The 233,698-nt window shown below is 38.9% G+C and overlaps 9 protein-coding genes across 11 annotated transcripts; 4 read left to right on the plus strand and 5 right to left on the minus strand.

Moving 5' to 3' along the window:
• The first annotated feature begins 41,982 nt into the window (after positions 1-41,982).
• On the plus strand, positions 41,983-45,555 carry LOC109033087 (uncharacterized). The gene is made up of 2 exons (XM_019045524.2): positions 41,983-42,127; positions 44,654-45,555. Exons 1-2 carry the CDS (start codon positions 42,116-42,118, stop codon positions 45,086-45,088), a joined length of 447 nt encoding a protein of 148 aa, XP_018901069.1. The 5' UTR covers positions 41,983-42,115; the 3' UTR covers positions 45,089-45,555.
• Positions 45,556-45,969: 414 nt separating this feature from the next.
• Positions 45,970-71,105, minus strand: LOC109033071 (uncharacterized). 2 transcript variants are annotated; one of them, XM_019045499.2, is made up of 14 exons: positions 70,466-71,105; positions 64,814-69,460; positions 57,098-62,938; positions 56,165-56,302; positions 55,666-55,809; positions 54,436-54,629; positions 53,254-53,428; positions 52,573-52,686; positions 51,689-51,828; positions 50,816-50,887; positions 50,285-50,384; positions 49,365-49,486; positions 47,374-47,704; positions 45,970-46,569 (listed from the first exon to the last, which is right to left on the minus strand). In XM_019045499.2, exons 2-14 carry the CDS (start codon positions 68,130-68,132, stop codon positions 46,520-46,522), a joined length of 10,740 nt encoding a protein of 3,579 aa, XP_018901044.2. In that variant the 5' UTR covers positions 68,133-69,460; positions 70,466-71,105; the 3' UTR covers positions 45,970-46,519. The 2 variants fall into 2 exon arrangements, with proteins under 2 accessions (XP_018901044.2, XP_072154960.1); XM_072298859.1 differs by lacking the exon at positions 64,814-69,460.
• A 4,984-nt stretch (positions 71,106-76,089) lies between these two features.
• On the minus strand, positions 76,090-80,169 carry RpLP1 (Ribosomal protein LP1). Its single transcript, XM_019045500.2, has 4 exons — positions 79,963-80,169; positions 78,499-78,658; positions 77,199-77,291; positions 76,090-76,202 (listed from the first exon to the last, which is right to left on the minus strand). Exons 1-4 carry the CDS (start codon positions 80,035-80,037, stop codon positions 76,189-76,191), a joined length of 342 nt encoding a protein of 113 aa, XP_018901045.1. The 5' UTR covers positions 80,038-80,169; the 3' UTR covers positions 76,090-76,188.
• Positions 80,170-81,773: 1,604 nt separating this feature from the next.
• On the minus strand, positions 81,774-89,282 carry eIF6 (eukaryotic translation initiation factor 6). The gene is made up of 6 exons (XM_019045438.2): positions 88,951-89,282; positions 87,731-87,816; positions 86,842-87,017; positions 85,779-85,955; positions 84,739-84,920; positions 81,774-83,100 (listed from the first exon to the last, which is right to left on the minus strand). The coding sequence occupies exons 1-6, from the start codon at positions 89,055-89,057 to the stop codon at positions 83,091-83,093; spliced, it is 738 nt and encodes a 245-aa protein (XP_018900983.1). The 5' UTR covers positions 89,058-89,282; the 3' UTR covers positions 81,774-83,090.
• A 242-nt stretch (positions 89,283-89,524) lies between these two features.
• On the plus strand, positions 89,525-101,270 carry LOC109033033 (protein zyg-11 homolog B). The gene is made up of 12 exons (XM_019045439.2): positions 89,525-90,003; positions 90,599-90,796; positions 91,705-91,909; positions 92,454-92,631; positions 93,898-94,040; positions 94,943-95,314; positions 95,754-95,862; positions 96,510-96,659; positions 97,273-97,459; positions 98,170-98,447; positions 100,137-100,260; positions 101,021-101,270. The coding sequence occupies exons 1-12, from the start codon at positions 89,723-89,725 to the stop codon at positions 101,061-101,063; spliced, it is 2,268 nt and encodes a 755-aa protein (XP_018900984.1). The 5' UTR covers positions 89,525-89,722; the 3' UTR covers positions 101,064-101,270.
• A 1,100-nt stretch (positions 101,271-102,370) lies between these two features.
• On the minus strand, positions 102,371-105,120 carry LOC109033035 (uncharacterized). Its single transcript, XM_019045443.2, has 3 exons — positions 104,872-105,120; positions 103,828-103,967; positions 102,371-103,373 (listed from the first exon to the last, which is right to left on the minus strand). The coding sequence occupies exons 1-3, from the start codon at positions 104,971-104,973 to the stop codon at positions 102,917-102,919; spliced, it is 699 nt and encodes a 232-aa protein (XP_018900988.2). The 5' UTR covers positions 104,974-105,120; the 3' UTR covers positions 102,371-102,916.
• A 97-nt stretch (positions 105,121-105,217) lies between these two features.
• Positions 105,218-182,165, plus strand: Papss (3'-phosphoadenosine 5'-phosphosulfate synthase). 2 transcript variants are annotated; one of them, XM_019045442.2, is made up of 10 exons: positions 105,218-105,563; positions 157,453-157,567; positions 171,105-171,479; positions 173,840-173,958; positions 175,089-175,292; positions 175,672-175,899; positions 176,766-176,963; positions 177,809-178,015; positions 178,940-179,213; positions 180,010-182,165. In XM_019045442.2, the coding sequence occupies exons 1-10, from the start codon at positions 105,543-105,545 to the stop codon at positions 180,111-180,113; spliced, it is 1,845 nt and encodes a 614-aa protein (XP_018900987.2). In that variant the 5' UTR covers positions 105,218-105,542; the 3' UTR covers positions 180,114-182,165. The 2 variants fall into 2 exon arrangements, with proteins under 2 accessions (XP_018900987.2, XP_018900986.2); XM_019045441.2 differs by lacking the exon at positions 105,218-105,563 and adding an exon at positions 135,888-136,186.
• Positions 182,166-187,841: 5,676 nt separating this feature from the next.
• Positions 187,842-204,741, plus strand: LOC109033017 (uncharacterized). Its single transcript, XM_019045412.2, has 3 exons — positions 187,842-188,331; positions 189,964-190,208; positions 202,924-204,741. Exons 2-3 carry the CDS (start codon positions 189,979-189,981, stop codon positions 203,381-203,383), a joined length of 690 nt encoding a protein of 229 aa, XP_018900957.2. The 5' UTR covers positions 187,842-188,331; positions 189,964-189,978; the 3' UTR covers positions 203,384-204,741.
• Positions 204,742-205,551: 810 nt separating this feature from the next.
• LOC109033016 (uncharacterized) lies at positions 205,552-216,852 on the minus strand. The gene is made up of 3 exons (XM_019045411.2): positions 216,558-216,852; positions 214,879-215,051; positions 205,552-210,504 (listed from the first exon to the last, which is right to left on the minus strand). The coding sequence occupies exons 1-3, from the start codon at positions 216,840-216,842 to the stop codon at positions 206,235-206,237; spliced, it is 4,728 nt and encodes a 1,575-aa protein (XP_018900956.2). The 5' UTR covers positions 216,843-216,852; the 3' UTR covers positions 205,552-206,234.
• Between the last annotated feature and the right edge of the window lie 16,846 nt (positions 216,853-233,698).

The following is a 233,698-nucleotide window of genomic DNA, read 5'->3' on the forward strand; positions in this document are numbered from 1 at the left end:
TTGTTCAACGGAGCTATCCGAAAATTTCCCTGAATTTTCTTTGTGCTGCCGATATAATTCAGCGAAATATTCCAACTGGTTCAACTTACAATTTCTCTGTGAAAAAATAAAATGGCGGCAGAAACTTTGAAACGCTGAAAGCGAAGATCGAGGACGAATGGCAGGATCACGAAGCAGAGGAGCAGGCTGGTTTTAGAGCTGGCAGGTCTACGATAGATCACCTCTTTGTTATTGTCCAGGTCATTGAGAAGAAAATGGCCGTAGCTCAGGAACTGCATTTAATTTTTGTGGATCTCCAGAAGGCGTATGACAGCGTGCCGTTGGTGAAACTTTGGGAGGCCTTGGAAAAATCGAATTTTAACGGGGGGTTGATTGACGCTGTTAAGCGATTTTATAAAGGGAGTTTTACCAAAGTTAAGTGCCATGGGGGGTTGTCAGCGGGATTTTATGTGACTAAGGGTTTAAAACAGGGATGTTGTTTGTCGCCAACATTATTTAAAATTTATCTCGAGTGCGTGCTAAAAGAATGGAAAAGAAATGCTCCGGTATGGGTGTCCCCTTGGGTGATCTCGAAACTCTGTTTACTCTGTGCTTTGCTGATGACCAGGTGGTGGTTGCTCAAGATCAAGATGACGCGGAATACATGATGCGCAAGCTAGTAGAAGAGTATCGGAAGTGGGGTCTGGAAGTCAGCATATCCAAATCTGAGAAGATGACTTTTGGCGGTGATCAGCAAAGCATTGAGTTGGAGGATGGGCAGCAGATCAAAGGCTGCGAGCACTTTAAGTACTTGGGAGTGCGGTTGACCCAGGATGGAAGGACGGATCAAGCTATCAGGGAAAGGAACACCTTAGCAAGGAAGGCTATAGCGATGTTAAATGGAATCCTCTGGGATCAGCGGATTTCCAAAGATAACAAGAGGAGGATATACAACGCTGTAGTCAAAAGTATATTAACATACGGATGTGAAGTTTGGCAGCTGAAGAAACGGACACAGGATATGCTAAGAGCAACGGAGATGGATTTCTGGAGAAGGTCAGCAGGAATTTCTAGGAGAGATCGGGTCCGTAATGATAGAGTGCGTCAGATAATGGAAGTCGAAAATGACATCGTGTTCGACGTCATGACCAAACAACTTGTTTGGTATGGTCATGTCAATAGGATGACGGAAGAGAGGCTGCCAAAAAAGATGCTTGATTGGGTTCCTCCTGGGAGGAGACGTAGGGGACGCCCAGTGAGAGGTTGGCGACAGGGGGTGTTAAATGAGATAAGAGATTGTCAACTCCCTGATGACCTGTGGGAAGACCGAGCTTTGTGGCGATTAGGCGTCGCACAGCGCCAAAGAGCGCTATAAAAGCGACTCATATATATATATATAGAAACTTTGAAGTACATGGTGCTTGTGATACTTCGGCCGGAAGGTGACGACATAACAAAGAATCTCTACGATGACGTCATTACTAATAGTGTCTACACAGTGTCCCCGAATCTCGCCTTACATTGAGGTCCATCCTAGTAGCAAGGCGTAAGTGATCGATTATCGATATTTCCCCATTTGAAGCTGTGGTAAAGAATAGATTATCAAAGTGTTTCAAGCCCTGTTTATCGATCTTTATGCGTAGGTTCAAATGGCGAATCAATCGATATATCGTAAAAGAAGCCACGCCACTGGGTCCATCCTCCTTTAAAGCCAGACTAACGAGGCAACGCTGGGTGGGAATGGCGGGATAGTCCTATAAAATATCCTCTCGCGGTTCTTATCTTGAGAAAAGATTTTCAAGGATCAAGCTGTGTCTCAATTTTAAATAGGAATCGATCATTTTCGCCTGGGGTCGTAGATCAAGTACTTCTTTTAGACGACCGGGCCGGGCCGCTTGGGCTTGAACCTGCAGCCGCGCGGCCGCGCTGGTGTGCGGTTGAGCCGCTTAGTGCGGCCAGCTCCGGCCTGTCTCAAATCAGCCTCCGTCCGTCGCCCGTCCGCGCCCCCATGTCTGGCCAGCCGGTGCATTTTGCAGCTAGAGCAACACTAGCCAACGTTGCCACGTTTACATAGTAATCAGAGTTGAATTTCAAGGGTCTGCGGGTCGATTATTGAAATTTTGTGTTTGTCGGGCGGACATATATACTGCCGTGCTTAGGAAAAACGCCGTATGAGCCTTCAAACGTTGCCAAGTTTTTTCGAAAAAAAAACTGAATTTACTGGAAAAATTGTGAATATTTTTTTTTTTAAATTTTTCAGACAAGTTTGTACGCACTTTAATCTAAAACATCTGAAAATTTCAAAGGAAAATGTGCATGAGTGTCGTCAAAAATAAATGTTTTATCAAGGGAAATTTGGCAACTTTCGAATGCTCATACGGCGTTTTTCCTTAGCACGGCAGTATGGGACATGGGTTGTATGCCGAAGCATTATTGGTCGGCTATGCCCTATCGCTGCTTTGTCGTGCCTTATTCAGGTGGAATAGACGACGCACTATCGGAAACTAAAGAGGTGCCTTTAGCTTGTCGTGGATTCCACCCTACAAAGGCACAAACAAAGCAGCGATAAGACATAGCCGACCAATCACGCTTCGCCATTTAACCTTCGTCATCTATATCCGCCCGACGAACACAAAATTTCAACAATCGACCCGCTGCGGGCTAATTGATGAGATTGACCGATACAGCGATCAGTAGCGAGGCGTGATGATCGTTTATCGATATTTCGAACCGATTATTAAGGTGTTCGTTCCGAACATCCTGTCCATCGATCCCTTTCCATAGGTTTAAATGGTAGATCAATCGATGTCTCGCAAAGTACACCACGCCACTGAAAGCGATAGATAATGAAGGAAAAGAGGAAATGAGGTGATTCTGTTGGTGGAAGCGGATGGCTGTGATGGAAAAAGAAGGTAAAAAATAGACCAACTAATGGTCCACAATAAATTCTATAGTTATGGTTTATCATTTCCCTCCCGGGTCCGGGTCTCGGGTCCCTGTCCCGGTCTAAAACGACCAACCGTTTCAGCCAGTAGAATCCTCGATTTTCTTCTTGTCTCGTTTGTCTATTGCTGTGTCTATTAGTTTCAAAAAGCAACCCGCTGCCCCCCCCCCCTCCCCCTTAGAAATTTACTGGAACGCCGTAAAGAAATATGAGGGATTTTTCTGAGTAGATGCGATACATATCTTCAATCTTCGAAATTGTAATTTTATTAGCATCTCCTTGGGCATGTTTATAAATTTTGAGCCACAAGACCAGGAAAACATGGAAGAAGAGGGATAGATAAACGGGGGCCGCTACCTGATTCCGGGGGCTTAAGAAAAAATCGGCAACCGTGTAGCTGCGAGAAAATTGTAATCACTTTTGTTTTAGCCGGCTCCCCGCCCCTCCTAGCTTTTGCCCTGTCCCCCGCAAGCTCAGAATCAGTTTTGCAACCGACACTTTTATCGAGCTTTTTTGATACATCGTAAATACTCCAGGCCTTTTGAGTCACGGATAGCGTTCAATCATGGCGTCCGGCAAATGCAAAAGTCGGACAATGAATCTCAATCGAGGCGCCTAACCCGCGAAGTCAGCTACAAGTGAACGTATAATTTAAACCGTCTTTTTACGGTCGATTGTCCGTCGCAGCCCCGTCACAAAAAAGCCACCGCAAACGTGAATAAACACAATGGAATCAATCGCGTGGGTACAGTAATGCTGCCTCTTGCAGTCCCGTAATAACACGAGGGCTGTTCGAGAATTTAAAGACAGGATGTCTGATATTTAAGGTTGGTATAATCTCTTCATACTGATGTGCACGTGCTTGACAGGCGGACTCCTTTTACATTTATATAGACTCAGATTGAAAAATGCAACGAATCGTCCTGCTAAAAATGATGAGTGGGCTATTCAGAATTCGCCGACTCACATGAGTAGAATTTCTTACTTATATGAGTAGAAATCCTACTCATATCACTAGAATATTCTACTCATAGGTAAGAGTAGAAAAGTTCAACTCATATGAATTCAATTTTTTTCCTTTTTTAGAAGTGGTGTTTTTGGCCAGGAGACACCGACATAGTACGTAAATTTGAAAAATAAGAACATTTTGTTCTTATAATTTTTCTGATGCGGTGACTAGTTTCTGAGATATCGGACACGGTAGAATCAACGCTGAACTCATGTAAGTTGAAATCTCTAGTCATATGAGTCGGCGAAAAGTGAATAGAGAAATTCTGCTCATATAAGTTAAATTCTATTCATATGAGTTGAAATTCGATTCATATGAATTGAAATTCTATTCATATGACTTTGATTTTCTACTCATTTGTACTTACCATTTTTAGCATCCTCTGTCATATATTTGATTTTCTAGCTTTAATTTGCACCCTCAGAGGGGAAAAAACATTTACTCGAGAAGAAAACACTAGGAAACGTAGTCCGAACAGTATGTAACAAGGTGGTAAAATAGTGTCGGGTCAACACTATTTTACGGGGAAGACAAGGCCGAAAAGTTGGTAGAGGTGCCAACTTTTTTGAGGTAGGCAAAAGCACCGGGGGAAAAGTTTGCTAATAAATTCATCATTTTACATGGGCGGAGGCAGGAAATTTGCGTGGGAGGCCATAGGGGTACCTCTGGAATTTGAAAGTCTCAAGAATTGAAGTGCTAATGAAACTGTGAGGAGGAAAAAATAAACTATTGGCGAGAACTTAGCTGGTACTTTGAGAGCACACCTTGAGGCGTCGGAGATAGAAAGAAGGAACACCGCATTCAATATTATTTGGAGGGATGTGGCTGAGATAGGCAAATAATAACTACTTTGCATACACACACAAAAAATAAAGAGTCTCAAGCATCTCCAAATATTCCAGAGACTTGTTCACAGCACTCACCAGAAGGAACCACGTTTTTTTATAACCTGGTCATCAGAATGTAAACAGGTCGAAACTTCACTCCTATTGGTTCCCGCCAATTCCAATGGCGCGCTCGACAATATATACGAATTGGCGCGCCACTTTTCAAATAAGCGGGGAGTCCTCTGCTTGCGCGCAAACTGAAAATCGATATTAGACCACCATTGCCAGGCTTTTTTCTCGGTTGTTTTAGATAGAGTCCCTTTCCCTTTATACTGAGAGTCAAGACAACACCCCTCATGGAGTCACAAACGGTAATAAAAATTACACAAATTAGACGTTTATCGCAGTTTTTCGTAATCTTTGATCGGCTCATTCTTAATTTCCTATCTCCGTTCCTTCTCTCATTCCGTTTGTTCCTTGTCGAACCCGAAATTCCTCGGTCCATTCCAGATTATAATCTTTGCAATTGGTGAAAATGTAATCTTTATTCCCGTTTGTGACACTGTGAAGGCCTAAAATACGATTAACCAATCAGAAATGGATTCGCATTGTCTTGACTCTCAGTATAAAGGGACTCTAGTTTTAGATCGCACGAAGTCAGGGATCGTGAAAATCATGGAAATCGGTCCGGTAGAACGCTCAAACGAACTATGACAAAAAATAAAAATTTACATTGTTTAAATGGAAGAATTCGCAACTTTACCACGTAATATAAAAAAACCTGGGTCATATTCTCAAAATCTGAATAAAGCAGGCTCATCTAGAGATAATTGCCTGTCGATAGTCGCAAAAATCATGAAAATCGGCTCAGTAGAACGCTGAAACTAAGCGTTACCAGATATGCAAAAGGACGTCTTGGGGCTCATAGTATAGATTTCAAAATCTTGAAGGCGAACCCACATTTTAGGTGGACCCCTGCTTCCCCTAAATATCCCTAGGGAGGTCAAGGGAGCTCTGAGACTATGAAATTATTTGGATTCACGCGCTCAGCTTAGCACATGAATCGGTGAAGGGTCTACACTGTGAGTGTTTAGTGTCAGCTTCAAGGGTTATAGGATCGTTTCGTTTCAAGTTCAATATCACATAGTTCACTGTCAATATACAACGAACTCTGAACCTCCCACGTCATAAATACAAAACGTGACACGCCAGTGCCAGAGCGCCGGTGCAGCAAATCGCCCATGAGTACACCCAGTTGCTCTTCACGAGAAGACGCTCAGGCAGAAAAAACCATCGATGAATTGCAGTATCACGCAAATCTACAGCTCGCACGAATGATTTTTTTATCACTGGAATTTAATCGTTTTGCGTGCTCATTAATCAAAGTATTCCTCCATAACTATTCAATTGTCACGGCTAAGTTTATGGGTTATCGGCCGATTGAATTGATTGTCTCAGCGATACAATCAAAAAACTACCACCCGCTTTCAATACTTACTCGTAATCCCTGCGAGAAAAAAGTAGAAAACAACTAATCGTGTCCAATTATCCGCAAGGCCGTGAAATAAAATCTATTGATTTCCGTAAGCAATGGGTCAAATGCGGTTGAAGGCTGGTGTAAAAAGGAGTTTTTCTGCTGACATTGACATTATTTAGCTTGGTATTCTCTTCAAAATTGTGACGCTCAAAGTCAGAGGGGTATGAATGCATTGCGACGTTGCCTGTGTCCTGTTCATTCGCGCTTTTTACTGACAACTATGGAGTAGGTCCCCTGGCCGCTTTGTGGTCCAAACTCCCGAAGTACTTCGGAGTAAGGAAAAAGATGTTTGTGACATTGGGCTCAAAAGTGACCATTTATAATTTTCACACCTCTTATGCAATTCTAAACAACACATCAAAAGCTTACATCAAATGTCAATTTTTGGCCAAGAATAAAATCTACTATGGAACACTGAAAACGAACACGTGAATGTCTGTCATTGCAATGAACACGGGAAAAGGAACAAGTGAATTTTGGTCTTCTGACCAAATGTTTGATCTCCGTTTTGAAGTCGAAAAATGAAATTGTCACCGAAACACACATGATTCCGCTAAATATGAGACGTAAACTGCAAAATATAGTAGTATCTCTGGATTCCAGGAGTGAGCCGATTTCGGCCTTTGCCAATACCCCTCTTTGGCGATATGCTCTTTTATGGCAGAGACAAGGCACAGTGGATCGAGTCAATTAGAGAGGTCGGACATGAAATTCTTTATTAAAACTGCAAATTTTGACGTTTATTTCGTCACATTTTAAATCCCAGGGGAAGCTTTAAGAAGAAAATTTCACGAGGAAACCAGTGAAACCACTTTCAGAACCTCAAAATTTAGTATACACGGAGTTGCAATTGGATTGCATTTTGCAAAAAGGAACCACTAGCATTGCAATGATGCTAAGATTGTGTAACTTCATCCTTTGCAATAAAATTGCGGAAATTGTGAAAAACTATGAAATTTAGATGGTAATTTTTGTCTTAAATTTACAGTTTTTAGCGAGTAAAACTATTAAGGGATAATCGGGTTTTTCCTCCAAGACAAAAGAAGTTGCACAATCTTAGCATCATTGCAATGCTAGTGGTTCCTTTTTGCAAAATGCAATCCAATTAGCGTTTAAAGTTTCCAAATTTTGTACGACCTCTTCAATTGACTCACTGGAAAAAAAAAAAAAAAAAAAAAAAAAAAAAAAAAAAAAAAAAAAACACATTGGATCTAGAGTCCAGACTCTTAAAAACATCGACATGAAATACTCTTGATTCAATCGGATTTTTGCTTAAATCAAGAACCAAGTCTCTTAATTTGAGCGGATTTCATTTTGATTCAAGCTTGAATCTGATTGAATCAAGAGTATTTTTTCTCGTCAATGTTTTCAAGAGTCTGGACTCTAGATGCAATGTGGGATCCACTGTGCGACGATATGCGAGTTGATTTCGGCCGCAACGCAAATTTGAGTTAAAGGAGGGCCCTGAGGCCAGTTTGATCGCGGCCACTTGACGGGCCAATCGTGAGTCGGTGCCCCATTTTCACCCCGGAGCCGCGGCCGCTTAGCCCTAGTGTCGCGTCGTCGTCACCTTGAAACCGATTCGGCCTCCAAGAGCAGCACCATTCAGCGGCCACCGGGCATCGGGAGCATTGTGCCGATTGTGCGTCTATTGTGGCTGCCCATCCACCGACTTCGGCTCGCCTGATTACCAAAAAACGCGTATGAGCACCCGAACGTTGCCAAATTCTCCCCCAGAAAATACGTATTTTCGAAGGAAGTTTTGCACATTTATCATTGACATTTTTAGATATTTTAGACTGAATTACGAACCAAATTCTCTGAAAATTTGGGAGAAAAACATTTATAGAATTTCCGGAAAATTCGTGATTTGTCAAAGGAGATACGGCAACGTCTGGAGGTTCATACGGCGATTTGCTCTAGCGTGGTAGATTAGCCCGGGTCCCGCAATTAAAAAGCTGTTTTTTTAATTAGGTCGCCGCTGCTTCATCGGCGAGCATTGTTGCCGCCGGGACGGGAAAGTTATCGGCAATATTGATTTTTCATAAGGAGAGCATCGGAGGAACTATCTCTTTGGCGGGGCTACAGATGCAAAATGATATTTCGTGGTTTTTCATTTCGTCTAAAGGAAAGTTTCTTTATGCTAGCAATGACACGCTGCCGAAATGCCACCGTATTGCTATGCGGGCAAGGCGTACCAAAACGCCTTCAATTTTTTGTGTATACAACATGGACATCCGTAGAGCGCGAATAGTTGCATCAAGATGTTTGTATGAACGCCTTCAATTTTTTGTATATACAACATGGACATCCGTATAGTACGAATAGTTGCATCAAGATGTTTGTATGAACGCCTTCAATCTTGTGTGTATACAACACGGACATTCGCAGAGTACGAATAGTTGCATCAAGATGTTTGTATGAACGCCTTCAATTTTTTATGTATACAACCTGGACATCCGTAGAGCACGAATAGTTGCATCAAGATGTTTGTATGAAAATCACGTTGAGCCGTGCTCGATAAACTGCATCGTCCACCTGAAGATGCGCTTTGGGCCCTCTCCACATATCATCATTTCCCAGACGAAGGAACATTACTCCGTTCAAAGGCAGGCAAATTAACTGAAACAATTGAATTTTTTACAAAAATATGACCGCGCAATTTCTGTCCAAAACTTTGCTGAGTTAAGTTTGTAATTAGGAGATAACACTGAAACGTTTAGTAAGAAATGTTGAACAGTCTCTAAGGAAACGTTCAATTCGCGAGTGGATTTTAAGTAGAAATCTAATAAACTGACATTAAACTATTGTTTATAATGTTTCCACTGGCCCCCTACCAGTGATCCTAGTCAAAAGATAGCCTACGTCCCACCACTAGGCTACTCTATGACTGGATCGGGACATTAATTTGGGGCCGTAAACGGCAACTGCCAAGGAGCAAAAGGTGCTAAAAGTAGATCGTGGCTGCTTGGTCATCGGCAGGGTTGCCTAATTAACCCCCAATCGTCGATCACCGACATGGAGAAATGACGGGAATCCCCCGCGATGCGGCAACCTCCGGCTCGGAGCTGAGGCCTATTATATCGACCGCGAACGGTTCGCGAGTACAAGTATTCGAGTGCCCGCTTACGTAAGAGTATCTACAACACACATACTTAATGCCGCGTACAAATAAACACTGCTCCTACGCCCACAACTTACAAGAGTCGACGACCGACCCGTGCAATGCTCCAGGGGGGCGGGGGAGGGGTGGCAAGGGGGGGTGGGGGGGTGGAAGCTGACCCGGCATCTCCCGCGGGGACACGATCCGTAAATGAACTTTCATTCAAAACTGACGCTGCGCTGACAGTCGGCAAACCGCTGAGCTGGACTGCCGTGCTAAGGAAGAACGCCGTATGAACCTTCAGGCGTTGCCAAATTTCCTTTGATAAACCTCGAATTTACTAGGAAAATTGTGAATATTTTTTCACAAAAATTTCGGACAATTTTATGCGCAATTTAATCTAAAATATCTGAAAATTTCAAAGAAAAAGGTGCATAAATATCATCAAAAATATATGTTTTATCAAGGGAAATTTGGCAACTCTTGAATGTTCATACGGCGTTTTTCCTTAGCACGGCAGTGGAGTGAGAAGGCTTTTCGGGTGGTTTATCTAATTTGAGCTGCATTCACTATATGCAGCTGACGATCGCAAGTGCTTACTGCCAGAGGACCGCGAGAGGCCGCTAATACAAATACTTCAGCGCTTCAAAGTCAACAAACTTCTCCGCCCGTGGAAAGTTTGGAAAAAGAACCTGTCTGCTACTGTGATGGATTTGATGCGAGGATTTGACTCTGGCCGCTTAGCTTGCTCGGAAGAATTTTAAGCCGCATTGCCTCCCGTATCAAGAGCGTAAAACGTTAGAGCGGAAAAACTGTAGATGAAATGGTCAGGATCGGTTCCTTTTTGATACACACGATTCTATTAACAAAATCGCCCATCTTCACGAGAAAGTCAATGGGAGACTCGTCGATGCTGAAAACCAAAACGTCGATTCGATTTTTATGGACGAAGTGAACCGCGTAAGACAGAAAGGAACCGAGCTACATCAGCTATTGCCACATTTAATTGGGCACTTTAATTTTTTACATAGAACGGTTGTGCGGATTCTCGTGCAAACTTCAGTGAATTGTTTGCATTGTACGAAGCGATTTTTTTAAAATTTTCAAAGAAATCCGCCCAAACGTTCTCTCGTGAGAAATTAAATTGCCCAGTTAAATTTGGCAATAGCTTATGTGGCTTGGTTCCTTTCTGTTAAGCACGGTCCAAGTTCAAGTCCTTGTTAAGTTTTCAAATTACAAATGGGAATTTAGTGCGAATGAAACTTTTGAGTGACAACTCACGACATGAACAGGTGAGGAGATTGTATTGTACCATATCTTCCTTCCTCCTAAAAAGAGTTAAAAAATGGTCTGTTCTGGTATGATCGAAGTTAGCTCTCAGCGTTCCATGGAATTGTCGGCGTAAAAATAAAAAATAATGAAACCTGGGCGACATTAAACAGAATCTGCCCGACTGGATTATAATTATGCCACCTAATTATTTCTCTCGTTTGATTTTTTCAACAGAAAACTTGGCACTTTTTTGGACTGAGTACTTAATGACCGTATTCTTAAAAATGTAGAGCATATCGACGGTGTAACTGCCAAATCACGTTTTTGGGTTTGCAACGTTTCAGACTTTCCGTCATACTTTATTATCTATTTAAAGGCAGAATTTCTCGACGTCAATTCTTGAAAACTTCCATGATTTTTCTTCTCTATGCAAAGCGAATAGAGAATTTGCAGGTGTCTGAAATTTGATGAATTTCTTGTTTAAGTGGAAACTACTGAGTGAACTGAGAACGAGGATACCTTTTGTTCATGAATTGAACAATTATTGGAGAAGATACGACAAAAAGATCTAATCTGTGAAAATACGTGTGTTTAAATGGGAAATGCCGCCAGATGACGGCCACTAGGTGGTGCATTTTCTCACTTTTAAATCCATTTTTATACTATTTCTCGCATCAGAAAACAATTATAAAACAAACTGTGAAATCGGCTCTTTAAGCACTTTCAGATGAAGTAATAAAAAATTTGCATGCAAGTTCTCCATTCTGATAAAATTTCAATGAATGAAGCTGATATATTCTCATTAAAAAAAAGTAAAATAGGAGCGGAGATTTTTGGACACCGCAAGCGAGATACGTGGTTGGGTAGTTTCATCGTCAATATTCACACATATTTTAAAAACATTATGTTACATGATTTTTGGTTGAAAAGACAGGAAATCAGAGGGTAGTCAACGTGAAATGCAGTCAGGTTGTTTCGAGGGGTAATGCTACCTATTTATCTAAAAGCAAAACTTTGAAACCCTATGATATCGGAGTTTGGCGTTTTAAAAAACAGAATGAGCAACACAATTTATTGCATTAGTGTGTGCCCTGGCCTCCTGCGCCTCAGTTTCTTTGATTAGGGGGCGGCAAAGAGCCTCCCAAAAAAAGGGCCTTTTTTGGCCCCTTTTCTGAAACTCGGGGATTTCATTCGTATGCGGCTTAAATGAAACCTTACGATGAGACAAGCCTCCAGTAAAAATTTTAGCTTGAGTATACGTCTGGTTTCCAAGATACAGCGTTGCAAAGTTTGCATATTTAAGCTTTAAAAATCTTCATAGTTTCAAATATTATCTTCCTAAAACCAACATCAGAGTGAACTTTACAATCTAAAACAAAGCGTAAATGAGGCATAATGATAAAAAAAGCCTCCATCAAAAGTTTTAGCTCATGCATGACCCCTGTTTTGGTAGTGCAACGTTGCAAGTTTACCTTTCTGAGCTTCAAAAATGCTCATATTTTTAAGTTTCTTGTTTAAAAACCAATTTTAGTGAATATCAAACTGCGTTTTGAGGGATAAAATTAACCCCTAGTGATACTTTTGGATGCATAGTTGCATTGATAAAAGGCTACAATGATTTCAAGTAACACAGCGTTGCACAGTTTACATCCTAAATCTCTGAAAATGTCTTTTCTCTTGTTTTCTTATGAGAGACAACTCCGATCAAACACGTTTTGATATTGTAAAGTGAAATACAAGGAATCTTGTCAGTTCTAAGTGACAGTTGGTGTAAAAAATGACACTGTTGCCTATTTATCTTTTTTTATCTCAACATTTAATCATAAAATAACATTAAAATTAGGATACTTCCAATAATTATCTAATTTCAAAATCAAATTCAAGAGACTTTGCCATGCTCGATGAAATGCTCGCAGCACCAGCATTGCTTTCAAAATCCAACAAATTATGCCTCGCCATAGTTGCCAATTTAACCGTTTTTTAAGTAAAATGAAAAAAATAAACATAGAATAAAGAATTTGCCGAGTTTTTATAAGTATAAATAAATATTGATCTAGAGAATACATTTATTATGCCTTGCAAAATAGAGTACCTCCACTGTTTTTTTTTTAAAAAAAATTGAAAAAATAAAAAATATTGAAAAAACTTGAAAAAATTAAAAATATTGAAAAAATTGAAAAAATTAATAAAATCAAATAAAAATTAAACAGTAAAATAATGTTAAAAAAACAAAATTAAGTATCAATTATTGGAGGCATCTTTATTTTAAAATAATTTTATTATTAATTGTTTGAAAATAAGTATTAATAAACTTAGCAATAGTATTTTTGCGAATACCAATCGTCACTTGGAACTGACATCAGCCCTCGACAGTTTTCCTTGATATAAGGCCTGACACCCATTGACGTCCTCTTTAACTAGCATAAATAATAATTTTGAGAGTTTAAAGTTGTTAGCTTGGCAACGCTGTATCATCACCAATTAAAGTATCCCTATGTAAATACAAACATAGAGCTACAAATGACACATTTGGTAGATTTCATGCTTCAAATTCTAAAGAAGATCCACGAAAGTAGCTTTTTAAACGCGGGACTTAGAAATATAAACATTTTTAAAGCTCAAATGTATAAACTTAGCAACGCTGTATCATTAAATCTCTACTTACGCTTGCGGTAAGGCCTATACAAAAGACTTATCATATTATAAAGTAACATCTAAACACCATACACAGATCTTTTGGTGATCAATAAGTTCCTTTCTTCATTCAGAAACTTACAAAAATGAGCAATTTTTATAGGTCTTTGGTGTCAACTTTGCAACGTTCTATCAAGAGAATCAGCAGTATCACCGTATCAAGAGGGATAAAGATTTAAAGATAAGACTGACTGTAGGTAAAATGTCACAAAATAACAGATTATATCTGATGGAGTTGTTTTTTAAAGTAAGATATTTGAAAATATGCGAATTTTTAAAGCTTAAATATGCAAACTTTGCAACGCTGTATCTTGGAAACCAGACGTATACTCAAGTTAAAATTTTTACTGGAGGCTTGTCTCATCGTAAGGTTTCATTTAAGCCGCATACGAATGAAATCCCCGAGTTTCAAAAAAGGGGCCACTTTTTGGGAGGCTCTTTTGCAATTTTTTAAATGCAGGTACAAAAAGATCGGATTCAGAAAAAAATTACCAACAAGAAAAGGTGACAAAATCACTCATTTTCTGAGAGTTCATTAATTTCTAATTTTTTCGTATTTCGGTGATACAAAAGACTGCGCTCCTTTAATTAGTTGGGTTAAGAGAGAAACCAAACACGTAATTTGGCCTGGAGCGACGCGGCGCAAAGAGAAATGATGACGAGGACTTGAGATGAAAAGGAGAAGCCCTCGACGCGGCGGTCAGCATGTAACACATATTAGCGCCTACGAGACTGCATGAATACTTCACGCATTGCGTTAAACACAGTACGGTCAACAGTGGTCGGCGCGGCGTGAAACGCATAGCGCCTACAAGACTGTAGGGATACTTCACGCATTGCGCCAAATACAGTGCAGTCAGCGCGGCACGGCGGCGGTAATTAAAATTATTAAACCACATTTATGTTTGTTCTTACTTAATTTTTTAGTTCATTTCTTACAAATGAAAGACCTTGTCCACACAGAGATAGGTTTACGGAACTGAACTTTCGCGCGAAGTTCCGTGAACTTTTGCTGGTAGTGTTGACAGGGCTTACGCAAAAAATGTGTGCAACACGAGTGAACGCGTCTTATGCACCCTTCTCCCTCCGGCTCGTTCACTTGATGGTTTTTATTGATGTTTCAAAATGAACGAGAAGAGGGCGGCAAAATACATCCGGCGGCCCATGGGCGGCAAGTATAGGTAAATCTGGCCATGTCAGGAATAATTAAAATTTGCAATGCTTGATCCGATTGATCAGGGTAAGACCAAATGGATATTCGATAAACTTAGTAGGTGACGCCATTCACAATGCCTTTCAATGGGTTCTCCGTTGATATTAAATGATGGAATATGGCATTTGTTCAGATTATTTTTGATTTGTATTTGAATATGGCATATTCGTATGTGCTATTAAAACACAATTGAACGTATTTATGCTGAAAGGAACTATGTGCATAGGACCTGCATGTAACATAATTCCTTTTAGCATAACGTCCAATTCTAAGACACTCGTAACCAATCCATCGAATTCGATTTAGAGATCATAAATTCTGATCAGATCTGAAGAGCCCGTGACGAGGTGTGAACAGCTCTTACCCAATAATGAAATCGAGCTTCATTGCGTGAAAGTTCGTCATGTCGATCGACCTTCAACCTGTAGTTCCAATCTATAGCTTGGAATGCGAAACTAAGTGTGCGACAAATAGATTGGAGATATCCACAAGTGCGAACCAATTGCTACATAGAATTCTCCCGGAGAGTGACCAAGAATCCTTGGAACGTCTCAGTGGCGTGGCGTGTCTTGCGATCTATCGATTGGTCTGCCATTTGAACCTATGGAAAAAGATCGATAAACAGGGTGTTCGCAACGAGCACCTTAATAATCGATTCTTTACCATAGCTTCAAATGGGAAAACATCGATAAATGGAGCATCCACGCTTCGCCATTGGAACGTCTGACATCCTACCGCCAAAGCTGGCTGACGAGACTGCCTGATAAGACTCTGTTCGCCTAAACGCGACTAGTAAATTGATTAGAGGCTGAAATTGCGATGCTGTCAGTTTCATTTTGGCCGAAAAGAGAGAGAAGAAGAGGTCTGAGAGGGAAGGATCATAAAAATATATACTTGTACTTTTAAAATACCAGAAGAACATGTTTTCACTGCATTACAGCAAATTAATATGCAAATCTCGGAATCCAGTATCTGTCTACAAGAATCAGCTCTCTTACGTCGAATTGAAATTCATCCTCTGGTCATAATTGAGCTGCAATTTATTTTAATATCTATTAAATACTCTCCGATTACGTTTTCTGGTTTTACTGCAGAGTTCCAGCAAATCCATGAATGGCAATTAAACTTGAAGAAACAATAACTAAGGTTTTAATCTCTTAGAAAAGCTACTACTTTAGATTTATGATTAATATGAGGATGAATTACAACTCTCAGAGATGACTGACTGGGCTCTGAAGCAATCACATTTTCATCACCCTTGGAGGGAATGTTCGGGTGTAATAAAGTGTAAATAACTCGATTCTTTAGAAACTTAGAACAAACAACTTCAGAAACAAAACAAAGCGCATTGCCTCCCGCCCAACGATGTTGTAAAAATTCAGATGACCTGCTCTGGAAAGTTACACGTCTAGGTCACGAATGTCACCCGTCTAGGTAGTTCTGTTACTGGCATAGGCTCACTTACCTTCTCCTACGCGCAGCACAGTTACGTGGACGAGTGACATTGGTAAACCTGAATTTTTGCAAGCGCGTTGGGCGCGAGACACTGCGCTTTTTTGCGTGAACAAGGGCTAAAACTGAACAAATGCTCACAACACAGATTAAATTTACAATGCGAGGGGAGGAGGTATTTCCAGAGATGCTGACTTTCTGGGATTCTTATTTGAGTCGAGTTTTGATAAGACAAATAACTTGAGCATAACAGGAAGCTAAAAATAATATGTTTGAAAGTTTTGGAGTTGAAAATCGTAAGCGTCACAAAATCGAGTTTTAGTGGTTGGCTGTTTTGAATCTGCAAATTGTAAAAAGATCCGAAAAACTCGAAAACGGTGACGAGATTTTTGAGAAATCAAAAGTTTTTTGCGCTTTTCCAACCCACATTCCTGTAACAAAATCAATCCATTCGAAATTCTCAAAAGAATCGAGTTATTGAAACTAATTACATCCCAAATATTTCCTCTAAGGCTTCAAAATGAAGGGCATGAAAGACAATGCGCATAAGTGCAATTTTTGAAAAAAATGAGATATTGATTTCAAGTAAAACTGGTCTTAATGCATATTCTGTGAAAAATTTGGCTCCAAATTTCAATTTTTAAGCATCAAAAAGTCAGTTTGAGCTTTCTTTCCGCCATAAGGATCCATATAATTTCGAAACTTCAAACACAAATTTCTCGAAATAGCAAGCACTACACTTATGCGCCTCGTCATCCAAGCCCCTCAAATATGATTGCCTCGGAGCCAGCTTAATCATCTCTGAGAGTCGTATTTCATCCTCACGTTGATCAAAACACTGAAGTAGTATTTTCCCGGAGATTAAAACCTTATACATTTTTGTGCATATTTCACGATTTATCTAGCCCCCCCCCCCCCCCCATCGAATTTACCTCCAACTCCATCACCAACTTTGGCCTGCCTAAGATTTAGCGGAATCATACTCCGGCAAATGCTGGACGGAGTTATCCCTGGGAAGAGGAAGGTGCTGCGGTCCCCGCTTGTGGAAGCGTGGCCCGGTCCGGGTGGCTCAATAATCGGAGAGACTTAAACGCGTGGCTAAGAAGGTGGTCCCTCGCAACTTGCTGTGGGCACGGATCCAGCTACTCTACCGACCGCCACGCCGACCTCTCCGACCAACGCGGCGACCGCCCTGTGTCAGTTTGTCCTGTGTCTGCTCTGTCCCCGTCGGTTCTCCACTCCACAACCATCAATCTCAGCAAGTTGCCATATCAGACACCACCTATTGTCTTCACCTCCTCCTTATTGTTCTTCCTTGTCGTGCTGAGGAAAAACGCCGTATGATCATTCGGATCGGGGTTGTGCGGGTGAAATGAAGGTTACGAAGTATTGAGAATTTCCGTGAAATATTTCACGAACTTTCACAAAGTTGTAAAAAGTATAAAATATGTTTCCAGGGGCTGGGTATGCAACACGCACTTAAAAGCACCAAAAAGCAGAAAGCAGTCGCCTTTCGTTTAATTTTGCATTTAATTTCGAAAAATATTTTTCATGTTTTACTGGAATTTCTTGAAATATTTATCATGAAATTTCAAACTTTTATTTTTCATGAAAAATTGCAACATTGATTCGGATGATGCCAAACCTTCTCTCAGAAAATGATTATTTTTGAGGAAAGTTAGAAATACTTCTCATTGAAATTTTCAGATTGCTTCGATCAAATTACGAATGAAATTCCCTGAAAAATTGGGAGGCAAATGTTTACAAGTCTCCCCGCAAAATGTGTGATTTGTCACAAGAAATTTGGCAATGTCTGAGAGATCATACAGCGTTTTCCCATAGCACGGCAAATACGGCAATTCTGCATCTTCTCTTTTACTCGTTATTTAACCCTTGATGCCCGTATTCTCAACGTGAGACTACGTCATACCTTATTGTTTAAGGCTTACGTGCTTTTAGAGTCTGCTTCTATGAGGTCGCGAGACTACATGTAGTTTGACAAATTAGAAGCCAAAACTATCCAAAGACTCAAATTTCATGGAAAGTTCATCAAACTTTGTCCAAAATTTTAAGTCGCTCGTAGACTCTTCTTTAGTTTGAAATCTGGGTGCATGGATTTTTTTATTCCAATGCAGTGAGGTTTCTGATGAACGTCTTAAAATTGAATTTTAGGGAAGAAATCAGAAAACGCTATTCAGTAATCTCAGGAACCAACGATCACGTCAACAACCGTGACGCTGCAAGAATTTATCAAAATTCAGAGTTTTTAAACTATTTACTTGTGGTTCAAAAACAATTGTTTCGGCCTAAAAATGAAAGCGTTAGTTGCTAGATGGACTTGGATTACTGGCGATATTTACAGTGTTATGAGAGAAGTATCGATTTGGTGCCCCTTGAAATCCCCATTCTCTTCATTTCTCTTTTCACAGTTTTCGTGGTGATCAACAGAGAAGCTTCCAAGAAAAGATTTTGATGTCAATTAGTGTGTAAATGACATTTAAAACACTTGCAAGCAGTTTCTGATTTCGAAGACAGCAACTCTGTAAATCTTATATTACCTACCCAAAGATTCTAAGCATCACAGGCATGCGTGAAAAATAATGAAGCAATAATGAGTTTATATGGCATTGTCTGCGGCGCTAAAAAGATTATAAAATTCCAACCTAAGATTTCCATTAGGTGCGATGAATACATATTCTCACGCAGATTTTGTTTCAGATTAATGATATCTCTCCATTTGCATTAAGTTACCTTTTACCGAACATTATCCTCACATTCCCTTTTAACTGTTTCAACGAAAAGTAGTCATTAATCATTGAATTTTCTTTTACCCGCATATGTATCACTCAATAATTTTCTATTCTCTTATATCTCGGTTGCTCTCACGGTTGATTATTATTGTTGGAATAATTAGTACTCGCTGATTCATACCAGTGATATGGCTTACGTCATTGGAAGACCTTATAATTCAGCGAATAGAAAATTCTTGATATCCCAGTTATACGACCCTATGATTCAAATCAGAGCAATTCAACGGTGAATTTGCTCAAATTAGTAAAGACGATAACTCAAGGTCGCGCAATATAACCTATCGAAAACTTGTTCCGACAATCCGACATAAATAAGCTGGGTATATAAAAAAAAACACAAAGATTTATAAGGTAGGTACATCGTTTAGGAGGTAGTATTGGCATCCATGAATCCTTGGTCTAGAATAGATATTTTTGAGGTGACTCCTTTCTAAAAACTCTTTGCAGAAGTGCATTTGTTAAGCGCCTCGCTTAAAGGTGTAAGATATTGTGTAATTTCCAGGCAAAAATGAGGTCAGAATGCATTAGGCAGTTATTCATTTGAACAATTTGGTAAATATGGGGAAAACCTCAAAATGACGGAATTAGAATTGGACTTCATTTTGCAATGAGGAACCATTATTTCTGGCTTATTTTAGAAACAACATATATGCTAATGGTTTCCCTAAGCAGAAAACTGCTTTTATGGAAGAGCCAGAGCTTTCCCTATTGCAAAACGTAATGCAATTGTTCAGCAACGATCATAGTCATGGCATTTATTATTTACCTGTCATTTTCAGCGCGTGAAGTGAACATGACTTCTAAAGGCACCGAATCGCGAATCAGCCAGCTTCGGTGCGAGCAGTGACGTGGCGTGCTCTGCGATTTATCGATCGATCTGCCATTTAAACCTATGTAAAATGATCGATAAACAGGGTGTTCGTGATGAACATCTTGATAATCGATTCTTTACCATACCTTCGAAAGGGGAAATATCGATAATCGATCATTTACGCCCGGCGCTCGCATTAAATGTCCAGTACTGGTATGACCGATGAAGGAAATTGAGCAAGCGTCATGGAGTGCAACTTGTTACGCAGAACGCGCCACGCCGCCTGATCCAGTTCCTCGTCCCAGGGTTTATCCCTTCGCCTTACCCTCCCTGACGTGTCAGTGGCAGGAAGGGAGAGGGGGGGGGGCGTCAACGGAGCAGATGACCACTCGGTTGGGTTTTTTTTTGCTCGCACTCCTGTCTGTGCTGGTGGCCTAGCGTGAATGTCGAAGGAGTGTCCTAGTATCCCAGTCCTCGGATCCTGAACTGTTGCCACGTCTGACTCGGTATCTGCACGTACAGCGCTCGTGCTTTATGGCCTCTCTGACATTTTATGACACGCGAGAGTTCGTCTCTACCAGTTCTTCATTTTTTATGTTCAGACAAGAAGGAACAAGCAGGAAAGCTCTAATGCGTCCGAAATCGAGAAGCGCTTTGAAAAGCTGGGATGTCCTTCATGATGAGAATGTCAAAATTTTATAAAGTTTTTTAAAGGCTGTAAAAATAATATGATGTGGACCCAGATTAAAGTGATTTAAACTTCAATTATATTCATTATAACGAGAAAATAAGATTACCAAAAGTGCATACACTTATTTAAACCATTATATTATAATGCCGTTCAATTATGTTGAGATTAACTAAAAACAAGAAAACTTAAGCTAGGAAGTTAACAAAGAAGATGTGTAATCATAACTTACCTAAAATGATAATGAAGAACCATTTTTCCCAATTTATTAAAATTAGGACCCCGAGAAAGATGAGCCCCTTTGAGATGGAAGAACTCGCTCACCAATATTTTAACTATCAATTTTGAGTAAAAATATTTACCGCTAAAAAAGTGAATTACAAAAGAACGCTTATCATCCTCCGTGCTTTAAAATCAGCAGAATTAAATAAAGGTTTCACAGATTAGCCTATTTTCAATATGTTAGGTCTTTCTCCGCCATCTTGTTATTGAGCTGTTGCACCATTTGAACGCATTGCTACTAGTATACTAGAATTGTAAGGGCAGGTTGAAATCTGGGCCCCATTAGGGCTCACGTAGGAACTGAGACACGCCCTTAAGTCAGAGGAGCGACGATAAGTGAATGCCCTAATCAAAGAGTTCAATACGGGGGAAAAAGTGTGAGGAGCTATCCCTTAAAATTCTGGTACTACCCCAGTTTGTTAGATGGTACGGACATTTCCTGTTGATTGCGGTAGTACCGCAACATTTGGGCCAGAAACCTAATTTATTGGGGTGTAGTACCCAAAAGCACGGAGGATGATAATCGTTTGTCTGTTATTCATTTTTTTAGTGGTAGTGTATTTTTCTCAAAATTGATAGTTGAAACTTTGGTGAGCGAGTTCTACCGTCTCAACAGCACCTACTATTCGTTTTTCTGTGTCATACATAAGGTCTCGATATAGACGATCAAATTCCCGAACCAATTACCATCTAAGTGTCGGGAGTCGTCAGTCTTAAACTCATTAATTTGCTTGATTTTAAAATGAAAACTTGGCAGAAATGTTTGCTGTGCCAGGAAATGCTGAATGGTGGCACTCCATTCTGATCTTACTTCGAACAAAATAGTGCGGCCCGTCAAAATTTGATGGTAGATGGTGACCATCAGTCATCAGCATGTCTACTTTGATCGGAATTGGTTCGGAATTTGATCGTCTATCCAGGGCTATAGTTCCCGCGTGAGCCCTGTTTTACATCTAAATCCATACTTTCAGGGGCTCATCCAGATATCGAGATTTGCCCTCACGCCATGCAGAAGAGCGACGTCATGTGTGAACTAATTGGCAACGCACTCGCAAAACGTGGCGCGGCCTAGTACGACGTTCCGCGGTGGTGACGGTCGGCGACGGAACGCGGCGTTTAGCCGACTTTCTTTATCGCGATCACCTTGCTGCGTCCGAAGTCCAAAGCTCACTCCAGGCGCCCGCCCCGGTCTGGTAATTAAAGCAAAAACAATAATGGGACATCGACCACTTTCACCCGCGAAATGCAGAGCGCACCGAGCTGATCGCCAATGGAAAACCCCGTGGATCCCGTGGGTATTTAGACGTATTTCTGCCAAACGGAACTACGTGCATTAAGACATGAGCCCTGCGACCCATAAGAATATAAGTATAACAGAGCTCACGTCATGATGCATATAGTTCCGTTTTGCAGAAATACGTTCATTTGTTAGACACGCTGCGCGCGAAGTGATCATCAAGGCGCGGCGAGGAACAGACGGATTTCCTTATTCCCAGTGTCGAGAAAAGTGAAAAATAATAGATTTGCTTGACGTAATCAACAGGGAGTTCCGCAAAAAATAAGTCGAACTGCGGGCTGATTGTTTAAATTGATAGACCAAGGTATAGACAAAGAAGACATAAGGAGTACGGAGCGATCCCACTGGTTGAAATGGACGACTCTAATAGACTAAGAGAGGGATGGACTAAATATAGGGTCTATAGTGGGTTGTCGTTAATAAGTCTATTACCTACCTCCAATGTCCATTGCAATCGCCCGCTTCCACCAATAGGATCCCTCAATATCCCTTATGTCCTCTTTGTCTATAGCTTTGTCTATCCATTTCAACAATCAGCTCGCACGTATCTCAAAAAGTTGCGGGAAATAAATAGCCGCGAGCTGCCGGTGACGGCGGCATATGATCTAGTGCTTGCTTACTGCTAATATTGAGTAATGCCTCATGGTTACACGGTTGCCAATTTAGAGACCTCTAAAAACTTGCCCGCGCCAATATGAATATAAAATGATTTTAAATTATTCCTTTACTGTGGTAGGTATCCCTTTCGAAGCGGGAGGCTCAAAAATATGCAAATTTCTTACTCGGGTTGTGAAGTTCGGAATGAATTCCAAACTTGTCCCATGTGTTCATCATGATTTTTGAGCCTTTGCTCTTCAGGGACAAGTCTTATTTTTGCTCCGGCAAAAGTTTGCAATAAGCCCGTTGATTTGCGGAATGAACCAAAACGTGGATAGTGTTGGATTTGAATCGATTCAATCATTGGCTTCTCACGTGAAAGGTTAATTTCAAGGCAGAATCCAACTTTTACAAAAATTCCGTCGGATATCTCAAGTCGTATTTATAAGCGCGCTCTTGAACCTAACAAGGACGATTGCATACCTTTGATTTTTATCAAATTTTGCACCATTTCAAATTGATTTATTGCCTACTTGTAGGAAAGCTCCGTCCTGGATTATGCATAGATTATCATCTGCACGTATCGACTCTTAGAGTGTATTTCATCCAGCGAAATCTCTTGCTGCATCATCAAATATTGTGCTCGTGCAGAAGATGAACACGTCCCGAGAGATATTGTGGCGTTTGTTTCTTTTTTTCTTCAAAGAGGACCAAGATTGCCCCAATTACATGAGTGATGACCCACACTCAACCAGAGCAGCAACTCCACACTCTCGCATTCTGCAACCAGGCGTGATTTAAAGGGAGACAGTGACAATGAGACGGTTGAAAAATATGCGAGCTGGTTACAAAAATGTCGAAATTTGGCCCAGCCACGTTTATTAATAAGGCTTTGATTTTACATTACGTGATACTAAAAGTACCTACGCAATTCTAAATGCTTAACCTTACGCATCAATGCGAGCAAGATGTTGCTCTTCGTATTGTTACGTAAAAACAATATTTAGGAATGTTGAATACGTAGCCTCAGATAATTTAATTACTCGATTTGGTAATTAGCATGCGCTAGAATTTGACGACTTCCCTCTGCGAACAGTCAGGTTCCCCGGCATAACGAATATCGAGAGAATAGCTAAGTACGATGGCTATTTCCTACTTTTTGCGTTGGTGTGTAGATATTTACAATTGCGGCATTTGCAAAATCTTTACCGGGAAATAAATAGATCGGGGCTCTGAAAGAATGGGTTTGCATGGATTGACTTGAGGGGCTTGGAGGACAAGGCGCATAAGTGCAGTTTTTGTTTTTTCGAGAAATACGTGTTTAAGGTTTCAAACTTACTTCGTGCCTTTTGGTGAAAAGGAAGTCTAAACTCACTTTTTGATGCTTTAAAGTTGGATTTCAGTTGTGAGTTTTTCACAAAATATACTTTCAAGCTAGTTTAAGTTGATTCCACGAATATCTCAATTTTTTCAAAAACTGCACTCATGCACTTTGCCCTCCAAGCCCCTTAATTGTTCTCTTAAATTTAAGGGAACTCCACAGAGTAAACATCCAGATTCACGCGGCCTGCTAAGATTATTGACTTCAGAAACGTTTTAACCATTGTATGCATTACTCCTATCACTTTTGATCTCAGCTTCCCGAGACCTCATTAGCCGCCATTAGAGTAATTAATTAGATAATAAAACATTACAGGAATTTGAAGCGGTTGTTTTCAGGGCAAGGAAGTGGAAGCGCCTTCATTTACAGCACAAGCAACATGCTCATCCATCGAGTTCGAATAGTTGCATCCAGAGGTTATAACCCAAGTCGCGTCGAATCTGTTGTCTGGTGAACATTTTTTGTGTCATCCCATAGAGCTTTCTCGCGAAATCACACATTGAAATGTTGTGTGTTAAAATATTAGTTACTTTAAAAAATAATTAAATAAAATAAATTAAAAAACTTTTCAATGTTGTCTTTTGTCTTTTCAATGTTTTCTACAACAAAATCACGATTTAGCTCCTTGACACTGTACATGCCTTGGCTCAAAGGTGCATCCAGCACACGATGTTTCTCAAGAATAGAGGATTTCTTTGGTTAAATGGCGTATGAGGTTTGCAATGTTGCTAAGATTATGCACTTTTTCATATAGCATTTGTAGCAAATGAAATTCATTCGCAGTCGACTTACTTCCTTGCAATTATTGGGAGGAAAAATTCGAAGCAGATTCAGGAAAAAATTCAAAGCAGAGCTTCGAGATAGGTCATTTGGAATCAACGAGCCATGCTGCATAATCGTAGCAGCATAGATACAAATTTTTAAGAGCAGCCCGAGACAATGATAACAGTGGAAAACAAGGGAGAAAACGGGAAACAAGGCTAAAATACACAATAATAAAAACCGAGACGTTTCGACTCACAACTAAGTCATTTTCAGTCGGAAATACAGTATGTAAAGGTATGTAAACTATGTAAAACCTATTTTTTAAAAAATGGTATTGTATTTCCCTGGTAAAAATCGGCGATAGGAGCTGCGTTTCAAAATACCATAGGAATTCTTATGGCCGACTGAAGAAGGCGATAGAAAACCATATAGCTGGCTGTAGAAAGTGGAAAAAATCATACGGTCGGGCTACACGAAGCTATAAAAAATTATACAGCCGGGCTTATATAGTTCCTATCGCCGGGCTTTACACTTTATCGCCTGGCTGTTACTTTTTCGTCATCGGCTATAAAAGGCTATAAGAAATTGTGTAGAAATTCGTGTGCTTTGCAAACCCTTAAGTTTGTACGGAATCGCCTTAATATTTACAAAACGTACATTATATTTTCCTTTACTACATATTTTTTTTTCATCATAATTAAAATGAGAATAATCCATACAGAGTGTGCAAACATTTCAAAGTCGTGAGTTGAAAAACGCTGACTCCACGAGATTAAATATTAGAGCGTAACACAAAGCGGAGCGGCGACGCACTGGCGCCTACAAACCTAACAGGGATACTTCACGCATTACGCGATGCGTGAAGTATCTCTGTTAGGTTTGTAGGCGCCAATGCGCGTTTCGCGCTGGCTGCCCGCCCGCCGCGCCGCGCCGCAGCGTACCACGGCGCTTGAAGCAACTATTTCACACCAGGGGTATTGGTAATTGAAGCGCTCCAACGTATTAGGAATGGCAGGCATCCTTCAAAAGTACGGAGCTTTCCTCGCAAAATAAATCAAGATACTGCGGCCCAAAAAGAGAGCGGTAGTCCAAAAACTCACTAAGTTATTAGTGTTATTAGTTATTAGCAACGTTTAGCATACACTTTATCGCCAGACTGTTGCTTGGTCGCCATCGCCTATGAAAGGCTATAAGAAATTGCGTTGCCGGCTATAGAAGCTACTGGAAATCTTGCAGCCGGCTGTAGGTCTATGGTATTTTGGAACACAGATTCTACTGCCAATTTTTACCAGGGTTTCGACTGAAAATGACTCAGTTGTGAGACGAAACGTCTCGGTTTTTATTAATGTGTGTTCTAGCCTTATTTCCCGTTCCCCCCCCCCCCCCCTTGTTTTTCCACTGTTATCATTGTCTCGGGCTGCTCTTAAAAATTTGTTTCTATGCTGCTACGATTGTGCAGCACGGCTCTTTGATTCCAAATGGCCTATCTCGAAGCTCTGCTATGAATTTTTTCCTGAATCTGCCTCGAATTTTCCCTCACAATAATTGCGCGGAAGTAAGTCGACTGCGAATGAATTTCATTCGCTACAAACGCTATGAAAAAGTGCATAATCTATGCAGCATGAGCAGCATACCCTCTTTTACCAAAGAAATCCTCCATTGAACTAACTGGCTTCGGCTCATTTCAGGAAAGACCTATCAAAGGTCGATTTTACCTCGCATGTGAGTACTTTTGCATACATTTCCGCAGGTACGTAAACTATAGGCTCAATTTTATGACTTGAGAACCTTATCAAAAATAACGCACCAGAATTATGAAATATGGTCCTGCTTCACTCGCTGAAAGGCAAGCTCTCATGAATTTATACACTCACTCTAAACCTTGGCTCCACGAGTTCAGTGCATTCTCACGCTTTGAGGAGCATGCGTAAAACTCTTAATTAAGTGCTGTAATGTCAGTGTGTAAAACTCATGAGTAGGTACGTTTACAAGCTGACAGCTCTCCTCCGGGCAAAAATTCTTTCAACGACGGACGGACGGCGATGAGCCTGACGCGCTGGGCGGCCGTCTAATAAACGGGAACCGCAGCGAAAAAAAGAAGTGGCCATTGATCGACATTGCAAGTTTTTAGACAGCTTCAGCCTCCCGTTACGTGCCTAATTGATTCTCACGGCACATTGCCTCTAATGAGGATGGATACCAGTGACGAGGCGTCGGTATATCGATATATCCCCATTTGAAGCTGTGCTAAAGAATCGATTATTAAGCTGTTCGTTGCGAACACTCCGTTTATCGATATTTTCCCATGCGTTTAAATGGCAGATCAATCGATATATCGCAAAGCATCTCTCTGTTGTACTATCACCTGCCCTGATAACCCGGGCGAGGACCACGCAACATCGATTTTTCGCACGCTGCTAATCCTATTAACCTTGTCCACCTTTTCGCCTCTCCGCCTGGTCATTGATTCATAATAATTGGTGGAAAAAGAAGGGGGAAACACTTGAAAAGTTCGGGATTTTATGCCTCGGTTACAATTAAATTTGTGTGACAAAGTAAATAAATGAGAAACAACCTCGTATACTGCCGGGCTGAGGAAGAACGCCGTATGAGCCTTTCGGCGTTGCCAAACATCCTTCGAGAAATCACAAAGTTTCGGGAATATGTGTGAATTTTTTTCTTCCGATTTTTTAAAGAATTTTGTTCGTAATTTGATCTAAGGTGTCTGAAAATTCCAAGGAAAATATGCCCAACTGTTCTCAGAAATAAGTATTTTCTGGGAGGCGATTTGACAACATTCGAATGCTCATACGGCGTTTTTCCTCAACTCGGCAGTATAGGAGAGAAACGCCTCAGGACGTCTAATTCAGTACATTTCTTTAGTTTTCCTTCCTTTTTTTGCCTTTTACAGCTCGGAACTTTTCATTTCAATGATTGATTACACCTAAATTCTATCTTACCTTTTAGTTCATAATATTGCAACTATTCTTTCAAGCGGAAATCCGGTCGAAGTTTCCAAAATCATATTTTCGAGGAATGCGAGCCCTCCGGTATACATTTATTTAAAAATATTATGCGCGTGAAAATGGTGGTTAAACTTTGTCCTTGACATTGCATGAGTCTTACAGAGGTGTAAAACTGCGAACCTCTTTTTATTGGCTCCTACTAGATGCAACTCGGTGTGCCTCTGTTGAATTCGGACTACAGGGTGATTCAAAAGTCCGGCGCTATTTCTATGACCCTTTAGGTTATTGCTCCTTTTCAGGGTGGTCCGTTCAAAATTTTGAGGGTTCCCAAATGTCGTTTTCTTTGACCTGGGAACACTGGCAAAATATAATGTCTTCGTCACATATTATTCAAAAGAATAATACACAAAATTAGCCCGGATAATTCAACTAAAAACACAAGAAAACGGGTAATCAAAGTTAAAAAACAGTAGACATAAAACTTGAGACGTCTCGGGATGGTTTCAACCCCCGTATATAAAAAAATTATCAAAATCAAAATCCCCAGATTACCAATCGTGACGACAAAAATGGCGAGGTGATGAAAATCGTGGGTGATAATCTCGCTTATTGTGATCACGAATAGGGGTCTAGGGATTTTGATTTTAAAAATGTTTTATATTTTTTTTTCTTGGTCGAGTAGGGGGCCGAAACCACCCCTCAACGCCCCGGACTTGAATTTTATAGTTTTTTAGCCTAATGGTTACCCATTTTCTGTGTTTTTAAATTTGTTCAAAAGGTGCACATAGAGAAAAATGACATTGCTGGTTTAACAATTTAATTGAGAAAAAATATGTCCGATATGTTTCAACTGTACATTTCACAATCGTGGAAAGCTAATTTAACCACAAAGGTGGTTAAGTTAGCATTTTTTTATTGTAAAATCTACATTAAAACATGCCGTACACTTTTTTTAACAACAAAATTGTTAGATCAGCAATACCTATCATTTTTTCCGGGCAGGTAGTGGTCTGGTCAGTGGTGTGGCGTGCTTTGCGGTATATCGATTGATCTACCATTTACTCCCAAGGAAAAGGATCGGAACCTAGGGTGTTCGGAACGAACACCTGAATAATCGATTCTTTACTACAGCTTCAAATGGCGAAATGATCGATCTTCCACTGGTGGCGGAGCGGGACTTTTGGATGACCCTGTATATTATTTGGACGCATTTATGCTAACAGGAACTATGTCAGACGCGATCCCTATGCACATACACTGGAAAAAAAACACATTGGATCTAGAGTCCAGACTCTTGAAAACATTGGCAAGAAAAAGGACTCTTGACTCAATCAGATTTAAGCTTAAATCAAAAGGAAATCCGCTCAAATTGAGAGGCTTGGTTCTTGATTTACGCTTAAATCTGATTGAATCAAGAGTATTTTTTCTTGTCGATGTTTTTAAGAGTCTGGACTCTAGATCCAATGTGGTTTTTTTTTTTCCAGTGTAGTTCCTCTTAGCATAAATACCTCCATTTCTGAAGAAACGTGGCAACCGGGCGCTGCGATGTGCGGTGATAATTTATTGGGAGCGGCAAAAAAGGGCATAAACGAGCGAAGAGGCGATTCGCGAGCAGAAGATTAGAGAGGATGAGAGAGAAGAAAAAAAATGGGTATTGTTGGCGAGAAAGGAAAGTGAAGTGCCAAAAAAGTGATGGACGACCAACAATGAATGGCATCACGTTGAATAATCGGCTGATTATAAACTGTCTCAAGGTTCATGATTAACTCGCGCGAAAACGATCCGCTTTGAGCGGCCACGGTGAAGGCAGCACCGGAGAAGGGAGAAATAATGAGCCTAAGGTCGCTCATACTTGAAATTCAAGGGTTATTGCTGAAAAATTAGTCTTGAAAATATGGAATAACCTAATGACCTACATGAAGTAGGAACGGGCTTTTCACGTTATGATCGAATATCATGCTGCCATGCTAAGGAAAAACGCCGTATGAACATTCAAGCGTTGCCAAATTTCCCTTGATAAAACGTGTATTTTTGATGCAATTTAAGCATACTTTTCCTTGAAATTTTCAGATATTTTAGAAGACATTGTGCACAAAATTGTCTGAAAATTTTGGGGGAAAAATACTTACAATTTTCCTAGTAAATTCGAGTTTCCTTGAAGGAAATTCGGCAACGTCTGAAGGCTCAAACGGTGTTCTTTCTTAGCACGGCAGTATGGAATTCAAGATTGAAGGGTGAAAAATTTCAACTTGTAAGTGTTCACGAATTCAATACAACAGGCCAATGAGGGGCTTGGAGGATAATGCGCATAAGTGCAGTTTCGGAGGGAAAAAATGAGATATTGATGATTTCAAGTAAAACTAGTGTTAGTGTACATTCTGTGAACAATTCACACCCAAATTCCAATTTTTAAAAATCAAATAATCAGTTTGAACTTTCTTTCCGCCATAAGAATCCATGTAATTTCGAAACTTCAAACACGTCCTTCTCGAAATTGCAAAAACTGCACTTATGCGCCTTGTCCTGTAAGCCCCTCAATCGGATACTTACGTTGCGTCGTCGAACCATTGTTTCTTATTGGTTGTATGTGTCGCAGGCGATTAACAGTCGCTGGCAATTTGAAAGCCACAAATGAATAAATTGAAATGCATACAATTCAGCATGGGAACAAGGATAGAGTACAGTTCATTTTTCCTTTATTGTGAATACACATTTTGTTCTCCGTAAAACATGGTTGCTCTGATAAAAATTGGCAATAAGAGCTGCGTTTCAAAATACCATAGGAATTCTTATAGCCGGCTAAAGAAGGCTACAGAAAATCATATAGCTGGCTGTTGAACGCGGAGAAAATCATACGGCCGGGCTATACGAAGCAATAAAAAATTATGCAGCCGGGCTATAGTTCCTATCGCTGTTACACTTTATCGTCTGGCTGTTGCTTTTTCGCTATCGATTATAAAAGGCTATTAGAAATTGTGTAGAAATTCGTGCGCTTTGGAAATCATTAAGTTTGAAACGGAACCACCTGAATATTTACAAAACACACATTATATTTTCCTTTAATACATATTTTTTTCCATCAATTAAAACGAGAATAATCCATACAGGATGTGCTAAAATGTCAAGATCATGAGTTGAATAACGCTGACTCCGCCAGATTAAATATTAGAGCCTAATACAAAGCGGAGCGGCGCGCGGCGACGCACTGGCGCCTACAAACCTAACAGGGATACTTCACGCATTGCGCAGCGCGTGAAGTATCCCTGTTAGGTTTGTAGGCGCCAATGCACGTTTCACGCTGGCTGCCCGCCTGCCGCGCCGCAGCCTACCACGGCGCTTGAAGCAACTTTTTCACACCAGAGGTATTGCACAGTACCATACAAAACTGAAGGCGCTCTAATATATTAGTAATGGCAGGCATCCATCAAAAGTACGGAGCTCTCCTCGCAAAATAAATCAAGATACTACGGCCCAAAAAGAGAGCAGTATTCCAAAAACTCATCAAGTCCTAGCATCCGCAATTAGTGACGTTTAGCATACACTTTATCGCCTGGCTGTTGCTTAATCGCCATCGGCTATAAAAGGCTATAAGAAATTGTGTAGCCGGCTATAGAAGCTATTGGAAATCTTACAGCCGGCTGTAGGTCTATGATATTTTGGAACACAGATTCTACTGCCAATTTTTACCAGGGAAGAACAGCGTGAGAAGACACACTCTGAAGAGCGTGTAATGAAAATTGAGACTCTGGTTGGGTTTGGATTGGATGGGCAACTAAACTAACTCTGTAACAATTCGTAGAGTATCATGAAGAAATGAAGGCGCTCCAACCCGTGATCGTACCTTTGAAGGCTATCATCCATCAAACCTTCATTATGCCGAAGCGCATTGTTACAATTTCTCGAGTCAACATGTAAGCCGCTTGCAAATCGCCTGCAACATGTGCATTGCTACTCCACTAAATAGTTAGCTCTCACGTAAAGAATTCGATAAAATATTAAATTTTGTCATTCGGTTTCGATGAACTGGCAATTGAATCACAAAATTGTGTACACAGCGATGACCTTATGTCGTGTAACATTTTAACACGGTCTTTTATTTTTAGTCCCATTTTATCTCCTAGGTACCTCCAGTTCCTATTCCCCTTTTTTAACTCCCTCCCCTGATTTTCCTCCTCCCCCTCTTTCCTATTTTTGCTTTCATCAATGTAGATTTTTCGCGGAAGGGGCAAGGTCGTATTTTCGCACGGCTCATGTCAGCTGATTTCATTAGCGTGGGATATCTCCTCCATTACGGCCTCAACTTTGAGCGCTTTTTCAGAGCTTTGGAGTTGATTTCAAAGACAATCAGAGGCACCACCAAGGTACACTCTACTACAGGTATGGACAAATGGAATTTTAGAAAGTCGTCATAACGCGTAGATTTGACAGCATCGAGAGTACGACTGCGAATGGCATGTGCGGCAAATGGACGGTACGACTTCATACGTCACTCGATCGCCGATTTTCTCAGCGCTGCCACTTCGGCACCCCGTTTGTCCATACCTGTAGTAGAGTGTACCTTGAGGCACCACCGTGTTTCTAACGAAATTTTACACAGGAATCTGTACTTAAATCGCAAATTCCTGACACATGCAAGAGCTCCATTCTGCCGTGCAGAGGAAAAACGCCGTATGAGCCTCCAGGCATTGCCAAATTTTCTTTGATAAAACACGAATTTCCCGGTAAACTTATGAATATATTCCTTCCAATTTTTCAGATGATTTTGCTCGCAATTTCATCTAAAGCTCCTGAAAATTTCAAGGAAGAATATTCATAACTTTCCTCACAAATGAACATTTTATCGAAGGAAATTTGGTAACTCTCGAATGTTTATACGCGGTTTTCCTTTCGCACGGCAGTATACTGCCGTGCTGGGAAAATCAAGAAAATTTTTCCTTGAAATTTTCAGGAACTTTAGATCAAGATACGAACAAAATTCTCTGAAAAATCGGAAGAAAAATATTCATAAGTTTACCGGGGAGTTCGTGTTTTATCAAAGAAAATCTGGCAACGCCTGAAGGTACATACGGCGTTTTTCCTAAGCACGGGAGCATAGGATCGATGCATAACCAAACGGGGAGCAGTGTGCGCAGTGCAGTGTGGAGTGCAATTTTTATGAGCGGGCAGTTAGCACAGATTACGTGCCGCGATTCCTACCGCGGCGCGGCGCGGCGCGGCGCGGCGGTGCAAGGCGCAACGTGGCTCGGAGCACGGCGCAGGCGCAGCGCTCTGATGAATGAAAAGCGAGAGTACTACGGCCACGATGACCGCGGCACGCTCTGCGCCTGCGCGTGGCATCGGGCCATTCACGAGGAGGATCACGGCTCAGGCTCGGGCCTCCAGCTCTTTGAGTCGGCCCGCCAACCACCGCACCGCGACGAGCATCCAGCCAGAAGTGACGAAACAAGTTCCCCCGGCTCCGCTCCAGGCGCTCTCAGTGCGTCATGCGTCATGTGAGTCAAAACAAACGCGGCGACTGACTTGATTCAAGGTAGATTACACAGGTATGGACAAGTTGAAAATTTCCCATGAGCCTCAGTACGTGTCACATGACTACGTGACGTAGGTTAAGGGGCCCGTTTTTTAATTAAATTACAATCAAATTAACATTCAAACGTTTGTGCGTTTAAACGTTAAACTTAATATGGCATTATCTAAATTTTGCAAAAAATCCCACAAAATTTTGACAAACGATAAACCGAACATAATAAATCAAAATAATCAAAACATACAAAATGGCGGAAGTTAAGGGGCCGCTGGAGAGCCAATCAGAGGCCAGTTGTTTAGTTCTGTCCATACCTGTGTAAATCTACCTTGGTGCGTCATGCGTCATATGAGTCAAAACAAACGCGGCGACTGACTTGATTTGATGCCGTCAACATGATCTACATGCAGGGCTGAAGATGGAGTGGGCTGTAGGGGCTGTGGCAGAGTTGCACGGGTGAAATGAAAAAAATATGAAATATTGAAAGTTCTCGTGAAATATTTAATGAAATTTCACAACGTTGTGAAAAATATGACAAACATTTACAGGGGCTGGGTATGCTACATGCACTATAAAACACCAAAAAGCAAAAACCAGTCACCTTCAATTTTTGCATTTAATTTCGAAAGATGTTTTTCATATTTTTCTGAAATTTCATGAAATATTTCACATGAAATTTCAAGATTTTATTTTTCATGAAGTATTGCAACCCTGCGCTATAGAGTAGGGTCCTCAGGAAAACCCTCTGAGGAATTCCCGCATCCACCAATGCACTTTTATCAAAACCTCCTTTTTACGTCGATCCCAGGATTGCAGGCTCGCGGTGTGAACACCAATGGGAAAGGATTATATCGATTGCTGGACGTCGAGCTCGAGGGATCGAAATCCTAACCCGAGATTAACTCCTAACCGTGGTGATAACGTTTTTTTATGAATTAATTGAACCTTTCCGCTCATGGAAGAAAGGATAATTTACTTAGGTTCGATTGCACGCCAAACGTCACTATGACAGTATCAGTAATATGAAAACATGGCAACCTCAATTTTGACGCCCAGCTCAAGCTGTACACACTTTGAGCAACGCACAGTGTGGGGAAGAAACAATCCTTGTTTGAGTTGTCTGCTAAAGCGCTGTAGCGCCCAATGGGACTCGCGTTGGGTTTTGTTTTTCTTGTGACCGGGCAATTCAAAGTTCCCGTAATCAATGGACAATAAAAACGTTAATATCTTAGCTAAAAGTTGATTTCGGTAGTTTTCGCCGCACGAATCGTGTTCTACGCGAAATTCTGATGAAAACCATACATCGGAGTGCTTGAATTCGCAAAAAAATTCCCGAAAAAAGATTTTATCGGAAAAAACGAGGCAATGTTGGAATGCTCATACGGCGTCGAAGTACAACATGGGCCTTTTTAGCTCCATTGTTGGATGCCACGATCATCCTAACGCGAGTTTGAATAATCGCACTCGCACCAAAATCGGCGCGGTCGGCATCGAACTCATATCAGCGCCTGCAAGACTATGGGAATACTTCATGCATTGCGCCAAACAGTGCGCTCGGCGTCAGACGCGTATTAGCGCCTACAAGACTGCATGAATACTTCTCGCATTGCACCAAACGCAATGCGAGAGTTATTCAGGATGACTATTCGACTACGGCTATAAACGAATAGCTGGATTGACGGCGCATCACACTGTGAGAATGTCTCGACACTCGACCGCGCTCCCTTCCCTGGCTTGCGCGACACTAAAATCGCCGTGAAACTAGGACCACGCGTCATTTCTTTTGGCAGTCTCTGTTTGTTTTTTACCTCAATTAAACGGTAAATATGTGTCTTAATTGAAACCCGGACGGTGTTTAAACAATGCAGCGATTCCGAAACTTGATGCGCGTAAAATTACTTTTGGTTTAATAAAAAGACAACAGAACAAATAAAAATATCGCGTGGAATTTTTTTCAATTTTTTTTTCGCGTGGAAAATCATTCCAAAAATTTTCGGAAACTTCAAAAAAACTGTGTGTAGCTTTTTCGAAAAGGACTGATCAAAAATAAAACATGAGTAAATGTGTAAAACGTTGAAATCGGAGATAAGATTTCAGTTCTATAAAAGTTTTACAAAGTGTTCATATTCACAACAGCTCTGAAGATGCCCGAACGGGCGATAATGCATTAGCATTTAGTACACATCAAAATAGCACCTTTGGCATAGTATTATTTCACTGAATTGTATTACAAGGTGCATTCATGCATATTAAACTTGATTATTTAACAGCCAGCCAAGCAAAAATTGCATACCAATGTATGAATACCCTTTCAAAATTCCAAAAAACGAATGAAAAAATTTACTTTCATAAGTAATGTAAATTTCAGTTGTATAAAAATTTTATAAAGTATTTATATTTAGGTTTTTCTTGCAGCAATTCCCAATTGAATATGCATCGCCACCGAAAATAAAACATTCTATGAGGTCCTGGAAGTTTTATAAAGTATTCATATTTACAACAGCTTTTTCTTGCAGCATTTTCCAATTGAATACGCATTGCCACCGAAAATAAAACATTCTATGAGGTCCTGGAAACGGCAGAAATTGAACATGAGAGAAGGAATACAACGTCTCCTCCAGGAAGGTTGAAGGAATGCTCTGCCGAGCTAGGGAAAAACTCTGTATGGACATTCGAGAGTTGCCAATCTTCTCCTTAGGAAATTTTCATTTTTGAAGAAAGTTACGAATAAATTTCCTGGAAAATTTCAGACTATTCAGATTGAAGAAGAACAAAATTCTCTAAAAATTGGAGGAAACATGTTTACAAATTTCCCTAAATATTCGTGAGTTGTCACACACTGGATAAAAAAACACATTGGATCAAGAGTCCAGACTCTTGAAAACATTGACAAGAAAAATGACTCTTGATTCAATCAGATTTAAGCTTAAATCAAAAAGAAATCCGCTCAAATTAAGAGGCTTGGTTCCTGATCAAAAAATATGGTTTGGCTTAAATCTGATTGAATCAAGAGTATTTTTTCTTGTCGATGTTTTTAAGAGTCTGGACTCGAGATCCAATGTGTTTTTTTTCCAGTGCAGGAAATTTGGCAACGTCTGGGGGCTCATACGGCGTTTTTCCTTAAAACGGCAGTGATGATAGTAAACAGTTCAGCAATCAGGTCTCAAACAGGCTCCGGCCTAAGCTGGATTTTATTGGATCGACGGGCCATCACTAGGAGTGACACAATGAACTCAGATCAATCAGTTAGGCCGGCGCCGGACGATCGGAGCGCCTCAGATTCGGTAACGCAAGATGCACCCAGGCCCATTGCGGGCTAACCTAGAAAAAACCACTCGCCACTCTCCGAGGCCCCGGTGACACGCTCGTCCGTGACAGAGTGGCCAAGCACTCAATTCGACGCGTATGTAAATGGATTGGATTGAACGAGACCGAATTCACGTTTCGTCATTTCTTTGTCGTCCGAGCTTGGACTTGAGCCGTTATCAACACCGATCTAGGCTGCCGTGCCGCGGGAAAACGCCCTATGGGTCCACAAACGTTGCCAAATTTCCTGTAACAGGGCGCGGATTTCTCAGGAAACTTGCGTATATTTTTCGCCCGATTTTACGGTGAATTTTATTCGCAATTTGATGTCGAGTATCTGAAAATTTCAGGGGGAAATTTTCGAGAGCTTCCTCAAAAATACACATTTTATGGGAGGAGACTTGGCAACGTTGGAGTATTTATACGGCGTTTTTCTTTAGCACGGTAGTAGGGCCGCTGAAATTCAGTTCGCTCCTCCGCGACCGCCCGGTGGAAATTTACGCCTCTATTTCGTCGCTCCTTTGACGTGAGGGCGTGACTGTATAACCACATGGGACCCGGAAAGTATAGAGTTATACGGAGAATAGGGCTCAGAAGGAAACTGAGTTACGCCCTTACGTCAGATAAGCGATGCATTTGCTGCGTGTGGGTGACTATGAAAAGATCTGATCGCCGTGAGTTAGTGACCACTCAATTCCGAGTAACATCGATTACACCACTATTTTCTTTGCGGATTTTTTTAAATTTTTTCTGGGTATCGATGTGATCAGGGTGGCAAAATTTCATGAAAATAAAATCTTGAAATTTCACGAGAAATATTTCACGAAATTTCAGAAATTTGTGAAAGATCTCGGAAAATATCGGTTCCTTTTCTGGTTCCGCAAAATGTAAAAATTATGACTTTCTTCTATTTTTGTGTGTTTGAGAGCGGGTTGCATACTCTAGCCCCTGAGAAACATGAAATATTTCACAGCCTCATGAAATTTCATGTAATATTTCACTGAAATTTCCAATCTCTTATTTCTTTCTTACGTTTCATGCCGACCTGCATGCGATGACGCCCTCAAAAAAAGGGGACCTCATTCAATGAAAACTCAAAATTGAGCTACTGATACCAGAAAACTTCGTGCGGACTCGCTTTTCTCGTGCCCAGAAGTTTCCAAGTGCCGAGTTTTAGAGGAAACCACCAATAAATAGCTAAAATAATTTTTATTCTTCAGAAGCCGCCATTTAAATAATCAGCGCGTTTTGGAAAACCAATGACGGCTTCGGTTTCTCGAAAGAAATAACCTCCGGACATTAATTTTAATGCGAATCCACGGATAAACGACTTTAATTGTATTCTCTTCCTCCCCCTTCAACAACTTTGATACTCTTTGTTTTTCCTTTAACGATCTTTTTTACGGCCACCATTGTATGTATAGAAGAAATTAGCTTTTTTGAAAAAGTAATGCAAAATTCGGTTTAATCGTGCCAAAACAACCAAAGGATACAAAGTTTCACGCAAATCTTTCGGTAAGAAACGAAGATGCCGATTTTGTCCTGATTGGAACTTGGACCGGCTGCCATTTTGTCAAAAATCAAAATGACAACCTGAGATTTGCGCGAAATAATTTCTTTTCTTAATTTCTTTCGATTGAAGTGTCCCAAAGAGGAAGTTGCCAGCTAAAAAAAGTTGGGGTCCGCGCCTCCTTTTCCTAGTGGCAGGGAGGGCGGAAATTTTAGGGGGCTCGGAAAATTTGGGGGGCCCTGAGAGTAGCTTACATTCATCAATTAACATCCCGAAGTTCCGTTTCAAAATATGAAGGAGGTAAAATTTTAGAAGAGATAGACCGGACTTTTGGGACTTTCTGTGCATAGCACCGGAGACTTTTACGCTCGATTAAGAAAGCAAGCGTCCGGCACAGTCAACATTGAATATAAAAGCTCGCGGATTTTGATGAGTTCATTTTGCGATAAGCAAGAGCCATATAGAACAGGTGGTTGCCAATTGAAAATAAAGGTGGGACCCGTAATCCCCCCCTTCCGCATCACCTCATGGGAGCCCCGGAAATTTTAAGGGGCCCCATAATTTGCTTACATTGATCAATGAACATCCCCAAAGTTCCGTTTCAAAATATGAAGGAGGTAAAAGTTTAGAAGGGGTGGGCCAAACTCTTGGGACACTCTGTACATAGCGCCGGCGACTTTAACGCTCGGCTAAGAAAGCAAGCGTTCGGCACAAGCCACACTGAATATTAAAGCTAGCGAACTATGATAAGATCTGTTTGTAATGCGCATAGGTCTATGAATAAATGAATTAGTCTTAGTATCACTTTAAAGAACTAAACGAAAAAAAAAAACCTCTAGGAATAAAAAAAATTCTCATTGATATACGCGCATGATTGAGATTAAAAATTCTATAGCCAAAAGGTTTTCCACGAAAAAAAGAATAGTTTTAATTTGTTTAGGATACACAAATGTTGATAATCTTTTTAGTCCAACATTTTTTTGCTCTTTTTGACTAGGCTATTCAATAATCGCATTGCCGCAAGGCACAAATACATATAATCAAAGTGCAAAGAATTTCATGCTGAGAATCCATATTGGAAGTAGCTGGCTGTCTCACGACATGTTTTTCCTTTATTCGTCATGTTCACGCAAAATTAATGAAGTTTTTCCTCTCTCATTTTTAACCTTCCTCTTTAACGCCAATTGTTCAGAGCGATGGCCTGATAATGATAGATATATACTCAGTTTTTGATAATAATAAAATCACTTCACAAACAAAAACCAAAAAAACTTAACGAATGTCCCACGGCCCGCGATTTTTCATCTCTAACCACTTTCAGTGTGTGAGTATTGTTCTCATTGCATTTCTTCGGCAATGATCTTTAGTTGATTAGTCTTTAAAAATACAAACAATATCATCAATGATATAATGTCTTCCAGGTTGCGTGGCTCTCAATTGGAAAACTGCATTAAAAGGTTTATGCTTAAACTCATTATATATGCACACGATTACCTCTTAATGTGACTCTTAAATAAATGTAAGTTCAAAGAAATAGTGAGAGATTACAGCGTTCAGTATATTTCTAAGACTGATTGTGAGTAAAACATTGATGAGATACATCGCAACATAAAGAAACTATACTTCGAGAGGTGTCGGTAAGAATGGAGTCACTGATGGACAATAACGACTACCAAACGCCTTACTTTGCGCGGAACGCAACGTGCACATCTCATTCTGTTCTTTATTGTTTCAAGACGCAACTCCGCAAGATGTCAGGTGCGCATACTATTAGAAATTTTCGGTAGTCACATAGGATTGCTTGCATTGTTGAGTCAGAACTGTACTTGAAAATTTTGTCGAGTACTTACATAGATGACTATTGACCAAAGTCAGATAGGGCACAGCTCCATTGCGATATTTCAAAATGTCCTGTTGTGATTAATTTTTTTTAAAAACAAAAAACTAAATAATGTATCCCCCTAACATTTTCTGGGAATATTTTTGGATAAATGAAGAAAATTTACAGAAAATTGTTTAAAACGCTGTTGGCTAATTTTTCTTCAAAAAATGAAACCTTCAAAACTATGGCCATACAGTTTAAAAAAAGGGGGAAAAGGAAAAAAAACTACGAAATCCTGCACTTTGATTGCACGCTACACAAAATTCCGCTTTGAAATGTTCATTTTTTCACGAGAAAATCAATAAAATGAGTTTTCACGCAAGATTTTTGAATTTAGCACGGATAAAAATACAATTTTTTACAAATTAAACACTGTTTAATTTTCATAATTTTTAAAATTTGAGAAAGCACCAGCCACATTGCTATCATTGCATTAAAATGTTACTTGTTGGATGTGTGTACTCACACGATTCCCAGTTTCGCCGTCTATTTTTTTCTACTTTAATGAGAACCGTATTTACTAAATACGTAAATGGAAATTGCACCACCTCTCTCCGTCGCTCTATCAGTGAGGTAAAAAACATTGCAACTCTGACATAAAAGAAATATTAAATAAAATGAAACGCAGCAGGAGCTTTGATTTTTGAAAACTGGGTTCGCATTCGAGAAAAGCAACGATCACAGCCGCTGAAGAAATCGTCCTCTTGAATTCTTAAACTCAATTTCAAGGAGACATTACAACGAAAGAAAATTGCAGGTAAATAAGTCGCAGGAATCTATTACAAAATACGAGTTATCGTGGGAAAAAAGAAAAACTGGGAAAAATTCAACCAAACTAAGCAACGATGTCTTCATAATATCCATCGAAAATGATAATTCTCTGAACCCCACTGCACGAACTAGTTTAACACAACGAGATTTTTAAGACGAAAAAATGTTCAAAGGACACGCACTTGCCCGAAAAAAATAACGAACATCACTACTTTTTCTACTGATGTCAAATCGATTAATAGATAATAAAAACGGTGTCATCACGAGTACGTGTTAATTTTTTCTGCGCAAAATATTTTCCGAAACAATTATTTAATTTTTTTTTTACCTGAACGATAAACTTTAAAAATTTTGAGGAAGACGCGGATTGAGAAGTAAGAAAATAGAGAAGAAAAGAGGAGACTAAAAAATCAAAGGTCACCCCGATGGAGCTGGAAGTAAGTTGCGGCGATGGTGCAAAAAGGAAAACGCAAGAAAACTGCTATTAAATCACTTGTCACTGGCGAATGAAAGCAGAAAAAAAATCCAACCAAAAATAGGGACAGCAAATCCATTGCCGCCAAAACCAATTTATTATCATAAACATTGACTTGAAAATTGTTTACGATTTTTTTTTCTAACGGACGAACTTGAAAAATATGGTAAAAAATGTTTGTTCATGATTAGCAAACGTTTCTTGACAAAAATAATTAGATTTATCAAAAATACGTAGTGATTTCAGAGAGAAAATACAATTTTTATTTTAACAGATCATTAGATCAATTAAAAAAAAATGTGTATTATCTGAAATATTGATTTTAAAAAATTATACAATTTTTATTTTTAATGGATCAACTTGAAAAATTATGGTAAAAAATGTTGGTTTATGATCAGCAAACGTTTCTTTACAAAATTAATTATATATTCATTAAAAATACGTAGTGGTTTCAGAGAAACAATACAAATTTTATTTTTAACGGATCGATTCGAAAAAAATTTGAGGAAAACGCGGGTCGAGAAGTAAGAAAACGAGGGAGAACAAGAGGATACTGAAAACCAAAGGGCACCCCGATGGAGTTGGGAACAAGTTGCGGCGATGGTGCAAGTGAACGGACGCGATCAGAGGCGAGGCGTGAATGATCGAAGATCGATGATCGATATTTTCCCATTTGAGCTGTGGTGAAGAATCGATTATTAGGGTGTTCGTTACAAACACCCTGTATATCGATTCTTTTCCATTGGTTTAAATTTCAGATCGATCGATTTATCAAAGTACGCCTCGCCACTGATGTTCCCGACCCCGAGAGGAGCCAATGGGAGGCGTCGAAGGTGACATAACCCCCCGGCACGGCACTGCCCAGTTGCTCAACCGACCCGCCGATCCCGAAGACCGGGGGATGTCGGGCACCAAAACGACTCCCGACTATAAAAGCCCCCGTCGCCCCACAGATAATCATTCACGTTCCAAGTGCTCCTAAGCTTCAGTTCGCTAACTCGTCAAAAAACCCCTATCAAAATGAAATTCTTGGTAAGTTCTCACCCGCATATGGATACTGTGTTTCTTCGTGCTGCCTTGTGTACTCACGTGGATTTCTGTGTTTCGTTTTTGCGCCGCGACGGATCGGGTTGTCTTTTTACGGCTACGGTTGCGCCTTTAGCTGCTACAGTGAAAACCTGGACTTAGACTAGTTTTGAGTGTGTGTTAAAATTTTGTTGAAGTGTTTTTTTAAAAAAAAAATTGCGTTTTTTAATTTTTTAAAAAAAAAATTCTATTGAAAAAAATATTTGATTTATTTTTATGGAGTAATTTTAAATCATTTATTCGTGCTAAAATAATGTTTTACTTTTAAAAAAAAAAACTTTCCTATGTTGAAACAATTTTTTAATATATATTTCTTGAAAAATTTTAAATAATTTATTCGTGCTAAGTAATTCTTTCGCCTCTTGCTGGATAGCAATTTTCTTTGACTAATATTCGCCAAAATCTCAAGAAATTAAGATAGAAATTTTAAATCTTCATGTTTGTACTTTCGAGAAATCAAATACAGTTTTTAAACTACATGATATATTATTAACCCTAATTCTTTCCAAAGAAGAAAAAGAGGAGGAGAAAAGTGTAATTATTTATTAAATTATTCAATATTAAAAATAAAAAAATACTAGTACTAATTTAACACATTATTAGGTAGTATATAAATTATCTAATACCTACATCTGATCGAAACTTCACCCGCACATGTATTCCAACTTTGCACTAACTTGAAAACAAAAAATAATGCTCTTTACATGATATCAGGTAGGAAAAATTAGGGCGGGAAGCTCCTAAGAAAGAACTTGCAACAAAATATTAAGAGTACACATTTCTTTGAAACTGTCAAGAATTTTCTAATTCAAAATCGTATAAAAACCATTATTAGCTAAACTAAGTAGGTAGCTCATTTTTTCTTGGTCATTGTACTTGATTTGAGTCTCGGTTTCCCTCCTTCAGACTTTAAACTTTCGAATAAAATCCCTACCATTTCGAGAAAAGTGTATCAATGGTTTCCATACTCTTTAACCAAAAAGCTCTTCTTTACTCTTCTTTTACTCCACCAATTGAAGCGTTTAATACATTCTGGAAAGAAAAAAAATGAAAAAAGAGACATGACACGGGGACGTTAAAGTGAAAACCAAGTGTAATAGGGTACAGGGCTGTTGACAGGTTGGTAGCGCTGCATGATTGAAGTTCGGCGGGAAATTCAAATTTGCGGGGGTGTAAAACACGCGCGTCAGTGCGAATCTCTCCAGTTGAATTAATATTTCTTGTCATCAACAAACGGCTACAAATAAATAACTGTATTTCTATAGACGAAAAATCGTGGCAAGAAGTATGTATGTAAGAGAAACTATCAGGAAAATTAAACTAAGATTGTGAGGCTACGATTTCTGGCCCATTTTAGAAACAACGTATAAACGATTAGTTTCTTTATGCAGATGAGTGATTTTATGGCCGAGCCGAAAATAGTGTAGTTTCTACAATGACATGGTTATTCTTACTGTTCTAAATCGACGCATAAATCTTTCAGAAATCAAAAAGACTGGAATTTTTCTTCTTTTTGAGCGCATGTTTAGCTAATGTAAAATATTATTTTGACTTTTTTCTCTGCTTCTGCTACACTCGGTCTCACTGTCTTATTTTATTTTAATCCAAAAAAAAAAAACGAATATTTTAAACTTGTGGAATTTTATAAAATTTGCATATGACCATCTTAAAAAAGGATATTATCCTCTTAAACATTTGATACAATACAGACAGCACGTGCTTATTTTACTTTCAGAGAATTTTGAAAGGCAGCAATTGATATAGAGTTTTTTGTTTTTAAATGTAATACCTAATTTCTGTTGTCTGCGATACTCGGGCGCAGTGAGAAGAATCTCTGAGAATATTAAGAATGAGACATTTGCGAGCGGTGCCCACTGATGCAAATTCCATCTTCCTAGCACGGAAAATTCTGGTAACCTGATGAGAAAATGATGGCAAAAGTGCGAAACCATATATCTCCATTGCACCGCTTCAAAATTTCCGCTATTACTTCATTTTGTTGAAGAGAAACAAGTCAATTTTATAGCTTGGAAATATCAAATATTCTGCCGAACGAGAAAAGACATCGAGGGATTGAGGCGTAGGGTGCATTTCTTTGGTACGGTGTTTCAGAATCTCCACGGATAATTCATCATTTAGAGAGGAAACTATAGGGTGAAATCTTAGAAATTTTTCGTTTTCAGCATTGTAAAATCATAAAGAATATCCAGTAATAGTCACAACGAATTACGTACATTTGCTTAAATCATAACGAATAAAACGTTCACGAAGATTTTGAGACACAACAACCAAGAAATTTCCTTTTCGGCACCCAGCGCTTCGATTACGTCAACAAGTTTTTCCAAGAAAATTTAATTATGACAGGAAGGCTGCTACAAACGGAGATACGTAGTTTCGCAATTTGGCTATCTAAATTTACCGTGTAGGTGATTCGAAAAAAACTTGATGAGAATATGCTTGTTTTTTTGGCAGGTTTGCGCCTTCCTCCTCATCGCGGCCGCCGCTGCCCTCCCAGCCACCCCCGCTGACCAGGCCGCCAGCGAGCAGATCGCCCCCGCCGCGGAAGACGCGAGCGCCAAGGAAAAGCGAGGACTCGCTCCCTACTACGGATACGGCGCCTACCCATACAGCAGCTACGGTCTTGGCTACCACGCTCCCCTCACCAGCGCCTACCACGCTCCCCTCGCCAGCACCTACCACGCTCCCATCGCCGCCCCCGCCTACCACGCCCCCATCGCCGCCGCCGCCTACCACGCACCCCTCGCCAGCGCCTACCACGCTCCCTTGGCCAGCGCCTACCACGCTCCCCTCTCCTACGGATACGCCGCTAAGGCTTACTCTCCATACTCCCTTGGCTACCACGCTCCTCTCTACGGTCATGGTTTGGGCTACAGCTACTACCACTAGACTGCTCTCTCTGTGATTCCTATCTCCTAATACCTCTACCAAATTTAGTTTGTCCTTCCTATTTATTGCTGAGTCTCCGCTCGGCACCATCTCAGATTCATTTGTGATAGTTACCTGATATCAAGTTATCTCATCTCCGATAATACTGCCCGATCGGTACGTTACGTTCACCGGTGCCATTTTGAAAGATTTTCTCTGAAATTGTTCAAAAATCATGACCTCACTATGACAAAAGCTCATTTTATCTCCGATGTTTCATCTACAAACTTTGAACACCGTGAATGATGAAACTATGATTCAATCTATTTTTGTAAAATCTTAATGTGCCATCTATAAGAATTCTTCTTACAGCTGGTATCCAACCATTTGTGAGTCATAGAAAATAATTTTTTACTTACATACAAGATACGTCTATTTGGTCTCATTCTTTGTTTATTCATTAAATAAATGAATGAAAAACAACCTCATATCGGGCCTTTTATTTTTTCCTGCACTGACTCTATGTACCAAGTTTGGATATCGACGGTGAAAGTCGGCAATCACATAACTCGTTTGCGGTGTCTGAAAATCTCCGCCTCTACGTCATTTTTTTAAAGGAGAGCAAATTGACATTATTTCTTGAAGTTTTTGCAGAATTTTCTTCGCATTGAGAAGAAAAATCATGACAGTTTTAAAGAATTGCCGTTGAGTAGTTTTCCATTTAAAAAATAAAGTATGACAGGAAGTCTGCGACGTCGCAAACCGAGTTATGTGATTGCCGACTTGCACCGTCGATATGTTCATTGTTCCACTATTGATACATGTTCCCTCCAAAAAAAAAGAAAGAAAGAAAAATATACCTAGTAAGTCAGATACAGATGAACTGCAAATTGAGGGGAAAAAATTGCTCAATACTATTGGTTCAGTCAAAAAACTCTCGTCTTTTATTAAAAAAAATTAGTTTTCTTAAAATGAATAGTAACATTACAAAATTATTTACAACATATGATATAGCTTTTAATTTCAAACTAGAATTAGTGTGAGAGGAAAATCAAGAGGTACCTCAGCATAAGGAATGGCAAAACTGTTCGATGATTGGTGTCAATTATTTCGAGTATTAACCCCTTAATCTTGTCAATTTCAATGGACTATGGTGTTTTGGTAGTGAAGAGGGCATAACGTAGCAGTTCCACGATATCACTTTTTTTCTTACATGACTTTCTCTCCTTCTCTCTTTACAAAATGTTTAGTCAAATTTCGTCTCAACTTAAAAACAAAAATGCTACTTACATTCCATGGTTAAATAAGTAAACAAATTTGAAACAAGATGACACCGAGACGGATGATAAGAGCTTCTTTCAGCAAAATCTTTGAATAAGAGCTCTTAAAAATAATCATAAAAATGTTACGGATTGGAAAACACCAGTCATTTGTAGAAACGGGCCATCAAGTTTAGGAAAAATCAGGCTGAGCCGAGGCTTCTTTTCTTCTACGTTCAGGAGCTGGAAAAGAAAAATTAAACAAAATTATATTGAGAAGCTAGAGACATGTCTTGAGACAGAAAAAAAGGAGACAAACATTTAGAGAAACAAATATTAAGGTAATTCGACGGTTGTCATTTTCTTGCGTCAGAGAGACATGCGATATATCTAATCAATTTGTTCCATAATTTCAGCTAATTGTCATTTTTTTCGAATTTTGAGATCGCACATCTATTGTCATGAAACTAAAGACCAAACTGTCACTTACCAAATTTGACAAAGAAATTCAACATAATAAAGGCAGGGTTTTTTTAGAGGACGAATATCGCATTCAATACTGATATCGAAACTGCTCCCGAATGCGATATTTTTCCTCTGAAAAAACCCTGTCTTTAAGACGTTGAATTTCTTTGTCAAATTTAGTACGTGAATTCTTTAGTTTCATGACAACAGATGTGAAATCTCAAAATTCGAAAAAAATGACAAGTAGCTGAAATTATGAAACGAATTGGTACGATACATGGCACATCACTCTGACGTAAAAAATGGCAACCGTCGAATCACCTTAAAGGTCAATCTTGATATTACTTGAATGGTACTTTCATTAAATCTTACTTGAAGAGCCAGAATGCTACAAATTAGGCAGGTTTTTTCAAATTGAGGCGAATGTTACTTATTGTACTCACAAAACTTAAGCAGTACCTTTAAAATTAATAACTATCCTCAACAATTTATTTCTTTTCAATTTCATTATTCTTTTTTAAGTGGGAAAAAAATATTTCTCACTGAAGAAGAGGTGTAAAACAAGTAATTAACAATACTTACTGCGCACAGTTCTTTTTACTTCGTCTGAAACTGCAGCATTTCGATGAGGAGCGTTTCCTTTCCTTAGAGGTCTAATTTCTGGTAGCTCTAAGTACTCGTGGTTCTTGGAACGTTTTGACCTGAAAGTTGGGAACCATTTTTTCCGACGTTTACAGCTTCTCGCCGTCTCCTTCACATTTTTGCATTGGTTTAAGAATGCATTTCCCTCCTCCTGAAATTGCGGTTCTCCTCTCTTTGTTGATACATTAGGACCAAACTTTGTTTCTGCATAGCTAGAGATGTCATCTGAGTCTTCAAAATTAGAGGGTCCCAGATCTTGCAAAGGTATCTCCTACAGAGGAAAAAAGATGAAGATAGTAGTAACCCTTTGAATAAAAAAATAGTTCTTTCATTACACAGCAAGCATTTCACAACAGCATTTTCTTGGAGAAGCCAGAAGGGGATCAAATTTCTTTCTCTTTTTAGTTTCGCACTAAGCCAATACATGACGGTCTTTAGGTTTCGGTGAGGCTATAATATAGGGCACCAGGATTAGCTCAGCTCAGTTCACATTGCCTAATCATCTGTCATATTTCGCTTTTTAAGGTGATTCGATGGACGCCATATTTTGTGTCAGAACGGCATGCGATATATCGCATCAATTGGTTCCATTTTTTCAACTACTCGTCATTTTTCTCCAATTTTGAGATCGCAATAAATTCTATTGTCAGGAGACAAAAGCACTCACTTACCAATTTTAACAAAGAAATTCAACATTATGAAGGCGTGGTTTTTTTAGAGAGAAAACATCGCATTCGATACTGATATCGAAACTGCACTTGAATGCGATATTTTCTCTCTAAAAAACCACGCTTTTATTACGTTGAATTTCTCTGTTAAAATTGGTAAGCGAGGGCTTATGTCTCTTGACAACAGAATTGCAATCTCAAAATTGGAGAAAAATGACGAGTAGCTGAAAAAATGGAACCAATTGATGCGATATATCGCATGCCGTTCTGACACAAAATATGGCGTCCATCGAATCACCTTAACCAAAAATCTATGCAACATACCTTGAGTCCTTTCATGAATTTTCTCTGGATCATAGGGGAACCACTCAAAAGAATTTAAAGGTAGAATTTAGCTGACTTTCGAAAAAAAGGTAGAAAATACGAAAAATAGGAATAAAGGAGGCATCAAGTAAAATAGTTAAGATGAATTTGATTCAAGTTGCCTACCTACGTCATAATAAAAGGTTTCATTATCTGAGTTTTCCTCTGCAAACTTTACACGTTTCTACGTGTCCATATCAGTTCAGTATTTTTTCGGAAGGGATAGGCTGTGTCATTTCATGTGGGGAGAGCAAAAGTTTTAGAGTAAATACATTTTTAAAGAAAATTTTCTTTGAGCTCCATCAATTTTAAATATTTGTGGCTGTCTCGGTGATCATTGGATGTGTTATTTGAGTGCCACTTCGATCGACTTTTGTAACTTTTTTTCACCTCTACCATATTTTGCATTTTTTATGAGGTACACTTCTCTTCTTCAAAAAATAACTAGATCTACTACCTGAATCTTATTGATTATACTGCTTGAAATTGTGCAAATTGAGTTCCTGAGAATAATCAGTATTAGTTCCTGAAACTCACTTATTTTCCTTCTTCTAAGTGCTAAGATGGCTAAAGTTTGTTAATAAATTGTGTCACACAAAACTAGGTTTTTAGACTCCCTCTGTTTTTGGGAGGTCAAAGAACATACAAGATATGGGTACTCAAAAAACATAGACAGCATAATATTAACATCTACAGCAATAGTTTCAGTTTGATGGTATAGGCAAAAGCCGCTGCTTATGAGTTGAGCCAAATTCGAAGTGACAGATTTTGGTCAGTTCGTCCTCGCCTCATGTCATGGGCTTTCTGAAGATAATTTTCGGATAATTTAAAATATCCAAAGATAACTTTTGGAAAACTATCTTCTCTAGGAAATAAAAATGAAAAATATTCTCAATTTACCTCCTGTTTCTTTTTCCAAGAGGATGACCGTTTGCGCTTGGATTTTTTACCTCTTTTACTGCCAGACTGCAAAGGTACTTTTTCTGAAGAGAAACTTTCGGATTTCCTCGGAGAAAATATACCTGAAACAAGTAAAGACATAGAATTGATATCACTTTCGAAAAATTGAGGAGAGAATTATAATGGACTCAGAGTCTCTGGGTATTTAAAAGGTAATTATATACAATAAAATACAACAGGATCTTATACATGCTTGCTCATGTGCCTTTAGAATAGAGGTTGAAGGGAAATATTTAATTTTTTGAAATCGGTTTCAGGAAATATTCATTTGAGAAGAGCACATCTCAAAAGAATGTAATCACGAAAGTAGAATATTAGTATAGGAAGTCTTTTCTTCCAGTAATTTACATTGATACTTCATTATCCTACATATTTAAATATGGGATTATCCGGATGGAAACGCAAAGGGAAGGTACGCCTTGAAAAGTGAAACAAATTTATGATTGAAAAACAATGGAGTCACAAAACTTCAGCCTGCTTTATTTCCTTTCATTTTGTTATGTTCTGTCTCTATTCATTCTCCTACGAAACATTGCTTGATTGACAAACAAAGGAATGAGATTTAGTATCAAGGTCAAAGATGAATTTAAAACAAAATTGTAGAAGTGCCAATAAATTGCAACTTAATTTTTCATCAAATCTCTTTTTCAGAATTTGTATTAAAAACTGGTTTTGGCCTTGCTTAATACAACCCAATTCGACCATCAAAATTATTTTTACGAAGCTGAAGCTGCTAACATGAAAACTGCGTAAAAATAAGATGAACTTCCGAGAAATTATACTTTCCCCGTATTTTGAGACTTCTTTCCTCAGCTTGTATTTTACCTTGAGAGGAGGCATACATATAAGACTAAACTTACGTATGATGGCGCCAACACAATAATAGACTATAGTGAAAAGTACAGCAGCTGATAATAATATTAATAGAATCTTCCTTAATGTATCTCCACTGCTGGGACTCTGGAAAAAGAACCAAATCAAGGTATTAACAATCAATCTATCAAGATTTTATTTTTTAATGGGGACATCAACATCAATGACCAATAGCTTCTCCATTTTCTTGGAAGATTCATTAACTTATGTTTTTCCTACATTGTTTTCTGTCTAATCTTTTCAAAGTACAGACTCATTATCCTATGATATCTGGTTCATACTCTGCCTGAAAAATTTGAATTTTGAGGGTAGTCAAAAATGAATGGCTGTGAATTATAAGTATTGCCTCTAATACAGTGAAGTCCCAAACATAAATTACTTATAAGCAGAGTATTCTCACCATAAATATTTTTGATTTTTCCCTCTGTAGTGAGAATATGTACTCTCAATAAAAATTAACAAATGCCAAATTTGATAGATTTTATGAGGAAACATTATAAATACAGAAAAAGACTCACTTCTGTGGGCATGACTCCTGCATCTGCTGACCCATTTACTCCATCCTTCTTATGATTGTTGAATACATTTGCCTGGAATAACAGGAGAAAAACAGTTTAACAATGAGTACAAAATTTTAGAGATGAAATAATGCAACTTCGGAAAAAAAAAACAATTTAAGGAGAAAAATAGTATTGTAAAATTAAAGATACAACACTTAAGGAGCCGATGTCAAAGGCACAAGTCTTCAATCCTTAATTCTTTCAAATAAATTGAAACTAATACATTTACCTAGTTGTTTTTAATTTTCCACAGTATATACAAGGTCCATAGACTCGACAAGAAAAAGTTCTACACCTTTACTACGATTTTTCTGACCAAAATGATAAAAATACCCAGACTTTTTCCATTGAAAATTTAAGTGCATAGAACGGAAAATGAAACATTTTTGGGAGAAAATTATACATCTATTCACTATTCATAGTGTAATTCAGAGCATTGAGCCTCACATCAGATTGAGGCTCATTCTGACTTTCTCAGCAGCCTGATGTTTCTTGGATTTCAAGTTTCAGGATTTTTTAGATTTCTTGTCTTTTTCAGAAAATTCTTTGACTTTCTCCTGATTTCCCTGACCTGAAAATATTTCCTGACAATGCCTGGTTTGCCGGGCCTACAGACACCCTGGTGTGTTAGAAATGGGATTAACTTGGTGATTGTTAAGAGTTTCAGAGTGTAAGATAAGTCATAATTTTGAGTTACACTAACAATTATGTAACATGGTGGTAAAATGGTGTTGGGTCCACACTATTTTGTGGGAAAAACAAAGCGAAAAAGTTCAAAAATTTTTTCTAAATAGTAAAAAATTTTGCGCTCAATAGATACCAGTTACTTACAATTACGTTACAACCCTGGGTGAGAGGTGAAGGGCAACGCAAGCAAGCACGTGACCCTATTTGAGGTTGGTAAAAGCCTGCTGGACACTTCGTACACACTGTGCTGCCTTCAGGGCTGAACCAATGAGGTGGACATGGCACTTTGAAAAAAAGAAAAGAATCATAATTAGGACCAACGAACATGTAGAATCAGCTTACAACGAATAAGAGTACTAAATTTTAAAACAAAGGTAATATTAAAACACAAACCTTCCAAAATACAAGGGATTCAGCAATGCATCAAAATTGTAGGCACAAATTCAAAATGAATAAAGTTCTGCAATAAAACTTTGACTGAATTTTTATACTATCTGCCTTGCAACACAAGAGCGTCAAGATTCAGCAAAATATAAGACCAATTTTTATACATTTTTCCCTCACTTCGTCCATAATTCCTGAATTTTTCAGCTGACATCTCAGAGAGATCAACCTTGGTAGTGGTGTGGTTTAGGCAGTTCATTGCTGGCACTAAGGTTCCAATTGTGGCAGTTTAAAAAGAACACTCAATAATCCGTTCTCCTCTGTGGGTAACTATGTCAGTCAGACACTCTGTCTGTCCCTTTCAGTAAGGGAGTAATGAGATCATCTGGTGATAGTCAATTCACCTTGCTTGCCTGTGTTCTGAATAAATTGTCGATCGTTCACAGTGAGCGCTATTGGTATTAATACCACCTCAGCTGGGAGGTTCAAACGTTAGATTCCTTTTTGTATGTTCAATTTTTGATTCTTTAAATTGGGTTTTCACACTAGCCCAAACAATCCTCTCTATCATATGAAAATTTTCTGGTCTAACTAGGCATTAAAAGAAACAGTTTCCGGGTTAAAGATGATAAAAATTGAATTACCACAAAAGTTTTCGGCTAAGCGGAATCCAGCATCGCAACCAACAGTCATTTTCATATTGAAACTGCTTGGCAGAGGAGTTAGAGCTGTATCAGAGATGGATGTTGCATCTAGTACTGTTGGAAAAAATCAAATTGAAAATTACAATAAAATTCATAAAAAATTGTCCGGAAAAGAATCAACCTTTCAATTGCCTCAAACATAATTTCAAAGAATTATTTTCATATTGAATGAATGTGAATTAACCAAGTTAGGACTATCTACAAAGAGCAACTCGTTATTAATACTTGCAGCCTTTAAATGAGCCATCAAATTTAAATTTAGACTGATAAAAGCAAGAGGAAGGTAATATTCATAAACTTGTCCTGCGTCTAGACAAATTAAAAAAGTCTGTTGTGAAAAATGTATTCTCACTATACTTACACCTCACTGAATATACATTTTTTAAACAATTGAGAATTAAATACTAAAATAAATTAGGAGGAAGTAACTTTTTTACACTTTACTATGCTTGAAAAAATGAGCTCACTTAGCTACGGGAAATATGGAGTTAATTCATGAAAATTCATTGCTTAATTCAGCATGTTTTGAAGCATCAATTAAGTTATCTATTTTTTGTAAAAAATAAAGAAGAGAATTGTACGTGCACTACGATGGATTAAACTCTGTAAACATATCCTTACTGGGAGTTAGGAGAGCTTCCTGAAGACTTTCCTTCAGTATTAATGATGTTTTTATGTATAGTTTCTGATGACATACAGGACCACAGACAGCTTTGTTCGCATAGCTGTGGATGATTAAATCTTCAATACTTCGGACGTTCATTTGAACATTCAACGACATGATGGTACTGTCTGTCTGAAATTTACAAGTAAACACTCATTTAAACCTTCTCTCCACAAACTGGAAGAAGAATCAAATAATAACATACAAGTTCCGACCCATTTTTATAGATAATTTTCCTTATTTACATGTCATATGGTATGAGTCGCCAAATACTAAATTTTTTCAAATTAAAAGGACCCTAAGTACAACAAAACGGCCAAATCGGCCTAAACACGGAATCCTACGATTTTCTCAGGGATGAAAGAGGGTCTTCCCGGACACTCAAAACTGGTCATATTTTTTGCCTAACCCCCAGGGAAAAGGGGGGGGATGGGGGGTCAAAGTCAAAAACTTTAAAGTAGCATAACTTCTCAACGGTTTATTGTAGAAAGATGATCTTGGTGCTAAAATTTCCAAAAAAATGAGAGCTTTCAGAATACATGTATGAAATTAATAAAATTTTAAATTTTGACCCACTTTTGGGGGAATTATACAAGGTCCCCCTTTCGTAAATTTTCGTTTTTCGATATTTTCGGTCGTTCGGTTCGCACGGAGCAAAACAAAAACAACCCTAAATGAAAGTAGAAGACATAAGGTTTAAAACAAGCCCAAGTTCATCTTGGGGAAACGATTAGAAGCGGAGTTATGAGTCTTTAAAGTTGACGCGGCGCGCGGGAACCTTGTATGTTTCGAGTCTCAAGGTCACCTGCGCCCCCCGGATTGCCTGCAGGTTGCAAATTTTTGTGTTTTTATGCTTCTGTAGGTCACCAGGGATGATTTGCAGATGGCTTCTGCTCTGAGAGAAAAAATTTCCCTCTGATCAATTTGTATCATGGGTTTTAAAAAAGACTTGATACTACTGAGTACTTACTCGTAGAGGTAAGAACTGACATTCTCATTCTTGGGTATTTGTCCTTACTTAAAAGAGTTGTAGAGGTTTTGTAGAAGAAATATTCTTCATGTAATATTTGACAGGAATATTAAGTAAGTGTGCTGGTTAAATAAAAAGTCACCCCAAAAAAGCGAGTTAAAAGACTCACTTTATTTTGAAGACAAAGAGGATGGAAAACACCAATTTCACAAATCTCATTATCCTTTTCACCAGCCTCGCAAATCGATTCTTGAATTAACGGTGGGATGTATGAATTAAACATCTGAAGGATCTCAAGCTTGCATCTTGCGTTGGTTTTGAAATGAATCACAGCTTGAATTGTAATTTTGGGAACAGTAACCACTGAGAAAAAAGACAAACCAAAAATATTACAAGAGTTCAATGCATCAACTGATAATTTCGAAAAGGGGCCATTTCCACTTTTTTAATTTTAAGAGGAGAACAAAACTGCTTAAAAAGAGACATTAGTGGTTTGAGACTGAAGTTGTGTATGATGGCAAATGGCAAAGAGGAAATTCAGAGCAAAATTGCACATTTTCATGACAACTGCATTTCAGAAGTAGGAAAACACTGAAATAGAGAAAAACTTTCCACAAAATTGACCAGTTTATAGGCTTATATCTAAACTTCCTGCGCAAAAGAGAGGATTTCTGAGATAATAAATGAGTTTCTGTACTTTCTTTTTGCAGTAACAACTGTAGTTTGAGAAATTTTGAACAATCCGTTGAAAAGCTGATATTCTCAGCTTTCTAGCGGTACGTTTTTTTGAAATTAAAACAAAAGCTCCCCTGCAAATGAAGTTTTACGGAGAACTTGTCAAATTTTCTGTCACTTCTGATCACCTGAGCACAATAACTCAGTGCTATTTTTCAACTTAGTTTTTTTTGTCTTAGCTTCACATTGTTGACTGTTAACTTCAATTGGAAATCAGAATTACAGAAAAAAAAATATTCATTTTCTTTCAGATACATGAACCTGCTCCTGTTGATGTAGAATAAAATGGATGAAAGTTAGAGAACAGAAACAGAGTCCCACTTAATATATCAACAGGGTTGTTCACTAGAAACAGCATGGACTCTACCTCCAAGATATTACAGGCCACAGTTCATTTTTGATGACAGTGATGTCATGCTGGATCATGTATAAAACGTGGAAGCCATTTAAAATGTATTCTTCGGAGAGTTCTGGTACATAACGTGTTGTTTATCAAACTCCTTCATTGGAGACTACTTCGACTTAAACTCAAAATAATTTTGCTGAGGAAGAAAAAGTTTTTTTCAACTGCATAATTTTGAGTGATGATGAAATAAACTCATGACTGAGGAAAAGTGAGAAAAGCTAGATATTGGAGAAATTATTTAACAATCAGAAATTTTACCTGACAGAGTGTGATTGAAGATGCGTTCTTGATTCTTCATTTCAGGACTGCTAAATGAAATAATGCAAAAAAATATGCCAGTATCCATCATAACAACACTGTCAATTGTGAGAGTACCATTGGGAGATTCTTTCATTCGGCCCTCTGCAACCAAGTAACAATACATTAAATATCAATAAATACGGATAACTGCCGATTTTCCAATGATGAAAGAATAAAGCAGAGTGTATGACATTGTAAACCAATTTACATGTCTTCCAAGTTTCAAAATCGATACTGCTTTATGAATACAGTATAATGTACTAGGTCCTGTCAGTTTTACTGACTTAAAAAGTTATTTTCGAATTTTCAGAAATTATTGTATTTTCCAGTTACTATCTGATATAATATCAAGTTTAAAATTAGACTTAAATAGTGAATCCCATTTTATGAAAAGCTCTTTGAGCATTAAAAAGCAAAACCTTCTGAGATACACGGTAAAAATGTCTCCAAAACTCACCAGTAATAACTTTCTTCCCCTTCTGCCATTTGTACTGAATGCTATCGGTTGCTTTGATTGGCAAAGGTGTTTGGAAATTATCGTAGCATGGAATTTCAACTTTTGATCCTACAAAAGCATAGCGCAAACGAGAGGTGCCTGCAAAGGTAAAGAAAAACAAGAGGATAAAATTCATGGTAATTAGATTAAGACATTGGCAGCAAGGTATAATGTTAGTGCTTGACAGCTTCCTTGATTTTAGGACAAAGTTAAATGGTAGCAATGTTTGAGTACAAAAAATGTTTGAGTAATATTGGACTGAAGGATGACAAATTATGCACCAAGTCATGCATATTTGTTGTTACGCAAGTTATGATCTCAAAGTTCCACAAACCGTCTCAGAAACGTTTTTTCTGATTCTGGCCTACATTGTCCTGTCATTTTTGACTCAAATTTAAAAATGAGGAGGAACGTTAAGCGGAGATACATAGGATGTTAGCAGCTAACCATGCACTTATTATGTAGACATTTCAGTTGAAGAGTGCTTCGGTTGCCGACATATTAAACTAACTGAAGACAGCTACCAGTTCTATATTGCAATAGGAAATTTATCGACTATTTGAAATCTACTTTTCATTAGGTATGAAGAATATTAGATTTTAAACAAGTACAATAACTTCTCTTTAGAAAGGGTATTCTAACAAGAAAAAATATAAAACTAACGACTCACTAGCACATTCTTTTCAAAATAATTTTTGGGGACAGGTTTTGAGTGTGTTGCTCATCTGCAGCGATAAAGAAGACTACGGATAAACAGAATCTCATTTATCACTGAAGCTAAGCTACATACTTGGAACTGATCCCGTAAAATGTGCTCAAAAAGAATAAGTAAGTTTTTAATAATAAATTTTTTCAAACTACGGAAAAATGAACAAATCAAAAACTCGTATTTACCTATTGAAGTTATGTCAACTCTTTGCAAATGGCTTAAAACTTCTGCATTTATTTCTTTGGAGCCATTCAAATTTTCTGGAGCCACTTGCTCCGTTACGTCTATTGGCAACGACTTGGTACTTTTGTCAATATAATAGCCTGCTGGTAAAGGCAAGTATGATGAGCATCGGTATTCTAAAATAGCTCGTAATTTAGCCTCTTCAGTGCTCTCTTCATCACATATTATAGTATCATAATCAGTCAACACTTTACTCATATCACAGACACACTTGCTGCCATACGCTAATTTACAGTCTTCGGCAGAAAACTCTGAGCTTTTTGTGGGCGCTACAGATTCCTCCTGTGGTTTTTGGGCCCATCTAGGATTTATATTTTTCCTCGGAGTAGGACTTGAATTGGGTAAAATGAACCAATCAGGACTTAGCTGTTCAGACGAGCCAGAGTTAATCAGATCTGCAGATGTTGAATTCCAATTCCAAGGGTCATAGTCACTGTATTCAAACAGATTATTTAACATTTTTCCGGAGTCGTAGTTTTTCAATTTTCTCTGAAGATGACCAACTACATTTCGGGAGCCATTTGATGGAGTGATTCTTAAATTTGCCTTTGCAGAGTGCCAATGACGATGATTAAGTGGCTGCGCTGATATTGGCTTCTTGAGGGACTGTGGGAATATTTTGGACCTCAATTGGCCAGCTTCCAAGTGATGATGGTTACTAAAATCTTGTTTTTCTCTTCTCAAAGACCCGCTGGAAAAATTGTTTTCACCATGCTGGGCTGCGGATTTAGAAATTCCATGATTGAGTTCGGCTGAAGAATGTGGAAATTCTTCTGTACTGTGAGATAATTTCTCAATTCCAGAATCTCTCGAACGATAATGTCTCGAGTGAAGACCATATTTCTTTCTTGGATGTCTAAAAGAGTGGTGATTTGATGTAAGGCAAGGATGGACTTTTCTATGGCTGCTTTTCATACCTTTATGAAAATTCACCCTCGATTTATGATCAAATGGTGGATTTTTGGTTGGACCTGTTCTGTTCTGAATTAATACTTGAATGATAACCGGCGTGTTGTGAATTTTTTCGCCTAATTTTTGGTCCGGCAAATCAATCTTCGCAGTGACTTGGAAATGAACTGGCGTAACACTCTGCTGATTCATGTTGCTTTTCATAGCATTAAGCGTACTTGGACTATGATTAGTTTCTGATCCAGATTCATTTATCACCTTGAATATCTTATCAGAGATTTTATGCCCCAAGTTAGCATTATTTACCTCTGACGAAACAGTTAGGTCAATGGAGGTATTTTTAAAAGCTGACTTTTTGAGAGAGTCTTCAACAAAAAAAGCAGCACCCACACCAGGAAGGGCTGTTTCTTTCAGATTTGGAGTTAAATTCGAAGGAATACTGAGTGCAAAATCCCATGGTATGACACTTTTTGATTTCTCTTTGTCACTTTTTTTCGGGAGTACATTTTGGTAGAACTTGGACAACTTCCTCTGCTTTTTGGTGTAAGCGACTGAGGGGTCATATGCAGTAGGTTCAAGTTGACCTCTCATTGCAGAAGTAATAGCATCATCATTAGGGAGTAAAAAAACAGGATTTATCACTTGAAGAGAGGGACTCAAAGCAAATACTTTAGGACTTTCACCGAGAAATCTTTCCTGAGAGGAAAGTTCCTTTGGGCTGTCATAAAAAATCTTGGGAAAGCTGTTAAAAATAATTTTTGAGGGAGAATTAGATGGAGAATTCCACAGGAATATTGGGGGTTGAACAGGTTGAAACTCTGATTGTGGGTCTTTCCTTCTCACAGTGTAATCTAAGTCCAAATCATCCTTGGAAATACGTGTGCTTTTGGGAGATTGGGAGTTCCTTAAAGAGTCGTGGTGCAACCCAATGCGAAAATCAATTTCATCGTCTTGTTTATTTGAATGATTAGGAAAGGAATCAGTATTTTGGAAATTGCTTCCAGAGGAATTTAGTAGATGGCACAAACTTTCTACATCCGTCTCTTCATTGGTCTTCAAAAATTTGTTAAAAGGGTAAGGCTGACTTTCAGAGAGATGAGACTTGGAGGGTTTTTCACCTATATCATTGCGGAGAGCTTTCAGGTGATTGAATTGAGACACAATAGATTCTGATAAGATTGTAGGATTTTTGTTATTTTTCTCGCTGCACAATTTAAAATGTAGATCGTTTTGTGGAATACTAATTAATTTGAAGGATCTGTTAGAGACAATTTGTGGTGATTCATTGTTTTCAACTTTTGAAGTAGTTTGCCAATCAGATGAAGCAGTATGAGCATCATTCATTGGCTCAGACGGAAAGGAAGAATTTAGCAGCCATTTGTTTACAGGCAGCACAGAACCAACTTGACTGTTACCCATGTCAGGCATAATGATACAGCTTACAGGGGTAGAGCCATTTGAAAAAGGATTCACGATTGTGGGGTAGCCAACACTTTTGGTGGGTCCAATGAGATAGCTCAGTAACAACGGTGGAGGTTCAATAGTATGTGCAAAATCTATCTTGAGCATGCTACCAGAGGAGGAGTCAAGCAGAGGATTATCAAACCAAGATTTAGCTCCTTTCGAAATCGGTACAGAATTAAAAGCAGATTTTGAAAGAAACGGGCTATCATTTTCGCATGGCACTGCCATATTAAAAGCTTTAGTGGCAGGACCAGAATTGGGATGCATCATTGATGGCGCCATCTGGAGTCCAGGCGATTGCTTCGACAACAAATTTTGTTCACTCTCAAGTTTTGAAGGATTTTTAAAACCTGTTATTTCACGTTGATTTCCTATGAGACGCTCAGTGCTGTACACTTCATTGGCAGAACGCATACCAATTAATTTATTTTGAACTGTGGAATTCATTGGCAATGGGGTATCAGTCAGCCTGTTGTACCCTTTCAAAACTGCTAGGAGAGGGGTTTTACTATTTTTTGAAATGGTTTTCAATACGTCTGATGCTGGTAGATCGCTGAACTCTATTGATTGGTTATGATGAGAGGAGCCATTCTTTTTGTATGCATTGAATAAAAAAACAATCGGTTTAACACCAAGATGAGAAGAGTTGAGATTTCGTAGAGATGCAAACTGATCAGAATCTGGAAGAGCCATCGTATCTGCCAATGTGGAAGGAAAACCGTGAAAACTCTGAAGAGTTGGAGAAAAATTCTCAAAGACACTTTGTGGAACTGACGAAATTCTTGTCTCAGGCATAGGCACAAGTTCTCTTGAATGATCTGACATAATCTTGTTGGATACGAAAAATCTGGAGGGAACATTGAAAAAATTACTTTGACTGTTATTTTGAGAAAACAAAGTCACTTGAGCAGAGGTGAAAGTTTGACCTCGATTACTGTTTTGGAAATTTTGCCGGACTGTTACATATGGAGTAAAAACATTACTGGATTGAAGCGAGGATAATTTTTCTGTCATAAAGTGAGGTTTGATGGTAGTCTGATAAGCTGCTCTGACATTTGATATCAGGCTGTTCTGATCACTGTCCAAGTTGGCTCTCCGTATCGCATTAGCTGGCAAATAATCTTGAGAACGGAATGAATAAAGCTGTCTAACAGACGGAGCAACAGATACATAGGTGTCAAAGTTTGATTGACTATTGGGTAAAGATTTGTTTGGGGCCATCCAAATTTGTTGAGGATCAACAACAGGTAAGAATCTATCAGCGCGATAGATCGGAACAACATTGGGAGAATCACTTGTTTGCATAAAATTTGTTTGAAAAGAGGCATTAGACACAGGAGAGAAACAATCTGATCTTGCTGAGGGATTTGAAGATTGCTTTGACCGTGTGCTCAAAGACGGGACATGGATAGAGGATTCAGGAATGAAATTAGTTGATAGATAAGGCAGAGTGGTAGTTTCTACATGTTCACTAAGTGTATTGCTATCTAGCTGCAAGTTGTACAAGTCATTTAAGTCAATCACTGAGTTTAAATCTTCGAGTTCAGGCTGCGTTAGCTCCATATTCGGCGATTCAAACTGAATGTTCGAAAGTTGGTTTTCACTTGATGTGTTAGTACTTGAGAGAGGGCTATTGGTAAAATCACTGATCGTCAGTTCTGAAAAATTTGAGGATCTAGCTTCGGAAATATCATCATTCATTTGCTGCAGTATCTTAAGATTCTGATAATCTGTTGTTCCTTCATTTTTGCTTTTATTTTCATTCAAATTGATGAACTTTTTCGTAGACAATGGGCTGATTTTGTTAGTTGTGAAATTTATTTGATTAAACATGCTCCTTGCGCTACTCAGAGATCTAAATTCAGTCGTCGAACTAGTATGTTTAGGGAATGACACTGTCTCTGTGGTAGATTTGACGGAGTTACTAGATAAAGCATTTTTTTTCGCTGGAAAGTTTGATGGTAAAGCTTTTGGCGATTTTTCTTTTACTGGTACAAATTCTTTAACTTGGGATTTCCCCGGGTTCTTCATTATAGATGTTCTTTCGTCATTTTGATACTTCTTAACTTTAGATCCATTCATTTGCCACTGAAAATCACGGGTGGTGTTGGTAGTGAAGAAGTTGCTTGATTGATTACTATTTACACTGGTTGCTTTCAACATACAATCATTAAATGATTTAGAGGTTTTAGCAGGTGATGGACTGGTGTTGAAAAATGATGCGGTTGATAAATTCTCATAATTTGTGAGATTGCTCAAGATTTTATATGTGTTACTACTAGAGGAAACACTTCGAGGGGTACATTTTTCTGCAAGTTTCGCTGTACCATATACAGACTTAGCACTCATGCCTTTCGAAAGAAAGGCGTGAGTAGCAGTGATAGAATTTGGAGTTGCTGCACTTGATGACTCAGTGTGGTGTACAAGATCTACAGAGAGTGGTTTTCTTTTTATTCCAACAGATTCCATGGTAGGTGATAAACAGGAAACTAGGCTATTTTCAGAGACCTTCGTAGAGCTTGGGAAATATTTACCACCTTTCTCTTGCGTCCAGTTAAAATTAGATTGGCTGGAAACATTTTTATGAGTGATGGAGCTTTTAGTAACATAGACTTGACTGTTTTCAATTTCTGCATATTTTCCGACATCATCGGTGAGCTGACTCACGCTTCCTTTGCTATCTAAAATTGCTAATACCTCAGGCGTGTTTGTTCTACCAGGCAAACTAATTGTCTCATTTTTTGTCCGATTGAGAGACTGAATTGAAGGGATATTTGAGTTTGACAAAAAAGATGGAGGGGTATGATTAGAAGAGAACTTCAACAAACTAATATTCTGGATAACTGGACTGAAGGTTGCAGAGGACTTCAAAGATTCAAAAACAGGTTTAAAGCTTGAATTTGTTCCATTTTTCTGGGCTAGCATGATGAAATCATGAAAAAGGAGCCCATCTGATTGGTTTCCTCTCATAAGATAGAACTCATGGTGACTTAAATTAGTGTCATTGTACATGAGCAATTTCACTGAACATTCTAAGTTATGATCTTGTGATGAATTAGAGCTTACACTGACAGTTTTTGTTTCACTTTCTTGCGGAGGGGGACTTAAATTATTCCTAATCACCAGTGGTTTTTCAAAGGCAGGAGGCAGAGAGCTGTTCTCTGGAAATGATAATGTTATGGGGCTGACCTTGTTGAATGTCGATGTTTCAACTGGCAATTTCATTGATGGATTCTCTGACGATCCATTCCACAAGTAGGCTTCAGTTGAAGAGGACATATTCAATAAAATAAGAGGTGTTAAAAACTGCATCTTACTCTTAACTTCTGTTTTGAGTCCAGAGTGTACAGCCTTCCTGTTGATGAGACTAGAAGCAGTGGCGAATGATCTCGAGGGAAAAAATGAAATTCCTGGAAAAGAAAGACAAGTAATACTTAATTAGGAGTAATAAATGAGAAAAAGTATCAATTACTTATCCTTGCCGTAAGGCTAACAAGGTAATAGAGTTCCGCTCGGTTCTTGCTATTCTGGGGGAAAATTAGAATAAAAAAGTTCTGAAAATTAGAACTAATGAAAAATATGAACTCTTGTTTCACTACTAAGCTGAGAGGGAGGAGAAATCGACATTGACGGCCCAGCTTAACATCTCTGCACACCTGTCTGTGGGATTCCAGCAAAGCATTTCTAATGCACCTTTCTAGTGTCTACACTGAAAGCTCTCGCTCTCAGTTTTGTACTGATATGTATGGGAGGTCATAATTCTTAGATTCTCATTCCAATTTTTGGCATTTTTGACTTTGATTTTACTTCAGAAAGATGTGGGCTCAGCCCTATTATTAACAGCATTTAGGCTGTAATTGTAGTATTTTTTTGTCCATGCGCCTATCTCTACATAACATACAATGTTTCGTCCTCCTCACAGTAACCAATTAAAAATTAGATTGTTTCCATTCCCTGACCTTTTTTTTTTTTTTTTTTTTTTTTTTTTTTTTTTTTTTTTTTTCTATAAATAGAACTCAGCAGTATTCAATAACCGAGTTATAAATCCTCTTCTTGTTGTCTTTGGAAATCCTTTGGTCCCAAAGGATCCCATTAAGCATGGCGATGGCTTTCCTTCCTAGAAGATTACGGTCCCGAATGGCCTGATCCAGCTTCCCATCCGAAGTCAGCTTCACCCCCAGGTACTTGTATTGTTCGCAACTTTCTATATGTTGACCATCCTCCAGGACTATGCTTTGCTGAGCACCTCCGACTGACATCTTTTTTGTCTTACGGACACTAACCTCGAGGCCCCATTTGCGGTACTCCTCCACCAACTTCCGGGTCATATACTCCGCGTCATCGTGATCTTGACTTATGACTACCAGGTCGTCAGCAAAGCATAGCGTGAACAGTGTTTCTTGGTCATTTAGAGGGACCCCCATGCCGGCACACTTTCTTTTCCATTCCTTCAGAACGTGCTCTAGATATATCTTAAACAGCGTCGGTGACAGACAACATCCCTGCTTAAGCCCCTTGGTGACAAAAAAACCGTCTGAAAGCCTTCCTTGGCACTTAATTCTAGCAAAATTCAATACGTAAGCTTGTTAATTTACAGAAAAACAAATGACTCTGGTAAAAGCACCTGACTAGAACAGCAAAATTAGGATACTGACAATTTCTCGTTCAGTTTTACAGCTGACACGCCAGTGATAAAGGCTGGTGCGAAGTATCCTGGCTTAAAAAAGCCTGGTTAAGGTGATTCGACGGTTGTCATTTGTTGTGTTAGAGCGCCGTGCGATATATTGCATCAATTCATTCCATAATTTCGGCTACTTGTCATTTTTTTCGAATTTTGAGATCGCACTTCTGTTGCCATGAGACTAAAAAAATTCAAGTACCAAATTTGACAAAGAAATTCAACGTTTTGAATGTAGAGTTTTCTCAAAGGAAAAAATTGCATTCGAGTGAAGTTTTGATATCAGTATCAAATGCGATATTTTTCCTCTAGAAAACCCTGCCTATTTTACGTTAAATTCCTTTGTCACATTAGTACTTGAATTCTTTAGACTCATGGCAACAGAAGTGCAATCTTAAAATTCGAAAAAATTACAAGTAGCTGAAATTATGGAACGAATTGATACGATATATCAATTGTTGCTCTGACACAAAAATGGCAACCGTCGAATCACCTTAACTTAAGGTTTTGATAAAATGGCATTTTTATCATCTTTTAATGAACAGGTTTTTCTTGCTTTCAAATGCTTCAAAAAACTAAAATAACAATAGCAAGGAAAGTTATGTACCTACTAGAGATTTAGCAGTACTCTGACTGCTCCGGTTGATACTATTTTTCCTGCTAGTTACGTTTTCATGGCGCAGGAGATTCAAATTCGAATCAATTTTAGATGAAATAGGTGAAGGATTCGAATTGTTAGATTCATTCACATTAGAGGAATTCCCACTCTTTAAGAGGATGTTTTTCAAATCCGAGGTCGAGGAATTTTCTGTCTTATTGAAGTTTCTTGATAAGCCTACGGCCATCGAATTTGACTTGATCGGTTGTTGAGAGGTAGAAATATTAGCGATAGACGGATTTATCCTGTCCAATTTCTTGCTTAAGACATCTGATAAGTTCGGAACAAGGACAGGAATTCTAAAAATAGTAGTGTTCTGTATAAAATTGATAGACGAGTTCTGGGATTGTAATTTTTCATCAAGGAGACGATGCAAATTAGTGGAGATCCTAATTGTGGAAGGATCATTGTGCGTAATGAAGATAAGGGAATCGTTTAGAGATTCAAAAAAACTCGGAATGACGTAAACACCACTGTTGATCAGAAAAAAGTGGTCTGTTACCATTTCCGAAATATTGCCATAAGAAAGCTTAGAAAATTGAGATAAACTTCTTGTAGAATCAGTTTTGAACAAGCCTGAGACATCTTTTTGTTCCACAGAAGAAGGTAAAAAATTTCCTTTCATGTTGTATTTGGAAAGAATGGAGTTTGTTGTATCATTAACAGGAATATTTTTCGACTCGGTGACAGTCAAATTGGAGATATCTGAGAAGGCATTGTTAGGCGCCTGAGTTGTGGTCAATGTGGAAAGACCATCATTAAACTTTATTTTAACTTCTTTCTTAGACGGCAATTCAATATTGATGCTTAATACACTTTCATTTGTTGCGAGACCACCATCAATATATTGAACATCAGGTGCTGTTCTGGAGTTGTTTAAATTTCTAACATAAGAAATATTACCATCAACAAAAGATCTTAGATTCAGATTTCGGCTCTGAGTGAGGGACACGGGCAGAAATTTTCGAGGTTTCATGCTTGAAGAGGACTCGTTGATAAGGTTTTTACCGGTTTGACATTGGCGAAATTTGGGATTGAAAAGATTCAAATAAGATGCTGGCTGACTTTTTGCAGAATTTGTTGAGGAAAGATTGCGAACAGAAACATTGTTTATTGAATTATTTGCAAACTTATTAGCCTTGGAAACAGACGAAAGATAAGGGGTGGTTGTTCGAATATTTGGAGTAATATCAGACAAACTTGACTTGTTCATGCCAAGACCAGCATTAGTAGTTAGGTTGATACTATCGGCGTCAAGATTGCTCATCAAGTTTGCAAATGTGTAGTTGCCTGCGGTGAAATGTGCAGCTACAGCTGAGACAGTGGAGGAGATTCCACTTGTAAAAAATATCAACTCTGATGATGAATCGAGATTCTTCTGATCCGTTGAATTTTCAGCAATTTGGGATTTTACATAAAATGACTCGGGAGAGAATGGTTCAAATCCTGATTTCATTTTATCGTAACCTTCAGGAGCTGATAAATTGTTGATTGGATGAACAGCTCTTACATCAAAATCTCTTTTGTTCATTAACTTGACAGGAGAAAAATGATGGGTATTTTTTGAGTCACCGACAATAATGGGATCAAATTTATTGAGCACCACAGACTTTGCCAGTTTCTGGTTAGTCCCTAGAATTAAAGGATACTCTTCTGGATTTTGTTTAGCTTCAGTATCTGCATTATCAAGAGAAAATTGTGCTAAATCGTCATGAGGTAAGGGGATTTGTGATGGAATACTAAAGTTTCTATTGTTCGAGGCCTCAGAAAAGGGAACTGTGATTTTTGGTTCACAATATGTAGGGTCTTTGCTGTTTTTGCTTACAATTTTAACACTATATGCATCCGAATTCCGATAAAGACCAGGGTCAGGAGATGACCTTGCGTCAGAATCAAGATCATAGTAATTTTGGTCTAGAGACGATGGACTACGCACCTGAAAAAGTGGTGCATTAAATGAAAAGTTTGAATCCGATAATGAAAAAGTAGAATTATTCGTCAGGATAAAAGGTTGTTTTGAACTTTTTGCGATACAGAGGTTCCTGTGATTACCCATTGCTGAAGGAAGACCTTTTAATTTCTTTTTTCGTTTCAGAACAAGAGGTTTGCGTCTTAGGTAATTTCTCTGATCGAAATCTTTCTTCGTAGCCTCATCGACACTGTGAAACCATTTTAGACTTCTCAGAGTGAATGAATTTGATGGATTTCCTTGGAAGGTAATCTCATCACTGAAATCATTCAGATCATTGATAAATTTGTCTGTAAGCACACTAGGTTGTTCTCCTCGTCTCTTACTTTCAGAGCAATGAAGCTTTCCCTTTGTGTTCGGAATTATTTTGTTACTGAATTTTTCCAATTTACTCTTCTTCTTTTTATACCCCTTAAGAATTCTGGTAGCTACACCTCCAAGCGGGAACAGTTTCAGCTTATTACGGCTTCTACTTCTAGTTGTAATTTTTGGCTTGGATGCGGTCGGAGTTTCGCTTTTCAATGAACTTTGCTCTTTGTTTACAACACGAGAAAAAAGATCTTTAGTGACTAGATTATTGTAGACCTCTAGGTTATTTAAAAAAATTTTCAGAGAAAATTCATTAGCACTCCCAATTCTTGAGAAGATACTGTCGTCTGCAAGGTCAGTCTGGAAGGCTGTTTTTGAGTTGTCATTTCCAGTACCGCTCATTAAGAATGGCAACTTTGTAACAACATGAAATGCATTCACAGTGTTATCAATCATTTCTCGTGTCAAATTGACTGTTCTTTCATTGTATGAAGTCTCTTCTAAGCCTTCTTTTAGTGTACATGGTAGCTTCCTTGAGTTGTTGAGGCTTAGTTTTTCTACAGGTCCTGACAAATTTTGACTGCTTACTTCCTCAAGTTGTTTGTTATTGGGGCTTGTGTCATCCAATAGTAGTTTCTTTATTTCTTGCAGCAACTGCAGTTTTCTACTACCGATTTCTACTGAATCTTGCAACTGAAGGGAACTCCTGATAGGAGTTGATGGTTGATTCGTGATTTGACGCTCTGTAGCTTCAGACACACTCAAAATAGAGTACGTTGTGTTTCCTCTTACAGTTGAGTTACTACGGTTAATTGTAGCCACAGTCTTCCAATCGGACTTGCTCTTTTCTTGGAATGGTGCACAGGGTTTCTCAGTTGAAATTATTTTCTTTGCTATCCTCATTTTGATAAGTGAGCTTGGGCAAATAGTTTCATCTCTAAATTTGTTCTCTTTCCTGTTGGCTTCATTTGTTTGTTTGCATTTCTTCATTTAGTTTAGGACTTGATATGTCAAAGGAATTTGGAGTTGTGTCTTGTTTTTTATTGCTAATATCTTGAGCACATTCAGAGTGTGAGCCGAATTTCCTAGATTGACAGGTTTCTTGAGGATTTACCTTTGAACTTAGAAGAGATCCGAAGAGAAGCACTGCCAGAGGTATTCGGAAAACTTCCAATAAGATTGCTACTAATATTCGGCAACTTGAAACAAATTTTTAAAATCGGGGCCTTTGTTGGATTTGAATGATTAGCTGATTGAGCACCATTGACAGAGGACTCATTGCAATCTTTCATGGAAAATGTGATCAGGATGTTAGGAACAGATGCTTGTTTTAACTTCCGCACTGTTGAATTGCATCCTATCCTGAATATTAGCGTTAAGAGAGTTGTTCCTCCAGTCAACTAGGAAATTCTTCTTTTTTTGCACAGAGCTCAATTCTTCAGAACTGGGCAGAAAAGAGAAGTTAATGCAGATATTCTCCTCTGGAGAGAGCAAATACTGAGAATTATTAGTTGAAATTTCAATGATTGCTGCTAATATCAGTGGTTCACAATGATTATTATTTGATCTTTTGGTAAATTCTGCACTTATATTTGAAGGGTGCAAAATGAATGTGCTATTTGTTGGACAGGGTTTCGTGGAGCATAATACAAATTTAGTTTGAAAATCAGTAACGTTGCCGTCACTGACAGATTTATTGCTGATTTTTATGCGTTCCAGACCTTGATTAATACAGTCACCTTTGATGACGGAATGATTTGTGTCTTTCTTTAAATCACTAGGACATAGGAGTTTTTTTCTGTTGGTTTTATTTCCGGTGAAATCGGCTGCTATCCCTGAGACAAGTTGCTCATTAGAGATTGGGTCGGTTTGGAAATAGCTCGAGGCTGATTTTTTGGGGTTTGGAATTTTGGATTTTGATAAGTTTGCAGCTTTTGTGGAACTCATCGTAGATGAAGAAGCATGTGACTTACGGAGATCAAAATTTTGGTACTGATGACTTCTCGAATATTTTGGGGCATAGGAGAATGCACTAGAATCAAAACTTGGTTTTAAAACAGAGGTGATACCCCAAATACTTTGGGAAGCAGTGCTTTTGTTATTAAAATTGGGGCCAAAAATAAAATTTGAATGGTAACTGACTGTTGTGGGGAAATTTCTTGTAGTAGATGATTTCCAATTCGACGTTGGATCGTGCATGTTACATAAATTGTGACATAAGATTGCTTGACTGGTTGTTTCTTTTTTTGCATATTTGTTGATTCGAGGGGATTTTTTGCGAACTTCTGCGGCAATTTCTTGATCATAAATCATAGGCACTGAAATTAAAAGAGAAAGGTGATTTTTCCCCGACTAAAACTGAGATAGCCAATGGGCTTTTTCCGAGAATGCAGTGGCCATAATTATTTTTCACTATCTGACAGCTAAAGATCTTTGACTGGAATCTTCCTGACCTTTGAAATAGTCCAATTGAATTGAAATAACGCTATGGTTTCAATTTTTTTTTTTTTTAACAAATACATTGGTTTTTGGTTCTCTGTTTACAGCATCAATTTACTTAATGGCTGCCAAAACTCAGTAACCTCCTCTTCCTTGACATTCAATCATTATTGAAATTTTGCCCTTCTCCATTGTTTCAGTGATTTAAGTGTCTTCCCTAAGTCTGATTCAGTTGTCTTCTCTAAGTCTTGAACAATCCCTGAAAGTCGGTTTTTTTTCTAAATTGCCAAACACACTATCACATTCCCTCTGGACTTCCTCCACAGCATTGAAACACTGCTTTGCATTATGTTGCAAATGCAAAACATGTTCAACACACGGAAAAAATTAAATTGCTGATTTATCGATTCAATTGCTAAAAAAAGTGACTGCGATGTTTCAACGTAGATTTTACAACAAAAAAATGCTACTTTAACCACTATTGTAAGCTAATTTAACCATGCGGATGGTTAAAGAAGCATTCTTGTGTTGTGAAATCTACACTGAAACATTGCCGTCACTTTTTTGAGCAATTGAATTGTTAAATCAGCAATTTAATTTTTTCCGCGCATACGGAAAATTTCCAAAATTGAAGCAGAAATAAGATACTTGTGTTTATAGTTTAAAGATAAAGTCCCTCCCTACAACACTTACTCTCTCACGTCTGCACACTCACCATGGAGACAACGAGTACTGCAAACAAATAAAAGAAGCAAAATGCTATGGCTCAAGATGGCTAATGCTGAGACATTGCATGCTTTAAAAATTCCTCACCAAAATCTAAATTTCAATTTTGGATTGATAGTAACCAGCATGTAACAGTAATGGTGATATTATGAACTTACATGTATTTCCTTGCTGAAGTCTACTGAGAGTGGGTGGTTTAGAAACCTGAACATCCTTTCTGCTTCTGTTACCGTTTACTGACAACTTATTATCCCGTGATGAATTTCTGGGAGAAATATTGTCTGCTGTAAAAAATTAGCCAAAGCTGCATAAAAATCTTCTTCAAAATATATACTTAGGTACACATTTAACAGATTAAGAGTTGCAATTTTTATGGCGCAATTGAAGAAAATCTTCATTGTTTCTCAGGAAGAAATTATTTTAGTGTAACAAATATGAAGACCATAAAAAAGAAACAAGAGTCCCTAGTTTTCTTAGAACAAGTCAAGGTTGCTGAGCAATTTTTTGATCGTTGGATGGTTGTACACCGTTTATATCTCAGGGCGAGTGTCAGAGGCAGAACTTTTTTTTAAGCCACAAAAATTAGGTAGATCGTCTGACTCACTTCAATCACTTTTGCTCAGTAATTAGAATGAATTTTAGTTGCACTAATTGCTGAAGATGGGCTACAAGTCGAAGACTAGTTTGGAAATTTTTTTTGAAATGAATGAGCAATTGATCGAGTCATTATTCATAAAGATTTTGTCTTGTTAATATAAATTTGAGAACCCGCACTTGGACCAGCTGAACTGATGAAAATACGGTTAAAGGTTGAAATTATCTTCATTAAAGACAACTTTTCCACGTAAGCTGACTGGAGGAAAGTTTCGATTTGGGAGGAAAGAATTTGAATGCTGCAAGTTGTACATAACTTTTCCTATTCACTTGTGGCCGAAACTCGAAGGGAATTGCCTTATTTTGTCCAACTTTTTACTGTTAGAAAAAGTGCTCCGAAAAAAGTTATTCCCTGCATGTATACTTACATGAGTCTACTTCCAAATGCTATAGAGCCCTATATTTAACAGTTCAAAATTTATTGCCAAAAACCGATTACTTTTTGAATTGCTCTTGTACATGAACAAGAGCCCTCTGGACAGGGTATAAATTTAAGCAAGTAGGTACACAATATGTTTCCTCTTTAAAATTTTGCAAATCTAGAAAGCAACTTCAAGAAAAGATATTAGTGTTTACAATTATCATCTTTTAAATGTGGTTAGATGGCAACACCACAACAGACTTCATTTAAATAATTTAAATCCTGTTTGATCTGTATTAAATAATTAATAATACCTCTTCCTCAGGTGTTAATTTCCAAACTTTCTGTTGTTTGGATCGGTTTTCTACCAAAATACGTAAGATTTTGAACAGAAAACATTTGACTTTTTTCTCTGGCTCAGACCACATCTAGTGGCCCATTGGAGGCAGCAAAGACATGATTTCCTTTCGGTGATAGATTTGAAGCTGAAATTTTGTACCAATGAGAATAATATTAAACTGGAAGACTAAAGAAAGAACGATAAAATAATGTGACTTACAGAGTAAAACATTCTGAGAACCGAGATTGAACTCAGCATGCATCCTCTTCGGCTTCCGAGAAACTTGCTTCCTAGAACCTGAGCTTTGGTTCCTAAGCTGTCTTTTAAATTTCTTGACTTCCTTAAACTGGGACCTTTTGGTGAATGGATCATTTCTGTTAAGCATCGAAATTGACCCTGCATGGTATTCAGCGTGTGAATGGGAGTGTTCTTCCTGACGTGCTGCTAAATTGTCTCCATACAAGAAGGGCTCTCTTACATCTGGTGATTCATCACACCTGATTGGGCTGGTCATCCTTCTTAGTTCTAATTCTTGCACGATATCCGACAATGATTTGAGAAAAACATCAGAAGCGTTGCGCTGATCTGAGGGATGTTCAGCTGATATATTCAACAAAAACATAAGACAAATGGAGAATCTCACAATTGACTGTAACCAGCTCCTCTGAAAAATAAAAATATGACAAATCTTAAATTAAATTGTGCATTAGCTGCCTGCTGATGATTAGTATCCTGATATGACGGTCAGATTTTCATACTGATCAATAATTGCGGTAATTTTTATAAAGTACATACATGGTGTAAGATATCAAATTTACAGTCAACTTACTTCCCAAAATTGATATTGGTACATGCTCCAAAAAAGAAAATTCCAATTAAAATTCAGAGTCAAGTACTTAAATAATTATAAAAATATGCAAAAATTTTTAGTCAATTTTTCTCTTAATTAGTGGGTATTATTGAGTGGGATCGTCTAAACAATCATGTAGTTTTTACTTTGATAACAAACAGGGCTAGACTTAAAATTTTGCCTCCCTGGGATCCAAAAAGTACAAGTACTAGAGAAGTAAAGCAAAAAAAAAAAACCTGAAATAAAGATCATCACTTCGAATCTACTTCCGCATTTCCATAATTTGCCACCCCCAAAAATTTGCTGCTGTGAGCCATGGCCTATGTGGCTCCAGCCCTGATAACGGAAACGTTGTCGGCTTCTTTCCTATTACAAGGGATTCACTCTTGAAAGGTAAGATGAAAATCATAACCTAAAATCTTCTTTTCATCCAAAAAAAGAAAAGATTTAGAACTCATTGTGGCGAAAGAAAAGGTAATTACACAAGTCGGTAAATTGCGGACTTCTATGCTAAGCAATTCGACATGACTAATAACTAAGAAATTGGAATGACCTGACTAAAATTAGATTGTAAAAGTGGCCAAAACTAGGTGCAAATATATCAGAATAATGTAAGTATTCTATTTCACTGCTAATGAATGATGCACAAAGATAGATATAGAAGAAAACGAAAATTGATCTTATGATGAACTCCTCAAACTCACTAATGAAATTATTGGGTTTCACTCACCAAAATAACTAGGGGCATAATATGACAGGTGCACTAACATAATAACTCTACATCATGATGAACAGAAAAAGGTTAACAACTACATTAGAGCACTAAAATTGTTGATAAAACTTCGGATAGGACTGTGGAGGTCAGGAGTTGACGGTAGTAACCTGCATTTTTCAGCCATGAGGGAAAGAAATGATGGGTATCATGTGAGCTAGACATAGAGGAATGATGTCAGCTGCTTCATGTCCACAATGACTGAAACAGTGCCCCTTCATTCTTGGCTGAAAGCAAAAAGCATTACAAGTCAATGCTGAAGCATACCCTCCATACTGCAGTTCCTGAATGAAAATTCTTAATCAATGAGATAGGTGGATTTTCTTGTACCGCCAGTTGCTTCAAAAATACCAGAGAATTATTTTCAAACCTGAAATAACCTAATGATTGGGAAACATTTATTCACAAGCAATATTGAAAGTTAATGTATAGCATATTCTGCAGAGCAATAATGTATTTCAATCAAATGCTAGGACAAATATTGGCTATTTATTGCTTTTCTTTTTCATTTTCGAGGAGATAATTTTTCCTAAATTTCAAGGGTTCGAGAACAAAGCTTGACATAGAGTAGCCATGGCGGTAAAATATAAAAAGATTTCTGGCGCTAATGCCAGTTTTAGCGATTCATTTCAAACATCAATGATAATCAATGCTAATCGAATCAGGACGTGCGAAAACTGCTGATGTCCATTTTTCCAGTCTTAAGCTTTTTTGAATTCATAATTCTTTTCCGAGTTAGTTGTAGCCACGAAAGTGGCGTTGGATCCCAAAACAAGTCCTTTCATCACTTTTGTGGTTGTATCAACTCTTTAAAGTAGTATGAACTCAACAAAACTTACGATTGGAAAATTGGACGTTGGCGGTTTTCGCAAGTCCCGATTCAATTAAGGCTAGAAATTTGAGCCTGATGTTCTCAACAGAATCAGAGAACATTACTAAGGCATAAAAAACTGAAAATTTTCCTACCACCCAAATAGATTTTTCTCATACAATGTACAGATAGTTTCAGTTTCCGTTTCAGGCCCTATTTCCTGACTCCATTGCAAAAATTAAAAAATAAATAAATTCTTCATTCAATAAATAAAAGTCTTGGAGGGCTGTGATAAAAGTCAGCACATGAAAAAAACACCTAATGGAAATGGCTGATGGTCTCCTTCGACTTGAGTGTTGCCATATATTTATTTCACCTTTCAACCAATCTTGTACTTCGATGCTTAATATTTTGTAGTACCATGTTTGATAATTCAACTGATGCAGCATTTACTCATTCAGAGTATTTAGGTTTTTTGACTAAGTTCGTTATTTTTGGATGTAAATTCGAAAGTCCTGCTTTTAGAAAAACTAAAATTACTGAAAATTAAGTTGCGCACTTCATATGAATTACACGTTTTACAGTCGATGACTATTCTAGCAGATGTTTTAATTTTTATCAATAAATTATTCTTTTCTAGCGTGAAAGGAGGAAGGACAGATTTGTCAGGTAATTTGTCTCACAGATAAATGCATGCTCAAAACCAACAGACATCTCGTAGATTTTGTTTCATGGTGAAAGCAGGACATTCAAATTGTTTGAAATCAATGTCAACTCAAACAGCTAAGATCTCGATCAGAAGATGGCTTCGAGAGAAATTCATTAGACCAATAGTTTTCTGCATTTAAGTTTGATGAAAACACGCAAGGTGTACTAATTGAATTGAGACCGTGTCATGAAGTCTGTTGAAAAGAACATGCATCCTGCTTCGCAGTGTGTAGTCCTAGATGATTTTTACGGGACAATATTCTTTGGCTATCAGATTAATTTCCAGACAATTGGCCTCTGGACAAGGTATGAATTGAAGCACAATGCAACATACTTCCTTTTGAAAAGTACACAACTAGTACGGAAATCAATTCCTAAATTCGATATGAAAGTTTACGATTTACACTGGTTTAATGGCAAAAATACAAATGATGTCATTTGTCTCATGTAACTTCCATTTGATGTGTGTAGAAATACTTGCTAATTAATATCTCATTAGACAATGAATTTCTGATCTGCCCAATGGGTGAACTGTTTTCTACATTGATTTCTGAGGGAGAAGAACGTTCACTTCTCGTCCAGACCTTGTCGAGTGGTCCTTTGGTCGAAGATCTGATTTTTTGTCTAATCTATTATGTAGTTCTAAACAGAGGTAAATGAGAAATTAAATGTTTTTCAATATAGTGTTATAAGGATTTGTGAAGACAAGAAAATTCCGTACAACCCATTATTAAGCGAAATTAATTGATACAAAGGCTGTGTCCAAAAAATTGAGAGTTGGCCGATTCAGAGCAAACTGTTTGGGATATCAAAATGCCGGCCGAGAGAGGTTAAAGCTTGTTGCATTACCTTCCTGACGAGTTCTTGTTGAGCTCGTTCGGTCAAAAATTAACTTTACAGCAACATTTTTACAGGACATATGAAAGAGTCCTCCCCCTTTTCTGAGTTGTTTAACTTTTAAACTCCACTCCGCATGGAAAAACTAAGACCATGAAAATAAAATAGGTAAGCTAGCTTGAGTCGTATAGTACATCTTTCCTCCCGCCCCCAAAAAATTCCGGTGAAAAAAAACCAATGCCTCACGAATTGAGCTCAACGAAGGCTTGGTAAAAAACTAATGAAATAAGCTGAGAGCTCTCGAAAGCCGCATTCCCACATCTTAAAAAAAGTCCTCTTAAAATAACACAACTCTCAATTTGTTGATGGAACAGCCTTAGTAGCTCTGACCAATATTCTCACTTTCGAGTAAAAAGTGGAGGGATAAATAAAATTTGGCAAAGCAGCAGTGGTCTTTCAACAAAGGAGTGATTTATTTGTATAAAAACATAAAAACAATAGATACATACAGTTCATAGTATTTAGTCATTTATAACAAATGAATACGCCTAGTTGAAAAGACCTGTAACAGACAAAGAAAACTCCAATTAAAATTGATTCATTAGTATGCTTCATGGCTGGTGTGGTTAAGGTGTCATCTGCAGAAATAATAATCCATTTCCCCCACCATGTCAAATTTTTCAGCGCTAAGGAATACCCAGAAAACAACTACCCCAAGTCTTAACTCATTTGGATGATAGATCTGCTTTAAGAGCATGCTGCATAAAAATTACATGATTCATTTTTAAAAAGTTAACTTTACTTTCCCAAAAAAGATATCTTTGGACGGGCAAAAAAGAAATCTCGCATGATTTTGAGCACAATAATTCAGAACTTTCAGATTGACCACCCTACCTACATTCCTTAGATTGCAGGAGTTCTTCAAGTTTTTCAACAAGTTCACTGCCGGTCAGGCAGTGTGACCTATAATAACAGGGGCCAACTGCTCAGATGAGAAAATAAGCACTTTCAAAATAAATTTGTCTATGTTGCCTAAAATTAGAGGAGCGTACTATCTTTCAGCATTAGGTCAAACTTGCGATGTCAAAAAACATTCACTGGTGATGTCACGATCAGTTCGAAAGATTTCAGCTAGTATAGTGCAACAGATTCTTTGGCTCATGGAGTGATTTCCCTTGAGTATCACAGTTTGGGAGGAAATGCGCGCTGAAGTACCAGAAAGGAGGTATGCTACAGGGTTGCCACAGAGTTTGGAAAAGTAAATTTTCTGATATTCCCCTGACACATTTTGGTTAAATTCCCTGACAATTAAACAAGTGCTAGATTTTTAAAAAGACGATCAGAAATGGTTTTCAGGCAAAATTCCTTGTTCGAAAGGTCAAACTCACTCCAGAAAGCAAACGAAGGTGATTTGACAATTTTTGCCTGAAATTTTCGCCATTTTCCCTGACTTTTTAAAATTCCCTGACGTTTCCCGATATTCCCTGATTGTGGCAACCCTGTATGTATAATTGTTTAATGATAGACAAAAAAATTAAGGCATGACTGGCAAACTTACTGAAACCCATATCGTCGTCAGATTCTTCACTCTCTTCTTTCTTCTTCTCCTCTTTCTTCTCTTCTTTCTTGTCAGCTGCAGCTGCTGGGGCACCTATGAAGAAATGGAAACAGTTAAACATGATAGAAAACAGAAACACTAAAAATGAGAATAAATTGATTATTACCAGCCAATCTTAGAGTATCCTCTCATCATAAATTTTTCATTCATTTTTTTCAGCAGCTAATACATGCTAAGACTAATCACAGAGGACAAACAGTTCTTTGATGATTCAATTTATCTTACTGATAATGCAGGTAATCTACCGAGAGTTGCGCCTCGTGCTTCTAATGATAGGCTAAATGCAATCTGTGATAGCAAATACTTCCACAATTTTTACCCTTTTCACACAAAGTGATAACTTTTTTTTTTAAAATTTGAAGCGGAAATTGCTATTTTCAGCAGTTCCAACAGTATTTGCAGTGACCCTAAAACAGTGAAAGGATTCCAAAATTTTTAAAGATGAAGCAACAAGCACAATTTTTGCATTACCCAAAAAAAAAAAAAAAAAAAAAAAAAAAATTGAGAGCTTTCCAAAAAAACGGCAAACCTAGGATATTATCATCTCCTGCTTCTATTCAACGTTAGGACAACATATTAAAACCATAGGTCAATGAGGCCACTTACTTTAAGGCACTCAAAAGTGTAGCCACCATTTATAGCGTAGATTTTGCAAAGCCAAACAATGGCGCTACTGTGAGAAGAGGCATGGTCAGATCTGAAAAGGTTATTTAAAATCCATCTTTCTTCTGCAAAGTTTCTCTCCCAATCAGTTAGTCATGACAGAACATCTCACAGTAGTGCCATTGTTCGGCTTTGCAGAATCTACGCTATAAATGATGGCTACACTTTTGAGAGCCTAAAAGTAAGTGGTTTCAGTGACCTAAGGCATAAATATGTTGCCGTAACTAATATATACCCTACAATTGAAAATCTCCACTGTTCATCAGTAGTTCTTACTAACAAGACCGTATCAGCCAAGGGTTTTACGTATTTGGTCCCTTTATATTCAACAGTAAGTAAGTTCTCTCATTATGTATATATTTATCTTCACTTCTATCAGCAGCTAATACATGCCAAAAATAATCATTGAGAACATAGTGATGCTTCGGAAATAACAGGTAGACTTGAATGCTTTCGTCATTGGGATGCTATGATCAAGCTACAAGCCAGCATTTTCAGTATGTGCAAGGTACCAATATTTGACCTTTGTTCAGAGTTTAATGATTTATAGAGCCACCCGTAGTGGAAGAATACTCACCAGCTGCGGCAGCTCCAGCAGGGGCGGCACCAACACCAGATCCGACGTTCGTGATCAGATCTTTGACATTGATTCCTTCTAAAGATTTAGAGAAAAGACCAGCCCAGTAGGGTTCTACTTCTACATTGGCTGCCTTCAGGATGGTCTGGATTTTTTCACCCTGCAAAAAGACCAGATCATTAGTTGAGGAAATTCTACATCTGTGGATGATGCATGGAGCATGATTGAAATGTGGGCGAAATGCAATTGCGCATCCTTTTCTTTAATTGAACCCCCTTTCTTCGGAGATTGTGGGCTAAATTTGTAAGGTGCATAGTGGAACCAATGGGTAATTTTTAACCGTCAACATAATTAGAAAGTTATTCAATAGTGACGCTGTGAAAAGGTGCGTTTCGAAGCTTCACTTGGTCTCGTTAAGCGGTAGACAAGCACTGGTCTCATTGGAACAGGATGCTGTTGAGGTTACAACAGGAGAGACAGGATTCCCAGGCAGAAAATTTAAGAGAGTTTAGCTCAGTATACAGCAACAGCTTCACTGAGCTTCTATGGCGACAGGACATAGAAGAGTGAAGGCTTTGACGAGCATGAACAATACGCCTTACTGCCACCAGAACATAAATAATAGCTGCTTTTTCTAATGATACAATCATTCTCTGAGGCTTAACCTGCACCCATCGATAACAGAGTGCACGCACAGGCACATAACTTAGGGATTCACAAGAGGTGTCATCGGTTGAGTTGGCGCTTGCTTACATTCTGTTAGCATACGATTACGGTGCAGACTTCCGATATGGACCAAGAATAGGCTACGCTCACAATCGGGCCACAGTCACTATGGATGATTTTACCCCAGTCGCTTTCAAGCTGAACGTAAATGAATGCCAACTTGGCTGACGACACCTCTAGCTACTTGCAGACTACGGAAACACGAAACCTCCGGCTACTTGTAGACTCAAGGAACCTAGAGGTCTGTTGTGGACAATTTACGGTGGTGGTGCCATAATGCACAGTGGGATATAACATGGAAAAACTGGAATCTATTGACTGCATGTATCGAGTTCTCAGCAATGAGGGTGCTGAAATCAATGTAAGCAACCATTGCGGGAAGGATGGATAAGGAGGGAGATCAACAACTGCAGTTTGTGCTCTTAATATGAAGTATGAGAATTGTAAACTTTGAGGGGCGGTGTAACTTAAAATGACCAAAGTTTATTTCCTCATTTACAGAGGATGTGAAAGTAATCTTTCTCCGGAAGTGAAAACTAATCGAGCCGCATGGCTGAGGTTAGGCCATGTGAGACGACAAAAGGTAAGAGAAATTGCAAAGACTCTAGTCAACTTAATTCGAGAGGTAGGCTAGATAATGAGGAGCAATGAGAATTGTCTACTGGCCCTTGACAAAAAAGAGCCTATAGTTCTGAAATAAGAATTAAAAACACGTGGCGAAGGAAGCTTTGTACTCACGGTGACGGCGACATCGTCGTCGACAAGGACGAGAGCAGCGTAAACGCAAGCTAATTCAGCTTTTGTGGCGGCCATTTTACGATGAAATTATTATAAAACTAATAGAAACTATGTCAAAATGAACAGGGACAAGCCCGAATCTCGGAAAACTCTCAATGGGAAAACGCTTCAAGACCCGTCACTTCGCGAAAATGGACGCGGCGCATGTCAACTTTCCAAGATGGAAGATTACACGGCCATGATGAATATATTGCGTGACGTAGGATGAAGATTGACGAATCAAACATCACTATTAGTGGACTCGGTGACATCATACGAAAAGTGAACTTCCATTGGTGGATTGCAATTGAGGGTACAATGGCGGTTGATTCGATTTTGCGCGCTTAAACTTTTCGAGCGCCTCATCGGACAAACGTTGAAGCCACAAAAAGACGGAATGGATCACTAGACAAGGTACGAATTTAAGCATTCTGATACATGTTTCTTAACCAGAATTTCATGTAGAATACGATTCGCGCAACGAAAATTACTAAAACCAACTCCTAACGAAGATATTAACGTTTTTATTTCACATTGATTACCAGGGATTTGAACTTCCCGCTCACAAGAAACTCAAAGCTCTACGTGAGTCAAATTGCGCACAACGGTTTCAGCAAGCTTCTCAATCGAGCAATGTTCATTTTCCCTCATGTGTTGTTGAAACTATAAGCAATTTGCTAGAGCTGAGCCAAAGCGTCAAGATTGAGGTTGCCAGATTTTTATATTGCAGAGACTGTCATGATAAACGTTTAGCGCACGATGTGAATCACGTAGAGCATTGAGTTTTCATGAGCGGGTGGTTTGAATTCACGAATTAAGAATCATTAAATATCTTCGTACGGAGTTGATTTCGGTAATTTTCGTTATACGCATAGTGTTTTACGTGAAATTTTGGTTAAGAAACATGCATCAGAATGCTGAAATTCGTACCTTGTCTAGTGGTCCATTCGACGGCGATGTTTCGAAATTTTTGCTTCGTCTTCATTTATAAAGGAATATTACTGGCGTTTTTACATAGAATCTTCAGAAAATATCTTCCACTGAGCAAAGAAAAACCAGGCAAAATTGTATCCTGTAATGATGATCTGTACCTAATCCTTTTGGAATGTAGGATGAAACAGGAAGCCTGCAAAGTCGCAAACCGATAAGCCCTGCATAGACGATCAAATTCCCGAACCAATTCCGATCAAAGTAGCATCAAAGTGTCGGGAGTCATCAGTCTCAAACTCATTAATTTGCTTCATTTATAAATGAAAACTTGGCAGAAATGTTTCCTGTGGCAGGAAATGATGAATGGTGGCACTCCGTTCTGATTTTACTTCGAACAAAAAAGTGCGGCCCGTCAAAATTTGATGGTAGATGGTGTCTACTTTGATCGGAATTTGATCGTCTATGCAGGGCTACATACGTGATTTGGTAGTTTTTACATCAAAAGTATTCCATGACCAAAAATAATAAAAGCTGGAGGTACAAAAATTCCTACGTGGATTGTATTTGGACTTTTCTAAGTAGATTGGATAAATAAATGTATGTAATCAAGCCTAAGTAGTTGTAAACTAAAGTACCACTGGTGCTGGGTTTTGATCGGATTTGATAAAAAATGACATTTTTTGACTAGTACTTGATCATTTCACAGGCAAATACATACTTTAATTTTTGACGGTACTGAATGAACCACACCATCATATAACAGGGACAGTTAAAAAAATGTAATCTCAATCGCAGCTTATTCATAAGGTAAAGGGTCGATAATTTGATGAGAGTAAGCCCAATTCATTATCAAAAAATTATATCATTTTATTGAAATTTACAACACTTCAATCAGTCAGGTTTTTGAACTGCATAATAATAGGTTCAAGACTTGGAGTTTTTCAGCTTTTCTTGATATTTTCCTACCTATTCATAATACTTCACTTTCATTGAGTATACACGAACACTTGTCTCAAATTAGACATTAAATTAATTAATAAAATACGACAATTAGGTGATTGGAGAATGTTGCAAGAGACATGACACATGCAAATTTCGTAGACAATAACACATTTATGAAAAACTATCATTAGCTTTACCGCATATCAAGGAATTATGGTTAACAACAAAAAAGATCTCTGAATAACCTTTGATGGTTTAATTTATCAACAAGGCAGATTACTTGTTTAGAGATTGTACAAGAGGATGGCAAACTTTTTTCCAAGCTCATAATCTTTGATGTAGACAGTTCAAAATGGACGAATAAAGTAACAGAGGTGTAACATGAATGAAGTTATTGGGTAAAAGTAACAATCAACTATTCTTAATGTTACAATACTCAATTTGTTAGAATAGTCAACTTTTCGCAAGAGGATTCGGTTCAATCTGTACCGACTGGCTGTCAACCTCAGTTACAACAAAACAAAATTCCTTTCGATTACAACGTTGATTTTCCTGATTGGCAGCAATGACCACAACCTTCAAAGTTACAGAATTGGTCCGAAGTTATTAAACCACAACAGAGAGTGAAGAGTCTTTAAGTTTTTCTCTCAATGGTGAAAACTATGTCTATCTGTTTGAAAAAATGAATCAAATCCACTAATGAGAAAACCAATGTATGGACATTCGAAGAACCTCAAAATAAATATCAGAGGATGCCAATAATGAGGGAAAAACTTAGAGTTTGAGAAGGTTTTTGGGTACCTGATGACATTTTTAAAAACTTGGGACTAACAAGAATAACGACTTGCTATTGTTGGAGACCAATAGTTAAAAAAACTTTAAAACCCATACTATATTACGAAAATACATACAAATATTCACTTTTGAAGTATAAGATACCTCAATTTGATTTTTTATCTTAATTATCCTTAATGAAATTGTTGAGAAAATACCAGAAGGTACTTTCACGAACTAACTGTTTCCTGTTATGTTGGTGTGATTTGAAGACTCATTATGATGTATTGGTCGTTGTGCAACCTGCATGCATTGGAGTTGCTTACACACGAAGAAGACTCATTTTGATGCGAGATCAGGTTTTACCCGGGAAGAATCCTGGTGCATTTAATGTAAAGGCAATGAAAATCGGACATCCAAGAACGTTGAAATTACTCACTTGATCAGGCCAGACTGCAACAGAGCAAAACATGATAGTTAAACTTAGATTCCAGATTATGAGGGAGAAAAACTTAGAAACTAACAAGTAGAACTTGTAAGATCGAGGCTCATTAACTTGAGAGGTGTAAAATCAAGCACTTCTTAAGCATTTTTAGGCTCATTTAAAAAAAAAAAAAAAAAAAAAAAAAAAAAAAACTTGTTTTGTCCTATCACAAACTTTAGGAGCAGCAACTGAAAGAGAATGGGTAGTTGATGCATGCAGCAGATGCACCATATTTATAGGGGTGGGAATATGAGCGACCTAGCAAGCAGCTTCAGGATTGGCTAGTGGTGATGGCATCACAATCTCAAATGCAATGACATTGAGGTAGATTTAACTATAAGAATTCTGATTCTGGTGCTTGAAGAGGATTGGTTCTTGGTGGAGCTTGGGTTGTTAAACGCTTACCCAATAATTATGTTAATAAAGATCAGATGATTCAGGCTAGCAGCCAATAGCATCACTAAATTAAGTTTAGATCTAGTCTTACCATTGAGCTTGAGACTTAATATCAGGGAAGAAGATCAGGGCTTTCACTGACTTACTTTGTTTCAGATATAATTAGAATAAGGTTTTTAAGTAACTATTATTCCTAACAGGTAAAATTAAAGTTCATCCAAAGTATGGAAATGATTCATATTTTGGATACATTTTTAAGGATGCTATTGTAATGGGGAATCTGAAAATTAATAATCCTAACAAGTCATTGGACAAAAGACCCATTAAGGTGAATCCAGGGTTCGATTAGGGATAATTCAAGATTGAGAATTTCACTTTCCTTCGACGATTACTGAAATAAAATTCCTCGAATTATGAAAAGCAGATCCACAAGATATAGATTTATTTTTGCTTGATTTTTTGAGCCAAAAATATTGGCAATTAGAATTACAAGCGCAGAGAAAGTACGGCTGAAACTTTCAGCTCAGAGGCGGCGGCTGAGCGCACAACGGAATCCCTTGTGTTCTGTCTCTCTCTCTCTCCATTGCCGCAATGGGAATTACTTTCCGCCGTAGTTAAGACTTTATTTTTGGGAATTTTGAGAAGATTTTTTTACTGAGTGTTCCTCAAGTATGTTGTCATATCCCCTGGATCTCCAATCTTGAATAAGTATTACGGTTTTTATTATTTTGGCAAATATATGGGGCTGTTCTGAGCAGCGCGAAGTGGTGGCCAAATCGCGAAGTTCCAAGCCTGGATTCACCTTAAGAGGTGTCAAGTAAGATTTTTTCTCTTCTCTCTGACTTTCAATGTTTCCCCTGATGCTTGGATTATTTTCCATCTTCCTGACTTTCCCTGACTTTTTTTCACCTTTTTTCCCACACCAAGAGAAACGCAAAAATTGTCACAGCTCTGTGAGAGGTGCTCGTAGGGGCTCAAATTTCCAAAGGAAAAATACACCACAGATCGGACAAAAGCACTGCGGAGCTGAGTATTGAAGCACAATGAAGTAATGGAAAAAATTAGAATCTTGCACTGGAATTCACAGTTCTACTGGTTATGCATTTTCCTTCCCTCACTGGTTTCATCTACCTACCTGGCTTTTCCAGTTTTCTCAGTCGTTAGACACAATGCATTACCAATATGTGTCAACTAATCTCTTTTGGACTCACCTGTCAATCAGTGTTGATCTCATTTGAGATGTAATATTCGAAGGTTTTTGATCATTCAACCGGAATATACTTTCAATGACAGATATTTCTGTTGTTGTTGTGGGAAGTCCTACAAAGGCACACCAATCATTAACTACCATTCCAGCTCCAATTAGTTCTGATCCTTGATTGATAGTGCCCGCCTGAGAAAGAAAGAAAAGAAAATGGTGCAAATGAGATAGCTTCAGTAAAAAGTAACGAAATAGATAGCTACTAAATCTGAAAGCAATCAAAGTTTCTCAAATGAGGTGAGACAATTTGTCGTTGTAGGTTTACAAATACACCTAAATCTACCATTTACATGGAGATTCAATTCCTACAAAATATATCATTCTATGTGTCAGCTTCCTGATAGGTACCTGAAATAGATGCAGGCAAAATTTTTACGATATAAACGGTTGGCAGATGGGACAGCTAAGTTCTCCTGAAGTTCACTTCAAGCTGCAAAGGACAGCAGACTCAATCTTAAATCATGGCAAATCAATCCCTTACAAAACACAGTGGACGTTGTTGGCTGAAAAGACACAGCATTACGCTGAAACTGAACTTCAGGAGGACTTGCGCACAATAATGATTCATGAGTGTACACACAGTAAGATTCTACATGTAAGTATAAAATCGCCAAGGGCATAATAAGAATCTGATTTTGACTGAAGCTTTTTAGAGTATTGTCTTTCCTTGTTTGAGCAGTAACTTTTAAAACTTTCAGAGCTTTATTTATTAAATGAGTTGGAGATTAATATTTTAGGTAATTTTTATTAAATGTCTTAGGGAAAGTCCTACACGCTTCAGGAATTCTCCTATGAAGCCTAGAGCAATTGCTGGTTTGATGATTGGATCAAACTATAATACCTCATTCGAGGGAAACCATCACTTAATTCAAAAGCTTGTTTTTCACTCAATTATTTTATGATGACTTTTTGAATGAATACAAATTAAAGTGACCAGAAAGTCACTGACTGAGTAAGGAGAAAATTGCGGCAAGAAAAGAATCCACTTACAACAATAGGCACTTGTAGTAGTGTAGCTAATTCATCTTGATCTTGTGTTGAAGTGTTCGGATGCACCAGACCACCTTGGTTAGAAAGAGAACAATATGATCCAACAAGCGGGTTTGAGGCGATTGTGTGACGGAATACTTCTACTTTTAATGTGTCTGCAATTATGTCTTCTGTTTCCTAAATTAAGCATGAAAAGAAAAACATTACCCAATGAAAATGGAGTCGAACTTTATATACATAGAAAAAAATTCTATCTTCAGTAACAATTAAATCCTTTCAGTGCCTTGAGCACAGCATCTGTGTTCAGCAAATTCCTATCCTACCCGCAGCATTTTCCCCGTAACTCAGCAACCTTCACTCACTGTCAGAAGTATTCATATTTGTAGCTCTACCCTTCCATCAAGATCCAAACCACAATTTTAGCCCTCCCTCCGAAGAGTGTTGTGACTTGTTTGCATTACAATCACTTTCCGTTGTGGGGTGTGTACATGCAGAATCTAGTCTGGTAATGATAGGGTCAAACACTTTGGCCTGACGATACCTATTTTACTACACTTTTGATCCAATGGTAAAGTCTAGGAAATTCAAACCAAATAACCATCCGATCGATCTTTTCTGGGTATCTATACAGGGGTGAATTGTCAATGCTGCTATCGACGTCAGAAAAAATCAAACTGATGTTAGAATAGGAACACATTTACTTTTCTAATGAGATGCTATTTTCTACATTTGAAGGAATGGAGTGAAAATCAAGGCCATCGATTATCACTGTATTTTGTTTATCTTTAGGAATTGTCAGCCTTGACAATAAAGTAAAAAGGCTGTTCCTGGATTTTAAGGCATTTCATAAAATGTTTGATTACTTATGCAGAAATTTTCATCGCATACTGATAATTTTCATTCAATAGACAAATTAGGAAATTCAAGAATTTTTACGATGGACCAAGTGAAAGGTAGAGAGAGAAAAATTTTCAGCAACCTTCTTCATACTGAATTCAGTAATTTTACTTATTTATCAATGCTGAGGTACTGTTACCGAAATGAGAAGGTGCTTAATACTTACTCTATCAATATCCGGGTGAACCAGGGCAACATAGTCATTGCAAGCTACAACGTTGCCTAGTGCTGAAAGTCTTTCTTCCACTCTCTGTAGCTTTACTGAGTCTGGTAAAGTGTTGCGCAGATATTGCAGCTCTGTGTCAGTGGTTGAGTTTGGAACGAGCAAGCCATGTCTATTACCTGTTGAAAAAAAGGTAGAGGGTCAAAATGACACAAGTTCAAATCTATCCGTAAATCTATGATTGAAAGGAGACATTTGAAAGCTCCAGCTGGCTGGTTTTTCCTCTACTTAGTGTGGATAAATGTTTTTTTTAGTTTATGTAGGCTAGCATCAAGACAGAACACTATGAGATTTTTCTTTCACTGATTGGCAAGTTCATCAATATACCTATATCAATTGAGCACTAGGTACTTGAGAATACGGTTGTGTTCAGTCAGAAATTTCACCATAATCGTTAGCATCTTCAGTGACATTAGCACTTAGACATAGATGAGTTTGAGAACTAATTGTTAGGAGGGTAATTGATGGTGCTGCCAATCATTGAAAGAAACCTTCATCTGGCACTTGATAGGATATAATCTCCTACTTGCCTGTAGTTAATAAATTACTAATTTCCAAACAATTCCTACATTTAAAAATCACATTCATGCAGTATAAGTACAAACATGACGCTATTCTCCAGGTTTTAAGTATAACTCACTGGAATAACTTTTAAAAGAGAATTTCAAAACATTTGAAAGCTAGCTTTTTTCATTAACTTACAAGTAAAATCACGATTCTTAAGGTTCAGCAAGTTACTATCAAAATTAAAATTCAGTTTTCCATAGAAGAATTTGAAGGACATGGATTCATGAGATAAATAAAACCTCAAATACAGGTAAAAGAAACTCACCAACAGATAAACGACCTATGATTCTGCAGCCAGCCATTGATGTACGGATTACTGGAATCTGGTCGCCTACCTCTGCTTCAAAAATGCTAAGAAAGGAAGGAAAACAGAAACATTTCAGAAAAAGAAATAATTGTTATGAGGATGAAGATAATACTGCTAGTGTTGTATATTTGGTAGTACTAACGGCTGATGGTTCTGCCGTGATAGCAAAGAGAGCAGTAAGTGTCAAATTTTCGAAACTGAGTTTCCTTCAAAATTCATCTCTCTTAGATGACTCTTTAAGATGAAATCACTGAAATTGCTAAAACAGCAAAATTCATGTTAATTGTATCATAACGAGACATATGAGAAAGCGATGTAAGTGCGCAAAAAATGATACAGTTTAAGGCAAGACAGTAGTAAGTGACAATAATCCTCCAGAGAGCCGAAGAAAACAGTGCTTTCGAGTAAAGTGCCGACCTTTTCTACAAATTTCTAACCTGAAAAAGTGCTTGTTGTGTTTCCAATGTGCAACCATGAAAACATGCAGAAGATGGCACTTACGGCTGTCTTGTCTAACAATAATCTAGCATGAAGATGAGAAATACCTTTTCGATGTAGCTGAAGTAAAATCAGTCAATTCTTAATCATCCTAACGATTTCTAGGAGTCTTTTGGACGATTAGTGCCAATTTAACATAGAGCGGAGGCTTCTGTCAATTAACTATTCCGGTCAGAGGATTCTGAGCCCGTTATCTCAAAACTTGATTTTTGCACTTACTGCTTTCTTTGCTATCGCGGCAGGGTTGCTCACTGCCAACTATCAAATCTGAGTACATGCGCACTCAGCCATAGTGAAGCAGTAGGCTAGACAGCACCTCAAGATTTTTGGTTAACATAATTCAATTAGGTCTCTGAATGGCTTTCATAAAAATCTCAAAATGTGACATGCCAGGTCACGCGCTGCTGTAATATTGCGCAAGATAAGAGATGGGAATCAAGAGGATGGCATTATCTTACTAGGCACAAATGATATCACAAGAACTCTCATTCGCTTAGTTTCGGGAAAATGAACACTGAGAAGAGCTGGAGTAGGTAGTTTAACAGCATAAGAAAATTAATTAAAGCCGAAGCATTTACGAGCAACCTAACCTAAAAATAAAAACGTGACTGAGATAGGCAATGGCAAAAATGACATTTTGGATATCTCTGATTTGAGGCGGTTCCTAAAAAAATTCTTACTTGTAGAATACGTCATTTCCACCGAGAGAAACAAGACAATAAGAATTCGTCAATTTGCTGAAAACGCCGACTTCGTTGTTATTCTCAAATCTGCAACGCGTGGCCATGATCACCGAACTTTCCAAGAAACTCTTGATCGAAAAGGATGAAATTATAACACACGAGAGGAACTTGATGTGAGAAAGATCTACGTCCACTTTGACACAAAATTTGAGAGCTGAAATCTAAGTGATAATACAAAACAATGGGAAAGCGGAAAGCCCAAAGACAGCGAGCAAAGGGTTGGGTTGGGGATTTTATGGATTCACCTGGGATTCACGGGACGGGAACTTTTGGAACTTATGGATGTTTATCGCAATGGCGGCGGTATTTTGCATGTTGCCAAATGAATCAACCTTCAAATAAATTAAAATTGATTTCCATAGATATTTTTGTCACAAAGAGGGAATTTGAATTTAAAGACAATTAATTTAATTTTAAAACGAATCACATGTGCTCTGAAATTCATTCGGATTAAACCTTGCAATAACTGGCAAAAACGACTTCTTGACATTGAAGATGTACAACTTGACAATGCTGGTTTGTTATTGTTCCATCCAGTGAGTGAGATGTTTTCTTCCTGCTTAAATATTTTTAGGTCTCGGTTAATAATTAATTTTATGGTGAAGTGATATAAATGTCAGAACTCAAGATGCACCATGGTTCGGTAGTTTCTCCCTTAGTTTTCTCTTAAACCTCATCTTTTTGTGAAGTGAAAAGTTATCAGTGTAAAATGTATGTCACCCCTAAACCCCTCCAAGAGGAGTGCATAAATTTCATATGCAATCATTTTCAGACTTTATGGGATCCGTCACCTGGTTGCCAAGAAAATCCCTCAGAAAGTGGGAGCATCCACTTACCTCCTTATTCCACCACTTATCCCCTTCACTGGAGGGATGAAGATGTATCACTTCCTAAAGAGGTATCGGAAGTATTACTGCGGAACCTCTCGACCAGAGGCAGAATCAATGATACAACCATCACGATCTTCGATCCTCGATCCACAGCCTTAAGGTTTGAAATTTTCTTTGAAGCTCTCTCAAATTTCATCTTACATTCTACCAACCATATTCCTAGTTGTTACACATTATTTGTCGTGAGATCTAATATTGCTGCTGAGCCAGAAAATGGCCTGATTTACCTCTCTGTTTTGAAAGGTTTAATAAAATCAGCAGGTGCATTTTTACAGCTGCAGTAATTTAAATCACTCATTACACAGCCATAGTGTTGAATTTTTTTTCTGAGGTATTCTCACATTCTTGCCCCTCATGAACTATCTAGGTAGTTCAAATTACTTGTCATGCTAACTTGCGCAGTGGACCTCTTATCTCTGATAATATGCTTCCCCTAATACACATTCACACGTGAGATACGAAACAGCCGTTATATTGCTTTTGCTGTCGGGAAGGAACATTTAATATTCAATTAGAGCTAATGGGAATGAGGGAACTTGTCTGCAAGTTGTTGATCTGCAAAGTCATCATGCAAGTTGTTTCTATTTCCTTCTAAGTACTCTTAAGTCTTAGGATACTGAGTTAGGAAGTCTAAAGTCATTAGTACATTGGAAGTGCTTTGTTCAAGTGCTGATGTTTGTTTTCTGATTTTTCAGGAATGTCTGCGTGGCCGATGGAAGTAAGCTGTCAAAAAAGGGCCTAGAATTTCTGAGGAATCACAAAGTTGAATCTTTGGAAATTTCAAAACTCAAGCTCAAAGCATTCAGTGATCTGTTAGAATGTTTGGGAGAATGGAGCATAGAGAATCTGAAATCCCTAAATGTTTCTGGTGGAGAGTTTCAATTCATGCCAAAGTAAGACATCACTGAATTATTTTTTGCTTTATAGTTCAATGTCTACATGAATCATCAAGTGTGTTGAAAATATGAAATCCGATATTGAAAATCCAAAACTGGTAGCTTTTCCTCCGAAGAATTGGGGGCGGTCATGCCTTTCCTAGGGTAGTGTTGACACTTATCGCCTGTACTACCTATGCTACGTAAGTGGATACGAAACCACCTAGAAATTTTTGAACCATATTTCCTCCGGGATGTTTGATCAATGAGGGAAAAAAATATGCTCTGATAATCAGCTAGTCTTGGATATAAAATGCATACCAATGATCAAAAATATCTGATGATATGTGCCTAGTCATCACGAATCACTTAGTTGAGGTACTCATCATTTTTACCAAGTATAGCATTTTTTACTTCCATAATAGTGTTGAGCTTTCTAATTTATGAATAGAGTCTCAAGGTAGGTCTGTCTGTATTTTTATAATTCTTAAGATGTGTCAACATTGTGTCACGTTGATCTCTGAGGAGGAATATCGCTGAGACAACACAATAACGTTGTTTCCCCAATAAAAGAGTTTAAGTAGGTACGCAACGCTGTAAAATTTTCACTTGCAAAGTATATTATCACCAGGAAACTGTTGAGCGTTATTAATTGTAGATTACACGGATCTTCTCTCTGATTATGTTTAAAAATAAGCAGAATTTTAGGATAGATTTTGCACTTTATGTTTGTCAAAAAGTGAATATTAGTCAATTTTGCTACCTCGCCTTGGAGTATTGTTTTTTTTGTTTGGGGACTAGCAAAATGAAATACTTGCTGGAAAGAAATGAAGGGAAACCATGTGACCTTTAAATCATTAGAAGTAACTATTCGAGTGAAATTTAAGTGTATCTAATTTAACTCCCCTTATTTTTTCTATTTTCAGCTGCATAGACATTCTTCTAGAATTGGATAATTTAAGAATTGTAAATGTAAGCAATACAAGACTGTGCTCTTACTCCCTTGATTTTTTTACACGTTACCTGCAGCATCTAGAAGTGCTAAATATCTCTAGCACAGAAGTCGATGATCTTTCACCCCTCAAAAGGTGTCGCAACACCTTAAAAGGCTTATTTATGTACCAATTGGAAGTAAGTATCTCTCCATATGGTGGACAATGTGTGTGAGAATTTTTTTCTCTTTAAGTTTTTATTCTCTAAAACCTTGCGAAAATGAACTTTTTTCAAGACGGAAAGCTACTGAAGTCAATATTTCTTCAGTCTCAAGGCATTCTTGTTCTGACGATTTAGACTGATTACAAGTAGAATGACAAACCAGTGATGACATGAAGCAATTAAAACTAAAATTTTCTTTGATCCTTGAAATGTTTTCCTTCATAAGCTTTCTACTGTTTTTGTAGCTAATAAATGAATCATAAAAATTCTAACAATAATTGCAAGTAAATACTATCGTATTATCAAACTTAAATATTTTCAAGTAAAACTGTGCTGAATATAATGTAGAGTACTTTTCAAATAACTTGTCCTTTTTCTCTGTATGCGTGGAGTATGGAATTCTGTACTCATATGCACAGCAAAAAAGGACAAGTTATCTGAAAAAGGCTCTAATAGATTTCACTTTTTCAGGTAACTCATCTCAAATTATTAATATTTTTTCTCCCTTTTTTTTTTTTAGATCAGCAATCAAGTAGACGTAATATTAGACCTCGAAAAGTTACAAATGTTGGATATTTCTACCGATCCTCCAAAGCAATTGTCATCAAACATGCCTCTAAGTCAGAAGAGTTGTGATATTACGAGCATTCTCTCCAACCCAAATGCCCTGCCCGATCTCATTTCCTTAGATATTTCCGGTTTGTGCACACTTTGGTCAATTTTGTGTTCTCAATTTTTATGTTAGGGAAGTCAATATACAGAAGTTTCCACCTTTTAATTAGATTTCTAATGGACCAAAAAACATTATACTCTTAGCAGCACATTACAAGTACTCTCATCAAAATTTTAGCCGGTATATGATGAATGCATCAAGGATTTCCAAATTTAACTTAAAATCTAGAAAGTAATGGTTTTTATGCATGCAAATGCACACTTCCTGCCCATGAAAAAACCTGAGTCTTCTTGATTCAAATCGAGCACTAACCTAATTTCGGCATCTCCAACAATGGAAAATGTATCCTGTCTATTAACTTAATTGTGACAGGATTTGAGGCTCCTTGTATCAAAAAAGGGAGGAAATGTGTGAGAAACCAGGCTGTAGTTATTCGCTCAATGTATATATTGAATTAAATGCTCAAATCAGCGCACATTTATCATGCTTTTTTGTGAGTGGCAAGTTTAAATCAACCGCTCATAATGTAAACTACAAACATTTACTTCTCCTTGAACAAATCTGGAATTTTTTTATATATTCTGTGTATTTGGCGTGAACTTTTGACCAGAAAATATTCGCCATATGCTGTAGTGCTCAATTCGTTACTCTATCCAGTGGTCCATGAATTTTCTTGATACTACTTGTAGTTGAACGCATAAACTGAAGTTTAATAATGATGTTGTGTGATTACTGGCTCCATGAGAAGTAAAGATAATTTTTACGGAAGTGTCCATCTCTGAGTATTCATCTTCTTTGACAAGATCAATATATACAGGTCGATCATTTTTGTGGATGAGTTTTGAGACCCCACCATGGCTGCGAGAAGTTTAAATGTACTGCATTTACATTTGTCTTCAAAAGAGTCCGAGGGGAAATTTGTTTTTGTTTTACAGGCCAATAGAGACAGGAGCATTGTTTCTTGTTAAAATTCAGTGGAAGTTTGAATTGCATTAAACTTACAAACCTGGTATTGGGTATTTGATCCTGTTTCTAAATGCAACCATGATTTTACGTAAAATACAGGTTCAATTATTGAATTTTGGATAATTATTCTTTTGAAATAGTTTCTGAAGCTTCGTAATAAGGTTTCTTTGTTCCCTCTTTCTATTCTTCTATTCATAATAAAAAGAACTGGTAGAAATTCTATTTCTGAAATGAAATAGCATCAGACATTTTGGAAACTGGGAACCAAATTTGTTTTATCCTTAATATTATTTTAGCGTTATCAAAGTGTTTTTTATTTTTCCAGGAAAAAACTATGATGGTCAAGTTTTATTAAGTTTTGTCCAAAACCACCCTAGATTAAAATTCCTTGGACTTGTGTGCTCAAAAACTTGTCATGAAACATTCCTCACGGAGCCGAAAGACCAGAATTTTAATCCTGATTTGATGGTAAGACTTACACTCTACATGCATTTCTAGTATCTCTCTAGGTGTGTAACATTAATCCCTGTATCAAATGTTTTTTTGAAAAAATGACTAGATTGTACAATGTGCAAGCCAAGTTGTTTGCTATAGTTGTAAATTTTTGTTCTAAGCAATGATATTCAAACCGTTTTCCATAAATCATACAACGCACTTTTCCATAGCTCATGACAAGGCCTTTTCTCAGCTCTTACCTTCCTTTTGAGACTTATTTAAGGTAGCGTTCTTGTTAGCTCCTTGACTCATTTATGAAGCATAGATGGTCAATTAAGATTTTTTGGGATCATTTGATTATGTCACTGGGTAATTAATTTTCAACAATGGTACATATTTAAACGAGCCAATAAGACTAAATTTGAAACTGAAAGGGCCAAATTTGGGCCCAAATGAAAAGAAAATGTAAATTCTCTGGCTTCAAAGAGTTCAATGTATCCAGTTTCAGTCCAGCTTCCAACTCTGTTTACTTATATGATGTCAGTTCACGTAGGATCCCTAATTATTATTTTAACTACATTACCTTTGTAAAATTGTTTTTTGTCTAATGCCGCAATCACACGCTGAATGTGGGAGCTAAATGTGGCTAGAATGTGGAAGTCATCGACCCGATGCCTGAATTTTGCGCGTGACTCTCAAAATTCAGCAACGATTCTCAGCAACCATCGGACTAATGTTGGATTTGTCTGAGCTATTCGAATAGATTTGACACACATCTGGATGAAAAAAACTTGAATTTGCGAAATTTCAGCTGTTGGGCGATGACTGTTGACTTCCACATTCAGCTGTTAAATTTAGCGTGTGATTGCAGCATTTCATGAAGACTCTCATGCATAGACTCCCTTTCTTCAAATGTCTATCATTTTTATTCACAGGTCACTGGGACAGGCTCTGAGGACCAAATTTTCCTAGGCCTCACGTGTCCTGCTTACAAGGATCGTAGCCTGTACGTTCAAAAACTGTTGAAAGTGTTATTCAAACTCTCGTTGACATATGTGGAAGCAAGAGTTGACATCGTTGAACTAGTATTGGAAGGAATGAAAAGGCATCCTGATGACATCACAGTTCAATTGGCAGGTACAGCATGTCTGTATAACCTGACGAAAGGAGAGCTGTCACAGAAAATCCATCCAGATACTCTAAGGGAAGTCGCTGCAACTTGTCTCGATGCTATGCAGCGGTACCCCAGTCATTACCAGTTGCAGAAGAATACTCTCTTGACCATATGCAGTGAGAAGATACTTCAGGTAAGAAGTTTTTCTCTCTAAAATCAGATTCATAGACAACAAAGAGTTTGCAGGTAGGTATGTGAAAGTAAATTGATTCATCTTAGAGCTAAAAACTCCTAAAAGCACAGAGCCTAATTTTCAGGCAGGACAAATGGATAGAGTTAAGCAAAACAGTGACATTTACAGTGCGTAGTTTGAAAACCTCATATTCTGGTTAATGAACGGCACAACCAGAGAGTATCGTAACTTTCATCAAAATTATCGTGAAAGTAACAACATTTTTCTTATTGCGTGCTGTTTTTTAACAAGAGTATGGTAAATGCTACCCAATTTTTTTTTTCCGTTAGCTCCAGGAGGTTATTGAGTAACTGGCTATTTTGCAACCAGTGCTCAGGGGTTCAAAATTTCAAAATGCATCTACTAGCTGTAAAAATAATAACCTTTTGGATCTCCACAGGCAATGAAACCAGAAAAGTACCGTTGTGCGAAACTAGTGCTTGATTGTCTTTGCTCGTTTGATGACCCCTCAATGAACAAAATGAGCGTAGCCATTTGTAGCATCCTTGGTAAGTAATGCGATTCAATATTTGACAAAAACAATTTTTTTACCTTATCATGGAAAAATATGCTCAGATTATTGGATAATGATAAATCCTTATCTCTCAAGAGAATTCTAAAATGAGAGAAACTTACATTGACCAACACACATGAATTAAACTTTCTTAAGTCCTTATTCTCAAGATTAATTGTCATTTTTCCTCAAGGAGGAAATGGACAAATTTCATTTTTCCATTCTAGGGTGAACGTAACGTTTTTTCAAGATTGAAGGCTCAATTTTTTGGAACAAGTTTTGAGATATACAGAAAATCAAAAAGCAGTCAAGAGGTGGCTAGGACATTAGGATGAAAAGTTTCTATTTGTTGGAATAATTTAGCTTGTCAAGCAGTGTCCCTCCAAAAAAGTGTATACAAAGAAGAGAGTCCCATATGGAGAGGCGAAGTAGAACCACTCATATTATACTTTTGTTTGCTCTCTGTACAGCGTGTTCACTTTTTGTACGAACTTCAATATTACCTGTAGCTTTAAATTTTTTACCTGTAAGATGTAGTGATAGGTTCACAATTACGTATCTGTCAAGTCATGTCCAAAAATCAGTAATATGATACAACATTCATTCTTCTCTTATTCGAGTTTCGTTTATGTTTTTTTCCAGCCTCCAAGCTAGCAACCCATGAAACTTCACTTTTGGGTTCCAACACAAAATATATGAAGAAAATGTTATTTATAGCAGCAGAAAAAATTGAATCCAAAAGGACGGATGTGACGTTACGATTTACATTGAGTGCTCTATGGAATCTCACCGGTAAGTCTTTTATCCCTTGATTCGCAAATCAGCATCTCTCCGACCAAACAGTGTGTTTTCATTTTGCACTCATGCAAATTTTGCTGAGATTTTGCTGCTATCTCTAAAATGTACAGAAAACTAAGTGCTTGGTAGATTTTTTTGCCAAAATATTAGCAATAATTGTGGAGAGAGCGAGCTAAAAATTGTAAGATAAGGGGCGTGTTTGTCTGTAAAACAGAGAAAAATGTTAAACTTTGCCGATGAACACATCATATAACAATGTAATTTTCATTTTGAAAATATTAATATACTTTTCTATCCTCAATGTGAAGATTTCTTTGTACTTGCAGGACAAGATTTTCTCACTCCTCAAAACTTTTTCTTATTGCTGCAACATGAATGGCCAGGAAGGGGCAAAAAGGGAAGAAATAACCACAGGCCTTAGCTCTTCTATGGTTTTTCAAGGATCTCACTTACAATTAGTTTTATAAAAATATAAAAGCTTATTACACTGAAGTCTCCGCACTCAGCATTGTTTTCATTTTGGTAGACTGATAGATCAAATTTTTAAAATTGCTTGCAAATGACGAAGCATTTTGATTCATTGTTGTTAAATTGCACCCATTTTCAGACGAATCTCCAGACACTTGTAAAGTGTTTCTCAACGAAAAAGGTCTCTGTCTCTTCCAGTTAGCACTAGATCAGTTCATGAATGAATCCTCAATAGAAACCAAAATTTTAGGATTAGTCAATAACATTGCAGAAGTCAAGGAGCTGAGAAAACATCTACTCAAGCCCAAACTTATTCTTAAACTGCGGTAAGTTTTATTTTGACTGGGTTTTTTCCTCACATAGCAATATCTTAAACGTCAAATTCACATAATAAATTCAAAAGCTACCACTTTTCAGAGTGCTTTTGTCCCAGGTCATTAGCACATATATTGAAGTAACATGATGATTAAGAGGAACTTCTCTGGAAAAGTTAAGGAATTTTGAAGATTGATCTCCCCTCGGCCCTTGGAGAACAGAGGTCAACCTTTGAACATTTTTCTTTTTTACCAAAAGGATATTTCTGCTTTCTGTTGGTAATTGCAGTGAATATGACAAAGGAAATACAAAGAAATAATCAATCCACAAATTTTACAGCAGCCAATTAATCTCATACCTCTTACCTGGTTTAGTCCCAAAGAATTTTCAATATAACTTGCAAATTTTTTATTACCAATACAAGTGAATAAAATAATAAAAAAAAATCAGAATTTTTGGAAAAAAAGAGCACTAGAAAAAAAGAGAGCTTATTTTTATAAGAGAGCACTATCCGAAACACTATCAGGAGCATAAAAAGTTCATCGAAATCTGTGCAGTAACCCAAATAAAAGTCTGTAATAATATATACTGATGAATCATTCTAAAAAAATGTGACAAGAAATCTACAATGCCGCAAGCCACATTGTGCGGCTCCGTAGTGTTATGTTTTAGCTCTGCATGTAAAGTGCTTTAATTTCTTTCTGTCATCGTCTTTTTCCAGGAGTTTGTTGCATTCAAGTCACATAGATGTAAGTTACTTCTCCGCTGGAATAATAGCGAATTTAGCATGTGAAGGCGAAGAATCCTGGTTGGTGAAAGAGATTTCAAGATCAGAGCTATTGAGCGAACTGGAAACAGTCATTCATCAGTGGAAGCAGCCAGAAATGGAGATGGTTGCATACAGGTCTTTCAAGCCACTGATTCCGCTACTAGAATGCCCGGACTCGCCAGTTCAGTTGTGGGCTGTTTGGGCCATTAATCATGTGTGCACAAAAAATGGTAAGAGCTCCATTTCTGTGATTCATCTTTGAATTTAAGTCTATTAGATTACATTTTTTAAATCGGTTTCCAGCAGACTGCTGAAACAATTGAAACGAGAGAGGCTGATGAATGGCTGAAGGCCTCAAAAAGGAAAAACCCGCAGAAGGCAGCCAATAGGCTCTGGTGCGGTGAGGAAGCAAAAATGAAAGAGTGCGCTTGCGCTGGCTCAGCTGGTCAGCAAGCTTGGTTCAAGGAGAGAGTGACGTCATCGCCACTTGCATCTCGTAAGATGGGAGTGGGGGGGACGGAAACCCTGTCACAATTGAGGGGCTTGGAAGACAAGGCGCATAAGTGCAGTCCCTTAGTTATTTTAGAATTAAGAAGGATAAATGGTTGTTGATTTTCAGTAATAAAACATTTTGTCAGCTGAAAAAATCTATAATTGAGTCACAGCGTTTTTGCTGAGGATGGCAGTCTAATTCCTTTGTACTAATACTGCGAGACATTTTACCCTACTTTCTCCGATTAATGTTCCAGAGAAATGTTAAAGACCAGAATTATTTTGGCAAGATGTTTCCAAATATTCAGATCCAGTTTGAAGTGTGTAATGATCAAGATGTAATGCATTTGGAATTGGGTGGAGCTAAGCAAAATAAACATATCTACATCTCTGTGTTTCCAAATTTCATCTCTTTTTTTATATTTTGGGGGAAACCAATCGACATTTGTGCTCAAAATTTTGCTGAAATAACTTTCATTTGGGCTAACACATTCTAACAATTTTCTAGCTGGGATGTTGGTCAGTTTTTTTCAACAAAATTCAAAAAGGAGATGAGGTTTTGAAACACTGCAATGTAGGTGTGATTGTTTTGCTTAGCTTTATCCAATTGTTGATGCTTCATCACTTTAATCTTTATTTTACGATTCTAATTTTGGTTTGAATTTCCTTTAAACCATGGAATGTCGAGCTTCAGTCTTTGCAATGGGCCTGTTGCAAACTTTTGCTAGAGCAAAAACAAGGGTTGTTACTCATAGAAAGTGTCTCAAAAATCACAATGAGCGCATCGGCAAAGTCTGAAATGCACTCCTAACTTCAAAATTTGCATAAGAAATGTGCGTTTTTTCAAGCGTCCCGCTTCAAAAACGACACCCCGTCACAGGTGAACATTTTGTTAGAGGCGTCACTCCATCCAACCTCTGCTCACAAGGATACTACGCAGTATTCAACATAGCCGACGCCAATCCGTCAAAACACATGTGATGGGACGATGATTCTAACCACTTGAGTCAATCGGCGTGTTTACTTTCACATTTTCCTCGCGTTGATAGATATCTGCCTTGATTGACCTCAAGCTCTCCTCAGCTTGCGAGCGAAAGCGTCAGCCATGTTGAGCAGGGACTGAATGGAACAACTCTTGTAATCAAATGTTCACCTGTGCTGTCGTATCCTTTTTGAAGCGGGTAGCTTAAAAAAACGCAAATTTCTTTTGCAGATTGTGAAGTTAGGAGTGCATTTCAGAGTTTGTGGATGCGCTCATCTCGATTTTTGAGACATTATCTATAAGGTACAACCCTTATTTTTGCTCTAGCAAAAGTTTGCGACAGGCTCATTGCGCCATGTCCACAATATAAATATGCTTAAATTTTCTCTGTTAAAAATGATAAATTTACTCTGTCTCTAAATAATAAATTTTCCCCTTTTTTCAGTTTCAAGATATTGCCCCATGCTGAAAGTTGAAAAGGTCAGCTTGCTACTGAATGCAATTTATTTTAATCCAAATGTTGAACCTCGAGTACAGAAAATAGTCAGTCAAATCATTGATTACATCAAGTAAGTACTTGTAAGGTATTTTTTTACTCTTGAGTAAGATAATAAATTGTCAAATGGAATTGATAAACATTGCCATGAAATTAAGTACCTCTGGCTCTCCTTTCTTCATATCATCATTTATAGCTGTGCCATGTCTATCAATATTCCTTTGCTGCATTGACTGCGAAACTAGAGGAATGCATGTAAAGGAGAAAAAATAAACACTACCACTTGAAATTAAAGCACTGTATGCGAAAAGAGCACTTCTTGTTTGCAGTGTTTCAGAATCTCTGTTGCTAATTAATCCCTTGGAGACGACTTTAATGGGCGGTTTTTCCAGAATTCTTTCCATTGAACATTTTAGAATCATAATTCATAACGAATATTCAGTAAAATTTGTAGTAAAATGGATGCATTCACTTTCCTTACAATGAATGAAATATTAGAGGAGACTCTGAAACACTGCAACCGAGAAGTGCCCTTTTCGCATCCAGTGCCTCAATTTTCATAAATTCTTCTTGTGGAGAGAAAGAGTCATAGAAGTCTTCAAGAGACGATGTTGAGAATTTTTTTACTTAAAAAAAGATTATGACAGGAAGTCTGCACCATTGCTAACCTAGATACGCACATCTGTAGTTTCTCTGTTGATACCTGCCACCATTACTAAGCCACTGATGTCCGCTAATATTGCTGTGCAATTTCAAAAATTCAGTTTAAGTACCTTTTTCTGCCTCTCTAAAATTCTAGAAGTCTTAAAAATGTTTGTTTTGTGTTGTTGCAGTGCGTGCCCTAATGAACCAAGCCCAGCAATGGACGAACCGTAACTGTTTTCTAAGAAGACTACAACATAAAGTCAAGTTTAAGAAAAAAATAATAAAAAAAAAAAGGAAATTGATGCATGAAAACTAGGTAAAATTGATCAATTTTTATCAATTGACTAGGTATTTTTAAGTTTTGTAATTACTAAGGCAGTAACTTTGTTCGTCAGTGACGTTTATCAAGTATTACATATTTTAATTATGTTAATGTTACCTCAGTAATTTTTTATTTTGCTTTTCCCCATCCACCCTTTTCTAAGAGAAGATCACCGTGGTATCAGAGTCGGCGAGTCTGAATCAGGAGAAGATTCCTAGGATCCCCTTCAGTGTAAAATCGGGTAGTTGCACATTAGATGCAACAGCCCAATTTCAGAACTAGTGTCATTTCATGTAAGGTGGATTCATACCTTCCCCTTAATCTGACGCACGAAAATTAAGACTTAATCTTTTAAACTTTTACACTATTTATCTTGAAAAAATGCCGTATTGGCATGTTGGTCAGAAAAGATAAAAAAGGGAAATATTCAAACTTATCTCTTTTGAACAATTCGAGGTACAAGTCATAAGGTGGTACCGCAGCTTTTCATAAATAGCTCTGCCTTTCGATTTGGGACATTCTCTTGGAACGGTACGTTCCAAGACTCCAAGGTAAAAGGGACTCCAAATGTACTTGGAGTCCCTTTAAAGAGTTTCTTTAATAAAATTTTGTGCACTAATGTCTGAAGTACCTCAGTGTGATTTGATGCTCAGAAATTCTGAAAAATATCCTAAAATCAAGAAATAATCTATCGATCAATCAACTGTCGAACCTTTCTTCAAAGTACTGAAGGATCACCTTAAGTAGTAAGAGTTTTACACTTTGATGACACATCTAAGAGGCTGTAGCTTCTGAAAAGCTTTTTGTCTTCTTCAAGTCAAAAACCAAATTTCTTAAATCCCAGAAAAGTTAGCTTTTTTTTTTTTTTTTTTTTTTTTTTTTGTATGCTATTATTAATTTTTTTTGCCGGGTGGAAAATAAGTAATCACACATTCCTAGATTTTCCTTCAAGCAGACAGTTTAAATTTACTGAAGCAAAAAAAAAATTAGTCTCAAAGGGAATACCTCTCAAGGACAGAGTTTGTTTGCTCATCTGAAAGGGAGAAGAGAAGGAATGAATACCCAAATACGCCACATTTTTCTGAGGAAGCTCTTACAATGCTGAGTTATTTTTTCAACTTACACGAAGTAAAAATAAATACTGGAAAAATAATCAGAACTGAGAGCTGAGATAATGGAGGTGTATTATACATTTTTAGGGATCGATGAAAATAACTTTTGATCTTCTACTTCTAAAGTTTGAAAACATTTATTAAAAGAACATGGAAAAATGTGCTTAGAGCAAAATGCAGTTTAAGAACATAAGTTCGAGAAACATATCCGGTTTTTGAAAATTTAACAAGAAGTATTTACACAAAACTTAACTTTAACTCTTGATAAATCACAGATTAGGAGCTTTGACATCAAAACAAAGTAATAAAATGAAATAATGCTGTCTTGAGATAGGTAAATATTTTCTGAACATCATAAGTTTAATACGTCAGATATTGACCAATATAAGTGAGTTAACATTAAAAGAGCCACCAATGACTTACTTTGACTTGTTTTTGTTCATCATTTGACAGGCATGATTTATATCTACCTACAAGTTTTGATAAAGAGTTTATTTCCATTTTTTTGCAAAGTTCATAAATTTTACACAGAAAGGTAATTCAAATAAAAAAAGTATGTAATTTAATGAAATTCAAGTAAACAAAAAAGTAACTTCAACAAGACATCTTTTTAGTTTATTAAATAATTTTCTAGATTTGACAATTTTTTTTTATGAGTGATATGTCCAATGAGCAAAAATCTTTTTGATTCCCTCAAAGTATAAAATCTTATCTTGAGTCTTGACAAAAAGGATCTCATCAGTATCATCTTTATCGAAGATATCTCTTGACCTTGACAAAGTGACCTTGTTATCAGGATGCTCTTTAACAGTCCAAATAGAATCTGAGAAGAAAATGTCAAAGACAGGGTGAAGTTTAAAGTCTTTGTGGGCTACGTGATCAAATGAACAAACCAAGTGAGTCGAAGTTCTCAGTTTCCTTGCGCATGCTGTGACCGAGTCTTTGAGGGATGCTAGAATCAATGCTGCATGGGACTCATCAGGCGGTACACCAGGCTCCATAGCGCAATAAAAATTTAGATTTTCTACCAGTACCACATGTGGTACACTTGCTGCTTCATGGACACAAAATAGAAACTGCAGGAGGTCACTCCAGCTAGGTAAGTACCTGGGGCAAGAAAATTACAGGATGAAATCAGGAGCAAATGAGCTGAAGATGATACCTTATTTTCACTTTGATTAGACAAGTATTTTTAAATAATAAATGTAGGATTCAAAAAGGGCAATCAAATAGCAAATAGACAGACACTGAAGGTCTTTCACATTAGATAAAGCCATTTGACAATAAAATCACAGGGATCCATATTTTAGTTTGTGGCATAGCAGACTTTTCATAATATATTTCACATCTTTCTTACACACACAAATTTATACACTTAAATGTAAGGTGTTCTTATTATTTCGTTGCTTGGTTGCTCATTAAATGAACGGATAGATTTACAAGTTTCAAAGATTCAAGAGAATTCCTTTCTTTGATAATTCTGTTTCCACTAAAGCTCTTATTCTTTTATATTTGATCTATCTTTTCTTAAGTAGGAAATGAAAAACTCTACGGAACTTACAAGAATCTGAGTAAATTTGAGAACTGCTGTAGGTTTTCTTGAATAGTGCTTACTCCATGGATATCTGGAGGCAGCTTTGTATGAGGTGTGGGGCGAATGTAGATGACACTGTAACTTTGCTCAATCCAGTATATTGCAATCTGCCAAAAAATAAAAGAAAAAAAAAGGAAAAAAAAAAAAAAACACTGAATGAGGAACTTAATAGTGTCTTTTCAAGGAATATCGACGGTGAAACTACCATACCTCGTAACTCGTTTGCGGTACTTAAAAATCTCCGCTCCTAAATTATTTTGGTGAAAGAGAACAAACCAATATCATTCCTTGAAGTTTTCGCAGATTTTTCTTCACATAGAGACGAAAAATCACTTAAGTTTTTAAGAGATGACGTTGAGTACTAGTCTTTCATCTAAAAAATAAATAGTATGACAGGAAATCTGCGACGTTGCAAACTGAGATACAGGGTCTGGTAGTTTCACCGTCGATATGCTTGAACTACTCAGAGGATTGAATACTTCACACTTCGTTAGTAATTAATCAAAATGTTGCTGATTGCTACCGTTTTCAACCTGTATCAACTACCAGTGACAACACATTGGAATACAGCAGGAATGAACTTAGCTTTGACTGAACTCAAGTTTCCAATGCAAAAACTTCAGACAGTTTATTTGATACACAACTGTTGTTTGTAAAAGTGAAACAGATCTGTGATTAAGAGATTTCAACTAGAGTCTGCACCGAATAAGTTTGCGCTCTATCCAAATGTGGCAGAAGGTAGTTATCTCCAAAAAAGCATTGAAGATAAGTTCAAGATCAAGGTGGCTGATCTTCTGTCTCCAGCGAAAGGCGTGTAAACTTATTTTGCAAGGACTCTGTCATGATTTCAAGTTGCGGAAGTTCAAATTCTAAATGATCAGTTTTCAAGCAAAACATAATAGAAATATCCATTGCTATGGAATGATTTTTTCAATCATTCACACGAAGAGACTTAACGTTGAATAAAGTGGAACTGTGTATTGAAGGAAGATGAGACATGTTCATGTGTACCTGTAACAAAATAGGAGCTGAAACTTCTGATCCAAGTAACGCAGTTAAATGTGATGTCACCTGAGAAGGCTCAGGAACCTCTGTTGATTCGTCCATGTACATTGTACTTCAAATAAAATGCATAACGTGAAAAGGATCCGATTCTGTATGGTACTTTCAAATTAAAATGAGCATGTAAACGTCTAGGTACTAAAAACTTTTCATGATCGCGTTATCACTTATCAGTTTATCAGTTGTTGATGCTGTCGAGTGTCGTTTTCCCGCGCATGCCGTTTGTAAACAAAGATTTATTTGGTGATCGGTGAGCCCATGAAGTTGAATGGTTATTCTCGTTGTGAGTGAATATTGATAAGATTACTGTTTGTTATCAGTTGTATCAGCACATAATTAATTATTTAGCTCATTTCTCGTTAATTTTGACAGTGATTCTGAATTTTAACTCGCAAGTTTTCTCTTTGTGCACTTCTGTCGCCGAAGGCTGTTGAGTTGCGTCCAACAATTATCGATTTGTTGCTATAAATGGGTCATCTTGCCCTAACCTCACTCAGGGCAAACTATTTCCAGATTTTGATTTTAGCAGAATTTTTAGTATAATTTAAATTTTAAAGTGGCTGTGCTTTTTTCACTATCTATTGATCTCATCGCTGTATGCAGTTGTATTTTTGGACACCATGTCACTCAAGAAAAAACCTGTAAGTTTGCTATTTTTCTCACTTTTTCCTGATCATTTTTCACCCAGCCCTTTTCACAGAATTTACTTTTGTTGCATGCTGATTTTCATCTTAGTACCTTCGTATTTTGAGGTGCTTATACCTTGTATTGTTTCTTCCATCGTGAACTTATCCTCCCAGCCAGATCGGTTAATGTGCCTTGTTAACAGCAGTCATCCTGGAACACATCGATGTGCTGTCATTGTCATTGGATAAGAATGATTTTAATACACCTACTTGTCCAATCTCAATTTTCTGCAGCCTCTGTAGCACAGTTTTATAGGTAGGTATCCACTATGTAGTAGGGACATTTGACATTTGACAGACAGTAAGATATTATTAGAAATTGTGAATAAATCACTTACTGAGGGAATTATGCCAAAGAAACTAAAAATAGCGAGGGTTACTCCAATTAAAAAAATTGCCAACTCAGAAAAAGCTGAGGATTTAAGACCAATAAATTCTTTGCCTTTTGTCGAGAAAGTGATAGAAGGGATTGTTGTGAAGAGATTAAATGAATATTTAATAGAAAAGGGAACGATTGTTGATGAACAGAGAGGGTTTAGGAAGAGGATGGGTCCAGAGGAGTTGATACAGGGATTGATGAAGAAATGGAGGGAGAGAAAAAAGAAAGGAAAAACTACTGTTGCAGTTTTCCTAGATTTAAAAAGGGCTTTTGAAACTGTGAACAGGCCAATGCTGATAATGAAGTTAAAAAAAATAGGGATAGTAGATGGAGTTTTAAAATGGTTTATAAACTATCTACAGGATAGGAGACAGAAAGTGGTGTGGGGTGAAAAGCTATCAGATGAATTGTGTGTAGAACTGGGTGTACCCCAAGGGAGTAGATTAGGGCCTCTTTTATTCTTAATTTATATAAATGATCTGAAGGAGGTGATGAAGGAGTGTGAATTGAGCCTTTTTGCGGATGATACGTTAGTCTTTAGTAGTGAAGGAGATGTAGGGAAAGTGGCTGAGGTAATTAGTAGAGATCTAAGGAGACTAGGGATGTGGTTAAAGAAAAATTGGTTGATTCTGAATGTACAGAAAACTAAATATATGGTATTTGAAGTAGGGCCTGGTACATGGGCGGGTAGGATAATGATAGAGAACTTCGAATTAGAAAGAGTTAGGGTGATGAAATATTTAGGGGTATGGATATCAGAAGACCTGAAAATGAAAGAACATATAGGGAAGGTGGCCAAGGAGTATAGAGCTAAGATTAGCATGCTATGGAGGGTTAAGGATTTTATAGGGAAGGAGAGTAGGAAGCTAGTCTATAATTCATTAATTGGAGCGAAATTAAATTACTGCATTTCTCTTCTTGGAGAGGCAAGTAGTAAGGATATTAGAAATTTACAAAAGGGACAGAATTCGGCCATGAGATATATACTAGGGTGTGATAAGGAAAATAGGATAATTGATATGCTTGAGACGTTAGGCTGGCTATGCATAGAATTGTTGATAAAAGCCAGGGTCTTTATCTTCATATATAAGATGAGGAGAGGACTGATTGATTTAAGAGATAGGGATTTATTGGAAATATTAGATAGAAGAAAGGGAAGGAATTTAGAGTTGAAATATAATGATGCTAGGGATGTGGATAGTATGCTATTCTTTAAGGGAATGAGAGATTATACTTTATTTGGTTGTGAGAAATGGGAGGAACTGAAATTGGGAGCTTTTAGAAATAGGGTATGGAATGAATTAATGAAATTTCAGAGAGATAACTGGGGGGAGGGTGAGCTTCTACCGAGATGTTACAGGTGGAAGGAGTTTGGTCTATAGGGACTGGTAGGGGAAAGGTTAAATATAAAAATAGGTTAGGGATTGGCTCAAACTGGTTCATGAGCAGATGGGATTAGCCCTTGAGGGCTAGTTAAAAAAAAAAAAGAAAAAAAAAAAAAAAAAAAAAAAAAAAAGGTACCAATCATTACAGCTTTTGTAATCGACAGTATTTGACAGGGCATATGTTTCAAAGTGATTCCAGACTGAAGCTCATTCTAGAGGTCATTACAATTGACATGTGCCTATCCCAAGAAAGTCAGCTTCCAAAGAGTACACTCTTGCTTGTTCAGTAAATTTCTTGATCATGGCTCTTCCGTTTGAATGAAGTATTTGCATCTCTGAGTTCTTGCATTTTCATGGACTGTTAGTGACAGGCTCGAACAATAGATGTTTGAATTCAGAACCACAGACTTCAAAGTTCAAACCATGAGTCTATCTATGATTATTCACTGCCTATCCATTTCTGCTGAGGGATAAGGGCAAGAAATGCAAATGGCGGACAAAATTGCACTTAAGGCATGGGTGGGAAACGTTGATAATACTTTATTCTTATTTTTCTCTATTGATTTCAAAAATACTTATGTAATTGCAGTATCTGATTGATTCAATCTATCTATCAAAATTTTTTTGAATTTTCTCTTGTTTATGAATTTTTTCACATTCTCCTCATTCGGGGGAAAAAATTGTAGCCCTGAAAGGAGTGCTAGTAAAATGGCACAGCTCATTTTTTTTGAGCGGGAATGGGACCATATCCTCTTTGAAGAAGCTTCTTATTGAGCGACCCTCACATAGGGACTATATTTCTCCTATTTCTCTCCCAGAAACTGTAGTGCCCGTAACTGTGAAATTAGGGGTGGTCTCAACTAAAAAAAGTTCTCACTTGAACGTTCGAAAAATTGAGGGTGCGTTGGCGTGAGTCGTGAACTCTCAATGCTCTGCTCTATGCTGCTAGTGAGATTCGGGAGAAAAGTCAAAAAATGAGGCCCAAATACATGTCCCTTATCTCCGGCTGTGTCACACAAGTAGTGCTTGAAGCACCACTACAAATAAGACAGACGGAAACGAACACAATATGGAAATAGAGTGAGGGAAAGGATGCGCGTTTAAGACGGCGCAAAGATACAACTATTCGTACTTGATGGACGTCCGTGCTGCATCTGAAAAATTGAAGGCGCGATGACGCGATGCGTGAACTGTCAATGCTCTGCTCTATGCTGTTGGTGAGATTCGGGAGAAAAGACAAAAAATGAGGCCCAAATACATGTCCTATATCTCCGGTTGTGTCACACACGTAGTGCTTGAAGCACCACCGCAAATAAGACAGACGGAAACGAACACAATATGGAAATATGGAAATAGAGTGAGGGAAAGGATGCGCGTTTAAGACGGCGCAAAGATACAACTATTCGTACTTGATGGACGTCCGTGCTGCATCTGAAAAATTGAAGGCGCGATGACGCGATGCGTGAACTGTCAATGCTCTGCTATACCATATGCTGTCAATGAGTTGTCGCTCAGATTCAGATTCGGAAGAAAAGAAAAAAAAGAGGCCCGAACACGTCTCTTTCGTCTTCGGCTGTGTTGATACGATTCTTTCTTCGTTTTTCAGGCTCATGTCAGATTCTTTTTCAGGATGGATTTGCAGACCCACGTCTTAAGCTCGTGTAAACCGTAGCACTGGCTCGGTTATTTTGGAAATAATGGTGCTTGGTTGCGTCTAGTGGCTTTAATTTCAGAAGTCTGTCGGTTACTTCAATAGTTCAATTTTGCAATTTTTATTCTGTACGATTAATTAACTTTGAACCTGAAAATAGCGCAAAATGGTGCTGCTTTGCCAAAATTGTCTGAACCCGCCTCTACGTAGAGGTTGCCTTACCGAGAAATATCTCATTACGCCCCTTTTAACCAGCCAAGGGTCTGCGCCCTCAGATACGAGCCAGTCCGACCCTGGCAGGGCACCTTCGTACCTCGTACAATAATAGTTACGTTTACTGATTACATTCTTTCATATATATTACGTAATAAAATACATAATTATGAGCGGTCATTGCGTATCGGAGAGCTTCGGTTATGCTGTGGCCCGATGGGTTAAGCACAGGTGCATTTGACATTGACCGCAACCTTGGCTGCCGCGTCTTGCATTCGTCCGATTGTTTTGCGGCCGCCTGATTTAAATTCGCCGATTTTCACGCCTCGCAAGCGCGTCGAGCCCGCGTTACGCGCACGTGGCGCGGCGCGGCGCGGCGGCGTGTAGACATTGAACAATGTTTCGTGTCTCGCGATACCGGAAAACCGAATCCGATTTCCTATTTTCTCCGCCCGATTTTCCATTCTCACACTGAAAAAAAAGAGTGGTAGAATCTACCATTCCGTCACGCTGTATTTCGCACAGCGTCAATTCAGAGTCAATTCTGCCAGAAAAAGGTTAACGTTACCATATCGTCACCTTTCAGGCAAAGTATCACAAGCGCCATGCGACGTTTAAAAATTTCCGCCGCCATTTTATATTTTTTTTAGAGAAATTGTTCAACGAAGCTGTCCGAAAATTTCACTGAATCTTTCTTTGTGCTGCCGAGTAAAATTGTAGTGAAAATTTCGAAACAGATTCAACCAACAATTTCTCAGTAAAAAATTAAAATGGCGGCGGACAAGCCGTGAATCTACCATTCCGTCCGCATTCGCGCGCTTGTGAGTCACTTTGCCTGGAAGGTGACGATATACTGACTGGTACAGGTAACCATTCCTCTGGCAGGGCACAGTTAAACAAATGAAAAGTGGAATTGTAAAACTTTCTGCTTAAGCGACTGATTCTTTTTGTGATCGTTCATTGGGAAAGAGACCCCAGACTTTGAATCGACTTTGAACTCACGCTGTTTAAAATACAGCGTGAAGGAATGGTAAATTCTATACCAATTATTTTCTCAGTGCACCATAGGAATGGTTTTTGGGTAGCTAGACTCGTGGAGCTATACGCTAAAGCGTCAGAGTACGCTCCCCTGGGCTACTCTCCGTTGATTGGCTTGTTTTTAACACGTGAGGTGTGTTAAACAAATGAAAAGTGGAAATTTAAAACTTTTTGCTTGAGCGACTGATTCACTTTGTGATCGTTCATTGGCAAAGAGACCCCAGACCTCAAAAAATCAAAACTGAACCAGAAGATAGAGGAGCGTTCTACCAACATTTTGGTGGGGGAAAACTGTTAAAAATGTCAAACCATTCCGAATTTACGGTGGTCTCGACTTTAAAGTCGGTGAATTTGTTTGTAATTGTAATCTGTCATGTTCAGGTCACGAAATGCGCCGGATTAAAATGCAACTTATCTCCCGCTTTTGGCGCCAAAATGATGGATATTCATGGATTATTCACCCGCAACTCATTTTATAGGACCCTGATGAGACTTCTCTGTGGAACTTTCAAAATCCGATTGCTTCAATACCCAACTCTGAGGTCCTTTTTCCTTTCAAGACAAACGTTTATCATGGCCAGGTTGGTCGGCACATGGTTAGATCAGTCCATAAAAACATGCTCCCTGCAACAAACTTCCTCCTTCCCGCAGTCACCGCCTTGTTAATTTCTAAAGAGCCTGCAATTCTGTATGGAGCGAGATGTTTATATTCTCTTTATGAAGGTCCTCTTCTCTTCCTCGGGCTCCTTCAAAAAGATACTTCCTCCCCTCTAAGAGATCTCAATTCAAAACTTTTTGAAGACTCATTGTGCCAGTTTTTGGAGTCGCGAATCCTCCTACACGATCGCGCGACAGCCGACGCGACAGTCGCACCTCCCTGCTCAGGAAGAACACAGTAAAAACATTCGAATGCTGCCAAATTTCTTCCATTTAGGTATTTATTTTAAGAAAATTCATGAGTATTTTCCCCTCCAACTTTCAGGCACGCTTGATTGAAGCGTGAACGAATTTTCCAAAAAATTTCTGTGAGAGGTATCCACGAGACTTCAAGAAATTCCGTAAGTTATCAGGGAAAATTTCGTAGCGTGCGGACGCTTTTACGACGCGTAGAATTTGAAAAAGGAAAATACAGCCGAGCTAAGGAAGAACGCCGTATAAACATTCGAGAGTTGTCAAATTTCTCTCGATGAAATATTTATTTTTGAGAAAAGTTGTGAATAATTTCTCTTGGCATTTTGAGATAAGTACATTGCGATATTCTGAACAAATTACCAAAAAACGAGTTCCCTAGTTTGTTTGTTTTTTTCTTTTAAAAAAAAATCGAATTTCATCGGAGGAAATGTTGGCAGCGCTGCAAGGCTTATATGCCGTTTTGCCTCAACAAGGCAGAATAGGAAAATGAAAAATGATGGTGTTTTGTCTCACGGCGGCGTGGCGGATAAAAGCGAATTGAAGCGCGTTGAAAGCGGGAAGACGGGAATACTGCCGTGCTAAGGAAAAACGCCGTATGAGCCTTTAGGCGTTGCCAAATTTCCTTTGACAAATCACTAATTTTCAAGAAAATTTGTGAATATTTTTCTTCCGATTTCTCGAGTAATTTTGCTCGTAATTCGATCTAAAAGTCTGAAAATTTCAAGGAAAAATATCGACAATTTTCCTCGAAAATAAACCTTTATCGGAGGAAATTTGGCAACTCTCGAACGTTCATACGGCGTTCTTCCTTAGCACGGCGGAATATGAGATTGGTTGAAAACGGGGTCGACCTTGAGCGGATGCTGATTAGGGCCGCAAGCACCCGATCTCGAGACGCCAAGTCGAACCCAGGAACGGAAGCTTCAGACCGCAGCAGACTCGATAAACAAAACAATGTATTACGACGGGATGGGCTCCATGATTGATAGATCATTTCCCGTTCCAAGAATTCCGACGCGTCGAATCAGCGCCGCTGGAAGTATCGACCGGTGCAAAAATGCAACTGGTTCCATTCCCAGTCAGTCGTGAGTTCTGTATAAGCATGCTCATGCATTTTCGGAATTTTTCCGGAGAATGGAGATGATACTTGTGTGAGGATATCCCCTCCATTTTGGCCTCAACTTGAGAGCTTTTTTTGAGCTTGGGAGTTGATTTCAGAGAAAACCAGTGGCACCATCGCGTTCCTCGCGAAATTTTACATAAGCATTTACAGTCAAATCGCAAATTCCTCACAAATGCAACATCTCCATTCCCGGAACACGCTGAATTCTGATGCGAGAGCCCTGCATCTTACAGGGGTCTCGAGAAAATGTCTCTTGTTTTGGCACCGATCGTTTCTGTTAAGCTATGCTATGACCTAGGTGTCAGAATTTGAGCTTAAGCAGCGTGACATCTATTCAGTGTGAGTCGTGTGACGGAAGTTTTGAAGGTCGAGGAAGCATCAAAACTTGGGATCGGACCGAGGCATGGAAGCTGTTCCTCAATCTGAATTCCAGCCAGGGACGTTTCGTCGCTTCTCTGACGTAAGGGCGTATTTCGATTTCAACGTGAGCCCTGTTCCCTGTATGAGTACATGCTCTCCAGGGCTCATGTGAAAAAAGGGATACGCCCTTACATGAGAGGAGCGACGATTTTATGATTGACCAGACACGCGCACGCGCAGTGAAGCAAAAAATAGAGATGTTGGATCCAGTGGCGTGGCATGCTTTGCGATAAATCGAAAAATCTGCCATTTAAACCAATGAAAAATATCGATAAACAGGGTGTTTGCAACAAACACCTTAAAAATCGATTTTTTACCACGGCTTTAAATGAGGAAATATTGATAACTGATCATTCACGCCTCGCCACTAGTTGGACCGAGTTTATTAGAAACGCATCAAGTCGTATTCTGGAAAAAGAACTGAGGTGGGAAGAGGTTAGAATAGGCCATTACACTATTTACACTGATAAAAATATTTGAATCAGTGAGAACGAAAATACACCAACTCGGAAAAATGAAGATCATCAAGACACACAAAAAACTGCACAGTGGGTGAAGAAGTTAGTTTAAGGAAAATATTTTTGCTGCCGAAAGACGAGAACTTGTGGACACTTTAAAGGTCCAAGTTGGAACAGATGCGCTTACTGCAATAACTTTAAATTAACTGTCTTAAATGATTGAGCATTTTCGAGTTAATGAGTTGGTTGGTTTTCACTCTCACTGATTCATTTGTGTTCTTGTGTTACTTTTGATTAATAGAGGAAGTAAAACACCAGGGTTCCCAGCGATCTGGAAAACCTGGAAAAGTCTGGGGAAAAAAATGGCCTGGAAAACATGGAAAAGTCAGGGAATTTGCTCCAAAAGTCTGGAATTTTTTCAAGTACTTAGAAAAAAAAATTAATAAGTAAACAAATAAAAATAAAAGAATTGTGTGTGTGTTACTACCAAACCAGCACATATTTTGTCGGCGTTTAGCCGAGGGTAAAACCCTCGTTTCCACCGTCCACCACGAGGAGGAACCGACATCAGACGGCACGCTTCCACCGTCCAACTTACAACTCCCATGGCATACGTTAATTTGAAATTCAAAATTTGGAAGAAATTTCGAAAAAATGGAGAAGAAATTTTGAAAAAATGGAGAAGAAATTTTGAAAAAATGGAGAAGAAATTTACCCATGCCTTTGTTGTTAGTGAGATTTAATAAGGATAACCTTATTTTTAAATTTTTTTTTTAAATTTAATAATTATTAAAGATCTCATGCCATGAAGAGTTGGGTTGGCGTTCTGGGCGCACCCTCACTCACAACAGTGAACAATTCGCCAATGACCGAATGCAGGGAACTCCTCTACCACCGTGCGATCCAGCAGTGAGACAACAAACTCGTAGCTGGATACTCTCTACAGAGATAGAGATTGCTGAAACTTTGTCCGGCTTGTTCGGCCCAGGAGAACAGAATACCCTGAGCCACGAGACCCCGGGACTCTCGTGAAGTATTCGGCTCGTCCTGCATCAAAACCTACTTCAATCTGCAACATCGCCTCAACCACCAGCCCGTTTGAGAGGTGCCCGACCCTCCGGTTCCGACTTTGCCTGGTCTAAAGTGTCCCGGGGGGGATGACGGCTTTAGACTTAATGCGCAAGCATCGGCAGATACCGGAGGTTGACCAGTACAGGATTGCCAGGCTTCGATCGGTCACCCCTGCAATTGGTCACTAACGAATCGCGCAAAGTCGGTCACAGATCGGGATTTTCAGACCACTGTGTACCGGTTGATCCTTGCACCTCGCGATTCAAGGATATGGCCTAACTACTATCAGTGGTCCTCTGAAGATCATCGTTCCCCTCATGTTCCTAAGGTTCCGCTTGATCTCTTCCGTAAGCCAGGGATATGGACTAACAACCAAGGTGTAAACAGCCCTGCCGAAGCAGGGCCCCGAGGTTCCGCTTGATCCAAGGCTGCAATGGATATGGCCTAACATCCAAGGTGTAACAGCCCTGTTGCGCGCGAAGCAGGGCACCGAGGAAGTGGTTGATCCATGCCCGAGCGTATTAGGGATATGGGCTAACAACCAAGGTAATAACGTACCAAGGATGCGCTTGATCCTACATAGCTCGTTACGATGTGTGAAGAGATATGGGCTAACAACCAGAGGCGAGGGAGGGTGCAGAATCACAACAGGTTTGCCGGCGTTTGGCACGGGTCAGAGACCCGTCCCAGGTCCACCACGAGGAGGCTCCGGCACCAGACCCTTTTCTCTCTCTTCTCACGTTTCCTCTCGCTTTTCCTCTCGATTTTCTTCTCAATTTTCTTCTCAATTTTCCTCTCGCTTTTCCTCTTGCTTTCCTTCTCGCTTTCCTTCTCGCTTTCCTTCTCAATTTCCTTCTCGCTTTCCTTCTCAATTTCCTTCTCAATTTCCTTCTCAATTTCCTTCTCGCTTTCCTTCTCGCTTTCCCTCTCAATTTCCTTCTCGCTTTCCTTCTCGCACTTTCCTTCTCAATTTCCTTCTCAATTTCCCTCTCACTGTTTTACTGTGTGCTTTCACTGTTTTATTCTCTTTGATTATGTTCTCTCTATTCTTCTCTTCTTCTCCCATGTCTCTTCTTTTCTCTCCTCTCTTTTCTTCCTGTTCTTTCTCTTATCTTCTTCTTCCTCCTCTTTCTATTCTTCTCCCTCTCCTCAAACTTTGATTTTACCCTATACGAAGAGGTACTTTCACGAATGAGCCGTAAATAGTAGTTTTTTTATCGTGGAATATAGTCTATTTGATCCCCAGGTAATCTAGTAGCCAGTAATAGACTTCTGACAGTGCTTCAGAAGACAAACGCACACTCCGTCACCGAGACAGAGAATTGACAAAGGAAGTGATTCGGTCACTTCATTCGAAGTTAGGAAAAGTCTCCAAATGGTGAGCAATAGAAAAATGTTGAACATCTTATTTATAATCAAGAATCTCATTCCTAGACAAAAGTCCTGAGGACAGAAGAACTTGCGATCCCAGTGGCGTGGCGTGAATTGCGATATATCGATTGTTATGCCATTTAAATCCATGGTAAAAAACCAATTATTAAGGTGTTCGCTACGAACACCCTGTTTATCGATCCTTTTCCATAGGTTTAAATGGCCGATAAATCGATATATCGCAAAGCGCGCCACGCCACTGCACGAGCCGTCCATTTTTCATCATTTATTCCGGTAGAAATAACGTTGAATCAATAAGAAAACTCAATGAAACACAACTACACCGAAACACACTCGTTCATCATATGTATGAACTGATATTAATCAAAATTAATCATTTATCGTCTCAAACTGTGTTTTTTGCTAAGTCCTGACGACGGCTGAGGCCGAAAAGCTTCGACTTAAGTTCCTGAATTTCAAGTTAACGTGAGTTAACAGTTTATTTTAACCCATAGCACTGGCTACCCAACAAACCAAAAATTACACAAAAACAACTACCATAATGTTGTAAATCAACACTTTCAATACAAATTGTCACTGAAAGAGCAAAATTGACCAAGACGGATTATAAATATTAGTCGTAAAACAGTAACCTCAGGCGGAATTTTTTTCGTTTTGCAAAACAACCTCTAGTATAGCAATAATGAAAGTTTTGGTGGTTCACTTGCCTCGGCACAGTAAAACTAAACTTAAGAGAGCTCATCGTTTCCCGCATGAAAGAACGTAACTTCATTTCAATGTTGCCAAATGTCCCCACGCAAATTGCATATTAAGTAGGAGGATCTTGAACTTTCCTAACTGGAAATTTCATTGATAATTTTCCCCGAGATTTCATGCAAAATTAAAATAAAAATTACACAGGCACATTTTCATTAATTTGTTTTACAAAGTTGTGCCTGAAAATTGCACAGGCATAACTTTGTAAAATAAATTAATTGTTTGAGTCAATTTGGTGACCTTGGAATAGAGTTACATTCCTTCGTACGGGAGACAAGTTTTACATTTAAACGTCTGGTCAGTTCTACTTATATATGACAGACGAGGGTTAAATGGACTAAATTTTGCAATTAGGAACTAAAATTTCTGGCTCATCCATAAAAACACTTTTGTGCATCGGGAAACCAATGGCTCATAAGTTATTTCTAAACTGAGTCAGAAATTATAGTTCCCAATTGCAAAATGTGGTCCAAATGAGTCTGGAGGCTATTGGAGCGGAGGAAAACTTATTATTCATGTGGAAGCTATCTTTCATAACAATATGCCGGGCCCCTTTTACTAGTGACCAGATCTGTAAGAGGAGACCTATTTTTCTGGGGACGAAATTCCTTTACTCAGGAAATTTGTTCATGTGTTCGCAAAAAGTTAAGAACAATTTTCTCCCGGAGGAGAAGCTCTTTTTACACAGATCCACACACAAATGGACTGAATTTTGCAATTGAGCACTAAAACATGTGTCTCAAGTTTAGAAACAACGTAAGTACCCATAGTATCATATGCACATAAGTGTTTTTATAGATGAGCCAGAAATTGTAGCTCCGAATTGCAAAATTTAGTTCAAATTAAGTAACGTTGACTCAGACCGCTCTCGGCGCTCTCTGCTCAATCTTCACCAGATTGAAGGCAAGAAGGAAGTTTAGCAGTCGGTAACCTAACAAGGTTTAACAGTTAATTTCCACCACGACGCACTTTTAGACCCCGGCTCGTCAAAAATTCTTCCAAAGACACGAGGCACTCTGGAAATTCATGAATAATCATCCAAAATTGTTGCATATTGTTACTTAGCTCTATGATGACCCATGTCTCCAGTAAAAATCTTAGCTTGAGGATACGTCTGGTTTTAGAAATACAGCGTTGACAAGTTTCCATAATTAAGCTTTAAAGATTATCGTATTATCAAGTATCTTACTTTCTGTAAACAACTGTCATTGGATGTTTCATGATATTTTAAGACATTTTATCAACAGTCATTGTACATTTTTCTAAAAAAATACGTTAATAATAAATAATTTTTCTACGTTAATGCTGTTAATTCTGTTGATACAACGTTGCAAACTTGACATCACAGACCTATAAAAATGCGCATTTTGTTCCGTTTTTGAATTAAAAAACGAACTTATTGACCACCTAAATGTATGATAATGTGGTTTAGCTGAAATTCTATGATAAGATTAGTCTTGTGTAAAAGTTTTACCGGGAGTGTAAGCATAGATTTAACGATACAGCGTTGCATAGTTTATGTATATAAGCTTTAAAAATGTTTTTATTTTTAAGTTCAGCGTTTCTTTTTTTTTTTTTTTTTTTTTTTTATGAAATAAACCCTTTACGTTATCTGCAGATGTAAGATTGATTTGTAGTGATACAGCGTTGCCAAGCTTACAATTTTGAACTCAACGAAATATGATTTTTTTTTAAATTTTTTTTTCCAGTTTAAGATAAATTCAATGGGTATCATCCCTCATATCAAGCCAAAATATCAAGGTCTGATGTCTGTTCCAAGTGACAATTGGCTTTTGCAATAATACTTTCGCCAAGTTTATTCACAATTCTCTCCAATCAATAAATAATAGACGATTTTAAAATAAAGATGCTTCCAGTAGTTATTTGATTTTGCTTATTTTTTTATTTACATTGACATTTTTTTCTTTCATTTTTATATGACTTTCTACCGTGCATTATTTTTCATTTTTTTTTATTTTTTTATTTTTTATAGTTTTTTATTTTCTTCCCTCAAAATATTTTATTCATATGATGCTTCAGTATCAGTCCTGTCTTGCCTTCAAACCTATAGAAAACGCCTCAACATGATGCCAATTTTAAACTTTCACCCTCCAAAAGTCATATTTAAATAATTTTAAAACTCTCTCTTAAGGAGGCGTCTGGGTTTTTTATACATTAACGCAACAGTGATTTAAATATTCTATTCAGGTTGGTTTTAAATTATATTTTATTGTTTTGTTGGTGTACTCATTTATTATTTTTCGTTCATTTAATTTACTTCGCATTTTTTTTTTTTTTTTTTTTTTTTTTTTTTTTTTTTTTTTTTTTTTTATATTTTCAAAATCTTCCATTCTTACGTTCAGTATACTCAGTTTTTTAAGGCATAATGAATGTATCGTCTATATCAAGATTTATTTCTACTTAAAAAAACCCAAACGCCTCCATATTCTATGTTAGTTTCTTCATTACACCCAAAAAAGGTTGAATTTGCAACTAAGTCTAGGCAGAATATTTCAGATCTTGAAAGCAACGCTGATGCTGAATCATCCATTGTATTCCAAAAATCCTCTGGAATTACATTTCAAAGTAAAATAACTATTGGAAGTATCCTTATTTTTAATTAATTTTATACAATCGAATGTTAAAAGAAAAGCAGATAAAATTTGCAACGATGTTATTTTAATGCAATTGTCACCCAGGATCAACATAAAGCCTCCACATTTCGCTTCACACTATTAACCATTAACTCATATTGTATGTATCTTGTTTCCAATACAATAACAAGAAAAAGTAGACATTTTCATAGATGAAAGATGTAAACTTTGCAACGCTGTATAGCCCAAATTTATCGTATACTGATAGAATCTATGCTATACGTCTAAACTTTGCAATGCTGCATTGCCTAAAATTATCGTATTCTGATATAAATTTTACTATGAGTCTGCGAGTATCACTAATTGTATATTTTATGCCTCAAATACTGTTACAGTACAGAACTATAAAAAATGGGTATTTTTATAGGGCAAAAATGTAATTTTTGCAACGTTGTACTGCCATTAACGGCTCATCCACAATTTGAAACTTTTACTAGAGATTTTTTTATAATTTTTCAGTTACGCGTCATGTAAGTGTTGTAAAGTCTACTTTGAAGTTGGCTTTTGGAAGAAATTCTTCAAAAATATGAAGATTTTTTAGACTCAAACATGGAAACTTTGCAACGCTGTAGCTCCGAAACCAAACGTATCCTCAAGCTAAAATTTTTACCGGAGGCTTCTCTCATCATAAGGTTTCATTTCGGTCACATACGAATGAAATCCCCGGGTTTCAAAAAAGGTCGCTCCTCTGACATAAGGACGTATCTCACTTTTCACATGAACCCCAGAAAGTATGGATTTGAATGTGACCCAGGGCTCACGAGGAAATTGCGATTCGGCCTTTCGTCAGAGGAGCGACGAAACGGGGCCACTCATTGGGAGGCTTTTTAATCTATTTTCCTCCCTCAATTGGACCCTCAATTGCATTTTGCAATGTGGAACTATAAATTCTGGCCCGGTTTAAAAGAAAACGCATGTGCCATTAGTATCCGTATGCACATAAGTGTTTTTTTTTTTTTTCAGATGAGCCAGAATTTATAGTCCCAATTTGCAAAATGCAGTCCAATTCGTCGTTACCTCCCACGATAAACATAACTACATTTGGATTACATTTTGCAATAAGGAACCACTATTTATGACTCTTCCATAAAACCACCGTTCTGCACAGGGAAACCGATGGCATATACGTTGTTTCTAAAATGAACCAGAAATAGTGGTTCCTTTTTGCAAAATGTGGTCCATTTCATTGTTGCCAGATTTCGCCTCGTAAATTTGAATTTGTAAAGGAAAATGTTAGGTAAAAATTGTACATTTCACTAATTTCACCGCTGATCTCATGAAAAACGAAAATAAATTTTGGATAAAGATTTCGCTTTCTCGTGTTTGTGAAAAATTGAATTCTTTGAATCAATTCGACAACCTTGGAATGGAGTTACGTTTCTTCGTCCGGGAAATGACAAAAAATAAAGCTGAATCCTGTCGTAGCGAATTCAGTGGATAGTTTATTCTGCAGAATCTTGGGAAAATAAGACAGTTTCAAGGCATTATGTTCCGTAGTTCTGCAGTATTACAGAAACAGAACATCAGGAAAAACTGGACCGCGTTAAACAGAAAGGAACCAAGCCACATCAGCTATTGCCAAATTTGACAGAGGAATTTGATTTTTTACGAGAGAACGTTTGTGCGGATTCCTTTGAAAATTTTAAGGAATCTGCTTTGTATTATGGAGAAAATTCATAGAAGTTTGCCCAAAAATCCGCACAACTGTTTTCATGTAAAAAATTAAAGTGCCAGATTAAATTTGGCAATAGCTGATGTGCTTGGTTCCTTTCTGTTTAACGCAGTTCAACTAGGCACCGTCAAATGCAGTAAAGTTGATTCTACCTAAAATCGCCGAATGATGACAGCGGCGATGATCAGCGTTGAGGAAGAATGAGGGGCTTGTAGGACAAAGCGCGTTAAGTGCAGTTTTTGCTACCTCGAGAAATATGTGTTTGAAGTCTCGAAATTACATGGAACTTTACGGCGGAATGAAAGTTCAAACTGACTTTTTGAAACTTAAAAATTGAAATTTGAGAGGGAATTTTTCACAAAATATGCACTAAGACTATAAGTACTACACTACTTTTATAAGACACACTACTTTTTTTTTATAGTTTTACTTGAAATCATTAAAATCTCAACTTTTTCAAAAACTGCACTTACGCGCCTTGTCCTCCAAGCCCCTCAAATATTTTAGCAGCCCATTTCAAAAATTGAAATTATTGACGGTAATCGATTCATTAGAAGTTAAGGTGATTCGATGGACTTATTTTTATGTGTCAGAGCGGCGTGCGATATATCGCATCGATTTGTTCGATAATTTCGGCTACTTGTCATTTGTTTCGAATTTTGAGATCGCACTTCTGTTGTCATGAGACTGAATAATTCATGTTCCAAATTTGACAAAGAAATTCAACGTAATAAAGACGTGGTTTTTTAGAGGAAAAATATAGCATTCAATACTGATATCGAAACTGCACTCGAATGTGATATTGTTCCTCTGAAAAAACCACGCCTTTAATACGTTGAATTTCTTGATCGTCCATAAATGGACGCATATTTTGTGTCAGAACGACATGCGGTATATCGCGTCGATTAGTTTCATTTTTTCAGCTACTCGTCATTTTTATCGAATTTTGAGATCTCAATTCTGTTGTTAAGAGACTAAAGAATTCACCTATTAAATCTTGATTAACAAATTCATCGTAATAAAGTCGGTGTTTTTTTTTTTTTTTTTTTTTTTAGACAAAATATCGCATTCGATTGCAGTATTTTTCCTCTATTTTCCTCTCGCCTTTAATACGTTGAATTTGTTCATCAAAAATGGTAAGTGAATTCTTTAGTCTCCTGACAATAGAATTACGATCTCAAAATTCGAGAAAAATGACGAGTCACCGGAAAAATGGAACCAATCGATGCGGTATATCGCTTGCCGTTCTGTCACAAAATATGGCGTTCATCGAATCACCTTAATTTTCGAAATAGGAGGAAGCTTGAAAGATCTTACCGTGAAGAAGTGATGATCTGCAAGGTCAGGAAAAGCTCTGATGCAGGGTGAGGACTGCCATCCTCGTTCATCGCCTCCACGAATGTTGGCGAGACGAGAAAAATATTGGCTGCAAAGAAAAAAATTAAAACCTTTTAGAGATAAATTCAACGTATCACATTGTTGCACATTGTCTATTATATGGAACCTCTTAACGAATAAATTGAAACAATGTTGAAAATAATGGAATAAAACTGCAATTTTTACCACAAAATTACAATATTCTCACATAATTTAGTTAATAATAATCAATTTTCAACGATTAAACATTTTCATATCGACGACCTAAGGTGATTCGATGGACGCCATACTTTGTGTCAGAACGGCATGCGATATATCGCATCAATTGGTTCCACTTTTTCAGCTACTCGTCATTTTTCTCGAATTTTGAGATCGCGATTCGGTTGTCAGGAGACTAAAGCACTCACTTACCAATTTTAACAAAGAAATTCAACGTAACAAATGTGTGGTTTTTTTAGAGAGAAAACATCGCATTCGATACTGATATCGAAACTGCATTCGAATGCGATATTTTCTCTCTAAAAAATACCACGCGTTTATTACGTTGAATTTCTTTGTTAAAATTGGTACGTGAGTGATTTAGTCTCCTGACAACAGAATTGCGATCTCAAAATTGGAGAGAAATGACGAGTAGCTGAACGATATATCGCATGCCGTTCTGACACAAAATATGGCGTCCATCGAATCACCTTAAGTGTAGAACCACGCGTTTCCGTCTGCTATTCAACAGATTTTCTGTCATACTTCATTTTTTCTCGGGGAAACTGGTCTACCTAAATCCTTTAAAACTTCCGTGATCTTTCTTCTCTGTTTGCAGAATACTTTGTATTAATTTCAAGCCATGAAGTTTGCTTGTTTCTCCTGAAAAAATTAAACAAAGGTGGAAATTTTATGACACCACCATAGAAATGTATGATTTTCCACTTTGGCCATCGATTTATGAAGAAGTTAGGTAATTCGCAACTGCAAAAAATTGCAACACATTTCAATACGCAGAATAACCTCGATAACTCGTCTGATTGTGAAAAAAATTTCGAGAAAATCAAAAGATTATCGCCCACAGGGATTCTCAAATTAAATATCGATGGCCGAAGTGCGAAACCACCTTTCTCCGTCTGCGACGTCCCGGACCTCCTGTCACACTTTATTTTTTCTTGGTAAAACTAGTCAACTTATTCCTTGAAAACTACCTCGATTTTTCCTCTCTATTAGCAAAATATTCACTGGAAAGAAAACACATTGGATCTAGAGTCGAGACTCTTAAAAACATCGACAAGAAAAAGTACTCTTGATTCAATCAAATCTAGCTTAGATCAAGAACCAAACCTCTTAATTTCAGCGGATTTCGTTTTGATTCAAGCAAAAATCCGATTGAATCAAGAGTATTTTTTCTTGTCAATGTTTTCAAGAGTCTGGACTCTAAATGCAATGTGGTTTTTTTCCAGTGTTCTGTAAAGATATCAAGCCCAACAGTCGACTTGATTTTCCTCGAAAAAATAAAATGGTAGCATAAATTTTACTGGAAATACGTGGTTTCACACTTAAGTCATCGATATTAAATGTACCACACTTCTCTCGTAAAAAAAGAAAAAATGAAAAAAAAAAAAAACATTTTGTTGATGACATCAAGCGACTTACCGAATCAACGCTGAGGAATATTCGTGAGCAAAATGACTTCCGAAACTATATCCTCAAATCAAATTTCACAGAAATATCGATGAAAAGACACTACCGAAAATTCGCACGATGACAACCGACACGAGTGACAAATACTACATCCACTCACTGTAAAACACGGCAAACTATTACACTGGACAAAAAAAGTAGAGGCTCGCTGACGAAAACTTTCGGAAAGTAAGGCTGCTCAACTATTCACTGCACCTTCTATATTCACGGAATAATTCACTAAGAAAAATTTTAATAATAAAGTACCAAACACGAAACGACCGAACACTAAAGTACCGAATACGAAACTACACTGATGGCAATACACTTGAAGCACACGACTATCACACGCGGTCCGGAGATGAATATATTTCCGATAATACTTTCGATTTGATTATCCTCCTAGGGGTTGAGCTCAAACTCAACCCCTACGGCTGCGCGACTTCGACTGACCACAGTACCGAATGTTCCGAGCCCTCGAGGTCTCCAACTTTTTCCTCGTTCTTCTCGAAAACAAAAGAGTGGCTTCGATTTCCAAAATATCCCTACCTTTTTGGGTTTCCCAGGTGAAAGCGGCACAAGCTCACAAAAGAAAATATCTTCATTGAACTTTGAACATTGAACTTCTGATTTCCCGGATTAATTGGACGTATTTCTTTCAAACGGAACTATGTGCATTAAGACATGAGTCCTGAGACCCATAACCGTATGCGCATTACAGGGCTCACGTCATAATGCACATAGTTCCGTTTGATAGAAATACGTCCAATTCATCTCCCACTTTTCACAACTTTTCTTTTTTTCGCTGAAAAGTAGTGAGGGTTCGTTCATGAATCACGTAACCCGTTTTTCCCGACCTTTGACCTCTCCTCCCTTTGCCGTAGATGTCATTTACCTCCAGACACCCCCTCCCCCCCGAAAAATTTGTCATTTCAAGCGTGCCTCCCTTTTTTGCGTAGGTGTAGGTCGTCGCGAACCCTTGCCACGGGCGTATCACATACGAATTCAAGTGTTTAAATGACTCAAAAATAACATAAATCACATAGGAAAAATCTAGAATCCACTCCTCCTTCAAGGCATTTCTTGATTGTAATCGACTCGGCTTGAATTCTCCCGTGCTAAGGAAGAACGCTGCACGAAAATTCGAGAGTTGCCAAGTTTCCCTTGATAAAGCATGTATTTTTTACGACATCCATGCACATTTTCCCTTTAAAATTTCAGATATTTACATTAAATTGCGTGCAAAATCGTCTGAAAATTTTGGGGGAAAATATTCACAATTTCCCCAGTAAATGAGCCAGTTGCGCTGGTCACAGAATCGTGTTTTGATGCTTGATTCTTGTGGATTAGCTAAGAATAATAAGATCTGCCCCAACATGAACTTTCTACGCTCAATATTAACCGAAATATCGCCATTTGAAAAGTCAGGTTTTTTTTTTGTCATCCATCCCGGTGGTGACACCCTCAGTGCATCACTGACTGATGAAAGCAAGGTGGAAGAAACCAAGGGTGTCACTATACCGCAGTGGATGACGTTAAAAACCCGCGTATTTTCAAAATACTAATATTAAACTTAGAAAGTTCCTGTTTGGACGGATCTTATAATTTTTAGCTACTCATTAAGAATCGAGCATTAAAACATGATTCTGTGACCATCGCAAGATTCGCAACTGACCCATTCGGTTTTTGTCAAAGGAAGCTTGGCAACGTCTGAAGGCCCATACGGCGTTCTTCCGTAGCTCGACTCGTAAGGCGTTTTTCCTTAGCATGACAGAATTAGACACTAGGACTTGGATTTAATGTGCTATTGTCATGTTGCCTGGATTGAGCTTTGTGAAATCCTCTCGGACCCGAGCATCCGATGCGTCTCAATCAAGCAAGATGATCAGGATGCATTTCCCCGAAAGGGCAATTGCGCCGACACGAATGCTCGAATGCACGATGCGATGACCGCCTCGATGAAGAGATTCTTTCACCTATAGCCATTCATCTCATCCTCATCTCGCACGCAGCATCCTGGGCTCCCGCCTTGCCAGATCGTCCTAGACGTCGACCGTCATTTCGTCGCTCCTTTGACGTATGGGCGTATAACAATTTCCGCATGAGTCTTGGAAGCATGGATTTGTATGGAAAATAAAGCTCACGTGGAAATTGAGATGTGTCGGAGGAGCGACGATTTGATGCGTGATAATGTCTTGATTCGTCGATCCTTTGATGGAGGGACGTAAGCTCGTTTCAAGGTTGGACAATTGATCGAGGAATTCGATTTTTTATAGAAATATGACCGGCAATGGCCTGATCATTGCAATTGATCGACAAAGTTAAAGATAAAGAAGACTAAGAAAAAATATAGCGATCCTATTGATTGAAACGACCGATTATTGAAGACTGCGGTTCGCTGTTTAAGACAGGGAAAAAGTAGGATTCGCCAGGGAATGACAAAATGAACGTATTTCTACCAAACGGAACTATGTGCATTAAGACATGAGTCCTGAGACCCATAAGTGTATGCGCATTACAGGGCTCACGGCATAAATTCAGGATTCCCAGCGATCTGGAAAACCTGGAAAAGTCAGGGGGAAAAAAAGGGCCTGGAAAACATGGAAAAGTCAGGGATTTTGCTCCAAAAGTCTGGAATTTTTTCAAGTACTGAGAAAAAAAATTTAATAAGTAAACAAATAAAAATAAAATAATTGAAATTGAAATTGCAATTCCTTCGTTGTATTTTGAGTTTCCGCCAACTCATCCTCTTTATCGGCATTCGGAACGAATCGGAAGTGTTCGGTGGCTCCCCCTGCAGGTCAGCCATAATGCGGGGCATCCCCCACAGGGTGTTTTCAAGCTTACTATAGATACAACCTGTTTGTTTAAAACAATAATTGACGCTTGAAAATAGTTAAGCAATACGATGGCATCTGCGAAAATTTGGAGGGAAAAACGTTTCATCTGCTCAAGGCTACCAGCAAGACTATTACCATTTTCATCTCTTATTTTGTGGAGCCTCTTGTATATGTAGAATTGCTCCTTACTCAGCCTCCGTTCAACTAAATTAACCCAACATTTTCCGCTACTCGGATAGGATGTCACGAAGAACATTATCCAGAGTACGCTGGTCTGATGCTCAACCATCGATTGTATTTGTTTCTTCAAAAAGTCGTGCTTAAGTTTATTTTGATTTCTCTCGTCTGTAAATGTTAAGAAAAAAAAATGATAAAAAATGACCGACGAAGTGCCAGTAGGGCGGATCAGCTGGAAACCTCAGCTCCGATAATTTTTCTAAAATGGGCAAAATGTCCCGTTAGCAAACGCTTTCTTTCATTCCATCGTGTGAAAAATAAAAACAATCCATAAACGGAATCTGTGTAACTGTGTAAACGGCCCTTGAAAAATTCCTCGAATGCGCTGGACGAATTCTTGAGAATAGTCTTATTAGTTCCGTATTTAGGTGCAAAATTAATGCCAACTCGGTCAAAGAGGTGTAATCTGAAAATGTTTCGCCGTGGAAAATCAAAGTATTTATTTAAATCCCCAAAAAATTTGAAATCCTACGTACGAATTTTTCTTCTTTCTCCCGGAGCTTTTTTGTCCTTAACGACTTGATTTAAATAAATAATCAGTTTGCGCTAGCTAGTATCGTGTTCGCCTTTATCCTAGTTTTTTTTTTTTTTTTTTTTTTTTTTTTTTTTTTTTTTCATCCCCCTTGTCTGTCATGGATTCGATCTTAAAGATACTTAATTCCAAATTTTTGTGGTTGAAAACCATAAAATTTATTAATAGCTTATATCCGATACGCGTATTGCAAACGTTGCAAAATTTCTGAATTATTACTCTGAATTTACTACCTGAAGGTATACCTAGTAATTCAATTCGCTTCCAACTTTTTAACAAGATTTTCTGTTAGCATCAGAAAGTCACAGATAGTTGCAAGAAATGCCGTTTGTTTATCTTCTTTTAAAAAAGAAAGAAAAAAAAATAATTATGCAAAGAGAAGTTTTTTTTTTTGTTTAAGTCTCATATGCTAATACTGACAGTTGAACCGTCCTAAAGGTCCATGGCTACATTGGTATCAAATTCCTAAGCTACACTATCTCGCTACAAGCATTTGACGGGAATGCCTTATTCAGATGATCACAGGCTTCAATTCGTCCAAACTAGTTTTCCCTGGTTTTCCCCTGAATTTAATTGTGTGCCTCCTTTGCTGTCTTGTTTGTTTAGCATCCAAATATAGTTCAAGCGCTGGTACCTCCATTTTCGTGGGGGAAAACTCGCATGAAGTAGGCCAACAATTATTACTCTGCCGTATTCATTGTAAACATTATCTGAATTTGTTTCTCCATGTGAAGAATATTCTGTGAAATTGTCAAGCAATAATGTTAGTTCCTTTTCTCTCGATAAAATAAAATGGAAGCGGCGGTTTCAAGACACCGCAAATGAGATACGCATTTTTTTGCTACGTCCTCATTAATCCTATGATTTACATCCACAATTCTTGTAAGTGACTCATGACTGATGATCAACGGCTAAAATTCTAATGGACCACTAGACAAGGTACGAACTTCAGCATTCTGATACAAGTTTCTTAACCGAAATTTCGCGTATAACATGATGCACATAATAAAAATTACCGAAATCAACTCCTTACAAAGATATTTAATGATTCCTGATGCGTGAATTCAAACCACCCGCTGATTAAAACTCAATTCTCTACGAGATTCACATCGCGCGCTAAACATTATCATGACAGTCTCTGCGATGTAAAAATCTGGCAACCTCAATCTTGACGCTTTGGCTCAGCTAAAGCAAATTGCTAATGGTTTGAACAACATGGTGGGAAATGAACATTGCTCGATCGAGAAGCTTGCTGAAATCGTTGTAGTGCGCGATTTGACTCGCGTAGAGCTATGAGCGGGCAGTTCAAATTCTTCGTAACCAATGTGAAATAAATGAAATAAATTAATATCTTTGTCAGGAGCTGGTTTCAGTAATTTTCGTTGTGCGAATCGTATTCTACATGAATCTCTGGCTAAGAAACATCTATCAGATTTCTTAAATTTGTACCTTGTCCTGTGGTCCATTATTACCTAAAAATAGAATTATTCAAGCTCAGCACGCGCCAGATGTAAACATTTATTTTTCGTAAAATCCTTTTGGTTGCTGTGTTTTTTTTTTAAACTCCACAGCGTATTTAAATACCCTCGCTTTGGTAGCTTTAAAAAAAGTCTCAGCCTGCAGCCTACACCCCCGCATTTCTTGCCCTTTATAGCTGTCACGTGATTAATGGTTGTATTCGTGTTTTTCCACTTCCTTAATTGCATTTCACCTATAAAACAAATTCATTTTATCACCAAAAAAACTCTGTCGCAATCAAAGTGCAAAATTTGCATAACGCTGCAGCTCACAACTCGAGAAAAAAAAAACGGTATGAGTGTCGGTTTATCTTCGAATAAAGATCGAGGAAATGCATGCAGTATCTTTTTTCTGCAGCTAAACAAGCATCCCGTGTTTGGAGTATGTTGAATTTTGCACAGCTGGTGCTCTTTGACGTTGACAATACGATCAACTCCGCGAGCTTCTCTCATCTGAGTTACGGTCTAATTTTCGAAATTCGGCAGGATTCGGGTATTACCGTCTACGGTCCTCAAAAGTCCCCAATGTCCCCGATTATCTCCGATTTTGTCCCCGATATCCCCGAAAGTCCCCAATTTTCTTGTTCAGGTCCCCAAAAAATGACAAAAATCGTCCCAAACACCGGCATTTTTACATTTTCACGTCGGCCGCGGCGGCGTGGCATAAGCACTCGGATAGAAAAACTGATGTGTTGCTTGGTTTTTTGTATGTTTTCATCGGTTCAACATGACTTGTAAAATTAGTCGTATAAAATACGTCTTTTAAGGCTCTAACTAGCTCCCTTTATCTTACTATTACGGGGGGAAAAGTCCCCGATTTTTTTTACAAAACACCCCTTAAACTCCCCAAAAGTCCCCAATTTTGGTTTTTCATATTTGGTGAGCATCCTGATTACGTAACGGGCTTACGAGGGGTGAAAATTTGAGTATTGCATTTTAGGTAAAGACCATCCGCATCGGGCTTTGTTTCTCGGTTATTTTGGGTCAGACAAAGACGTGTCTCAACTTTAGTGGAAAAAAAAAAAAAAAAATGACAGTTTACGGTAAAGTGTAATGTCGCAAACTCTTCAGCAAGGCTATTTCTGTTTCGTTTGGTCAAAAAAATTAGATCTTATCAGGAATTAGATTAGGAAGTCTGCCTCGTCGCAAACCGAGCTACGCGATTGCGGACTTACACCTTCAAAATTTTGTACTAACGTGAAAAGTTATAGTTTCAAGTAACGTTTTCGCCAATTTACGTCTTTATTTGGACAGCAAACTTCAAACTGCAACTTCCCATAATTGTGGACAGTTTTTATCTTTATTCGTCCAAAAATGTTCTCATCAATAACATCATTTTGGGATTTTTTGAACGTAGGTCCGTTTTCTTGTGGCTATCAAATTTGATAGCACAACCCAGCATTCTCCAACTTCAGAAGAAAATTCAGAGAATTTAGAGGTTATTCTTCTCCGTAAGGTAACCATGCACTGGTAGGAATGGTACACTAGAAAAAAAAACAAAAAAAAAAACACATTGGATCTAGAGTCCAGACTCTTAAAAACATCGACAAGAAAAAATACTCTTGATTCAATCGGATTGTTGCTTCAACCAAGAACCAAGCCTCTTAATTTGAGCGGATTTCCTTTTGATTTAAGCTTAAATCTGAGTGAATCAAGAGTATTTTCTCTTGTCAATGTTTTCAAGAGTCTGGACTCTAGATCCAATGTGTTTTTTTTCCAGTGGAAGGTAACAATGCACTGATAGGAATGGTAGTGTTCTCTCACGCAGGCGCAGAGCGCGTCTCTTTATCATGAAAGCTTTACTCGTCATCGGACGGGTGACAATATTTCGCCTTGGGCAGTCATTGGGCAGGGACAGTCGATTAGTAATTTTCACACAATCATTGCTCAGGACCGTGGCTGGGCCTACAGTACAGCCTAGAGGCGAACGGGTTAATAATGCGGTAGGCGGTAGAGATGCATGACCAGTAATTAGACAGCGATTGAAGCCGATGGTGGTTTGAATTTTACCGGCAACTTCAGAGCGAGTTCCTACAATAATGCGGATTGTTGCATCAGAAGTTTTCCTCTTTACGTTACAGTGTTCGATAAGCAGTCTAAGGAGGAGGAGAAATACTTGTAAGAACAGACGTGTTGTTGGGCGGAACAGGCAAAAAACGATTCATGTCTCTTGCGGTCTACCTGTTGAAGTGCGTTTAAAAGAGGAGAGAAAAATAAACAAAAAATATCTAAAACTCCAACTGTAACCCAGGTTAAACAACTATTTTATGGAAAACGTGAAGCTGAAAAAACCTGCGAATCAGAATTCAAGACGCTACTGAGAACTTTAAATAATCTTGCAGGGGACTCCATTGCCGACTGACACCGGGCTTGCCCTTATTGGAGCTCACCAAGCAGTGGCAGTCGTGGCCAAAAGAATGCCAGCGTTCGTTGTGAAAATGAACCAGGGCAGGAATAAAAAGATAGTGTTGGCTCCTTCTGGTCTGAGCTATCTGCTGCTAGAGGTGCAATGTAATTCCCTAGGAAAAATACTTGAATTCTAACACTTTAAATAGAATGAACATGTTTAGGTGCCAAGAAAAAGCCTTTTTCGTTTAAGCATGGCTCATTCTGGCGCTTTTGGTGAAGGATTCTTGAGGACTGAGAAAACTTTACACAAATGATCTCGAAAACTGAACGAAAAAACACACACACAAAAAAATAAAAATAAAAAGTAAAAAACCAAACCCCATAAGGACATAATCTGCAAGAGACGTTTTTGACTGGTATTAATCCCTTTTTCAATCCAGAGACGGAAATGGAAATGACAAAAAATCATGGAATAGTTTAATCCTGCGCCAAAAAAGCAACGCTCTAATAGGGCGTTTTTTTTTGGCTCTGATTTCTTTTCTGGAAATTTTCTGGAATTTTCTGGAAAGCACCAAACTATTTTTCTATTCATTTTTCTGATACTTTTTCCCGCTCTTTAAAAAATATTTATCATATTCCTTAACAATAAATATTTAATTAGAAGAAATTTGCCCGAGGTTCAAATGTTCATACGGCGATTTTCCTTAGCAAGGTATAATATTGGTGATCGCAAGGATTGGTTTCTTTAGATGTCATATTCGCTTTTATTTTGTTAAATGTGTTTTTCTTTCTCGGAAAAAGTATACATTCACTTATTTCCAAAGTATTCTATCAGTTTTCCATCTTATCGAATTATTATTCTTCTCTTTGGCATTAATTAAAAACCAAAAACTTCATAACATATCTCAGCTCCAAAACGGCAGAAATGATTATGCGCTTGTTCAAAAGGAATGAGAATCGCCCAGCCAGGGTCAATCTTCCGATATCACTAGTTTTTTAGACTGTTGAGAATGACGTGGCAAGAAGAAAGCTCTTTACATTTGGACTGCATTTTGCAATTTGGACCTATAAATTCTGGCTCATCTAAAAAAACACGTATGTGAATAGGGAAACTAATGGCACATACGTTGTTTTTAAACCGGGCCGGAATTTATAGGTCCAAATTGCAAAATGCAGTCCATTTTAGTCTTGCGCCCCTTGTTCATCGGAACATCATTTGGATTACATTTTGCAATAAGGAACCACTATTTCCGGCCCATTTTAGAAACAACATACATGCCATTGGTTTCCCTATGAAGATATATGCTTTTACGGGAGAGCCAGAGATTGTGGTTCCTCATTGCAAAATGTAATTCCTTTATTGCATCTTCTAGCGATTCGGGACGACGGCGACGCACAGCTTGTAAAGAAAAGCAGCGCCAGCGCGGTTAGCGAAGTTAAAACGCCTTCAATTTTTCCTGTTCGCAACACGCACATCCATTGTGCTCGAATAGTTGCATTCAGACGTTGTCATCAAACTCGCGTCTCGCGTTGCGTGTTTCGGTCGCTATATTTCCCAAGAAGGCCATTCTCTAGAGGACCCGTCTTTATGTGTGGCTTTTAACTGAAACGATGATGTGACTTCTTTGATTTCGCTAAGTCTACAATGCAGAAATTTTAATAGCAACTGTGGTAAATACGTATTCCTGGAGCAGTGAGTGTGACACACGCCGGCCAAACTGCAATTTGCCGGTAAGAAATTGCCTTTGGCCACTAAGAAATGAAACTAGCGGCTAAGCAGGCACGTAGCCAGGATTTTGTTTCGAGGGGGGCTTGGTCGGGTGAGCGGAGTTCTCCCCCCTCCCCCTCTCCGGAAGGTCTTCCCTGACAAATTTTTGAAATTTTAAATCTATTTGGACGCATTTTGAGGCTTCCGTGAGGCAGATTTTTCACGAATTTCCGCGGGAAAATTAAGTTTCATTTTCTACGTATAGCCTATGACACCTTCAAATTGTTGCATTCAACACATCTGAAACATTGTTGAAAGAAATCTATTTGGACGCATTTTGAAAGTTCAAACTTCCTCTTTTCTCGCATTTTCTTTTTTTTTATATTTTTTTTTTTATTTTTTCTTTGAGAAATTATTACCTCATTTGAAAACATTTATATTTTTAAAACGTGACAAATATTTGTAAAACCTTTTCCAAGCGACATTAATCTCAATGAGCCGCAGTTGTGCCGACAGAAACTGCAAAAATGAATAAAAGAGGGAAAAAACCGAGGAGCACGCAATCTTTAGTTTTAACCCATTTGTACATCGACCTTTTAGAGTCAAATACGTCAAATTTTGAGCGTTTCGTTGCGCGTACACCTCGCTGCAGCACAATTAAAGCTCAAAATGTAAAATAAAAAATTGAAGTGCTTTGGAAATCATTAGATTTGACACGGAACCACCAATATTTAAGAAACACACATTATATTGTTATTCTCCTTTGATAAATTGATACATATTTTTTCCGATCAATTTAAATGAGAATAATCAATGCAGAGTGTGCTAACATTTCTAAATCATGAGTTAAAAAACGCTGACTACGCGAGTATGAATATTAAAGCCTGACAGAACGGAGCGGCGTCGCGGCGTGCTGCCAGCGCGAGAGGCTCACTGGCGCCTACAAACCTAAGTGGATACTTCACGCATTGCACAATGCTTGAAGTATCCACTTAGGTTTGTAGGCGCCAATGCGCGTTTCGCGCTGGCCGGCCGCCCGTCGTGCGGCGGCGCCTGAAGCAACTATTTCACAACAGAGGTGTTGCTCAGTATTATACGAAATTGAACGTATGAAGAATGACAGGCATCCGTTGAAAGTACAGATTTTTCCTCGCAAAATAAATCAAGATACTTATCGTGCACAGGAAAAATTCAAGAGCCTTTAGCTGAGGCAAATATAGTGGTTTATCCGGTTCAAGTATAACAAGGTGGGAATTTCTTGAAAGATAATTAAGTCCTGTTACACCAAAGAGGTGTAGAGAGTTTTAGTGAATTTTGTCTCATGGAATTGACGCTCCCCCATTTTTACCAAAACTCTCCACTATATATTATTCTCCGTTGGACCAAACAGACAAAACAAAAAAACAAGCAAACCCTCATTCTTCCAAGACATTATTTTTCATCCAAAAACGTCGTGAGCAGTTGTCGTTTGTATTTACATGTGGGCCAATTGACTTTGGGTCTCAACTGGCACGTGGACCAAAACTCCCGTGCCGAAAAAAACGCGTGGACGTAAATTACTGGAAAAAATAGGTGCGCAGACAAAAAATCGTTGACGAAATGTCCTATAACCGTATTTTTTATAATTTTTTTCGGCTACGGGAAATAGTATAAAAATAGATTTAAAAGTGAGAAAATGCGCCGCCTAGTGACGTCATCTGGCGGCATTTCCCATTTAAACGTATTTATTTGAGCAGATTAGATCATTTTCTCATATCTCCTCCAATAATTGTTCAACATATGAACAAAGGGTATCCTCGTTTTCAACTCACTTCGTAGCGTCCATTCAAACACGGAATTCATCAAATGTCAGACACCTGCAAATTCTCCATCATTCATGACGAAATAGACTTTAAATAGATATTAGGAGCTTTGAAATTTCGGAAATTTTCAAGGGGAAGCCCCCCGAACCTCCTTTCCGCCCCACTTGGCAGTGTCTGGATACGCCCTTGACGCAAGTACCCATGTTCGACAAGGAGTCTCGAAACTTTTGCTCCCCTCAGAAAATGGCGCCCCATGCTATAGTCTACGTAGCGTACTGTCAAATCCGGCTCCGGCCTTGTAATAAGGGCCGTGAGAGGGTGCAAGTCCGTTGAGAGAACCTCCACACCACACTTTCTCAAACGACACATTCTCCATGAAGTTCACCTGAAGCGTTGAACATCCATCCGTCGCGTCGGTGCGTCTGACCGCGTCTTATCTCTCAGACGAGCGCTCGCTCCATAGCGCATCCAGGTGTCGCGCAAATGGCGCTAACGCACAGTGGATCGAGTCAATCGGAGAGGTCGGACATGAAATTCTTGACTAGAACTGCAAATTTTGATGTTTATTTCTTCACGTTTTAAACTGTAAGGGGTGCTTCTTGAAGGAAATTTCACGAGGAAACCAATGGAGCCACTTTTAAAACCTCAAAGTTTTGTATAAACGAAGTTGTTAGGGTTTAAAGTTTCCAAATTTGGTCCGACCTCCACTGGAAAAAAAAAAACATTGAATTTAGAGTTCAGACTCTTGAAAACATTGACAAGAAAAAATACTCTTGATTCAATCGGATTTTTGCTTGAATCAAAACGAAATCCGCTTAAATTAAGAGGCTTGCTTCTTGATTTAAGCTAGATTCTGATTGAATCAAGAGTACTTTTTCTTGTCGATGTTTTTAAGAGTCTGAGCTCTAGATCCAATGCGTTTTTTTTTTTGCCAGTGTCTCCTATTAACTCGATCCACTGTGCGGCGGGTAAGCATCTCGGCCACGAGCAGTCTCTCAGATTGGGTGCACTCACAATCAGTGAGTACCCGTGGTATGTAGGTCCTAGAAGCCACTCGTAAGCAGCTGATCTCAAGGTCCCCCATCCGGGGGGAGGGAGGGGGGCGCTTCGGGAGGCACCGTCGAAAATCATGAGCGCCGCGACGCCAGTCGCTCAGTCGCTTTCACCTCTTTCGCGTGGCGCCAGAAATGAGCCGTCGCCGATCGTGAGCCGAACGCGTTTCCGGTCCACAGTTTCCGCTCTTCGGTCCCCAGTTTCCGCTTTTCGAGCCTTTTTCCGATCGGGGTCCACCGTGCCCATGATTTCCGGAGTTTTCGCGCTCCTGCACTGAGTGTTTGTTTCCTCTTCGTCGTTGGAAGTTTCGTCTCGCCAAAATGACGTCCGTCGTCAACCGCCGGCAGAAGCATTACGTCAACGGAGACGTCAAGGTACTGTTTTGGCGACTCCTCGCATTTTTGTTGGTGTAATATCCTGTTTCGGCATGCATTGCAATAGGGTTCGGTCAACTTTTGGTTCCATTTCTTCACGTTGAATAACGAAATATCCGGAAACCCCTTACCCGCCTCCCAAGAAGGAGTAGAATCTCATTTAGATAGAAGCCGAAGCGTCATTCTGGCGCGCCAAGGAAGAACGCCGTATGAGTCTTCAGACGTTGCCAAGTTTCCTCCGATGAAAAACGAATTTACTGGGAAAATTATGAATATTATTTTCCACAATTTTCAGACAGTTTTGTACGCAATGCAGTCTAAAATATCTGAAAATTTCAAAGAAAAATTTGCATGAATGTCATAAAAAATACATGTTTTTCTGAGGAAATTTGGCAACCTTCGAATGTTCTTACGGCGTTTTTCCTTAGCACGGCAGCATTCCAGTCAAATCATTCCAAAGAGGAAAGGAGCACAAATGTGACCAAAGTGCAAAACCGCGTATCTGCATTGCGGTGTTTCATCCGTTCCTATTTTATTTTTTCCTGAGTAACAAGCCAACGTCATGGCATGAAATTTGTACAGAATATTATGCTATTACTAAGGAAATATCAAGAAAGTTTTCAAGAAATTACATCGACTAGTTCTCACAAGAAAAAATAAAGTATGACAGAAAATATGCTGCGTCACAAACGGAGAAACGTGGTTTCGCACTTTGGTCATCGATATGTCCTCTCAAAAATTGACTGAAAATTAATTGAAATTTACCAAAATTGAATCAGGGAGAACGAAAACACACCAACTCGGTAACTCAAACATGCTCAATTTACATTAAAGAGGGTCAGTTTTCATAAAGGTAAGTGAAGTTCACGCATCTGTTCCGAAGTGGACATATAAAGTGTCCTTTACTTGTCTTTCGGCACCAAAAATATTTTTCTTGCACTAACTTCTTCAACTACTGTGCAATTTTGCGTGTGTCTTATTTTTTCGAGTTGGTGTGTTTTCGTTCTCATTTATTCAATTTCTTCTATGGTTTCTCCCTGCTGTCTCTGCCCTCTCCAAGTATTGTTTCTAATTTTGATTCATCAATTTTTTTAAAAATATAGTCAATATTTTTTTGGTGCAATCATGCGTTTTTATACTATGCAATGAGGCTCAAAATCAGCGAATTCTATGCTTAATTTAACCCTTATCACCGCCAGCTAGGGAAAACTTAAAAGCTGCATAAATAGAAACAAAAACAAGGTGGGCTCAACACCATGCTTACCCGTTTTAGGTGCTGTTTTGATATTTTAAACGCATGCTCCTAAGGAGCCAATTGCGAGACCTTCGATTTTGTAAGTTTGGTCAACTTTCTATTGCCATCGCAAATCCTCCATCGAATTCTTTCGTCTCTTAATAATTATTTACTATTAACTGCAAGGTCTCTTTGTCGAAAATTTTGTTGGGTTACAGGAATGTTGTAAAGACATTTTTTAAATTTAAAAACATGGCTTAAGCTTAAAGCTGTTATCTCGACTTTATTACGCTCCCAAATTTTATCACGACGTTTTGATACATAACTTACACACAAATTACACAAAGAAGTGAACGAATTTTTCCTACAATTATTCAACCATGACATACATTCTAACATTCCAAAGAATAGCTCCGCCATATTTAACCATCCTCAGAAAGGGCAACAATCCCTCTTGGCTTAAGTCCAAAGAAATTCGCAAAATGCCGCAGGAAAATGAAGAACGATTTGAAAAGAAGATTAAATATTACATTTTTTGAGGAGAGAGAGGTAGCTGAAGCAGTTAAAGCTATAGAAGCGTAATTCTCTTGCAACATCGGCGTTGCAAATTTTTATGATATTCTAGGTACTTGTGAATTTTTTGCCAGTTTCAAATAAGTTGCGGTCGCACATAGAGTCTCAGTCGAACCCAATTGAACCGTGCTTTTGCCGTGAAGCTTTATTAAAAAATGACAAAAATTATATATCTTATTCATTGAGCTTTGAGCGTAATATTCATGCACACGACGAATCCTCTGAGCTATAAAGGCCCATAAAATGTAAGAAGGCGTTTGCCATATCTAGTTGAACTCAAGGCTAGGTACAAGAGCTTACTTCAGGATTCGGATGACACATAAAATCCGGAAAAAGCTGGCAAAAAAGTCCCGCAGAACTTCCGAGCTGTCCGCGAGCTGAAGTCAAGGCTTCCAATAAAAGTTTAACCTTTTACGACCGAGTAACGAGCGCTTACCTTATAGTGTGCAGTCTCATTTTTAATCTGAAACCTGAACCTGAAGTCTATGTAATTGAGACCAACGACTCCTATAAAAAATAAAAGCTACCTTATAACTTTCCTCACATGCATTTCGTGTGTAGACGCACGGATTAGCTTAAGTTTCATCTGGAAGCAGACACCGGCGCCCGATGCATATCCTTTTCTCAACCCGGAAATCAAAATTTTGAAGGACGATTATTGACATATTCTTTTTTAAAGTGAAATTTTGACGGAAAATGATACTTTTATAGTTTGAGAGATGCTAGCCATTCTTATAGCACGTATCTTTTCCACTACGAGAAGGACGATTATTGACATATTCTTTTTTAAAGTGAAATTTTGACGGAAAATGATACTTTTATAGTTTGAGAGATGCTAGCCATTCTTATAGCACGTATCTTTTCCACTACGAGAAGGACGATTATTGACATATTCTTTTTTAAAGTGAAATTTTGACGGAAAATGATACTTTTATAGTTTGAGAGATGCTAGCCATTCTTATAGCACGTATCTTTTCCACTACGAGAAGGACGATTATTGACATATTCTTTTTTAAAGTGAAATTTTGACGGAAAATGATACTTTTATAGTTTGAGAGATGCTAGCCATTCTTATAGCACGTATCTTTTCCACTACGAGGGTGTACCCAAAAGTAAATTTTTCTATTTGAACTCTCAACACGTACCGAAGATAGAGAAAATCCGCGGGAAAGGTTTTATGGGTCAGACGGTGAGCTTTTGAACGAGTTAAAGCTTTACAAATTTGATCCACATATTGCCGAGATATTTGACTCTTTCTAACCCCACCTGACCCACCTCCTGACCTCTCATTTGCTTACAACTCATTCATATACAATTTATTTTATTTCTTTCAGCGATTACTCATTGTCTCTATTGTAAAAGGCTCCACGTGATTCCTTTCCTCTCTTTCAGGGATAATGTTTGATATTTCTATGCGAAAATTTGATGCGACATTGTTTAAGAGAAATATAAACGGTCTTTTCAAACAAAACAATTATACTCACGATTTACGAGTTTCAGTAGTCTCATCGTTGATTTGTACCCGTTTCGGCTATTGCCATAAAGTTTCCAATCGCTTCATTTTTTTCTCCATTCTTAACTTCGAGAGGTTTTAATGAGTCAGTATGCGTATCTCAGACAAAATCAGTCCCCTCCCCCCCCCCCAGGTTTTTTTCGCGAAATTTTCATAAGAACCAGCGGAATCGGAAATGTCTTGCTCTTACGAGAACTCTTCAATGCTTCTCACACCCAAGCGTGCGATCCTCGTGATCACCTGAGTGTCATTTGTGGGAAAAAAACCTCAAGTCGCAATACACTTCCCAGAAAAAAGGCAATAATTTGTGGCTGTCCACACTGTTACGTAACTTATCTTAATGCATGCTACTCTCCACGCTCGACACTGACACTAGACGAGTTTTTCGATCTCATTATGCAGTTTGATGAATAATTTATGTTTAAATCGTTCATCGGAGATGAAGTCTTTCTTAGGCCGTGTGCAGAATTTAATCAGCCTCAAGAGTGATAAATCCGATCGTAGAAAATTCTAATATGGAGCCGACAAGAACCAAAACATGTTGTATCGGGACCACATCGTGGTGTTTGCGTTTCGAGTAGGGTCTCTTAGCCTACATTAATGTGCTATTTTCTATCTCGCTCTCGTCGCAGTTTGTGGAACGCAAACCGACGACTCACTATCAGATATTTCGAGTATCCTCACGAAAGCCAGAGTTTCAGTCGAACGATGTGGAAAAACTTGAGCTGGCGAGGCAGATATTAGGGTTGCTACAGTCAGGGAAACAAAGGAAATGTCAAGGAATTTTAAAAAATCAGAGAAATTGACGAAAATGCCAGGGAAAATTTGTCAAATCACCTTCATTTGTTTTCTAGAAAGGGTGTGAGATTTTGAACAAAAAATTTTCCCTGAAAACTATTTTCAATTATGCCTTCTTAACCATCCGTCAGATTTTTAATTGTCAGGGAATGTTACCAAAATGTGGCAGGGAAATCAGGGAAATGTCAGGGTTTTCATTTTCTAAATTCTGTGGTAACCCTGAGTTATTCGTCCAACGATGGGCACACTTCAGTTCTGCACAGCTTTCCTTTTCACACAGTTTTTTTCGTGGCACATTTTGGCAAATCTCCATTCAGAATATTATCATGTATTCTTCAAAAACTAATGGCATTAGTGGTGACGATCACTAGGAAAACGGAAGGAAGTTTATTTGACGGGGAAAATCTTGAAAAAAAAAACAAAACAAAACAAATCCTAAGACTTTGGGGGAAAACTGGGAATTTCGGTCCCTTCAGTAATGGCTGCTGAAAAAAGTAATTCTGTTCCCAGAATTATTACATTGCTGAAGTCTCTCTTTTTCGTGACCTATACCAAGGAACGAAAACTGAAATGCAACCCCAGGAATTTAATTTTCGGCTGAATCAATGATAGTGTGGCATGGGAATACAACTATTTTTTGCTGCTTAAATGTTTTAACACTTAATTCGATTCAAACGGCATTTTAGAATTAGTTTAACTACATTACAGGTTGCCACATTCTTCTCACGTTTTTATTTTTCTGCTTTGAAAGTGTATGAATATATTCTTTATGATTTGTGGAAAGATTACGGAACTCTCAGGCTTTCAGGACAGAGTGTTCAATACTTTTTTTTGTTGAAAAACGAAACATGAGAAGGGGTAAGGCAACCTCTAAAATGCAGTTCGATGGATTCGGGTCAAAATTCTGACCCGAGGAAACACAAAGAATCTTGACTAGGAAATATACCCTAAACTCAAGATTTTCTGACGTTCTATAGGCACTGGGATCTTGGAGACCCCACTAGCCCTCACCGGACACAAAGTGCATCGCACCCACACATGCTCTGCGTGAGTTAATTTTCTCGCTCTTGTCGTTGCATTATACGCCCAACCTCATGGTCATCGACCGAAGAGGGAGAGGAAAAAATGTGTCCCTCTCAGTCTGTTTTTTACGAGCTCTTCACTGACCAGTTGGAAATAATCTATTTTTTGCCATTCATTTCCCATTTTTTTCACACTTCTAACTGCCTCATTGTGTTAGCCCCTCGAAGAAGTCACCGAAGCAATATTTCATGGGAACTCTCAAGCCACGGAATAGCCGTCATATGTCACTTGCTTTTCAAGTTGACAGTTGTCATTTATCAGGTCTCAAATCGACTCGATTTCTTCAGATGCGAGTCGCATCACCTGATTTTTTTCATTTCTTACTTACAAGTACGTTGTCGCCCATTCTTCCTGCCACGGCCTTGGTCTATTGCCCTTTAGGATGCCATTTGAGCTTTTGTGACAATCGTAAGACATCTAACTTTTCCTCCTCTAAATATTCCTGCTTAAATACAATACACTCAGAGTGGTATGTATCAGAAAAATCTTGACATCCCCGAGAAATATTAGTAATGTTTTGGGAATTTTGGAAAACATCGGAAAAATATTAGGAAAACATTGGGAAAACATTCTAACAATAAAGATAAGCGACTGAAGCTGTAGGGAAGAATCCTGGTAAGTTGTCGGTGCTTCAAACGGGCGCGTCGCACGAGTGAAGCCGCGTCAGAGACAAGAAAAATTAAATTTCATAAAATTTTTGGTTGAGCAAGTAAACTGAAAATTACGCCAGCAAACTACCGACAGTTTGATAAGGATTTTTATTCTTCATAATTTCAAAATTGTGTTTTTTTATCATTTGTATGCGTTTCCCTTCCTTTTTCGTCTCTTGTGTAAGTTGCGGAGACATTTATTCCGTGTGAAATTTCTTTGTGGATTTAATTTTATACATTTTCATAAAATGTTACCTCTCATGCCATACGCTTCGTAAAAAGAGGGTTAGCCTATGGTTGATGTATTAAATGAAGAGCTCGGTTATTGGACGTAGTTTGAAATCATTTTATTCCTCAACGTTATTGTATTTGAGGCGCGGTGCATTACAAGGACAAAATTAAGTTTTCGTCAGTCGCTTATAATTCTCATTATCAATTTTTTATGGTGTAAGATTTTGAAAACTAGAATTTATAATAAATAAGAGATAACTATGTACAATATCCTTAAAAATTCTCGAAGCAAGAGCGGCGTTTTATCGGTTCTCGATTGGTTCCAGTCATCATCGATTCGACTAAATAAATTCGTGACATCCAGCAAATAAAAACATCAAATGGAACGGATGATGAGGGACCTAGATGACGTCATTCGTGGGTGTTTAAACTTCGTCTTGTTAGACCATGCATTTTGTTTAGTTTAGTTGTTTGATCCTCTCACCAGGAGCATCATGACGTCAATTAATTGGGTGAAGGTCCGCTGCGGGCGCATGTAGGGCCCTCGTTTGGTGATCAAGTTACGAATATTGCCCATGAAAATAGAACTAATAGTTCTAACGCACACAAGGAATTCAGCCACCTGCGGAGACTTGCAAAGGCAGAATTGTAGAAAAATCACGTTGGCACATCAGAAACTTCTGTTATACACTTAACGCAAACGCTGTCGCCGGCGATCAGGCTTAACCAGCAGGCTCGGAGTGGCCATAAGGCCAATCTGCCATTGGCCATTGGCAAGCCCCCTTGGCACGCCGAAAACGCCTCTGACAGATAGTAGAATTAGAAGAGAAAAACAAGCAGTAAGCTCCAACGCATTCGCGTCGGTAAGCGGCTCTGGCGACGGTAGTTGTTAAACGTTTACGGTTTCCTTGGTAACCTTTGTTTGCTATCAGCTGATATCGAGTAATATGCCTAGGAAGCTCCAACCACTGCATTCTTCCAAAAAACCGCGAAAACTTTAAAATTCAAAATTTCAAATTTTGAACGTAAAGTACATTTTTTCCATCACGAGATTAAAGCACAGACAAGTTTTGAATTATTGACTGTATCACCATGATTCCAAAAATACACTACACAACATAGCATTGGCTAACAATAAAACAATATGCAATAAAATAAAGTCATGACAAGGTACATAGTCGAAAATGGCGCCGATTCCCATCAACCAACGCGCGGTCTCTCCAATGTAACATGGTCCATTGATACTCCCCAGCCGGGACCGTCCGGAATAGCAGCTCTAGTGCAAGCACCAGAGCCGCTAAAATTACGACCAAGAAAATATACGGAAAATGTCTTAAATGGGCAAAAGATGAGAGAGTATAGAGTAAAGAAAGGTGCTCGTGTGCAAGATGTGATGAACAGAGATCCAAGAACCTTTTCCTGACGTAAACGTACTTTTCTGTGAAATTTTCACCTTTTTGTTGACATACAGGCGCATTATCATCCTCCTCCTTCATCCGCTGTGTGTAACTCCCTTACAAGCGATGGTCCGTTCGGTTTTTAGACGTATGCGTCCTTTACAGAGCTCTGGAAAGACCTTTAAACATATTTCTTCCTTTTCAAAATGACATACCATAGCATATTTCGAGCAAACTTAACCTTAACTTATTTCAATTTTCAAAAATAAGAGACATCTATACGCGATACAACTATTCGCGCAAGATTGATGTCCACATTGTATTTGAAAAATTGAAGGTGCGTTGGCGTGAGTCGTGAACTCTCAATGCTCTGCTCTATGCTGCTAGTGAGATTCGGAAGGAAAGTCAAAAAACGAGGCCCGAATACATGTCCCTTATCTCCGGCTGTGTCACTCACGTAGTGCTTGAAGCACCACTACGAATAAGACAAACGGAAACGAACACAATATGGAAATAGACAAAAACACAACTTAAATCGGAACTAAGGCCGCAAATAATAAAAAGAACACATCCAAATAAAAAGCCCGGACGTTTCGCAGGGATCACACCCGCATTTTCAACCGGCAAAACAAAGAAATTAAAAAGAAAGACACTATGAGCCCCACCGTTGTTACTGTGAGACTCAAATTGTGAGATTTCTATGGAAATAGAGCGAGGGAAGGATGCGCGTTTACGACGGCGCAGAGATACAACTATTCGTACTTGATGGACGTCCGTGCTGCATCTGAAAAATTGAAGGCGCGATGACGCGATGCGTGAACTCTCAATGCTCCGCTATATGCTGCCAATGAGGTGTTGCTCAGATTCGGGAGAAAAGTTGAAAAAGAGGCCCGAATACGTCTCTTCCGTCTTCGGCTGCGTTGATACGATTCTTTCTTCGTTTTTTAGGTTCATGTCCGATTCTTTTTCAGGATGGATTTGTAGACCCTATAAGCTCTTGTAAACCGCAGCACTGGCTCGGTTCTTTTGGAAATAATGGTGCTTGGATGCGTCTAGTGGCTTTAATGTTTTTTTCCTTTAATTTCAGAAGTCTAATGGTTACTTGAATACGTTCAATTTTGCAACTTGTGCAATGTCAAAGTGGGCGTGATTCTCCTTGGAGAAATGATAAAGCGGGATTTTACATTCTGTCAAACGGAACTATTCGCCAACTGAATGCGACACTCTGGAGGCATGGGAAAAGAGCGTTGTGGATAGGGCTCATGAGGTAATGTCGACCGAGAGCGACAACGGAGACGGCTTCGTCGCCACTGACGTCACTAACGCTTTATAATTCCCATTTATTCTTACGGCCCTCAACTAAGGAGCACACCCCTTCTTTCCCACCTGTCTTTGGTTCCGTTTGGCAGAAATACGTCCAAGTGAGATTTTTCCCTGGAACAAATCCCATGAAGCCGGCCAAGCTGGCCTCGTGGTCAGCTCGTCTGACTCTAGACCAGTAGGTCCCGGGTTCGAATCCCGGCGACAAATTTTCAAGGAACCGACGAATGGATCTACAGAAACAGCCTCCACTCGGCCTTAATCCCGGAAAATTTGAAAGCCTGGAGCATGGATGTGTACAAACCCTAATCCGATGCTCATTCAAGGCTCACTGGAAAAAAAACACATTGGATCTAGAGTCCAGACTCTTGAAAACATTGACAAGAAAAAATACTCTGATTCAATCAGATTTAAGCTTAAATCAAAAGGAGATCCGCTCAAATTAAGAGGCTGGGTTCTTGAATCAAGCTTAAATCTGTTTAAACCAAGAGTATTTTTTCTTGTCAATGTTTTCAAGAGTCTGGGCTCCAGATCCAATGTGTTTGTTTTTTTCCATTGCTCATTCTTACGGCCTTCGATTGACGAGCACACCCCTTCTTTGTCACCTGTCTCTGGTTCCGTTTGGCGGAAATTCGTCCAACTTGGCAACCCGACCAAGCGAGTCCTATTTACCAGAGCACCTAGCCGTAGTTAGCGGTGCCATTGCACCGGGCACTGATACTGATATGCATGCAGATGCTCGGAGTATTTGATCGGGCACTTAACGGAAACCGAATTGCCTTGCGGTGATCGCATGTCCGTCCACGGCGTCCACCACCAACGCCGCGTTCGGTTGATGCGGTTAACAGCCGCCGGGAAACTGGGTCAATCGGCCGGCGTGAGTGACGTGTCAACGAGATTCCATGAATGAAATTCTCCTGATAATGAATCCGTGCAGCTTCGTCGTAAACACCGGAGCCTAGTGTTTACGATCTTCCTTCCGGCTATCTCTCGGATGTGCCCTATCGGAATCAGGGTTCGAAACTCGCCTGGAGTCTCAGGAGCCATGTGGCGCATTAAGCTCGATTTTTAGGGGCCATTGAAGATTTTTCAGGGGTCAAATTGACTTTTTGCCCATGTATCACGGCGCATTTAGTGACAAATGAGACGCGAAATGTTTTGGTTATAGAACTAGTAGCTGTTACTCGGGGGAAATTTCGAAAAATCACCAAACAGAAAAACTAGGATTTTTTCGGGGGTGGGGGGGGGGGGATTTTAAGGGCCACGATGGCGCAGAGCCTTCATTTTTCAGGCGCCATGACCGATTTCGTAGGAGCATTTGGCGCGTTGACGCCTGTGAGTTTCGAATACTGATCGGAATTCTCGTTGAGATGGGATGTCGCACCGACGAAAGCACGTCAACATGATTGGAACGAACCGATTAGCGAAAAGGAGGGAACTCTTCATTAAAGAGAGAGCTGATTGGTTCGGCCTAGTTATGCATCATGACGCTCTTAGAATTCAAAAAATGGTGAGCATTGCGTGTTGCATGCAGGTGCTTTGAAGAGATGGAAAATCGTCACTTTCCGGCTAAAGTATCACAAGCGCCATGCGACGTTTCGAAATTTCTGCCGCCATTTCATTTTTTTACAGAGAAAATATTGTTGATTGAATCTGTTTGAAGATTTCACTGAATTTTATGGGCAGCACAAAGAAAATCCAGTGAAAGTTTCGGACAGCTTCGTCGAACAATTTCTCTGTAAAAAGAAAATGGCGGCGGAAATTTTGAAGCGTCGTATGTCGCTTGTTATACTTTAGCCGAAAGGTGACAAAATGATGTTTTATTTCCTGATATCACCGTCCAATTTACTAAAATGGATCACTAGACAAGGTACGAATTTAAGCATTCTGATACATGTTTCTTAACCAGAATTTCATGTAGAATACGATTCGCGCAACGAAAATTACTAAAACCAACTCCTAACGAAGATATTAACGTTTTTATTTCACATTGATTACCAGGGATTTGAACTTCCCGCTCACAAGAAACTCAAAGCTCTACGTGAGTCAAATTGCGCACAACGGTTTCAGCAAGCTTCTCAATCGAGCAATGTTCATTTTCCCTCATGTGTTGTTGAAACTATAAGCAATTTGCTAGAGCTGAGCCAAAGCGTCAAGATTGAGGTTGCCAGATTTTTATATTGCAGAGACTGTCATGATAAACGTTTAGCGCACGATGTGAATCACGTAGAGCATTGAGTTTTCATGAGCGGGTGGTTTGAATTCACGAATTAAGAATCATTAAATATCTTCGTACGGAGTTGATTTCGGTAATTTTCGTTATACGCATCGTGTTTTACGTGAAATTTTGGTTAAGAAACATGCATCAGAATGCTGAAATTCGTACCTTGTCTAGTGGTCCATTACGTAGATTGGCGTGTTTCCTAAGTTCTAAAACGAATTTTGTACATTACATCTGATAAAGACAAATCTTTATGAATATTTGCAATCAATTTCGCCACTTTGTCTTAATTGTCTCATTTTCATACGTGCCTGACACAGTTCTGCCAGCACGATCAGGGCTTATATTCTAGTCAAAGTGTAAGAACAAGAAGTCAGCTGAAAAATCTTTTCAACCTGAACCTTGTCTTTAGCAATATTGGTAACAAATACAGCATGTGATAAGCATCGAAAATTAGCAACAATTATTTCACACCTATCGCCATTTTTTTGGTTCCTAAGGATTTTCATGGTACCCTGTATTCCTACTCTAATCACTCTAACTTCCCGTCGTAGTCGTAGCATGCGATTTAGCCAAACCAAATATATAAACATGGTTGCAATGCGAACATATTATAGCGGAACGATGCCTGATAAACTCGAACAACAACTTTCAACGGAAATCACCCAATGGTCGTCGAGTGACAACAACGGTGTTTGTTTATTGTTGTTTACACTATCTGTTGACGAAGTGATGACACGTCTGTCGGTCAGCAATAATCGAGATGACGTCAATGACGGTCATGCCTCTATTGTTGGTTGTCCATTTAGTTGAATTTTACAACGCATTGCGCCTCGTAGTAACGGAGATGACATGCATTGCTCTTTAAAGATATGTGATAAGCGTCGTTCACTGCAACAGTGGAACCAGGTGGTACCTTCCATTTTGGGTCTATTAATTGGCCATGCACCTGCTTGCATTATTGCCACTGACAGATTTTATATAAAATCATTGTATGCGCTAACATGAACCTCAATAGTTTCAGAATCTACTCGCCCAAAATTCAGATCACCGGTTCGAAAAACTTTGGTTCCTTTAAAACATCTTTGACACTGACCGAAGTTTTGCTCTTTCACTGATTTCTCGGTCTGTCGAGCCAAGGATCAAAACAGTGAACCAAAGAGGCCAGAAAGGCACCTCATCGAAGGATGTCTGTGAACTACCAAAAGACACGCCACGAAGGACGAAGGGAGGTCTGAATGGGACTGTCTCAGCTCCTGAGGCCCATGCCCTCTTACCGCTTACCGATCTAATCCCCCAAAGTGCTTCGCGCCTCTTGCAGTAAACTTTACGCGTCACTCTTATGATTTTATAAATTAGAACAAGATGAGAGATACGTCACACACTTTCGTATCAAAACCTCTCATATTTCTTCGGAGAGATCAAGTAGATTTCTCCCGACCCTCTCCCCAAATTTCAACTGATTGAGGGTTCTGTCCTCCAAACCAAAAGATGCCCCCTAAACTTTTTGCTCCATACAAGTGAGACTTTTTCCTTCGTGCTCAATGACTGATTTTCTCAACGCCTATCGTCAAAGGTTAGAAGTGAGCGAGACGGTATGGCAGCAGTGAGAGATAATGTCCCTGTGCGGCCTTCGCTTTTGAACTCGGATACGGGTCAGCGTGTCTCGCGCAATCGTGGCGTGGACACGCGCTACAAGACGATGCGATTCCGCGACAGAGTTCAGCCTCCACAATCTCGATTTTCCCGGCATCCAAAATATCCCAACAACCCAATGCATTGCCACGCGCCGGCCTCTTTAGCTTCTATCAGTCAGCCGATCGACCGATCATGATTTGAAAATACGAGGCCACGCAATGCAGTTGTCTGTGTAAAGACAATATTGATGCCGGGTAGTTTCCACTCACAAATACAGAGGATCTGATCAAAACAAATGCCTGTTTTTCGTTCCACATTCATAACTTGTTTGCTTCGTTTAGTTCCCCGCAGGGTTGCCACGCAGGAAAAACCGGGAAATGTCAGAGAATTTTATCAAGTCAGGGAAAACCGGGAAATGTCAGGGAAAATTTGTTAAATCACCTTCATTTGCTTTCTAGAATGGGTTTGAGATTTTGAACAAGAAATTTTGCCGCCCCCTTCTCATTCGTTTTGAAACATCAATCAAAACCATCAAGCGAACGTGCCGGAGGAGGAGGGGTGCATAAGACGCGTTTACTCGTGTTGGACACATTTTTTTGCGAAAGCCCTGTCAACACTACTAGCAAAAGTTCACGGAACTTGGCGCGAAAGTTAAGTTCCGTAAACCTATCTCTGTGTGGACAAGGCCTTCCATTTGTATGAAATTAACGAAAAAATTATGAAAGAACAAACATGAATGTGGTTTAATAATTTTAACCTTCGTCGCCGCGCCACGCTGACTGCACTGTGTTTGACGCAATGCGTGAAGTATTCATGCAGTCTCGTAGGCGCTATGCGTTTCACGCCGCCCGCTGCTGACCGCAGCGACCGCACTGTGTTTGACGCAATGCATGAAGTATTCATGCAGTCTTGTAGGCGCTAATATGTGTTACATGCCGACCGCCGCGCCGCGCCGAGGGTTTCTCCTTTTCATCTCAAGTTCTCGTCATCATTGCTCGCTGCGCCGCGCCGCGCCGTTCTAGGCCAAATTCCGTGTTCGGTCTCTCCCTTAGTCTCAATGCAACTAATTGAAGGTCCTGTCTAATTTATCACAGAAAGACGACAAAATTAGAGATATACTCTCGGAAATGAGAGATTTTGTCACATTTCCTCTCTCTGGAGGAGGAGGAATGTACATAAATCGAAGAATTTGCCTGTCGTCATTTGCATAAACAACTCTATTTTCATTAATTTTTATTTTATTTATTCTTTTTAAATAATATGTATTTAATTGTTAACTTTCACATGGAAACACTAAACAATCACTCTAAAATTACAGAATGTTATAAGAAGACTGAAAAAAAGTTAGGGCTATATAGACATACCATCCGTTCCGGGCTCAGAGGCCAAAAGTTCCGGGTGCTGGTGCCGTACCTTCGATTGCTCCAGGTGCTATATGCCCGGAACTACCGGCCTCTGAGCCCAGAACACGAACGGTATATCTATATAGCCCTTAGGTATGCAGCTCCCAGGGCCGGAGTTTTTGTTAGTGAAGTATACAAAACGAGTTAGTTTTTGCCAAAATTTAAAAAAAAAAAATCACCAAAAATGAGAATGCGGTAGGAAGTGTTCAATAGTTGCTAACAATTCTTATAACGGTATTGTTCGTAAAGTTAAACTTTGATTATTCTGGAACGCTTCATATTGCTCTCCGACAGGCTCCAGCGGTTATTATTTTGTCTACCAATTCTGTCATTCGGCACTGATTCCTCTATTTGCAACAAAACAATATATTGCTTTAGTGCAATATCAGTCGCGTATTTTGAGTATGAGCTCTCAATTGGGTCGAAAGCTATCAACTCTGTTTTGTCTGATTGTGAGAATAATCTGCATCCAAACGATGATATTATAGGTAGGCGTAGTATATTTTCCGAATAATTGTGCGGACTGCTATGCTCCCGTGCTAAGGAAGAACGCCGTATGGACGTTCAATAGTTGCCAAATTTCCTCCGATAAAATATCCATTTTTGAGGAAAGTTTTGGATATTTTCCCGTGAAATTTTCACATTTTTTCCATCAAACTACGGACGAAATCCTATGACAAGTTGGAGGAGAAATAACCACAGATTTCCCTGAAAATTCATGATTTGCAGAAGGAAATTTGGCAACGCCTGATGGCTTACGCGGCGATCTTCCTTAGCTCGGCAGTATGATCTTAGCGGAAATTGGTGAGCGGCAAAACGAGAGTGGGCGTGTTGCCAAAAACGAGTGGGCAGAAACCGATTAATTTTAACATGTTTAAATTTCCATACGTACCAGCCTTTTTGAAAATTTCCGCTCCTCATCGGAAATTTCCTTAGTTCTCTAAATGGCCGACCCATGCGTCCTCGACAAAGTTTTTCCGACTTTTTTATCGTGTAACAAAAATAATGACAAAAAACCGATGGAAAATGCCGCACCAAAACTTGATATCATGAGAAAATTTAAGAATTGTCATCATCTAAGATGAAACGTTCACGCAAGCCGCGAGACCTCCTAAATTTGCATATCTGGTTAGTTCCAGCGTTTTATCGGGCCGATTTTCATGATTTTTGCGGCTAACTACAGGCGATTGTTTCTAGATGAGCCCGTTTTATTCATATTTTGAAAATATAACCCAAGTTGGTCATATTAGTTGACGCCAATTGGTCCAATCGCTCCCGGCCAGAGGGAGATTGGGCAAATGAGAGTCGAGTACGAAAATCTGTCAATTGTTTTTGGTCATTCTTATGTCGACGCGAGCCGCGTAGCGGCCAGGGGGCATAGCCCCCTAATATCATTATTATACCAGAAACATGGTGGAATTTGCTTAATTTTCCTCGGCAATCCGTCAACGACGCATGATGCAAGAATCAACAAATCCGGAGCCGCAGCCCAGCGTCCGAGTTCACACGATGTTATGCAAACTCGTTTCGGAAACACGAATGAATCATTATTTCCCTGTTGCCATCCATCACAGATCATCCGCCGTGTTTGGGTCTCGAAACTCGAATTCCTATCGCTTGTTGTGGAGCTTTCGGCGGGTCCGTGAACTCGGCGAGACGTCATTCGTCTCAAGGCATTCTGTCCTCTCCGCACCGTTCTGAAACGGCCAGAACGTCGTATCTTGAATGGAAACCGTATGCGTAGATACGTTCTTTTTACGCAGCACGATAGAGCAGGAGTGAAAGCTTGCAGGAGGCAGACCGTTCGCAATGCCCTCCTTTTTGCACACCTCGTCGAGTTCGCACGAGGATGAAATAGTTGCGAACCCATCTTCGAATTTTAGGGCCGTACTCGCAATCCTTGTTTAGATTCAAGGAAGCAGGTGTGCAGCTCTCAAATTTAGAAATAAAGCAACAAAAAACTAAAGTATGTTCACTGTCGCGCTATAAAATAAGTGTCTAGCCCACCCTCCAACTAGGAGCTTCAAAGAGGCTCATCGATGGAACTGTTGACTGTTGCCTTTCACAGATCGTCGGCCCGACGATCTTTGAAGGTAACCGATGTGTTCGGGACACATCACAGATCAGATCTTGAAATTTTCAAGGGATTTTGATCAGAAATGGCCGAGAAATTGAAGAATCAGTGCCAGTTTGAGAGCCCCAGTTTGAACGTGGGCTGGACGCTTGAGAGTTCAAGGAGAAAAAGCTTCATCTAGGATTTAGGAAGCTTCAGCTTCATCAGGATTAGACATCCCTTAGAAATCCATGCAATACGTACGATTTTCTCTGAAACCCCTATTTTCAGGCAATTCAAGGTTTGTCGAAAATTTTGAGGTAATTCTAGGTCTGCCGAAGATTTTCAGGCAAACCCAGGTTGCCTGAAAATCGAGGTTTGCCAAGCCAGGTAGGTGTCAGATATACTCGGATTGCGTTGGTTTCACAGAAATAGCTTCTTTTCGCATTTCAGTAGAATTCAATTATTTTATCTATCAGTTTTGCCCCTTTTTTTGAGATCGTCTTGTATACATTACTGATTGCATAGTCGAATTATTAATTTAACAATTACCTCCTCGTTTCGGCGGAAGATCATTATTTCTGTAGACCTACAATTTTAGTCTCTCCGACTAATCAGCTTTTTTCCTCTAATCTGTCGAAACAACGCAACGGCTCATCTTCGAATAATCATAAATTCCCCAAAGCCCCCAAACTCAACTGTCAGTCAAATGGCGGTTTCGTAGAACCTATGTACCTTTCTTCCTTGTTCACTGGAACCAGTGGAATCTACCATAAGAGTTTTTCCAGTGCGATGAGAGTGGACACGTCTCTCTGTTTCTCCTGCTCCAGTGACCAGTCGACGAAACAACTCATTGCGTCGTTGAGTTAAACGGAAGGAAATGACCACACGCCGTGTCACATATTAAGGATATTTTATATCATCGATGATGTGCCAGCGCGTTTGATTGGTTGGCGTTGCCAAGTCCCTAATAATCATCCAATAAAAGTTCTACCATTGGCGGTAACTTTAAATGTCGGAGATTCAAAATTGTCCTTAGGCAGGAAAACTCTTCATAGTTTGTTGGTACTTGAACTACGCCCTCAGCAGTGGGCCCAAAAAGTTTACCGAGTATTGGTTTGTTTGTCAAACTGAATTAGCCATCTTAATTTTTCTACGCGGAGAAAAAAATTTCGTGCATAGGACCCGAAGTTGAGGTCATATGAATCTCTGAAGTTTTCTGATCACGCATACGAAAACTTGAGGTCGAAATGCCGAAGTTCGGGTCAGACATCGAGGCACTTCGGTATGTAACCGGAGTACTTCAGATGTGTGACCCGAACCCTTCGGTATATGTCGAAGTACTTCAGATGTCTGACCCGAACTTCGGCAGCTGGACCTCGAGTTTTTAGATACGTGATCCGAAAACTTCAGAGATCCATATGTCCTCAACTTCGGGTCCCACGCATGAAGTTTTTTTCTCAGTGTAAAATTTCTTATGGTATTATGTTTTTCAAACCTGATAAATTTGCTCAAGTTTATCAACCAGAATATACTTCACTCAACAGACAACAAGATGCAATTAGTATTTTCAAGGGTTCAACGATGGCGCTTCGGAAAAAAAGCGTCAGAAAGCTAACGGAGGGTTTCTGTTTGTGAACGTCCCTGGGGACCAAATGGACGTATTTCTACCAAACGGAACTTGGTGCATTAAGACATGAGCCTTGAGACCCATAAGAATATATGCATATCAGGGCTCGTCATGATGCACATACTTCCGTTTGGCAGAAATATATCCAAATAATTCACGGAGGTCGAGTTTTCAGTAGGGTTTCAGTATCGTCTAATCAAGTAGGTCAAAAAATCAGATTCTGAAATTTAGACGGAAGACTCTCTGTTCTTCCTAAAAAAGAAGTTTCAAGAAAATTAATTCATACTTATACCAATAAAGTTGTCTTATAACCCAGCATTTTTTTGCCTCGAATATAGCAAATGAGACTTTGAACTTGAATTTTAAAACCACAACGCTTCTGAATCGATTCGATATTTTTGACTGTTTTTGTCCCAGAATATTTGTAGAATACTCACCCCTCTATTACCTGGTATCAACTACTCAATTTTGAGTTCTTTTTTTTTTTTTTTTGGTCAAAGGTCCCTTCTTCAGCGGTTGGTCCTGAACATAGGAAATCGATAATTTCGACTAGAGTTGTTTTTTCCCAAACTGAAACATCGGAGCTTTCGTCGCAAGTCCCTCACTGGAAAAAAAAACACATTAGATCTAGAGTCCAGACTCTTGAAAACATCGACAAGAAAAAATACCCTCGATTCAATCAGATTTAAGCTTAAATCAAGAACCAAGCCTCTTAATTTGAGCGGATTTCCTTTTGAATTAAGCTTTAATCTGATTGAAGCAAGAGTCCTTTTTTTTGTCAATGTTTCAAGAGTCTGGACTCAAGATTCAATTTTTTTTTTCTTTTTTTCTTTTTTTTTTTCTCCAGTGCTTTTCCCCCAGGCAGCCGCATTCGTATCTGAGTAATAGCTTTTTGTTCTCTTTTTAAAGCAGGAGACGTGTCTATTCTTGCCGATGCAAGTATCTGAAATTAATAAAAACAGGAAAATTTTTGGGGTTTTGAAAAATGAAGCCTTTTCCTTGAAAAAAAAAAATGGAATGGAAAGGGATGAGACAACTAGGCGCGGAGTGCGGGCAAGTAAACGAGGAAGCGGAGGCGTGCTGGACCAGTCCGGTCGGTCGTTGCTGTTGCTACTATCCGCGGTGCAAGTGAGGAAGTGATCGTTGCCCCTGGCGCGACGCGCGCGCGTCCCATCTCCGCAGCCGCGCACACGCGCATTTCAAGAGCACGCGCGCCATGCCCGCCTTTCACTTTTTATTCTCACAATCAGTCTTGACCAGCTCCTGTGTTGTCAAATTAATCCCATTCAAAGCCCAAATAAAACGTCATTATAATGAATTGAGGTTCGAGAGAGTGATAACAGCAAGGAATTACTGGCAATAACTTCCCTCGAAGGTAAAAACAACGAGAAAAACATTAAAAAATGCCACTGAAATGAAAAAGAATATTCTAATGATAACAAAAATCAAGGGGGTTTTTATCATAGGAATCTTTCTTCCATACATGTCCAATTTTCCAGCCACAGTCGCCAGAAATATTCTCAGTATCGATCTTGGCCAGTTTTTGTTTTGTCAAATTGGTCCCTAATGCAGCTGAAGAGAGTGATAATAACTAATTTGATGCGAAACAATTGACAAAAATAAAACTAAAAATAGGAGGAAGCAAACTTGACATCAGTGGAGTAATTGGAGTATATAACTGCGATTTCAGGGAAACGACGAAGGCAGTGGCGTGGCGTGCTCTGCGATTTATCGATAGATCTGCCATTTAAACCCACGGAAAAAGATCGATAGATAGGGTGTTCGCAACGAACACCTTACCAATCGATTCTTAACCATAGCTTCTAATGGAGCAATATCGATAATCAATGATTGACGCCTCGCCACTGGACTGCCACTGGACGAAAGCAATACCATTATGCGGTTTAGCGTTATGGCTTCTCGACAATGCATGTCCAGTTGGAGATATAGATCTCCGAAGAGACCAAAGTGCCAACCAAATGATCCAAATGATCATACGTGGGTCGTCCGCCGAAAATCAGAGTGATGCTGTACGTATTACAAAATTATTGAAGTGCTAGAGACCTGCTTTTGGCTTCATGTCCATGATCAGATCCCAAGCTATAAATTGAGACCAAAATCATCTCGTTTTCTCAGAAATGTAGGAAATTATGACGATTTTAGTGAAGGGTAAGGTAATGCCATCTACGTGTTGTTGATTGACATAGAGTCGTGAGCACCGCAATTATTTAAAGTTCAACGTTCATCTCCACCAACATCCAAATCCTCTTAAAGGTCAGGTCATTTTTTGAAGTATATTACATTGTTCCTGATACACTTTTGCATTAAATAATGCTTATTCCCAAGACCAGTTGTCAGCAAAAATCCCCTTTATCACTTCAATTTCCTCTCTCTTCTTTGATTCTCACACTTTGCAGCTCTATTTTGTCGGTCAGCAACATTAAAAGTCTACATTTACTTTTTTGTTTGAGAAAGATATGGTAAAAATAATTGACCCTTGATAGAAAGAGTTTTAGAAAATTGGAGATAGTGTGTTTTTGAATCACCTGTTTCAATCAACTTATCTTAAAAATTTTAATTATCCAGCCAGACGATCCTCATGTAATTTCGTTTCTCTCACAACAACGTAAGTGTTTTTCCTCCGATCCTCCTTAAGCGTAGTCAATGGACTCACCAGTCATTTCCTTGCATTTCCTCTTTTCTCGAATCCGTCCATCCTGGAACCTTGAAAGCTCACCCTGGTGATTTGTTGAACTTTGATTATCCGTAATTTATCACAAAATGCGCGCCAGCGTAGCTAACCCCAAGATTACCTCCGGGCTGAGTTCCTGTTATCATATTGCTAATTATAACAGGCATTATTGCTGATTATACAGCCTGCATACTGCTGTGTAGTGCACTTCCAATCGATTGTATCTGAACGCCCTAAGATTTCGTTTCCTGCAAAGAAAAAACTCCCTAAATAATTTTTCACTGACTCATAAGAGTACCTTATCGTGTTATTTTGTGTATCATCAACGGTGTCATCTAAAATTCCGGTTGATTTGAGTAGCGATGAAATATCTCAGAAATTGGCCGCCTTCAATATTCAATATTACAACTAAACAACCAAATAACTTCCTTGTTACTTGTTACTTGGATTGTATAATTCAGGTCAGTTCCTCTTGTCTCCATCTAAGAAGAAGAATTAAAACTTTGACCAGAAGTATAGGTCTAAAACTTTTCATTTTTTCCCCGCCCACTGAGCGGCAAACTTCAAAAACATTGATGTAGCTCGCGGGACCTTTGTGTGTGTATTTAAAATAATGCAAAAATCAACAATAATGTCCTGTGACATGTAGTGCTTTAAAAAAAGGGTCAATGCTCTTTTACCGTCATTGCACTTGAACTATTTTCGCATTGCTCGATTTGAAATTTATCGAATTTTATCTTCGTTTAAGTTGGATTATCATTAAAAAATCTTCGTGCTTAAAAACGCGTATATATTTCTCAAATAAAATCATTAATTTTTCTCTGTTTCAGAATATTCAAGTGGCAACAAATGTAACGGCACAAAAACATCATGTCTCTCGAGATAAGAGAGGGCAAGTCCTTGGAAATATCAGAGGATTCAGAGGATGTACCGTCTGGTTCACAGGTAAGACCGTTCTCCGTATTTTTTTCTTTTTTTTCAAACTTAATGGAAGAAAAATGGTCGTACTATTTGGTCGTGCCAGAGGATCAGCCTCAAACTTAAAATCTGTGGTATAATCCTTCCTCTCAATGAACCGCGAATGCGCGAAATGAAAATTTTGTTTTATGAGTTCTTTTATACTTAATATAAAATAGATAGCTCATGTCAAAAAGAAGCTCAGCACAAGAAAAACTCAACATTTAGTTTTTTAGTGGATTACACTAGCGAATATAAAATAGATAGCTCATGTCAAAAAGAAGCTCAGCACAAGAAAAACTCAACATTTAGTTTTTTAGTGGATTACACTAGCGTTTAGGAACTATTTCTGGCTCATTTTTAAAACGTCACATGTGCCTTCAGCTTCTTAATGTAAATAAGCGCTTTTATGGATGAACTAGAAACAGTAGTTCCTTATTGTAAAGTGTAGGCATCACGTATAGACGCATAGCATGGTGGATAGAAGGGTAGATAAATGGCTCCGGCCGTACCTCAATAGGAAAAATTCTGAAACTATCTTGACCGTAAAAATTTTCGAGCCGTAGGGAACCACCCCCCTCCCCCAATTCTGAGTAGGTATTTTTGTGAGACAACAAAACGATCCGGTATTTCCCAATCGCCGGAATAAGGAGGAAAAGCATAGAGAAACATCAATCGATAATGGAAGCATTAATAGGCCAGTTACTGAACTGGCGCGACTCAACGCAGTATTTGCCAATTACTTTTCCTTATTGAATGTGCGCAGAATTGTTTTTCTGATGTTATCTGGGGAGATGGAAGTTATTTTCAAGTGGTCAGCTTGCAGCTTTGAAGAGCGCTGGTAAATTCTCCGAAAACGGCAACGCACGCAAGTGATTTCTGTTAATTGATCGAATTGAGAAACGCCCTCATTTGACTGTGTGGGCAAAACGCACTCCCTTGAGTAGGAATAGTTGTATCATAGTTAAAACTTCACCCGATCGAGTAAGGTTGCATTCAAAGTCATATTTATCCACTCATTTCCTTAGCTCCATATAGTTTAGAATAGAAGGAGGTTTAAGGAAACCTTCGACATGGTGATGTTAGGAAAGGAAAAAAATCCAAACTCGGAATACTATTCATCAATATAACTTTGGAGACAGATCTAAGGGATTTCCATGATTTGTCATAGTGAAAGGTACAAAATACAAGTAAGGAAAAAAAAGAAAATCTATGTTTTTGACAAACTTTAACGCAGGCAGGAACCCATACTATAATTTGCAAAACCTGCTGTATATTTTCTCTGGTATCTTTTGTATTTGTTGGAATGGTATACCCTGTGATCAATTGCAAGGCTTTATCGGGAATAGAGTCAGATTTACTTCGGGAAGCTGATCTGTTCAATTAGGTTCGTGGAAAGTGTCCGTTTGATTCGGAGGAAAAAAGCTGATCAAGAAACGACCATGGATGCGGTCCATAGTTGCGATATTGTGATACCACTATTAATGCTCGTAGGAGCGCGGTTTGCCTATTCTGTTGGTTGAAGGCGCTTTGACCTGCAATTACTGTTCTGCAGGAGAAAAACAAACCTATGGCAAAACGTCATCACAATTGCGGTGTTTTAAAACTTTCGATGTTTCCCTGAGAAAGATGCCTACTAGGCTAAAAAGCTAGGAAGGGAATTTCGTTACTTGAGGGGACGGGTGTGTGATTAAATAAATTCATAGATTAGACCGTGCTTTTATTCGTATCTGTTTTTTCACCAGCATTTGAGCTTTAACGATTTCTGAAATAAAAATTTCAGAAAATCTCGACTCTTAAAAGAAATGAACACAATTTTAATATGAAATTTCAAAAGCGTTCCTTTTTTACGCATGCTAGTAAATTTTCGATCGTTAAAGGAAAGGAATTTATGTCTAGTAGCTTGTGAAAATCTTGAATGGTTAAAGAATGTTTTTTTCGCGGGTGTATCGTTTGTCGATTTTTCCGGAGAAAATTAGATTATATTGTTGCATGGAATTTTCAAGGAATAAGTGAGGAAAACAAATTGAAAAAAATAATCTTTTAAAACTTTTAAACACCCAGACTTTTTGAAGATCCCTTAGCAAATATCGTAAACCAGGGAATTTTTTCTCTTCTTTTTTAATGAGAATCTTAAAGCCAGGGATTATTTCCCCCCAAGCGTTGTGCACGAGCACCGCTGTCGCATTATGTTCGCTAAATGGACTTATTTCTGTCAAACGGAACTATGTGCATTGAGACATGAGCCGTGAGACCCATAAGAGTATATGCAAAACAGAGCTCACGTCATAATGCACATAGTTCCGTTTAACAGAAATACGTCCAAATAATCGATGAATCATAAACATTTTCAACGTGAAAACTCCGCGATTTTTAAAGATTTGATTGAAAAGGATTTTAAAAAAAAATCAAAGCATGGCCTAACTAGAATAGGGTTTAGATTTTCTGAATTTTAGTACCGAGATTTGAGTGAAAATAATCAGATATACTTGGTTCAATGTGGAAAACCTTCTCTTTAGGCAGAACTCAACTCCCCAGATAGAGCTCTCAAGAGGTTTCAATTCATAGTGAATTATTTTAGGGCAATTTATCAGCACTTACTTACTGAAGTGCATCAAACACTTAAACGTATCAAAAGAGGTGAGTGTCAAGGTAGCTTTCCGCTGTTATCATCTCCAATAGTGATAAGAAAATAATCCCACATAAAATATTATTATGTAACGATTAAAATGAATTCTGAGTATTAACGACAAGTGCTGCACAAGATTTAGTCGCACGCACAGTCCCTAGTAGCACAATTAGTGTTTACAATGTTTCAAAAATGTGTCACTGAAATCAAAAAACATTGTCAACACATTTCATCGAAACATTTTAAACACGTTCAAAATGTTTTCATTCAGTTTTTAACACGTTTCAGACACTTCTCTATGTCACCCCAAATTTTTGTCAAACTGACACCCTATGCAGATGTTTCTGATACCTATTGAGGATGTAGCAAAGTCTCACTGATACGTTTCAGGAACATTTCTGAAACATATTTTTGAAAGGAAAGGTGATTGATGCTCTCACAAAATTGTTTCAGAAACGTTTCCAAAGCATTTCGATGGTTTTCAAAATATTTCTTACGTTTCATCGAAACATATTAAACACGTTCAGAATGTGTTCATTCAGTTTTTAACACGTTTCAGACACTTCTCTATGTCACCCCAAATTCTTGTGTCGCCTACACCGTGGGAAGATGTTTCTGAAACCTATTGAGGATGTTTTAAAGTTTCACTGAATCGTTTCAGCAACATTTCTGTAACATGCGTTTGAGAAAATTAGGTTCTGACTGTTCACTATGAAAAGTTTTAGAAATGTTTGCATGTTTCAGAAATGTGTTTCTTCGGGGGTTAACTAGGGGCTAAGTATCAAAAATTTTCAGACATTTGTTTTAATAACTAATATCGCTGTGGAATTAGAACCATCACAACAGGAATCCCTTGATACCAACCATGCCTGGAGGCTGAATCGTTACACTTCATCATTATCAACCCATCAGAGGGATTAGAACACTTCACTTTAGAAAAGTATACGTAAAGCACGATGTACGGTTTCAATATTCTAGATAATCCATAACTTATGAGCTTTTATGGAGATGAACTCGATTCATACAAGGAATTAAACGTGTTTATAACCTCCACATAATTAAATGTCCAAAAAGTATAGCTTGAGACGAAAAATTACGCTGAAATTTGGTAAAATTGAGAAATTAAACGTTAACGCCCTCTGGTGGATTCAGTTTGAACCAGGAAAAGTTTTAGAAAGGTCCTAGAAATGTTTCTATGTTAATCAATGAAACATTTCTAAAACGTGTCAAAAACATTTTTAAGTGACGTATAAATTCAAACAAAATATTCAAAAAGGTTTTAGAGACATTTTGAAAATGTTTTGAAAAGGATTTCTCGAAACATTTTCAAAATGTGTTCCAAATATTTCAACTAAAACCACCCATTTCGGATGACATTTATAATTTCTTTTGGAAACGTTTTAACAAAGATTAATGAGATGAAGAAGAAATGTTTGGAAAATAATTTTGACTCAGTTCAACGTAACAAAGATCAAACTACGTCAAAATGTTTTAAATTTGTTTCAAAAATGTTTCAGATGAAATGGTATTTTTCTAAATTCATACGAAATATTTCTGATATGTTTTAGAAATATTTCTAAAAAATCGCGTAAATTTTTTTTAAATTTATTTTCATAACAATTCAAAATTTTGGCAATCACGCATCAAAAAACTGAAAGTAAAACATTTCAAATTTATTTCCAATATATTTTTTAGGTACAAAATTTGGACGTAGGTTTCGGAATAATGTTTCCAAGATAGTTCTGAAACATTTCTATTTTGTTTCATTTTTTACAGCCGCAATTTATTTCAAATTTCTTTCTAGTATATTTTGATTTTAATTTTTTTAATTTTAAAAAAAACGTTTTTAAAACGATTCAAATTTGTATCAATGAAACCTCTGCAAAGCTTCGTGTCAATTATATATTTCAAAAATATTTCTGAAACGTTTCAGTGAGATGACACAAGTTAGACACCTATGAGATGTTTCTAAAATATTAGTGAAACGGGTTGTGCTACTAGGGGTATGATCATGCTTAATATTATTATTGCTTACCTTAGGACTCCAGGTGTCCGAAATAAATATTTAGCGCATGCGCTTGATATCTACTTGAATCTCAGAACTTTTGGATTTTCGAGAAAGACATTCGAGCGGCCTATATTAGCGTTTTGCCAAATTTTTCTTTTCATCGCGAGATAACGGAGAAAATAGGTCAACGAGAATGAAAATTATTTTGAGGCTTAGGTAGCTCATTTAGCTTTTTTCTCTCTTTTTTTTCTTATCTTTCTCAAGAATCTTGAAACAACACGTCGACTCACAGGAATCTTAAAATTCATGTTGTGATTCCAAAAATATTCATCAAAATTTTCAACCGTGCGAAGTTCCTCGTCTCATTTATTTTATTAAAGAATGAAGAAAATACACATTCTCTTTTTAAAGAATTTATTGTTTGCTACTATCACCCGTCAAAAAGTTTAAGAAATGTGAGTATTTTAAGCAATCGTGTCGATGTATTTTTCCTCAAAAATACGATTCAACAGAATTTGAACAACCGTTAGCAAGAAAGACGATTTTTCATCAATATTTCATAGAGAACAATTACACCGAAAAAAATAATATGCTGTTTTAGCACCTAGGATGTTAAAAATGTGTCTGGTGATCCCAAGATGCTGCCTTAACTGCTTACACAGTTAAATTTGCATTCACAGGATATAAAGTTAACTGCGGAGGCAGTAAAGACAACAACTTCGGATCACCAGACACATATTTGACATCCTAGGTGCTAAAACAGCATATTATTTTTTTCAGTGTATTAGTAATATAATAGTCACAAACCACCGGTAAGTGAACCCAAGACCGGTTCAAATCCTTAGTGTGATCTTGAGGAAGGGCTGTTGGCAATTTTGAAAGCGACAACTTTGGGAAATGAGAAGGATTTGGCTTTTTCCAGTCTTACGCAAGACGGTGGACGAGTTTGATCTTTCCAGGAAAAAAAAATGCGAAGCGGGAAAAGTTTTCAAGGACCGAAGTTGTCAAAATGAAGATCTTGTCGCAGAACAAAGATGGATGTAAGCGGTGATTTCTGGGTTTGTAAAAAATAGGCCGTTACACGTAAAGTTGTTGTTTTCATCGATCTTTCTCCATCCGGACGTCCAATTAATTTATCGACGATTGGCGATGAAGTTATTGTCTGGGCGTACCCTCTACACGGTGTGAATATTTGAAGGATAACACTCCGCAAAATTTACCTGTCGTTTGTTAATTGGCATTGTATTTCTGCACATTGATGTTAGTTGCGTCAAAAGTCAGACGAGAGAATTTGTTTTTAATGACCATTCGCTGTACCTGATGTATCGACAAAGCCTTTTGTCTCTGTAAAATAATTGCCGTAATTCAAAGACCGTGCAACAGAAGTGGAAAGAAGATGCCATAAAATGAATAGTTCGTCTATTTTATTAGCGCGACTACCTCGTTAATTCATTTCACTGTATCCTGTAGGTCAGCAGAACGTTGATTTTCGTAGCAGTCTAGCATAATAATCGCTCCGTCCCAGAACTTTATATGAACGCATCTGTTTATCAATCATTCAGATGTCATTTCTGGTTTTGAAAAATATAGACTAGAAATTTTTACCGGTATTTACCGTATTTATAAAATGTTTGAACTCTAACGTTAAGTCAAAAGTTCCAATATTTGTCACATTGATGACTCCTCTAAAATTAATTTAGGTGAGGGAATCCAATGAAAACCCTAAAAATTTCTAGTGAACAAAATAGTTACACATTTTTGAGATTGTTCATGGTTTGTTTATGAACAATATATGAATATTTATAGAACAAAGTCGTGATGAAAACTTTAAAAGCTTGTTTTGGCTATTGGTAACAAAGTCAACCGAGACCAACTCAGCGTAATGCAGAGCGCAATGACAAGGGATGAGAGTTATTTTGCGACATCAATCCATTTTTCATGGTGTATTATCCTGTTAAAAAATGTGCGTTAATCTTAGACCTCAAAAGTTTTCCTCAAGAGACGTTTAGTTTGTTTAAGACTTGAATGTTTGAGCGTGACCATTTGCCTGCCATCATTTTTGAAGCAATGAATCTTCCATTAGTTTTCGACCAGTCGATTGGATGAATGGTCCTACCACATCGGTTTCTATTGACCTGTGCGGTATTGCAACACTGTGCCCATGATGTAACCGCAATTTGTCCTTTGCTGTTCAATGCATAGTAACATGATACCTCTGATGCCAAAATGCCGTGAAAAGGTAGCCATTTTTGCGTCATTAATTCTTAGAGCCCTGGCGATATATATTACTGTTGACATCTGTATAATACTATATTATTATTCATTCATACATATAATTGATATTTTTTGACTTTTCTCAATTCTCAATTTGGTTGTAAAAATGCTGGACCAAAAGCATTGCGTGGTGAGCAGGGAATAGTGAATGTACGCCGAACGAGGATTAGGTAATTTTACGGGTTCATTAAAGGCTTATTTAAGTAAAGTGATCTGATACTAGGTCTAACTTAAACAAGACACCATGAATACATTCTAATCTATTGGGGGGGGGGGAGGGGGACACACTACAATGATTACGCATTTGGTCAAAATCTAGAGGCCCTGGCGGCAAGGCCGGATTTACCTACTTCCGCCCATAGGCCGCTAGTATTTTGCCGCCCCCTTCTCATTCGTTTTGAAACATCAATGAAAACCATCAAATGAACGTGCCAGCAGGGGAGGGGTGCATAAGACGTGTTTACTGGTGTTGAACACTTTTTTTGGGAAAGCACTGCCAACACTACTAGCAAAAGTTCACGGAACTTGGTGCGAAAGTTAAGTTTCGTAAACCTATCTCTATGTGGACAAGGCCTTCCACTCATATGAAATGAACGAAAAAAATATGAAAGAACAAACAAATGTGTATTAATGATTTTAACTTCCGCCGCCGCGCCTTGCTGACAGCACTGTGTTAGACGCAATGCGTGAAGTATTCACGCAGTCTTGTAGGCGCTATGCATCTCACGCTGATTGCACTGTGTTTGCCGCAATGCGTGAGGTATTCATGCATTCTTGTAGGCGCTATCCATTTCACGCTGTCCGCAATGACCGCACTGTGTTTGATGCAATGCGTGAAGTATTCGTGCCGTCTTGTAGGCGCTAATATGTGTTACATGCCGATCGCGCCGCGCCGAGGGCTTCTCCTTTTCATCTCAAGTCCTCGTCATCATTTCTCCCTAGGTATGTCGCGCCGTTCCAGGCCAAATTGCGTGTTTGGTTTCTCTCTTAACTCGACTAATTAAAGGTGCTGCCTCTTGTATTACTGAAAGACGACAAAAGTAGAAATTACTAATACTCTCAGAAAATTAAAGATTTTGTAGTCTTTTCTCGTTTGTAATTTTTTTTTCTAAATCTGAATTTTTTTCATACCTACATTTAAAAAAATTGCAAAATTTGCCGCCCCCTATAGATTTGCCGCCATGGGCCGCGGCCCATGTGGCCGCCCCCTTAATCCGGCCCTGTCTGACGGCCCTTCAAACTCTTGGGGATTTCACCCAGCGTTTTTAGATTTGCTCTACGCATATAATTTGGACATATTTATGCTAAAAGGAACTATAAGCCTAGGAATTGCGTGTGACATAGTTCCTTTTAGCATAAATACGTCCATTTATACAAACGAGGTTGATGGTACACTCCGCGATCGATTACTTCGATCGAAGGTTCTTTTCTCCAAATGGCAATAATTCCATTATAATGAAATTGGTCGTATTCCTACTAAAAGGAACTATATTACACACAAACCCCATGCACCCTATGCTAGTTGTTTTTTGCATAAATACATCCAATTGGTTTTTGGACAGATTTTTTGCTTATCTCCAGGCACCGTTCCTGACACCGTCTGTTCAGGATTTTAGCTACGCATATTTGAACGAAGTTTAACAGAAAGGAACCTAGTCAATGCGAGATTGAACCAAAGATAGAGATGTGAAGTTGTAGTTTTCCGAGAGACTCTAAGTCAGTGATACATTTTAACGTTCCAAATATTTTTTTCGACGTAAAGTTTTTAGCAGGAAAAATGCGACTTGATCCCTGTACATTTGGACTTCATTTCGCAATTAGGAACTATAATTTCCGGCTCAATTTAGAAACAGCATATTCGCCATGAGTTTCTTTATGCATGCAGGTGCTTTTTTAGATGAGCCTGGAATTGTAGTTCCTAAATGCAACATGCAGTCCGTTTCATGCCGTCCAATTGACCTCTGCACTTCTCCTGAATGAAACGAGTAGACTGCTTGAAAAAGAAAAACGGTCTTTCATCCCCACCAATTGCCCGTATAAAGAGCTTCACTCTGTCCCAGATGCGCAATTTTCCTATCAAGAATGATCACAGGAAGAAGAAAGAGAGGCATCACGGCGCGCTCAGGAATTCTATCGTGCCAAGAAAAAACTTCGTACGAACTTATAGTCGCCGCCAAATATATTCCATTATAATACAAATCATTTGAAAAATCCGTGAATATTCTAGTCGAAATTTGTAGAGGATTTTGCTCGCAGCTTCGTCTCGCTCATCTGAAAATTTCAAGAAGAGAAACCCTCAGCTTCTCTCTCAAAAAGCATTATCCCTGAAGCAATTTGGCTTCTTTTGAATGCTCACTCGTTGTTCTTTCTTAGCACCGGAGAATGGAGATGTTGCATGTGTGTGGAATTTGCGATTTGACTGTTGATTCTTATGTAAAAGTTCGCGAGAAACACGATCGTGCCACTGGTTTTCTCTGAAATCAACTTCCAAGCTCATAAAAGCTCTCAAGTTGAGACCAAAATGGAGAGGATATCCCACGCTATCCTGAGAGTCTACCTCTACATCAAGACAAACTCTCCATGCAAAGATAGGGAGCAAATACATTGACAGGGCTGCCGCTTTATTTGGGGACTCTAAAACCGAAAACACGGCATCGCTGCCAATGTATTTGCTCCCTATCTTTGCATGGAGAGTTCGTTTTGATGTAGAGGTGGACTCTCAGGATAGCGTGGGATATCCCCTCCATTTTGGCTTCAACTTTGTGAGCTTTTTTTGAACTTGGGAGTCAATTTTAGAGAAAACCAGTGGTACCATCGTGTTTCTCCCGAACTTTCACATCAGAATCAACAGTCAAATCGCAAATTCCTCATACATGCAACATCTCCATTGATAAGGAAACTCGCACCCATGTAACAAGATGCTCCCTGCCTAGCCTCTCGAGTGGTGACAAAGAGTGCCTGTGATGCTGTGGCTTGCAAAATGAATAGCCAATCACTCAATCACTGCAGTGGCGAGGCGTTAACGATCGATTTTCGATATTTCCCCATTTGAAGCTATTGTAAAGAATCGATTATTAAGGTGTTGGTTTCGAACACCCTGCTTATCGATCCTTTTCCACGGGTTTAAATTACAGATCAATCGATATATCGCAAAGCACGCTACGCCACTGTCAATCAGGCCACGAGCGGCACAAAATCGTCATTCGATGCGGTTGGTGGGTGATGTTTTGAAGAGCCCTGCTTGACGTCTTTATTTGAGATGTTGATGAGGTTTCGAAGATCACCTGCGGGGGGCCCACGGGGGAAAACAATAAACTTTTGTGGGCAGATCATTGCTGTAATAAGAAACAAGCAGGAAGATCCAACGCATTGGCGTCGGAGAGCGGCTCTGGGGGCAGTAGTTGTAGTCAAGAATGAGGGCCTAGACACATTTTGTCATTGATGTACAATCCGACAACTGTCGATTCATGTTTTGTAACTTAGCAGATTTACGTAGCCGGTGTATAAATGTGTATTGGGCTTTGATATGGCGAATACATGGCATTATCACTTGTTGTATACTTTTAATTTTGAAAGCTGAAATGCAGAGTTGCAAATTGTCCACCCATGTTTGGTTTCATCTAATGAAGACAGATATTTTGCGACCTTCAAGGCTTGGAAAGAAGTCATAATGCTACGCTCCACGGGGGTAAATAGAGGTTCTAGACAGCGTTATGCAGTGACAAACGGCGGCTCAGAGGGTTTTAGTGGTGCATTACAGATCGATTTTTGAGAATTTTTTTACGATTTTGAAAATCTCGTGATTGGCGTGATAAGTTCTTGAATATTCATCGGGGAATACTATGCCGAACCGGAAAAGTCGAGAGATTTTGCTTAGGAACCATTAAATTTTTGCTTCTAGCCAGAAAATTGAATTTTTTCGATTTCAAAAGACGGTCAGTTATTTTTTTGCAATTATTTTTTCATGGAAAATTTTGCCCCCCACCCCCCACCCCCCTCAAAAAAAAAATAAACATTGAAAGTAAAGGAGTTTAGTGTCTCGTTTACATTGATGTTGCTTTACAGCGCACTTAAGGGCTCTGCGACACCCAAACGCCACCAGAGTCGCTTTGTAGAGAGAGTTTAGACAACGCGGCTTGTGGATGTCACAAGCGGGAACAAAGATTACACAAATCGGACGTTCGCTGTAATCTTTGAACAACCCATTCCCGAATTTCATCTTTATTCCCGTTTGTGACACTGTGAAGGCCTGAAATACGGGAACCTATCAGAAATGGATTTGCATTGTCTTTACCCTCCGAATACTTAAGAGAACTCTAAACACTACAACTGCAGCCTGTTTCCAAGGTTATAGGGCAACTCCTGACATTTTACAATCTCTTCGTCGACGCCTTGCAGCCTTTTGCAAGGGACGTCTTTTTCGCCTCTTCCTAGGGAATATCCAATCCAAAACTTGTTCAATAACAGTCAATTGTATAAGTTCCAAATCGCTAAGAAATCACGAGATTTTGGAATTCAAAAAAACTTATCACCTTGCATGAAAAGGATATGAGGAGGATGACATTTTTCGAGGAAAGTTCTCAGCTTGAGATAATAGCGGTTTTTCCATAGTAAATTCAGTACTTTTTCAGTAACATATAACGCAGAACTTGAAGAATATCGCTTGTGCTGCGATAATTTTCCTCCGGTTGGAAAAACTTCCAGCGTACCCTCTACGGCACAAGGTGTGTGGGTACATTGTGACCCTGGCACGTGCTTTGGCAAGAATTCTAGTCACCTTCTTATGCAATCAATTATGACTGGGAAAAATTGAAGTGCGTTTTAAAAAGAGTCCCTGCTTACGCTTGCGGAGACGCAAGCCGACGAGTTACATTTTCCCCCTCGCAGTCTACTCTAGAGATGGAAATGTGCTGTTACTCTGCAGCGAGAAAACGTCACCCAGTGTTCAATTAGGACCCAAATCAGTTAGATATGCATCAAGGACAGGGTTCAGTAACAGAAACGCAGTTATTTTGCTTCCTAACTGTAACGATGAACTATCCCTTGATGTGGAGTCGCACCTCATTGAATTAGGTATCCTAACCCGCATGAAATTAGCCTCTTGTCCGTGCTTTGGGCGCGTTTGCTCACCGGTTACTATGCAATTATGCATGCACACTCGCTTTGGATGATCTGCTATATTTCTCATCCTTTTTTCCGTGTTTTCATCGGTCTTTCCGTTAAAATATCTTTTAGCATCATGACTTACTGCTCTCGAAATTTGGTGATTAATTCTCCTCGTCTAGACAAACTAAATATTCATTTACAATCTTACACACCGATAATGAAACCGCCAAACCGCAATCGTATGTATTTCTATCAAACGGAACTATGTGCATTAAGACATGATTCCTGAGACCCATAAGAATACATTCATAACAGGGCTCACGTCAAAATGCACATAGTTCCGTTTGACAGAAATACGCCCAATTCCGGTTCACAACGCTGCAAATCTCCTGACCTATTGTACCTTACTTGAAGGCCTAAATTTTTTCTCCTTTTTTCTTTTTTTCACTTAATTAAATGGGATTTTTCTTTATTCTCTCAAGAATTTCTCTGAAATTTTTGCAATAATATGTCTATCAGTATGCTTTTGAGAAAATAAAATTCATTTTTTACTTTCAACGCCTACAGAAGTTTTTTTTTTAAGAAATACATGTGAATGTGGCATTCTATCTGCCGTGAATCTCGTATTTTCTTCTTCTGGAATTAAAAAGGATCCTTCAATTACCATGCTACGCGTGGACCATTTGAATAAAAAAAAAAAATAATAATCGTTCCTCTTTTAAAATGCACGGGCATCAATTTGTATTGTCAGCTTACAAATTCCACTCGAAGAGGACGCGACTCCTTCAGTGTCGCTTGGAAGCAACTATTCGTGCTTGTTGGTCGCCCTTGTTGCATAAGCAAAACGACGAAGGCGTTCCAGTTTCCTTGTTACTTTCGTCTTGGTGATGCGCGACGCATCGCACAATACATTCGGGATTTCGCTACAATACATGGTACATTACATGTAATCTATAATAAGATATTGCTATGTTGAGTAAGTTCTGTAAAAATCTGTGCTCTCATCGTTTGTGCATAGCGTTTTTCACTCACAATACTTTACTCGTACTCGATTAGGTCATATGGATCTCCGAAATTTTCGGATCGATCATCTGAACACTTAAGGTCTAGCTGGCGAAGTTCAGGTCCGACGTCTGAAACTTCAGTTTTTACATCTGAAGTACTTCAGATGAAGGAACCGAAGTTTTTCGGATGTGAAAACCGATGTACTTCAGATGTAAGAACTGAAGTTTCGGATGTGTGATCCGAACCTCGACAGCTAGATTTTTAAGTGTTCAGATGCTCAATCCGAAAAATTCAGAGATCCACATGACCTAAACTTCGGGTCCCACGCACGAGGTTTCTTCCTCCGTGCACATTGTTCCATTTCGCATAAATACGTCCGATTCATGAACCAAGGGATCCTTGTGTTCAGTTTACTCTGTAGTTTCCACTTAAACACGAAATTCTTCAACTTTCAGACACCAGAAAATTCCCTATTAACGGGAATGTGTGATTGTGTGTTGCAGGTTTATCCGGGGCGGGCAAGACGTCGGTCTCGTTCGAGCTGGAGGCGTACCTGGTCTCGCGCGGGATCCCGGCCTACGGACTCGACGGCGACAACATCCGGACCGGGCTGAACAAGAACCTCGGGTTCTCGCCGGAGGACCGCGAGGAGAACATCCGTCGAGTCGCCGAGGTGGCCAAGCTCTTCGCCGACTCCGGCGTCATCACCCTCTGCAGCTTCGTCTCCCCCTTCGCCGCCGACCGGGAAATGGCCCGCCAGATCCACCAGCAGGCCGACCTCCCCTTCTTCGAGGTCTTCGTCGACACCCCCCTCACCGTCTGCGAGCAGAGGGACGTCAAGGGCCTCTACAAGAAAGCCCGCCAGGGCACTATCAAGGGTAAGCACACTTTCCATATTTCGACGGTGCACGCCCGCAATCACATGTCTCGTTTGCGGTGTCTGAAAATCTCCGTCTCTATGTCGTCACCTTCCAGGCAAAGTATCACAAGCGCCATGCGACGTTTAAAAGTTTCCTCCGCTATTTTATTTTTTTACAGAGAAATAGTTGGTTGTAGTTGTCCGAAAATTTCACTGAATTTTTTTTGTGCTGCCCATAAAATTCAGTGAAATTTTTGAACAGATTCAACCAATCATTTCTATGTAAAAAAATAAAATGGAGGCGAAAATTTTTTAACGTCGCATGGCGCTTGTGATACTTTGCCTGGAAGGTGACGATGGTATCCCTGGTAAAAATTGGCGATAAGAGCTGCGTTTCAAAATGCCATAGGAATTCTTATAGCCGGCTAAATAAGGCTACAGAAAATCATACAGCTGGCTGTAGAATGCGGAGAAAATCATACGGCCGGGCTATACGAAGCGATAAAAAATTATGCAGCCGGGCTATAGTTCCTATCGCCGGGCTTTACACTTTATCGCCTGGCTGTTGCTTTTTCGCCATCGATTATAAAAGGCTATAAGAAATTGTGTAGAAATTCGTGTGCTTTGGAAATCATTAAGTTTGATACGGAACCACCTTAATATTTACAAAACACACATTATATTTTCCTTTAATACATATTTTTTTTTCATCAATTAAAATGAGAATAATCCATACAGGATGCGCAAAAATTTCAAAATCATGAGTTGAATAACGCTGACTCCGCCAGATTAAATATTAGAGCCTAACACAAAGCGGAGCGGCGACGCACTGGCGCCTACAAACCTAACAGGGATACTTCACGCATTGCGCAATGCGTGAAGTATCCCTGTTAGGTTTGTAGGCGCCTGTGCGTGTTTCGCGGTGGCTGCCCGCCTGCCACGGAGCTTGAAGCAACTATATCACACCAGAGGTATCGCACAGTATCATACGAAACTGAAGGCACTCTAATATATTAGTAATGGCAGGCATCCATCCAAAGTACGGAGCTTTCCTCGCAAAATAAATCAAGATACTACGGCCCAAAAAGAGAGCAGTATTCCAAAAACTCACTAAGTCCTAGCATCCGTAATTAGTAACGTTTAGCATACACTTTATCGCCTGGCTGTTGCTTAATCGCCATCGGCTATAAGAAATTGTGTAGCCGGCTATAGAAGCTATTGGAAATCTTACAGCCGGCTGTAGGTACATGGTATTTTGGGACACAGATTCTACTGCCAATTTTTACCAGGGATTGTTTTAAAGGAGAACAAATTGACATCATTCTTTGAAATTTTTGCAGAATTTTCTTCGCACGGAGAAGAAAAATCACGGCAGTTTTAAAGAATTGCCGTTGAGTAGTTTCCGTGGAAAAAATAAAGTAAGACAGGAAGTCTGCGACGTCGCAAACCGAGTTATATGTGATTGCCCTCTTACACCTCGATATTTTCCACAGTGTCTCCAGAGGAGGCTATGGACTCGATCCACGTGAATCTATCGAAGAACAAAAACGTGAACCAATCCACCTGATTCCATCGACAGTGATGCAATCGATAAACCCGTGAATCCATCGAGGAAACCCGTGAGTCGATCGACAAACCCGTGAATCCATCGACAAATATGTTAATCGATCCAATTTTGTCAATCGAATCGGTGTCGATGGAATCACGTCGATTGGTTCACAATTTTATTTTTCGATCGATTTATATCGATCGAATCGACACTGGTTTTTTTTTTAAAATTATCGATCGAATCGGTGTCCCCAAACGGAGATATGAGGTCTCGCCATCGATATAATTTTCACGATTTATCGTCGAATTCAGAGGTCAGGTTTTGCACCTTGCGATCGACCTTAAACTAGCAAGATTTAGTCTTCCTGGCCCTGAACATTAAAAAATCCCGATCACACTATCAACATTTTCGTCAATATTGCATGGTTTTTTTTTTTCCAGAACTATATGAGGGATGAGGGATATGGTGCTTCTAAAATCATGCTGTTGACCTCGGAGACTTTAACGCAGCGTCGAAAAGTAACCTAACTGTTTGATAACAATCGGAAGTTGTTTTTGGCGGCAATGCAAGGGGACTTGGGGAGCTCCAGCTCCTAGAAAAGTAAAAAAGAAAGTCTCCAACTCTGCCAGCCAACTCCCCCCCCCTCGAAACAAAACTCTGACTACATGTTTGGGGCATCTCTCAAAATACACTTAAAATGAAGGAAATGAGAGGGGATTTAAGCCGTTTAGGAAATTAGGAAATCAAAAAAAGAAGTTGAGTAGAAGTATTTCTACTCGTCCCATTTTTAATTTTGTAAGTATTAATACCTAGTGTAAATTGAATTTCAGGTTTTACCGGCGTCGATCAGGAATACCAGAAACCAGAGTCGCCTGAACTTGTCGTCAAAACCGTCGACTGCAGTGTAGAAGAAAGCTTCATGCAAGTCGTTGCTCTATTAGAGGAACATGTACGTATTATTCAAAATAATTCTCTACAAAGGATTTAAAACTATTATTCTAAAATTTTATTATTCATTATTCTAATTCACATTTGATGACAGTGATGTCTCAAAGTTTCTATTGTTGCATTTAAGACGTGGGAAGTTCATTATAATTCAGCCAGCCGAACTGAGGATACCAGGCCAGCGTAGGTGCTTTTTCATACAGAGAGGAGAAAAGTGAAGGTCAATACCCAGGGCCTAGAAAATTTCTAAGAATTGAGAATCTTGACAATGGACCACTAGACAAGGTACGAATTTAAGCATTCTGATACATGTTTCTTAACCAGAATTTCACGTAAAGCACTATTTGCGCAACGAAAACTAATGAAACAAAATCCAAACGAAGATATTAACATTTTTATTTCACATTGGTTCCGAGGAATTTGAACTGCCCGCTGACAAGAAACTCAAAGCTCTACGTGAGCCAAATCGCGCACTACAACGGTTTCAACAAACTTCTCAATCTAGTAATGTTCATATCCCACCATATGTGTTGTTCAAACTATAAAAAATTTGCTACAGCTGAGCCAAAGTGTCAAGATTGAGGTTGCCAGACTTTTATATCGCAGAGACTGTCATGATAATTTTTAGCGCACGATGTGAATCACGCAGAGCATTGAGTTTTCATGAGCGGGTGGTTTGAATTCACGCATCAAGAATCATTAAATATCTTTGGAAGGAGTTGATTTCGGTAATTTTCGTTGTGCGCGTCGTATTCTACGTAAAATTTAATTAAGAAACATGTATCAGAATGCTGAAATTCGTACCTTGTCTAGTGGCTCATTGTTCATTTGTTCAAGCCAAATTTTAATTAAAGAGAGCTCACAATGAAGCATTTCTTCCAAAGATTCATAACATGCTTCTGTTAGGGTCTACCTAATGGATGACTGAGTTGGAGAAAACACATTACCATTGTATTGTTTAAACTTTTTTCCTCAAAAAACCTTATTTCTCAGCTATAAATAGTATTAATCCTATGGTATTTTGTAATCAGTGTATTTGTACAGGTTTATTGTTTCATAAGCACCTACCATGTAATTTTAAGGAATAGGTTTTAAATATAATTTTCTTCCTTAATTTAAATGTTTATTTTACAGGAAATCATTCCTAAAAGGAACGAAGCATGCGGTATGATTCCAGAACTGTTTGTGCCTGAAAATCGAATCTCCGTAGCCAAGGCTGAAGCAATGGAACTGCCTCGATTAGAAATTTCAGCTGTTGATCTCCAATGGGTGCAAATTTTAGCAGAGGGTTGGGCAACACCTTTAAAAGGTTTCATGACAGAGGATCAATTCTTACAAGTAAGCTGAGCTATCTATTGTAAAACAGATTACAGATTATTTAGATTTAGACTAATTCTCTAGATTATTAATGTCATTTTTCCCCAGACCAAAAAAAAGATGCTTCTATCATTATCATATTCTGGTTTTCTACAAAGTTATTACAGTTTTATTATCCAAATCATGCTGAAGGATTCTTGGAAAGTTTCGTGAATTTAAAATTTCATCGAATTGCTGGCACTTACATAACACTTTAGTGTGCTTTTTCATTCCAAAGATTTTTTAATTTGCATTAAATATTTTCCGACTTTTCCTATGCTTTTTTTACAATTTCTCTAGATTTTGAAATTAAGATATGGTACCCCTATTAACCTTTGTATTTTATCCGTTATATTTTCAGGCCCTTCACTTCAATAGCTTAGCAGACGATGTAAATTTGTCCATAGCAATTGTCTTACCAGTTACCACAGAAGACAAGGACCGGCTTTTTGGATGCAGTGCCTTTACCCTATGGCACAACCAAAAACCGCATGCTATCCTTCGAACTCCCAGTTTTTATCCCCATCCTAAAGAAGAGAGGGTGGCTCGTCAGTTTGGCACGACCCACAAAGACCACCCACACATCAAAGTAAGTACATCATTCTGTAGTGCGGCAAGCAGAGTAGAACTTTTGTAAGTTTTTTCATCAACTTTTATGTAAGAAACTGAAAGCACTGATCAGTTTTTTTTTCAGTGGACATTTAAATTACAATGCGACATGAGGTTTAATTTGTGGAGTGAGTTATAAAGAGTATGAATAGTGGGAAGTTTGAATCAACTGATCGGAAAATGCTGGTTCTTCACCTATAAGTTGAAACTGGAAATTTCCAATGTTTCTACCTTGCTGTATGTGTAATTTTTTTTAGAAAATATTTATCGCCTACATTGTTTGATTGTTGACCCAATATAGCGGTCCATTTATACATATAAATAAATGAATCGAAAAAATTATGGTTAAATATGAATCACAACTAGGCGAGGAAACTATGAAAAATTCTTTAAAATTGAGGTATGAGTCACCTCCAGCAAGAATCTTCTCAGGGCGGCATACTTAGAAAGAAAAGATTGAAGTGATTTTTGGCCTCAACATTCGATTCAAAGTAAATTTGTATCAAGCTTTTGTCACACTAGCAGTTCAATTGTACATTTATTGATATTAACGAATGTGCAGTCGGAAATGTAAGTGTGACAGCAGGGGCTTCATAAGCCCTGGTGCAATTTTTCAACTTAAAATTTCTTGAAATTGCCAACTTATCTCATAGCACCAACATCTGTGATATGTTGCCAGTAAGATCTACGGAAGCTAAAATTGCATGGAAAAACGCAATCACTTAAATAATAAGTGAATAATCTGATTGGATGATCATGAAAAGCTATTGGCTCTTTTACCTTTTCATGAGTGTGAGCCATTTTCTGTTGTTTGACCCTAATCTTCCATTTGATTTTTCTTTTCAGATGATTTATGAGAGTGGAGATTGGTTAGTAGGAGGAGAACTAGAGGTTTTGGAACGGATACAATGGAATGATGGTCTTGATGAGTATCGACTAACTCCAAACGAACTCCGAGCCAGGTGGAAGTCGATGAAAGCAGATGCGGTGTTTGCTTTTCAACTTAGGAACCCCATTCATAATGGGCATGCTCTTCTTATGCAGGTGATACAGCTTTTCAAGAGACAGCAATAATGTTTTCGAGTTCACAATTAATTGCTTAAGTCGAAAAATGTGTATCTTTGTTTGCAACATCGCGAATTTCCGCCTTTTGTTTAATATTTTTATATAGAAAGCTAACTAATAGATTTTTCTTGAATTTTTTCTGAATGTTCCTCATTTACCTAAGAATATTTATAGAAAATTTCTAAAAGATACTTCAGCTAGTTTTCGTGTTTAAAATTAAAACATAATTTGGCATTTGAAGTGTTGCATTTTTCAACTGTAGCCACTGATATCTAAGACAAGGTTTTAGATCAGAGTATTGGTACCAAAAGCATTACTTTTTAATGATTAAGTACTTTTTTGGTAATAGGGCAAGTGTGGCTTGCAATGCTGATAAAATTGCACAATTTTTAATAGTATTTGCGGCAGATGAAATTCATTTACAGTCAATTTACTTCCTTACAATAGTTAGGAAAAATTTGGAGCAGATTCAGGGAAACATTCATAGAAGAACTGTCCGATTAGGTTACTTACAACTAGAGAACTATGTTACACAATCTTAGCAGCATCTTAAATCTCATACATCCTTTTACCGAAAAATGCCTTAATTTCAAAATTTTGAGATCTTTTCTTTTTTAAAGTAAATTCACCTCACTTAAAAATTTTCTGTAAGTGAGGTAACAAATTCAAAAAATTCTGAATCAATTTGATGGTGTCTTCTAAGCTTCACAAGACAATCAGAATATTTATCTGAATTTATACGTTACTCTAATACCACATATCAATCACCAAGAAAGTATTTTGTCATTATTCATATTTAAATAACATTTGTTTTAAATTTTAAGGACACAAAGCGTCGTCTCCTGGAGCGTGGATTCAAGAAGCCTGTTCTGCTCTTGCATCCTCTTGGAGGCTGGACCAAAGATGATGATGTTCCACTCCCAGTGCGCATTGAGCAACATAAAGCTGTTTTAAATGAAGGAGTCCTGGAACCAGACTCTACTCTTCTAGCCATCTTCCCTTCACCGATGTTGTATGCTGGACCCACGGAGGTAAGTCTGATGGCACGGTTTTTATATCATTTTTCTCGACTTGAATTCTATCAAAATTGGCTGTACATTAATAATTTGACAAAGGCTTTGAAAATTCACGAAATATTAGTGGCAGATTGACATGTCCCACTAAAAGTTCAAAATGTTCAATATCTGACAGGTTGCCTTGAGAATGTTCTTCTCAATATCCTTACTCACTCAACACTAGCACTCGATCATCTCTCATCACAAAAGGCGGAGGTAATATGAACCTGCAAGCCCACATTTGAGTACCCTATCGAACCCCAAATTTAATCATGGATCTGTTACACATAAGAAACACAGTCAACTTAGCAGATTCTCTTTTGGAAAAATCATACTGAGCACATCAAATATTTTTAAAATATACTTAGAAGTGTATGATTTTGTGTAGTCCATGACAACCACTTTCAGATTTACTGTGTTAACAGACACCTTTTTACTTAGTCTTCAGGTTTCCCCCCAGGGAAATGTTAAAAATATGTAACCCACATAAACAGACATTTGATTGATGACAAATGTAACGTCTGGAGGGCCTCTGGCAAACTGAAATATGTATGAGTAGGTATAAGACCTGGACTGTTGTAATTTCTGCTTAATCCTACCAAATTATATGTGTAATCGGAGTAAAACTAATTTTGAAGTAATTTAATTATGCTAAAATTAATGGAAAAAAAAATATCTCAAAAGTTGCGTTTAAAATCATCATTCTTTATTTCAGATCATAATTTTACACAGTGTATTCCTCTTGTTAAAAGAAAAGTGAGATACAAATGTATGATGCTGATTCATTATATCTGGCAATCACTACTTTGCATCTGCATTTGAAACAGCGGCAGGTGTAGAAGTTTGAATGTGTATTGTTTTTATGTTTTCCCTTTCATGACTAATAAAATGCTGTTTTAGGTTCAATGGCATGCCAAAGCAAGGATGGCTGCAGGAGCTAACTTTTACATTGTGGGTCGTGACCCTGCAGGAGTCACGCACCCAGAGAATCCGTCCAAAAATCTTTTTGATCCCACTCATGGTGCAAGAGTTCTGGAGATGGCACCAGGCCTTTCGGATTTAGAGATCCTACCATTTAGGGTTGCAGCTTATGACAAAAAAGCTAACAAAATGGACTTCTTTGATCCGTCCAGGAAAGAAGACTTTGATTTCATATCCGGCACAAAAATGAGAGGTAATTTGACCCTTCCATTCACTGGCAGGGATTTTGGAAACTTTTAATCCTCTCTTATGCTCTAAGATATTCACTCTAATATTTGAGCTGTCATAGCATGTATCAGGGTACATAGCATCTAACAAATTACCAAACTTTAATCAACTCTTTAAATTCTCTAAAAAAAAAAAAAAAATGATAATCTTCCAAACCAAATATTTTGCCCATTTTGTTTTTCAAATAAAGTTTTGACGGTTTATACATTGATTGAATTTAAGAGGTAAGAAACGGGAAAAGATTAAAAAGTGTAAAAATACTTAAGATAATATTATGAATGCAAGACTGTTACAAATTTGGCAGTCAACGCTCAACGGATTAATATTACTATTACATGTTTTTCGGAACTGTGAGCTTAGGCGAACACATATTTCAATTTGCAATGTTGAAGATTCTAAGTCAGATTTTAATTTTTCAAAAATGACTGACCTTCATGATTGCATGGAATCTTGGGTGATTTTTCCTTGCCTTTTTAAGAATATTCCCTGACAATTTTTTGTTGCAAACTTTGGTGATATTCTCCTAAAGAGAAGGAAAAAGGAAACATATGGAATTTTGGAAATACTGCAGTTAAGGCGTTTTCCAGCTGTGTTTTCTACGCAGTTGTGTTCTCCTTTAATTTAACCTTTTTTATCAGCCATACTCAAAATTAAACAAATAAAAAAAATAAATTAAAAACTGCGAAGTTATTTTAATTCTCTCTTCCTTATCAGGACTTAATCTCAAACCATACCTAAAAATTTTTCGTCATGTTTTTCAGGTTTTGCCAGATCTGGCACGGAGCCTCCAAATGGTTTCATGGCACCAAAAGCATGGCAAGTATTAGCTGAGTTCTACCGAGCCCAGAAAAAAGAACAATCCTAGTCTGATGAACTTCCGAAGTCACAAGTGCCGAGTGTGCAATTCAACGTGCAATTTTAGGTTGAATAGCTAGTATTAAGTACATTCCCGTGAGTTATGAATTTGTGCATAATCTTTTTATCATATGAATCTTCCATTTAAAGATTTTATCAAAGAGATTGCAGTTTAAACTGTGTTGTTTTCCAATGTATTATAATTGTACAGTTTTTGCATATCATGTTTTATTCTGTTAAAATAATTTGTTTTTTAGGAGGTGTTGATATCTTGTTGAGACTGTTTGAATGTACCAGGGAACCAAGAAAAATTATTTCAAAGCCTAACATAAAATGGAAAAAATTCTTATTTGGAATCAGGTAGTCCAATTTTCAAATTTCTAACTTTGGTTTTCCTCATAAGACAGAGCCTTAAAATATTTTTATCAATTACGAATAGAAGTTCTCATCTCATTATGTTTATGACACTGCTGAAAATGCACAATATTGCCTTTTACCTATTTTGCATTTTAATATTGGCGTCTTCACAACATTTAGAAATTCCGCCAGTTTTATCTATGCTGCCACATTCATTAATAGTGTTGCCATACCGTTTTAATATTGAGTTTGGATTTTCTTTCTCTCTCTCAAAATTTACATGTACTGTTTTTTTAAATTCTTTCCTCTTGTAAAACTAAATTTTTTTTATGCACTACAGCATCTACCTTCCTATGTATCTCATTTCGTGTAATCATTGGGGCGGACATTCTTCAGAAAGTTAAGGCTATTACTCTGTCATGATAACAGTCATAATATTGATTGTTTTTGCTCTACTACTAAGTCTACCACTTGTTCATGACTTTTTAAATTTTATATCTGTTTAGTTATTATTTATTTTATCCTTGAGTTTTATTTTATTTTAATGATTCCACATGGAACAACCACCACTTATTGTTGTGTGTATTATTGTGTGGCAACTTTTTCCTAATTTTAAGAAGAAAATGAAGGAATAAAAAAAGAAAATAATTAACTTCCGTACTTATATTTAGTCCGTCGGTAAAATCAAGCACAAAGATTTAGCACAAAATTTAAATTTTTAAGGCTGAAAACTTAAAGCACAAAACATTAAAAGTGACAAGACTGAAATGTATCAATAGGTAGCCTCTAATCAGTTCATTTCATGGGATCAAAGTGTCAATGGAAACACTTTTGTTCTGGATTATGTGAAAGTTTCTTTTACAGAAGAATGGGGGGTATACATTTTTTTCTTTAACTTTTTTTAATGGAATGAGGCAAACTTTCAATTCACAGTCAATAAGAAGGGGCATGAGAAAAATCACGAGAAAACTTTGCCAGCAGGCAGTATTCGCATCACTTCGGCTCCTGTCCTACCTTTTTCTTGTCTTTGATTCTTTCTGTCTCGGCTTATGAAAATCATAGACCTGCAAGATTTTTAATCACTTCAACACTGAAAATTCAAGCAGAATAGTTTCCTATTCATGTCAAGCAGGCCTAATTAAAATTATGAAATATTTTTGAATTATTATTGACTTTGAAATTTTAAATATATTTTAAAGCATTTTTATCAATTTTTTACAAGTTGAGGTTTACTGCCAATTACTTTGTCATAATCTTTGAAAAAGTGGTGCTTTTTTACTCACAGACTACATAAGAGCCCTTCTTTTCATATTTCAATTCTCATCCATCAGTTTTTGAATGATACGTTAAGGACATCAGATATTCCTCCCCAGAGTTGTGCGCCAGTCGTTGCGGGAAGTGTTTACTTAAAATTACAGCCAGAAATATTTTGTTCCTGTGAATTTTTCAATAGCCTGAAAACTGGTCTAGCAGTAATAGTCTATAGTTATACAAAAATTTTATTGTTATGTTAAAATTGTAGTTTTTTTAATTGTTCATCACTGATTGTTTTTTTTTCCTCAAAAATAATTTTTACCGTTTGTTCTGTAATGAATGTTACGCATTGTTGCTCCCTTTACTTAATTTTAACATCTTTGTGCAAACTTAATGAAAGTTTTACTCTGAGAAAAAGTTCATTCCGAAAATATATTTATTTCTTCAATCATTTTGTGTATCTAATGATGATTCTTTTTTGTCAAAAACAACAAACACTCAACAACAAACCTTTCGAAGACTACTGACTGTTTAAAACCACGAAGTCAGTCCGGAGTTCAATGTTGCTATTGGTGGGACTAGAAAAAAAATTTACTATAACTGCAGTGATTTTCGCACCTGTCTAATTCGTTTTTCATTTTAGCACAACCAGCGTATGTCATAGCTTGAAGTTTTTGCAGCATACTCCTCCCGCACAGAAGAAAAAATGCAGGATTTGCCAATTTTTTTGAAAAATTCTAATAATTTGTGTATAACAAATTCAATGAAAATCCATTTCTTTCTCTGCCTTTTCAGTTGCACTTGAACAGCACCTATGGCAGCATCTAGAATGTTCAGCTTTAAAAAATAAAGACTCACAAACTGCCATCTTATTAAGTCTGGGTTAAAATGCAGAGTAAATATAGGTAAAGGAAAAGTAAAAGAGGGACAAATCCTGCATTAACTGGAATATTTTAGAGTTTTCCGGCACACATCAGAGAATTTAGGGGCGAGGGAGATGTATTGGGAGATGGTGCGTCCATGGAATTATTAAAATTAATGAATATTTCAACTATTCCATTATGAAATCAGCTCAAAACTGCCGAGCAAGAGTGTGAAACCCTAACTTGTTTCTCGGTTCAGGAAGTTCCGACGATTCTCGAAAACATAGGTGCAATCGATTCTCCACCTCAAACTGCGCAAGATTTGACACTAATCTCGATTTTTTTCCCCCATGCAAAGATCGAGAAAAGTCGACAGTGATATCGATAGACTTAACTCTAGACTAAACTAAATGAACTAAGGTTGAAAGTTCTCCAGTTAAGCTGAAACCAAGCTAGTCCCTCAGAGGAGATCTGCCGAGTCCGATTTACCGGTCTCGCCACCGCCCAATTCCCTCGCGGCTGTGATAAAGAGAGAAAAATTGGCAACGTCGCAGCAATCATGACCAGGAATGTAAAAAATGGGAGAATAAATCAAGATTTGGGAATCACGAAAAAGCTTCCTCAAGAAGCTGATTAATAAAGGGAAGTTTGGGCGGTGCTTGTGAAAGCATGAGGATTAACGCGAGTGAAAGCTTTCCCAGGCTTTCCCATTGCGCGTTTTTGGGGACGGGGGGTTTCAGTTTTGGGAGCCACATGTCAGGTGGAAACATGGCACTTTCCGAGACAAAATAGTCGCAAAGATGGTACATGAATGTGTCTAACTTTTCGTTGGCTGACTGATCAGATTTGAATTGAACCAAGATAACTAAGGTCGCGGTGACGAGAATCCGATTGGGAGAAAGCGAAAACTCCGGTCGTCACAAGAAGAAATCCGACAAAAAAAATATCAAGAGGACGTCCCCAAGATGATCTAAGAAATGTGTGTATTAGGAGTGTCGGAATGCTCAAGGCTAAACAGATTTGGACGTATTTCTGCCGAACGGAAGTATGTGCCTTATGACGTGAGCCCTGTTATGTATAATTATATCATGATGGGTCTCAGGGCTCATGTCTTCACAGTTCCGTTTGGTATAAATACGTCCAATTTCTCAAAGAGTGACTCATAATCCAAATTTGAAAAACATGCATTAGCAATGAGACGCGTACATATCGACGGTGTAAGTCGGCAATCGCATAACTCGTTTGCGGTGTCCGAAAATCTCCGCCTCCATGTTATATTTCTAAAGGAGAACAAATATTGACATCATTCCTTGAAGTTTATGCAGAATTTCCCTCGCTAAAAGAAGAAAAATCACGGCAGTTTTAAAGAATTGCCGTTGAGTAGTTTTCTGTTTAAAAAATAAGTATGACAGGAAGTCTGTGACGTCGCAAACCGAGTTATGTGATTGCCGACTTACACCGTCGATATATCGTGAACTCTATTTGAGTTAGTTATATTCTGAAATTGGAGGGATCCGAATTTTGAATCCTACCGTTTTCGAATTTGTTTAATGGAGTTTCAGATTTCCCCCAGTTCCAATCTTTTATCATCGTCAACCTGCAAACGACGCTAGGCGCCCGGCCGCTCATTCAAAAAGCCTATTTTTCTATCTTAGCGTTAAAGTCACCGTGGATTTCCCTTCGCTTCATACATATATAGCCATCGTTGAATATTTGCCGTACCTTATAATTTATACGCTTTTAGTGCTTTCAGTCTAATTCACTGAATTTCAAGGAAAACAACATAACCACACACCATGGGGGGGGGGGGGGTGTCGTCGCCCCGCCTTCCTCCCCGATGCCTCGCGTCGTTTGCATAGGTTGACGATATGAAAGACAAGACGGGGCTAGAGTGGAGATCTGATCAATTTGTTGAAGAACAGCTCAAAATTGCTCTTGAGATGACTCAATTATTCAACTTTTTCCGGGAGAGGCCCCCCGGATCCCTCTTTTGAGGTCAAATAAATGCCCCAAGCCCACCTTCAGAGATGACGGAGTCCCGCTAATTTCCTGGACGGAGTGTTTTTAGTATTTTACCCATGGCCTACGTCTAAATCTTTTGCTAAATATACTTTAAAGACTACTTCCCCAGTTTTATCGCCCATGGAAGATCTTGGTTCAGGTAAGTTTACTATATTTCCAGTTTTCATCTAATTGGTTATGCAATAGCATTTACACCTTCATTGCTACTGAAATGAAAAGTAATCTTATTTAAAACGAGGGCTACTCTGCTTACCATAAAAATGTAGTAAAGCTCATTGCACCTTAAATACTGCCCTCTGCCTTGAATTGCCCTACCCTACAATACCTACTGCTTGAATGCACACCTCGTTCACAAATTGATTCCGATGATGAAAGTTGAATCGATAATTTTTGGTAGAGAGTTACTAGGAGATACATCCAAACTGATAAGTTTCGAATCAGTTCACTCTAATTCCGCAGGACTTCAAAAGACGCCCATGTATCCTTATTCGTAGCTCTATGGTATCTCTCGGTATGATTATTTCTTAAGTCTCACTTTTACAATCCTGAAAAAAGAGACAAGGGGAAAAACATGAAAGCTTGCAAGGCATCTTACAATAAAATTATCACCCTCGATCACGATTCATGATACTTTTTTGCACTTACTAATATCAAATAATCAAGGATATGTGATTTTATCAAACATGTAGGATATACGATCGCCTTATCGTCAAAATGAATGCAATAAACGCCGCGCCGTGCCGCTAAGCGTGGTTCCAAGCGATTGATAGAGTGCGTTCAGCCTTCAATTAAACGGATAGGCAAAACCGTTGCGTTAATATGATTAATGGCACTCTCGATATTGATCTGCGACCTCTGTTTTTTTTCGATTCTTATATCTTAGTAACAACTATAATGCACACTCTCTAAAGTTCCCAACTAACTACATGATTCACGAAGTTCAGTAAAAATAAAGAGATAGGAATACATGTATATTAAATGTCCCAGAGATCTAAAGCAGGCTGCAGGAAGTCCTATTTAACAATCATTTTGTTGGCAATGGCAGTATTTTGGGACTTTACCGGTAAATTTAAGTTAAATACTAATACAGTAATTGAATAGTCAAAAACCCGACTTCTTGGATGTTTTCATTATAATTATAATTATAATTATTACCATTAATTTTTATAATTTCAATACAACTGATGACTTTATAAATTCATTTCCATGAGTTCGAATTATGCTTATTGAAATGGATAGTCCAAGAACTCTTTCTGTAATTAATAAAATTAAAAATTATAATAAGTTATGATTTTCTAAATTATTATCTTGATAAAAACTAGTATTGAGATAATTCTTAAAATAGAGATGTTTTCAATAATGATTGGACTATTAATAATACGTGTTTTAAAAATGAAATAAACTATTAATCCCCTCTTGAATCCAGAAATTTTGGTGAGTCATATTTTCATGATATTTTCATTAACCCTGCTTAGATGCTGAAGCCCGGTCGAATTGACCGGAGACTAGTTTAAAAATCTGGGCACGTTGTTGTGAGGGACCGCGTTGCATACGAGCCGTGGATATAGGTCTGTAATTCTTTGTGCATAAAAAAAATAAAACCTCAAATGGAAAAAAGAAGAAAAAATTGAGGAACAACAGAGTCGAGACGTAATCGGGCATTTAAAATTTTTCTCTCGAATCTGAGCGACACCTCACTGGCAGCATAGAAAGGAGCATTGCGAGTTCACGCATAGCGCCATCACGCCTTCAAGTTTGCAGATGCAACACGGACATTCATCATGTACGTATAGTTGTATCTCTGGGCCGTCATCAATGCGCCCTCTTTTATACTTTGTTCTACTTTCATACTGTGCTTGTTTCAGTTTGTCTTATTTCTATTTTTAGCGAAGCATTAAAGACTGTCAGAGCACACAGCCGTAAATAGGAGAGCCGTAATAATCGAGCCTGTTTCTCAACTTTTCTCACACACCTCATTGGCAAATAAAGGGGAGCTGCGGACATGGCGAATTTACAGATCACGCCATGGTGCCTTCAATTTTGCAGATGCAACACAGACATCCATCAAGTACGAATAGTTGTATCTCTGCGCCGTTTTTTCATTCCTCTAATTTCCATAGTGCGTTAGTTTCGTTTGTCTTATTTGTAGTGGTGCTTCAAACGGCTGCGTGAGCAACAAAGCCGAAAATAGGATGGTGCCCTAATCAATTATCAATTTGAAAAGAAAAAAATGTTGGAGGTGTCTCAAGCGATTTAAAAAGGGCACATCTGAAAATTGACTGTACTACTCTACCGAGAGAGTGACACATGGCGGATGAGGAAGGCGGGAGATGAAGCGTCTCTATGTTCATCCAAAAAGGTGAAAATTTCAAAGAAAATAATTTTTTACCGATCTCAGAAATTTTATGTCAGGTGTTTTGACACTTGACAAAAGTTCGAGTGCTATTTTTATTTCCTGAATTAATGACGCTCATCATCCCCTTTTCGAAAACTTTATAATCGAGAAAGCCTAATTGGAACATTCAATGCCTCACGCTAATTTTACGACGGAGGAGGGATACCATTTTTCGCGTGATAGCGAAAGCTAAAAGCGTAAAGCGTAATAGCGTATAAAGTTGCACTTTATTCAATTGAATGTCAGGTAGTTAATGAAATAATTATCATTCATTAAAGCTTGATTAAACCAGTATTTCCCAATTATTCACATTCTTCTCTTGAAAATATTGAGCACTCGAATTTTTTCGCATTAATCTACACAGCGTTACAAATTATAACGATTTCTGATGATTCATTGCTGTAGGTACTTCTCAATTAATATTATGTAAATTCCGAAAATGTGGTGTCTGTTACGCGGTGAAAAGTCAGCGCAACAGACAGCACATTTTCGGCCATTTCTGTATTAAAATTGAAAAGTAGAGCGATGAATCTTTGACAAGCGTCATATCACGTAACCCTGTGTAGATTAATGCAAACAAATTCGAGTGCGGTTATCATTACAACTGTAAAAAGATGACCTAGAAATGTGTTGTCTTTTAGGGTAATAAAACTATTCTAGTTATCGTGAAACCACCCTTTTACGTAAAAAATTGTTCAACCTTTTACACGATACCAGCTTTCGCGAGCATACCAGGTTTATATGCGTACTATCTTATTGCTTTTGCCTACAGGAGAGTACCAGAATGCGAGAGTAACAAGTAAACTCTCATTGAGGAGAAGAAAAAAAAATCTCGGCTTTACTTTGTTGAATGCAGTTTCTTTCACTATTGTGATGGCAACAATGCAACTAAATAATCCGAGGTATTTTCGAATGAATGGATCAAGGGATGGAGGGAGGGGGGCACAAGAGACACTTTTGAAGGCTTCATACAACCAAAAACGTATTTACTAAAACCTCCCGAGCTCCGTAACATACGAACTAGCAACATAATCTGAGGCTCAAGAGATTTTGGCTTTGACACGATTTCACTTGTACCCCTGGAGCCAAGCCGATGAGGGGCAGAACTGGTCCGGATTGTTTTAATAGGGGCAGGTACCTTTCGATTTGGAGACAAAAAAGGTAAAAAACATGAGTTTTAATTGGGGTGGGTCGAGTCCTTCCCGGCGCTCTGCATTCACCATGTCCCTCTGTCTCCAGGCGCTCAGCTCAGTGATAACTGGTGGTGCTCTCATTTTTTAAGTGTTCTGTGCTATTGTTTTCATTGGACATTTCATGTTTTTCTACTTCGATTTACGGTACGTAACCTGTGCATTTTAAAAATTAAATGCGTAAAATCAAGATCAATCATAGAATCAAGCACGAGATACATCGTTATGTTATTATAGGTAGCAGATACATTATCCCTCTCAAGTATCCTGTGGTGCATTTTAAAATTGTGAGAGCGAGACCCTGGCTCCTCTTTTTCAACGATATTATCCTTCATGTTTTAATTCGGCAGCTGAACAAATTATTGACTCCTTTTTCCACATATAAAGGATCGCATGAGGGAAAATTACGAGATCAACCTATCATTTATTTAAGTTCGTGTGAGGTTTGACTGAGAGAACAGATTTTTCTAAGAAAAAGAGTGTGATATATTTTTTATATCTTCTATTAGTATAAAACAAAGCTCTAAATTATTGCGTAAATAAGAGATTTTACACCAAAATCCTGCAAGTTGTTTTGAGATCTGCTATCAATTTTTTCTTATTGCATTGGACAGTACCTATTAACTATAAGGTTTGTCTGAGAATCTGGAGAATACTTTCAAAATTCTTGGCGAAAAGAATTCTTGGAAAGATGAAAAAAAATAGACGATTATCAACAGAAATCGAAAAAGTATTGAGATAGTTTAATTATTCAACAAATTGGTGTTTCTCGAACAAAAGAACGTATCTCCGTCTCTTTGTTGTATAATTTACGCTGTATTCAGTATTTTCTCTCGGAAAAACTGGCAATTTCATTATTACTTTCACCAATTTCCCAGACTCGCGCGGTTCTTCCTGTGTGTAAAAAAAGTAAATTTTGCAACCTCGGTATGTAGCTACGTCCTTTTGTTGGGGGTTATTACGAATGGAAAAAACTCTAAAAAATGAAAAATTCTTGAAACAGCTGTCCACGTATGACTTTATTAGTAACCAGAGTCAAAAGGTAAGAATTCTCCTCCAGTCATTTTGAGTTATCAGGAGAAAAGCGCACGTCAGACCCATTGATTCCAGAAAGTGGAGGAAATGGCCATGTAAATTGCAATTATTGAGAGTCCAAATCGCATAACCAACGTAAGATAAGGCTACTAATTGTACACCGAACCGTTAGTGGAGATTTCAAAAAAGTCACCAACTCGAATTTTCCATTAAGGTGATTCGTCCAGCTCAAGTGACATGGTCGAACTGGCATGCGATTTAAATTGTAAATTCAATTATAATTTGAAACTTCTTTATTAAATTTAAACCACTAAATTCAATTATAATTTTAAAAATTACTATTTTACTTGACTTAAAATTTTATGAAGGTATAAATAGAATCAAAAAGTCAAAAATCTCGGCGGATTGTGAATTTTTCGTAAAAAAAGGAGCTGTGGAGTTTTAGTCTAAACCAAAAAGTTAGCAAAATTTCCTAAAATCCAAACAGGATTTTCTTTAATTTTGGTTTTTCCACACACATTCCCCACAATTTTTTGGTTTAGAGCCTCAATTTTTAGGCTCATGCGCAGGGACTAGCGTCTTTTTTGACTAAAAATTCAAAATCTGCTGAGATTTTTGACGTAATCGATGCGATATATCGCATGCCAGTTCGACCACGTCAGAGAACTCTTCGAATGACCTTAATGTGAGACAGGTAACTTTTGGCTGTGGGGCAGTGATCTGAACTAAAATATGTGATTACAGGTATTCGAGTGAGGGATGAGTATGCGGTTGATGACGTCACTTCTGGCCACTCTGGTGGTGGTGGGAGTGGGGGCGCAGCAAGGGGCGCGGGGTTGGTTCTCCCCGCGGCGGACGGTGACCAAGGTCCTGGAGCTGCGGAGCCTCGTTGTCACATCCACCCCTTCCTCCTGCGTCGCCGTCCAGACCTCCCTACCCCCGTGCCGACATATCAGACAGCTCAATCTGAGCCCCACCAGGCCGACAAGGTAAGCAGCTCTACCGCCCTCTTCGCCCATCGCATCCTATCGAAGCACAGCAGTGGCATGGCGTGCTTTGCGATATATCGATTGATCTATCATTTAAACCTATAGAAAATGATTGATTAACAGGGTGTTTCGCCACGAACATCTTAACAATCGATTCTATACCACGGATTCAAATGGGGAAATATCGATAATCGATCATTCACGCCACGCCACTGGAGCACAGCACCCAGACCGGGAGCATATCTTCATCTCATTACACTGCCGGCTCATTATTGAAAGCGACAGACAAAGCTATATACCAAGACATGGTAAATGAGTTATCAAACGAGCTAAAAGCCAAAAAATAATTCAGTGTATTCAACTACCTACATGATGTTAACACAACAAGCAAAAGATGAAAATACAACTTACAATTTGGGGAGGGGGGCTTTTAGCTTTTAGCTCGTATATCATGTACATATCGCTATGTATCATTTATCATGTCTTTAATAGCTTAGCCAGTCAAATTTGGCATTAAAATTTAGTTATATACGAAGAAGGCTAAGGAAAAATAGAGCTATACTGCCGTGCTAAGGAACAACTCTGTATAGACCTTCAGGCGTTGCCAAATTTCCTCTGATAAAACACGAATTTCCTGGTAAACTTATGAACATTTTCCTTCCAATTTTTCAAATGATTTTGTTCTCAATTTCACCTGAAGTTCCTGAAAATTTCAAGGAAAAATATTCATAGCCTTCCGCAAAAATAAAAATTTTATCGAAGGAAATCTGGCAACTCTCGGAAGTTCATACGGCGTTCTTCCTTATCAAGGCAGTATACTATTGGTTTGACCGGGTGGTTATTATAGACCAAGGGGGAAAATGAAAGACTAACTGTAGAGTCTCTCGTGGGTCCAAGGGTCCCGGTTAATTAGTCTATTACTTGCCTCCTTTATCCATTGCAACCACTGGATTCCACCAATATCATCGCTCCATTTTCTCTAGCATATAGCAGAGCGTTCAGAGTTCACGCATCGCCTCATCGCGCCTTCAATTTTTCAGATGCAGCACGGACATCTATCAAGTACGAATAGTTGTATCTCTGCGCCGTCGTTAACGCTCATCCTCTCCCTCGCTTTTTTTCTATATTGTGTTTGTTTGCGTTTGTCTTATTTTTAATGGTGCTTCAAACTAGTAGCGCATTGCGAGTTCACGACTCACGCCATCGCGTCTTACATTTTTCATATGCAATGTGGACATCCATCTTGCGCGAATAGTTGTATCGCATTTACACTTTAGATGTCTCTTATTCTTGAATTTCGAGATAAATTAAGGTGAAGTTTGCCTTTAGAACTCTTTAGAACAGACTTCTTTCTTCGTGATCATGAACAAAAATAATTATTTTAGGTAAGTATGCATCATGCGCGATAAGATGCTTGGGTGTCTTCACAGATAGAAATCTTGAAGTGCTATCTGGAGTGCATTAAACCAGTTCATCGCAAAATATAGAATCTCTGTATTGTTGTACCAAAGTAACTTTAAAAAAATGATCCAGTGCACCGTTAAAATCCTCTTGGGATAAAACCCAGTTTGTATTTAACTTTGGAGCCTACATTACTGCACAAAAAAGCAGAGCAAAATCTACTCTTTCTGCGCAGTAAACTCCGCTAAGTCTCCCATTTGAGTCCCAAAAATCTCGATAAACACGAATAAGGAGCGAAATTCACTCCGTAATAGCTACGTTAACTCCGTTAAAAGACTTGTACTCCGAATTAAAGTTGGATTCTGAGATTTTGAACACTGCGCGGGATCATTCTGCGAGTTACTTATTACAACACTGCAGAAATGAGAGGCTTGGCGAGCAATAAGGCACATAAGTTCAATGTTTTAAATTTGAAGAATTACGTGCATAAAGTTTCAAAATAATATAAACCCCTACGGTGAAGAGATAGTTCAAACTAATTTTTTGAAGCTAAACAACACTGGAAAAAAAAACACATTGGATATAGAGCCCATGCAGACTCTTGAAAACATTGACAAGAAAAAATACTCTTGATTCAATCAGATTTTTACTTAAAGCAAAAGGAAATCCGCTCAAATTAAGAGGCTTGGTTTTTGATTTAAGCAAAAATCCGATTGAATCAAGAGTATTTTTTTCTGTCAATGTTTTTAAGAGTCTGGACTCTAGATCCAATGTGTTTTTTTTTTCCAGTGAACTAGATTTCAGTTGTGAATTTTCCACAGAATATACATTAAACTTGGTCTAGCTGAAATCCTTAATGTGTAAATTTGTTTTAAAAAACTTCACGAATGCGCCTCGTCCTACGAGCCCCTCAAACTAGCTGTTCCGTGGTGAAGTGGGCCAAATACAGCAATGATAATTCCACGCATCGAGATATCGCGCAGCGCGTGGATTTAGCGAACCCACCCCCTGCCCCCGGCCGAGCTTAAGATTCGCAATTAGGGGTCTCGTCCAAAGCCCAAATGAGGAAGGGGTTAACTAGCCGGGCGGGGGCGGATCACATCCCGGGAAAAACAAAACCGAGTGCAGGGCTATGATGTGCTCTGTGTGTCCACGTGCCAACTGAATTTGCTGGCCCATTTAACCCCAGCCGATCCCCTTAACCCCCTCACCCTTCCCTCCGGCCGTCACTCCACCCCTAATTCTAGTTGGCGCTGTGGATCAACTGTTGCCGTGTCTTTACTCGTCTTCCTCACGTTTCTGAGGTGGATTTCGCGAAACGCGGACTGGGTATGAAATACATATTTACTCGGAGCTACTGAGTTATTTTATACTAAAATCGGAACTAGTAAGTTCGTGCCGCACTGATAAATCCATGTATTTTAACAGCTTTTTCATCTTAATGTGGGATTTTTTTCTTTTTTGTTGAACTGGGTACAAATGAGATCTAATTAACAAACTGGACTGCGTTTTGCGGAAAAGAACTCTCTGAATTAGCATTTTGCTAATACTATACAACTTATATGAATCTTACGGTGAGAAAACTCTGAAAATTTAAACGATCTTCATCTTTGCATAAAAAATGTTCATTAAATGAGTATATCCTGCAGATTTCTTCCATCAATTGCTCCAAAATAATTTATTGTAAATATATAAGTTGCTAAATTTTAGGAAAATTCAATGCTAATGGTCGGTTTCTCTAATAGGACTGACATAAACACGAATGAAAAGTCATATTTTTGAAAAAATGAGTTTGGATCAGTTTTGAGCTTGATTGAAACGCTTTCCCATCTCTGAAGGTTAAATTACAGTGTTCTGCCTTCCCCCTAACATTTTAGGAGCCATTTTGGCCGGAGAGCCCAATTTTTAGGAGCCAAATTAAATTTTTGCATACGGGCCATGGCAATGCTGCGCACGGTGCGTATAGAGAGCGCTTAATCGCTACCGCTGCTTCCCGATTGCGACTTCAATCGTCAAATTCTGTAGGCGCCACGATGGCCCAGCCCCTCCAATTTTCAGGCGCCAAGGCCCAATATTTGGGCGAATTTGGCGCATGGCGCCCGGGGAAGGCAGAATACACTGGAAAAAAAAACACATTGAATCTAGAGTCCAGACTCTTGAAAACATTGACAAGAAAAAATACTCTTGATTCAATCAGATTTAAGCTTAAATGGACGTATTTCTGTCAAAAGAGAACTAAGCGCAATTTGGTTCTATTCGAGGAATTTAGACATGCCGATACGCATTCTGTCAAACGGAACTAAGCGCCATTGAAAAGCATTGCGATATAGGATGAATGAGCCGACTCTCGATTTCCGCCGCCAATTCATTCAAAGACCCCCCTCTAACCTTCCTCCCCCTATGGACGCTTAGTTCCGTTTGACAGAAATACTCCAAATCAAAAGGAAATCCGCTCAAATTAAGAGGCTTGGTTCTTGATTCAAGCAAAAATCCGATTGAATCAAGAGTATTTTTTTCTTGTCGATGTTTTGAAGAGTCTGGACTCTAGATCCAATGTTTTTTTTTCCAGTGTGCTGTTCAATTAATAATTCCAAAAAAAAGAACAAATTTCAGATTTTGTGAAATCCATTCAAGCCTTTTGAAATTTCTTTAAATTTCAAAACGTCAAATTTCTCTTCCCACCTCCGTTGTTGACCTCTAGGAACCCCTCTAAGACATCGTTGATGCCGGAACTTCGAAAGAAAGTCGAGCTTGAGCCTGGCGGCAACGCGGGAGGGATACTCGGGGCGTCCAAACGCGACACTTTTATGCCTGCAAGCTTGCACAGTTTCCCGCTCCCCCTCCCCGCCCCCTCCCGCCCCCTCCCGCCACCTCCCGCCCCCTCCTCCCCGCAATCATCTCTTCGACACGAGGATCTGGAACCGCGCCGCGTCGTTCCCCAAACTTCTTTTAATATTATTACCCCCGCCCGCCCCCTCCTGCACTCCATCACCCCGCGCCCCCCTCGGCCGCGCATCATTTCCTCTTGTACTCCTCGTTTCGAATTTCCTCCCCAAGTGGGTGAATGGGTCCCTGGCCGCACGAGCCCCTCGCACACTTACATATCTCCACGCACACACAGATACTGTTACGTTCGCGAGACACGCCACGGGTTGCTGGACTTGTAGGCGCCTAGGTCGCACACATGGACTCAATTCAGGGCAAGGAACCACGTCAAATTTTTGAGCGAAATGAGTCGGGCCCAGCGCAAGCAATCGGACACCAGTCCAACGTTGGCGAGGTTCCTTCAAACTAGTTTGACCCGTTTTGACCAGGGTTTTCCAACAGAATTTAAAGGATAAATTCCCCTGATATTTTCCTTGATTTCCCTGACACGCTTCCAGGACTTTATGTCGCACCAACCTTTCGTCCATTAAATAAATCCACCGCTATTATGTCCACTAAACATTGAGTCCACATGATTTAGTGTCCAACCACGAATATGTCCAAAATTGTCCAAATTGTGGACATGTTATGTCCACATTTTTTTCTTCTCATTTAAATGACAGGAACCACCTCAAAAATAAATGCATACTACTACTACCTTCATTCTTAAAAACATTTCATTCATGAATCAAGTCATGAAAGAGAACAGACTCTAAGAGCAGATAAAAACATATGTTCATGTGTACACTGTACGGATATGATAAGATGAAAACCAAAGCGGGAGCCTAGGAAACGCTCCAATGCCAAATTAAACATTTTTCAGTAACAGATGCTGTCAAAATTGAAAGTCCTCTTTAACTAGTTATTTCGTGCGCCTTCAATCTTGTAGGATACTGTGCAACGCCTCTGACGCGAAATAGTTGCTTAAAGCGTTGCGGCGCGGCAGGCAACCAGCGTGACACGCGCATAGGCGCCTACAAACCTAACGGGATACTTCACGCGTTGCGCAATGCGTGAAGTATCCCGTTAGGTTTGTAGGCGCCAGTGCGCGTTCTGCGCTGCTAACACGCCGCTCCGCTCTGTGTTAGGCTCTAATATTTAAACTCGCGGAGTCAGCGTTTTTCAACTCATGATTTTGAAATGTTTGCACTCTCTGCATTGATTATTCCCTTTTAAACTGATGAAAAAGAAATATGTACTACTGGAAAATATAATGTGTTTTTTGTAAATATAAGAGTAGTTCCGTGTCAAATTTAATGATTTCCAAAGCATTCAAATTTATTCTTTTATGTTTTGGGCTTTTACTGTGCTGCAGCGTGGTGTAAGCGCAACCAAACGCTCAAAATTGGACGTATTTGACTCAAGAAGGTCGATGTACAAATAAGTTAAAACAAAAATTGCGTGCTTCTTAGTTTTTTTCCTCTTTTATTAATTTTTGTATAGTTTCTTTCATCACAACTACGGCTCATTGAGATTCATATCGATGCCATTGCTTGGAAAAGGTTTTACAAATATTTACCACGTATTAAAAATGTAAATGTTTTTAAAATGAAGTAATCAATTTCATTAAAAAAAAAAGAATGTACATTTAAGGCATATTTTATATCGGAAATTTCAAGGATAAAAATGAAACCAAGTATTTACCAAAGACAATTTGAAAAGATGAATCAAAACAAGAAATTAACATTTCATTTAAAATATGAGTTACGATAACAACACCTTATTCTCTCTTAATTTTCTCATTTCGATATTGTCAATATAATTTTACACACGGACTAAAATATAACGCTTGAATTTGATTTTAGTGGACTTTACATTTGTGGACTTAACTTAGTGGACGTTTAAGTAATGGACTTAACAATAGTGTGGGCTTTAGAACTGTGGACGTAAAAATTGTGGACGAAAAGTCTGTGGACGTAAAAAAAAGTGGACATAAAGATCCGTGTACCCCCTGACACATTTTGGTGAAATTCCCTGACATTTGAAGTTATACGAGATGAATGGAAAAGAGATAATTTGGTTTGATCGTTTGACCTGAGTTTGCCACAGAATTAAAAAATGAATTCCCCTGTAATTCCCTTCATTTCCCTGACACATTTTGGAGAAAATCCCTGACATTTGAAGTTACACTAATGGTAAAAAAGATTTGAAATACTTTTTAACGCCAAGCTCATTTCAGCGATTAAAGGTGACTTTACACTTTTTTTACAGCAAACATCTTTTTATTAAACCAGCTTCTTCACCTACTGTGCAGTTTTGTGTGTGTCTCGATTATTCTCATTTTTCCGAGTTGGTGTGTTTTCGTTCTCACTGATTCATTTTCCATTTCGGTAAAATGTACCCACAATTATAGTTATACGATTCTCATAATACTTAAAATCATCATGCCTCAAACAATGCGTCTTTCGAATTGAGATTAATAAATAACTAGCCACATATGCTCTTGTCAAAGCAATTGGTTACCACTACCATAATCCTTTTTCCGAGAAAAGTAAGAAAGTTTCACAGTTTACTAAGTAAAAATTGGACCTGGAACAAAAGAACACTGGCCCCTTGAGCGAGCGCACGGTCACAAAGTCCGAGCTAATGGAGACAGGAAAAAGTTTTGATTGAAATCACCCCGGAAGCTCGGTTTTTACCTGAAACAGAGCTATTACGACGGCTCCATTTCAAACAACTCTCCTCTCCTCAAGTCAAGAGAACATTACTTCGCATCAATGTTACGCGCCGCGCTGCTCTGCAACCCGCCTTCACTCGCGTCAGTGTGTCAGCATTTTTTTCTCGTTTCCGGCGCGCGGGCACGTATTCGTGCCAGCTTCGAGCAGTTGATTTTTTACATTCGCTTTCCTTCTGATAAGTTGAAAACAATTTCTAGCGTTGACTTTGAACCTTATTGCCAGGGACGTTTCAATTATTTAAGGAACTTAGAATCAAAACAACAAATCTACCATTTTTTTTAACTATTGGAAAAACTAGGGTACCGAGAATGTAAAAAATCATTTTGAAAAACTTACGGATAATACGAGCGCTAGATATCGCATCAAGAAGACTTTTAAAGGTTTACTTAGACGTGAAATACGCCGTTTCTGAGGATGCAACTATTTTAACGCTAAGAGTCTATTTTTTCCTGTTCGCCAAAATTTAGGCGATAATATGTTTCGTAGTTAGCCTGGTGCCTCGTTCATTGACACAGAGATTAATTCGCCTTCATTTCGACGCATATGCAACAGTGCCAAGCACCCATTGAGTGAGTCGCAGCGTCAAAAAGTCCACCCGTTCCTTCCTCAGTAACGTGTTAGATATTTTATTTTTTAGCGCTCAACTGAGAGCGCGCGGTTTTTCCTTCCAATTCGATGCTAGTGTGCCAGAATGCTCGTGCTGCAGTGATTCTTTACAGCGACAACTTATTACCGAGCTGGCGGAAAAATGTCGCATATTTTGAGAGAAAAGTAGCCCATAGCAAGAGACCAAAGATTTTCATAGCAAACCATGAATATGAATTTTATTTATAAAATTTCACCGAGAACAGTGTAGTTTTTTTGCAAATTTAATCGTCGAAACTTTGTTGAATCTGTTCAATCACACAAACATCTCGCCTCCTTACCGTTAATTTTACTTAAGGTTTAATTAACGACGGCGGCGGCGCCGCTGACGTCACTGACGATTTATAATCCTATTCATTCTTATGGCCCTCAACTAATGGACGCACCCCATATTTCCACTTACACATAGGTCTGCTTAGCACAAATACGTCCAACTGGACGTATTTCTACCAAACAGACCTATGTGGAGGTGAGAAAGATGGGGTGTGCTCTATAAATCTGCATAAGAAGCAATGTAAAAGTGGGCGTGGTTCCTTTTGAAGAATGGGCCTGTTGCAAACTTTTGCTAGAGCAAAAATAAGAGTTGTTTTTGTAGATAATGCCTCAAAAATCACGATGAGCGCATCGGCAAAGTCTGAAATGCACTCATAACTTCACAATCTGCGTAAGAAATTTGCGTTTTTTTAAGCTTCCCGCTTCAAAAACGATACTACGGCGTAGGTGAACATTTTGTTAGAGGAGTCGCTCCATCGTCGGCGATATTCATCATGGCCGACGCTTGCACGCAGTTCCGCGCGTAATTCAAGGAGAGTTCAAGGTCAATCCATTCGGGCGTGGAAAATATGAACGTTAACACACCGATTGTTATCTGGTCTAATCCAGTTCAGGTGTTACCTCGTCCCATCAAACGTGTTTTGGCGGATTGGCGTCGGCTATGATGATTATTGCCGACGATGGAACGACTCCTCTTACAAAATGTTCACCTGTGCCGTAGTATCGTTTTTGAAGCGGGAAGCTCAAAAAACCGCAAATTTCTTACGCAGATTGTGAAGTTATGAGTGCATTTCAGAGTTTGCCGATGCGCTCATCGTGATTTTTGAGGCATTATCTATAAGAAACAACTCTTAGTTTTGCTCTAGCAAAAGTTTGCAACAGGCCCATTGGAAAAGCGGGATATTGCATTCTATCAAACAGACCTATGTGTCAACTGGATGCGGGAGTCATGAGCCGCGGGCAGGGCAAGAAAGCGTTGTGGACAGGGCTCATGAGTTAAAGCGTCCCCGACGACGTTGCCCTCGTTCCGCTCTCCCGCTCCCTCATTGCCGCTGACGTCACTGGCGCTTTATTATTCTCATTCACTCTTACGCAAGAGAACTAACGAGCACACCCCATATTTCTCACTTCCACATAGGTCTGTTTAGTACAAATACGTCCAACTAACCTCTTGATACCCATGTAATCTGCTCTCGGTTTTTTATCGTCGGTCGGAAAAATCCGCGGGAAATTCGGCAACTATGACGTCATCCTCGGGGCGGAGGATGCGCGTGCGCGCGGGATGAAAGTGAAAGGCATCTGAGACGGATGATTGATGATCGGTGATGGACGGAAGAAGGGCGTGAGGAAGACGATGTTCCAGTGGGTTGAGCAGCGGCTACCAGAAAAAAGGAAAACCGTTGTCCGATGTCCTTGCCTCGCCTTGCCCCACTTCTTCCGACGTGCGCCAGTCTCACGCACCCGCCACCCGCCCGTGACGTAACGTTTCTTCTGGAGTCGAGACCGCAGCCCAGTGCCTAATTGGAAGAGCAAATAAACAGAAGAAAAATTCAAAGTCACCGCCCGGGCTGTACTGTAGACCCCGAGGGAGAAAAAAAAGTTCGGACACTATGACCAAACATCCGCTCATACTACCATGCCAACGGCCACACTCAGTATTCGAGACCCACCTTTGGGTCTCAAGAGTCATGTGGCTTATTAAGCTCGATTTTTAGGGATCATTGAAGATTTTTTAGGAGCCGAATTGACTTTTTGCACATATTTGATGGCACATTTAGTGGAAAGTTGGAATTCGGTGCCTTGCGTTGCAAGTTCGAAAAATCACCCCACAGAAAAATTAGGATATTTTTTTGAGGGAGGAGGGTAAGCTCTAGGGATCACGTTGGCGCAGGACCCTCATTTTTTAGGTGCCATGACAGACTTCTTATGCGCATATGGCGCGTTGGCGCCTGTGAGTTTCGAACACTGGCCGTACTCTTGATCGTTACTTCTCTCGCAGAACTCCAAATGGTTTACATTGTTATTTGGGGTGTTTCCAAGATCCTTTACATAGAATCACGAAAAGGACAATATCAATAAATTTCGAGTTAAATTCAACGTTGTAACTTTGGGAATAAATCCTAGAGAGGTATAATTATTATATATCTTAAAATTTAAAATGAAGTAAATGTTGCTGAACCATTTTATTAGTGTTGAATGGAATCAGTTATTCTTTAAGAAGTAAGACTAGCAGATCTGCAACATCGCAAGCCGAGATACGTGGTTTCGCTGTATGGCAAACCAATCTAAGAACCGGGCCATCCGAACATAGACGCCGCCGAGTCATCACGTATTGCGTTCGTCACCGAAATCAGTTTCCGCTTTGCGACGACAGCGTACCAATCTTCCCATGCTGAGGGAAAACGACGTATGAACATCCGAGCGGTACCAAATCTCCACCGAAAAAAACCGAACTCACTCGAGAAATTAAACATACTTTACTGCAAAATCCTTACAGAATACCATTCTTAGTACAGTCAAATTCGTCTAAAAACCTCGAGGAAAAATATTTCGAAACTTTCTTTCGAAAGAACCATTGTAACGGGAGAAATTGGCAACGCTTGGATGGACATAGGGCGTTTTATCTTAGCGCAAGAGGATTTTCCTGGGTGATTAGCATGTGAATACAAAGCGCAAGGGCCGTCTCTGGATCTGGGGACTTTCTCTCACGCCCGCGGCCGCCCTGGCCCGTGGACCCTCACGTCGCCTCGTCATCGTCCGTTGTCCCGTTGTCGCGAGGGCCCCTCTGCCCCCCTCCCCCCCCCCCAATTGTGCGTCGTCAAGGTTACCACTTTTCCAAAAAAAGCACGGACGCTATGGAAGCGAGGAGTGTCTCGTACTTTATCCGGCCGGCCGTCGCACAGTGCGGCATCCTTATGGACGATGTGGACAAAAATCGGTAAAAGACAATTAACACTAAATAATAAGGATAGTGGCACCGACATAGGAAAACCCTTCGGCACTATCAATGTGAAACACTCGCGGAATAAGCAAATGTTATATCTCAGGATTTTTTGCGTATTTTTTGAGAAAAGTTCATTTGAAGTTGGCAACCTCGAATTAGTCCTATTAGTCCAGGCAATCAAGCTTCTTAGGTGGAAAAAATCAAAAGCAAATTCCAACTAAAGGGCGTTAATGTACCCCAGTAGGAGTAATCTTTTCGCTGGAAATTCCCCAACTTTTCGACGTGCGGAAAGCGATGAAAAATCAGGGAACTACCTCAAAATTCTCCAATTTTCAAACGCACATATAACTTGGCATTAAATTATCGTATTGAGATCGTCTTTTTTTTGGGCGAATTTTCAGGAAATTCCCTGATTTTTCAGGGCTTTCCGCACGTCTAAAAGTTGGGGAATTTTCAGAAACCACACTCCTTGTGGGATACATTGACGCCCTTTAGTTGGAATTTGCTTCCGATTTCAACCTAAGAAATATTCACAATTTCCATTGAATAATGCTTAACTTATTGTTTACAACGTTTTGCACACTTGAAACAAAAACAACTTGGATCTCGAGTCGCAAATCTATTTCAACTCAAATTCGATCATAGAATTAGTAAATCTTGATTCAAACTCAGACATTTGCGTTTCAATCAGGAACTCTTAATTTAAGCGGACTTCTCGTTTTCACGCGTAAGATGACAAACTTCAAAAAAATAAATATTCAGACGTCCAGTTGTGGATTTTTTACTTTTGTCCACAGAGCGTTTTGTCTCTGTGCGTCGGCGCGGCGGTGCGTTTCGGGTAATTAGTCGGTCGTGCATGCGTAATGAGCCGCTACGCAAGTGCGTCCAAGAATTGGGCGTTACCGTTTTGTCCCCGAGATTGAGTTTGACATTCAACCATCTTACGTCACTCCTCCGGGAGTTTTCACTGACTCTGTCATGAAAATTACCGTTACAATTGAGCAGCTCGGTGCGGCTCACTGGGAAAAAAACACATTGAATCTAGAGTCCAGACTCTTGAAAACATTGACAAGAAAAAATACTCTTGATTCAATCGGATTTTTGCTTGAATCAAAACGAAATCAGCTTAACTTAAGAGGCTTGGTTCTGGATGTAAACTAGATTCTGATTGATTCAAGAGTACTTTTTCTTGTCGATTTTTTTAAGAGTCTGGACTCTAGATCCAATGTGTTTTTTTCCCAGTGCTTCATTTAAAACAAAATACGGAAAATCGAGGTATTGGTTACTCGGATTACATGGATCGTATTCGATAGTGGCTCGATGTATCTTTTAGTTCAAAACAGTAGGTAGAACATAACTTCAAACAAAAATTTTAGGATTCGAGTAGGAGCAATTAAAATTAGAAAATGCCTAACAATTTCACTTTGTATTGCCATTTTGTACTCTATAAGAATCAAAAATGTATCATAAAATCCTGTTCCCTCAGATTACTCGGTTGATTTTTGAGGCAAATTTCTCCTGATAAAACACGAATTTCCTAGTCAACTTATGAATATATTTCTTCCAATTTTTCGGAAAATTTCGATCGCAATTGCACCGTAAAGTCCTGAAAATTTCAAGGGAAAATATTCGTAACTTTCCTCGAAAACGAACATTTTACCGAAGGAATCGTGGCAACTCTCGAATATTTACGCGACGTTCTTATTTAGCATGGCAGAGCACTGACTATGTAGTTATTTTTCGCTAGCCCCCACTTTTTGCTACAATGCCTGTAAAAATCAATGATCCTAATTCCTTTCCCAATTGCAATAATTCAATAATAAAACACAACTTCCTTCATTTTCGGCAGGATTTATGCGACGCGAGCCCCAGAGATGCAGATGCAGACCCAGCCAATGCGATTGGAGCCGAGCAACGGGATGATGTTCGGGGGCCCACCGGACCCACACATGGGACCCATGGGGCCCATGGCCGACCAGAACCAGCACCAGAACCAACAAGTGCACCCCCCGCCGATCCAGAACCAGAACCAAAACCAGGGTGGCGGTCTAGGCTGGTTCTTCGGTCTCCAGGACGCAACCGTGACGAACACGGTGGTTCGACCCTTCACCAAGACCGTCACGGACCCCAACACCATCGTCACGTTCTCCGTCAAGGGCTGCCAACCCTCCCGACTCCCGTTCGACCTGGGGCCCTGCGAGGACGGGCCCTTCGACAAGGACGAGGCCGAGCTGGCCAAGGGTCCCGCCTCCGGCACGCCCACACCACCGCCCTCTGTTGCTGCCGCCAGGGGCGCTGTTTACCATTGAGGGTCTCCTTTATCTTAAGTCTGTATCCACGGAACTTGGAAGCTCTTCCAATGTGACAGAAACTGAGGGTTTCCAAAAGTAAATGCGTTGTTTATAATGACAGTGAATAGTTGGATTGCATTTTGCAAAGAGGAGCCAGGAGCATTGCCGTGTTGCTGAGATTTAAACTTCACCCTTGCCATAAAACTACTGTAATCATGCAAAAATATGATATTTATATGGACATGTATGTCTAAAATTTACAGGGTTTAGCGTGTTAAATAGAAAGTATTTATAAATGATTAGGTTTTTTTTTCCAGGACAAAATAATTTACACCATCTTAGCAACATTGAAATACTCTTAGTTTCTTTCTTCAAAATCCAATCCAGTTCGTATATGGCTGTAAAAATCGTATTTTTAAGGGCAATCCCTCTACATGGAAAAAAACACATCATATTCGAACTTCAGCTTAATCGGAACAGCAAAGTTTCCGGTCCAGATAAAGGTAATAACTCATTTTTCCACTAATCGTAGACACGAATAGCCGTTTCCAAAATTTGAGTGACACTTGTCGACATAATCACGAATTCACAAAAAAAATCAGTGGAAAAAGAGCATGCCATGGATCCACGTGGATAAGTGATTTTTTTTTTTTTTTTTTTTGAAGAATTTATTGATAAATTAAAATTGTCGCCACTACCTTATACAATCTACAGGTATCTATCGACTAGTATTAATAATAAAAGATTAATATAACTTAAGGATAAGTGTTGCGGCGAAAAAATCGAACCATCAGTCGTCGGTGAATATTACGACCCTAAGTATGGTTGAAAAAACTATGGTTCCCTCGACCGAAGTTCGGTTTATGACCGAAAACTTTGTTGTTCCCTCGTAAACCGGGGTACTTTTTCCTCCGCGTGTCCGAAAAATTTTAAGCCATAATTAGCAATTTTTGACCGTCAGATGAAATTTATTTCATGGTTCTTAGAATTTCGTTTTTACTTTTAAATTACACCGTATCCTTGCGGAATTTCTTTCTTTGGCAGCAGTTACTGACTACTCAAAACCCAACAATTTTTTTTACTGCAGAAATGGAAGCTCTGTGAATTGGTCTCTTGAAAAACTTAGATGTCTGGCCTTCTTTTCGGTTGGCATAAAATTTAGTGAGAAAAATATGATGCAAGTAATTACATTATAGAAGTTCCTTTACAAAAAAAAACTAGACACTCAGATTCCTCATGATTTCTGGTTGTCTAAACTAATCAATTTAGCAATTTACTCGAAAGACATGCAGTGGTAAAATTGATACTGGAGATTCATCATTTGTGTACGATGTTTCCAGCAATTGTTCTCAATAAATAATAATTTTAGTGACCTATGCAATTTTTTTCCTTAGAAAATTTATTCTAAACTACAAACTACGAAAAAAATGATTTTAAAGCATTTACTGTGTCAAAAAAGAACGTGCTATTTTTTGGAGCCTCCTCTCGCCTCATACTTAATACAATTCCAAACATATATTTTTCCTGGTACTGCGGTTACCCTCAAAAATATTCCATTCCTCCCTCGCGCATTCAAAAGAGGTTTTGTTAAAGATGTATATCTGTATCAGGCCAATAGCAATCGCCACGCCAGGAAATCGCCATCTATTTTTGCTGAATCGGTTTTGATTATTGAATTTCAAGCGGACGTTTCTGTTACCTTGAACGCATGCCACTAGCTGGCTTAATAGCAAGTGCGGGCAGTGAAATTAGTGACTTTCGTTGGGTTTGGTTCGGTCAAGCAACTAAACTAACTTCGCGACAAAGCGGAGAGCATCACCAAAAGTTGAAGGCGCTCCAATCTGAGTTTGTGCTTTTGAAGTTCTTCACCATTGTAATCGTTACCGTGTCGATACGGCTATTGCAATGCATCAAGTTAGCATGCATGCCGCTTGCAAATTTTTCTTGAACTGAACCACAAGTGGATCGCATTTAACAAAAAGGAACCAGCGCGACTACAGTGTTGTAAACATTTTGCTTCCTCATAATTATCTAAGAGAGCTCCCAAAATAGCAAACAGCTTTTGCTTCCTACCAAAAAATTGTTGATTTCCAAGGTAAAAAATTGTGTAAATCTTAACACTGCACACATATTTTAAGTATTTTTAAAAGAAAAGAAAAAGTTGCACGATTTTGAAAACACTGTATATGCGCTGGTCCTTTTAGGTAAATGCGATCCAAGTCTCCTACGCATAACGGCTCTTAAATTGAGGAAAAAATGAGGAAAACACTTAAATCTCATTATCAAATGTACACACTATATTAATCACAAAAATTGTTTCTACAACACTATACAACTTCAAAACAGACAGGTATAAATTACAAACTTTTGGCCCAAGTAATAATTACAAAGTTGAGCGGTAGATCAATAATCATATAAGATTCTCAAAATTATGAGTATTTAAAGAAGCTCTTTGCGAGAGAAATTGCGGATCCACTTTTTGATCCACCTATTTGAAAGGACGTAAAAAGTCTTATCCTTTCATATTAAGCATATTGAGTGCAAAATTAAGATTTTATCCTTGTTTCTTGGGACAAAAAAAGCATCCTTATAACTCAATAATAGAAAATCGAAATGTAAGCGCTTAAAGGCTGCTTCTTCCTCTTTTTTTAGCGAGAAGAAGTGAAACATAAAAAAGCTAAGAGCACAGAAATGCCATTGTCTTCAGACATATCACTGGAAAACAATCTTTAACGAATACTTAATACAAATGCTTTTAAAAAAGGTTCAAATCGATAAATTAGAAAGTTTGAACTCATCTACCCATTGAAATAAAACATTCAGAAGCACTTGTATTTAACTTCAGATTGCTCTTTCACGAGCAGGCTCTTCACTGAAATTCCGCAAACAAACTGGAAAGAGAATCTACCCATCTACTCCGTGCCTTTGGTTCAAGTGACTTTGGGGCCGCCGGTTTGTCATTAACCTTCTCATTCGGCTTAACTTTGACTAAATTACTATCATGCTCATCCTCTTCGATGAGCTCTGGTTCTGAATGCGACCCGGAGGACTCCGACTGGGATTCATGATGCTCTGAATGATGCTCATGATCTACGGAGGGCTTTTTATGAGGAGTTGCGTCTTCTTTGTGTGGAGACTCCGAGTGATGCTCCTCGGGGTGCTCTTCTTGATCATGTTCCGCAGGATGTTCAAGATGGTGTTCAGGTTTCTGCGTTGGACTATCGTGCACGTCATGATTTACATGTTCATGAGCTTCTGATGGTTTTTCATTGTGAACCGAATGTTCATGTTGATCCGCGTGATGTTCAGAATGCTGAGTAACGGACGTTGTGTGTTCCTCAGGTTTTTCTTCGTGGTGGTATGGTTTTTCATGATGTTCATCGTGATGATCTACGTGCTCCGGTTTGACTGCAGGTTTTCCATGGTGGTCATCGTGATGTTCTACGTGCTCCGGTTTGACTGCAGGTTTTTCGTGATGCTGATCGTGATGCTCTACGTGTTCTGGCTTGACTGCAGGTTTTTCGTGATGCTCATCGTGGTGTTCTACGTGCTCCGGTTTGGCTGTGGGTTTTTGGTGATGTTCATCTACGTGCTCTGGATGACTGGCGGGTTTTTCGTGATGATCAATGTGGTGTTCATGATGCTCATCGTGGTGTTCTACGTGCTCCGGTTTGGCTAAGGGTTTTTTGTGATGTTCGCCGTGATGTTCATCTACGTGCTCTGGATGACTGGCAGGTTTTTCGTGATGATCAACGTGGTGTTCATGATGCTCATCGTGGTGTTCTACGTGCTCCGGTTTGACTGAGGGTTTTTTGTGATGTTCTTCTACGTGCTCTGGATGACTAGAGGGTTTTTCGTGATGATCAACGTGGTGTTCTTCGTGCTCTGGTTTAACAGCAGGTTCCTGATGATGCTCATGATGCTCAGAGTGTTGATGCTCCGATGCCAATGCTGGATGTTCTGGGTTAGGTTCAGGATAAGGCGTGGAGTCCTCAGGCTTCACCAACGGCTCTTTGTGTTCTTCGGAATGTTCAGGGTGCTCGAGATGGGATGCTGGAGTTCCATGCGTAGGTTTTTCTTCATGTTTATCGGGTTTATGATGCTCTGAGCTCTCCGAGGAGTGATCATGAGCTGCCGATGAATGTTCGTGATGTTCTGAGTTCTCATGATGAGTAGGCGCTGCAGAATGCTCAGAGTGCTCTGGTTTAGTAGTTGAGGTCTCTGAATGTTCTGGGTGAGAATGCTCATGGTGCGGTGCAACAGGCTTGTCGTGGTGTCCAGGCTTACCGTGATGCTCAGAATGTTCATGATTTTCTGGTGGATGAACCGACTCAGCTGCTGGCTTTTCATGATGTTCAGGATGCTCGTGATGGGACAAAACGTACGAATGAACAGGTTTAGCATGATGTTTCGAAGGCTCATGATGTTCGATCGCGTGATCAGCATGATCAGGCTTGACGACCGGTTTTCCATGATTTTCTGATTCTTTGTGATGTTCAGGTTTCACTAAGGGCTTTGCATGGTGTTCTGAGTGCTCATGTTCAGGATGCGCATGATGTTCTGAATGCTCAGTTGGGTGCTCATGTTCAACTGGTTTAGCGGGGTGTTCCGGGTGCTTGTGGTGCTCTTCATGCTCGTGATGGTCAGAGGATTCATCATGAGACCCAAGAATTAGTGGCACCTCAAGGTCTTGCCCAGACGATGCACCTGAATGATTTTCTTCAGAATGATGCTCAGTAGAATGTGTGTTACCACTGATAGAGTGATGTGGTGGAATTGGTGGCTCAGTGTGACTAGTCTCATCATGTCCTGAATGATCGACTGAATGCTCATGATGATCAGGATGCTGAGCAGAGTGCTCATGCTTTACAGGTGGCTTGACATGATGCTCATTGCTCTGATGAGGCTTCGATTCTTCATGATGTTCAGATCCATGTTCGTGAACATTCCCTGAGGCGTGGTTGATGCCTTCGTGTTCTTCATGTTTCACAGGGTGCTTAGAACCATGATTCTCCGAGTGGTGTTCAGAGTGGGAGCCTACCGCGCCGTGTTCTGGTTTTCCATGCACCGCAGTTTCTTCGTGGTGTTGCACATAGCTTTCCGGGTGCTTCGAACCATGGCTGGGTTTCTTCACAGGAGAGTGGTCTACATGATGTTCAGAATGGTCATCCTCAGGAAAGTGTACAGAATCTGCATGTGGCACGGATGGTTTTCCATGGTGCTCATCTGGATATTTGGACTCATGCTCAGGTTTTTTCACAGGAGACTCCTCTTCGTGGTGTTCATGATCTGCATGTGCTGCGGCCGGTTTACTGTGATACTCATGATACTTGTTCGGATACTTAGAGCTAGGCTTTTTCACGGGAGAGCCGTGCGCATGGTGTAGAGGTCGGTTATCTTCATGGACGTATTGAGAATCATCATGATCCGCAGTTGGTTTACCGTGATCATGTGCGTGCTCGTCTGGATATTTAGATCCGTGCGATGGTTTCCCAACATGAGCTTCTTCTCCATGTTCAGAGTGCGTTTCTTCTGAATCATCTTCGGCAGAATCATTGTTGTCTTCAGCCGGTTTACTGTGATGCTGATTATACTTGTCCGGATACTTAGATGCGTAAGAGGGTTTTTTGACCGGAGCGTCTTCTGCATGGTGTTCATGATGGTGTCCTCCCACGCTCGGTTTACCATATTTATTTCCATACTTTGATCCATGGTTCGGTTTCTTCACAGGGGCGTCCAATGCGTTGTCTTCATCTTCTTCTGAGTCATCATGAGCGACGGACGGCCGTTCAGTGTGATAGTGGACTGGTTTTTGCGCTGAAGGACCGTGCGAGTACTTCGTGTTGGATGGGTGTTTCGTGCCCTTGTGGTCACTGGATACAGAGTTCACGTGTGAGTGCAAAGCGTGGTGTTTGTGGCTCGTATGCGCCTCAGATACCTCCTCGGATTCTGCGCTATTATCTGAATGCTCTCCGGAACTTACACTAGGTTTAGGTGTCTTAGGCTTAGGCGTGCTATGTTTAGTTGTGGTGGGTTTGGAAGTGGTGGGTTTCGTTGTGGGTTCAATGAACTGAGCGTGAACCACAGGTCCTTCCTCCGAGCCAGCATGTTCAGAGTCGGGGTAACTCTCCTGAGATTGCTCAATGATGGGCTTGATCGGTCCAGGTTTGATCCAGTTCCAGAACTGCTGGAGCCGGGTCTTGAGTCCGTGCTTGTCGCCGTACTTGTCCAGGATGTGAGCCACGTTCTGCTGCGCGGCCTGTTCGGCCTCCGCGTGGTGGTGCGCCGCCTCGAGCGCCGCTTGCTGCACGGCGAGCGCGTTCGCCGAATGTCCGAGCGACTTGTTCGCCGCGAACTCGTGGAACCTGTGCGCCAGGTACGCGTGGTAAGCCGCCTGCTGCGCGGCCAGCTGCATGAGGTAGTGGATGCTGCCTTCGGCGAAACCTTCCTGGTGGATGAGGAGAGATTGGAGGGGGTTCAAGTGACCACTGCTTTCGCGGAGCTTGTCGGCGAGGTTGTCGTAGATCTCCTGCTGCTTGGACTGGAATTCATCGGTGACGAAGCCGCGCCATGCCTCGTCTTCGGGGTCCTTCGGGACGTAGGGGTGGAAGCCGGTGCTGGCGCTGCCGTCGGCCACGACGGGGAGGGGCACTCCTGGTTTGATGGCGTTTGCTGGCTTGGGAGAGGGTGTGGGCGCCGGTGCAGGTTTAGGGGTGGGTTTCGCCTCCGGAGTTGCGGGTTTTGCGTCTTGGTTTAGAACTGGTTTGCCGTGGCAGTAGGGGATTTTGGTGGAGATGGGGACGCAATTCTTGGCGACGAGGGTGGCGGTGACGCGGTTGTCGACGTAGGTCTCGACCTTGGTGATGGAGATGGTCTTTGTGACGGGTTTCTTGAGGTTGCCGGAGAAGATGCCGATGAGCTTGGATTCGTGGTCCGACTCGACGGGAGTCCCGGGTTGCTTCTCGATGTAGAGCTTGCCGTCAGGAAGATCGGGGTTGATGGACGGGGTGCCGAATTTGACGTAGCGGGCGTCGCGTTCTGCGGACTCCTCGCTGGTGTCGAGTTGGTGTTTTCGGGCGAGACCCATGTCCGTGCTCAGGCCGGGTTCCAGGCCGCTTAACTGCTTGAAACGGTTCGGCCTAAGAGAAAAAAGAGAATAATGTTTAGAAAAATGCAAGATATAAATTTTCACTTTTTAATGAGGAATCTTTATTTCTAGCCGAGACATCAAACCACATGACTTGATGCAAATTGAATTTTTTCAAAAACCGATTATAAATTACTTGCTTTTATTTTTTACACGATGGCCATTTCGGACGGGCCGCCTATCTTCAAGACCTGTTTCAGTCACCTGAAGATGGGCGGCCCGCCCGAAATGTCCATCGTGTAAAAAATAAAAGTAAGTAATTTATAATTGGTTTTTGACAATATTTTAACTTGCATCAAGTCATGTGCTCATAGTGCCGGTAAAGTCTTAAAATAACATTCTTAAAACATTTTTAAAGAAGTCTCATTACATAAATTAAGGTGATTCGACGGTTGCCATTTTTTGCGTCACGGCGACGTGCGATTTATCGCTTCAATTCGTTACATACTTTCAGCTACTTGTCATTTTTTCGAATTTTGAGATCGCACTTCTGTTGTCATAAGGCTAATGAATTCATGTGCCGAATTTGACAGAAAAATTCAACGTAATAAAGGCAAGGTTTTTTTAAGAAGAAAAATCCTATCTTCATTATGTTGAATTTCTTTATCAAATTTGGTACATGAATTCTTCAGTCTCATGGTAACATATGCGATCTCAAAATTCGAAAAAAAATGACAAGTAGCTAAAATTATGGAACGAATCGATGCGATATATTGCACGTTGCTCTGAGACGAAAAATGGCAACCGTCGAATCACCTTAACACCTTATAATAGACCAATGTTACATACGAAAAAAATCCGTCGATTTCCAAGTTTTCGTGCACAGCAAAAACGCTGTTACTCTGTTCAATTCTTTCTTTGACAAAATTCTTTACTACGCTAAATACGTAACTATTTTTTCTCTACATTCTTAAACAAGTCTCATAACATATACATCAAAACTGATATCCCACAGATAAAACGCACACGTGTTCGGACATTAGTAAAGTGTACATTTTATCAGAAAAAAAAGACTCCACATCTTTCTGCCCGAGCGTTGAAGTCTCCGAGTAAATCTCTCAAGAAAACACACTAAGATCCAATATTTGTGCGCAGATAAATGGAATGGCCAAAATGTTGCATCTACGTTGCAGTATAACCTATGAGATTTCATGCGTCCATCTTTCTACCCGAGCGTTAAAGTCTCCAAGTCAATCTCTCCCGCAAACTGGTCGGTCCAAAGTCTAAAATTCAGCTAAAATTGAGCTGAAATCCATGCGCTAACCGACGAACGTTCCCCACTAACCGATCTCTGACGAATATTTCTCGAGATGTTCCGTGAAGTTTGAAAAAATTAAAATATAAACAAATATAATACATGAAAATTTACAGGTAATGTAAATCAAGTTAACATCATTAATTAATTGATTAATTAATTAATTAATAACTTAATTTACCTCAGGAGTTTTTGATAACAGTTCACGAGTCTTTTTTTTAAAACCCCGATATCGGCGTGAACAAAACCGACCAATAGAAATTTGATTTATTGAGGGAGGGATGAATAAAACTAATATGAAAAGGATTACTCTTGGCAAAAATATTCATATTGTCTTCCGAAATTATGTCAAAATGGAAAACAAAAAGTTCATAAAAGCCTGATGTTTCGTAATGATCCGATGGTGGGCTTCGCAAATAAACTATAACGCCATTTTAATTGAGAAACTCATATTCTTGTGAGAACTTGGTATATGACAATATAAAGCAAAATTACAAAAGTAAACGACCTTTGTGGTCGGCTCGTAAATGGGAATTGATATTATCTAAGGCTGGTAAGCTACCAAAAATTCTACCATGTGAAAGTTCTCAACCAATCAGAGGGCGGCACTATTTTGTGCGAAAATAATTGTGATGGCAATATTATATTCACATAGATTCACTTTTATTCGGGTGCTTAACTAACGACAACTCCCGCGCATTTCTGTGAAGTGAGAAAGGTGGAAGTGCCTTCAATTTTGCGCACGCAACACGCACATCAATTGAACACGAATAGTTGCATCAAGGCGCTACAAACATCTCACAATCAGTACAATATTCGTATAGGTCGAGATTATCACCAATTTGAATTGGTATTTTTAGAAAAGACCTAAGCGCTAGAAATTATGATACAAGAAAAACAGCAAAAATCGCTTCAATCGAACCGTTCTAAATTCCTGAGCACTCGTAAATTGAAGCAATGAACTCATTTAGTATATCATAATATAATCTATAATTTGGAACGATTAAAATTATTATGGTTTCAAATCGTTTTTTCTCTTGTTCTCATTTCTGGCGGTTGAGTCTTTATAAGGAAGAACGATTTAATTATCGGCCTTAGAAAGCTGCGTTCAAAATGTTGTGAATAATTAATCAGAAATCGGTTAGTGGAGGAAATCCGTACAATAGCGTCTCTGTATTTCTTCTTTTTTTATGTATACATTTCAAGTAACTCCTTGGGGGCAAATCAGCTCTCTTTCAGTCATAGACCCTTCCCCCCAGTCCCCCCTCACTAACCAGCCCTAGGCTACCATTATTTGCGACCAGCAAACTCGGGTGACCTGGCCGTGAATCGAGCCCAGGACTTCCCGACTATACATCCAGCGCTACAACCACTACACCATGAAAAGGCTAACAAGAGATGAGGAAGAATGTATGGGTTGCATTTAAAATTATGGACCGGACCATTGGCGTCATTTTCAGACATTTGACTAGGCAGCTCACCGACTCGCTGCCCTGTAGTTCACGGACTGGGCAATTTCGGGAACGGGGTGTAACATAAATAGACCGTATTTTCAGACACTATCATTGATAACGACACCATAAGGGACCATATGGGATTGGTTACAAACAGTAAGAATGACAAAAATTAAAATAAATCTATATACATCGCATTCCTGTCACGTAAGATTGGATGCATCTATTGACGTAAAAACAAACTACATATCACGCCTCTTTTTACTCGGGATACTTGAGACTTGTTTTGTCAAATGCTAATTTGTCTAAGTAACTTTAAAAATCCCAAACTGATTGCGGTAAACACACGGGTCGTAAGACAACCATAGAGTTTTTTAGCCATCGTGCGTAAAAAGTTCGAGCTGTAAGCTGAACTTTTTACGCACGATGGCTAAAAAACTCCATCGTTGTCTTACGACCCAAGGCCGAAACGCGTGTGTAGTTGCCTTCCTGAATGGACGTAACTAGTGTGGCTCCAAACAGCGTATCTCTTTGAGAGAAAATTTTGCTTGTGTGTAAGCACGTTTTCCCTCTGTGATTAGACATCAGCTTTCAGCTGAACTTTTTTCGCACGATGGCTAAAAAAGCATTAACTTTAAAAATAGTTTCTGGGAAAAATAGGTACATTAATTCGATTAGATTTAGATAGATTTAGACGATATAGTTTCCCTACTTTTTCCGCGTCCACGCTCCACCCCACGAACGGACGAAAGTTTGATGGCGCGTTTGTGCTTCCCCATTGTAAAGTTAATTTCAGCTGACCAATATAGTTCTTACATGTGTCACGGATTTATGCTTTAAAGGACTCTCTTGCGTAGAATTTTGCGAGAAACACGATGACGCCATTTGTTTTTTCTGAAATTGACTCCCACGGTCAAAAGAAGCTTTGAAAGTTCAGACCGTAATGGAGGGAGACTGAGCTACATTGAGAGTCCACCCCTTTATCTGCCCAAAATCTCCATGCAAGATAGGGAGCAAATGCATCGTCAGAGTTGTCATTAGGTTCAAACATTTTAGAACTGGAACCACGATAACCCTGTGATAATGAATTTATCCTGTGTGATATATCTGATCCCTATCTGGGTGTGGAGGATTTGACCAGATGTAGAGGTAGACTCTCAACGTAACGAGGGATATACCCTCCAATACGGCCTCAACTTTCAAAGCTTTTTTAACTTAGCAGTTGATTCCAGAGAAAACAAACGGCACCACCGTATTTATTGCGAAATTTTACACCAGGAAGTGCGCATAAAGCACAAATTCCGCACACATGCAAGAACTTCATGGCTTTAATACATCGAGAACCGTTCAAGAGATTTTCGGTCCCTGCTCGTGTTGCTGCGCGGCATTCTGCCATGCTAAGGAAAAACGCCGTATGAGCTTTCAGACGAATAATAAGCCAAATTCACTGGGGAAATTTTTCAACACTTTTTTTTAAAATATTTCAGACAATGTTATCCGCATTTCTATCTCAAGTATCCGCAAAATGCAGGACAAGATAAATATAATTTTCCTCAAAAACACATATTTTATCCGGAGGAATTTGGAAACTCTGGAATTCTCATACGGCGTTTTACCTTAGGACAGCAGAACTATGAAATAGATGATGGTTACTCACTCTAAGACGGGAAGTGGCGTGTGTCCAGCAGGGTTGGGGCCAACCGCGGTCGGGTTGAGCGGCTCGAAGTTGGCGAGTTCATCGTCTAATTTGTAGTTGAAGTAGGGGATGCAGGCCGGCTTAGCGCCGTAGGATGTCCAGCAAATTGGATGTTTCGTCTCCCTTTGCGTAACCTGAAATTCGAAAGACGAGCTTAGAAAAAAAAGCACTTTGAGGGTAGAGAGGGAGGGTGAGGGCTCTCAAGAAGTGCGTTATTCCCTCGACAAATCCCTTCAGGTTGAGAAAATCGTGCACCTTCCAACAATACATTTTAATGCCGATTTGGCTGGCTTTCATAGAACATGGTAAAATGATTGAAAAAATTATCGAAATAGTAGCCAAAGATAACTGTTGCACTTGAAAAAGACAGCAGTTTGTTGGCGGTTGAAACGTTTGTTTTGTTTCTTGTAAGTTTTTTATTATTTCTCATCACTATGTAGATTGAAATATTATTTGTCTAATTTATTTTTGGCTTGTAGCTCGATTATTTTTTCAATCATTTCACCAGTTTCCAACAATCTTACCTTCCTTCTATTTTTACAGCACAATTTGTTTTTCAATTGTATTGAGTCTGGAATTGAATTCCATTGCGTCACGTATATCGACTGCCAAATTGCGGAACCATGTATCTCCGTTTACAACGTTGCAAACTTCCAGTCATATTTCAGTTTTTCATTGGAAAACTGGTCATCTTAATTTCTTGAAAGCTATGAAGTGATAAAGTCGACTTGTTTCTCTTTAAAAAACTAAAATAGGAGCAGAGATTTTGAAACACCGAAATGGATGTACACGGTTTCGCACTTTAGTCATCGATATCAAAATTATTACGGTTTAAAAAATAACAATTGAGGGGCTTGATGGACAAAACGCATCAGTGCAGTTTTTTTTTTGGAAAAATCGAGATATTAATGATTTCAAGTAAAACTAGTCTTAATGCATATTCTGTAAAAAAAATTTCGCTCCTGAATTCCAATTTTTAAGCACCAAAAAAGTCAGTTTGAACTTTCTGTCCGCCATGAGAATCCTAGTATTTTCGAAACTTCAAACACGCATCTCTCATAACAGCAACAACTGCGATTCAGCATCTTGTTCTCCAAGCCCCTGAAATTAAATTGTGAGACTTATCGAAATTTAAGTTCTGGCTGATATAAAATTCTGGATTTTGCAGACTTTCCAGTTCACAAACTTTTAAGCATCAACTGCTCGTCTGCCGATTGAGAATCTGTTGGAGGAGAACCTTTGGAAAACTAGAAAACCTGGAAAACTCTGCCGTGCTAAGAGAGAACGCGGTATGCCCCTTCAGACGTTGCCAAGTTTCCTCCGATACAAACCGAAATCGTTGGGAAAATTGTGAATATTATTTTACACAATTTTCAGACAATTTTGTGCGCAATATAATCTTAAATATCTGAAACTTTCAAGGAAACGCATGCATGAATGTTGTCAAAAATACAAGTTTTATCAAGGGAAATTGGGCAACCCTTGAATGTTTATACGCCGTTCTTCCTTAGTACGCCAGTGTAACGGTCAACTCAGCGTTTTGTGTTTTGTTGCACACTTTCTTTTACATCCAGGACGTTAAGTCAGCATCTTTTATTTTGCGGTGTAAAATGAAACTTGGAAATCTCAGCGCTACTAACCTCAACGTAGACTGTCTTGGTGGGTTTGATACCCCAGTTGGGGAAGATGGCGGGTTTGGGGACGATGGGTCCCGGCCAGGGGATGTTGAACGGCAATGGTCGGAAGGTGTATCCATCGCCTTCGGATCTCTGCGGCTCGTCCGGTTTCACCACTTCGAAGTACTTTTCAAGATTTTCCGTGTTCACTTGGGAAATGTCTCGACCCGCGTCCACCGCAGGCGATTCCGGACTCAGAGCGATCACCGTCGCTGCCAGGAAGATCGGGAGCACGATCTCCAGATCCATTTTGCCTGGAAAAAAAATCAAAGGAGTCTCGTTAGAAATTATCGGCGTAAGAAAGAAAGAAAAAAAAAAAAAGATTTTGCGCTCGTGGTGACGAGTCACGCAAAGTGGCAGCGCTGTTTTGTCTTCAATGGAGAATTTGCAGGTGTCTGAAATTTGAAGAATTTCACGTTGAAATAGAAACTGCTAAGTGAACTAAACACGAGTGTACCATTGGTTCAATAATCGAGAAATTTTTGAAGGAGATGCAACGCAAATTTTTGATTTGCTAAGATATGCGATTTAATGGGAAATGCCGCCAGATGACGTCACAAGGCGGTGCATTTTCTCACTTTTAAATCAATTTTTAGACTATTGCAGAAAAATATTATAAGAAATACTACGAAATATGGCTTTTTAAGCGCACTCAGATGAAGCAATAAAAAATTCACGCGCAAATTCTCCATTCATTCTATCACAAAAATCGATTCTGAGTCGGGCAGACTGCTTCACTCCGAATCGGTCGTTTTGCGTACATTGAAAAAAATATGATAGATTTTACCATACTTTGACACTCTGCTCCGAGTATGGTAATAGTAATCAGAATCGATGATAGCATTTACCGTGCTATGGGAGTATCACCAGAGTTCTGGTGATAATTCCTGAACAGCGAGCCCGATTCACTCACGGAGAAAAAAAACTCGTGCGTGGGACCCGAAGTTTAGGTCATATGGATCTCTGAAGTTTTCAGATTGAGCATCTGAACACTTTAGGTCTAGCTGCCGAAGTTCGGATCATACATCTGAAACTTCAGTTCTTACATCTGAAGTACTTCGGTTCTCACATCCGAAGAGCTTCGGTTCTCACATCTGATGTACTTTGGTTCTCACATCTGAAGTACTTCAGTTGTAAGAACTGAAGTTTCAGATGTATGATCCGAACTTTGGCAGCTAGACCTAAAGTGTTCAGATGCTCAATCTGAAAACTTCAGAGATCCATATGACCTAAACTTCGGGTCCCACGCACGAGTTTTTTTTCTCCGTGCTCGACGGATGCACCCTTAAGATAAAATTTTGTGACACCGCGATTAATGATGTCAGTAGGCTGATTGTTGCGACTTATAAACAAAGCGATTGACATAGAGGACAAAAAGGATATGGACAGGGTCGGACTGGCTCACATCTCAGGGCGTAGACCCTTAGCCGGCTAAAGTGGCGTAGGGTGATCTCCCCCCCCCCCCCCCCCCTCGGGTGCACTCCGACGTGAGAGGTGGCCCAGAAATGTCTGGCAAATCAGCAAAATTTTACGATATTTTCAGGTTCGAAGTTTATTAAGTAAATCACACAGAGCAAAAATTGCAGTATTAACACTTTCAAGTAAACAGGAGACTTCTGAGGTGAGGAAAAACTGCTTTTAAAAAATAAAAGTCGGAAAATGATGCATCATTTTCGGGTTTTCGGGTTCATGAACGCGAGAAATGTGTACGCCGGATAACCTCTTCGAAAAATGAAACATCCGATCTAGAAAGTACGAGATGAAATTTTGAAGGTAAGACAAGATGTTTAGTAAGAAAAGTAAAAATTAAGAGTTAGGGATACACTAGGGTGGCCCACAAAAAATGAATTTCGGAAATTTATAGCCGTAACCCCCTAAATCGGTTACGGCATGTTCGAAAACACGGAAAATGAAATTTGGGGTCAATCGGACAAAATTAACCCGACGCGCGGTTGCCATTTTCACGCATGAAAATAGCGAATTTTTTATTGTTTTTGATGATTTTTCCCTCTCGATAAATTAACTTTACAGACGCCTAAATTGTAATCAGAGTGTGAAATTAGTAGCTTACACGCTCCCAATGCTCCCCTTCTGATAATTTTGACACGCTGCGACGTTGCCATTTTGCTCAAAAAAATGTTTCTGAGCAAAATCGTGAATTTCGACTTATTTCAATATCATCTCTCTAGACCTAAAAAAAAAAAACTCAGGAGCCATCGAAAAAGTAAGCTAAAACGCGGTGATTATATCATTAGTATCTTTTTTGAAAAGTTGGACCCTGTAAAATGTTTTAGTCGGCGTGAAGTTACCACTTGGCAAAAAGTGGTTGACGGTAATAGTCAATTTTCATACGTTAATGCGCCTTCAATTACAATGGATACTGTGCAATACTTTCGTGGTGGAATAGTTGCATTGGCACCTACAAACCTAACGGGGATACTTCACTCATTGCGCAATGCATGCAGTATCCCTGTTAGGTTTGTAGCCGCCAATGTAACTATAATTCCACCACGAAAGTATTGCACGGTATCAAATGTAATTGAAGGCGCACTAACGTATGAAACTTGACTGTTACCGTCATGTTGTCAGGAGGTATTTTTTAACGAGGAACTTGAGTCTCAACTGAATTTTTTAAATTCAAAAATCTAAAATGGCAGAAATTGCCAAAAATGTTATCTTCAGACTTTCGAAATCTAAGACGGTTGACTGCCTGACCCAGTTGAATGCTCTTTGACACATATTTGGACGTATTTATTTACTATTTATAATTATTTTAAAAGAAATCAGAGACAGGTGGGGAAGAAAGAGTCTGCTCGTTAGTTAAGGGCTGTAAGAATGAATGCCAGTGACGTCAGCGGTGATGACTCAGATGTGCAACGACGAGGAGATCGGTGCTGGTGCAAAAAAAAATCAAACCTCAAATTGAAATAAGAAGAAAAAATTTAGAAACAACAGAGTCTAGATGTAATTGGACCTAGTTTATTAAAAATTTTCCTCGAATTTGAGCCTGAGCGACACTTGACTGGCAACATCCCTGAGCATTGCGAGTTCACCCCTAGCGCCATCGCGCCTTCAATTTTGCAGATATAACACGGACATCTATCATGTACGAATAGTTGTATCTTTGCGCCGTCTTTTAATTTCCTCTATTTCCATATTGTGTTAGTTTCGTTTGTCTTATTTGTAGAAGTGTTTCAAGGGCTACGTGAGCAACACAGTCGGAAATAGGATAAGCCCTAATCAATTCTCATTTTGAAGAGAAAAATAAAGTTTGAGGTCTCTCAAGCGATCAAAAGGGCGCACGTCTAAAAATGGACTGTACTACCTCTTCTGAGAGAGTGACACACGGCGGATGAGGAAGGCGGGCGATAAAGCGTCACTATGTTACCAAAAAGGTGAAAATTTCAAAGAAAAGAATTATTTGTCGATCTTAGAAATTTTACGTATAGGTAAATTGACATTTGACAGAAGTTCCAGAGCCATTTTGATTTCCTCAGTTAATGACGCTCATCATCCCCTTTTCGAAAACTATAACGAGAAAAATTTGCGATGCCTCACAGCTAATTTTACGATGGAGAATGACAAATTTTTCGCGTAATAGCGAAAGCTAAAAGCGTAACAGCGCAAGTTTGCCCTTTATTAATCGAATATCTGCTAGTGAGTGAAATAATTGTCATTCATGATTAAACCAACATGTTCCAATTTTTTACATTCTCCTCTTCAAAATATTGAGCTACGGTAACAAAATATGGATTCAGCAAATAAAAAAAAAAAAAAAAAAAAAAAAAAAAAAAATCAAAACATCCATTTTCCAGCATTTATGTAGGCCCATGCGCCTCTGAGGACTAGGAGAAAAAAAAATATTTATTCATGACTATTCTTAAAAATTAACTTTATGGGAGGAAATCTGGCAATTCCTCAAAGGTGTCGTGATAACTGTTAGGAAACGAGGCTCGACTATTACGGCTCTGCTATTTACGGATGTGTTGCTCATACAGCTTTTGAAGTACCGCTTCAAGTACAAATAAAACAAACTGAAACAAAGGTAGTATGGAAATAGAGCAAAGTAAAAGGACGCGCGGTGGTGACGGCGCAGAGATACAACTATTCGTACATGATGGCTGTCCGTGTTGTATCTGCAAAATTGAAGGCGCGATGGCGCTAGGGGTGAACTCGCAATGCTCAGGGATGCTGCCAGTCAGGTGTCGCTCAGGCTCAAATTCGAGAAAATGTTTTAATAAACTAGGTCCAACAACGTCTAGACTTTGTTGTTTCTAAATTTTTTCTGCTTATTTCAATTTGAAGTTTGGTTCTTTTTTTAATCTACACATATTTACAGACCTACATCTACGGCTCGTATGTTCCGCGCGGTCCCTTGCCACTCGCGTGGCACGTTTTTTAAACAAGTCTCCTGTCAATTGGACCGGACTTCAGCATCTAAAGATTAATGAAAATATAATTAAAATATGGCCGCACCTTGTTCGCCAAAAACTCAGGATTCAAGAGGGGAGCCAAAGAGAAATTGAAAGAGAAAATGTAGATTCTAGTTGAAAAATGCAGTCCGTCTACAGTGCAAAATATGTCTCTGAAGACTTTAACATGCGAGTAGGAAGATAGTTTGACAGTCAACGAATACCATCAGGGTCATAGTGTAAATTGTATCCCAATTTCACCGGTGATATAGAACGTGGAAACGAAGCGTTTTGACAGGCATCGTATGGTTTGAAGTAGTCGATGTTTTTGAAGTATCAAACCAGAAAGCCTCGATACGCGCAATTGAAAATTTCACGACGCGACGTTAAAAATTTAAAATCATACACTTTGCAAAGCTAAACAAGAATCGGGTATCTGCAAATTTTGGGATGCATCACAAAATTTGCAGCACATTTGTACGTGTGCTCAGGATAAAAAAACTACGATTTTAACGTTGAACGGATTTTTAAATTCTTGATGAGAAATGGTTCAGCCAGCCAAGGATTATCAGCAATTAATTTCAGAGCAAGGTGAATAATGCGAAACCAAGATTTTCTAACATCATAACCATTCTCAAGGATTTAAAAACTTAACAGACCGCGGTTTTTGTCTACTTTTACAGCCAGCTCCACGATGAAGGGACAACTTCATTCTTTAAATTCCTGTATGGAAAAAGGAACTATGTGCAAATTAATTGAATCAAAAAGTACCACGCTGCTTGCAAATCCTCGTACCTATTCCTTTTGATTTGATTAATTTGCAAATTGGACAAAAGTCCAACTAAACGTTACTCCGCAGTGTTTTCGGTTACTCATCCCTAAGAAAAATGGAAGAACATGCAAAAGAAACACGACAAAATTATACAAACTGCATTTCAATAACCGTACTCGTTATACATTTAATCTGTACCGCGTACCTATAGTCAACAAAATAAGTCGAAAACCTATGAACTTCACTCCAGTTGAAGATATTTTTTCCCCGTGTAGAAAGGTTATTCGGAAAATACTTGAAATACTCAAATTTAACATAGATTTAGAGCCGCGCATAATTTCGATGGATATAGGGAATACGTTCCGTCGTAATGGATAAATTTAAAACATTTCTCCACCAAAATCTCAAAATTTGCAGCAGGTGCCTAAATTTACTCAATACCCTCACATTTCTACTAAATTTCTACGGAATTGAATCGGTACTGAAAGGTTTTGTCGTTTGATGAACAAGCATGTGAGGCAAAAATAAAATTGAAAAAAAATATGCATATCTCCATTGCAAAGCTTCAAAATTTCCGCACATCAATTTTGCAGAAGGTAGTAGAAAAATAATAAACGCTCAACCGTTTGCCGGATGGCAATTCAGTGGCAACGAATACATCTGAAAGAGCTCCAGCCGAAGAAAGCGTATCTGAAAGCGCGATAGGTATAGCAAGTCTCTACTCATATTTTACTTTTTCAAGAGAAGATTCAACACTCGTTGTCCTTGAAATATTTATGATTATTCTCTCGTAATGTTCCTCTGTGATTGTAAAATATCCTCATACTTCAGGGAAATTTTTTGGTAAATTTTCTTTGGAAACAAATATCAAAATAGAGATCGTAAAAAGTTGCATGGAGCCACTATTTTCAGACCTTAGCCATACTGCCGTGCTAAGGAAAAACGCCGTATGAACATACGGGAGTTGCTACATTTCCTTCGATAAAATTCTTATTTTTGAGGAAAGTTATAAATATTTTTCCGATAAATTTTCAACTGCTTTAGGTAAAATTGCAAACAAAATTATCTGAGAAATTGGAAAAAAGGAAATTTGGCAACGCCTTAAGGTTCATACGGCGTTTTTCCTTAGCACGGCAGCATACTTGTAGTCTGCACAGAAATTTTGAGACATCGCGTACGAGACACGTAGTTTTTACCAATGAAAAGCGTCTAACTGAAACTCACCTTAAACTTTTAGAAAAGTCTCCTTTTTGAAACACAAAAATAATGCTGTTCAACACTCGTCGCAATCCGGAACGAAGAAGACCGTAACGGTGAATATTAACAACCACATTTTGATACACAAATAAAAATGTTCGTAAAATCCAAATGACACACAAAATAATCCAAATTTAAACTTGCTATAAATACACAGAATACTCGAACGAAAAATCCGAACGCGAAGTCAGGATCAAATCGCAGATACAGAGCGCGATCTCTCACGGTGCGCGATAGTAAAATCAGTTGTGGTACTGATTGCAACGGCTGTCGAAGGTGCAATGAGCCTTTGCAAAGTTCTCGCGAGCGGCAGCAACCCTCTTGGGAGGGTGGTCAATGCTGGCCGGAATTTGGGAAATTCCCGCCTGGTGCCAAAGTTCCGCGGTGGATGATCCGCGTCGTCGCTGTGGTTGAGATAGGAGACTTAGGATGTTTTCTTGAGGATATGGCAACGATGTGTCTTCCAGCGGTAAGGTGGGGGTTGATGGCTCATTTCAGTTGGAGAGATTATGGCGATGAAGGGGTATCTTGTTTGAGACAGTTCAATTTTGAGTTTTTGGTGGAAATTTGGGGTTAAATTTCGAGACGTGTAATTTTAGGAATCTGAAAAATTGGCTAGAGGTTGATAGTGGAACCGCGAAAATTCGTAGGTAGCTGTCCAGGGATAAAAGGGCCTTAGTCCTCAAAAACTCCAAAATTGATTTGTTCACACAAGAGCGGAAAGAAATGTGCCATGAACATTTGGGACACAAGTTCACACCAGATTGACAATTACAGGGTGGCATAAAACGTGAGAAAGAAATGATAGATTGGAAATTTCAGTAAAATATTTCATGAAATTTCACAAAGTTGTGAAATTTCATATTTATCAGGGGTTAGAGTATGCAACCCGCACTTAAACACGCATGAATAGAAGTCAAAATTTTTTACATTATGCGGAACATGAAAAGGAACAGGCATTTTTTTAAATATCTTTCATAAATTTCTGAAATCTCATGAAATATTTCACGTGAAATCACAAGATTTTATTTTTCACTAAATTTTAATTTTAAATATGGCAGTTTGAAGTTTAAAGTTAAAATAATGACATTTCAAGAGAAAGTTGTCTGAAATTCTGAATGCAGTCAATGCGAAATGCAATGTGCAGTCCGAATTTACAAATTGTTTCCAAAGATCATCGAGAGTCAGATCAGGCTGTTATGTAGCGTTTCAGGTATTCGCACGCAACATTTGGACTAAATGTTGCAATTATAAACTGCAAATTTAGCTCAGTTTAGAAACAACGTATGTGCCATTAGTTCCCCTGTGTACATAAGTGTTTCTTTTTTACAGATGAGGCAGAAATCGTATTTTCTAATAGCAAAGTGTCGTCCATTTTACTTTCGCAATAATTACCCTAGATTATGAAGCACATACCCGCGAAAATTCAAGTTCAAGTAACACGTAACTATCTGTATGCATCTACTATACTACTATATGCTATTTAAAATGCAGACAAATAGTAAAATAATCGACAAATATTACTGTCGGCAAGGTAGCAAACAAATATATTTTAAAACGCAGTAAAACAGAAAGTAATACGAATAAAGCATGTTTTCACTTTGAGCGATACCACTATTCGACCATGTAGGAGGCCATTTTGCCTACTTGGAAAAGTGAAGGCGAAACGGGTTGCGATCGCCCGCGCTCCGCAGCGCTTACGGGCGAGCGATGAGTGGGTTACCACAGCTCCACCCATATTCAACGCTTTTTTGTCTCATAAAAGATACCACTATTTGAGCACGTGGGAGGTCCTTATGTCTACTACAAAAATTGAAGGCGGAAAGCGAAGCGGGAAGGTTCTTTTGGATGAATATTTTCTGCTCATTTATTTTCTCACGACTCCTTAGCGCCTACGCCTATCGCCAATATTTTAACCAAGGTATCGATTACCGGTTACAACTTTGATGACAAAATTACGGGTCTTCCTGCCCTGCAATTTGAGAATCAGATTGTTTTGTTTAGTCCTTTGTACTATGAAAAAGTTACTATGATACATCGATTAGGCAACGTGTTTTTTCAAATCTGATGCAAACCAGAGACACTGCCCGAAAAATTTTCGGAATCTATTGCAACTCCTGTCTCCTCTAATACGAAATTTGGTCTAATTCATAAATCTCAATTGATCAATTAAATTTTGAATCGTTCTCAGAAGCCAGGAGGATCTACTTCAAGTTAGAATAAAAGTTCAATCCTCTCTTCAGTTTAAACATGTCGATGCGTGTTAGCGGACGTGGTTAAATTATCACAATGCACGAGGATTAAAAACTTCCCGTTGCAATACAATTAACGGCGGGGGGGGGGGGAAGGGAGGTTGGCTATGGACCACCGGAAAACGGACCGGGTGAAAGTGGAACGGAGTGAAAATCAAGACAAAACGGGGGGCAGGGGGGCGCTAAAGTTGGCGCGACTCGAGAGGGAGGGAAGGAGGCGCGTTTATGGCAGGTCGTGGACGTGTAAAGTGTTGCTAGACTTAAAGATGGCCAGGCAAGGCTTTGTTTTAATCATTCGATTTGCATATTTATGGAGATGGCGCATGACGGCGACAAAATATCAAATAAAACAGGTCCTCTCGCAGCACAAACAGACTGTGTCAACCCCTGGACCAAGTGCGGAGGTGTCCGCACTGTAGGAATTTTTTGGGAATCGTGACCGCCCACTGAAAAGAAAAAAAATCAAAATTGAGTTATTGATACCAGAGCATACAAAGGTATTTTAAAAACTTTTCAGGACAAAAAACGCTCCGCAAAGTCAAAGTAAACCGGTACTTTGAGTACGGATAAACAAAAATTCGGTGGTTACTAGATTCTTGATTATTCGTGTGATTTCCAGGGAATCTAATGACCACATTCTAGATTTCAGTCGGTTTTAATTATACATCTGGTTGCAAGAATTAGCCGCGTGATAAGGACTATTAGAAATGGATACATGTATGGTGAAAGAAGCTATATTGCACGCATAAGTAAGTCCAAATCTAGTGAAGACTACTAGATTAGATTTCCGGGGAATCATAAATAATCAGGAATCGCTGATCTCAGCTCAGGGGTAGTTCTTAGAAGTTTACTGTTACAAAAATGGGTTCTTTTTTGGACATTTTCTATTTAGACTTCTAATCTATCATACTTAGGGTACAAAATTACGGTGTCAAGATGACTTTTTTTTCTGATGATTTCGGGGCTTGTATTTCTTGCGGACGAAATTCCTCTCAGGATATAATCGCTCTTTGTGCCTTCTGAAAATGAAGTGAACCATTTGAGACGACTTCTCTTTAGGATACTATACTGGAGACTCTTTGCTGTCAAAATCTCAAAATCCAATGTTTCAACTCAAATGAACGAAATTGGTCACTTAAAATAGTACTTCGAGGGACCAAGGTCCCTTTCCCAAGGAAGGTGAAAAATATCATAACGATGGTAACGTTTACCTTTTAAATTCTCGTTGCACTAGGGATTCTTTAAGGAGAATTACTTGTAACATATATTAAGACTTTAGTGAGAAAGATGAAAGTTCACTCGTCGATAGGATATTTTCATGGGTCGTATCAACACTGCAAAAAATGCATTTACATTTTGATGTATTACTTGTTTCTTTCTTCTTAGGGAAACAAGCATTCCTTTTTTCTGACTCATTTGTTGAAATAATGAATGATACAGGAGATAGTTCGTTGCACCAAAAATAATTTTTGCTCCTTTAATACATCAATAGTGAAACAGTTTCATGCGTTTTCCCGTAGTTTTAGTTTCTCCCAGAAAATTTTCACAATTGTTAAGCATTTAATGTGCAGTTTGACTCAACTTCATCATGAAAAATTATCTAATCTAGGCATCCTTGGTTTCTTCCTCTTCCTTTGCTCCCTTTTTCTTCCTTCTCCAATTTTTCATTGGGGGGGGGGGGGGGGGGAAGGAGGAGGTTTACGCCATCTTCCTCCCCTAGATCCATCCATACGGGACTGCATAGCAATATGCATTGAGTTTCTCTCCACTCAGCGTCTTTGATTATTGCAAGCCCACAGAGCGGCGGGAAGTATGACCCGGGGCCAGGATGCGTTGAATTGGCGAGGAAAGACGGGTTTTTTACCCTAATTATGAGGGCATAAACTCGGCGCACTTATAACAAAGCTATACTCTTTTTATGCACCCCCTTCCTTGCTCGGAGTTTCCATCATAAATATTACTCCCCCCTCCCCTCCCCCCGCCCGCGCCTCCATCCTGTGGGTCATTCATTAGCTTCAACAACTTTGTACACGCTTCGGACGGGACGCCCTGTTGCCGTCCCGCCTTCCGGCCGCCCCGCGCGCGGCGGGAAACTTCGAATTGCGGCGCGAAATTTTGAATCGGCGCCCTCACTCTAATTCCCCGGTCTTATCAGTTTCCCTCAGCGCCGGCTTCAATGCCTCTTAAACTCCGCGTTTAGCCTAAATAGTTTTCGCAATATTTTTCTCCCCCCGCCCCTCCCCCCTCCCTCGGCGGCTGGAAGTGTTTTCTATCGCTTTTGCTCTTCGCTTCGTCACCCTGCACCGACTCTTGAGATGTAACCGCACATGTGTATCGGAGATCGCATTTGAGTTGTGTCTTTCTTGCTGAACCGGACGTGTTCTGGTGGTTGCGTGTCTTCGACTTTTCTACTTTTCTCGTTGGTTTTATCTCAAGGTAAAGCGCGGTCCCTCCGTAATGGTCGTTGTGAAGCGTTTCGCGGTGGTTAAGAGGGATGAGATAAGATGAGATTTAATAGGATAGGAAGTTACGGGGAGATAGAACAAACTTAACCAGGCTAAGATAACGAATGGCTCTTCATCTGATAGATTTTTAAGTTTTTTGTTTTTTGTACATTCAATTTTGCAGGGACTGATAGTCATGCAACAAATGCTTGCCATCCAAATTTGGAATGTCTGTCATTCTCGGGAGATTCTCAGTCTACAAAAAGAGTCGGCTCAGCGCACTTTTGCCCCTTGTTCTTTCTAAAAGACAATCAAAAGTTTCACTCGACGATCGACGCATCGCGCTCTGCTTTTAATTTGAGAACTTCACGGAAAAGATGGAATGCTACTAGCATATGCTACGACAGCAGCCTGGGATGTAAAAAATGCGTTTGGAGATCACCCAATGCTGGACTGACTGACCTAGCAGTTATACTGGCAAGCCTATGATGTATAAAAATACCTGCAATTGCAGTCAAAGCTGCATCTAGCGATGCACCAGGTACATTTTTCACAACCTATTTTTCTTTCGTCGATATATGGCGTGAGGTAAGAATACCTTTCATTCAGAAAATTGTGAGCTCCAATCATGATATTTTAAAACTTTGAACGGCTTTCCTCCGACTCAATGGTTCAATTTGATTTGGTATTTTCTATCGTTTTCATATCGAAAAGTCACAAATCACCCCGATTTCGGCAGGTTCAGGATTCAAATTGATTATCCCTACAGTTTTGAACTGCAAAGTTCAAAGAGACACCATCCAAGATTTTTTCCAAGCAAGATTTTCGTAAAATGCTCCTCGCAGCATTAATACCAACATCTACATTCTAAAGTAGCTTCACGCTGAAGTGTCCTCTCGTGTGCATAGTAAGGCCTTTTTCCCCACGAGAAAAGATTCGCGGAGCTTTTAGCTGCGTATCATTTTTTGCCTTTTTTTCTGTGGGCAGACGAATTAAGTTTTAACTCAACTTTAACTTATTCCGCCAAAGTTCCATGAATTATATGCATATAAACAATCAATTAAGACCTAACATAGACTTAAAATGATGGAGTGAGAGCCAAAGGGGCTTAATTCCATTGCAGCGTTGCAGTTTCATTGAAAATTGACTTATCACAAGAGTGATTGCACATTTTATAATAGACATTTGTAGCTGATTTTCATCGTAATTTGACGAAAATCTCTGGAAACTTAAGATGTTAAAATATACACCCTTTAATCAACAGAACAAACGTCGTTATAGATGAAACTTTTGAACGTTTCAATACAAATAAGCTTCTCGCACCCTTTACCTCTTCAGGTACATTGAATCATATTCTGCAACAAGGAGCCACTATTTCTGGCTCATTTCAGAAACAACATTTGAATAATCAGTTTTCTTATGCAGAAATAAAGGTGCTTTTAAGGAGGAGCCAGAGATTGTGGTTCCTTATTAGGGTGTTGGCTCTAGGCCCCACTGAGATATAAGTCGTTAAACCAACAGGAAAAAGTATTAAATGGCGACGTTGCGAATTAAGATACCTTTTGGATCACATTTAGCAAAAAGGAACCAGCGCGATTACTGTGTTTTCAAAATCGTGCAACCTCCTCTAATCTTTTAAAAATCCTAAATTTATGTACAATTTTAAAAGTTACACCATTATTTTCCTTTAAAATCAACAATTTATTGGAAGAAAGCAAGAACTACTAGTTTCCATTCTGAGAGATTTTTTTTGGATAATTATGAAGAAGCAACATTTTTACAACACTGTAATCGTGCTGGTTTCCTTCTTGCTAAATGCGATCCTTTTAACAGTTCCATCCTTAAATAAAAATTAACTCGCTGAATTCGACAACACCCGAGCCGAAAATCTCCCGAGTTCCCCGGCCCAAAAAGCGAATCTTTTCTAATCGAGCAAGGACTTACGATACGGTTAACTCTATAATTCCCGCGGCATAGCACCCCCGGCCCCATTAAAAATTAACAAGATTGCAGCAAGTTGGAAGGATTCCACGGCGCGGATCTCTACTCGCTCGGCGCCCTCCCCTTTTCCCGCCAAATTATGTGCAGCGCGGTGCCCCGGCCAGGAGCCCACCCCATAACTCAACTCGGCCTCAAGTTATAGCGTGGATCAAGTCTATCGCCTGTTGTAAAAGTGAAGTCGAGCTCTGCCGTGCTAAGGAAGAACGCCGTATGAGCCTTCAGACGTTGCCAAAGTTCCTTCGATAAAAACCGAATTTAAAGGGAATATTTTGAATATTTTTCCCCAAAATTTTCAGAAAATTGTATACGCAATTTAATCTAAAATATCTGAAGATTTCAAAGAAAAATGTATTCGAATGCCGTCAAAAATCCGTGTTTTATCAAGGGAAATTTGGCAACTCTCGAATGTTCATACGGCGTTCTTCCTTAGCACGGCAGAGCTAATTAAAGCGGTTTTACCCCGGAGCCGGGAGGTCCCGCGCATTTCAACCGCCGCTGCGTGGCATTGTCCTCCAGGACCAACTTACGTAATTTCGGCATCTAGTTCCTAAACGGAAATTCCGTGCACTTCAAAGTCCACGGATTTTCCAATTGCCTTTGGATGCGTCTGCCAGTGACAGGATTTTAACAGAAATTTAGGATTTCTGGACGTGTTTCTGCCGAACGGATCTATGTGGATTAAGACATGAACCCTGAGACCCATAGGGATGTATGCACAACAGGGCTCTCGTCATGATGCACATACTTCCGTTTGGCAGAAATACGTTCAACTTATAGTCAGCATAAGAATTGCAGCTGCACGAAACATGTATCTCCATCAACATTTGCACGCTGAATACATCCAACATGTTAGAGTCCACTTCAAATAAGTTTACGCACTTCTAGACTGCGACAAAAAATCGCCAAGAACAGTAAATGGAACAATGAAGATGCGGGGGATCTTTTGACGCAGTCTAGAGCTGCGCAAACTTATTTGGCGTGGAATCTTTCCACGTTCGAAGTCAAGTCGTACTATTTAAGAGAAAGGAGTATTTGAGGAATTGGATGCAGTATGGGTATCTATTGATTGCGGTATCCAATGCTAATTAATATTTTAAAGAGATACCTTTTGGGGGAATTTTCTGAAATTTTTAGCTTCAGAATTGTAAAATCATGAAGAAAATTCAGTAAAAGTTTTAACAAGTTCCATGCATTTGGTTTAATTATAGTGGACAAAACGTTAACGGAAATCCTGAGACACCACAACCGAGAAGAGCCCTTTCTGCACCCAGCACCTAGCCTTTCATTTATTACAGCTTACATATTAGAATCAACAAATATAGGCTTTCCGCTTCCTGGAATATCAAAATCAACGTGCGTCAAACCCATCATTGAATTCAAGTCAAACGTTCGGGAGGTAACTTGAAAGTACTGTTTCACAAATGGACGTATTTCTATCAAACGGAACTATGTTCATTATGACGTGGGCCCTGTTATGCGTGTATTCTTATGGGTCTCAGGGCTTATGCCTTAATGCACATAGTTCCGTTTGATAGAAATACGTCCAAATATTCTCACGCTTCTTCGATATTCGGAGCTTTACAAGTCTTTGAGAACGATTCAGCATGCACATGCAAAAAAAAATCATTTCATTGTAAAGCATGATAGTTACAGTTTAAGACCGGATTTGGTTTAAGAGGACTTTTGATTTTCAACAAGCAGGACGTTGCAACTTTCGAATACAATAATCTAGGTGCTAGTTCCTCGGGTCTGCGCTAGCTAATTTTATTCGAGAACTTCCTGGTAAAGAATGTGCCTTTTTGCGGACGCGGAGTGCTTGATTCATAGGAGTAAAAACGTCACGTCCCCGGACAATGGGGCGTAAGGAAGACGTAGCGTGTAAGTAGCCGCGCCATCGGCCATCGCCACTCATTGAGCTTCCGTTTGACACGGCGATGTTGCCTCCCTTATTTGCGTCTTATTTTGCGATTCTTGACATTTTATTCTGGACGCAAGATTTCAGCTGGCTTTCAAGCTTTTTAGCTTTTCAGCTTTTCAGCTTCTCACTGGCTCCTGCAATGGACTACTAGACAAGGAACGAATTTCAGCATTCTGTTACATGCTTCGTAACTAAAATTTCACCTAGAACACGATGCGCACAACAAAAATTACCGAAATTAACTCCTGACGAAGATGCGTGAAAGCCAGCCCAACGACTAGGCGGCGGGGCGTGTAAGCAAGCCCTCCTTCTTGATGCGTGAATTCAAACCACCCGCTCATGAAAACTCAATGCTCTACGTGATTCACATCGCGCGCTAAACGTTATCATGACAGTCTCTGTGATATAAAAATCTGGCTAACCTCAATCTTGACGCTTTGGCTCAGCTATAGCAAATTGCTTATAGTTTGAAACATACATGATGGGAAATGAACATTGCTCGGTTGAAAAGCTTGCTGAAACCGTTGTTGTGCGCAATTTGACTCACGTAGAGCTCTGAGTTTCTTGTCAGCGGGCAGTTCAGATTCCTCGTAACCAATGTGAAATAAAAACGTTAATATCTTCGTTAGGAGTTGGTTTCAGTAATTTTTGTTGTGTGAATCGTATTTTACGTGAAATTCTGGTTAAGAAACATGTATCAGATTACTTAAATTCGTACCTTGTCTAGTGGTCCATTGAAGAAGAAAAGATTATTTATGTCCTTTATTGATGGAGATGTTGCAAGTGTGGGGAATTTGCGATTTGACTATTGATTCTTGTGTAAAAGTTCGCGAGAAACACGATGGTGCCACTGGTTTTCTCTAAAATCAACTCCCGAGCTCAAAAAAAGCCCTCAAGTTGAGGCCAAAATGGAGGGGATATCCCACGCTATCCGGAGAGTCCACATCTACATCAAAACAAACTCTCCATGCAAAGAAATGGAGCCAATACATTAGTAGGGTTGCCGTGTTTTCAGTTTTGGAGTCCCCAAATAAACTGGCCGCCCTGCTAATATATTTGCTCCCTATCTTTGCATGGATAGTTTGTTTTGATGTAGAGGTGGACTCTCCGGATAGCGTGGGATATCCCATCCATTTTGGGCTCTACTTGAGAGCTTTTTTTGAGCTTGGGAGTTGATTTTAGAGAAAACCAGTGGCACCATCGTGTTTCTCGCGAACTTTTACATAAGAATCAACAATCAAATCGCAAATTCCTCACACATGCAACATCTCCATTGACTTCCACACTCAACTTTGCAGGACTTCATGTACCACCAAGGACTTGCTCCATGTCTTATCTTCTATACTAAAAGCTCTCAAGCCTCCTAAAATTTCATTTCTGGCAACGCTTACTTCTAGCGTTCTACCGAGGCGATTTGCATGGTTTTTGCGGCTATCGACAGGTGATTGTCTCTAGATGAGCCCACCATATTCAATTTTTTTTTAAATTTAGCCCAGATATTTTTGGTGGGCTTAAGAGTTTGTATGATTCATACGAGTCTTAACCACCGGATGAAATTAAAAAAAGTTTCCGACGCGCGTACTTAACGTAATTTTAACCAGAGCAGAAAATGAATCCATTATAAGAGGTGATAGAGCCTGGCTGCTTCAGAAGATCTAGACCAAGCTGATCGGCGGAAGTTATTTTTAAGGTGTAAGATCGTCAGAAAGCTCATGACAATTTTCTTACTGAACGGTAACCGGTGAGCATGATGGCTGTCAATTTGTTTAACAAACAAGGCTCAGGTGGATGAATTTACTTTGGACGCCACCTGTTGCAACGATCATCAACTATTTTGATCACTTGTCAAATATACGTGACATTGGCTGTAAAAAATATCAAGTCTGAGAGAGAGACTTTTATCCCTAGTCCGGAATTGGACTCATAAGTCAGAAATTAGCGTTTTTTGTGTTCGTAAATTCAAAGCGATCATCAAAAGACCAAATCCAGTTTAGACTGCGTGGATCGTCAGGGCGGGTTTATCAAATATTTCGATTCCGTCTGTCGAAG

This window comes from Bemisia tabaci, chromosome 3 (assembly GCF_918797505.1).
Source record: "Bemisia tabaci chromosome 3, PGI_BMITA_v3".
In the NCBI taxonomy this organism is placed as follows: domain Eukaryota; kingdom Metazoa; phylum Arthropoda; class Insecta; order Hemiptera; family Aleyrodidae; genus Bemisia; species Bemisia tabaci.

Coding starts and splice junctions, on each gene's coding strand:
- eIF6 (XM_019045438.2), bottom strand. CDS start 89,057: ATGGCCACGCGTTGCAGATTTGAGAATAACAACGAAGTCGGCGTTTTC. Junction 87,817..88,950: donor GGAAATGACGTATTCTACAA/GTAAGAATTTTT, acceptor TTCCTTTCTTAG/CATTTTTGAAGCAGAGGTAG. Junction 84,921..85,778: donor TACTACAAGTGCCTATTGTT/GTAAGTGGATTC, acceptor TTTCTTTCTCAG/GCGGGCACTATCAATCAAGG.
- LOC109033071 (XM_019045499.2), bottom strand. CDS start 68,132: ATGAAGAAATGCAAACAAACAAATGAAGCCAACAGGAAAGAGAACAAA. Junction 51,829..52,572: donor CTTAGCCGAAAACTTTTGTG/GTAATTCAATTT, acceptor TTTTTTTCAAAG/TGCCATGTCCACCTCATTGG. Junction 47,705..49,364: donor CTTGGAAAAAGAAACAGGAG/GTAAATTGAGAA, acceptor TTTCCTCTGTAG/GAGATACCTTTGCAAGATCT.
- LOC109033035 (XM_019045443.2), bottom strand. CDS start 104,973: ATGTACATGGACGAATCAACAGAGGTTCCTGAGCCTTCTCAGGTGACA. Junction 103,968..104,871: donor CAGCTCCTATTTTGTTACAG/GTACACATGAAC, acceptor ATTTTTTGGCAG/ATTGCAATATACTGGATTGA. Junction 103,374..103,827: donor TCAAATTTACTCAGATTCTT/GTAAGTTCCGTA, acceptor TTCTTGCCCCAG/GTACTTACCTAGCTGGAGTG.
- RpLP1 (XM_019045500.2), bottom strand. CDS start 80,037: ATGGCCGCCACAAAAGCTGAATTAGCTTGCGTTTACGCTGCTCTCGTC. Junction 78,659..79,962: donor ACGACGATGTCGCCGTCACC/GTGAGTACAAAG, acceptor GTCTTTTTGCAG/GGTGAAAAAATCCAGACCAT. Junction 77,292..78,498: donor TGCTGGAGCTGCCGCAGCTG/GTGAGTATTCTT, acceptor ATTTCTTCATAG/GTGCCCCAGCAGCTGCAGCT.
- LOC109033017 (XM_019045412.2), top strand. CDS start 189,979: ATGAGTATGCGGTTGATGACGTCACTTCTGGCCACTCTGGTGGTGGTG. Junction 190,209..202,923: donor AGCCCCACCAGGCCGACAAG/GTAAGCAGCTCT, acceptor CATTTTCGGCAG/GATTTATGCGACGCGAGCCC.
- LOC109033033 (XM_019045439.2), top strand. CDS start 89,723: ATGTATGTCACCCCTAAACCCCTCCAAGAGGAGTGCATAAATTTCATA. Junction 90,797..91,704: donor GAGTTTCAATTCATGCCAAA/GTAAGACATCAC, acceptor TTCTATTTTCAG/CTGCATAGACATTCTTCTAG. Junction 96,660..97,272: donor TGCTCTATGGAATCTCACCG/GTAAGTCTTTTA, acceptor ACCCATTTTCAG/ACGAATCTCCAGACACTTGT.
- LOC109033016 (XM_019045411.2), bottom strand. CDS start 216,842: ATGGATCTGGAGATCGTGCTCCCGATCTTCCTGGCAGCGACGGTGATC. Junction 215,052..216,557: donor CCAAGACAGTCTACGTTGAG/GTTAGTAGCGCT, acceptor TTCGAATTTCAG/GTTACGCAAAGGGAGACGAA. Junction 210,505..214,878: donor ACGCCACTTCCCGTCTTAGA/GTGAGTAACCAT, acceptor TTTTTCTCTTAG/GCCGAACCGTTTCAAGCAGT.
- Papss (XM_019045441.2), top strand. CDS start 136,133: ATGACGTCCGTCGTCAACCGCCGGCAGAAGCATTACGTCAACGGAGAC. Junction 175,900..176,765: donor AAGACCACCCACACATCAAA/GTAAGTACATCA, acceptor TTTTCTTTTCAG/ATGATTTATGAGAGTGGAGA. Junction 178,016..178,939: donor TGTATGCTGGACCCACGGAG/GTAAGTCTGATG, acceptor ATGCTGTTTTAG/GTTCAATGGCATGCCAAAGC.